Consider the following 220,323-nt stretch of genomic DNA (forward strand, 5'->3'; position numbering starts at 1 on the left):
GAGTGATCTGCCTTCCGGTAAGTCCCTGGCACAGCTGGCGTGGATCCCTTCTCCCAGGGGAACTGTCCTTCTTTCTGGCAGCTATGTCATTGACACTCCCCTCACCCCTTCCCTCATCTGATCCACAGAGGATGTATTGTTTCCATTTTATAGACAAAGAAACTGAGGCCAAGAGAGGCAGTGCATGAAGTTATCATGGGCTAGAAATTTGATCCCAGCTCCGTGCTCATACGCCACACTGTCCCCAAAAGAGAAGCCCTCCAGAGACCCTTCCGAGATGCAATGCAGAAGCAAGAGTGTTTGACCAGGCTGGCAGCAGAAGCAGATCAGCTCCAGGAAGCCTGAGTATGGTAGGTGGGCTGGTTGGCGTGTGAGAAGCTCTCTGGTGGAGGGAAACCCCTAGTTTGTAGCATTTGCCAATTCCCGTGGTGTAAATACCCCCACGGTGGCCAATTTCAAGCTACCCACGTCATGTCATTGAACACGGAGTCAGAGAAATACGCCACTGACTCTCGCCAGCAACAGCCAACCAGCTCTGGCACACCGCTGAGAGTTTTCTGTTTTGGGCCCGAATATTCTCTGTTAGCCCGAGTGTATATATCACTTTCTGTCTTTGCTGTGCAACACCAGCCAGTCCCTGCAGATTTCAGATGAAATAATACAGGTGGAAATACTTTGGGGGAACGTAGAATGGCATGCTACACAAATGCAAGGCATGCATACAGATAAAAAGCGCAGATTAAGAGATCGTGATATATATAGGAAGGGGCTTTGGAAATTAACAGCGCTGTTCAAATTTCTTAACACCTTTGACACTAGCTCTGCAGGATGTAATTCACTGAGAGCCCTTCAAGCGTGTAAACTCTGGTGGGATAGTGGGAGCATGGCCCCAGGAGGGAGAGGGAAGCCCTGGAGACTTTGGCAGGGGGCAGGGGGCAAAATCAGGGCAAGGAGGGGGCGCGAAGATAACCTCCCACTTCCCAGAGGGAGACCTGGGGGCGTGGGAAGGTATCCTGGAAGGAGGTTGAGGAGGCAGTTGCTTGTGGCGTCCACTAGAGGGCGCCAGGGACTGGGAAGCCCCAGCCTCAGGTCTGGCCTGGGTGGGAAGGGTGGGGGTCCACCAGGCGACGCTGGGCAGAAGAAGAGGAAGAAGGGGATTATGTCTTTGATCCTGGAGGGACCCTTCTGGTTCCCAAACAGCCCCAGACACCACGTCTACAAATGGGCGTGGCTGTGTGCCGATGACATTTTACTTTTGGAGGCTGAAATTTGAATTGCGTATAATTTTCCTGTGTCCCAAAACAATTTTTTCCTTACCTTTTAACCATTTAAAAATGCAAAAACCTCTTTTAGCTCTCAAGCTGTACAAAGACAGCCTGTAGGGGTGTAGTTTGTCAATGGGGTATCGATGGCAATAAATATGGATTTGACACTTACCAGGTACCAGGTATTAAGTGAGTAAATGCAGTGGCTTATGTAATACATTTAACACCCAGAGAAGATCTTGTTTTAACACCCCCTCCTGTATATGACAAAAAGCTTCAGTAATGATTATGAAAAGCAACAGATAACAGTAATAGCCAGAAAAGAACCATAGAATGAATTTTTTTCTTTTATTGCAGATTGCATATATAATCCAGTAACATACATAAAATAAATATGAAAGTCCCATAAAGGGAAAAAAGTCATGAATGAATATTTTTTAATTCCACTAATAAATTTTTTTGAAAAGAAAAATTTCTTTACATACTGGTCTGTCACAGTAATGAATAACAGCATCACAGTTTCATAACAAGTAAATAATCGAATGAATGAAAATTTAAAAGAGGAAGACACTTCCACCTTAAAGATGTGGCTCAAATTCGGTAAAGATATTCCGTGTTTGAATTAAAATTAGAGCTTGCCAAACAAAAATACGATAACTTGCAGCTGGGCACGCTGATGAAAATTTTAAATGCAAATAGAACCTCCAAGTGGTCAGATAAAATAAAGGAAGTGAAGTTGCTCAAAATCTGTTTCTTTGCACTTAAAATCACTGGGTTATCCTTGTTTATGGTCGTGCGTCGCTTAGCGACGGGATACATTCTGAGAAATGTGTCGTTAGGCGATTTTGCCGTTATGTGACATCACAGAGTGTACTTACACAAACCTAGATGGTACAGCCTCCTACGCGCCTAGGCCGTTTGGTACTAATCTTATGGGGACCACTGTCGCCTATGCGGCCCGTCGTTAACCGACACGTCGTTATGCGGCGCACGACTGTATTTCGAATCTACTGTTTAAACACAAGAATGTGTGACACCACAAGGGTTGGAAACACGAACTGTGCCCAAAGAGAATGCAAAAGATTTAGAATCGTTAAGAACTAACTCTCAAATATATAGCACGGAGTTCTCCAAATTCACTTCCGCGTACAGTACGTTTATTAAACAATAAATAGTAAAAATGTGCTAATTCAAAACTTCCAATCATTAAATATCAACAGGAACCACACAGTTGTTCAGACGAGGAGCTGACAAACGATGGCTTGCCAGCCAAATCCAACCCAATGTCTATTTTTGTAGGAGCTAAAGAGGTTTTTTTTTTAACTGGATGGGGAAAAAATCAGAATGAGAATAATACTTCGTGACATGTGCAAAGTCTATAGGATTCAGATTTCAGTGTCCATAAAAAAAGATGGACTGGCACACAGCCACGCTCATTCATTTACGAATTGTGGCGGCTTTCTCGCAACTGTGAGCTGAATCTTCGCCATCTGGCCCACAAAACTGAAAATATTTCCTATCCGGCCCTGTACAGAAACCGTTTGCTGATCCCTGGTTTAGACAATCAAAGATTTCTTAGAGGAAGAGTATTTTGTCGCTGATATTATTCAGAGTTGCCTTTATAAGGTGATGATAAAAAAGCATATAATAAAATAGGGTTTGTTACCATTTTTTGAGTTCCCTATAGACAATGTGCCCCTTTATTGATAGCACCTGGGGTGGGCTGCTCCCCACACCCCACCCTCGGTATGCTGCCACTTATGTGTAAGAGCTCAGTGGATCTGTCTTATTATCCCCATTTTGGAGAGCTAAGGCACAGAGAGGCCAAGGAAGTTGCCTGAGGTCACACAGCTTGCAAGAGGACAGGCTGGGATTGAACCCAGACAGCTGTAACCATGATGTCCCCTCTGTGCTCGACGACGTGGCAAAGCCCAGATCATCCTGCTTGATCATTGCCGTGAGCACCGCCACCCAGGGGCAGCTCTGGCTTAGCATCGCTGCCTTCGCTGTCAGCACGACTGCTTGCAAGCTGCACGATCTTGGGCCAGAGGCATCTCCCCCCTCAGCCTCAGCGTCCTCCTCTGTAAAATGGGTGTGACAAAGTCCCCCGCTCATTGGGAGTTTTGGAGGATCGAGTTTATTTGCGTACTTAGCAGAATGCCTGGCATAGCGAACGATCAATGAACACTAGCTGTGCTTTTCATTTGATTGGGTGTAAAGACCCAGAAGGTGGGCCTAGGAGGAATGGCATCGTTTTTCTGGGAGAAAGAAAATCCAAGAGGGTGGGGTGTTGAGAGAGTTTAATGCCCAAAGTGAGTTCCCTATGCGTGCTTTCAAATTGCATCTAAAAATTAAACTTCATGAAAGGTAAGAAATTACTTCCTTTTCAATCCTCTTTTAAACCTTCTGATTACATCCAGAGACACACAAATTGGGTGCTGCTGTGTCTTTAACACCTATTCGCTAATCTCTTTTTAAAAATCACCTAATCCAGAATCTTCCACAGGCAACAGTAGCTGCCTAGAATTCAATAACATCGTTTATTTTCCTTTGCATCTGTCTGGGGCACCTGAAACTGTTTTTGTTTTTCAATTTACCCTCGTGTTATAATGTTTCATTTTAAGATAAATTCCTTGAAGAAAAAAAGTTTAGCACGATCTTCAGTATTATTGTGAACTTTGCTATTTTTCTTTAATCAATTTATTTTAGAAAAATGCTTTCTAACACAATGGTCGATCGAGACCAGCCTCGGATGCCCCAAATCGAAGGTAACTGTAAAAAGAAGCACAATGTAAAAATAAATATTATTAAATTCTGCCGCAGGTTGTCACACACCAGGGCAGGGAACCTCAAGCATTCGTGAACCTGGAGATTCTGCTGGAGATCCGAGGGTTCTAAGGTGTTCTGGCTGCTGCCAGAAGGAAATTCTGGAACACAGTCATGTTCCCAGTGGGAAGAACCAAGCCTCCGTGCTTTCTTAACCCTTGCTCAGCATGGCCGACCTCACTCAGGCGTGGATGGGGTTGCCCCTACGTGGTGGGCGTCTCCATATACGTACACGACTTGGCCTCAACTCCAGTTAAACGCCACTCCTGGTCAGGTTTTCCCTGAGATTAAACATTAACCTGATGTTTGACCTGGCGGGGGCTTTATATAACCTTTATATCAACCGTCACATTTCACAGATGGAAAAACGCGGTCTCAGAGGGGACAAGTGACTTTGTGGGGTCACAGCCAGTTTGTGGCTGAGCCAGGGGTGGGATGGAGGTCTCTTGGCACCCGGTCCAGAGAGCAATTGTGCACAAGATGAGAACGTCATTCACATGATGGAGTCCTGACCCCCAGGACCTCAGAATGCGGCCGTATTTGGAGATGGGTCTTTACAGAGGTGATCAGGTTAAAATGAGGTCATTAGGGTGGGTCCTGACCCATATGAGTGGTGTCCTTATAAAAAGGGGCCCTTTGGACATAGAGACACAGGGAGAAGACGGTATCTACAGGGCAAGGAGACAGGCCTCGGGAGGAACCAGCCAGGCCGACACCTTGATCATAGACTTCCAGCCTCCAGAACTGGAGAGAATGAATTTCTGCTGTTTCAGCCGCCCAGTGGGGGACTGTTTTTTTGGCAGCCCCTGCAAGCTAATTTGGAAGGTGTGAGGGATGAAGGGCCAAGACGAATTCAGGATCTGGGGACCCGGAAATGCCTCCCCACCCCCACCCTTCGGGCTCCTTTCCAGAATCCCCCGAGGCAGAGCCAGAGGAGACACCCCCTCAGTCTCCTCCCCCGAGACGGGACGGAAGCTGAGATGACCACATCCGCAGCCATCGGAGGCCTCATTTTCCCGGCCAGAGGATCCGCTGTGACCCTTGGACCCATCGGCCATAAAGCAATCACCAGGATAAGATGGTGGCTAGACGTGAAGGGAGGGGTGAGGACCAGGACGTGAGTGGGGGACGCCTCTGTCTGCTGGCCTATGCTCAAAGCCACCATGGGGCACTGCCCCAGGGGCCCCATTCTCCCAAAGCTGGGGGACCACCTTCCTATGGTCGGCTCAGAGAAAGGCTTGGAAAACAGTGTCCCTGACACCACAGCCTCCCAGCCCTGTCCACTCATGGGTCCCACCCAGCCCCATGCAGAAACTTCTAGAGCCATCACAGGACTGACTGTCAGCCTTCTCACCCTGGAACAAGGCCCTCAGCCACCCCCCTGCCCTCACCTCCCCCTTGCTGACTCCACCCCAGCCCCATGTGCCTCCTTGCTGTTCCCCACCTCAGGGCCTTTGCATGGGCCGTTGTCTCCGCTCCGAACACTCTTCCCACATTCCCAACTGAGCCACTCTTTCACCTCCTCCGGATCTTTGTGGTGAGGCCTCCCTGACCCCCTTATATAAAATTATGAGTCACCCCCCTCACTCCTCATCTCTTTCCTGCGTAATCTTTCTGGACGTGGTCTCTTCATGTTATTTATTTTCTTACTTCTGTACAAATGATTTTATTTAGCATCTCTCTCCCTCCACTGGAACATCAGCTTCACAGGGGCGAGGAGTAGGGAAAAGCGTGTTATGGTCTCTGCCGTCTCCCAATGCCTGGCACACAGCAGGCGCTCAACAAATAGTGGTCCCAAGAATGAATGAATGAATAAATGAATGAATGAATGAATTCTCGGGCATAACGTGCTTCATTCTTTAGGAAGGGCAGAGGGAGCCCATCCCCACTGAGCTCTCCTCCCCGGTGGTATTTGGAGACCCTGGTTCAAACCTCCTGTCTTCGCCCACCCCCAAGAGCCCGGAACTTTCTAGACGTGCCTGAGCACAGGATGGGCAGCCTCCAGGACTGGGTGCTAATCAGTTGGCGTTGCCCAAGAGGCGGATCAGAGTCTCCCCGTCCCCCAGCGCCCCCGCCTGCCTCTGCCACACCCGTGTCATGAGGGTTTTATTCACTGCCTGGCCTGGCTGTACCCCAAGGGAGGGTCCCCGAGGAGGAGGAGGAGGGCGGGCAGAGGAGGGGCAGGAGGGGGAGGAGCTACTCAAAAATCTGCTGCTCCCAGACCCCCTCCCCGCTTCCCTCTAAAACCGACCTTAATGGGGACTGTAGAGAGAACACTCGGGGCAGAGGATAGAGGAACATGGAGGTGACAAGGGGCAGGCCTCAGTCTGGAGCAGGGGACCTGGGCGTTGTCTCGCCTGTGGCTGACTCATGGAGTGGTCACGATGAGTCACCGCCCCTTCCAGCCCCTCTGTCCTCCCGTGCAAAGTGGGGACCTCGTTAGAACCAGACGTGCTGAGACCAAAGGGCTCAGGCGACCGGAAAGTGACAGGCGGGCGCCCACCAAGCGTCTCGGGGTGGAACATGACATATTTGGTACAGATATGCACTATCGATGATGATAACCATGAAGACAGCCTGAGTTTGAGACCTGAATACGTGGAGGTCCCTTCTGGCCATGTCACGTGTTTTAATTTATTGAATGCTCCCAACAAATCTGTGAAGAAGGTCCTTTATCTCCCATTTTACAGATCGAGAAACTGAGGCAGAGAGAAGCAGAGTCACACAGCGATTCGAACCCAAGCCCTGCTCTAACCCAGCGCTGTCCAATACAAATATCATGTATGGCTTTAAATTTTCTAGCAGTTACATTAAAAAAGCACAAAGTAAAAGGGTTTCATCTTATAATATATTTTGTTAATCTAAATGATTGGATTAATAAATCCATACGACTATCATTTCAACATGTAATCAGTATCAAAATTATTAAGGCGATGTTTCACTTTTTTTCATACTAAATCTGGGATATCCAATGTATATTTCACGTGTGTATCACACCTCAATCGGGACACTGAATTTCCATCAGAAACCCTTGATCTGTATTTATAGAGTTCATAAAATTTACAGGTAAAAATGTAGATTCAGGTATCCAAGTTGTTCCATATAAACTTAAAAGTTGTCCACTAACTGAATCAAGTATTGGTTTTTAATTTAAATTAATAAAAACGAAATAAAATTGAACATCCACTTCCTCATCATATTCTTTATATTCAGTGCTCAATAGTCACATGTGTCCTGTGGCTCCCGTGTAGAGATCTAATCCCCTAATCCTGTGGATTACAGAAAACTTCTGGAAAAGGCCAGACGGTAAATATTTTCAGCTTTACAGGCAACTACCGAACTCTGCCATGGTAGCGTGAAGCAGCCATAGACAGTATGTAAACCAACGGGCTTGGCCGTGTGTCAATAAAGCTTTATTTACAAAAACAAGCAGAGGGCCGGAATTGGCCCCCAGGCTGTAGTTTGCCAACCCTGCACTAAACTCTACCGTTATATTTATACATGTTTTGTTGCTCATTCTACAAGTACGATTGGGCAGCTACTGTGCACCAGGCACGGGTCCAGGCACTGGGGATACAGCACGCGGTAGGTCTTGTCATAACGATTGTCCCTATTTTGCACATGGATCCTAGCTGGAGACTTCCTAGCTCTCCACCTCACACCCCTTCCTCTCTCTGAGTACTTAAGCACCTGGACCAACGTTGATGCACGGAAGGAGCAAAAGATATTTTTGTTGAATGAAATAATTAATGAATGTTCATATCCCCTAGGATGCGTCCCTCTGCCCGGCAGAGAGCAGTAACTCAATAAATGTTTGTTGAGTGAATGCATGCCATGATAAATAAATCAAATATATGGTGTGTTAGATGATGGTGAATTTCTACGAAGAAACACAACCCAACACGAGCGATGGAGACTGAGGAGGGGTTGCAATTTTAAAGAATGTGATCAGGGAGGGCTTCATGGAGGAGGTGAATTTGAATAGAGATCTAAAGGTGAAAGGAGCCAACCCCAGGGAGATCTAGGGAAAGAGTTTCCAGAAAGAGCAAACAGCAAGTGCAAAGGCCCTGAGGCAGGACCATGCCTGGTGTATGTGAGGCCACTGTAGAGGGAGAGAGGAGAGCAGTGAAGATGTTGGTAAGGGGGAGGGGACAGCTCATGTAAGGCCTTTTGAGTCACAATAAGGAAAGCAGACTGTGGGGGGCGAGGGTGGAAGCCAGGAGGAGCAGGAGGAGGAGACTGCACTGGTCCAGCCCAGTGACGGTGGGGGCTGGACCAGGACGACGGCAATGGAAGGGGGCAAGGGACGAATATAAGTTGAAGGCAGAGCTGTCACGACTTGCTGACGGATTGTAATAATCATGTGCAAAGCCAACTGAAAGATAAAAATAAGTACCAGAGAGTGGGAGCTAATGGAAGAGGGTGAGTGGCAGATACTCGGGAAATAAGCAGTGAGAGCAAATGATGGCACGGAAGTCAGAACCGTGGTTACCTCTGGGGGTGGGGAATGACTGGGGAGGGGTTTCTGGGGTTCTGGAATGTTCTGTGTCTTTATCTGGGAGATGCTTACACAGACTATATGTATATGTAAAAATTCACCCACAATATTTGAGAGGGCTTTCACATATATTATATAATTTTTAATTATATAATATATAATTTTTAAAATTAAAGGTGAATAGTTAGCCGCCTTCTGTTTTTTGTTTTTCTTCAGCGAAAGGGTCAGAAACTCTGCTCAAAACTTCTAAACCAAAAGGGAATTCATTGACTCACATCATTGCCATGTGTCTGAAGCCAAAGGGTGGACTTCAGGCATGGCTGGATCCAGGACTTTAGACCATGTTGTCAGGGACTGATTGCTCTCTGTCTGCTCTGCAGTTCTCTGGGCAGACTTCATTCTCAGGCAGTTTCTTACATCACCGGGTGATGACGGCCAGCAGCCCCAAACCTACACTCCTTGCAGCTCGGCATCCCCAGCATGCCAATTCTATAGATGTGGAAAGAGGAGCTTCAGAATGAAGAGACTTCCCCAGGGTCTCAGATAACACCTGTGGGGAGTGAAGGTAGACTCACACACAGGTCCATCTGGCTCCAAACTCTGAGTCCTTAGCCACTGAATCATACTGCCTCCTACGAACCTGTCCCCAGGCTGCAGAGAAAATAGGTAGCATTTTCTCAATTTTAAGGGTTCTCTCATTGGAATTTTTTTCAGCCTTTTCTGACTTTTAGCTACCACTTGTCTGAGCTAGAATCTGGTACAGTTTGCCATCTCCCATCAGCAAAGGGCCAGGAAGCAGTCCCTACGTGCCCTAAACTAGATGCTGGAATTTTATAGGTACGAAGCTTGTATGTTTAAGTATGTGGCATTGAATATCATAACTCCACAGTGTTTCACAAAGAGCCCAGTGGCTTTTGGACATCTGAAATCCACAGAGGGAAGGATTCGTCCTGGGCAAAAAGCTAAGAGCTAACATAGATCTGGGCTACATTCCTTCAGGCTCCATGAGAAAATGTAAATGTTCCCAAGAAAAGTAATATAGTAACCTAACTTCAGTCATTCACATTTTAGCTAGATCTAGTTATATCTAAGCAACATCTGAGAGGGGTGATTTTTCCCCTGGGAAAAAAACTAAGAACTAACCTTTGAGTTATGATGCCTTCAGGCTCCACGAGAAAATATCAATGCTCCCAAGAAAGGAGTATGTGTGCTTGATATCAGTCATTCACACTTTAGTCGGAATTAGCTCAAAGTGCTTTGAGCACATTTTCCCCTGTACTGTCAGAAACCACCTGAGGTAACTTTAGGGATGGAAAGGAAGGGGGATCAATGAGAAAAGCATGGATAAACATACAGTACACAAACAGATGTACAGTATGTGTATGGCATTAACATTTCACAGAAGGGGGCAATCAGGAAAAAATGTCCTCAAAGGCTCCTTGGAGGGGCAAGAACTAAAACAAAAGTTGAGAAACACTGATGTAACCATATATTTTCAATATTGCCCCATATCAGTACCTACAGAGAATCCTCAGCCATTTTCACAGCTACGTAATATTCCATCACGTGAATGCATCAGACTCTATTAATCAATCCCCTATTGATAGATATCTTGGTTGTTTCTAATGTTTCACTAAATGTTTTATGGGCATGCTTGTTCATTCTATACTTGGATACTTTTTATTGAGAATTAATTTACAATAATAACGCCCAGGTCTCCTGTGTGTTCAATTTGATGAGTTTTGGCAATTCTATACACTCACGGAACCACCACTAAAAATAAGGTAAAGAATATTTTTACCACCCGAGAAAGTGGCTTCACACCCCTGTCCCCTCAATTCCCCACTCTACCCGAGGCACCCACTTTCTGTCACCAAAGATTACTTTTGCCTGTTCTCTGGCTTTCATATAAATGGAATCATACAATATGTATTCTTCTCTGACTGATTTCTTCCGGCACAATGCATTCGAGATTCATCCATATTGTTGCATGTTACTATAGTATAAATATACTGTATTAATATAATTAATATACCAGTCATTTATGTCTGTTTAGGGCTGACTGGTATTGTGCTGTGTGGATATACCAGCTGGGGTATCCATTCCCCGGCTGTTGGATATTCCAGTTGCTTCCAGGTCGAGATAATTACGAATAAAGCCCCTATGAAGATTCCTGCACCGGTCTTCCTGTGAAAACATATTTGCATTTCTCTTTGGTAAATACCCAGCAGTGGAATTGCGAAGTCACACGGTAAATGCAGGTTTCACTTTACAAGAGATCGCTCAGTTGTCCAAGGCTTCCCGAAGTGGTTGGACCACTTTGATTCCCACCCACAAGGGTGAGAGTTCTAGTTGCCCCACAGTTTCCACTAACATCTGATGTTATCCTTTATTTTCGTCCTTCTAGTCGGTATCTTTAAACGTTTTCAGAGGTCAGAAATGGTTCAGAATAAATCAAGTAGAGCTTAAAAACAACACTCTCAAAATCTGCACGATTACGTTCAGGAAACGCTACAAACTCTGTCCCCTCCAAGATCATTACGGAGCATCGTAAAGGCTCTGATAAGTTCTGCAAAGCGGTTTATCAACACAGCGTTCCTCAATCTCATTTGACTGCAGCATCCTTTTGTGCTGCGTTTCGCACTTAAACATGCTGGTGGACTCTCTTGTGAGAATTTTACTTTCGATTCAGACTTAGCCTTGCTTTGAAGATGTCGTCCTGTTCAGTAAATGAGATAATATGATGTCAAGGGCATCGAAAAGTCCTCCTGTCACTCAAATGCTTGTTCTTTTCCTACCTGTTCAGGTATCTCTTCACTGAGGTGTACAAAAGCCTTTTAAAGTCCATAATCGTAAAAAAATTTTAAATGCAAATATCCTGGGGAGGGGGACTATGGGGTCTCCATCCACATGAAGGCATGAATGAATGATGTCACATCCTTTCTCCTGGCGGGTTTGCTGAGAGGAGGGAGAGCTCTGTCTCGAGGGCACTGGAGCTCCTGAGTCACAAGGGGGGCGGGGGGGGGGGAGGGCAGCGAGAAGTCCAGAAGTCGAATGTCACCCACTTCATACGCCCACTGTGACTGCCTGGAAAAATGCCCACAGCAGAGGCTGAATAAATATTATGACTTGGATCACGAAAGCCAAGCCAAACCAAATAAACCGTTTAAAAAGCCAACACAGAGCGGTTAAAAAGGAAATAAGAAAGATTTGGAGGCCGAGGGCCAGATAATGACTCGAGCGTCCAGGGGGGACAGTTACCGTAATGTAGGGTCCCCCCCTCAGCACTGCGGACATGGGGCCGGGTCACTCTCTGTGGGGGGCCGTCCTGGGCACCATGGGGGGTCGAGCAGCATCCCTGGCCCCACCCACTCGATGCCAGGAGCTCCCCCAGTGTGACAGCCACAGACGTTCCCAGACATGGCCCCATGTCCCCTGAAGAGCAAATGCTGTAATGTGAGTTTCTGTCGGATAAAAGAATAACATCATGCATGGCACATAGTAGGACCATTATTAAATTAAATTTAACCATAATTAAGTTTTTAAATTTAACCATCATTAAATTTTTGTTGCATGAATAATCGGCGACTGGTCATCGAGCAACATACACCAGGATGTGCATTTCTTGAGAGCAAGGAGCATGTTTGGGTTACCACTGGAAACCTAGCATCTAGCATGTGCCAGGCATGCAGAAGGCTAGGTTAGTCATCCATTTGATAAGCTCCCAATAGCTTCCTGCTATATTTAGTATAAACCTAACTCTGCCACAGGCTGCACGGCCCCGCACGACCTGCCCCGTCCCCTCCCTGCCCTCCCTCCTCCCTCTCGCCCCCTCGCTCCCTCTGCTCCAGCCACACGGGCCTCCTTGATGTTCCTCCAACACGCCAGGCCCCGTCCTGCCCCAGGGCCTTTGCACGGGCTGTTTACATCACCTGGAACACCCAGATCTCCCCACGCTGGCTCTTTCTCACCCTCCAGGGCTGTACTTAAATGTCACCTTCTAAATGGGGGCTTTTCCAGCCCTCAGCTGCCCTTTACCATGGTTACATTTCATTTCTTGGTAACACTTACTCATTTATCCATTTACTGGTTTGTTTATGCATCTATGGCCTGGCCTTTCCACTGCTTTACCCCTCGTGCCTGAAACAGTGGTTGGCACACAGGAGGGGCTCGACGAGTAAGAGTCGATGGAGCGCCCACTGTGTGCCAGGCACTTTCCTAGCCTTGGGGACCCAGCAGAGAGCAGACTATTCCAGCCTCTAAGGAGCTCCCATCCTGGGTTGGGCAGGGAGGGGAGGAATGAGGCCTGAGAAATAAACAAGTAAACAAACAAACAAGAACATTGCAAACAGCAAGTGGTTCCGTGGAAACCAGGATGTGATAAAGAGGCGTAGGGCGGGGGCTTCTCTCTGCTGGGGGGTCAGAGGCGGCCTCTCAGCCATTTGGGCTGATTTACAAATATCGAACATTCCAACTAAGTGAACGCAGTGACATAGTTGGGGAAAGTGGAGGGGAGTTCTAGGCAGAGGAAACAGCACGTGCAAAGGCCCTGAGGTGGAACCAGTTTGGCTCAATACGTATTTGTTGAATAAAGGAACAACAGAAGGTTCTAGAAGGAACTGATGGTGCGAGTTCAGCTGTGGAGGGCTCAGAGGGTGGGTAGGGGGTTGCCAGCTCCGCTGAGAGGAGGGAAGGGAGCTCCTGGCTTCAGCAAAGGCCTGGGCTGGTCCTCCCGGTCTTGTTCTGTCCTGGGAGAGGAGAGGCCCCGGCCAGGGGCCTCCTGGAACCGCGGTGTCCGGGAAAGTCTCGGAAAGTAGGGGAGAGGTCATGGCAGAGCAGGGTCCCCAGACTTCGGCCTTTGGTCACTGCGGCTGGAAAAGCACAAAACACCGAGATAACGGTCTCCCCTCCCCTCCCCCAGCCTGCCCTGCTGTCACTGGCCCTTCACCTTGTCCGTCTTGCCCGTCTGCCAATCAGCGCGCGGGGGCAGGCTGGGAGCTCCTGGGGACTATTTCAGCATCTTTTGGGGGTGGTGACAGCGCCAGAGAGGAGCAGGCAAGCCCGGGCGCCCCGTGGGCTGAGCCTCCAGCGCGAAGCAGAGCTGCTGGCGCCCCTGTATGGGGATTTAGCGGCTGGAAAGGTGAGGCCTGCCCGGATCCATGGGGGACGGAGGGTCTGTGCCAGGGGACGGTCCCCAACTCCCAGGGGTGGAAGGACCCCTCCCCACCCCCATTGCACAGATGGGAAGACTGAGGCCCAGAGAGAGGCTGCAATGGCCAAAATCATGTCTCCACTCCGGGGCTGTCCCTTCTCTCTGCCAGGTTGCCTCCCAGGAGGCTGGGAGGGCCAGAGAGGGCTGGTTCCAAGGCCTCTGGGGACTCGACCAGCCTGGTCCCCCCTCGTGCATCTGTCTAGCCCTTTTTAAAGAAATCAGCTCTCAGGGCCCGGGCTTCTCGGGGTCGCCCCGCAGCACAAATGTGGAGATGGAGGCCCAGCGAGGGCGGCGGGGGGCTGAGTGGGGGCGGACCCGGAGCTGGAGGGACCAGGAGGTGGGGTGCAGACGGGAGGTGGGGAGGAGGCGGGCCACGTGACCCCCACGCCTGTCCCCTCCTGGCCCAGATGGCTTCCTCCACCGGTCCGCTGGGCCCCATCGACAGCCTGGAGCTCCTGGACCTCCTGTTCGATAGGCAGGACGGTGTTCTGAGGCACGTGGAGCTGGGCGAGGACCAGGTGAGGACCCCGGGTGGCCGGCTACGGCCCAGCCAGAACTCCCCTCCGCCCTGTGCAGGCCCCTTCCCGCAGGTGATGAAACCGAGGCCCAGAGAGGGTCAGTGGCTTGCCCGGGGTCACACAGCAATCCAGAGCAAAGCACAGACCTCCTGATTCCCACCCCTCCCTCTCGGCCCCAGCAGGTCCTGCCAGCCCCGGACTCTGATGAGCTCCTCAACTCCATCCTGGCTTCTGGAGACTCGGTGGCCAGCTCCCCGCTCTGGTCTCCCGCGGCCAGCGACAGCAGCGTCTCCGAAGATCTGCCCTCCGACCCCCAGGACAGCCCTCCATGCAGTGGCCCGGCTGCCACCCACGTGGGCTGCCAGAGCGTGGAGCCTGGCAAGGGGCCCTGGCCCTCCTACCGTCTTGGACCCCCCGGCCCCGCCAGGCCCCCAGGGCCGGTGACTCAAATGCTCGGGGCCTCTGTGACCATTGACCTGGGTGAGTTCTGCGTCCCGGCTCGCTGCCCTCGCCTGGTTCCGGGCGCTGGAAGCTCAGGCCCACCCTTCGAGGTGCATGCTGCCGTGGGCCCATTTTCCAGACGGTGAAACTGAGTCCCCGTGAGGTTAAGTAAGAGCCAGAGCCACAGAGCTGGGAGGCAACCCGGGCAGGCTGGCTCAGGCCCTAGGCGTCACATGGGCCACCTCGTCTTTGTACCTCCCACGCCTGGGTCACAGTCAATGCTCCAAGAAAGTGTGTGAGGTCGTGGGGTCCCGGGCCGCGGGGAACAGAAGACACCCCCAGCAGGGCATCCTTTGTCCCTTGAGCCTTGCAACAGGGTGGGAGCTTTTATTAGTCCCACTGGAGAGTTGATGGAACTGAGGTTCAGAGAGGTTTAGTTATTTACCCAAGGTCACACAGCTCCGTCTGGTCTGGGTTAGAACCAAAGGCTCTCTGACTCGGAAGTCTGTGCTCTCAAGAGCGGCTCGCCTCCAGTGTGCCAGGGGCCAGGCGGGAGGGAACCGGAGGTGAATCAGACCTCCCCTGCCCCGAGGCGGGGATGAGACCCGGCTGGCCGCACATCTGGCCTATAATCCGGGGTGGTAGCAGCCGCTCCCTTTGGGCTGGCAGTGGGTCCCTTGACAACGTGCTGATGAATCTGGGTTCCCAGAGGGGAGACTGAGGCACCGGCCGGGGCTGTTCCCCTCCACTGGGGCCTTGGGCCGCCAAGCTGTGCCAAACGTCCCCAGCACATTGGGGCAATCCTGGGAGCCTCGCTGGAGGAGGCAGTAGAAGCTGGGAGCTCAGGGCCCCCGCCTGACACCCTCTGTCTCTGTCCCCCTCTGCCCTGGTCAGAAATGTGGAGCCCGGGCCTGCACCCTGAGGAGCGGGCCGACTCAGGCCCGCACTACAAACTCACAGTCAAGGACCTTCTCCTCTCGGGCAGCGGCGGGGACCTGGTGAGCAGCCCCACCCCGCCCCCCGGCGCATCAGGGCTAGGAGGGCTGCCGGGGTTCACGGGGCCCCAGTACTCCCATTTCCGAGACTGGCAGACTGAGTCACAGACAGGGGCTGGGATTTGCCCAAGGTCACACCCAGGGCAAGTCAGTGAGTTCCAGTCCTGAGGTCTCTACCTCCTGGGCTGGGGCACTTTCCACTGTAGTGAAAAAAAATAATAGCTAAGAGTTAAAAACCAAACAGCTACCATAGGCCAGACACTCTTCTAAATGCTTTAAATGTATCGTCTTTCAATTCCCAGCAGCCCTAAAGGTTGGGGCTCTTATTATCTTAATTTTACATGTAAGGAAATGGGCACAGAGAGGTTCAGTAATTCGCCATAAGCCACACAGCTGCTGCAGACTCAATCCTGGGCTGGCCCTATGGGCCTGTTGTGGCCACTGTGCACTGACCGAGGGCCATCTACCTTGTTAAGGGCTTCGAGTACCAGTAAACCAACTAGTAAACCTGACAACCCAATTAGTGCCCTCATTTTGCAGATGAGACAAAGGCCAGAGAGGTAAAGTCAAAACCCATAGTCACACAGCAAGCAAATGGCTCAGTCAGGATTTGAACTCCAATTTGCCTGATGCCAAAAGTCCTGACAACCTCTAGGCAAGACCGGAATGCCCCTCACAACTTGAGAGATGAGCGGTGAGCTCTAGCTATGGGGTGACCTCATGGTCAAGACGGGAACTGACTGCTCGCAGAAGTGTACCGATGAGGGAGAGAGGCTCAAGGGTCACTGCAGGTCCAGGAAGGCTTCCTGGAGGAGGCGGAACTTCAGCAGGCCTTGAAGGATGGGAAAGGAGAATGTTTTGGAAATGCCACTGGTTTTTGTAAACGTGCAGCCAGATCCCAGCCCATCACGAGGGAAAATGCGCCCCCCAGGCGGTCCCACCAGATTCCACATGGCTTCTCAGCAAAGGTGCCATGGACAGGGATGGGGGGCGTAAGATAACCTTCCAGGATGGACATTCTCCACCTTTATTCTTGAGTCTCCCATTCTGTGGCATGACATTTCTAAGCCTTTGACATTCTGATGACAAGATTCTTTCATTTTTAATGTTCATCTTTCATAATTTAAGTTTAATTTAAAAAATTATTTTGAATAGGCGAATGCATCCACGCAGTCCAAGTTCCAAAGGCATGAATTAGTATATGGAGAGACCCACCCCGTCACCCCAGTTGCCTAGACACCCAGCTCCCCACACAGGACCCAATGTCTCCTTCCAAAGAGATTCCTTCTTTTTTTGTGTTTTTAAGTTTAACATAAAAGTAGAGTACTACACATAACAGTTTTTGCCCTTTATTTTTTTTGACTTGACAGTTTATTTTAGCGATTGCTCTGTCCCATGATTTGGAGAGCCCATCCTTTTTCATAGCTGCGTAGTACTCCACTGGACAGCCGGGTCGTGCCTTATTTAACCTGTCCTCTATTTGTTGGATATTTCCATTGCTTCCAATCCTTTGCTGTTGCAGACAGCGCTGTGATGAATGTTCAGAGCCCAGAACAGTGCCTGGCATATGGTAGCTGTTCCATACATAGCTGTCAAATGACTCTTTGTTAAACAAATTAAAAAGCTGTACATATGTCCCTTTGCACACGTGTGAGGGTATCTGTAGGGTCAATTCCTGGATGCCTCTTTCATTCCCTGGAGGCTGTCGCTCTCCTGCCCCCAACACAATTCCCCCGGTTTTCCCATAGCAACAGCATCATCTGGCAGCCCCCTACCTCTTGCGACCTGGGACTGGACACTGCCAGGAGCTGGTGCTGACAGAGGATGAGAAGAAGCTACTGGCCAAGGAAGGCATCACTTTGCCCACCCAGCTGCCCCTCACCAAGGTGAGTTGGCGGGACCCCTGGCTCTGGATCTCTCCCCCTTCTGCAGCTACCTGCCTGTGGGTCTCACCTTTGGGCCTCCCACACTAAAACATTAGGACATGTCTGTCACCAGAGCCAGAAAAATCATCCTCAAAGCCATCTTCGTGGGGCTCTCTAGTTTGCCGCAGTCCCCACCCAGCCTCAATGACAACATCTGAGTTTGCCATTCCCATTGGAAGACCTAGTCTTGATACGGAAAGGGGCTGTTCCCAGAGATGGCCAGAAGGTGGCGCAGTGGCACGAGGGTACAAAGTCTGGTGGCCGGTTACTAACTGGGGTTGGGAGTGGGGAAGACCACCAGGACCCAGGACCCCCCTAGAGACTCTGCAAGAATTTGGGGGCAGGAAAGCTGTCTTCAGGTCCTCGAGAATCTGCCCCCAGGTCCCTGGGTCTCAGGTGGCTCACACGGGAAGAGAACGGGGTGAAGTTGTGGGGTCCAGACAGCAGAGCGGACCCTCTCTCCTGACTCAGCCTCCCCACCATGTCCCTCGGCAGTATGAGGAGCGGGTGCTGAAAAAAATCCGCCGGAAAATCCGGAACAAACAGTCGGCCCAAGAAAGCCGGAAAAAGAAGAAGGAATATATTGATGGTCTGGAAACTCGGTGAGGCTGGCGACCTGGACTCCACACTCGGGGGGAGGGGCAGATCTGAGGCCAGAAAGAGGGGTGCAGTGTGGCTGAGGTCACACTGAGGTCCTCTCTTGGGAGAGACCATTTTCCATGTGAATTACAAGGATGGAAGGATGCCCAGAGATGGTCCAGGGTGAGGGCTTCAGGGTCCCTTTATCCCTTAGATGTGGTGCCAAGAAAGGAGGTCTTACCCATCTTATTCTGGCTCTCTTCTTGAAGATGGGCCACTTACATCCCTTGTCTGAGCATCACTGGTCCTCAGAGCTATCGTGGCTTCCTTGGGTCGGGGGGAGAAGAACGGAGGAGGCTCATTCTTGGCAGAACTTCCTCATCTTACAAACCGTGCACCCCAATTTCCTCCAATCACCTCTCTCTTAACCCATTTAGGATACAGAGGGGACAGTCTCCTCTTTCTTCTTTAATAGCAACGAAGCTCACTTTTTAGACCAAGAGTGACTTCATGGCACGTGACATGGGTGTTCTATTTCTTCCCAAGTCAGTTTTGGGATGTCACCCTTTTCTGGGAAGTTGTCCATTTCAAATGTACTGACATAAAATGGTCCATCATTCTCTCCTATTATTTTTTAAGCTCTGCACTCTCTATAGTTATGCTCTTTTTATAGCAACTCATGTCGCTCATTTGTGCCTTCTCTTTCTGTTTTATTTTCTTGATCAATCTTGCCAGAGGTTTGTCTATTTTATTATTCTTTTCAAAGGATGGGTTTCTGGCTTTTCCTCCCACTCAATTGTATTTTTGTTTTCTAGTTCTTTCATTTCTGTCGTTAGCTTTCCCTGATGTTTTATTTTGGAGGGAGTTTATTCTGTTGGGGTTTGTTTGTTTCTTTGCTTTTGCTAATTTTAAAATGTGTGTGTTTTCAGCTTGTTGAGCTGTACTGTATTAAGGCTATTAATTTTCCTCTCAGAACTGCTTTAGCTGCATCTCATGCATTTTGATTTGTACCATTGTCATTACCATGTGGTCCCTGGGTCATCCCTCATTTACACTGAGGATTCTTCTTTATCCCATGAGTTATTTAGAAGGATGGTCTTTCCGTGGGGGAGTTTATTCTCTTCCTTGATTGTGAGAGGAGGACCAGCATATCCTTATGCTGTGATTTGAGCATTTCAGCTCCACATCTGAGTGGTCTGGGCCAAGACCACATTTGCAGATGGGAAAGATGGGGCCCCCAGCCTGGACCCCAGAACCCTAAATGGAGTGATCACCATGGTCTTGTTCCTCAAGTGCACTCTGTGAAGCCCCTCATCAACTTTACTTCATGTCCTTCTCCCAGCCACTCTGGGAACTAGGTCATTGTAACCCCGTTTTACAGATGAGGGGACTGAGGTTAGAGAGCAGAGTGGCACAAGGTCATGGGGAGGGTAAGGACCATAACTCGGGTCTTCTGGAAGCATCACTGCCTGAGTTTGGTGTTCCATTCCCTCCTGGGGGCTCAGACTGGAATGAAGTGCCTCCCACGCCAATGCAGAGATGGGACCTAGGAGCCGGGCAGACCTGGGTTTAAATCCTGGCCCTGTCACAGACTTATCAGGGTCACTTTCTCCTCTCTGACCTTGGCTTCCCCTCCTGTAAAGTGGGGCCTCATAGGGAGATGTCTGTTGGGCCCGTTGGTGACAGGCATATTCTGAATGACACTGTCCCTGCAGGATGTCAGCCTGCACCGCCCAGAACCAGGAGCTTCAGAGGAAGGTCTTGCATCTCGAGAAGCAGAACCTGTGAGTCTCAGTCCAGCGGGGGCAGAGGACAGGGGGAACCGGCTTCTAGAGTCTCTTGCAGGAGAGGTGGACACCGGCAGGAGTGAGGGACAGCCTCTGTGATGGCAGGCAGAGCAGGGGGGTAAGGGCTCCACCTAGAAAGGGGGCGGGCTGCATAGAGGAGGGGATTTAGACTTGGGGCCTTGAAGGATGTATAGGAGTTCACTATGGGGAAGTTGCTCTGGTGGAGGAAATGGCATAAGAACGGCCAGAGGCTAGGAGCACAGTGTGTTGAGGAACTGCAGGTGATTCCATCTAAGGGCTGCATCCATTTGGTCGACATCTATTTAGCATCTGCTCTGCTCCAGGCATAGTTCTGGATACTGGGACCACAAGAGTGAGCAAAACAAAGTCCCTCCACTCGGAGAACTCATGGTCTAGTGGTTGATATACTCAAGACAGACAAAAATATATAAAAGATCATCCAAATAGTGATAGCCACTGGGAAGAAAAGTGAAGCAGGATGAAGGCATATGCTGGGATGGGGGGCTATTTTAGGGAGATCAGATAAGGCGACATTTGACACGGGACCTGATGGATGAGAAAGAACCAGCTACAAAAAGACCTGGGGGAACAGTTCTTGGTACAGAGGGAACGGCCAGTGCAAAGGCCCTGGGGCAGGAATGCTTGTGTGTCAGAGGAACAGCAAGGAGGAGGCCTGTGTGGCTGGAGCAGAGGGAGCAAGGCAGAGAGAGGGAGGAGGGGAGGGCAGGGAGGGGACGGGGCAGGTCGTTCAGGGTCTGGTGGGCAGCGGGGAGCACTTGGGCTTCTCCCTTGAGGGAGGGGGGAGCCCTGGGAGGGTTGGGAGAAGCCAACTCACATTTGGAAAGTGCCCTCTGGCTACTGCATGGAGCGTGAACGCTAGGGGGGCAGGAGAGGCCTGGGGGGACCAGAAAGGAATCTGGGGCTGGTGTCTGGGTGAGTGAGGGTGGCAGCCTGGATGGGGGAGGAGGGGTGGCAGAGAAGTGGGTGGGATGCTCAATGGAGATTTATTGCAGCAGAGGGAGGGTCTGGGACTTTTAAGAGCAGCAGGGCCTTGAGAGATGGACATAACTCAGACATCAGCCAGGCTGGGGGACCCGGGAGACGGATGGGGAGTCAGACCAAGGCCCCGTAGGGCTCAGCCGAGGCCTGCCTGTCTCCACTAAGGTCCCTCCTGGAGCAGCTGAAGAGACTCCAGGCCATTGTGGTCCAGTCCACCAGCAAGTCAGCCCAGACGGGCACCTGCATAGCCGTGAGTCCTGTCCCCCAGCTCCCCTGGCCCCCGGGATAAAGGGGTCCTCGGCCTTGGCAGAGGGGCCTGTGGGGGGAGGTGAGTGTGCATAGCTGTGCGGCCCCGAGCCCCAGCTCAGGCATTGTCCAGTCTTCTGGGCCTCAGTTTCCCGCCTGTGGGAGGAGCTTGCTCACAGGAGCAGGGGAGGGATGGGGTGACCGCACCCCTGTCTCACTAGGTCCTGCTGCTCTCCTTTGCCCTCATCGTCCTCCCCTCCATCAGCCCTTTCACCTCCAACAAGGCCGAGAGCCCCGGAGACTTCGCACCTGTGCGAGGTAGGTGGGCCGGTGTCGCTCCGCCCTCAAAACCATGGGCTGCACCGTGGGCACAGTCCCCTTTGCTCCCCAAGCCCCCAGTGTGAGCCTCTCAGGGAGGGAGAGGGGCTAAGGAAGGGAGAGACACCAGCCCCCACCCCGACCCTCGTGACTTCTCTGCCCCTTGCTCAGTTTTCTCCAGAACTTTGCACAACGACGCCGCCTCCCGCGTGGCCCCTGACACCACGCCCGGCTCTGAGGCCCCAGGCCCCTGGCCCCAGGCTGGCGCACCCCAAGAAGGGTCTCCAGGCAGCCCCGGGTCAGACTGGCAATCGCAGAACATGCTGGCTCTGGATAACTCGACGGAGAAGTTGGACAACTTGACCCTGGTCTCAGGCAACTCCTCAGAGGAGCTGAGCCGGGCGACCCTGCTGGACTGGGCCTCGCCCGAGCCAGCGTTCAGCCCGGGGCGCGCAGGGCTGGAGGCTGCTGGGCAGGAGCTGTGAGCACCGCCCGGACGTGCCGCCAGGCCCCTCTGCTCAGGGGCCCTGCAGTGGACAGCGGCAGGCACGGGGATCGGAGGTGAGGCAGAGACCCCGGTGACGATGCACCAGCTCAGAGCTACACACCCAGGGACCCAGACACACGCAGAAACACGCTCAGACATGGGGCAAGCATGGGCCACAAAGCCTGGGAAATACACACAGACCCAGGCGCACAAGGAAACAGGCAGACACGTGCAGACTGACCCACAGACCCCGACGGACAGACACGCACCAGGTCTCAGCAACTCCGCCGCCCGGGCCTCCTCCCTGCCCGCGTCACACAGGGAGGAGGAAGGGGCCGAGACCACGGGGACCTTGGCCCCGGAGCCCTGGCCGAGCTCTGAACTTCGGGCGGCCACCGCCCAGTCACCCTTCCCCTCTTTCTAAGACAGCCGTGATCCCTAATAAAGTATTTTGACAGAACACGGCTGGCGCGGAGGCGGAGTGGGTGGAGGGTGAATTAGAGTCTGGGGCTCCCCAGTCACCAGAAGGAGGGGCTGGGCCAGCCCGGGGTGGGGGAGTGAGCCGGGGCCCCTCCGGACCCCCGGGCTGGAGAGGCGGCCGCGAGGCGCCAGGCTCGTCTTCAGCACCCTGGAGAGCGGCGGCGGGCGGAGCGCAGGGCGCGCCTGGAGCGCGAGGCCCTGGGGGCTCTGGGGCCCTTCAAGAGCACCCGCGGAGGGGCTGGGGCAGCTGCCTTCCCGGGGGCTGGGCGGCCCACCCTGCTCGTTTTCTGGATGAGGAGACTGAGGCGTCGGAAGTGAAGGGACCCGCCCATGGTCACAGCTGGGGAGGGATGGCACCCAACTGCGCCTGCGCCAACCTCTTCACGCGTCACCCCACCCTTCCCGCTTTGCGAGGGGACCGGTGTCTGCAATCGCGACCAAAAGACCCGGCCTCTCTCCTCGAGCCTAGTAGCAGACGACAAATATTTAAAAATCAGGCAAATAAGTATATCATTACAAATTGAGGACTCCAAGAACGCCAGCTGCTGGTATTGCCCCCACCTTCGCCCCCCCGGCTTGGGCTGCACGGAAGCCCAAGGGCGACGGGACCACGCACTCCTGGCCCCGGGGACTAGGATCTGGCGCAAGGTTGTGAACGTTAAAGACTCAGATGCAAGAAGTTCTGCTTTTATTGCATTGAAGACTTTTCTGGAAGCCTGGAGGAAATCAGGCGGACCCACCTTTTTCTCCCTCCAGCCCCAAAGGCAGTGCAAGCCTCTATTGTCTGTCCCACCACTTAAGTCTGGCTCTGAAAAGGTGGCTGCGTCTCCCTTCCCTCCTGGAGAGGCTGTGAAGGTGGTTTTGGGGAGGCAGGGTTCGGGGAGTGTGAGGGCCCAGGAGGCAGAGAGAGTTAATGCTGGTTCGGCTGGAAACCAGGGAGGGCCCGGCCACACCTCCCAGAACATCCTGAGTCAGGGCTGCGGCGTGGGGGAGGAGCAGGTGCTGGGGTGTCAGCTCCAAGGTCGGGATCCAGGCCCCCCTCAGAGGCCCCTGGAGCTAAAGGGAGGTTCAAATCTGCCCCGGGGCCTGGAGCCCAGCTCTCAGCGCCCTGAGGTCTCCCCACGAAGGGCAGAGACAGGTAACAAAGTGAGACGGGTAAGAAAAAAAGAATCCACGGTTTCTACAAAAACCCCACCCTCCCCGGGCCCCCTGGTCAGCTGGGAACCGCCTCGGCCTTCATCCTTTTGGGGGGCCTGCAGGGGGCGGGACTGTTCAGCCCCTCCCTTTTGGGGCTGGCGGGCCCGGAGCCGTGGAGCTGGGCGCAGGGCTCGGCTGTGCGCTCCTGCTTGGGGCTGGCGGGCGCAGGGCCGTTGTGCTGGGCGGGGGGCTCCTCTTTGGGCTCGAGCTGGGGGGCGGGCGGCCGGGGCAGCGGCGGCAGCGCCCTGTCCAGCACGCGGGGGCCGTCCCAGGCGGGGATCTCCAGGCCCAAGTGCTTCATGAGCCGCGTCATGACCTCGTCTACGTAGCCGTGGATGCGCAGGTCGGCGTGGCGGTCCTGCGGGAGTGGGGATGGGGATGGGGGCGGGTCAGGCGGAGGCAGAGGGCTCCTGGGGGCCTGGGGGCTGGAGGGGATGTCGGGGGTGGGCTCGGGCACGCACGTGCTTGGTGGGCTGAAGGTTGACGATGACCAGCCGGCCCCCGCGGCGCTTGGTGGCGAGCGGCAGGTTCCCGCTGGGCCGGATTTGCAGGGAGGTGCCCAGCGTGATGGACAGGTCCGCGCTCCTGGGGCCGGGGGGCGGGGTCAGTCTGAGCCCCTCTCCTGACCCACGAGGCTGGGGGGAGGGGGCTGGGCGGCCCTGGGAGGCCGGCTCACCCCGCACTCATCTCTGCTCTGAAGGCCCGTCCACACCAGCTCCCAGCCGCCCTGAATCCTGCCCCGACCTCAGCCACCTCCCCACCCTGTTGGAGAAGCAGTTGTTGATGTGGGCGGGACCTTTGACCCTTGGACGCCTGGGTTCAAATCCCCGCTCAGGCTCAGTCACTTCTGGGCTCGGTAGAACTCGACAGAGGGATCACCTTGCTAAAGCCTCAGTTTCCTCGACTGTAAAATGGGCCGAGGTCAGCACCCACTTTGGGCCTTGGTGAGGATGGTGTGTGTGAAGCCCCTCGCCCAGGGCCAGGCATGTGTGAGGGCTCAGTACATAGGAGCTGCTGTTATTACCAAAAAGTGAGGCCCAGAGAGGGTCACCTCCTCCAGGAAGTCCCCTCTGACTCCACTTCTGAGCTGGAGCCCCTGTCCTGGGCTGGAGCTGGCTGTGTTTCTGCCCCTCCCCCCGCCCGCCCCACCCTGGGCTCATCTGGGGCTCAGACCTGCTGGCCTCGTCGGCGAGAGTGAGGTCCCGGTCGGGCAGAGCATCCTCCCAGTCTAGGATGGTGTCTCTCAGCTCCCCTCTGTGATGGTGAGGGCAGGGGGCAGTCAGCATGGAGACCCGCTGCCTCCCCGGGGTCCAGGGCGTGGGGAGGGGTCACTCACCTGCAGGCCCGCAGCCCCCTGGCCTTGGCCATGGTGCAGAGCCGGCCCGTGGCTTTGAGGCCCATGCTGCCCACCACGGTGTCCCGGACGTACTGCCTGTGTCGGGGGAGGAGGGGGGCCGGGTCAGCCTGCCCCCGGGGAGCCCACCCTTCGGCCCCACCTGGGCGGCTCTTGTTCTTTTGGGGAGCTCTTCTCCTAGGGAAGTGGGGGGCCACGGGACCAGAATCTAAACACCAGGAAAGATCTGACGAACCCAGAAAGCCTGGCTGCTTCGTCATGTCCACAGCGCGGAAGACAGAGAAAGGTGGGAAACTGCTCCCAATCAAGGAGATTAAAGAGATGTGACAATGACATGCAAAGCGTGACCCCGGACCAGGAAAGAAACAGCAACCATGGGAGCACTGGGGCACTTGGGGACTGAATCATTGTGTTACATCCTTTATATTTCTCCACTTGAATAACTGCACGGTGGCTGTGGAACAGAAGATCGTAGCTCGTGGGAGATAAAAGTCTTGAGGGTTTCGGGGCAAAGGATGAGGAAGTCAGCCCCTTGAAGAGCACAGCAAATACTAATAACACAAAGAGGGAAGGAAAACAAATTGTGGCAAAATAGTAACATTGGTGAATCTAGGTCAGGGTCAGCAAATGATAGCCCTGAGGATCAAATCCGGCCCTCTGCTTCTTGTTTTTATAAATAAAGTTTTATTGGCACACGGCCCACTCCTTTATGTGCTGTCTATGCGGCTTTTGCCCGCAAGGGCAGTGCTGATAGTCACGACACAGTCTGGAAATATTTAGCATCTGGTCCTTTGTTTGCTGACTCTGGTCTAGGTGAAGTATGAGTTCACTGTGTGATTCTTGTGAATGTTCCATAGGTTTGAAATTTTTCAAAATAAATTTGGCACCTGTGAGGCCGCTCACCCAGCAAGAGGACAGACCGAGAGCCCACCTGCCCCAGGAAGGGTTCCAGCTCGGCCTTCCCAGAGCCAGGGTCACACCCTGTTATGGGTTGAACTGCGTCCCCCAAAGAGAGATGTCGGAGTCCTAACCCCCAGTTCTTGGGAATATTGCCCTATTTGGAAAGAGGGTGGTTGCAGACGTAATGAGTTAAGATGAGGTCACACAGGAGTGCGGTGGCCCTGATCCAGTGTGACTGGTGTCCTTATGAGAGACACACAGGGGAGATGACATGTGAGGACGAGGCAGAGGTCGGAGTGATGCGTCTATAGCCAAGGAAACCAAGGATTGTGGGAAACCACCAGAAGCTGGGAGAGCAAGGAAGGATCCTCCCCTGCAGTTCCGGAGGGAGCACGGCCCCGCCCGCACCTTGATTTTGGACTTCCAGCTTCCAGAACTGTAAGACCACACATTTCTGTTGTTTTAAGTTACTTGGTGTGTGGTAGTTGGTTACAGCGGCCACAGGAACCGAATACACCCCCCAGGAGGAAGACGTGCCCCCAGTCCCACCCTGGGGGGGGGCCCACCCCAGTCCTGCCCTGCACCCTGGGTCTCTGGGAACACCTGATTCAACTCACGAGGCCCTTTTGCAGAGCCCAACCTGGGAAGTGACACAAAAGGGGCGCCCGTGTCGCCCCCGCCCTTTGCCCCTCCTCACGTGGCACTCACGTCTTACACTTCACACATTCTTCTACAAACATGTTCCCGTGAAGCTCCGCCAGCTTGTCCCTGCGGGAGGAGAAGGAAGAGGCGTGGGGGGGGGGGCAGACTCCCCAGATCCTGAGGCTTCAGGCCTGGCGCCAAGCCCTCCTCCTCCGGGAAGCCTTCCCTGACCCGTCATCCACAGGATCCATGGACTCCCTCCTTCTGCGTGCTGTGCAACCCTGGGCTGGTGGCCCAACCTCTCTGAGCCAGAGGAATCATTATCTTTTGCAGCTCACTCCACCTTCGCACATGAGCAGCCTATTCTGTTCACAAAATCCATCCACAAGTGTGTCAGAACCTCTGTCGCCAGGTCCGAAGGACAGGAATTCTAATTCCCAGTTTGCAAAGGAAGAAACTGAGGCGATGGGTGGCCCTGGAGCATGGACTTTGGAAGCAGAGGAGCGTGGGACCAACTGCCAGCTCTGTCGCTTCCCAGCTGTGTGACCTTGGGCAGGTCACTTAACCTCTCTGTGCCTCAGTCCCCATCTGTGAAATGGGACAACACTGTCCAACTCTTGGGATGTTTGAGGGAATGATGATCAGGCCTGGAAGGCTCCTCCCCATGGCTCCCTGTCACCTCTTTCATGTCACAGCCTCCTTGACCTCTCTGTTAAAAGCCACAGCTCCCCACCCCACCCCCCTGCAGTATTTTTCTCCCTGGCAGTGATCCTTGCCTGACATAGGACTGAATTTACTTATCTTGTTTTCTGCCTGTTTCCTCCCCACTAGAGGGAAAGCCCAGGAGGGCAGGACTTCCTGTTTGTCTGGGGAACTCTGTGTCCCTGCCTAGGACAGCGTATGGCGGGCGACAGGCGCTGAGTAAACAGTTGTGGGGTGTGACCCGTTTTGCTCCTATCTGCACCCGGTTGGTGCTGGGGGACTGGGGCCTCCTCTCCCAGCACACACTTTCATTCTAGAAACGTCTACAGGAGCCATGAGGGCTAGGTCTGCAGCCATCTGTCTAGTTAATTACTCCCAGGGGAAGGATGAGACGCCCAGCGGTTACGGCCCGGGCCAGGGCCCCAGGGTACCCCCAGCCAGGGAGGCTGGACTGTTAATTTCCTAGGTATTTACCTGTCGAAATGGATGAAGCCCCGGAACTTGGCAACACCTCTAGGTCACAAAAGCTACCTGACTCGGGGAGAAATGTTACTTCCATGCCAAGGGGCTGGACTTAGGATGCAGGCCCATTTCAAAAGAGCAGGGGACAGTGGCGTCATCCTCCTTTCTAAGCAGAGAGAAGGCCTCTCCCTCGTCCCTCGCCTGTGGGGTGTCCGTCCACTTGTATAAACAACCGGCCTGCCTCCCACCCGTCACCCAAGACCCAGGCCAAGTGGGGCGGAGAAGCGTTCCAGGAATCGGTCTTTCCGCCTGAATACCGTGTTCGCACTCAGTATAAAAGCAATCAGGAGGAATGTTAAAACCCAGCGGCACATTCTAGACCCTGGCCACCGTCCTCCCCGCCCCCATCTCCTCTCCGCTCCACCGCAAGGGAGATCTTACAGCCGCGGCTGGCTGGGCTGTGACGCTGAGCGCCCAGGACTCCGAGACCTCCACGCTCTGGGCAGACGGAGGTCCGGGGGGCTCAGGGCTCAGAGGGCGCGGCTGGAAGCCGGGTGTTACCTGGGGAAGCCGGAGCGCACGTGCAGCCCGTCCACGTTCTGGCTGACCAGGAAGCGGAGGAGGCCCACCCGCTCCAGCCGCACCAGCGCCATGTGGGTCTGCGTGGGCCGCGCGCTCTCGAAGGTGGTGTCAAACGTGGGGGCCAGGCCCCGCTCCTCCATCGTCCAGACGCCGTGGGGACCCCTGAAGGCGGCCGGTGGGAAGGATGCAGAGAGAGTTTAGGGGTCAGGGAGAGGGGCACAGAAGAAAGACAGAGAATTGGAGACAGAGAGAGAGAAAGACAGGGAGAGCGAGACAGAAGGGGGAGAGAGAGAGAGAGACTGAGGGAGGGAGAACATGCTACACAAGACCAAAATTAATTACTTAATTTGACCATCACTTACTGCGGCTGCATTGAGCCTGGCCTTGCGCTGGGTGATGCTGGGGCCCTAGTGGACCCAGGCCCTGCCCTCGATCTTGTGGGGGGAAACACAGGCGGACACAGACCCTCCAGCCTGTGGGCCTGGGGTAAGGGCTCTGCGTGGGGAGTGTGGGACGGCTTCCTGGAGGAGGCCGAGCTGTCTCTTGAATTGTTCGAGGGAGGAGCGGGGCAGTTCAGACACAAGGGGTGAGCAGAGGCCTGGGGGGCGGGCGACAGCCTGTGAGTTTGGGGAAATGCAAGTTTGGGGAAATCCAGGGCTGGGTCACTTAAGGCTTCCATTGCCAGCCCGAGCTGCTTGGAGCTCTCCTATGTGGCAATGGGGAGCCGTGGCGGGTTATGGGAGAGGGGGGTGAGATTCACACCTTAGAATTCTAACATTCCTCCACGAACGAGGAATCTGCTCTCCTGCTGCGATGGTCTGGGCCGGGGGCCTGAGGGGCCTTGGAAGAGAGTACAAATGCAATAGGCCTGCATTATGAGACAGGGTTGCAAACTCAGCCCCTACAGGGGCCGCGCAGGGGCCGGCAGTTTGAGACCCCTGCTTTGCAGCAACAAGACCCTTATCTGACACAGGCTGCTGAAGCAGAGTGGGGTTTAGACATTACCTAGTCTCACGTCCTCATTTACAGGTGAGGAAACTGAGGTCCAGACAGTTAAGCCACTTGCCAGACCCCAGGTCTGACAGAAAAATATTTGCAAGTGAGTGTGGAGCTCATTGTCCCTGATGTCGATTTTCCCCATCTTCGAGGGTCATAAACCCTCAATATTTACCCATGCACAGCGAGCCTAGAAGAAAGACTACATTTCCCAGCATCCCTTGCAGCTAGGTATGGTCAGGTGACCAAGTTCCAGCCAATGGGTGTGCATGGAATGTTGGGTGTGACTTAAAGGGACATGTCTGAAAGAGAGGGGTCTTTCCCATCCCCAACTTGCCAGGGGGCTCACTCAGGACTCAGACAGGGGGAGGCAGCAGGGTGGGTTCCAATGCCCAGGGATCTGTAGCTCACAGGGGAGCCCTTGGCTGTGCAGCGGGCCCTGCCTCGACTTCCCCTCCATGCCCACAGACCTGAAGTCAGGGATGCCAGAGGCGGTGCTGATGCCCGCGCCCGTGTGGAACACCACATTGGAGGACTGCCAGACCAGCTTCGCCAGCTCCCACACCTTCCGCTCCAGCTCCTCAGGGGGGTCGAAGATCTGCCGTCGGGGAGAGCAGAAGGGAGGGGTCCAAACGTGTTCCATGGTGGCAGGACCCCTTGCCACAGACCGAGCTGCCCCTGCCTTGCCCAGGGGGAGGAGAATGCATCCGAAAAGGCAGCTTGACATGTGTCCCTCCTCTGCCCACAGCCCTCCAGGGCTCCCACCTCCCTCGAGGCAGAAGCCCACGTCCTCCCTGTGGCCCCCCAGGCCCTGCACGACCTATCCTCCCCCCTCCTCTCTCCCTCTGCTCCAGCCACACGGGCCTCCTCACTGTTCCTCCAACACGCCAGGCATGGTCCTGCCCCAGGGCCTTTGCATGGGCTGTTCCCTCTGCCCAGAACCCTCTTTCCCCTCAGATACCCACTAGACTCCCTCCCTCACCTTCTTTAGGTCTTGGCTCAAAAGTCATCTCATTTGCACAGCCATGTTCATAGCAGCATTATTCACAATAGCTAAAACGTGGAAGCAAACTAAGTGTCCATCGACAGATGAATGGATAAACACAATGGAAGCCATCCACACACTGGAATATCACTCAGCCTTGAAAAGGAAGGAGGTTCTGACACCTGCTACAACATGGGTGGACCCTGAGGACATGACACTCAGTGACATGAGCCAGACACAGAAGGACAGACACTGTGTGATCCCCTCACAGGAGGCCCCTAGAGGAGTCACAGCCACAGAGACAGAAAGTGGATGGTGGGGCCAGGGGCTGGGGGAGGGGAGGGGAGTCAGTGTTTCATGGGACAGAGTTTAAGTGTGGGAAGACGGAAGGTTCTGGAGACGGACGGGGGGGATGGTTGTACAACCATGTGAATGTGCTTCATGCCACTGAAATGGACACTTAAAAATGGTGAAGATGGTAAATTTCACGTTATGTGTATTTTACCACAATAAAAAAAATTGGGAAAATAAAAGTCAACTCCACGATGCCTCCCAGACCACCTGGTTTCCATGCAGCAAGCCCTCTCCTCCTCACTCCCAGCTTCACTCCCTAGCACTTCCCACCCTCTGACTTCCGATATTTCCTTGTTCCTTGTGGGTGTCCCTGCTAGAATGAGAGGTTTCTGTCTGTCTTGTTCCCTGCTGTGGCCCCAGGGCCTAGACACTGCACGGTGCACAGTCGGTGCTCAATAAATGTTTGTGGAATAAAGTGAATAAGCGGCAGGAGAGAAGAGTGGGGCTTCAGGAGGGATTCGCACTGTCTGAGAGCTCATTCAATGTCTGACTGGGAATGAACGGACCAGCCTTTATGGGACGGGGGCATCTTCCCCCCAGTTTACAGAAGGGGAAGTGACTCACCCGAGGTCTCAGTGTATGGAAGGGACTTCCTCTGGGAGTGGCTGGAGGGGTCTTTCTGACTTACATCCTCCAGGTCCCTCCCCAGCTCAAAACCCTTCCCCATCACCCTCGGGACAGGGTCATCTCCCCAGCCTGGCATTTGAGGCCCGTCCTGGCCTGGCTCTGGAAACCTCTCTGGTGTAATCTTTTCTCCAAAATGTGTTTATTCCCACCTCCCTGCCTCTGCCCTCTGCAGTGCCTTCCGCCCGCACCTACGTCCCCTGCTCCCCCATCAGAACTTCAGGACTTCCCCGACGCGGGTCTTTCCCTCTGTCCCAGCCCGGCCCACCCGGAGCTGGGCGTGTCCGCGGCCCCGGGCGCGCAGGGGGCGTCACTTCCCGCCCCCTCCTCACTGGGAAGTCCCTCCCATGGTCTAGCCTCAGTGCCTCCTGATATTCCCACAATGCCCCGCTGCCGCCCGGCCCCGCCCAGCCCGCGGCCCTGGGGGCGGCCTTCCGGACCCCCCGCCGCGCTCACCTCGGGAAGGCCGCACTTGCCCTTGTCCGCGTAAGGCGACAGCCCCGCCGCGTAATTCACCGACATCCTTGCCGCCCCAACGGGAACAATAAAGTTTCCCTTGTTGAGGCCGCTTCCGCCGGAAACGGGGCGGGACGGGGAGGAGAGAGGGGGAGCCGCATCCCCGTCCTACGTGCCCGGCCTCTCCCTTCAGGGCGCATGCGCGTCGCGATGACGCCGCAGGCGCCATCTTAACTGCTGGCAAAAGAAGCTTGCCTCCTTATCTGCGCTTGCAGAAGGCGGGAAACTGGGGCGGCCGCCCAAGTGGGAGTTCTCTGATCACCTCTAAGATGAGGGGCACGGCAATCGGTGCCCCCGATCCCTTGTTTTACAAATGGGTAAACTGATGCCCCCCTCCTGCCTCTTCTTGAGGACAGAGCCAGGGAGAAGGGACCCAGGACTCGTGCTTCCGGTCCAAAGTTCTTTCCGCTGCACATTTCAGAAGTTTATAAAGTTACAAATGCAGGGTATCTGCGCCGGGGTGGGGAGCGGGCAGGAATTTGGGACCTCATATTATCCAGACGGATGGTCATCTCCACTTGACTCATTTAAGAAACACGTACTGAACACCTACTGTGTGCTGGGGAGACACCGGAGAACAAAGGTGTCGCTTTGTGGCTAGAGGGTGGACATGAACAGGTGACCGCGCAATGGTGACTTAGTGTGATCGGGCTGCAATGAGGGACACAGAGGGCACCGGGCAATGAGGGAGCTCAGAGGGGGCACTTGACCCAGCCTGGGGACATCCGGGAAGGCTTCCTGGAGGAGGGGACGTTGCAGCAAAGATCTGAAGAGTGAGTAGGAGTGAAATGAGGAGAAAGAGCCGGTTGGGGGTGAACCGGGGTACAGAAAGAGTGCTCCTGGTGGAGGGAACAGCAGGTGCAAAGGCTGGGAGGGGAGGAAGAGCGTGGCTCATTCCAGAAACTGAAATCGGTCCAGCGATGTTAGGGAAGAAGGTTGGTGTCTTCCCGCCAGAGCCCGTTGGCACAGGCAGCTCCGCTGCCAGCCTGTCTCCTCCCTCAGCTCATCCCTGGTCCCCTGGGGCGGCCGCCCTCTCAGAGCCGATCGGGTGTCAGAGCTGAGCGCTCCGAGCTGCTGATGTGAGCCGGTAGCCCAGCTGGGAGCGAGTAACCAGAGCTGGCAGTGGCACGGTGGCCTGGTGCCGGAGTCACTGGAGCTGCAGGAGGTAGGCGAGGAGGGAGGTGAGGGAGGCCTGGGCTGGAGGCTCCCCTTAGGGCCTCGGGCTCCTCGCCCCTGAGCCTTGGTGTGTGGGAGAAAGGAGAGGCCGTGTGTGTCCCAGACACGCTGAGGAGTCACCCAGGCACCTGGGTTCGCGCGAGCGCACACACACTGGTTCATGCACGCGCCTCCCGCTTCCCGGCCTTGGCCCTGTCTAGGGGACATAGCCTCTTTTCCTGCTGCTGCCGTGAAATATCCTGCCTGGCTGTCAGGCCCTGCTTGTAGATCATCATCTCTTCCAGGAAGCAGCCCCCCAGATGAGGGCATCCTCCCTTCCCTCAAGCCCGTGGATTCCCTTTTGCCCAGGCAACCTGTGGACTCCTCTCTTGGGTGTCTTATTACACACTGCTCTGGGTGTGATTGAGTCTTTTAAACAGGGGTAAAGAAAAAAGATGGGGTGGGTGGTGAGTGAATGGGTACTTTGGTGGAGGGGTGAATGAATGGATGGGCAGTCGATGGATGGGTAGGGAGACGCAAGAGTGGATGGGTGATGAGAGGGCGGGTGGATGAATGGGTGGGTGGATGGTAAGTAGATGGGTCTGTGGGTAGCGGATGAAGGATGCATGGGTGAGTAGGTGGGTGGATATTGGATGGATGGATAGATGGGCAGGTGGATGGGTGGGTGGATACTGGATGGATGGATGGGTGTGTGGATGGTGAGTGGATGGTGAGTGGATATTGGGTGGATGGATGGGGGGTAGATGGTGAGTGGATGGTGGGTGGATATTGGGTGGATGGTGGGTGGATATTGGGTGGATGGATGGGGGTGGATGGTGAGTGGATGGTGGGTGGATATTGGATGGATGGATGGAGGGTGGATGGTGAGTGGGTGGTGGGTGGATACTGGATGGATGGATGGATGGGTAGAGGGTGGATGGTGGGTGGATATTGGATGGATGGTGGGTGGATGTTGGGTGGATGGATGGATGGGTAGAGGGTGGATGGTGGGTGGATATTGGGTGGATGGATGGAGGGTGGATGGTGGGTGGATGTTGGGTGGATGGATGGATGGGTAGAGGGTGGATGGTGGGTGGATGTTGGATGGATGGATGGGGGGTGGATGGTGAGTGGATGGTGGGTGGATATTGGGTGGATGGATGGGTGGGTGGATGGTGGGTGGATATTGGGTGGATGGATGGATGGGGGGTGGATGGTGAGTGGGTGGTGGGTGGGTATTGGGTGGATGGGTGAGTGGGTGGATGGTGAGTGGATGGTGGGTGGATATTGGGTGGGTGGATGGGTGGGTGGATGGTGAGTGGATGGTGGGTGGATATTGGATGGATGGGTGGGTAGAGGGTGGATGGTGGGTAGATGGTGGATGAAGCATGGTTGAAGGTGCATGAAGAGCCATGAGAAGCTGAGTTGAGTGGGTGAGCTGGTGGGTGGTGGCCAGCGGGGATGTGCAAGTGCTTGTACAGGAGGATGGATGCACAGATGAGTGGATGCGTGGGTAGACAGGTGGAAGGATGGCTTGGGGAATTCATGTGCAGATGGACAGATGATGGACACACCTTCACAGAAATCCCGCTCAGAACAGGAAAGACTCTCTAGCCACACACCTAGCAAAACATCCCCTTGAGATATCCCTGCCTGATCTCCATACCCGCACATGCACGGAACATGTAACAGGCCAAGGTGGACAGATGTGGGTGCACACACACCCCTCATGCTGGCATGTGTGCATACATGCACACAGCCATCACCCCAGACCTCCACCCCCCTTGGGTGCCTTGCCTCCATGCTCTCACTCATGCAGACGCCAGCCTCATGTAAGGGGACTCAGCTGCGAGGATGTTGTTCTCCAATTCCCCAAGAAACATGCCTTTGTGCTAAGAGGCCTCAGCTCTGGGCCTGGCCCCCCAGGAGCCCCTCACTGTTCTGGAAGACAGAACCAGCCCAGACGCTTCCAGCCTATGAAGCTGGGGCTGGGGCAGAAGAAGGGACCCATCCGGGGCTGGGGGAACCCAATTTGCGGAGTTAGAGCTCAGCCTGTGCATGACAGGCAAAGCTGATCAGAAAATGGGATTTTGGAACCGGGCTGTGAAGGATAAATAGGAGTTCACCAGAGAAGAAGAAGACAAAAAAAAAAAAGCAGAAATAACTGCACAGATAAAAGCTCGGAGACCAGAAAAACCTTGATCTGCTTGGGCACCAAGGAATACTAGTGAGGTGCACTTATTGAGCACGTACTGTTTGTCAGGCTCTATGCTAGGGACTTCACTGAAAACTGATCATGAGTTGGTCAAGAGGGGGTTATCTCCCTCATTTTAAGGATGAGGGAAGTGAAGCTCAGAGAGGGCAAGTGACCTGCCGAAGGACACACAGCAGTTAGGAGATGGGGGCAGGTCTGTGTCCTGCTCTAGCGGCTGGAATGACCCAGGGAAGAAGCAGCGATCCTTCTGAGGAGGGGGAGGCAGCCAACCCTCCTGCCCACCAGGACTGATACCCCTCACCCCCTGCCCTTCCCCAGGTGGCCTGGGGAGAGGAGAAACGCCGGACGCTGGCCATGAAGACTCTCCGGGCACGATTTAAGAAGACAGAGGTGAGTCTGAGGCCACCGAGATGCCCAGTGTCCCCTAACTTCAGGCTCCCATCTCCCAGGGCCTGGCTGAAGATCCACTGGGGCCTTCGAGCCGTTGTCCCTTCGACGGTTCCTCGCCACCCACAGGTTCAAGTTGAAGCCTTTAGCCTCTGGCCACATCCTCATCCTTTCGTCTCTACCGCCCCCTGCTGCCCTGGTCTTCCCACTGCTTCCTCTTCAAGCTCTCGCACCACCAAAGCTTTGCCCAGGCTGTTTCCTCCACCTGGAACGCCCTCTCCCCGCTTTGCTGCCCCTCAAACCACCCCCCGCCCCCGTCTTCCTCCCAATTCAGCTCCAACAACACTTCTTCCGGAAGATCTCTGCTCTCCCCAGCTACAGTGACCGCTTGCTTTTCTAAGGGCCCACTTTCTCCAGGACCCGGATCTCTTGCTTTCGAGTTAGCAAATATTTGTATCAGGCGCTGTTCTGGGCACAGAGGAATGAGCAGTGAGTAGGGCAGACAAACCTCTGCCCTTGTGGAGCTGATAGCGAGTGGGAGAGATGGGCAAGATAAATAAGTGAAAAGGCATATTTTGTGCCGTGGAGACCAAAAAAGCGAGGAGAGGGAATGGGATTGTCTGGGTGGGAGAGATGGTTGCAATTTTTTTTATTGTGAAATTTTTGTTGTACATTATTGTTTGTCAGTCACCATATAAGTGCATCCCCCCACCCCTTGTGCCCACCCCCAACCCCCCTATCCCCTGGTAACCACCAAACAGTTCTCTCTGTCTGTGTGTTGGTTTATCTTCCACGTATGAGTGAAATCATGCGGTGTTTGTCTTTCTCTGTCTGGCTTATTTTGCTTAACATAATACCCTCCAGGTCCATCCATGTTGTTGCCAATGGGACGATTTTGTCTTTTTTTATGGCTGAGTAGTATTCCACTGTATACATATATATACCACATCTTCATTATCCAATCATCAGTCGAGGGACACTTGGGTGGCTTCCACGTCTTGGCTATAGTGAATAATGCTGCAGTGAACATAGGGGTGCATAAGCCTCTTTGGATTGTTGATTTCGGGTTCTTTGGATAGATTCCCAGTAGTGGGATAGCTGGATCATAGGGCATCTCTATTTTTAATTTTGTGAGGAATCTCCATACTGTTTTCCATAGAGGCTGCACCAGTTTGCATTCCCACCAGCTGTGGATTAGGGTTCCCGTTTCTCCACATCCTATCCAGCATTTGTTGTTTTTGTCTTGGTGATTATAGCTATTCTGACGGGTGTAAGGTGATATCTTAGTGTGGTTTTGATTTGCATCTCCCTGATGATTAGTGATGTTGAGCATCTTTTCCTGTGCCTATTGGCCATCTGTATATCTTCCTTGGAGAAATGTTTGTTCATTTCCTCTGCGATGGTTACAATTTTAAAGTGAGTTGTCAGCCAAGGCCTCACCAAGAAGCTGATATTAGAGCAAAGATCGGAAGGGAAAGAGGGAGGGAGTTGTGTGTATATTTGCAGGAATTGCATTCCAAGAGGAGAGAACAGCCAGTGCAAAGGCCCTGAGGTGGGATCAAGCTGGTTTCCCTTGTAGCTGTATCTTAGACTGTGAAGCCCCAGAGACAGATGCTCCTTTCTCAGTCATCCCCACTCCCTCCTGGTGCCAAAAGTCCCCGCCAGTACGGGGCAGGGCAGGGCAGAGATTAAGAGAACCTAAGTAAGGATTCGTACCTAGAGTCTTGGTACCCTTTGTGGCCGGCCTTGGTCAGGCTTGACTTCACACAACACAAAGAAACCAAGGTCCAGAGAGGTTAAATTACCTGTCCTGGTCACAAAGCAAAGGGGGAATGGTGAGAGGCAAACCCACCGAGGCCTGACTTGAGAGCCCTTAGTCTTTCCACCGTGTGGTAGGGCCTCCCCATCTGCAGGTGTGGGCTGGAGCAATCAGAGATGCTACCTGGAGGAGGCAGCACTGAAGAGGAACCTGGAAGGACAGGGAGGGCGCACAGGAGCGGGACAGGGACCCGTGTGGGTAAAGGTTCAGAGGCTGGGCCGGGCCTGGTTGATTCAGGGGCATAATGGGATGATAAGCAGGTTTTTTTGCTGGAGCAGAGAGCGTGAGGGGGAGCCAAGGCCGGAGAGCACCCAGCCCCAGGAGTCCGTGAAAGCCAGAAAGCAGGGGGCAGAGGAGCAAGCCTGTTTTTAAAGTCGGGGGCTCTGGATGTGAATCCTGTCCCTGACAAGCTGGGTGACTTTGGGTCTGTCACCACCGTTCTGTAGCCTCTCTCAGTTTTCCCAATTTATTTTTGTTATTTATTGATTTTAACATTCCTTTTCATTTTATTGTTTATTTTAATTTTATTTTTAAAATTTAAATTTAATGTCATTGAATTCATTTTTATTTCATCTTATTTTTGAAAAAAAATTTTTTTTTTATTTTGTGTGTGTGAAGATCAGCCCTGAGCTAACATCCATGCCAATCCTCCTCTTTTTGCTGAGGAAGACTGGCCCTGAGCTAACATCTGTGCCTATCCTCCTCCACTTTATGTGAAACACTGCCACAGCGTGGCCTGATAAGCGGTACATGGGTGCGCGCCTGGGATCCGAACCCGGGCCGCCAGCAGCAGAGCACGCACACTTAACCGCTAAGCTACGGGACCGGCCCCGTATTTCATCTTATTTTTGTTTTTACTTATTTGTATTGAAATGCTGGAAAGAGCTTAGCACGTGCTTTGCAGATATTAGCTTGTTTAATCCTCATACAATCCTAGGAGGTAGGAGCTTTTATTATCCCCACCTAAAGATGGGGAAGGGAGGCCCAGAGAGGTTAAGGAATTTTCCCAAGGTCACACAGCTAGCCCTCCCCCAGGGCTGTGTTACTGTGAACGTGATTGGGCCTTGGGGGGAGGGAAGTACACTGATTGGAGGGAGAGAGAGACAGAGAGAGAGAGAGAGAGAGAGGAATAAATGCCTCATTAACCACCTACTAAACACGGCATGGGGTCAGCTTCCTTCACTGGGGAACAATCCTAAAATTTTCCATCCCATTTGGAATCTTCCTAACTTAACATTGTTCACATTTGTCCCCAAGAATTCCCGAGAAGTTGCAGCCAGGGGTAAGCCAAACCACATAATTGTTTAATTTCAAAAGCAGAATTCTGGTGAAATCAACTCCTTCTAAAAGTTTGTGCAACTAAAAAAAAAAAAAGACACCCCATTTGGGATGTGGGTGTTGACAGGGGCGTGACGCAGAGTCAAGCAAAGGGAGATGGGGGGATGGGCGGGTGTTAAAACCCCACACTGGGTGTGAGGGTCCCTGGGGGTGTCTGGGGGGTGGGGACAGGGTTCAGCAGGGAGGACCCTGGGGCTGGGCCAGCGGGAACAGCAGATGGGAGGCCTGGGGAGGAAGGGGGGGAAGCTTGTCCTCCATCCCCACCGCCACCTGGCGTCTCGCTGTCCCTCAGTCCACCTGCCCCGCTCCGGTTTCTCTGCAGGCAGCAGGAGTCAGGTTCGGCTTTTGTGCGGCTCCCCCGGGGAGGAAAGCCAATCCCCGTGACTGCAGAGGTCTCCCCTCCTTGTCTCTCCGGACCTGTATTCTCAGCACAGCCAGTCCAGCCTGAACGCCTTCACTCCAGTCCTTTCCTGCTGCCCATGGAGAAACCCTCTGCTTCTCTCCTACCAGCCTTTTCTTCAAGGCCCCAGCAGATGGCCACACTCGCTCTGAGCCTCTTGGGCCCTCTCCGGGCCTCAGTTTCTCCATCCATCAGGTGGGAGGTCACTGGAGCCGTGAGCCTCGTCTCCGGACTCCCATCGACCTCCTGCCCTGATTTCGGGTTTTAGAAAAATCCCACAAGCAAGAAGATTGGGGTTCTTAGAGATTCATAGACTCCCATCACCTCAATGCTTCCTGGAAAGTCTGTCTGTCTGTCTCTCTCACACTTTTATTCTCCAGAGTCACTATTTCTTTCATTTCTCCCACAAACATTTATTTTTATTTTTTTTAATAATTTTTATTTATCTATTTTTCCCCAAGGCCCCAGTAGATAGTTGTGTGTCATAGCTGCACATCCTTCTAGTTGCTGTATGTGGGACGCGGCCTCAGCATGGCTGGACAAGCGGTGCGTCGGTGCGCGCCCGGGATCCGAACCCGGGCCGCCAGCAGCAGAGCTAGCGCACTTAACCGCTAAGCCACGGGGCCGTCCCTCCCACAAACATTTATTAAGCACCTACTGAATACCAGGCCCTGTTGTAGTTGTAGGGGAGGAAGACAATTCCTCTACCCTCTACATCCTTCTGGCTGGTCTAAGAGTTAAATTGACGTGAGACAGAATAACAGGAGAAAATCAAAGTTTAATAACATGTATACATGGGAGAAACCCAGGAAAACTGAGTAACTCATCAAAATGGCTGAAGCTGCCACCTTAAATACCATCTTCAGCTAAAGACAAAAGAGGGTTTTTGGGGTAGTGGTTTGGGACTTCAAAGGGGAAGAAGGCAATTTACAGGGAGATGGAAAAGCAAATGTTTCATAAACAAATGTTGGCTGGGCCATCTATAAGCTATGTGACCCGAGAGAGAACTTGGATAAAAATCGGCTTAGCAAGGACCCTCCCAGTCTATCCATACCCAGAGTAATCTATGGTGATGGCCCGTCCTGAGACAGGTCTTCTATCTTAAATTCTTTTAGACAGTTGGGGGAAGGTCAAAGTTTCTTTCAGAGTCTTTTGTCCTTAAAAATAATCAAGCCAAAGAGACACATTTGGGGTGGCCAATTCTGATCCCCTACATAGTACTGGAGATCAGAGCCAGCTTCAGGGACCTGATACCCAAACTCTTAATCCCAGGTCTGTGTGCCGGATGCACAGTAAACCAATCACTGAGACATCGGGTGCTTAGAGATGGAGAAAGGTTTATTCGAATTGGCCAAAACAAGAAGGATAGGTGCTCTCAAATCCACCTTCAGGATAGAAAAAAGTAGAGGATTTTATAGAGCTAAGGGGCTTGGCAGGAGGAGTTTTGGGGAAACAAAGGAGAAATCCGTGTGTCTTTCACTCCAGATAAGCCCTTTGGCAATCAGACTTCTGGGCGTCAAGGCAGCTGGGGGGCTGGTTATCTGGTGACTGTAACTTCCTTGAAGGCATTCTCTTTCCTCTGTAAAACAAGCCCGTAAATCCTTGTGACCCTTGAGTCACCCCTCAGGTTAAACAAGAGAACAACAAATTGACAAGATTAACTTCTTTTCATAACAAGGTAATCTTATTGAATATTTACAGTAACTCTCAGTACCGGCTTCAGTCGTGAGAAATGTGACCACGTGTGGGGAGAGGGGTGGTGAGATCTGGGAATCTGCACGTGGGTGTCTTTGCTTGTCTGCCTCCGTGATGAATGGTGGATTCCCACACCAGCATGTTGAGGAGCTGGGGTCTGGGAAGCTTCAGTTCCTTGCTACTCTCTGGGCATCTGTTTTCCTGCAAAGGAACTTAGAGGACCTGTAATTAGCCAAGACTACAGTGTGAGGCCACCTAAGTTTTAACAATTTTTAAAAAATAACTTCTACGTGCATTGTGCTAGAAGGAGCTCAGGGCTCTCATCTCAATGTGAGTTTTGTGCAAATGTGAATCTCAGGAATACAGAGATTAAAGAAACCAATGCCTGCGTGGAAATGTAGTTCAAGAAGAAGTGGAAGGGGATGGGTACTTTTGGTTTTAACTCCTTATATACTGGGGTTAATGTAGGGGACCAATGTCAGAGCCAGCATCAGTCCCCACTATTCTAGGTTCATTCCTCAATCTTGGGGAATTTGGGTGTTGTTTCTGTTCTGACCACTTCCTGCTGAATGGGGGCGCTATAGGGGCAAGAGGAGGAATGAAATTGTGGGGCTTGGAGCTGGAAATGTTCATGAGTAATGGGATTGGCCTGAAACCATTTCTGGAGGAAGACTGTAGCCTGGGGTTTTACAAGGCACCAGAGTAACTTATCTTGCAGATTCCTGCATACGTTGCAACAACAATAGACACGGCAACAGAGGCAAATACCAACCATGATTATAATAACTAGAATTATGAATAACTTTTTTTCTTTTTTCTTTTTGCTGAGGAAGATTAGCCCTGAGCTAACATCTGTGCCCATCCCCCTCTACTTTATATGTGGGCCACCATCACAGCATGGCTGATGAGTGGTGTAGGTCCATGCCCGGGATCCAAACCCGCGAACCTGGGCTGCCGAAGTGGACCATGCTGAACTTAACCACCACGCCACAGGGTCAGCCCCTGGGGCCATTCTATTTTGAAGGACTGCTTTCCTCATTAAGGTCACCTTGGAATTGAGGAAGGAGAGACTCTGCTTAGTACTATTTAAGGCCCTAATAGTATAATTGTTAAGGGAGTTGATATGCCAGATCACACCCTCAGTCCCTAAGGAGGGGACCAAGATTGCAGCCAAGTGATCATACCAGTGAAAGATGGAGTGAGTCCTTTGATTAAATAGAAGTGGATAATTGGCAAGTTTGCATAGAGACTTCTGTCATCGACCTTGCCTCCAGGCCAGATCCACAGTGAATCGTCCCGGCCATTTGTAAAGTGGAACCCTTGTCCCTTTGCTAAGTCTCTCCTCCTCCCAATAGGCACACTGATTTCTTCCAAAAGGGGCTTTTCTTTCTTTCCTCCCTTGGTCTGAGCGTTGGGTCCCTTCTTAGCAGGCCCCTTCAGATCGTTACTCAAAGCAGCGGCTAGGAGTTTGGCCTGTTTCGTTTCTTGTATTCTTTTTCTTTCCTTTTGTTGCTCTTTAGTGTAATGAAAAACCTTATAAGCCCTCCCACCAGGTGGGAAATAGGCAGTGTCAGGCCTTCTAATTTTGTAGCTTTTGTTGAATATCAGGCACGCTCTGGCCAAGAAAGGTCATATTTATTCTTCTAGAATTTTCCGGACGTTCAGGATCCAAATGTGTGTATTTTCAATAGGCTTCAAAGATGCATTCCAGGAAGGCGGAAGGTTTTTCATCTGCCTTCTGTCTAATGTCTTGCACTTTATTTAGGCTTTTCATCTTTGGAGTCCCTTTCTCGAGACCCGGTATGATAGAATCTCAAAAATGTTGGATCCTGCCTTCAGTGCTGTGGTTTGGGTTCCAGTTGGGATCATCGAGAGGGTCAGCCAGGTTGGATCCCAGTCTCACCTGGTTGGTTGGGTCCTCAGCATGCAAGTGATTGGCTCCTCTCGGGTTTTTTCTAATACCATCAGGCATTCTTCTGCCCTCAGCTGGATGTTCAGTAAACTTGGAACATCGGCCCAGGTAGGCTGATGGGTAGGGAAAATACTCTAAAAGATCAGTTATTTCCTTGGGATCATCCCGGAAGACAAGACTGTTTTGTTTCCAATTATATAACTCAGAAGAAATAAAGGGGCTGTGAGCCCACATCAGTCCAGCGGGGCGTCCATCTCCACCAGGCCCCTGTGGGCACTTGTCTCAGTGGAAACGGTCCTGCAGGGGATACAGACGGCCCCCAACCGAACTGGGTGCCCTGTTGGGTCCAAGAAGGAGAGGCCGTGTCTCCTGGTTTCCCCGGGGAATTGTCTGAGGAAGCACAGTGGGGGGGGGGTGTATCGGAGGAGGGGCAGGATTGCGGACGCAGCAGGGGCCATCAGAGCCCACAGCGGGACCGGCGGTGGTTGCTGTTCCTGACCACAAATTGTCCCCTAAAGGGTCTTCCTCCGATGGCAATATAGGACTCTTTCTTTGGGAAGCTCATCACCTGTTCTTTTGAAGGCCTCAGTTCGTTGTACCCAGATTTTATATCTCAGTTGATCAGGCTTATTCTGGTAGAAGACCATAAAAGACTGGACAGTAGGGGATTCAGTCCCATTTCCCCACACGTCGACAGAACAAATCTAATTGCAAAAGAGTTTTATAATTCAGTGACCCATTTGGGGCCAGACTTTGCCTGCTCCTGAGGGATGTTGCGCCAAGCTGTGTTACAACAGAGTATCATTTTCTTTCTTCTCGTGGGATCGTCACTGTAACTGGACCAATTTTGGAGAATGCAGCTGAGGGGGCTGCCCTCGAGGATGGAACTCTGGTTTCCCATAGCTACACGCCCAACGAGTACAAAAATTGAAACCAACGAACCACAGTTCTTACAAACATGTGTGGAGAGTGTCAGAAACAGCCGGGGTACTTCTCATTCTACCAAGGGCCAGGGCTTGTCCGGCCGAAGCAAACGGAAATTTGCTCAGAATCTCCCAAATTGAGAAGGGTGGCCCCCCGTGTTGGGTACCCAAAATGAGCACTCACCCGTCCAAAGGATGTAGGTGTCACGATTCAGAGATCCTGTCTTCCAAGGCAGCCAGGGGTTCGGGAGACGGGAGTAAGCACTCAGATCCATGTTCCCCAAGGATAGGAAGCAGCGGCGTTTTAAAGGTCGTGAGGACTGTGACCATGTGCAGGGAGAGGGTGGCGAGATCCGGGAATCTGCAGCTGGGTGTCCTCGCTTGTCTGCTTCCCTGATGGATGGCGGATTCTGGCGCCATGATGAGTTAGAGTCTGGGAAACTTCAGTTCCTTGACATTCTCTGGACATCTGTTTTCCGGCAAAACAACTTCGAGGACCCATAATTAGCCAAGACTTCAGTGTGAGGCCACCGGGGTTTTAACAATTTTTTAAAATAACTTCTTTGTGCGTTGTGCTCTAATCTCAACACTAGTGTCGTGCATATGTGAAGCTCAGGAATACAGAGATTAAAGAAATTGATGCCTATATGGGAATGTAGTTCGAGAAGGCTGGAAGGGGACGGGTGCTTTTGGTTTTAGTCCCTTATATGCTGGTGTTAACGTTGGGGAACAGATATCAGAGCAGGTATCAAGATGAGCCCAGAGAATTGACGAGGAGGGCTGTTCAGAGCAGGGGTGGGCACGTTTTTCCTGCAAAGCGCCAGGAGTAAATATTTTCGGCTCTGCAGGCCCTCTGGCCTCAATTCTGCCGTTGCAGCTTGAGAGCAGCGGTGGCCAGCTGTAAATGGATGGACGTGGCTCTGTCCCAATAACGCTGGATTTTATGGACACCGAAATGTGAATTTCACGATCGTCACACGTCCGGAAATATTCTCCTCCTCTTGATTCCCCGCCAACCAAGTACAAGTGTCAAAACCATCCTTAGCTCTTGAGCTGGACAAAACCGGGCATTGGGGGCGGGATCTGGCCGAGAGACTGGCTGTTGGCAGACCCCCTGCTGTAGAACAGTTTGCGTTTTATGCCGAGGGAGGTCCCTGGAGGTTTTGGGTAGAAGAGAGAGAAGATCTGATGCAGGCTTTAGGAAGGTGGTGGACAGGGGACAAAGAAGACTAGGGCAGACGTCGGGAGACCAAGGGGGAGGTGTCCTCCAGATGGAGCCCCGGGTGATGGGGCCGGACCAGGGACGAGAAGGGGAGAATCTGGAATAGTTGACTGATTCTCTGGAATAGTTGGCTGGTGGAGTGGATGTGGGGTGAGAGACAGGAGGCAGAGGAGGCCAAGACTTGGCCTGAGCCCCTGGGGGCTGGCGGCGCCCATGGCACGCTCGCTGCAGGGGGCTTCGAGGGCGTTTGCTCTGAACGCGCACAGCTTCCTGGAGGACAGGCCAAGGGCAGCTGGAAACCCGAGGCCTCAGCCAGGAGATCCATTTCAGTCTCCTCTCCCGACAAGCCTGAGAGGGTCACCCCGCCTCTGAGTGTGAGAGGAGAGGAGCCCTCAGCACCCACCCCGCAGATCCCCAACTGCTCCTCAAACTCTCCGTTTAACTGCCTCAGCCCCCATCCCTCCCTTCTCCTGTGCAAAGGGGTGTGAGAATAGATGAGCGAATTCTCATACCACCCTAAACCAGTGGCTCTCCATGGGGGAAAGAGGGGGCAATTCTGCCCCCCAGGGGACACTGGGCCATGTCTGGGGGCATTCGTGTTGTCACACTGGGGGAGCTCCTGGCATCGAGTGGGTGGGAGCAAGGATGGCCCCCCACAGAGGATGATCCGGCCCTGAATGTCCACGGTGCAATGTCTGTTGCATTATCCATCCCATTTAGCAGTTGAGGAATTGAGGCGCAGAGAGGGAGAGTGACTGGCCCAAGGTCACACAGCAGGTATAACATGACCGAGCTGGATTCAGACCCCCGCCTCCTGTCTGCAGTTATTTCTCCTGAGTCCAGGTTCTGGAACGCCCATCTCTTGACTCATCGCTTCTCTGTCCTGGAATCCCAATATTCCCCCTTCTGCTGGCCCCATTGCGAATCTGTAGCCACATCAACCCAGTGGACCGTCCCATCTTTTGGAACCTTTCATGGCTCCCCTGACGCCCCACACTCTTGGTTTCCCCCTCCTTCCTGGGATGCCCCTCCTCGGTCTCCTTTGCCAGATCCTCCTCCTGTGCCCCCCCCCATGCCCCTCGCCCCGCCGCTCCCCCCACCAAGTCCTGGACCAGGGCAGAGGCCACTGTGCTGGTCCAGGCGAGTGAGGATTTCATGATTTCTCCTGCCCATCCTTCAAGTTTCAGCTCAGATGTCCTCTCCTCCGGGAAGCCCTCCCTGACTGCCCAGATGGTGTCAGGAGCCCTCTTGGAGCTCCCAGCCGGCCTGGGTTTCCCCCATCACAGCCTGGTTCATGAGTCCATGGGTGTGGCTGTCTCTCCAGGGACCTCAGTGATAGCAGGGACGTCTTTCTTTGTCATTGCTGAGTCCCAACGCCCAATGCAGTGCCAGGCACCCCATGGGAGAAACAGATAGTGAATGAAATTTACCTGCCCCGAGGGCTTGGCCTCCAGAGTCCTTCATTAACTCAGGAACATTTACCAGCTGCCCCACCCCACCCTGGGGTGCCAGGCCCTGTGCCAGGGAGGCCTCAGCCTGGCCCTGCTCCGGAGGGGCTCTCAGTCTGGAAAAAGAGCCAGCAGAACACGCTCCAGCCCTCTAGAGGAGCTGTGTCCCCTCCGTTGCTCAGTGCTTTCCCGGGACACCTATGCTGTCCTGCGTCCCCAGGATTCAGCATTCCATATGCACACAGGTCCCACCACATCTCTATTGGATCAATGAATCCATGTTTATAGCACAGGTACCGTGCACCAGCCACTGTGCTGCTGAGTGCTTGGTGCTCAGTATCTCCATTAGTCCTCCCTTTGACCCTCTGCGGGAGGTACTGTGTATTAGGAAACCCACTTCTCGGAGAAGAGAAGTCGAGTCCAAAGCAGGTAAGTAAATATCTTGGCTGAGTCGCCTCGGTGGTAACTGCGGGGGTGCGGAGGGTGGGGCCCTGGGTTCAAATTAGGGTGTATCAGACGGCAGAGCCCTCCTGGAGATGAGCGAATGAATGAATGGGTGAGTGATTGAATGAATGAATGAGTGAGTGAGTGAGTGAGCCAGAGCACGGATAGCCCAGCGGCAGTGGGAGGCTCTGTCTGTCGAGGGTCCAGGTCCAGAGTCACCTGGGACCCCCTCCCACGCCCCCCGCCAGCTCGGAGGAGGCGGAGATGGATGCAGGCGGGTCCATGGAGGTCCAGGGAGCCGGCCCCCCTCCCCACATCCTCCTGGTGGTGGCGAGGAGGTCAGGTGGGGTCAGAGCCCATCCTCCTCCCTGGCTCTCCCCCCACCTGCGGGGCAGGGGGGCGGCGGGTGGGGCGTGCGGGGGAGGGGCCGCCGGGCTGTGCAGGGCCTCGCGGGCGGGGCGGCCGGACATCGCCAGCGCCCGCCCCTCCCTCCGGCCCCTCCCGCCCCTCCCGCCCCTCCGGCCCCCCAGCCCGGTCGCCTCCCGGAGCCCTGGACGCCATGAAGCAGCTGTGCCTGTGCGCCGCCTCCTCGTTCGCGGTAGGGCCCGGGGAGGGGGCGCGGGAGCACGCGGGCGCGGGTCCCTCCTCGCCCCTCCCCGCCCCCTGAGCGCGCGGGCCTGGACCCCCACCCCAGACCCGGGAAGGATGAGCCGGGAGGAAACAGCGCGGGGAGGGGACAGACACTGGGGGGATGGATGATGGATGGGATGGATGGGACATTGGGGGAGACATGGGGACGTTTGGAGAGACAGCTCTGAGGACAGATGGGGACGCCTAGGAGAATTTAGAGGACATTTGGGGAGACAGTTTCGGAGACCGGTTTTGGACGGGGTCATTTGGGGTGACAATTTGAGCAATATTTTGGGGGGCCGTTTTTGGGAAAAGATATTGCATTTGGAGAACGATTTCAGAGGACATTCGAGGGATTTTGGGGGAGGACATTTTGGGGACAGATGAAGGGGTCACTTGGGGGTGCTTTTGGAGAACACTTCAGGACTTGGGAGAAGACATTTTGGAATGCATCTCAGCCTACAGTTGTGGGGAGGAGAAATTGGGACACTTAGGGGACAATGTGGCATTTCAGGGTGCTCGTAGAAGAATAGGTCGCAGAGGACGCTCTGAGGGACATTTAAAGGGACACTTTTAGGGGCTTCCAGGGGACTTTGGAGGGTAGTTCAGGAAGATACAGGTCAGTTGATGGGGTGATGTTGGAGAGGTGGCTTTTCGCTCAGGAGCAGGCTGGGGGCCTAGGTAGGGGGGACAAGTGTTTGGAAAAATGCTGGGGGCTGATCTGGGAGGGTTTAATAGGAGGCTGCTGGCAGTGGGTGTTGGACGGACGGCTGGGGTGATGGGCCCCGGGGGCACAGGCTTAAACCCCTGCCCGGGACCACCTCCCCCGCAGCTGCGGCTCAGCCCCGCCGACCTCGGCTCCTGCCCGCCCTGCGGCCCCTGCCCCATCCTGAAGCCGGCAGCCAGAGGCAGGTGCCAGGCAAGTGCCCAGGGCGGGCGGCGAGAGCGCAGAGCCCCTGCCGGGGGCAGCGGGCCGGGGTGGCGGCCGCCCGGCCCCATGCTCCTCTGGGTGCCCCGCAGAGCCAGGACTGGGGGAAGAGCGACGAGCGGCTGCTACAGGCGGTGGAGGGCAACGACGCCGCGCGGGTGGGCTCCCTCATCGCCCGCAAGGGGCTAGTGCCCACGAAGCTGGACCCCGAGGGCAAGTCCGCGTGAGTGCCCACGCCCTGGGGGGTGACGGCTGAGGGGTGGCCACCCTGCGGCCGACCCCTGACCTCTGACCTCCAGGTTCCACCTGGCGGCCATGAGGGGCGCAGCCAGCTGCCTGGAGGTGATGCTCGCACACGGCGCCGACGTCATGAGCACGGATGGGGCAGGTAGCGCCCGCCGGGCCCCTGGGGAGGGAGGAGGAACTCAGTCCGGGTGCCCCGCCAGAGGGCCCAGCCAGGCCCTGCTTCAAGGCCTCAGTGTCCTGCCGAAAAGGGGGGTCCCCTTCAGTGTCCCCAGCGAGGCACGGAGGCCTGGCCGGCTGCGGTGCCCAAGGACGCGGACCGGGGCTGGCACGAGCAAGGTGAGTCAGCTCGTGGACGGGGGGCAGCTGGGACTCAGGTAGAGGTTGAGTCAGAGGAAGGAGCTGGAACGGGGGAGCATCTGAGCTTGAGAAGTATCTGGGGGCGTGAGAATGACGTCGAGTTTGGGGGAGTGTCTGAGGTACGTGGAGTAGCTGGGGTTTAGAGGGAGCTGGAGCTCTGGGACAAAAGGAGAATCTGGGAGGGTGACATAACTGGGAGCCCGAGGGAATAACTGAGATGGTAGCAAGGATGTACGGAGTAGCTGGGGGTTTGTAGAGTAGCAAAGATGGGGACGTGGCACGTGTAATAGCAGGGGGTACGGATTGGCGGAAACATCTAGAACAGCCGAGGATTCTGAGGGGCATAGCTGGCGCTTCAGTGTAGGTAAGCATGGAGAGTAGCAGGGGACATGGGAAGGAGCTGGGGCAGTAGGGCTTGAGGTGGGTGGGGAGTAGCTGAGATGAGATCGTCGGGGACATGGACTCGCTGGGGCTTGGAGGGCTTGTGGCCACAGGGAGCAGCACAGTTTTGAGAAGGACCTGGGGTTTGGGACTTGCTAGACGCAGGGAGACTCATCATGAATAGTTGACACGGGTTTCGGGAGCAGCCGGAAGCCCCTTGAGAATGGGAAGCCCTAGTAAATCTTCTCTCCCTTTCAGGTTACAATGCCCTCCACCTGGCCGCCAAATATGGGCACCCACAGTGCTTGAAGCCGTTGCTACAGGTCATTTCTTGTCTCAGATACTCCCGGAACCTCAGATGCTGCTCAAATGTCAGATACTCCCTGAACCTCAGATACTCCCTGAACCTTAGATAGTCCCCAAACCTCAGATACTCCCTGAACCTCAGATGCTCCTCAAGTGTCAGATACTCCCTGAACCTCAGATACTCCCTGAACCTTAGATATTCCCCAGGCCTCAGATACTCCCTGAACCCCAGATACTCCCTTGCCCTGGCTACTCCTGAGTTCCAGCAATTCCTTGAACCCCCACATACTCCCTGAATCCTCGATATTCCTTGGCCCCCTTTGCTCCTGAGCCCCAGCTACTCCTTGGATAACCAGATACTCCCTGAGCGTCCAGATACTTCCCACACCCAGGATATACTCCCAATACCAGATATTTCCTGAGTCGCAGCTTCTCTCCAAACCCCAGGTACTTTCTTAGCCACGGCCCCTCTCAGAGCTCCCATCTACTCCCCAGGCCCCCAGCTGCTCCTCAGCTCCCCGCTATTCCCTCTTTCTCACCAACTGTGGTAAAGGCAGAGAATCACTTGGGGGCCCGTGAGGAGACGTGCTCTGCAGAGCAGGGAGGTGGGAGGGGAGGAGGGGGTGGCAAGGAGCCTGGAATACAGCAAAGCCCAAGGAGGGGCACTTGCTAGAGGAATCAGGCACGAAGAGGGATGGCTCTGCCTCAAATGACCTGTCCCCCTCCCCAGGCGTCCTGCATGGTGGATATCGTCGACAGCAGTGGGTGGACGGCCCTGCACCATGCAGGTGGGTTCAGCCCAGCCTCGCCCTGCCCACCATGGCCCATGCTGCGTGCCAGGCCTGGTGGGGACGATGGGGCGTGACGGGAGTGTAATTCCCTTTGAGGAACCCCTGGGGAATCTCAGGAAGGCCCAAGGTCCGGGCAGCCTTCATACTCATCAAATCCAAACTCCTTCCCTGAGGGAGGGGCAGGGACCCACCCACTTAGAACGCAGCCAGACGTCTGTCCACCACGCCCAGGAGATTCGGCAGTGGCCTTCACTGATGACTCGAGAAACGTCTCTCCTTTTGGGAACACGGAATAAATTTGGGTCGGCTTTCGAGTTTTAGTCACTGTTGAAAAATTCCCTGCAGTTGGAGTACGCTGCCACCTAGTGGTGGCAATGCCTTTGGTCACACTACGGAAGCTCGTTGGTTTTTTTTATTCAATAAATATTTAAGTACCTGCTAGGTGCCAGGCTCTGTCCTAAGCTTTGGGGTTACAGCGGCAAAGAAAATCCTATACGCCCTTGGGCACACAGCAGGTAGTCAGATAGAGTTTATTGACTTCTCCAGCAACACCTCGCAGGAAGCCCTCCCTTCTGTCTTTGAGGTTCTAGAAGTACACACTATCTCCCACTTCCTTGACCTTACCAAGCTCTTTCCCACCCCAGGGCCCTTGCCTATGCGGTAACCTCTATCCTCTTCCTTTCACCCTCAAAACTCAGAACTCAGGTCAAACCCCTAGAAGCCTACCCAGCTTCAGCTGAGGCCTGATCCCTCTGGTCAACATTAACACTCTCTGTATGAGGGTTTAGTACATAGTAGGTACACAATAATTACTTCTGTCTTTTTCCAGTGGCTGGCGGCTGCATCTCCTGCTCAGAAATGCTCTGCTCCTTCAAGGCACAACTGAATCCCCGAGATCGGGTGAGCCTCTGGGAGCTTTTGGGGAAAGATACTGTACTTGAGGTATGCTGCCACCAAGTGGCGGCATCCCAGGCACCTTTGGAAAAGTGTGGAAGAGTTGGAGGTGAAATTCAGGGTCAGTCCTATAGGCTTCCCTACCTCTCAGGGTCAGCCTCTCATGGCTTGTTTCATCCCTCCCCCAACCCCCACTAGTTGGGTACAACACCCCTCATCATAGCAGCTCAGATGTGTCATACAGATCTGTGCCGCCTCCTCCTGCAGCAGGGGGCTGCCGCAAATGACCAGGACCTGCAGGGCAGGTGAGCATCTCTCCTCCCAGCCAGTCCATTGTGTGCTGTGTGACCTTGGGCAAGTCTCTTAACCTCTCTGGGTGGAGGGGAATCTGGTTGGCCTCCTCCCCACACCTGGGCTCGGTATTGAGAAGGGTGTGGGGGTTTGAGGATGGCCACACCTTCTCAGTAGCCCCCTCTCCTGGTAGGACAGCCCTGATGCTGGCCTGTGAGGGGGCCAGCCCGGAAACAGTGGAGGTGCTGCTGCAGGGCGGGGCTCGGCCGGGCATCACCGATGCTGTGGGCCAGGATGCTGCTCACTACGGCGCCCTGGCCGGGGACAAATTCATCCTGCACCTCCTGCAGGAGGCGGCCCAGCGCCCCTCACCACCCAGCGGTATGCCAGCCCCACCTCTAAACAGTTTCAAGCAGCCCCCCCATCTCCTTTTAGATGGTTTCTTTTCACCCTCTTCTCTTCCTACTCTGGATAGTTTCAAGGTATCCCTGTTTGCTGCATTATAGGAGGTTTCATGGCTCCCCAGATCCCACTCAGGACAGTTTCAAGGAGCCCCAGAGCTTTAAGAATAGTCTAGGGATCCACTCTGCTTTCCTGGGTAATCCTTATTCTTGGGTCTTTGCCTTTCCTAAGAATTGGTACCCCATTCACCCCATCCTGGAGATGCCACTGTCTTCTCTTTTCGAGAGTTTCAAGGTCCCTCTTAACAGCATTCTGCCAAAGTAGTTGATACTTACCTTAGAAGTCCTGATTCTGGGGAATTGGGAGGCCCCTCCCCCCTCCAAGGCCCCTGGGCTCACTAATGCCCTTCCTAGGGCTGGGAATGGAGTCCCTAGAACAGAGTGCCTGACCCTGCTTCCCTCTCTCCCCCGCCCTCCTAGAGGATGACTCAGGCGAGGCCTCATCTCAGGTATGGATCCCTAAGCAGTGGATGAGTCCCCCTCCCTAGGCACACACTGCCTTCCCCCTCAACCCAGGCTCTGTGGGAAAAGAAGCAAGAGATGGACCCCTGCCCCAGGGTTATGACTTGGGAGGACCTGTTTGGGAAGAATGCGACCTTCAGGGTACGCTGCCACCAAGTGGCAGCAACATCCACAGTGTAACTTCCAGAACTGGGTGAGAACACTGGGGGGATGGGAGCAAATCATGGAGCTGGGGTAGAGTGGTAGAGGGGACTGAGGTTGATGAGGGCTCGTGTAGCCAGGGAAGGAGGCAGGTCTGGCCTGTTTCCTTCTCCCAGCTCTATAGCATCTCAGCTCCACCAGGAAAGGAAACTTGTAGGAGGGAATGTGGTCTCGTCTCCTTTTATGCTGGGTTAAGTGAGGACCAGAGAGAGGCAGCCGCTTGCTCAAGATCACACAGGAAGTGGGGGCAGAGTTGGGGCTGGTGACAGATAGGGGGATGGCTGAGTGAGTTTATTTGGGTGGGAGACCGGCATGTCCGCCATGTGCCCCCTTCATCCCCTCCCCCCAGAACTCTGTGTCCAGCCATGAAAAGCGAGGGGCTACCAAGAAGCGGAAGGCGCCTCAGCCCCCTGCGAGCATCCCTGTGCCGGTGAGAGATGCCTTGGCCATGGGGGGAGGAATGAGGGGCCCCCAGGCAGGAGGGGGAGGACACTCTGGCTCAGGGATGGGAGGGGACAGCCCCTGGGCCTCATCTAAAGTCAGTGGGTCCCTGGGGTGCTGGAACAGGATGATCGAGATGCCTACGAGGAGATCGTGCGGCTGCGACAGGAGAGGGGCCGCCTGCTGCAGAAGATCCGGGGCCTGGAGCAGCACCAGGAACGGAGGAAGCAGGAGGTGAGGGGCAGCAGAGACACAGGCCTGGGGCTCAGCCTGGGGTGGGCTGCAATTCTAGGGGGAAGACTCCGCCTGCCTCTCCTGCCGCCCTCCTCCCTCTCTCCCCCTCGCTCCCTCTGCTCCAGCCGCATGGGCCTCCTCACTGGTCCTCCAACACGCCAGGCCCGGTCCTGCCCCAGGGCCTTTGCACGTGCTGTTCCTCTGCCTGGAACACCCTTCCCCAGATATCCCTATGGCTCCCTCCCTCCCATCTTTGCTCAAAGACCTGTTGTCAAAGACATCTTCCCTCCCCACCTTATTTAAAGTTGTAACCCCCTCCACTCACTTCCCAGTTCCCTTTATTTTTATTCAAAGTGCTCCCTGCTATTGGACCTACCACGTACTTTATTCACGTTCACCCACTTCACTGTAAGCCCACCAGGGCAGGCATGGTTGATGGTGCCTGGCTCACAGTACATGCTTGATAAATACGTATTGGATGAACGAATATTTGAGTGAGTGAATGAATGAGTGAATGAACAAATTCGTGGCCAGAAACAAGATCTGACACAAAGTAGCACTCGGTGAATACTTAGTCACGAGCAAGGGGGCCGAGCAGTGCTGGGCGTGCAGTAGGAGCACAGAGGACGTCTGGGGTTGGGACGGAGGGCTGTTAGGCAGGAGGTGGGCCGGGGAGGCCCCCAGCTCGGATCCAAGCCCTGTCCCCCCTCTTCCATCAGCTGCCAGAGGCGGAGGCCAGCTCGCTCCACAGCCTGGAGAGACAGGTAGGCGGAGGTGGGGGCAGAGGCGGCCCCCAGCTGCCCTGTTTCCTCCTGGAGGCCGGCTGAGCCTCCACCGCCCCCTTCTAGGTGCAAGAGCTGCAGCAGCTGCTGGCGCAGAAGCAGGAGGAGAAGGAGAGTCTGGGCCGGGAGGTGGAAAGTCTGCAGAGCAGGCTGTCCCTGCTGGAGGTGGGCGGGGTGGAGGGCAGGGGGCGGGGCTTCCAGGGGCGGGGCCCCTCATGGGCGGGGCGGAGAGTGGGATGGGGCGGGGCCACCAGGGGCAGAGTCTCAAGGGGGCGGGGCCTCTAGGGGGCGGGGCTTCTGCTGTAGATGCATGACAGCCACGCTAATACACACAGAGTCTCACAACGTGCAAACGCAACAGACATACAATCACACACAGAAAACACACAGTCACACACTCACGTACACACAGAGATGGCCAGCCACGCTCATATACGTGTGGTCTTACACGTCCAGCAGGCAAACTTCCAGCTAACACACCCAGGAAGCCATAATCACACACACACACACATCGTAAATACTTGCACACACACAACAGCCCCAGTCGTCGGGGTTTTGGTCACAGACTCGGGCAACGCTGGGCTGTTTACTGCCCATCCTTGGGAGCTCAGCATTGCCCCCAGCACACAGTTGGCACTCAATAAATACTTGTGGGCCAAACAGAGTCAGTCCCATGCTTGTAAGGGGTCATAGAGACACGTGAATGTCCCCATCTGCTCTAGATTCGTGGGAGGGGGGACATGAGGGAGGGGCAGAACCCCGAGCCGGACCTCGATTTCACCCCCAGAGCGAGCGGGAGAACACCAGCTATGACGTGGCCACCCTGCAGGATGAGGAGGGCGAGCTGCCCGACTTTCCAGGTGAGCTCCGACCCCGTCCTCCCCCCGCGCACCCCCGCCCGCCTTGTGTCTGGGGCCCCCGAGGCGGAGCCTTGACCCACAGGCGGGGAGCGAGTTTGAAGCTGGGAGGGAGGTTGGCCGGCATCGGTTATTTACTCCACTTGCCTGAGGTTGCCTGCCCCAGGGGCCCTGACCCACCACTCCAGACCCCCAGCTCCTGTCCCCTGTGGCTTGGGACCCCGGGGCCTGACTCTGTGCCCCCCGCCAGGGGCCGAGGCCCTGCTCTCCAGGCGGCTAAGCCTGTCGGCCCAGGAGCTCTTGGCCTCGCTGCAGGAGCAGGTGGCCGTGCTCACCAGACAGAACCAGGAGCTGATGGAGAAGGTCCAGGTGGGGAAACCAAGGCCCGGGAGAGTGGGGTGGGGACAGCTCTGAGGACCCGAGGGATTGTTCCCTGGGGGGTCAGATGAGCACATGGCTGAGTCTGTGGACAGGAGAAATGCCCCCTTTGCCCCACCACTTCAGCTCTCCCCTGACTCCCCCACCTCACCACCAGATCCTGGAGAACTTCGAGAAAGATGAGATGGAGATGAATGGCTCAGCCGAGGTCATCCCTCTGGCCCTCTATGACTCTCTCCGGGCGGAGTTGGCCCAGCTCCGCAGGCAGCACGCTGAGGCCCTGCGGGCACTGGAGCAGCAGGAGGCACGGGAGGCACCCGGAGAAGAGGAGGCAGCCCCTGGGGAGGGCAAGGACACGGGAGCCAAGACCACCAGAAACGGGCCAATGGAAACAGAGCATAATGGGGCCGTGGCTCTGGAAACCAAAGTTAACGGAGCTGAGACCACAGACGAGGAGGCTGCGGGAGTCGAAACCACAGAAGCCAGGACTTTGGAAGCAGCACCCATGGGGGCTGAGGCCACGAAAACAAAATCCACGGATGTTGAGGCCACAGAAACAGAGGGTGCAGGAGCTGAAGGCTTAGAAACCAAGGCCACGGGGGCTGAGGTGACAGAAACAAAAGCTCTAGAAGAAGGAGGAAACCCAGAAACAAAAGCCACAGGAGTGGAGGCCACAAACGTGAAAGCAGAGGAACCAGAAATGAAGGCCAGTGAAGCAGGTGCTGTGGAGGCAGAGCTCATGAGCACAGAAACCACGAACACGGAGCCCACAGGAGTGGAGGCCACGAACATGGAGCCCACGGGAGTGGAGGCCACGAACATGGGGGCCACGGGAGTAGAGGCCACGGGAGTGGAGGCCACAGGCCCCATCCTGCACCCTGGTGCTGCTGAGGCCTCAGAAAAGTTGCAAGCAGAGCTGGAGACCAGGATTCGTGGCTTGGAGGAGGCACTACGGCTGCGAGAGCGGGAGGCAGCCACCGAGCTGGAGGCAGCCCGTGGCAAGTGCAAGGCTGCGGAGGCTGAGGCAGGTCGGCTGCGGGAGCGAGTGCGGGAGGCTGAGGGTGGCGGGGCCGGCGTGGTCAGCAGTGGTGACACAGTCCAGCTGCGGGCGGCCCTGGAGCAGGCCCGGGAGGACCTCCGAGACCGGGACTCCCGCCTCCGGGAGCTGGAGGCCACTTCGGCCTGGCTGGACGAGGCCCGGGCTGGCCAGCTGCTGGCTGAGGAGGAGGCCCGGGGCCTGCGGGCAAAGCTGGCCCAGCGGGAGGAGGTGCGGCTGGAGCAGAGCCGGGAGCTGGAGGCGCTCCGGAAGCAGCTAGCTACTGCCACAGCTGCTGGGGAAGAGCATCGTGCAGCGGCTGCCAAGCTGGTCCGAGCACGGGATGCAGCTGAGGCCCGGGCCACTGAGCTGGCCACGGCCTGCGAGGAGGCTCGGCGGGGCCTGGCAGAGCTGCGCGAGGCCTCCGAGGCCCTCCGCCAGTCCATGGTGCCGGCCTCTGAGCACCTCCAGCTGCAGGAGGAGGCACTGGAGTTGCGGGGCCGGGCGGCCAGCCTGGAGCAGGAGGTGGTGGCTACGGGCAAGGAGGCCGCCCGGCTGCGGGCGGAGCTGGAGCGGGAGCCTGTGGGGAGCGTGGCCCGCTTGGACCACGAGCGCATAGTGGGTGCACTGCAGGCCGACGTGGCCCGGCTGGAGGGGCAGCTGGAGGAGCTGGGACGCCGCCACGAGAAGACCAGCGCCGAGGTCTTCCAGGTGAGCATGGCCAGACCCCCACCAGGTACACCCAGTGGCCACTTGGTGGCATTCTGACCCTGCAGCCGTGGCATGTTTGGACCCCATCGGCTTCAATCCTACAGACACTTGACCTTCCCAGTGTTTCCCTCTGGACCTTTGACCCTGCAACCATTCTGACTTGGATGTTTTGACCTGCATTTTCTACTTGAAAACCTTTGGCCTTTTCAGCCCCATCATTTTTTTAATGGTTAGAACTTTTTGCAATCTGTTTATAAAACCTTTGTGTATCCCAAGGTCATGGAGATATTCGCATATGCTATCTTCCAGAATCTTTAGTGTTTTAGTTTTACAATCACATTTATGCTTTGGTGCTAATTTGTGTGTATGGTGTGAGGTAGGGATCAATGTCCGCTCGTTTCTTTGCGAGCCGTGAACTGGGCTTTCTGCCCTGATGTTTTTACCTAATGGCCATTTTCTCTGCTGGTCAAAATGACCCGGTGGTTTTTTTCCAGCTGGCTCTTCGAGCATCTCATTTTATCTTATGATAAAAATGCTTCAGCCCAAAAAAAGGAGGACGTTATATTCAGGGATTTTTGATCTAATGATTTTTGAACCCAGTAGATTTTGATGCTGAGTTGGTTTTTTTTAAACCCAGGGAATATATTTGTCCCAGATAGTGGACCTTTTGACTCCATCTTTTTTCTTAAAAAACAAAAGAAAAAACCCCCAAACTTGGTAACTGTTCTAATAGATGTGAATAAGAAGCTACCTTCCTTACTTTTATAATGTACTTGTCATCAGAAAAGCATTTTCCTCTCTGAGCTTCTGTTCACTCACCAAGTAATGTTGATAATAATAGTTCCTAGTCCTCACATGAAAATTAAGTGGTTTAATTTATCTAAACTACTTAGTGACGGTACAGTGATCAATAACTGGCAGCCAGAGTTATTCTTTTTCGAAGAACATGCTCTTTGAAACCAGATAAACCCTCAATCTACTTCCTAGAGTTCACAGTCCAACCTAGTATGCCTGTCTTCATGGACATCTAAATTTTACCTTCCGCATGATCGCTTCTTTTCAGGGTAAATTTTGCAAGTCTGATTTGATTCATCAATCAGTGTACTTTTTTTTTTAATTGTTAATGTGTAGCCAATCTTTCCTAATGGAACATCTAATTATTATCCATTTTTCTCTGGAGCTGTTATTTCTCTAAAGGACAGTGTTCCCCCCAGGATCCATTTTTGCAAATCTAACATTGCTCCAATCTTGATATTTTTGTGAAAAACGCAGTCATCAACCTTTGGCCATATGTTTGCTTTTCATCCAAGTTTTTCTTTCATTTTGTAAGAAATCTATGAACCTTCACACCACTGGCAGAGAAAAGAACATTAGTGATGATGATAATAATAACAATAGTCATTAATAATAATAGCATCACCAACTCAAATATAGCTCTTCCTTGTGGCAGACACTGTTCTAAGCATATTCCATGTATCTGCTCATTTTATCCTCATGACCACCCTGTGAAGTGAGGGCTATTTTACGTATGAGGAAACCGAGGCACAGAGAGGTTAAGTCACTTGTCTGAGGCCACACAGCTAGCAAGTCAGAGGTGCTTGGCAGAGTCAGAATGTTCGTGGTGCCCGGGAGAATCCAGAACTTCCCTCGAGTCAGACTCCTCATGGTCAAAATGGGCTTGAATGTCCTCAGGCCAAAATAGAGGGTCAGAAGAGCACTGGGGTCCAGGCATCCTTGAGACCCAGAGGTCCTCGGGGTCACACGTGGCTTGGGCACAGGTGCAGCGGGAGGCACTGTTCATGAAGAGCGAGCGGCACGCAGCTGAGGCCCAGCTGGCCGTGGCAGAGCAGCAGCTGCGGGGGCTGCGGACCGAGGCCGAACAGGCGCGCCAGGCCCAGAGCCGTGCCCAGGAGGCCCTGGACAGGGCCAAGGAGAAGGACAAGAAGGTGAGTCCCCATTTCCTGTGCTCAGTCGGGGGGCCCCCACTCAACAGAGGTTGGGGAGAATCTAAGATTTCCCAGCTCGAAGGGTCTTGGGACATCAGCCCATTTTCCAGATGGGAAACTGAGGTACAGAGAAGAAAGGGGACAACTCAGACACCCAAATACTAATTATAACCCTGGTGTCTTTTATTGAGTGCTTACTACATGCCCATGCTGTGCATTTAACATGGATTAATGCATTTAATTCTCACTTCAAGTTTTGTTACCCCCATTTGAGGAAACTAAGGCACAGAGAGGTGAAGCCACTTGTCCAAGGTCACACAGCCAGGGAGTGGTTCAGCCGGGGTTTGAATGCCAGTTCCCGAGTTCTGTTCTTAAATAATAATAATGGTGATTCACAGTAGCCTCTGCTGATTGAGTGGAGTGTTTTTCACACACTGTCCCTTTTAATCTCCCCGCAACCCTAAAAGCAGAAAGCATTCTTATCCCCATCTTCTGGATGGCAAACCGAGGCTCTGAGAGGCAAAGTGGGTGGTTCAAAGTCACACAGCACGTCACTGGACAGTGGATGTGACCCCCGGAGGCCCAGGTGTGTCAGCACAAAGTCACCCAGCCCCAGCTCCTGTGTGACCTTGGACAAGTCACTTGACCTCTCTGAGCCCCAGTTTCCACCTCTGTAACATGAAAATAAAATTGTGGTAGAGATTAGGGTTTATTCGTAGCAGGGTTCCTCCCCCTCGGCACTGCTGACATCGGCACCGGGTCATTCTCTGTGGGAGGCCGTCATGGGCACTGTGGGGGGTTGGGCAGCATCCCTGGCCCCCACCCACTCGATGCCAGGAGCACCCCCAGTGTGACTACCACAGATGTCCCCAGACATCACCCAATGTCCCCTGGGGGGCAGAATGGCACCTGGCCCAGAACCTCTGATCTGTAGTATTAATAACAGAGCTCAGCATTTATTGAGTGCCTGCTGTTTGCCAGGCACAGCTTAAACTTAATCTCTGTTCACAATCACAGTAACCTACTAAGGGGAGAACCGAGATTCTCCTGACTTTACAGATGAGAAAACTGAGGCTCAGAAAGGTTAAGTGATCTTCCCAAGATCTCGGAGAAAGGAGAGAGAGGGACCCTATCCTAGGGCTGTGTGACCCGGCCCCACCAGGCCGGGCTGCTTTCAGCCCTCCCGTTCCAGAGACCTCCACTTTCCAGAGACCCCAAGAGGGGATGTGACGGCCCCACCAGGCCGGGCTGCTTTCAGCCCTCCCGTTCCAGAGACCTCCACTTTCCAGAGACCCCAAGAGGGGATGTGACGGCCTTGGCAAACTTGTTCTGTAAGGGGCCAGACAGACCGTGTTGGCGGCCCTGCGGGGCAGGTGGTGTCTGCCCAGCTCTGAAAGCAGCCGTAGATGATGCATAAACGAACGGGTGTGACCAGGCGCCAATCAAATGTTATGTTTGAACGAGGAACCGTGAATTTGATTTAATCTTCACGGAATGTCATTCTTCTTTTGACTTTTTTCTCCCAACCATTTAAAAACGTGAAAACCATTCTTAGCTCCTGGGCCTGACTCGGCGCTCGGGCCGCGGTTTGCGAGCCCCTAGAATGTGACTTTCCCCACCAGCCTCTGCCCCTCGCCTCGTCCCGCTGCTGCCGTGGAGAGGTCCCCGGCCCCCAGCCCTGGCCTCGGGGTGACACTCCTCCACCCCCACCCCAGATCACAGAGCTCTCCAAGGAAGTCTTCAGTCTTAAGGAAGCACTGAAGGACCAGCCGGCAGCCCCAGGCACGCCCGAGGTGGAGGCCTTGCGTGGCCAGCTGAAGGCTTTGCAGGAGCAGCAGGAGGTGAGGGCTGCACGGGGCACAGGGCAGGGGTCCCAGGAGAGTGACAGGTGGGTGGAGGGCTGGGGGACACCTGCCAGGCGTGGAAGGAAAATATTGCAATATTTTAGCAACCGGCATTGTCACGCTGGTGCATGCCATCAAAATAGGGGCTTGGGGTGCAAAGCTGTTTTGGGGGGTCCTGCTTTTCTGAGCTCCCCTCCCCGCTCCCCACAGAAGGCTGCCAGGGCCCACAGCGCAGTGGTGACCTTGTATAGGAGCCACCTCCTATACGCCATTCAGGTGAGTCACCCTTGGCTTTGGGCACGCCATTGCTGCTCTCTGGGCCTCAGTTTCCCCATCTGTGCAGCGAGAGGCTGGTCGGGGAGAGAGGTTCATGGCCTCCAGGGGTGGGGAGGGAGGGGAACGGAGAAGCCAGGGCAGGAGCGCGCAGGCTCTCTCTTGGCTCCCCCCACCCCAGGGCCAGATGGATGAAGACGTGCAGCGCATTCTGAGCGAGATCCTACAGATGCAGAGGCTCCAGGCTCAGGGCCGCTGAGCATCTGAGCGCTGACCCCCCGCCCGCCAGGCCCCGCGTGGGGGCGTCCCGGCTCACGCCCTGACCACCTGCACGCGGGAGACCAGCCTGGGCCCCCTCCCGACTGTCCCTGGCTGTCTCCCTCCCCGCCTGGTCCCTGCACCCACGGGTCAGGCTAGACCCTGGCCCTGTCTGTGCGCACCCCGCCCCTGCCCCGCTAGAAGAGTCCCCTCTCCCATGTCTGGTCGCCAGACGCCACCTCAGGAATAAAGCTCGCGGAGCACAGGAGCACAGGACGAAGGCGCGTGTGGCCTGATTGCTGCGCTGCCACCGCAGGGAGGGGAGGGGGGCCCGGCACGGGATTAGGGGTCAGGATGAGGGGAGTGAGGTGCTCACGTCCAGAGCCCAGATCTCCGTCCCAAGACGAGTACTGTGTTAACGCAATATTTTAGAAAGTCAAAATGGGCACCAAAATCTTCATGGTGCACAAAATATCCAAACAAGGAAAGACAGGATCTGAGCCAGGACGTCCCACCTCATTTCTCACCTTAAACCCGGCCTCCCTGTGCCTGGGCGAATCCCCCGAAATCCCCTGGGGGTTCTTGGCTCTTTCCAGCTGAGGGGGGAGGGGAGCGCGGCGTGATCCCCCCGCCCGGCCAGCCTGTCCCTGGGGGATTCCTCGAGTGTCCAGGGCTGGCACCCGGCCCATAGGGGCTCGGCCTCCCCGGGGCCTGTGTTTCTGTATCTCTGGCCTGGAGTGTGGAGGGCGGCTGGCCGGGGGGTCCCCATCGCTGTGGCCAGTGAGTGAACGGGCGTCTTCTGTGGCGGTGCCTGCGTCTCTCTGGTCCCCGTCTGTCTTTATCTCCGGGTCTGGGTCCCCGTCCCTCTCTCTTTCTCCGTCTGTCTCTCAGTCTCCCATCTCTGTCTCTCTCTATCTCTCTCTGTCTCTCTCCCCTCTTGTCTCTGTCTCTCCCTCTGGGTCGCCCTCTCCCTCTCTGTCTCTCTGGGTCCCTCCTCTCGCTGTCCCCTTCTCCGTGTTTCTCTATGTCATCATCCCCCTCCCCGGGGTTTCCCCTCCTCGCGGCAGCCGGAAGGAAGGACTGACGGACAGGCTGTTCTGGGAAAGGCCACGGGGTCCCCACTTCTCTCTTTCGTGGCCTCCTCTCCCCGCCCCCACCCTCGGGGCCTTCCACACCCGTGCCCGGGGGTGGCCAGTGAAGGGACCGGGGGGCTCCTCCACTACCCTTGCTCGACTCTCGGTGGCCCCACAGAGCCGGCCCGTGAGTCAGACCCGGGGAAGGGGAAGTGGGGGGTCTTGACTGGGGGTTGGGCTTCCCCTGAGGCAGATCCGGAGTCCCCTGCCTCCCCTCGAGAGTCTCCAAGGGCAGAGTCCGCCAGAGCCATGGTCCCAAGACTTCTCCTGGCCCTCGCCCTCTGGGCCGGCTGCCTGCCCGGCAATGGGACAGAAGGTATGTGGGACCCGGGCAGGGGGACATTATCTGGGGACTGGACTTTGTCTGCCGTGGGGCATTCTGGAGTGGGGTGGGAACTCACACACCTACTGTATGCCCATGGGTGGGACTGGGTTACCATTCCATTGCATGGAGGGGAAACTGAGGCATAGGGAGAAAGAGTTCTGCCCCAAAGTGACACCAGAAAGCCACAGCCTGGACAGATAGATGGGTGACAGACAGGGAGAGAGATGGATGAAAGATAGGCAGATAGGTAGGTAGATAGAAAGAAATTTCAATTGCATGCGTTCATTTCATGTGCTTCAAAACAAAACTATTACAAAGAGGAGACACAATAAAACACCTCCCTCCCACCAGGGTCCCCTGCCACCCAGGTCCCCTCTGTGACTCCTTAAGCCTCAGTTCCCCCATCTAGAAATGGGCTCACAGTCCTGCCTTGATGGGTTGTAGTGAGAGTGAGAGATGGTGGAGGTGTCTTTCATTCATGTATTCATTCATTCCGCAAATGTTTATTAGGCACCTACTGCGTGCCCGGCATTGGCCGGCAGCCAGGTGGGGGTGAGCACACAGTAGGGCTTTGCAATCTAGGGGGAATCAGAAGGTCACGATCCTCCTTCTCCCTCCAGGGCCCCCACTGGCAGCTCCCACCCAGCCCAGGGTGCATTGCCGGGCCTCCAGGTACCCCATCGCCGTGGATTGCTTCTGGACCGTGCCGCCTGCTCCAAACTCCACCGGGCCCACGTCGTTCATTGCCACGTACAGGTCAGAGAGTCTGGAGGGCTTCCTGGGGGTCCCACTCCCGGGCCCGACACCCCTAGGATCAGGACAACTGCAGACTCGGCAGGAACGGAAACCCCCAGAGTTCTAGAGTGGCGCCATCCGGTAGAAATATACTTCCTAAAATACATTTTTCGAGCCATGTGTGTAGTTTAGAATTTTCTAGAAGCCACATTAAAAAAGTAAAAAGAAATGGGTGACATTAATTTTAACATTTTGTTTAAACAATATCTAACTACTCCAAATATTTATCATTGAATATGATTGAGTGTAATGTAATTTAACGTGCTTATCTATGATTTGTATATTTAAATTTATAATAGAAATTATCATTGAATCTGAATATCTAAGATATTATTGGGTCAACATGTAAGCAATATTTTAAAAACTAAGGAGATATCTTACATTCTCTCTTTTTATACTAAGTCTTCGAAATTCCACGTGTGTTTTATGCATGTCGTGCATTTCAATTCGGATGCTAAACTTTCATCGGAAACTCTTGATCTCTGATTAGATTTCATAAAATTTACGGTCGGAATAGTAGATTCACGCTATCTATTTGTTCCGAAGAACTTATCCAAGTTTTCCGAGAACCGAAAACTTGACATTTAGATTAGATAAAATGAATTAAATTAAACAGTCACACTGGCCACATTTCAAGTGCTCCAGAGCCACACGCCCGCAGCCGGCGACCACTACATCCGACAGCACAGAAACAGAGCATTTTGAATGTTCTGGAAAGGTCTATGGAGGGCGCTGAGCTCAAGTCTCTAAAGTCTGAAATCTTGGGGTCTCAGAAACCGAAAGAATTGGAATCTTATTATTTCAGGTTCCAGAGTCTGTGAATCTACAGATCTTGGAATGTTGGAATTCTAAGGCTGGAAGGTTGATATTCCAGAAACTTTTAGAATGTGCAACCCTAGCATCTCCCGTGGTGCATTGCCCTCGACCCTGGGTCCTTGCAGGCTCTGTGATGTTGGGGTGAGCGCCTCCCCCAGGGTCACAGAGCCCAGAGCAGGCCCCCGGGGTCCAGGGCACAGGCCCTGCCAGCAGGAGGGGCGAGACCCTCATAGCGCCCACCCTGTGTCCAGGCTCGGCGTCGCCGCCCACGGGGAGAGCCGGCCCTGCCTCCAGCCGACACCGGGGGCCACCAGCTGCACCATCCCAGACATCCAGATGTTCTCCATGGTGCCCTACGTGCTCAACGTCACGGCCGTCCACCCCCAGGGCATCAGCAGCACCTTTGTCGTGCCCTTTGTCCCGGAGCACATCAGTGAGTGGGGACCGGGGGCGGGGGGCGGTGGAGGGCCACTAGCTTGTTCCTGCTCCTCTCTCTCTCTCGCCACCCCCACCTCCTACCTGTCACCCAGTCCCATCCATCCCTCATGGATCCTCTCGGCTCTACCTTCACAGTTAATAAAGAATCTGCCCACTTCTCCCCCTCCTGAGCCCCAACTTGGTCCAGCCCCATCATCACCTCTGCCCCAGTCCCCTACAGTCTGTCCTCCCTGAAGTGGCCACCAGCGAGCCCCAGGGGCACCTGCAAGCCCCTGAGTCAGGTCAGCCCTCCTCCTGCCCACAGCCCTCCAGGGCTCCCACCTCCCTCGGTAGAGAAGCCCAAGTCCTCCCTGCGGCCCCACCAGGCCCCGCACGACCTGCCCCGTCCTCTCCCTGCCCTCCCTCCTCCCTCTCTCCCTCTGCTCCAGCCACACGGGTCTCCTCGCTGTTCTTCCAACACGCCAGGCACAGTCCTGCCCCAGGGCCTTTGCACAGGCTGTGCCCTCTGCCAGGAAGCTCTTCTCCCAGATTTCCACCTGAGTTGCTCTCTCACTTCGTTCAGGTCTCTCCTCAGATGTCACCTCCTCAGTGAGGCCTCCCTGAGCACATTATTGAAAATTGAAAACCCTCATACATTGCTGTGGTTAGTAAAAACCAGTGTGGCAGTCCCTCAAAGAGTTAAACATAAGTTATCATATAATCCAGCAATTCCAGTTCTAGGTATATACCTAAGAGAGGTGAAAACATGTCCACAAAACTTTTACACCAATGTTCACAGCAGCATTATTTACAGTAGCCAAAATGTGGAAACAACCCAAGTGTCCATCAATGGATGAATGGATACACACAATGTGGTCCATCCACACACTGGAATATTACGCAGCCACGAAAAGGAGTGAAGCCCTGACACAGCCACACCGTGGATGGACCTTGAACACACGATGCTCAGTGAGAGAACCAGATACAGAAGGCCACAGAGTGTGTGATTCCATTGATGTGAAATGTCCAGAACAGGCACATCCACAGACAGGAAGTGGGTTTGTGGTTGTCAGGGGCTGGGGGAGAGGATGGGGAGTGACTGCTGATGGGTATGGGGTTTTTTTGGGGGGTGATGGAATGTTCTGGATTAAGTAGTGGTGATGCTTGCAAAACTCTGGGAATTTACTAAAAACCACTGAACTGTACACTTATAAAAGGGTAAGTTTTGTGGCACGTGAATTATGTCTCAAAAAAACCATCGTGCTCCACTCCCTCCTTGCAATCCTGAACTTTCTCCCCCGCTCTTTATGACCTACTATTTGCTTCTTGTCTCTTGCCTTCTGCCTGGATGAACTGAGTTCCAAGAGGATAGGGTTGGGTCTGTACTGGTCACTGCTGCGTTCCAGTGTCCAGGACATTGCCAGACACTCAGTAATAGTTGTTGGTTGATTGAATGAATGAATCTGCTGCCCACTGATCCCGCCTTCTGCTTGTCCATCAGTCAAACCAGACCCCCCAAAGGGCGTGCACCTGAGCCCCCTCCCTGGGCAGCGGCTGTGGGTGCAGTGGGAGCCTCCTCAGTCCTGGCCCTTCCCGGAGATCTTCTCACTCAAATACCGGATCCGCTATAAGCGTCACGGATCCGCCCGCTTCCGCCAGGTGAGGAAGATGCGGGGAGCCCGGGGAGGGTGGTTCCCGGGTGGAGGGGACAGCAGGTGCAAAGGTGCCTGGGCAGCCTCGAACGCAGGTTGGGGTTGCTTGTGTGCAACATAAAGGCTGCCGGGGATTCAGACAAACCCTTGTACACAGATGTTCCTAGCAGCGCTATTCAGAGCAGACGAAAGGTGGAAACAGCCCAAATGTCCACCCACAGATGAATAGATAAACTAAATACGGTCCATCCACACACTGGAATATTATGCAGCCATGAAAAGGAGTGAAGCCCTGACACAGCCACACCGTGGATGGACCTTGAACACACGATGCTCAGTGAGAGAACCAGACACAGAAGGACACACGGTGTGTGATCCCATTGATGTGAAATGTCCAGAACAGGCACATCCGCAGACAGAAAGTGGGTTCGTGGTTGTCAGGGGCTGGGGAGGGGATGGGGAGTGTCTGCCCATGGACACAGGGTGTCTTTTGGGGTGACGGAATGTTCTGGAACTAGGTAGAGGTGATGGTTGCACAACATTGTGAATGCACCAGATACCATTGAATTGTCCACTTTAGAATGGTTAATTTTACACCATGTGAATTTCACCTCGACTGAAAACAACATATATTGTTCTAAATTCTTAGAAAAGAAACAATGAAGGCAGGGTACCTGTGAGCACCTGGGAAAGTCAGCTGTGTCCCGGGCAGCCTCAGATGCTGGGATGAAGAGCCGAGTCTGCAGAGTTTAGCCGTTTGCAACCCGTCTCTAGAATTTTCTGCGACGGTGGAAATCCTGTACATCTGCAGTGTCCAAAATGGTAGCCACCAGCCACGTGTCTCTGACAAGCAATCGCGATGTGGCAAGTGGCCGGCTTTTAAATTTTATTCAGTGTTCATTAATATAATTTAAAAAATTTTGCAATTGTTAAATTGAGGTAAAATTCACATGTCACCAAACTCACCCTTTTTAAGTGCACAAGCCAGTGGCTTGGAGCGTGTCGGCAAAGTTGTGCGACTATTAATTAATCTAAATTTAAAACGTAAAGTGCCACCTCCAGCTGCTCTGTGGGACATCCCGGCTGCTCTCCGGGACAGCCCGGGTAGAGCAAGGAAGGGAGAGAGTCAGACCTGGGGTTAGGAAGCGGCCTGTGGGGGGCCGGAATGGGACATCCTGAGGATGAGGGGGGACCGGGAAGGAGGAGAGGGCTGGGTGTCGGAGAGAGAGTGTGGAGCGGCGGGGACAGAGAGGGAAGGATGCACAGGAGAGGGGACAGAAAAGGCAGGACTGAGTGGGAGTCTCTTTTGCGTCCGCGGGATTTCATCTACGGAAGTGTCCGAGTGATGGCACGGAAGGTCGAGGCCATTGAAGGAAGAATTTACTACATTTCCCTAGAGGAGGGGCCGCGCCACCCCACGCGGGGCCATCTGGGGCTTCCGCGGGAAAGGCAGGGCAGGGCCAACAGCTCAGGGTTGGCCAGTTTGAATAATTCGGGCAGGCTCCAGGCTACAGAGGTGGCCCCTAGTTGTCCCGTACCTGGCCCTGGGGTGACTTAGGGCGGGGACAGTGGCCCTGAGAGTGAGACTTAGAGAAAGGCGGCGATCGCGGGTATAGAGTCGGGAGGGGTTGGTTTGGATATGAAAGGCGTGCTCCCCCCGGCCGAGCCCTTTGCCGTCTCTGAGAATGGCTAGCCCTGGAGGGGGGGGTCTCTTTCTGGTCAGCAAGGTGTTTCAGATGTCAGAACATCATAAGATACAGACATTTAAAACACATGGTTAATACAGCGGGGCTGGGGGGGAGGGAGGCATCGAGGCTGATGCCAGGGGCTCCGGTTCAGGCCCGGCAGGAGGAGTGGCGTTGGGGATGGTGGTCCTGGTGAGTGAGGGGTCTCGCCACTGAGACATCCCTAGGGGCTGGTGAGGTCCATGAAGGATTTCTGAACGGGTGGCTCTGGGGCCACGCACGGAAGTCGGCACAGGTGAGAGTCAGGAAGGACTCAGACATGGAGGGGGCTGGGGGCATGCTGTTTAGGGGGCATGCTGTTTAGGATGGGCTTTTGGTGCCCACGTCATGGAGAAGCGGCCTGAGCAGGGGCTGAAGGCTCAGCTGTGCAGGTCTTTGCACGGCGGCCCCTCCCGGCCTCCTCGTCCCCGCTGACCCAGCCCTGTGTCTGCTCTCAGGTGGGGCCCATTGAAGCCACATCCTTCACCCTCAGGGCTGTGAGGCCCCAAGCCAGGTACTGCATCCAGGTAGCTGCTCAGGAGCTCACCGACTACGGGGAACTGAGTGACTGGAGTGTCCCTGCCACCACTGCTGTGACCCCGGGCAAGTAGCAGGGGGGTCCCGGCACCCCCAAAGAAGGGCCTGGGTCCTTGACATCCACCCCCCACTGCTGCCACTCACCCTAGGGTGGATGGGACCCGACCGGCCTGGGTTCACTGCTGCCGAGTCGCTGGGCAGCCTTGGACAAGTGACTTTGCCTCTCTGAGCCTCAGTTTCTTAATCTGTGAAATGGGGATGTTTTCCCTCCTTGGACAACAGTGCAAGCCTTGTGAACTGTGAATGTGAGATATTTTTTATTGTTTAATTAGAAAGGGATCATTGTCATTGGAATTAGGACTCTTCCTCCCTTCCTTCAACCGACCCAGATGAGACCCAGAGAGGAGTCTGAGAGGAGAGCACAGAGCAGGACAAACATACAGTGGATCCCCACTCCCATGACTGGGGTCAGGGCTGGAGCAGGGGAAGAGACCCGGGCTGGGGGAGTGGGAGTGGGGGTGGGGGTGGCGGGGGTTCTGCTCAGGATGGGACAGTGGGATCCATTCAGTTCAGCAGATTCGTTCACCCGTCTCTTCGAAGCTGCCCCAATGTGAGTCCCACTGTGGGTGTACAAAAATGGGACATGGGTGTATCTGGGAAGACTCTCTGAGGAGGGGGCAAAGCAGCCAAGCCCTAAAGGTCAGGGAAAATCCATGCGCTTGTCTGTGGATTTCACTCAGGTCTTCACTCAAAGGTCACCTCCTCCGAGAAGCCTTCCCTGACCACCTCACCCATGGCAGGCAGAATAACTACCCCCCAAAGATTTCCACGTCCTAACCTCCAGAACCTGTGACTATGGTACCTTACACAGCAAAAGGGACTTTGCGGGTGTGATTAAATTAAGAATCGTGAGGCTCCTTCAAGATGAACAATCTTTCATTAAGTTAATAAACATCCGGCAGGTTCACCCTGGATTATCCAGGGGACCCCAAGATGATTACTAGGGTCCTTATAAGAGGGAAGAGGAGGGTCAGAGGGAGAGAAGGTGATGTGACCACGGAAGCAGACGTCAGAGCAATGGGGGGGCCACGAGCCAAGTATCGCAGGCGCTTCTGGAAGCTGGAAAAGTCAAGGAAACGGATCCCCCCCGGAGCCTCCAGAAGGAACCAGACTTCCCACCTCCAGAACTATAGGATAATAAATGTGTGTGGTTTTAAGACATTGAATTTGTGGTAATTTCCGTAGGAAACTCACACACCATCCCCTTCTCATCACTTTCCATACGTGGCCCTGTTTTATTGTCTTGGGATCCTTTCCCAGACCCCAAAAGGGTCCTTTTTTGTGTTTGCTGTCCGTCTGTCCCACCAGACAGACAGTGACCTCCGTGAGGGCAGGAATCCGATGTCCTGTTCTCTGATGGGTCCCCAGTGACTGAGCAGGGATCTGACCCAGAATTAACAATTACAAGGGGAGGGCAGGCGGCTGGGGAAGGAATGGGGTGGGACCTCCTCTTTATAGGGACAACGCAGGTGGGCAGTGGGGGGACATTTGGGAGCCGGTGTGTGAGGAGGAGGGAGGTGGGTCTGCAGCCTGGTCTTCGAGTCTCAGCCGTGATCAGGATAAACTTGGGGTGGGGCGTCCAGGGTGCTCCTTAGGGGACATGTGTCGCCCGTGGGATCTGCCCCCAGTCCCCACGTGGACACTAGGACACAGGAACGGTGTGTGGATTCCCAGAGGCCAGCGCACAGGGTAAGCGCTCATCTCTCAGCGCTTTATTTGCTAATTAAAAGAACGAACAACAAAGGAGTGTCGCGACCAGCGGCCACACAGTGTCACGATGAGATGTGAACCAGCCGCTGCCGACCTCTAGGGGGCGCAGCGCCTCCTCGGAACTTCTCCAAACCCAGCCGGCTCCCGGAACCGTGGTTGCGCTCCACCGAGGGTGCAACTCGCAAGGGGAGATAATAGGCTTCCGATCTTGACAGGCGGGGATCGGAGCCAATGAAAAAAGGCAAGCTGTGTACGCTGCAGCCAATAATAGAGGCTGGAGGACGTGACGTCAGCGGAAGTGCAAGGGGCGGTCGGGGAAGGTCGGTAAACACCGAGCCTAAGCAGTTGCGTCGTGCTTTTAAGAGTAGGAGGCAAAGATGTCGGAACGAAAAGTTTTAAACGTGAGTGATGGGCGACTGGGGCTTTCTCCCAGGGGCGGGACATCTCGGAGCTCCGGCCGAGGCAGGCTGCCTCTGCTCTCCTATTGGAACCTTTTTCTTCTTCTGCTCAACGGCCTTCCGCGAGGCGGGGCTACGCAAGCTCCTCCCAATCACCTCCCGGGGGGTGGGGGCCTTCGCTAAGCCTTCCCCTTGAGGCTGGCGTGTATGCAGTCACTTGTGAGGGGCGGAGCTTGGGCTATTTAGCCAATCACTTCCCCTGATGGGGTTTTCTGAACGGTGTTTTCCAATCACTTCCCTCGGGGCGGGGCTATTTAAACTCCTCCCAATCACCTTCCTCGGGAGGTGGGCCTTCGCTAAGCCCTCCCCTCGGGGCTGACGTGTATCCAATCACCTGTGAGGGGCAGAGCTTCGGCTATTTAGCCAATAACTTCTCCTGATTGGGTTTTCCGAAGGGTATTAGCCAATCACTTCCCTCGGGGCGGGGCTTCCTTAAAAATAATGGTATTCCCGCTATACTCCATGGCCTTCAGGGGCGGGGCTCTGTTAATCTCCGCCCCCTCTTGGGGTCTCTAGCCAATCGCGTTTCTTGGAGGGGTTAGGATTTGCTAAGCGCCTCTGCCCTGCTGTAGGGGACCCTCCCCGTTGTCTCAGCTTCTCCGTCGGCCTCTGTTGGGGGAAAACCAGGACTCTTGGCGGGTGGAGGGGTTCTCTGAAGGGAGGATTTGGCTTCTGGGAAAGAGAGCTCCGGAATTCTGAGTCCCTGTCCTCCACCCGCCAGGAGGGTGTGTGCTCCCAGGAAGGGGGTGAGCTCCCCGTCCTGGGAGTGTGTAAGTCCAGGATGTCAGGACAGAGCAGAGAAGAGACCTCTACACTGATGGCCGGGAGCCCAGGGTTCCGAGGTCGGGCGGACGTCCCTTCCTGTGGCTCAGCCCCTCGTCTTTTAAACACCTGTGTTGGGAATCCAGCCCCAGCCTCCTCGCATTCCAGTGCAGTGTCCGTGAAACCCCTTCCGTCCTAAGGATCCAACCGGGCTCCCTCTATTTCCATAACTTACCGGTCGATACTTCTGTGTGCCAGGCCCTGGGCTAAGGGCTGTGCTCGTCCAGCCCTTGTGGGTGGACAGGTTATCCATTCTTCAGATGAGGAAACCGAGGCCCAGGGTTAATATAGCGGGCCTGAGGCTGCCTTACACGGCTGGGCCTTGGCTGGCCTCCGGGAGCTTGGATGTCGGGATGGTCCCCAGTGTTCCCTGATAAGACTGGCTCCCCGTGCCTCAACTGTACCAGCAACATGGTTTACTCTGAGCACCTGCTCCCCGCCTGGAGTCTGGACCCTGGGACGTGCTGGGCAGGGGTGCCCGCGTGACCAGCCTCCACGAAAACCCTGGGCGCTGGGTCTCTGAGCTTCCCCGGGAGGCATTTCATGTACGGTGTCACAGCTCCCTGCTGGAGGCACTGAGCACGTCGTCCTGTGTGCCTCCATCGGGAGAAGACTCTGGAAGCTGGCGCCTGGTTTCCTCTGGGTTTCGCCCCACCATGCGCCTTTTCGGATTGTTCTCTGTATCCTTTGTCTGTGACGAATAGTAGCCATGAGCAGGGCTGGATGCTGAGTCCTCGGAGTCCTCCCACCAGGCGTCGCTCCCGGGGTGACCCGACACAGGTCCCAGAGCCTGTCCCTCTGCCCTGGCCCCCCCCCCCCGCGTCTGAGAGCAGCTCCCCTGACGCTTCCTTCCTCCCCGCAGAAATACTACCCGCCCGACTTTGACCCGTCCAAGATCCCCAAGCTCAAACTCCCCAAAGACCGGCAGTATGTGGTACGGTTGATGGCCCCCTTCAACATGAGGTGAGCGCCCCCCGCGGGCCCCCCACCAGGATGGAACCCCCCCGACCTCGTAGAGCTCCCAGCTGGTGCCGGCTCGAGATCTTGGTCATTAGTAGTAAACATGTGAGCACAGAGATGGGGCCCAGTATGTGCATTCACTTCCTCCAACAGCCTTGGTCATTTCTACCCCAGGACCTTTGCACAAGCTGTTCTCTCTGCCTGGAACACTCTTCCTTCTGCTCTCACGTGGCTGACTCTTCTTCACCCTTCACATCTTGGCTTAGATCTCACCCCTTCAAGAGGCCCTTCCAATCCTCCGTCTAAACCCTCCACTATTCTGCCTCCCAGTCCCCAGATCTTGTCCTTCATATGACTTTAGAATTACCATATCTTACCAGTTCTAAGCCCCACGATTTTTCACGTCTGAGCGGGAGGGGCTGAGGGAGGGCAGGGTGGCAGGAGCTCTGCTGTGCTCTGTGTGGCTTCCCTCCTGGTGGAATCTTCCCTCTTGGAGGCCAGGATACCCCGTGAGCACCAGGCTTCCTTCTGGGAGTGTGTGACAGGCAAGTCTCACCTAGTCTGGTGCTTCTCAGAAAGGTGGCGCTCGGGCCGAGACCCAGGCAGATAACAGTGAGAAGAGCACAGCAGGTAGGGGGAATCCGAGGCAGGCTGCCTCAGAAGGGAGGGAGCTCCCCGTCCCTGGAGGTATGCAAGCAGCCATCTGCCAGAATCAGAGCCTCCGACCGGTAGGAACCAGGGTACTGAGATGGCTCGAGTCCCTCTGTCCTGCCCCACAGGTGTAAGACGTGTGGAGAATACATCTACAAGGGCAAGAAGTTCAACGCCCGCAAAGAGACGGTGCAGAATGAAGCCTACCTGGGCCTGCCCATCTTTCGCTTCTACATCAAGTGCACGCGCTGCCTGGCGGAGATCACCTTCAAGGTAGGCAGCCAGCTAGGCCGGTCCTTCCTGCCGTGGGGGTTACCCACTCCTGTCCTCTCCCTCCAGGGAAATCCGACTTCCCCTTATCCCCAGGAAACAGACAAAGAGTTGGGGGGATGTTCATGACAGCATTATTTATAAAAGCAAAAAAACTAGAAGCAACCGAGATGTACAATAATAGGGGATTTGATAAACAAGCTACTCTACAGTGGAATATTACGTAGCCAGTAACAATCACATTTTTACTTTAATTGTTACTCCACAGGTGGTAGTAAGGATTTGGGGAAAGGACGAGGAGAACTTATAATTTGCTTTTCACATACTTCTGTACCATTTGAGTATTTTTTTGCCATAAGCTTTTTTTCTTCGGTTAAAAGATAAGATTTGATTAACATAAACAAAAAAGATATTTTAAAAACTTATATATTTTGATTCCTTACTTTTTTAACAACAGTTTTATTGAGATATGATTCACATACCATATAGTTTGCCCTTTTAAAGTGTACAATTTAGTGGTTTTTAGTATATTTGCAGTCTACTAAACTTCCACCTCCATTTAATTCCAGAACATTTTCATCACCCCCAAGATAAGCCCTGTACCCATCAGCAGTCACTCCCCATTCCCCCCTGCACCCCAGCCCCTGACAACCATGAACCCACTCTCTGTCTGTGGATGTGGCTGTTCTGGACACTTCACATCAATGGGATCGCACACCGTGTGTCCTTCTGTGTCTCGTTCTCTCACTGAGCGTCATGTGTTCAAGGTCCATCCATAGTGTGGCTGTGTCAGGGCCTCACTCCTCTTCATGGCTGCGTCATACTCCAGTGTGTGGGTAGACACATTGCGTGTATCCACTCGTCAGCTAATGGACATTTGGGTTGTTTCCAGAAAGTGATTTTTTTGCCTGAATTGTAAAGTGTGTATATATTTAGATATTAATGAATACACATGGATTTTTTAAAGACTATAGGAACCATGGCAAAATGTTATAGATTGGCTTTTCTTGTGGAGAAGTTCAAGTGATTAAATAATTGGGGTTACATATATATGTTTATGGATATGCGTGCATGTGGTAAAAACAGAATTCATACAGCACTGCAGGATTAACACTGGAAAATTGCTTCTCTCTGCCCAGCCAGGCCCTGTGCATAGAAGCAAACACTTCTGACCGTTTCTTACGTGATTTTCAAAAAAAGTGCTCTGCAGACACATGCACGTGGGATCACTCTTTTCCTCGCTCTTTTTAATAATAAACTTCTATTTGGAATACTTGTAGATTTACAGAGAAGTTGCAGAGAGAGCACAGAGGGTTCCATCTGCCCCTCACCAGCCTCCCCTCCTGTTAACGTCTTCCATTTCCATGGTGCATCTGTCACAATAAGAACCAACATGGGCACATTATGTTAACCAAATTCTAGACATGACGTGGATTTCAGTTTTTCTTCCCAAGTCATCTTTCTGTTCCAGGGTCTCATCCAGGATGGCATGTTATATTTTGGCTCTCCATTTTATAAACACAAGTAGGAGCATGCTGTGTACATACTTGATGTGTAGTTTATAATTAAGGAAAAATGTTAATAAGCGTACATACACAGAAGGTAGAAAAGAAAGCACAACATGTGCAAAGGCCCAGAGACATTTATCTGCAAATGTGGAGGGTAGGGAGTGGAGGGTGAGGGGCTGTAGGGAGGCCGTGGGCAGGTGAAGAAGAGTCTGAAAGTCTGTGCTGGGGAGCTAAGTGTTTTTGCAAAAGGGGACAGGAGCGCTAGCTAGAGAGAACCATACCAGCCAAAGCAATAAGACAAGAAAAAAAAAGGAAAAGCTATAAGAAGGAAGGAAACACATTGAGAAGGCATCCCAGGCTGCCGGCTGCTGTTTAGAGCAGGAGCTTTCGATGCCCAGGGACGGAGGAGCTGACATCTGCCCATCTTCCTTCCCAGACAGACCCCGAAAACACTGACTACACCATGGAGCACGGAGCCACACGGAACTTCCAGGCCGAGAAGCTCCTGGAGGAGGAGGAGAAAAGGGTGCAGAAGGAGCGGGAGGATGAGGAGCTGAACAACCCCATGAAGGTGAGCCAGGCGCCGCCTGTGTGCATGGGTGCATGTGTGTGTGTGCGTGTGTGGGTGCAGGTGGTATTGGTGCCTCTTCCTGCTTCAGCCCCCGGGCAGGGCAGTGGGGTGGGGAGTGTGGTCAGCAGAATTCTAAGATATCCCCCAAGACCCCCACCTCCTGGTCACACACCCTGCATAGTCCCGGGCACTGTGTATACACAAGGACCTTACTCCCCTGATCAGGTTATGTTAGATTAGGTTATGACACAGTCGACCTCATAAAAGGGAGGTTATCCAGACAGGTCTAGAGTTGGAGACAGGATGGCAGAGATTTGAAGGAACGACACTGTGGAGGGGACCACGTGGCAGGGAGCAGTAGGCGGCCTCCAGGAGCTGAGATCGGGCCCCGGTCAACAGCCATCAAGAAAACGGATTTCAGTCCCATAACCACAAGAAAGCAAATTCTGCCAGCAACCTGCATGAGCTCACAAGAGGACCGTGGGCCTCAGATGAGAGCACAGCCTGGTGTTTTCAGCCTGGTGAGACCCTGCCAGAGAACCCAGCCATGCCGTGCCAGACTCCTGATCCACAGAAACTATGAGACAATGAATTTGCATTGTTTTAAGCCACTGGGCTGGTGGCAAATTGATATGCAGCGAGAGAAAACTAATACAGGGGGCCAGGAAGTTGGACTTCGGAATGCAAAGTGCTCCCTGCAGCTGACTACCCCACAGCTTTCTAAGAGGGTTCCCATGACCACTGGGTGTTAAGACTAGAAATGTAGCAGGAAAAGTTCTCTTGAACATTTCCTGGCTGTGTGACCTTGGGCAGGGCACTTGGCCTCTCTGCGCCTCAGCATCCTCATCTGTTAAATGGGATTGATATCTGTGCCCTCCTCATACAATTGTGAGGATTAAATGACTTCATATACATAAAACTCTTAGAACAGGGCCTGGCACTTAGTTAGTGATCCCTAAATGTTGATACTATTGTTGTTATTCCTCTAAGAAATTTTCATCTTCAGTTGGACATTTTTGTGGTTTTTCTCAGAAATATTATGCCCTTCTGTTCCTGGACCCTCACAGCTCTGCCAGTTGTTTTCTAAGCAAGCCATGTCAGATCTGATCTGACTTTTCCATGGGTGAAAAGGTGCAGAGTTCATTTTGTGCAGAGTAGCAGGAAGGGAAGTGGGTATCAGTTAGCTGTTGGTGTGTAACAAGTTACCCCCAAACATTGCAACTTCACACATTTATTATCCCACAGGCTCTGAGGGTCAGGAATCCAGGAGCAGCTTAGCTGGATGGTTCTGGCTCAGAGTCTCTCATGAGCTGTCGGCCGGGGCTGCCTCATCTGAAGGCTCGACTGGGGCCAGAGGAGCTGTTTCCAAGCTGGCTCCTTCTAGTGGCTGTTGGCGGGAAGCTTCAGCTCCTCGCCAGGTGGGCCTCTCCACAGCGCTGCCTGAGCCTCCTTACAGCATGGCGGCTGGCTCCCCCCAGTGGGTGGTCCTAGAGAGCGAGGAGGAAGCCTCACTGCCTGTTATGACCTCGTCTGGGAAGTGACACACCATCATTCTGTTGTATTCTGTTCGTTAGAAGCAAGTCACTAAACCAGCCCACCTCCAGGGTTGAGGAGTGAGGCTCCACCACTAGAAGGGAAGAGTGTCAGAGAATCTGTGGACATATTTTCAGACTGCCGTTTTCCACAGGGATAATACAACGAGGTCACACAGCCAGAAAGCAGCCACGGCAGGATTCACGCCCAGCCCTGCCTGGCTCTGCAGCCAGCCCTCTGAGACAGGGGCGGCCGACTTCACCTCTCTGAGCCTCAGTTTCCTTTTCTGTAAAATGGGGTTGTTATGAAGACGAAATGAGATTATATTTGGAATCCTCTGGGCCTGGGGCCTGGCACATAGCAATTGCGCTGGTTGTCTTTCTAAAGCTGCAGTATTATTTTTACTTAATGATGGAGCCAGGCTGGAAGTCCAGGCCACCTGGCTCCACCCCTGCCCAGCCGCGTGGGCTCAGGCGATCACTTCCCTTCCCCGAGCCTCAGTGTTGTGATCTGTGAAATGGGCACAGTGATGGGACCGGGCGGGAGGGGTGGATCGAGGCACCAGGCTGCAGGTCCTCCCCTTGCCCATGGTGAGCCCCGTGGCCATGCGGGGTGCGTCGAGGGGTGACGCACTCAGCCCCACATCGTCACGCCCACCAGGTGCTGGAGAACCGAACCAAGGACTCCAAGCTGGAGATGGAGGTTCTGGAGAACCTGCAGGAGCTCAAGGACCTGAACCAGCGGCAGGCCCACGTGGACTTCGAGGCCATGCTGCGGCAGCACCGCCTGTCCGAGGAGGAGCGGCAGAAGCAGGAACAGGAGGAGGACGAGAGGGAGACGGCGTGAGTGGGGGCAGCAGGCCAGGCGGGCGGAACCACCGTCTGGGGAGTCCCAGGGCCTCCGACCCACCTCACGGTCTTTGCACAGGCCATTCCCTCTGCCTGAAACGCCCACCTTCTGGATCTTTCCATGGCTCCCTCAAGCGTCACCCTCTCAGGGAGGCCTTCCTTGCATCCCCCCTCCATCTCACTCTCATGGCATCTGTGTCAGGTCCCCAGGACCACTCCCAGGTTTGCTGGTTTGCTGGGAGGACCCCCAGGACGCAGGATATAGTCATTCTCACAGCTGTGGTTTCTAACAGAAAAATCAGTGGAGGGAAAAGGCACGTGGGATGGGGTTGGGGAGACCAGGCAGAAGCTTCTAGAGTCCTCTCCCAGGGGAGTTACACAGGACGTGCTCAATTCCCCCAAAACCAGACGTGACAGTGCATCTGAGGTGCCATCTTCAGGGCTCTCAGAGACCCAGAGACCCAGGCCCAGGGTTCCCAATGGGGTCACGCAGGGCGTCCGCCCGGCACGGATGAGAGTCCAGACCCAGGAGGGGAGCAGGTGCTTGGCGTAGACCTCGTGTTTGCACAGACAATTTAGGGCTGGGGAGCCCCTGGTCAGCGAAGGTAGCCAGAGCTCCTGGAGTCCAGTTCAGATGCCACTGGGGGCTGGCATGGCAAGCCGGCATTTCCGAGGACGCAGCTGCTGGCCTGCTGTGTTCATGTTTTTCTTCATGGCGCCTACCACTCTTTGGAAACTTCTAGCTGATTCACCCTCTTCTGGTTTATCGTCTCTCCCCTCCTTTAGATTCTGAACGGGGACTTTGGCTTCTGTGTCCCTGGGGACTGGGATGCGGTCAGGCGCACAGTAGGTTGGCACTATTGGGTGGGCAGATCAACCATACTGAGTAGCAGTGAGGGAAGTCTGCATTTACTGAGCACCTTCTGGGTGCCAGGCACTGTTTTGACTGATCATTATGACGGTCGAGAGGACTGAGGTTCCGGGAGCTCCAGGCACAGCCCTGACCAAGGTCACCAACCGTGGTTCAAATCCAGACAGGCTGATTTCAGCGTCCAAACACAATAACTACTCACTGCCCTCAGTGGAGAAAGACAATTAAAAAAAAAAAAAGAATTTGTGTGCCTCTCCATCCCCCACTCAGTGAGGCCAGGAAAGGGCAGCAGGGGCGACACGCCTTGGCAGGGAGGTCCCGGCACTGTCCCCCCACAGAGCACGTCCCCAAATCCCACGTTCCATCCTGCAGGGCCTTGGTGGAGGAATCGAGGAAGCGAAGACTGCTAGAAGACTCTGACTCGGAGGAGGAGGATGGTGCTCCTGCCCCGCCCCAGCCAGCCCTCTGGCCCAACCCCACCGCCATCCTGGACGAGGTGAGCGGGGCTGCCGGAATCTCCCTGTGCTCGCGGGGGAAGCTAGGACAGAGTAAGTCAGGGGTGGGCTGAACTTCTCCTTAAAAGGCCAGACAGTCTGCGTCACACTGCTCAACTCTGCCGTTGTAGCACAAAACAACCATAGGTGGTATGTAAATAAGTGGGTGTGGCTGTGTGCCAATAAAACTTATTTACAAAAACAAGTGGCAGGCCTACGGGACGACAGCTTGCCAGCCCCTGCTTCAGCTGTTGAAACAAGCAGATCCCCAATTCAGAGACCTGAGAACAAAGGTTTATTTCTCAGTCACCTAACAGTCCTGGCTGCCCAGGACTTCCAGGCAACTCGGCTCCATGCAGTCATTCAGGGACCCAGGCTCCTTCCATCTCCTTGCTCTGCCCTCTCCTGGAGCATCGATTCCAGCTCCGTGGTTACAGCTGGCTCAGAGCACACATGGCTTCCAGCTCAGGTGTGTGAAGGAGCAGCCGCTGGCGCCTTGAGGCTGAGATTCAGATGGGGCCCACCTCCTGTGGAATGGGGTTCCTCTCACTTCCCGTTGGTTGGATTTAGTCATGTGGCCGCATCTAGCTGCAAGGCAGGCTGGGAGCTGCATCCTCTAGCTGGCCCGCGCTGGCAGAAAGAAGGGAAGAGGAGGATGTGGCAGGTGGATGACTAGCATTTTCCACCACGGCTGTCTTATCCATGGTGGTCAAGTTCACTCTGGCTTGTTAATCAAAGAAGGGGAAAATCATAAATAACACAGGCACCCCAGAAACATGTTATTTTAATTCAAAACATATTCATGGTCTGAGTTAAATACAAGTCCACCCACTGGACAAGACACAGAGTAACGGTTTCAACTGCACAGAAGTTATTTTTCTCTCGAACAACAGTTGTACACAGCCATCCAAAACAGGGAAGGTGGCCTCATGGTGTCAGAGACCCAGGTTCCTCCCTTCTCCTTGTCGTGCCGTCTCAAGGATGATGCCATTTCAGTGCCACGTCCCCATCCCAGCCAGTGGAAAGGGGCAGGGGTAGAGACCATTAAGGTTACTCCATCCTCGATGGAGCGCATCCTCCTGCTCACATCCCATTGGTCAGAACTGAACCACCTGACAACGTCCTGTTGCAAAGGAGGCTGGGAAATGTAGTCTTTCATGGAGGCAGCCATAGTCCAGCTGAGAATTCTGTAACTGTCAGAAGCGAGGCTGGGTTTGGGGGTCATGCACACTTACCCATTAATCTTTTAATGTAGAACCAAGACACTTTCTTTGGGGATATATCCCCTGATGAGAGCTCTCACACCATCTTTCTCACATAAACCATCCCTAGAATTCACTGTCTAAAATCTCCTTTTTTTTTTTTTTTTTTTTTGGTGAAGAAGATTAGCCCTGAGCTAACATCCACAGCCAATCCTCCTCTTTTTGCTGAGGGAGACTGGCCCTGGGCTAACATTCGTGCCCATCTTCCTCCACTTTATATGTGGGCCACTGCCACAGCATGGCCTGACGAGTGGTGCAGAATTCCGTGCCCGGGATCTGAACCTGTGAACCCCGGGCTGCCGCAGCAGAGTGCGCAAACTTAGCCACTACACCACCGGGCCAGCCCCCAAAATTTCATCTTTTTCTTTTAAGTGGAATAAGAGATCTCAGCTAGTTTCAAAACAGTCTGACCTTTTATGACTTTTCCTCCCAGTCTTCTGTAGTGAGCTTGCTGATCCCTAATTTGACAGCAGACCTTTTGTTTTGTTTTGTTTTAAGCAATATGCCTTCATCGAGACTTCTCAAGCCTTCCCTGTAACTTTTACAGAAGGATATCTCTTTCTGCACCTCTGTTTCCTTGGTCGAGTTTAATGACGGCGAGTACAATGGGCATAGACAGTTTGGGGACAAACACTCGTGACTCTTAGCACTCAGCCTGCCCTGGGAGCCCGTGATGGTGTCTGACAGAAGGATCAAAGGCGCAGTTGAGTCCGGGAGTCACTGCAGTGGCCCGGATAAGAAAGCTTTGCCTGGAATTGCTGGTCTCCCTCTGTCCCCCCACTGGACTGCACCTGTCATGGTCGCCACTCACTGAGCCCCACGGCCAGGACACACGGAACACAGTATGGCCACTGTGTCCTCCTCCTCCCCACCATTCCCCGCTCCAGCTGAACCAGCCCCATGGGTGAGCCAAGGTCAGCCCCACCTTCGAGCCTTTGCCTCGCTGTTCCCGCCGCCTGCAGCACCCTTCCTCACATGTCCACTTGGTAACTCCTCCTCATTCTGACATAGGCCCAAAGCCCCCTCTCTAAGGAGACCTACCCTGACGCCCTCATCGACAGTGGCCGCCCCTCCCTCCTGCTGTCACAGCCTGGCTTCTTTCTTTCACACCACTCATCAAGACACATGTTGTCCTGACCATCTACTTGATTGCCCACCCTCTGTGGTCCATGAAGGCAGGACCCTCCCCGTCATGTTCCCCCTGCATCACCAGCTCCTAGCTCAGATAGGGCCTCCTTAGTCTAGTGGTTTCCAGTTCCTCCATTTCAACATAAAACAGATAAAAGGGGTCCCTTCTGGTGTGATTGAAGAGCTGAGAGTGGGCCTGAGCACCTTTCTGCCTCCTCCTGGCTAGTCCCCAAAGTGGGTGCCTCCGTTTTCCCTCAGACATGTTGAGGGAGCACCGACTGTGTCAGGAACTGTTTGCGGCACTGCAGACCCAGCAGTGAATGAGACAGGAACCCACGGCATAGTTGGGGGGCCAGTTAGTAAGGTGCTAGAGGGCTGTGGGCATGGCCATACAGCACTCACTTGAGCTTGAACTGTCGGGAAAGGTGTCCCAGGGGAGTGGATACCTGATTTGGGTATTGAAGGATGAGTAGGAGTTCACCAAGTGAACTAGAGGCAAAGGGGGTGTCCCAGGTGGAAAGAATGGCATGGTAAAGGCATGAAACTGAGAAGCCACAGTGTGACTTAAGAAGTGTAAGTGCAGCATGTATGGGATGCAAAGTGGACAGAGGCCTTGAGTACCAAGCTTGGGGCAATGGGGAGCTGTAGAGTTTAGAGGAGGAAAGACTTGGTCAGCACAGGAGAGGGAGTGGAGGTTTCAAAGATCCCTCTGGCAGCTGGTTCAGCAGGAGACTAGGAGCAAGGAGGCCAGAGAAGGGGTGGCATCTGGGACAGACCACCTACTCGTGTCCCCCCATCATCCACAGGCCCCAAAACCCAAGAGGAAGGCAGAAAGCTGGGAGCGGAGTGTCGGCAGCCTTGGCAGCAGGCCCCAGCTGTCGGGCCTGGTGGTGGTGAAGAAAATAGACCTGGATCGCAGCACCGGGAGGGACCCTGCAGCTTCCACACCTGGTAGGTTTCCACAGGCTTCAGGGAGTTGAGTGCAGTACTTGGGTGGCCACCAGGTGGCAGCAGCGCCTTCCCTGAACCCCAGCGCTGTTCCAGGGGAGCGGAACACAGTGTCTCAGGCGGCCACTAGGTGGCAGCAGTGCCCACAGTGCTCTTCCCGGGAGCTGAGCACAGTGCGTCTGTCGGTCCCAGGTGGCAGCAGTGCCCCTCGTTCTGTCTAGGGAGCTGAGTGCAGTGCCGGGGGTGGTCACTAGGTGGCAGCAGTGCCCCCCCCACCCCGTGCTCTTCCCGGGAGCTGAGCACAGTGCTTCTGTCAGCCCTAGGTGGCAGCAGTGCCCCCAGTTCTGTCTAGGGAGCTGAGTGCAGTGCTGGGGGGGTGGCTACTAGGTGGCAGCAGCGCCCCCCAGCAACTTTCCCAGGAACTGAGTGTAGTGCCTCTGTCCGCCACTAGGTGGCAGCAGCATCTCCAGTGCTGTTCCTGGGAGCTGAGTGTAGTGCCTGTGTCTGTCACTAGGTGGCAGCAGTGCCCCCAGCACTGTTCCCAGGAGCTGGGTGCAGTGCCTCGGGCAGCCACCAGGTGGCAGGAGCGGCCCCAGCGCTGTTCCTGGGAGCTGAGTGTAGTGCCTCTGTCCGCCAGTAGGTGGCAGCAGCGCTTCCAGTGCTGTTCCCAGGAGCTGAGTGTAGTGCCTCTATTGGCCACTAGGGGGCAGCAGCCCCCCCCCCCCGCGCGCTGTTTTAGGGAGCTGAGCACAGTGCTTCTGTCGACCACTTGGTGGCAGCAGCGCCCCCAGCGCTGTTCCCGGGAGCTGAGTGTAGTGCCTCTCCTGGCCACTAGGTGGCAGCAGCGCCCCTAGCGCTGTTCCCGGGAACTGAGTGTAGTGCCTTTGTCTGCCACTAGGTGGCAGCAGCGCCCCCAGCGCTGCTCCTGGGAACTGAGTGTAGTGCCTCTCTCCACCACTAGGTGGCAGCAGCGCCCCCCCCCGCGCCGTTCCCGGGAGCTGAGTGTAGGGCAGAGGTCCAGAGGTCCGCCACCAGGTGGCAGCAGCGCCCCAGCGCTGTTCCGGAACCTCTCTGGGGTGGGTGGGGGGAGGGGTGCCCCCCGACCATGGCCAGCGCCCGTGGGGTAAGAGGAGAAGGGATGGAGTTTCCTTTTTACCTTTTAATTACAAAAGAAACAAGTGTTTTTAAAACCTTAGTCAGAGAGGCGCTTATACGATAAAATGCCCCATCCCGCAGCTCCTCCCCAGCCCGCCAACCTTCCTTTGTCAATAGACCCCTGGCTCCGCCCTCCCCGGCCCTTGCCTGGGTGTCTACACCTGGCTCGTTGTGTAGCTGATGCTGCGCGTGTGACCCCCGGGTCCCCTTGGCACCCTCGGGACGTGGAACATCAGGGTGGGCTGGGCCTGGTGAGGTGGGTGAGAGCAGGGTTCCCGCCGAGCAGCCTGGGCGCGGGTCCCCCACGCCTCCGCATGCTTGTTCTGTGGCCGAGGCCGAGGGTCCTCACCCCCACCCTGGCCTCAGTTTCCTGTCCTGGAAGGTGCGGATCACAACAGGGCCCACCTCGTGGGGTGTTCGTGTTGATTCCGTGAGCTGCTCCATGTCGGGCGCTTACAGGAGATCCCTGGCACACAGCGAGCTTCCGTATTCATGAGCCGTTGTTTTCAATACAGTTATCACCCATTTATCAGATCAGGAGACCAAGGCCCAGAGAGCTGAAGCCACGTGCCCAGAGCCACACAGCCGGGGTGGGTGGTGGAGCCAGGATCTGCTTCTCTTAACCACCGTCGTATGTAGTTGGACTTTGGCCTTGGAGTGGTGTCTGTTTTCTGCGGTGCCCTCCTGGCACGGGCACCTTTGCCCACCTGGGTGGGGTTTCCATAGGTCAGTTGAGGAAGAGGAGTTGCTGGGTCAGGGGTCGTGTGGGTTTCAATAGGATGGGTCCCACCACACGCTTCCAGAAAGGCCGGCTTGTTTCCGTGCCCTCCGAGAATAAGCAGAAATGGCCGACCCCGCTCTCCCAGCCTCATCCCGGGCCCAGCCTTTCTGGAACTGTCGGAGGCGGCCGCAGGGACAAGGCGCGGTGGGCTAGCTCTCGCCTCTCCCGCAGGCGCCGTGCGGAACGGGAAGGCGGCCGACCCTGTGGCCCGGGCGCCCGGTGTGTCCTCCCTGAGCCAGCTGGGCGCGTACTCGGACAGTGAGGACAGCAGCGGCAGCAACTGAGCCCCGCCCGGCCTCCTGCACCGGGGTCACACATCTGGGGAGGAGGCCCCGGCACCAGCCAGACACACGGCCAGGCAAGCGTGAGAGTCCTCCGAGGCCGGCGGGGCCAGCGAGGGCTTCAGCCGAGGGACTCAGTTTCTTTCCTGGCCCCACCCACCAGCCTTCCAGACCTCGGGGCCCCGAGCGCACACTGCCACGCTCCTGGCACCGAGTTCAGGGCCGTGATGTCCGTGGAGCAGCTGTCGCAGGCCTTTGAGGTCGTCTCTTGATCAGTCCTGCAGTGTCAGCCACGTTTTGGGAACATGGGTAAGCCCACCCACCCCGGTTGGCTGCATCACCAGACCGTCTGGAAGCAATAAAGAGACACGCTCACCTGGCCTAGGTGCCTGCTCTCTGCTGGCGTCTGAGGAGGGGGCTGCAGAACCACCAACTTAGCCGATCTGGGGTTCCTGACGCAGAAGCTACGAGGTAATAAATGTTGCTTGTTTAGTGTGGGGATATTTGTTATGCAGCAAGAGGTAGCTGATGCAGTCACGTGACCAGGAAGGCTGGTTCCGAAGCTCGTGATCTCTCACGGTTGCCGGATTTCCCTCTGCTGTAATCCTCCAGGACTTTCTAGTTGAAGTTCCTGAGCCCCCCCCCAGACTCCTCCCCAACCTGACGGACCCCCATCTCTTCTTTCCCTCCCCTGCAGGGTGGCTGATGTCGGCCCTACTCACACACACACACACACACACACACACACACACTCTTTCACTTGGCATCTGATGATGAGGCTTTGTATTTTTCACGGTCTGTGTTTGGGGGGTGAAAAGCCCCCACTTTTGGGGACCCACACTCCTGCAGTGATTTCCCTGTTTAGGTGCGATATGAGGAGGCGATCTGTGGTCCAGACTGGGCTTCTATTTTTGTTTGTTTGTTTGTGAGGAAGACTGGTCCTGGGCTGACATCCGTGCCCATCTTCCTCCACTTTCTATGGGACGCCGCCACAGCATGGCTTGACAAGTGGTGCGTTGGTGCACATCCGGGATCCGAACTTGGCCGCCAGCAGCGGAGCGCACGCACTTAACCACTATGCCGTGGGGCCGGCCCCCGGGAAGGGCTTCTGATGAGGACTTGGGGGGCCTCACCTCCTACCTCCACGGCTGCAAAGCCTCAGGTCCTGCTTTGACGCCGTGACCGTGGTGGCTGGCACCAGCTCATGCTGGCAGCCAGTGCAGACTGACGTGTGGTGCATGTCTCTTCCCAATTCTGCACTCAGCAATGTCATATTTGTGGCTTAAAATTGGCCACGCAGGGGCCGGCCCCGTGGCCTAGGGGTTAAATTTGGTGTGCTCCGCTTTGGCGGCCCAGGTTCATGGGTTCGGGTCCCAGGCGCAGACCTACACCACTCGTCAGCCATGCTGTGGCGGTGACCCACATATAAAAAAAGTAGAGGAAAAGTGGTACAGATGTTAGCTCAGGGCTCATCTTCCTCAGCAAAGACAAAAAAGGAATTAAAAAAAATTGGCCACAGAAAGAGAATTTACACCATGGAAATCAGCAAATGCTACAAATCACTCCCCTGCGCCCAAGAGCCAGCTGTGGAGCATCTCCCAGCACACCACTGCCTGTTGTCCCCAAACTCAGCATCATGCACTGTGCCCAGATATGGTCCATTCAGACTCTTGGTTAAAAGAAATCATCCGGCTTAAGAGGTTGTGAACCGAGGCTGGGGGCTTGGGGCCTCCCTTGTTCCTTTGGATTCATTCTTTCAGACCATTTCTGATCTGAACTTCCATCGTTCTGGGTCCACCCCCATTTTTGCCATGAGCACGCACCATCTGTTACTGTTATTTACTTCGTATTCTTAAATGTTAACTCCATTCTAAAACACGGGTTAGCAAACTACCATCCACAGGCCAAATCTGGCCCTCGGCTTGTTTACGTAAATAAAGTTTTATTGGCACACGGACATGTCCATTTGTGTGCGTATCATCTGTGGCTGCTTTCACTCTACAATGGCTGCAAGTTTATTAATCCATTTGCTCATTCAAAAAATTATTTATTAACCACCTACTAGGGGCCAGCCCAGCGGCATAGTGGTTAAGTTCGCATACTCCGCTTCAGCGGCCTGGTGTTCGCAGGTTTGGATCCCAGGCGCGGACCTACTTACCACTCGTCAAGCCATGCTGCAGCAGCATCCCACATACAAAATCGAGGAACATGGGCACAGATGTTAGCCAGGGTTCATCTTCCTCACCAAAAAAAACAAAAAAGAAACTTTAAGCACCTACTGTGTGCCCAGCTCTTTTAGGTGCTGAAGCTACAGCAGTGAAGAAAAATGGACAGTCCCTCCTCATAAAGGTGGCATTCTTGTTGGAAGATGGGGGATAAAGGAGTAAACATATCTAAATATAATAATAAAATATAAAGAAAATAAACGTATACTAGAGGTGGTGATAACTATGATGAAAATAAAGCCGGGTAAGATCGTTGGGAGGGCGTGCCTGGAGGAGGTGTGTTTATCGCATGTGGCTCCCTGTGTTAGTTATCTAGTGCTGCGTAACAAATGATCTCCCCAAATTGGCAGCTTGAAAGCAGGAATCTGGACGTGGTTTCGCCGGGTTCTCTCTTGGGCTTCTCAGCTGTAGTCGAGATGTTGGCCAGGGCTGAGGTCTCATCTGAAGGCCCGACCGGGGCAGGGTCCGCTTCCAAGCTCACTCCCATGCTTATGGATGGAATTCAGTTCCCCCCTGGCTTGAGGCCAGAGGCTGCCCTCAGTCGCTCGCCTGCACAGCTGGCTCTGTAAAGCCAGCCCGAGAGGAGAGTCGGCTAGAAGTGACACCCAATCATCTTTCCCACAGGGCCTGGCCACGTTCAGGGGGAGGGGGTTACACATTGGCATGACTGCCAGGAGGTTGGTGTCCAGGGGGCACACCTGAGGGTCTACCTGCCAGACCCCCTGGGCAGTGAGCTTTGCAAGGGTAGGTGGGTTGACAAGTGGGTCCCCAGCACCTGAGACCATCCAGGTACTCAGTAGATGCTCAATAAATGTTGGTGGCCTGAGTGGCTGTCTCCCGTTCACAGATGAGGAAATCGAGGCCCAGGGAGCCCCACGGTTCTGCCCACTCTCCACCACCCCTCACTGGAATGGGTTCTTTAATTCTTATTTTCCCTGCTGCCTTTGACGCTGGGGCCTCAGCCCCCCCCCACCCCCTCCCTGACTGCCCGGCCTCCCCCAGACCCCCCTCGTGCTCTCTGGAGCCCGTCCTTCCCCCATCACCGCTGACAGTTCCTGTTCCTGCGAGCTCCGTGTCTGTCATTGGTCCCAGAGCTGTCAGGCCTCATCCTGAATCTCCTCCATCATCTCCCCCGGGGCCTGCCTGGCTGCCAGAGCACAGCAGAGGGACCGGGCAGGGTGGCCTCCCTCCTGCTGGAGCCCACTCCCGCCTGGGCCTGGGCCTGGGCCTCACGAAGGAGATGAGGGGCCGCCCCTGCTCCTAGGCTCCCTGCACACCCGAGCTGGCTACCTGCTCCCTGGGGCATGCTCCGTTAGGGCCCCATTTCACGGCGTGGGGGACCTCGGCCAAAGGCTCAGGTGAGGGTGGGGCAGGACCTGGGTTGGAACGGCTCCAAGGCCTCCCCTATCAGACTCGGACCCCAGAAGGCAGGCTCATGTGTCCCCCATCAGACTGGGACTCCTGAAGGCAGGCTTATACCTCCTCCATCGGACTGGGGGCAAGACCGTGTCTCCCATCAGACAGCGAGTTAGGAAAGACAGAGCCAGGTCGGGGAGCTTGTGTGTCTCTGAGACTAGGAGCTCCTAAGGCAGGGCCATGTCTCCTCCATCAGATTAGGAGTTTTTCGGCCCCACCGTGGGCCATCCCAACCTGGTCCCCTCCTGTTCTGGGGCCTTAGCTCCCATCCCCACTCCAGACTCAAGGATCCAGAGGGGCTGCTCCATGAGACGAGGGTGAGGGACAGACAGGGCAGGCGCAGCCCCCAGCCAGGGACCCCATCTGGCTCTTTCCTGAGGCCCCGTCCACCCTAAGCATATATTGAGCACCTACTGTGTGCCATGCAATGGAATATTATTCAGGCCTGAAAAGGAGTGAAGCCCTGACACAGCTACACCGTGGATGGACTTTGAACACACGACGCTCAGTGAGAGAACCAGACACAGAAGGACACACGGTGTGTGATTCCATCGATGTGAAATGCCCAGAACAGGCACATCCACAGAAAGTGGGTTCGTGGTTGTCAGGGGCTGGGGGAGGGGATGGGAGTGACTGCTCATGGGGATGGGGCTTCTTTTGGGGGGTGATGGAATGTTCTGGAATTAGTGGTGATGGTTACACAATCTCGTCAACATACTAAAACCCACTGAAATGTACACTTTAAGTGGGTAAATTGTAGGGTATATATGTTACATCTAAAAAACAAAAACGGCGCCCCAAAGGCGTCCCGGCTGTTAGCTCTTATCCTCCCATTTCGCAGATGGGTAGATAGTCCAGGTCACTCCCCAAGGGCAGGGGGCCTGGGGGTCGGCACCGAGCCCCACCCAGGAGATGCCCCCGATAAGCTGCGTCTCAGACCATGAGCGCTGGAGGGAGGGAGGTCCCCCCAGCCCAGGACCCCCAGACTGCCCCCTCCTTGCCTTTGCCCACGCGGTGCCCCCCTCCTGGCACCGCTCCCCTGTTCCCTCCTCTCCCGATCAGAAACCCAAACCCACGAGGTTATGTGGCTCTTCAAGGTCACTCCTCGAGGTCGCTGGACCAGCCGCCCGCCCTCCTTCCCATCCACCATCTCTGGCTCCTCCCCGACCCCCCCCATCCTCTCCTTGGGGCGGGGTGGGGGCGGCCCCTGGAGAAGCCAGCTCGAAAGGCGCAGAAAAGTCAAACGCCGTTTGATTCTGCCTCCAGGGCTGCTAATTGCCATTCCTAACACGCTCTGTAATTAGAAGGCCCCTGTCAAATCTTTATGGCTCAGATGTCTCCTATGTACTGACAGGCGAGGACTCGAGTTTGATGAGATCTGTCAACGGCTCATCGCCGCCGGCCGAGAATCGCCTGGCGGCTGACAGAAAACAAGACAATTATCCGCTGTGCTCCCCGGCGGTCCCCGGGGATGCTGCCTTGTCACCCGTCGCAGAGGGAGGGGTTGGGGGGGCCTGTACGAATGCGCTTCAGGAGGGGGACCCAGTTCAACAGGTTTACCTTGGGCGATGCCTTGGAAGCTGGAAAGGGACGCGCCCTCACAGGCTTTGCCTTGTCAGCTCTGGGCCTCAGTTTCCCCATCTGGAGACAGCGGAGGAGAGCCAGAGAACCACTGATTCTGGCGGGTCTCGAATGCCGCTCCAAGCCAGGCCATATCGTGGGGTCCCCAGAATGAGCTGCAGGTGGCTCTGAGCAGGTTCCTCTTCAATCTGTCTGTGCCTCGGTTTCCCCATGGGTAAAATAACGCTGTCCCTTCTGGCCGTCCTTTCTCCAGCTCTCTGCTGCTTTCCTGTGACAAGCCCCATTTTTCAAATCAGGAAGGAAGGAGCAGGCTGACACTGCCCCGGCCCCGCTGTTCCTCCCAGGGTGGGCAGCTCAGTGTGGTCCTCCCTCCCCTCCAAGCCATAGGCACCAGCCCACCCTGGGGAGGGGGGGTGGGAGAAGGGAATCTGGGGTCCCCTCCTTCCCGGCCACCCCCTCTTACTCCAGTATTAGGGGGAACTGAGCCAGCCCCCTTACAGGGAAAGAAAAACTGTTTGCTCAGGAGGTGGGCAGCAGCTCTCCTTCCCTTACTGTCCCCAAACCTCTTAGTGTCCTCGTCCCCAGACAGCTGCAGCTGCCAACAGGCAGCCGGGCCAGGCGAGACCCCTCGCATTTCTGTCCCCCTCCCTGCCTCCACCCCCAGAAGCCACAAAGGGACAGATGCTGGGGACACGCGCCAGGCACAGATACCATCTCCCTTCCCCTGGCCAGCTGCCCCACCCCCGCCCCCCATCCTGCAATTAGTCCCCTGGGGAGGAGGGACAGACAAGAGGCTCTGGGGGGAGGGGAAGCCAGAGCCCCGTCCCTTCCTTCGGCTGCGTCAATATCCATTTCAACCAGTGACCTCTGGAACGATTGCCAATTTCCAATCTCCTGGTCAGTTTCGCCGCCAGACCCTGGTTCAATTTCAACCCTGCACAGCGGTCACTCGCCCCCTCTGCTGGTTAATTTCACCCCGCCTCGCGGTCAAGTCCGGCCCCCCATTTCCCGGCCAATTTCCACCTCCCCTCCCCGCCTCTGCCCCCCTCACTCCCCAGCAAGGTCAGCCCTGCCAGGTCCCACCTCCCGCGCTCCTCGCTCGCTCCGGCCAGCCTCGGTCGGTCCTCCGGGTCAGTGTCCAGCTGCCGCGGCCTCGGCCCCCGCGACTCCGGCCCCGCATCCCCCTCCCTCCGCGGGCAGCGGCTCCCCTCCTCCCCAGAACAGCTGAAGGTCTCAGTCACCTCCGAGGGGGGCGCAGGGGGAGGAGAGGCGGGGGAAGCCGCGGGGAGGGAGGCGGGGAAGCCTTGACGACGCTGCCCGGGACGCGGCCCGGGGCCGGGAGGGCGTCCGCCCGCGCGCCCCCTCCCAGAGTGCCCCCTCCCCGCCGCGCGCCGGCGGCGGCGGGGAAAGTCTCTCCAAAAGCGTGAAGGAGGATTGGAGGAGCTTGATTTCCCTTTGTGCCCGGGGCTGGGGCCGGATCGAGGCGGCCGGGCCGGGGGCCGGGGATTGGGGCTCCCCCCGGAGCGCAGAGGAGCGCAACAAATGATGCGCCGCGCCGGGGTCACCGTCCCCGCGGCCCAACTTTGCGCGCGGCGCCCGCGCCCCCGGGGAGCCCGCCCGCTGCGCTGAGAACCCCGGCGCCGGGGCCGAGCCAGGGCTTGGGGGTCCGCAGGCGGCGCTCCCCCCGACCCCCGGACCCCAGGAGGGGACTCCGGGGCTTCCCGGAGGCGGCGGGCGGCCGAGCCGCGCACGGGGACCGCGCTGCCCGCGGAAACTCCGCGCGCGTCCGCGGATGCCGCTCGCCCTGGCCGGGTCCCGCGGTCCTTCCAGACCCTCCCCGGTCTCCTCTTTTTTCTCCCCTGTTCCCCTGTTCTGAGCCCAGCCAAGGGGCACACCTGATCTCTCTCCTCTTCCCTGGGGGTTCTGCCGAGGAAAGGGGCATGTGGGTGCCCCTCTGACAGTGGCCGGGTTTGGGGTGACGCGCGCACGAATGGCCAAGTGGCTCCGGGACTACCTGAGCTTTGGCGGTCGGAGGCTCCCTCCGCAGCCGCCCACCCCCGACTACACGGAGAGCGACATCCTCAGGGCCTACCGCGAGCAGAAGAACCTGGATTTCGAGGACCCCTACGAGGACGCCGACAGCCGCCTGGAGCCGGACCCCGCGGGCGCCGGGGACGCCAAGTACGACTCCCTGAAGCATCGGCTCATCAAGGTGGAGGCGGCCGATATGGCCAGAGCCAAGGTCTTGCTGGGCGGCCCCGGGGACGAGGTACGTGGCCGGGTGGCCCCCGGAGACGGGGTGGGGAGGGCCAGGCTGGGCGCCCCGACTTTGGGGAGCTTGTCTGATCTGCGACCCCCCGGGCAGGCCGGGGCACCAGCCAGACACCCCCCAGCCCTGCACCTGTTTGAAATCTGTCCCTTTCTGGGGCACAGCCCTGAGTGGCCTCCTTCCTCTCTGGCTGGGCCTGCTGCGTCCCCGTGTCCTGCAGCTCCCTGGTCCCCCCTTCTGTCCCTTCCTCTTGGCAGCTGGAGGGATCTTCCTAAAACAGCTCTGGGCGGGTCACTCCCCTACCGGGGCACCGGAACAGCCTCACCCCTGCTCTTTGCCTTTCCTGTTATTCCCATTTTCCAGAGGCAGAAACTGAGTCTCGCCGACTCACCCAAGGTCACGTGGCCCTAGCTGGTTAGGATCTGAACCCAGACCTGCCTCCAACGCCGAGGCTTTTTCAGTGTTTTTCCTAGAGGGTCAGGAGTCCACACCAGCCCCCAGTGGAGACAGACAAGGATTTGAGGAGGATTACGAAAGGCTTTGTTGCGCGGGGCTTAAGAGCACAGAGAGGCAGGAGGTGGCAGGGCCTCGGAGAAGTGGACAACCTGGGATCAAACCCTGCCTCTTCCTTACCTGCTGTGTGGCCCTGAGCAAATCACTCCCCCTCTCTGTGCCTCGGTTTCCTCATCTGTAAAATGGGGATGATGTACTCACTGAATGTTGGTATTGCAAGTAAATATATGTGTTTAGAACAGTGCAGGCAGCTGATAAACATTAAAATTAGGGAAGGAGGGAGGCGGGGTCTGCGTCGGCAATCTGAAGGGCATGGAGGGAGAGAGGAAAGGAAGCTGGCATCTGTGTGGAACGTTCCTGGGTGGTAGAGAAAACACTCTACCTGCCTCCAAAAATGAACTACTTGGGGGGACGCGTCAGATGGCCCAGAGAGGGCAGGCAGGGCTGTACTGTTGCCCAGCAGGGGGCTATCCAGAGATAGGCTGGGTCCCCTGAGCCCCCGTCCCTCCCATTCCATTTCTCTCCAGTCAGAAGGCGACACCGAATATTCAGACCCCTTTGATGCCCAGCCTCATCCGCCACCCATGGATGACGGCTACATGGAGCCCTACGACGCCCAGCGGGTCGTGAGCGGTGAGTGGGCGGGGCTTGGGGGAAGGGGACAGGTGGGAGGTGGCACTGGGAGCTGACAGCGTCCTCGGCCTCCCAGAACTGCCGTGCAGGGGCGTGCAGCTGTACGACACCCCTTACGAGGAGGAAGACCGAGAGCCGGGAGACGGGCCTCCTTCGGGGCGGAGGCCTCGGCAGAGCCGGCTGCCCCAGGAGGATGAACGGCCGGCTGATGAGTACGACCAGCCCTGGGAGTGGAAGAAAGACCACATCTCCAAGGCCTTTGCAGGTGCCTCTCCCACCCGTGCCCTGACCTCTGAATGCCTGCGTCCTTCGATTTCCTGCTCTGGTCGCATCCCCTGTTTCAACTTACAAAGTAGACCCCAATCATCTGCCAGGTTGGGAGTTGGTTAATTCTTACTAAAGTGTGAATGACTGATAGTCATAAATTCCTCTTCCCAGGAGAACCTGTATTCTCTTTGGAAACTGAAACCCCTTTTAGAGTGCAACCTACTCATTCTGCTCAGTATAGTGCAGGGATAGTCTTTAGTGTCAGACTATTATCTCCTGAGTCTCAGTTCCCTTACCTGTAAAATGGGGATCATTTTAATACCTACCGAACAGGGTGCTTGTAAAGTGAGTGCTAGAAAGGGCTCAATTACATGGGAGCTCTTGGGGGAGAGGGCAGCATTTATTAGTAGCTATCATCAGGTGGACTTGGGGTCAGTTCCTAACCAAGTTGGGTAAGCTTGGACGACTCTCTGAACCTCAGTTTCCTCTTCTGTAAAAGGGGTAATAAGAAAGCTTTAAGAAATAAGATAACTTGGACCAGGAAGAGTTGTGGGAACCCATCTTTGCCCCAGAAGATGTATGACTGGGAGGGGAATGGGAGCTCAGGGCCGCAGTCTACCTGTCTGTATATTGGGGGTGGTTTTCTAGCTCAAAGACTGGGCCAGAATCCGGCAGAACTTCCACCCCACCCCTCTGGCCACGCCCCCTGCTCTCCGATTTGTCACTTATGGAGCTGCCCCGTCCCTCTATGCAGATTTATGAATGACCACACCCCTTCTTCCGAAGGCCAATGGGTTGCACCAATCCTGCCCCGGCCTTAAACCCAGCCCTTCCTCTTCTGGATTCTGATAGGTTGCCCCAAGCTGGCACCGCCTCCCTACTGAGATTCCATTGGCTTGCCCCTGCCCCGCCCCTCTCAGGTGGGCTGGACTTAACCCTTTCCTCTCTAACCCTCGCTCTCCAGTGCAGTTTGACTGTCCGGAGTGGGAACGGACCTCGGGCTCAGCCAAGGAGCTCCGGAGACCCCCACCACGAAGCCCCCAGCCCTCAGAGCGCGTGGACCCGGCCCTGCCCCTGGAGAAACAGCCGTGAGTGGGGAAGCTGATGATGGAAGAGCCCAGACCAGCTACAGATTCCTCGGACTGGGGGGGCTGGAGGAACTTTGATTCGTTCATTCACTTCATTCATTCCTTCAACTAATCTTCCCTGGGTGCCAACGCCTGCTCTGTGCCGGCCACCTAGCTAGGTGCAAAGTAGGATCAGATGGAGTCTCGCTCCCTCTGGCATCAGACTCTGGGCTCGATTCCCTGCTCTGTATCTCCTGGCTGTGTGACCTTGGGCAAGTCACTTACCTTCTCTGAACCTCGGGCTCAAAACCCTCAAGATGTGCCTGGCTCAAATAGAGTAAAAGGAGATTTCCTCTCTTCACTTGGGTGGGGCTTGTAAGAAGGACACAGGTGGGCGGGGACAGGATGTGGCAAATCTCACGAAAGTGAAAGTGGTCGGCAAGTGATTGAAGTTGGGGGGTTAGGGAGGGAGGCTGTGAAGATCAAGGTTGAATCGGAGGCGGCTGCCACACCGGGGGCCTGGGCTCAGCCGACCCCGGGGAACACCGTGTCTGCCTGAAAACCTGGTTCCTCCTGAGAAACCCCAGGGGATATTTCTTGCTTGTTTGCCTGGGTGTCACAAGCCCTGGTAGCGACGGGCGTGCACTCGACCCCAGGGTGTGTTGGAAGGGGGTCGCCCTTCGTGAGATAGCTGTCCCCTCCTCCTAGGTGGTTTCACGGTCCCCTGAGCCGGGCGGATGCCGAGAACCTGCTGTCGCTCTGCAGAGAAGGCAGCTACCTCGTGCGGCTCAGCGAGACCAGCCCCCAGGACTGCTCCCTGTCCCTCAGGTGAGACCCAGGCCCCTGGAGGAACAGAGTCACGGGACTGCATGCGTCCAGCTTTCGGGTTGATTCAGCGGCAGTAGAGAGGAGGGGGCTCCAGCAGCCAGTGGGTGGGACTTCCAGGAGTGATAGGCAGGGCTTCCAGGCCAGGGGGTGTGGCTTCCAGGCCAAGAGGTGGAGCTTCTAGGGGCAGGGGCGTGACTTCCAGCCCGGTGGGTGGAGCTTCTAGGGCAGGGGCGTGGTTTCCAGTCTGGGGGTGGGGCTTCTAGGCCCAGAGGGAGGGCCTTCCAAGGAGGCCACCATCCTGGTTCCAACTGGGAATGAGCTCCCTGTCGCTGGAGGTATGCAAGAAGATGAAGTGGAAGCCACGCAGCAGCTCTAGGCCTTGGGTGAGATGGGGACGTAGGTGTCCAAGCTTCCTTCGGACTCCCCAAGTCCAGAAGTTGAAGTATATCCATTTGTGTCTGTCGGGGCCAGAATCTCAGAGTGGCCCTCTAGGCATCTGAGTTGGAGACCCCGGTTCTACATACTTCTCTGCCTAAGATTCTAAGTGTGTCTGATTATAAAATGCTCCTAAGATTCTACTAGGTGTCTGAGTGTGCGATTCCTAGAAGGACAAGATGGGTAGAGGGCTCAGAGGCAGGTTCAAATCCTGCATCTGCCACTTTCTAGCTGTGTGACCTAATCTGAGTTACCCAACCTCTCTGGGCCTCAGTTTCCTCATCTATAAAATAAGGAGAATGATAGATAGCATCCAGTTCATGGTAATACTGCGATGATTAAATGAAAAAATGTTGAGAATAGTTCCCAGGAAACAGGAGGTGCTTAATTCATAGGGATGATGATGATAAAATGATTCCAGGTTCTAGGTCATTCCACCCACCAGACATGAAGAGAAAGGAAAGGGACCCCAGACTGGGGGTTAACTAGCGGGGAGCCCAGGAGGGGTAGCGCAAGAGGTTGGGAGGTTTGGCGAGAAAGTCCAGTCGGTGTTCCAGGGAGGGACTTCCACCCACCGTGACCTCCAGCCTGCCTTCTTACGGCACATGGATGGACGCAATCCTAGCCAGTGTGGGACGAGCCAACAGCTTGGCACCAAATGGTGCCAAGCAATATTATGGCCAGCCCCAGCTCCTGCGGGCCGTGAGGGAGTGGCTTTAGGGCTGGAGATCAGGTCTGGGGTGCTCAAGGCTCCCTGTGACGCCCGTCCCTTAGGAGCAGCCAGGGCTTCCTGCATCTGAAGTTCGCGCGGACCCGGGAGAAGCAGTTCGTGCTGGGTCAGCACAGCGGCCCCTTCGCCAGCGTGTCCGAGCTGGTGCTCCACTACAGCTCTCGCCCGCTGCCCGTGCAGGGCGCCGAGCATCTGGCCCTGCTGTACCCGGTGGTCACCCAGACGCCCTGACCGGGAGCCTCAGGCCCCTGCCCTGCGCCCTGAGGGCCCAGAATCACCCGCTGAAAATGCCAGAGGTCTTTCTAGTCCTGGGGGAGGCCAGATGGAGAGACTGCCGAGCCCTCCAGGCCCTGGGTCTTCATCAGAGCCGCCGTCTCGGCCCCCTTCTGGGTTCTAGGGCCCAGAATTGTGTCTGGAAGCCCTCCGCTGGCCTGGAAAATAAATAAGTTATTGTGTGTTTCCAGTGTCTTTTCTGGGAGGCCGGCCCCAGGGAAGGACGAGGGAGATGGACCCTTGGAGGGAGAAGGGTGTCCCCAGCTTCTCGTTTTGGGGACAGAGCTGGGGTCGGAGACTGAATTGCTCACAGGGAGGGACCAAAACTCAGAGAACTGGAGATGGGCAGGGAGCGAGGTACGGAGGCAGAAGAAAACCCGGAGACAGCGGAGACCGGCAGATGAAAAAGACGAGAAACTGAGGGGGGAGGCTCTCAGGCCAGCCCCGCCCCCGCTCGGCCCCTCCCTCCCATCGGGCGGGCAGCCGCGGCCCGATGCCGCCGCAGGAAAGACATCTGTCCCCATGGAAACAGAGAAGTGGGGGCGGGGACCCGGGCCCAGCTGGTGTCACTTCAAGGTGAAGTCGGGCAGGAGATCCAGGGAGCTGATAAATGCCAGGGAGCCCCCATCTCCGCCCTCTCCCGTCATCTCCGAGCCTGCCCGGGGGCGACACCAGCTGGAGGGGGGCCTCCAGCTCCGGGCCCTGTTGGGAGGCCGCGAGCATCACTTCTCTGCTAATTGGACATGTCCCTCCAAGGATAAGAGGGGGGAGCTGACGAGTCGTCACAGAGGCTCTTTGCCACAGTGGACCTCCCCCCATCCCTGGGGGCTCTGGGACCCCCAGATGACCCCTCAGATCTCTTTAGCACCTCCAAATCGCCACCAAGTCTGGCTTTGCTTTCTTCATGAGCCTTTATTGAGGGTTCTGGGGGCAAGGGAGAGGTGCGGCATCCCAGAAATGAGGACGGGGTCTCAGGACGGAGCGCGGGCCCCGCTGACCCCGGTGGAACCAGTCGCATCTTCACGTGGCCACTTGGGGGTCCTCTCTGGGTCTCCGGGGGCTCCGACTTCTCTTCCCTCTTCAAGGAACCCTCTCGGCCTCGGCTGCCTAGAGGGGCCTGGGTCAGGAGAGACTCTGACTGTAGAGATGAGATGAGAGGGCCTGGGGCTGGGGCAAGGTTTGGGGGCCAGGCACCGCTGGGGGGTGGGGGGCTGCGGGAAAGAGACGGAATAGAAGCTCTGGGTTTTCCGGTCCTCCCTGGGGGTCTCCAGCACCTTCCCCTCCACAGGCCATGCCTCAGTCTTCTTTGGCGCCCCCCGGGGCCGGTAGAGGACGTTGCTGTAGAGGGGGTTCCCTGCATGGGGGAGAGGGGCGACACAGCCCAAAAGGGGGCACTTAAGAGAGCCTGGCCCTCTGCAGCCCACCTCTGGGGGCTTTGTCTCTGCTTCTGAAAAACATGGGTGCAGCGGCCAGCCGTCTCCATCTATTCCCATTCTCTGGCCCCCGCAGCCCCACCCTCCCTCCTTCCGGAAGGGCAGGTGTGGAAGCCAGATGGGGGGGGGGGGGGTGCATTCCCAGCTGCAGTTCCCGCCTCCGCCACGCGGGGGCGGAGTCGCCAGCGGACGGCGGCGCCTGCGCGCACCGTCTGGCCCCCGCGCGGCCACCTGCGCGGTTACCTGAGTCCTCGTGCCCGCAGCGGCGGCGGCCCCAGATCCCGGCGCCCAGCGCGATCGCGGCCACGGCCACGCCCCCCGCCACCAGCAGAGCCGGGAGGAGTCCTATGGGGGGAGGGGGCAGTGTGACGGGGGGCGGGGCAGGGGGCGGGGGAGGGGCTGGAGGAGGGGCGCGCGGGCGGGGCTCACCTGGGAAGCTGGAGCCCTGTTTTGGCGGTGGCCGGCCATCTGCAGAGAAGAAACCCGTGTCTCGGGGGTGCCTCCTACACCCTTCACGGTCAGAGCCCCCAGACCCTATATGGGACCTCAGGGGTCCTGCCCCTGCCGTGCTGTGTGAGTTCGGGCAGGTAGATGTTCGTTCTGGACTTGTTTCCTCTTCTGCAAAATGAGACTAACCATTCCTATCTTGCTGGGTTATTGTGGAATAACTGGCAACTGGGTTTTTTCATCATGAGCTCCATTACCCTCATCAGGAACACCATCGCCCTGGTCATGAGCACCCTCATCCTGGTCAAGAGCTCCAACATCCTCGTTATGACCTCCATCACCCCCACCAGGAGCTCCACCATCCTTGTCATGAGCCCCATCACCCCGTAACAAGCTCCACCATCGCCATCAAAACCTTATCATCCCCACCATGAGCCCCCTCACCTTCATCCTGAGCTCCATCACCCTGCTCATGAGCTCCACCACCCTGGCCACGAGCTCCATCACCCTGGGCATGAGCTCCATCATCCCCATCCTGAGCTCCATCACCCTGCTCATGAGCTCCATCATCCCCATCCTGAGCTCCATCACCCTGGGCATGAGCTCCATCACCCCCCATCCTGAGCTCCATCACCCTGGTCACGAGCTCCATCATCCCCATCCTGAGCTCTATCACCCTGGTCATGAGCTCCATCATCCCCATCCTGAGCTCCATCTCCCTGGTCACGAGCTCCATCATCCCCATCCTGAGCTCCATCTCCCTGGTCATGAGCTCCATCATTGTCATTTTGAGCTCTATCCCCTGCATCATGAGCCTCATCATTCCACCACAAGTCCCATCATCCCGGTCATGGGATCCATCATCCTCATGGCTCCTGCTTTCTGAGCCTCTACTCTGTGCCAAACCCATTTTACATATGAGGAAACTGAGGCTCAGAGAGCCTGAGTCACTTGCTGGGGGTCACACACCCAGGCGGCAGCTGGGCCCTGCTTTGAACAAAGGCATTGCTCATCTCATCTCCCCTCTCCTTACACTGGCCTGAACATTTGAGTCTTGCTGAATAATCAGCATCACAGATATAATAACCACTTACGTTTGTTGAGAACTTACTAGGATCCAGACCCTGCAATGAACTCTTTAGATATAATCGCTCTAAATCCACCTAACCCATTGAGGAAAGCACTATTAGCTCTGTTTTGATAGCTAAGCAAACGGGCACAGGGGGTCAAGTTACATGCCCAGGGTCACACAGCAAGCGAATGGCAGAGTGGGGACGTGCTTCCAGGTCCGTATAATTGACACGAACTCCAGCCAAACGCTCCTTCCGCTGTGACTAAGATGAGGCCCGGCGCCCGGGACCCCTTCATCCTGCAGGTTCTAAAGTTGGCGGGGACTGCCAAGCAGCCACGGGGATGGGAAGCCAGCTGTGTGGAGCTGGACCCACGCCCGCCCTCTCCCTCGCAGCTGCCAACAACCGCAGCCTGGCGCCTCCGCATCCCACTTCTGCTAATTGGTAATTGGCCCTCTCGTCACTAGAGGGGCGGGTGGCGGGCAGGACAGCCATAACACACCGCCCCGGAGGCAGGCGGTGGGCGGGCCCTGCCAGCTGGAGAGGATTGGGCATCTCTAGGGGCTGGGAGCCTGAGAGGGCCCGGGCACGTGCCCGAGGCATCAGGAATGACCAAGAGCAGGAGCCCCATCTGGGTCAGCTTGGGTCTCCCCGCCTGCACAGGGTTTGGTCCATAAGGGAGTGTCATGTGTGAGCTGGGATCTCAAAAAAGCCGGCTGCACCCCTGGCCTGTGTGGGTCCCTGGACACATCTCGGCCCCCTCTGGACCTCAGCGTTCTCATCTGTAAAATGAGGCAGCTGCTCAGCTGATCTGGAAAGTTCCTTCTGGCTCTGCGAGTCAATGGCTTTCGATTCTGGCTTCTAGAATTCTCTGCTCTTACTCTGAGATTGCAAAATCCTAAGAGTCCATCTATTTAAAGTACTTAAGATACTGCAATTCTACAATTCTAGAATCATGCCTTCCTTTATTTCAGGGTTTCTCAACCTTTTTCATTATCATCCCTCTAGGGAGACATTTAAAAAATCTTAATTTGTTCCCTCATGAAATTTTAATACCACAGATATACTGTAAATCTGTTTATGTACTATCTTTATATCTATGCTTTATACATAAAAAGAGTAAGGTTTTCTTTGCTCCCCAATAGCCAATTTTTGCCTCCTTAGGAGCAATATTCCCCATTGAGAACGTGTGCTGTCCTTCTAAGAACTTAGGATTTTATGTCCCTAGGGTTCTAGAACTGCAAGATTTTATGTTCAAGATTCTAGAACTGCCTTAGGTACAACAGAAATGTGTACATATGGTGACCAAAAGACAAGTTCTAGATTGTTCACAGCAGCCTTATTCATAATAGCCAAAACGCAGAAAATACCCAAATGCCCACCAACAAGAAATTGGATTGATCAACGGTGGTGGAGTATACGATGGAATAGTCTACAGCAAGGAAAAAGAATGAAACTCTGCTACGTGCACCGACATGGAGGAATCTTCCAGACATCATGTTGAGTGAACGCAAAAAAGAATATACTCTGTGATTCCATTTAAATAAAGTATGAAACCAGGCAAAATAGATCTATGCTGTTATAAGCCAGGATAGTGTGTGGGGGGGTGAGGGGTGAGGGGGCACGAGGATGGCATCTGGGAGGCGGCTATGTTTCTTGAGCCGGGTGGTGGCACATGGGTGTGCTCAGCTTGTGAAAATCCATTGCTATGGTTTGAACACCACTGAACTGGCCATTTCTGACATGTGCATTTCTCTGTATGTAGAATATACTTTAATAGCATGTTTTAAAAAAAGATTCTGGCATTGTTTTGAATCAAACTCCAGAATTATATGTATCAAGAGTCTTTATGATATTCTGGAACAGGGCTCAGCAAACTACAGCCCGTGGATCAAATTTGGCCCCGGTTTGTGCTTTTTAAATAAAGTTTTATCGGAACCCAGGCCCGCCCATTCCCATATGCACAGTCTATGGCAGCTTTCACGCTCCAAGAGCAGAGTGGAGTATTTGCAGCAGAGACTGTCTGGTGCACAAAGCAGGAAATATTTACTACGTGGCCCTGTACAGAGAAAGTTGGCTGAGCCCTGGTCTCGAATGATAAGTTCTAGTGCATCTTTGTTTCTGTGCTTCTAGAATTTGATGTTCCTGAGTTTGCAGAATCTGCAAGAATCTGATTTGAAGAATTTAGCGTTTCTGTTTCTAGGAGTTGGAGATGTTAGAGTCTTAAGAATCTAGAGGTTCCGAGTCCCTGGCTTCTTCCTCCCACTCGCCCCCGTACCTGTCTCCACCAGCAGCCACGTTCCGTTGCCCTCGGCCTCCTCCAGCTCCGGGATCTCCGTGGCCACCCAGCACACGTAGTCCCCACTGTCGTTGAGGCTCACGCGGTCCAGCTGCAGGGTGACAGTGCCAGGCGGCCTCCAGGAGAGCCGCCTCCGGGGCCCGCAGCCCCCTGGCCTGAGGCTGCCCTTGGTGACATATGATTGGCACACGCTGTCGCCATCCTTGATCCACTCCACACGGAGCCGCTCCCAGGCCTGGGTCTGCACCACCTCGCAGGTCAAAGTCACCTGGGTGTCCTGCCTCACCCGCAGCCACCTGGGCTCCTGAAGCACACTCAGGCCTGGAGCTCCTTGCAGGGCTGGGGGACAGAAGACGCGAGTGAGGCCTTTCTCGTGTGTGTGTGTGTGTGTGTGTGTGTGTGTGTGTGTGTGTGTGTTTGTGACTTACTCCCCTAATGAGCCCGCAGGGGCTAGGCAGTAAGAGTTTGCAAACTTGCTGCCTGTGTGATCTGTGCAAGGTCACTTCTCCTCGATGAGACTCAATGGCCCCATCTGTGAAATGGGTATAACTCTCCTGGCACCCGTGAGATTTCAAGATGGACTCCCAGCTGTGTGCGTGCCAGGCCCTGCCCTGGACACCGTGGACACAGACACAGAGGGGACCGAGACAGACAACAATCCCTGCCTTTGTGGGGCTGACACTCTGGGAGGAGAGAGACACAAGAAGTCGTGAAATGAGAATCATGATGGAGGAAAGGAATGGGGGAGTGGCGATAGAGGGTAAGGATGAGGTGAGAGAATCTACTTATGGAGGGCAGTCAGCGAAGGCCTCTTGGAGGAGGTGACATTTGACTGGGACTCTGTTAAGAAGTAGCCAGTTGTGGGAAGGAAGGAAGATATAGAGGAAGAGCACTCCAGGCAGAGGGAACAGCCCGTGCAAAGGCCCTGGGGCAGGACCGGGCCTGGGGTGTGGGAGGAACAGCGAGGAGCCCGTGTGGCTGGAGCAGAGGGAGCGAGGGGGAGAGAGGGAGGAGGTGGGACCAGAGAGGTCCGCAGGGGATGGCTTATGCGAGGCCTTGCAGGCCACAGGGATGGGGTGTGGTGGGGATGGGGAAGAGGAGGGGGGGAAAACAGGGGCAGTTTGCTTTTTAATCTAAGTGTGATGGGAAACCAGCAGAGCAGGGAAGAAACACAGTCCCATTTAAGATTTTAAAAAACCATCCTGACTGCTGTGGTGAGAACAGACTAGGAGGTGGGGGGCTGCCGGAAGAGGAGGGCCTAGGAAAGCAGTAATGGGCGCACGACCCTGGAGAGAAGGGGTCAGAGTCTGGCCAGATTTTGAAAGTTGCCCCTAGAAGATCTGCAAGAAAATCTGAATTGGGAGACAGGGAAAGAGGGATGGTGACCGATTCCCAAGGCTTTAGCCTGAGGGACTGTGCGAACGGCAGTGGCTTTTGGCCAAATGGGGGACACCGAGGGAGGAGCAGGGCTGGAGCAGAGAGTTTGCTGTTGGCCGTGAGATGTCTGGGTGCCTGTTAGATGGCCCCAGAAGGGGTGAGTTTGTGTCGAGTTCCTGGCATCGGGAGGCAACTGCAGCTGGCGCTAGAGACGAGATCATCTGCCAGGGAACAATGTTCCAGGCAGAGGGAACAGCAGGTACGAAGGCCCAGAGGTGGGATCAAGCTTGGTGTGTGGGAAAAAAAGAAAAGAGTCAGCAGGCCAGACATGGGGGAGACAGGGACCGTGGAGGAGGGTGGAGACGAGAGAGGCCAGAGTGGCCAGGTCACGAAGGCTGTATGTAGGTCACGGTCTGAATTTTATCCTAGGGGCCCCCTCTGAGGATTCTGCTGGAATCCTTCAACCCTCCTAAGGTTCTGAGAATCAGAGACAGACGGGCCCTAGTTGGCAGAGCGGAAAGACTTAAGTCGTAGAGCGGATCTGAGAGGGAGGGGCAGGCAGCTGGGGTGATGGGGAAGAGCGGGTGGGAGCAGAGGGGAGGGAGACCCAAGTACTCACCCCAGAGCTGCCCCAGAAGGACCAGCGCTGTGCCCAGGGACCCCATTCCTGGCCCATCAGGCCCCCCACTCTCCTGGCTGGCGCCCCGCCCTCCCCACCCCCCTGCCATTCAACAGATTTCCTGCCACAATCTCCGCCCCCTGCCACAGAGGCAGATGTGACACCCCGGCCAGACGGCAGACGTCCGGTGGCCGATGCTGCTCGGGGCTCCACTTCCTGCTGCCTCGTGCCTCAGTTTCCCCAAAGTTGTTATTGTTTATCTGAAAGGCAGTATCAGTATGTGAAAGGGGATAATGGGTCCCAGTGAGTGGAAAATCTTTCTGGAAGACTCTACATAAACACAGCTGGGCTGGGGGGACACTTTGGAAGGCCAGGTGACAGAGGCGTGGGCGGGGGGAGGGACACAGCGGCCTGAGCAGTGGATTGAACAGCGGAATCCCGCCTTCAATTATGTTGCCTCAAAATATCTTCCTTTGAGGTTCAGAGGAATAGACGTCTCCTGCTGGCTTCGGGTCCCAGGACAGGTATGGGGGCTCCCCCGCCCCCAGGGCCTTGGGAGAAGTTTGGCAGCCCAGCTGAGGGGGCTCATAGGCTCTGGACTTTCTCCCAGCCCTTCACCCGTCACCCCGGGGGCCGGCAGTACGCCCTCGGAGGAGGGGGCAGACCTCTAGGACTCCATGTCTCACCCCCAACCACAGCGTGACCTCCTTTCTCACCCAGAGAGAGGAAGGCCTGTGTCCTTCGCAGAATTGTTCCGATCGACCACAGGGACGCTCCCACGGTGGCTCTCTGCCCGCACCTCCCCAGCAGACACGCACAGCTTCCCAGCCTCTCCCTGCTCAGTCCTTCCCCACCCTCTGCCAAGGGGCAATGCTGGGGATCCGGATAGTTTCAGCCCCAAGCTGAGAGGGAAGACATAGCCAGACACACACATTTCTAGCCCTGCGAATTCTGGGCTGGCAGGGAGACTTCCGGAGGAGCTGTTAGGGCCTGGGGCTTTGTGGGATGTGTAGGAGTTCAGTGGTGAGTGGGGAAGGAAAGAAGGCGTTGGAGGCTGTACATCTGCTTGGGCAAAGGCCTTGGATTTTCGGTAAATGCAAGGCGTGTGAGCAGTCAGGGTCCAGAAGTCGGGGGCGCGGGAGATAGAATTCTACTTTGAGCACCCGCGTGGGTGAATAATCGGGGAGACAGAGGCACCAGGAGGACTAGGGATGGGCTTGAGGTCACATGGCAGGGCCGGAGGTCGAACTGAGGCACCCTCCCTTGCAGCTTCAAGCTCTCTCCGGCTCAGGCATCATTACTAATGTCGCCGGGTGGGCCCCAGGCTCCGGGGGTCCCGGCTCTCGGAGACCCCAGCGCGGGACTACATTTCCCAGCGTGCCGTGGGGGGCGCGCCTGCGCGCTGCGGCCAGTGATGGAGCGCTGACGGGGGGCGCGGCGGCGGCGGCGAGGGCTCGGCGGGCCATTGGCTCCCGGCCGCGGCAAAGGCAGCTTGGGGACTAGCAGGGCGAGCGGGGCCCGCGGGCCGGGCCGGGGACGAGCTGGGCTGCAGCCATGGAGGACCAGAGGGTAGGATGGGGGCCGGGCGCGCGGCGGGGGCGGACAGGGAGGGGCCCAGGTGATGCCGCAGCGCCCTCCCCAACCCCCCCACCCGACCCAGCTGCTCCGCAGCCGAGGCCCCACCCCCGCCGCGACCCCGCCCGGACGCAGCCCCCCATTCGGGACGCAGCCCCCCACCCTCGCCCAGACCCCTCATCCCCTTGGCCTGGCTCCAGGCGCGTCCCCTCCATGCCCCCCACCCCCTCCCGGTATCCCGGACCCAGCCCTGACCCCATCCCCCACGCCTCCCATCCGGACTACGGCCCAGGTGTCCCGGCCCCTGCCCCGCCCCGGAGGACGCCCCGCCAGCTCAGCACAGGTGACCCCACGGATCCTGTGCCCCAAGAAAAGGGACCTGTCCAAGGCCTGGGTCAGAGCTACAGGCCCCAGCAGGATCCTCCCACGCCGCCTCCTTCCCTCCCAGCGTCCCCTTCCCCAGACCTCCCTTCCCCCTCCCACTTACCTGGGCTCTTTGGCTCCCCTTTTCCTGAGGTTCATCCTTTCTCCTTGCTAATCCCTCTTCCCAGGCTATCCCCTTCCCCAGGTTAGCCCATTCTCTGCAGGCATCATTTCCCCAAGCTAGCCCCTCACCCGGCTCCTGCCCCACCCTCAGCATCTAGGTAGCTGGTTGAAGACTTTGTGCTCAGGCCCAGGGTCTGTCCCTTTCTAAAAGCCTCAGTTTCCTCCCCTGTGTAATGGGGATGCTCGTGGTGCCCACCTGCTAGGTGAGGGGACGTGGGGCCAGAGCTTCGCCCAGGGCCTGCCTCGTGGCGGATGCCCAAGCTCATTGGCACGGTGTCCCCCACATCTTCTCCCTGGATCCCTGGAGGGCAGGATGGGGAGCCCCAGGTGGGGGAGCCGGGCCAGGCTAAGGGGCTTACCGGCCGTGGGTGCGTGTGTGTGGTTCCCATGGGGACAGGAGGCTCTGCGGAAGATCATCACCACGCTGGCTGTGAAGAATGAGGAGATTCAGAGTTTCATCTACTCCCTCAAGCAAATGTTGCTGAACGTGGAGGTGAGGAAGGCACCCCCCCAGGAGGAAGGGAGGGAGGTGGGGAAGTCTTGCGCAGGTGGATGGAAGGGAGGGAGCGAGCGGTAGCCATAGGAGCTGGCCTGTTGCTGCTGATGCCTGTGGGACTCTGGGCCTGCCTGGCATGTCCGGGCCTCCGTTTCCCCATCTGAGCACCGGCCTTGGCCAATCCTGGCCGTTCCGACCCCACAACGTCTCTCCAAGACCAATTCGGCCAAGGTGCAGGAGGACCTGGAGGTGGAGTTCCAGTCTCTCTTCTCCGTCCTGGAGGAGCTGAAGGAGGGCATGCTCATGAAGATAAAGCAGGACCGTGCCAGCCGCACCTACGAGCTGCAGGTGTGCATGTGGGGGGACTCGCCCAGACCCCCGCCCAGACGCCGTCCCCCACGGCACCCCTCACACTAACAGAGCCCCGCTGGCCTCAGCATCTTCCTCCAGACCTGTGCCTCCTCCTACGTCCCTTTTTTGGAGATGCCCCCGAATGTCTCCAGCGTCCAGAGCCAGACACCCCGCCGTTTTGGCCTTGCCTCCTCTTCCCTGGCCTGTCCCCTGCCCCCCTCCCTGGCCATGGCATGTCAGTTCCCCACCCACCTGTCCTCTCTCTTAATCCCCTCTTGCATCCACCTCCTCCTCTCCACCGTCACGGCCCCGCCCCACATCTGGCTGTTCCTCCCCTCCTGTCCTCACCTAGCATCTCCAATTTCTCAGCCCTTCCCACCTGTCCCCCAGATCTGACGGCATCACTCCTGCTCAGACACCTCCCATGGCTCCCATGGGGTCTCAGACTCCAAGCTGGGGTCACACGGGCTGTATTGAAACCTCCTGGGCAACTTCCGAACATCCCAGATTCCCATCCCAGGGGAATCTGCAGCCTGGGGGCTCAGGTGTGGCCCGGGCATGTGGGTTTTTAAGGAAGGGGTCCCCAGGTGATTCTGAGGCACTGCCATGAGCCAGGTGCCGCCTCGCTCCAGGCTCCCTCCCCCACCTGGAGTTCTAGAAGGGCATGGTCCCCTGCATCCCAAAGGTGGGAGGGAGCCCCGGGAAGGTTTGAGGCAGTGGGGTGAGGTGTCCCCTCCCTCAGTGCCCTGCCACCCGCAGAACCAGCTGGCTGCCTGCACGCGGGCCCTGGAGAGCTCCGAGGAGCTTCTGGAGACAGCCAACCAGACCCTGCAGGCCACCGACAGCAGGGACTTCCACCAGGTGGGTGCCTCGGCCGCCGGCTAAGACACAGGACGCCAGGTTAAATTTACATTTCATATCAGCCACGAGTAATGTTTGAATATAAGTATACCCCATGCACTAGTCAGTATAAGTATATCCCCAAAATTGTATGGGCTATACTTTTGCTAAAAAAATTATTCATTGTTGATCTGAAATTCAAATTTAATGACAAATAATTTTTTAGTATAAATATACCCCATGCAAATGTTTAGTGTGAGTGTGTCCCAAAGATTGGATGGGACACATTTATACTAAAAAAAATCTTTGTTGTTTACCTGAAATGCAAATTTAACTGGGCTTCCTGTGCAGTCCTGCGCGGCATAACGACGTGTCGGTCAATGATGGACTGCATAGACGACGGTGGTCCCATAAGATGAGTACCGTACTGCCTAGGTGTGTTGTAGGCTGTACTATCTAGCATGTAAATATGCTCTAGGATGTTTGCACAATGACAAAATCGCCTAACGATGCATTTCTCAGAACGGGTCCCGTCGTTAAGCGACGCACGACTGTGTTTTTATTTGCTAAATTGGCCAACCGTGTGTGCTGGGCACTGGGCAGGAGGTGGGTGGGGTGGGGGCCTGTGCCCGCCTATCTTCAGGGCACAGTTAAAAAACATCGGAGTTTCCGCCCCAGTGCTGGGAGACTCCAGGAAACAGCTGCCACGCTGGGCCTCACCTCAGTCTCCCTGTCTGTGTAGTGGCTTTCTGGCTCAGTTGAGACAGCTCTGAATTTTTTTCTGTCCCTCTTTCTAGGCTGCCAAGCAAATCAAAGATGGGTAAGATGCAGGGACCTGGCCTCCACCCCAGTGCCCCGCCCCTGGTGTGGAGGTGGGGACACCCAGGTGAGGGTCCCTTGGCCCAGAATAAGGGGGAGGGGTCCCCACCACACACCTTGGAGGACCCAGCCTGGGCCCCCCTGAGAGGCCTGCCAGCGGGCTGCCACCACCTCCTTCCCTGCAGTGTGACAATGGCCCCCGCCTTCCGGCTGTCACTGAAAGCCAAGGTGAGTGACAACATGAGTCACCTCATGGTGGACTTTGCGCAGGAGCGGCGGATGCTGCAGGCACTCAAGTTCCTGCCTGGTGAGAGGGACTCGCTGGAGGGCCAGGGTGGCAGGAAAAGGGTGGGGGGAGTCTGGGCAGTCCTGAGACAAGACCTGGAGTAAGGCTGACAGCCAGGTGTAGAAACCCCAGGAGGCCCCACCCCTGGGGGTGGAGACTCAGTAATGCCCCGCCCTGAGGGGGTGGAGCTACTATAAAGCCACACCCCCTTGGGGTGGAGACCTGAGAATGCCCCACACCTGGAGGTGGACGGCTGAGGATGCCCCGCCCCTAGGGTAGAGCCACTATGAAGCTCCACCCCCCATGGGTGGAGAGCTGATAATGCCCCGCCCCTGGAGGTGGAGCCATAAGAATGCCCCGCCCTCATGTGGATGGAGTCTTGGGCAAGCCACACCCGTTGTGGGTGGAGCCACAAGGAAGCCACATCCCTTGTTACAGAGACCCAAAGGCCCCACCCACCAGGGATGGAGTCCCATGAAGGCCATGCTCTCAATCAGTAGAGAATTCTAGAAATGTTCTACCTCTAAATGGTGGAATCCTGAGAAGGCCCAGCCCTTGTTGGTTGAACCCCGAGAAAGCTCCTCCCCATCCCCCACCCCTTGTTGGAACCCTGGGAGGCTCCACCTCCAGGCCCCAGAACCCGGAGAGGCTCCGCCCACAAGGTGGTCTATCATGTGGGAGGGACCGCAGCAAGGCCCCCTCCTCTGCAGACGCAGGACCCTGATCCCACTCTCCCCACTTTCCTGGGCAGTGCCCAGCACCCCTGTGATCGACTTGGCCGAGTCCCTGGTGGCAGACAACTGCGTAACCCTGGTGTGGCGCATGCCGGATGAGGACAGCAAGATTGACCACTACGTGCTGGAGTACCGGCGGACCAACTTCGAGGGCCCGCCCCGCCTCAAGGAGGAGCAGCCCTGGATGGTCATCGAGGGCATCCGGCAGACGGAGTACACCCTCACCGGTCAGTGCAGCTCACCCCTCCAGGCTCCCGTGTCCCCACCGGCCACCTGGGGGCGTGTGGACGACCCCAAAGCTCAGGGGTGTGAGAGCATCTTGGCGGGCTGATGAGGCGTAGCGAAAAGTAATCATACTGAAAACGATATTGATGACAGCATAGGAGGTCCTGTCTTTGAGTGAGCAAAGCAGAGAAGTCCTCTCCTTCGTGGAGCTGGCTTTCCCGGGCCACCCTCCAAGTATTTGGGATTTCCTTGACAGTCATAAGAAAGCAGAAAGCCCCCGGGGGAATCCACTCAGCTGGTAGGGGAGGGTCTGAAGGAGGGAAAAATCGGGGGATCCCTAATGAGTTTAAAAAGCCGGCCTGAGCCAGGGGAAACCCTCAGGGGGCGGGAGAGCCTTGCTGACAAGATAACTATCACATAGCTCTTGGGCTGTAATCAGTTGCTTCCTTATCTGTAATTAGCATACATGGTTAATAATGAGCATGCTAATTGCGAGAAAGAAAAGCCACCAGCCAGCAAGAGGGCCCGAGAAGCTATTGGTTCATCCTTTGCGTGGGAATCAAAATAGACACACCCCATTTTTTCCCAATGTTTCTTTATTATGGTGAAATACACATAACGTAAAATTGACCATCATAACCATTTTTAGGTGGACAGCTCAAACGTGTTAAATACATTCATAATGTTGTGCAGCCATCACCACCATCCATCTCCAGAATGTTCTCATCTCCCCAAACTGAGACTCTGTCCCCAAGACACACTAACTTCACATCCCCTCCCCCAGCCCCTGGCCCCACCATCCACTTTCTGTCTCTGGGGATGTGACTCCTCTAGGGGCCTCCTGTGAGGGGATCACACAGTGTCTGTCCTTCTGTGTCTGCCTCATGTCACTGAGCATCAAGTGCTCGGGGTCCATCCATGTTGGAGCAGGTGTCAGGATGTCCTTCCTTTTCACGGCTGAGTCATATTCCATTGTATGGATAGGTCCCGCTTTCTCCAATAGTGGCAGCTTACATAACTGTGGTTCATTATCAAATCCAGGACATTGACTTGGGCCAGTTCTACACTGTGTGTGTGTAATCCCATTTACAATTTTATCCCGTGTGTAAATCATGTAACCACCCCCACAATCAAGGTGTAGCTCTGCTCTATCACAGGCTTGAATGCATACACTTACCTATGTAAATAACCTGTGTGGTTTTTTGCAATCCACCTCCTATCTCGATTGCTTGGAAAGACGGGAGGGTTTTGGTAAAGTGTTTATGACTTCGTTCCTCCACTCATCTCATCCTGGTGTGAACCCTGCTCAGTGTGGGGAATATGACGGCCGGTTTACAGAATAGGAAACTGAGGCACGCAGTGAGTCCAGACCGTCGGTGTTCAGATGGGTTCCTAGCATTCTGGGTGGTAGTCTTAGCTCTGGGGCAGTAGGTGGCGCTGTGGAGCAAACCGCTGGACTCGCAGAGAAGTGGATCCAAAGAAGGGTGAGGCAGTTTGGATGGGCACCTGGAAGAGGTGGCAGCCAGGTTGAGGCCCGAAAGAGAAGGGGGGCGGGGAACAGACTTCCAGGCAGAGGAACAGCTTGATCAAGGGCTCAGAGGCCAGAGCGCCAAGGCTTGTGTCTGGAATTAATTACGTTTGCAGAGAGAAGAGCATCTGTAGGCAGAGATGAGAGGATGAGTGGGAACTTTACCCTGAGGGCAAGGGGAGCCATGGGAGGTTTTAGAGCGGGGGGGTACCGAGTGCTGTTGGGGATGCCCAGAGGATGGGCATCCTGCAGGGAACACTCAGGAGGCAGCCAGACATGTGGTCTGCGCAGAGGTGGGGTTGTGGGTGCCGTGGATGCACGGATGGTGCCTGAAGGGTGATAGGGCTCAGTGAGCAGAGTGAGATGAGCGGGGGTCCTGGACTGAGCCACCCCAACATTGAAGGGTGTCGGAGGGAGGAGCCTGCAAGGAAGACCAAGGGGGAGCAACCAGAGGGAGAAGCAAGGAGAGAGCAGAGCCATGGGCGCCCCGAGGAAAGAGAATGTTCCAGAAGGGAAGGAGTGGGCAGCCAGGAGGTGCAAGGTGGGGACTTCAAGGCCAGAGGACGGAGAGGGAATGGGGCAACAGAGAGGGGATGTGGACAGCTCTCCAAAGAGGTGTAGCTTGAGGGGGAAGACAGCTAGATAGTTGCTTTTTACTTTTTAAGATTAGAAAAAATAAATAAGAAAAAAAGGGCAGAAAGGGAGAGTGGGATATATATTCTAGTAGGAGGGAACCAGGCATGGCTAGATCCAGGGGTTCCAGGAAATGACTTGGTCACCTTGGTTCCTGCCCTTGTTGGCTCTGGGGGCTGCATTCTCAAGGAGGTTTGCCAAACGCACTGGCAACTTCCCCAGAAGGAGCTTCCTCCTGGCTGGCCAGCCCAGAGGAAAGAGAGATTCTGCTCATTATAATATCAGCCAAAGTCCCAGGGCAGATTCTGATTGGCCAGTTTGGGTCACGTGCCTATCTCTGAACCAATCACTGTGACTGAGTCATAAAGGATCCTGATTGGCCAGTTGATTTGGGGGTGGAGCTAAGTTATCCATAGCTCCACGGGTGAATGAGGGCAAGAATGGTTTCTTACGGGTAAGATGTGATTTGCAAGGTGGTCCTTAGAATGAGGGGTGGTGGGATTACTGTGGGACATGGGGGCCTCGTTAGAGGCCTAGTGCTCAGAGTGTACACAATGTTGAGATCCCTCTGTTGCCTTCTAGGTCTCAAGTTTGACATGAAATACATGAATTTCCGTGTGAAGGCCTGTAATAAGGCAGTTGCAGGCGAGTTCTCCGAGCCGGTGACCCTGGAAACACCAGGTGACTGGCTCCCACCCCTACCCTGTGGCTGTGACTCCATAGCCCCTCACTCCCAGGCCCCCAGGGATTGGTGTGTAATTCTAATCAGGGTTCTGTGACCCTTTTTGCCCTGGCTGCCAGGAAGCTCAGAGCTCAGTCCACAGTAGATCCCTCAGCCTGAGTATCTGGTATAAACCTGCTTTTGCCCTTTGCTTTTGCAGTTGACCCCATCATAGCTGGATGGGTTTTACACACACACACACACACACACACTTCTCTCTCTCTTCCAAAAAATCAATAAGTGCCCTGTAGAGTGGAGGATGGGATATCAGTAGTGAAAACAGATTCCACAGCCTCCCGCAGCGACACCTTTGCATGCCCTGATGGGAAGTTCTTCTGCAACCTAGCTTAACTCTGTCATGCTGTAGCCCAGCCCCTTTCCTGGGGTTAATCCCTAGTGTAAGCACAGGGCAGCACAAGTGGTTTGAAACTTGTGCTCTCGGCCCTCGGCCTTCACTCCTGAGGCTCCATGTTCTGCCCCCTCCACTCTTCCCATCTTGTCTCTCGGCGTCTTTCTGCCTGTCGACTCTCTATCTGTCTGTCTCTGAGCCTTCGTCTGTCGGTCTCTTGCTCTCTCTTAGTCTCTGTCTCTTTCTGTTCTCTGTCTCTGTCTTGGTCTGTCTTGGTCACTGTCTGTCTCTCTCGGTCTCTCTCCGTGTCTCTCTGGGTTTCCCCATCTCTGTGACTCCCATGTCTGCCCGGCCCCAGCCTTCATGTTCCGCCTGGATGCATCCACATCCCACCAGAACCTTCGGGTGGAGGATCTCTCCGTGGAGTGGGACGCCATGGGCGGGAAGGTGCAGGATATCAAGGCTCGTGAGAAAGATGGGAAGGGGCGGACGGCGTCTCCCGTCAACTCGCCAGCCAGGTAGGCTGCCCCCTCACACAGAGCCTGGTGTGGTCAAGGCTGGGGTGGAGGGAGGGACATGGAGCTGGGGGGAGCCATGAACGAGTGAATGAAAGGAGAGGAGACTTTGAATTGGGTTTTGATGGTTGAATAGGAGTTTTCCAGATGCGGAAGGGCACAGGCATCTTCTGACATGACAGATCCAGTGTATGAAAAGAACCAACTACTGTTGGGGACTGATGACAAGCCTTTGGTGGCTGAGGTGGACCAAGGAAGCCCCCCTACAGGGGAGGTGAGGGCTGAAAGGAATCTCCCCCCTCCCTGCCACCCACAGAGGTACTTCATCTCCCAAGAGGATGCCCTCAGGTCGTGGGGGACGGGATCGCTTCACAGCTGAGTCCTACACGGTGCTGGGTAAGGAGGGGGGAAGATGGGAGGAGAGAGGGGAACTCTGAGCAGGGCCCTGGTGGTGGGGGGTGGGACAGAGCTCCTTCGCCTGGGGAAACTGAGGCAGCCATCCACAAAGCTTCTCTGGGAGTGGTCCCAATAACATGTGGTGCTGGGGAAATGGGAAGATTGAGGGAGGAGGGATTACTGGGGGGAGGCAGAGCATATGGATGCTCTGGACTGGGGAGCAGCTGGTCAGGGGGATTGCCTGGGGTCTGTGGAGTAGCTGGGACTTGGGGAGTAGCTGGAAAGAACCATCGCCTGTGGAGCAGCTGGGTGTGTGGAGAAGGTGAAGCAAGGCAGGGGTGCGGGGAAGTAGCTTAGGGTATGTGGGATAAACTGGGGATCAACTAAGGCCTGAGGAGCAGTTAAGGTTCTATGGAGGATCCGGATTTTCTGGAAAGCATCTGGGACTGGCGAGAGCTGGGGTTTGGGGAGGAGCAGGGGAAGGTGCAGAGGGGTCTGCAGAGTGGCTGAGATTTGCCAGGGAAATATCTCACCCTGGGAGAGCCTAGGCTAGTTGTGGTGGGGGGAGTAGCTGAGGTCAGGGAGAAGCAGGCCTGGAGAAGAAATGTACACACGGGTTAGGGAAAGGAGAGGAGACTCTGAATTGGGTTTTGACGGTTGAAGAGGAGTTTTCCAGATGAGGAAGGGCACAGGCACGTTCTGACATGAGAGACCCAGTGTATGAAAAGAACCAAACACTGTTGATATCTCCTCTCCTCCCTATGTCTTGGGGAGGAGCTGAGATATTAGATGGAGATGAGCTGCGATCTGGGTGGGGCAGGAGAGTGCGGAGAAGCTGAAGTTCAGGAATGGCTGGATCAGGGAGCAGCTGAGCTGGCAAGAATCTGGATCTGGGGCCTGGGGAGGATGTGGACTCAGGGATTAGCTGAGATCTGGCAGGCATCTGAACCCCAGGAAGAGCTGAGGCCTGCAAGAACTGGCCTCCACCGGGAGCTGGGGGGCCGGGGAGAATCGACATTCAGAAAGTGACTGGGAGGAGTCGCAGAGTTCTGAGGAGTATCCGGACTCCAGCAGGACTCGAGCAGCAGTCTGCCAGGAGCAAGGGTTTCGGGATTATCTAGTCTCTGGGAGGAACTGAGGAGCGAGGAGTATCTGACGGTGGGGAGGAACCGGAGAAAGTTTCGAAGGCCTGGAAGTATCTGAAAGGAGTAGCTTGGGCCCGTAGAGAATCTGGAAGGACTAGCTGAGGCTTGGAGAGTATCTGGACTTAGCCTCTAGAGGGAGTTGATGAAGCCTGGGGAATAGCTGGGGACCGAGGAGTATCTGGAGGGAATAGCCGTGGTCTGGGGAGTCCCTGGGTGGGCACGTGGGACCCGTGCCCGCTGCCTGCCCCGCCCCACAGGGGACACGCTGATCGACGGCGGGGAGCATTACTGGGAGGTGCGCTACGAGCCGGACAGCAAGGCGTTCGGCGTGGGGGTGGCCTACCGCAGCCTGGGCCGCTTCGAGCAGCTGGGCAAGACGGCCGCGTCCTGGTGTCTGCACGTCAACAATTGGCTGCAGGTCAGCCTCACGGCCAAGCACGCCAACAAGGTGAAGGTGTTGGACGCCCCCGTGCCCGACTGCCTGGGCGTGCACTGCGACTTCCACCAAGGTGACCCCGAGCCCCCGCTGGCGTCGCCAGCCCCCCGCCCGCCCCGTCTCTCCGCCGCAAACCCCCTTACCGGTCCCCCTGTCGCCCTGCCGTCCACCCCAGGCCTCGTGTCCTTCTACAACGCTCGGACCAAACAGCTCCTGCACACCTTCAAGGCTAAGTTCACGCAGCCCCTGCTGCCTGCTTTCACGGTGAGACCCCGCCCCCGCCCGGGACGGGAGCGGCTGGCGCGGGATGCCAGGCCTCGCGTCTCAGCCTGCCTGCCCTCACCGTCCCCCAGGTGTGGTGTGGCAGCTTCCAGGTGACGACAGGCCTGCAGGTCCCCAGTTCCGTGCGCTGCCTGCAGAAGCGGGGCAGTGCCACCAGCAGCTCCAACACCAGCCTCACCTAGGCCGCCGGGCCGCCCACCAGCCGGGCTGATCTTGGGGGCAGCCAGCTGGGGACCCTCCCCTCACTTGCTGCTTGGAGCCTTAAGTCCTGATGGGGGTCACGAACGGGGAGCAGCGGGGCGGGCCCTCCTCCTACCTCGCCTCCTAATAAAGGTCTAACACTGGCCAGGCCGTGCTGCTCTGTGTGTCCCGGCCCCCTCTGGACCTCAACTCTCCCAGCTGTGAAACGGGCTTTTCTTGCAGAGCCAGACAGCAGTTCTGCTGAGCTGGGGATCCTGGGAGTAAACGGGGGCAGCTGTGGGCAGACACCTGATGGACCCCTCACTGGCCCCCCAAGCCAAGCCAAACACAGAGGCCGTGGAGTCACTCAATCTTTTAATTCTGGGAGGAGGGATCCGGCGGACTGACGTGCTGTGCTCCGAGGTGGGCCCGCTGGTCCCCCGCACGTCCGGCCGCGAGTTCCAGCGCCCGCCGCCTCCGCAACTTCTCTTCCAGCTCTGCTGTCACATCTCCCAACCCTGGGGGGCGGGGACCTGCGGCTTCAGCTGTGCCAGAGGGATCCCCAGTCTGTGCTGTCCCCCCACATCCACTGAGGACCGGCTGCAGAATCTGGGGCCCAGCGCAAAATGAAAATGTAGGGGGAACTTCAAGACGGAGACAGTAGGGCATTAAACCGAGCACGGGGCCCTCCGGAGCGTGGGGGCCTGTGTGACCACATGGGTCGCACGCCTGTGAAGCCCATCCTACATCGACCCCCTAGACCCCTTACCGGTTGTGGGGAAGAGAGCCTGCGCTGAGCCTGCTAGCTTCCTGGCCAGGCCACCGTCGAGGCCTTTGGGCTCTGAAGGAGAAGGGGGATGAAGGTTGAGGCTGGCCCTCCACTGGATGAGGGAGGGGCCGGGGAGGAGGGACCCCTACCTGGCTTGGGCCCAACGGGTGGCTTTGGGGGCTTCCCCTGGACCTTTGCCAACCTCTTGGGCTTCAGGACGACTGGGCGACTAGGAGGAAGCACTGCGCAGACAAAGGTGTGGCATGTCACATCCGGCCCTTAGCCTGCCGCCCCCATCTCTCAGCCACCCCTGGTGCCCCACCCACCGTCCTCATTCACGTAGTTGGCCGCCGGGGCATCGCCAATGGGGATCACGTAGTTCTCGTCCTGGTTCGGCAGCGGGGGCAGCTCGTCCTGGCTGGACACTGGCTTGACGGAGACAGGAGGCGGCTGCTCAGGGGGTGCAGGACCTGGGGGGACACGGCCGTCACTGTCGGGGCCCACGTGCTGCAGGGACACCTCGGGGTGGGTCTGTAAAAGGGAATGCACGTGTGCAGGCCCGCACAGAGGCGTGTGTGTCTGTGCACGTGCCCATGTATGAGTGTATTTGCATCCCTGTGCAGCATAAACACGTCCACTGGGTGAATTTGCGTAAGCTGAATATATGTAAAGATTTTGTCACACATGCCTAAATGTGTGTATATGCACGACACTGCATGGCTTCTAAGATGTGCACTTGGGTACTTACTTTATATTGGTGTGTGCACATGTGTATCTATAAATATCGGAATTGGTGCTCGTGGGCGAAAAAGTCTGCATTTGTGTGTACACGTGATTGTGGCTTAAGGTAGGTAAGGGTGTGCTGTACAAGTGTGTGACGTGTGTTCATGCGTGCGTGGAGATCTATCTACAGAGATGTCTACACATGAGCTTCTATTATGCAGGTGGACACAGTTCGTGTTCGTGAGTGTGGCATGTCTGTATGTACATGTACATACATGCCCATCGTGCACATGGGGCACCCAGCATCTGCTCAGCCTGGGGAGGACCATACTGCTCACCCCACAGACCTTTCCAGACTTTTCCTCCCACTCCATAAATTGGACTGCCTCTCGCCCCTTTCCTAACAGCCACCCCGATTTCCCATTTCTGGGGAGTTCTTGCTCCTGGGGCAGGCACCCTCTGATCGTCTCATCGCACATCTCTACCTACTGAAATCCTCTGAGACCTTCAGCAAACACCCCCTCCTCCAGGCAGCCCTCCGCCTACTCCGCCCCCCTCTTCTCCCCAACTCTACGCTCCCCAGGTTCGACCCCACAGGGTCGGGAGGGTCTGTGTCCAGCTCTGTCCCCCACCCCGCTCCACAACCTGGACACCCCTAGAGGGCACGGTCTAATTTCTGGATGCCTGCAACTCTAGGTGCAGGATTGGGCACAGGAGGCGCCATGTGGGTCCTAGGTCTCTCTCCCCTCTGACCCAGAGGCGGCCGTGGGGAGGGGGCGTCACCTGGGCGGGGGGCCGAGGGCGCCACCCACACACTCTCGCCGTTCTCTTCATCTGCCTCCACGTAGCCTGGAACAGAGAGGGCGGCCTGGAGGAGGCACAGCGGCAGCCAGGGGCTGACCCAGGCGTGGCCCCGTCGGGGCGGGGGCGGGAGAGGCACGGGCTGGGCCCCCCGAGTTCCCTGAGGCCGCACCCACCTAGCACCTTCTCGTAGTCCTCGTCCAGCAGGAAGGGCACCAGCGCCTTCTTGGTGTTGGACACGAAATAGTCGACCACCGCGTCGAGCGAGGTGCAGGAGAACTGGGGGCGGATGGGGGTCGCGGTCAGAGCTGGTGGGGAAGGGGCGCGGACTCGCCAGGGCGCTTCCCAGGACCCCGGCCCAACGCTCACCGGCTCCTCCACGTCGATCACGTACTTGGGACCCTGGTGCTTCACTTTGTAGTGCCGGACCACCGGCATCCTGCACCGGCAGTGGGCGAGTGGGTGGCCGGGCTCAGGCCAAGGAAGACCCCTCCCCTCGCCCGGGCTCCGCCCCCGGATCCTGACTCCACCTTAGGTCTGGCCCCGCCCCTAACCCCGCCCCTATCTCTGACCACGCCCCGCGCCCGACCCTCCTTCACCACCACCCCCACCGGGCTTCGAACCGCGCATGCGCACCCGTTGAGCATCTGGCGCGTGGTGACGGACACTCCGCCCCCGCCGTCTCCGCTGGGCCGCAGCAGCAGGTTCCCGCACTCGGGGTAGCGCTCCAGGAGCAGCTGCGCCTCCAGCCGGCTCACCTTCAGGAAGCACCTGGGGCGGGCCGCGCCCCTCACTCAGGACAGGCCCCGCCCCCAGGCACCCAGCGCGTCCCCCCCGCACGTAACTCCGCCCCGGGCACCCAGCCACGCCCCCGTACGTAATCCCGCCCCCGCAAGGCCAGCCACGCCCTCCCGTACATAGCCCTCCCCCCAGAAGCCCAGCCACGCCTCCGAATAGCCACGCCCTCCCACACATAGCCACGCCCCCGAACGACCAGCCACATCCTCCGGCACAAAACTCTGCCTCGCCCCACGGGACCAGACTCCGCCTCCGGACAGCCAGCCACGCCCAATACGTAGCCCCGCCCCCGGACACCCAGCCACGCCCTCCTGCCCATCACCAAGCCCCCGGACACCCAGCCACGCCCTCCTGTACATAGCCACGCCCCCGGACACCAAGCCACATCCTCCCCACATAACTGCCCCTGGAGACCCTGACTCGTCCCCCGGGCCCAGACCTCGCCTCTGGAGACTCAGTTCTGTCCCCAGGCACAAATCCCGGGCCCCGGAGACCCAGATCCGCCTCCCAGGCACCTAAACCCGTCCCTGGAAAAATTGCCCCGCCCCCCAGGAACCCAGACCCGGTCCCAAACACCCAGTCGGGCTCCCAGTAGGGGACCCAACCCCCGCCCCAGCCCGGATGCAGCCCTGTACTCCGCTCACGACCCAGCGCTGGGAGACCCCGCTCATTGCCCACCCTCTGCCCCACGCCCTCCACCCCGCCCCCATCCTGGAGCCCCTGGGCCAGGCGGGGCACTCACGAGGGCATCTCGACCGCGCGGCGAGCCTCCTCTTTGGCCAGGGCCTCGGCCATCATGTACAGGTGTCCGGGCAGCAGGGTCAGATTGGACGGGACACGGAGCTGAGGGGCGATCGGGGCACAGCGACCGCGCCCGGCCGTCAGGGAACGGGCGGCTGTGTCCAAGTCACAGGGGGGCAAACTGAGACCAGACTGGGGACGGAGCCAGGATTCGAGCCCAGGTCTCAGGGCTCCAGAGCTGCCCTACACCTCAGGGGCAAAGAGGCTTTGGAGAGGATGCAGAGAGAGACTTCGGTGACGGGGAGGAGGACAGGGCAGATGCTAGAATGTAGGGTCTCAGACTCACAGACCGCCAGGGCCAGGCAGGGAACAAATGGATAAAAATAGAAATCAGGAATGTTGACTAAAACTCCTGGTTTTTAAATGATGGCAGCTAACTTTAAAATTTTTAGCACTTTGTTGGCAAAACGAAGGATGTTTATGAGCTACATTTGGCTTGTAGGCGGCCAGTTTGAGACCTGTGTGCTATACTTAAGAGGCTTGTTTTGGGAATGAAGGATGGAAAGAAAAAAGAGGATTTCTCAGGAGGCCTGGTGGGGAGTGGGAGAGAGGCGGAGGGAGACCACGCCTACCTCCACCACCGTGAGGATGAAGCCTTTCCACATCTCCCTGGACTCCAGGCTCTCCACCTAGGGAGGGATAGAAGAAAACAGTCTATGTCGAGGAGCCTCAGTCTATTCATCTGTGAAATGGGAGTGAGGAAAAATAGTCCCTATTTCCAAGGGCTGTTTTAAAGATTAAATGAATTAGGACAGGTTCATTTAGGGTGATGTCTGAATATAAGTCTTTAGTAATATGAGATATTATTATTCTTGAATGTCATTACATCATTTTAAAAAACATAAATCAGATCTTGTATCTCCTATGCTCTAAACCCTCCCAGGGCTCCCACCTCCCTCAGGATAGAAGCCCAAGTCTTCTCTGTGGACCACAAGGCCCTGCAAGATCTGCCCCCGTCCCCTCCCTACCCTACCCTCTTCCTCTCTCCCCCTCGCTCACTCTGCTCCAGCCTCACAGGCTTCCTTGCTGTTCCTCCAACATGCCAGGCACAATCCTGCCCCAGGACATTTGCATGTGCTGTGCCCTCTGCTGAAGAGCTGTTTCACAGATATATCTACACTGCTGGCTCCCTCACCTCCTTCAGGTCCTCAGTAAAGCCTTTCCTGATCACATCATTTAACATTGCAACCCTGACTCCCCTTTCTCCTTTCCCTAGTGCTTGTCTCTCCGGCATCTACCACCATCTGACACTTCCTAGATTTTACATATTTATATTGTTTATTGTGTGCCTCCACCACTAGACTGTAAACTCTACAAGGGCATGGATTTTTAATTGTCTTGTTCACTGCTGTGCAACTAGAAGAATGTCTGTCACACAGTAGGTGCTCAATAATGTTAGCTGAAAGACTGAATGATAGCAATGATGATCCCTGTGGATCAGATCTTGTCCTGGGCACTTCAGACATATTGTCCCATTTTGCAGTTGAGGAAACTGAGGCCCAGAGAGGTTAAGTGACTTGCCCAGTGTCACCAGCCCAGTGGTAGATTCTGACTCTGTGCTAGTGTGTGTTAATAGTGGGCATGGCAGGGAAGGAGGGTCTCCCACCAGCCCCACCAAGGTTTCTACCTTGAACTTGATCTCCTGGTTGCGGAGGACCAAGCTAAAGTGGGTGCCGGGATCTCGGGCGCTCCCCTGGGGAGCCTCATCTGTGATCTTCACGAAGGCTCCCAGGTCTAGCTTCTCCACGTGCTGGGGGCACAGAAGCAGGGATCTGAGCACCAGGCCTGTGGCCCCTCGGGCCCCCACACCCTCTGCTTGGTCCCTGAGGCCAAGGGTGGCCCAGCTCTTGAGCCCTCATTCCCATCCTTACCTGGAAGTCCCGATTGCTATTGTAGAAATAGAGGGTGAGACCCCGGAGGCCTGCCCAGAACTTCCTGTAATGCTGGGGACCAGAGGTGGAGAAAGAGAAAGAGGTGAGGTGGCAAAGCTGGGTACCTCCATCACACCCGCTCTGCCTCAGGACCTTTGCACTGGCTGTTTTCTCTGCCTGGACACTCTTGCCCTAGATCGTCACATAGTTTCTCCCATCTCCTGCTCGGGGTCTTCGAACAAATGTTGCATTCTCAAGGAGGCCCTCCCCATACATGGTCTGGCTTCTGGGGATCTGTTATTCCCCAAGAAAGGGCGAAAGGGAAACTTGACAGGATGGGACACCCAGAGCAGCCCCCCAGTCTATGGAGGCGGGAGCTCTAGGAGTGAGTTAAGCTGACTGGCTTTCTGGTGTTCCACCCATCCACACATCCACACATACATACATCCCCCTGTCCCCTGTCCCCTTATCCACCCCATTAATATTTATTGGCATCTCCTGGGTGCCAGGCCCCCGGCCAGGTGCTGAGTCCACAGTCTCAGAATTTCACAAGGTTCTGGACTCTAGAAGGTCTGCAGATTCAGGATTTCTCCCCAGGATTCTGAATTCCAAGTGTCCTAACTCTCTAGAGATCTCAGGGGCTGAGACAGCTCAGACTGCGAGATTCTAGGGTTTTGTTTGTTTTTCACCAAGTATTCCCCAAGCACCTGCTCTGCACCCAGCTCTGTTGTGCGCAAAATAATAAGCGGGACAGGGCTTCTGTTTCTAAATGGATCATGGTCCAGAAGGATAGAGAAAGCACAGATACTAAAATCCTCCAGGGAAAAGAAGCCAGGACCCCCTCAAGGAGGGACAGACCCTGGGCCATGAGATCGCAAAGGAGGAAAGAGGCCCTCCAACTGAGAAATATGGGAAGACTTCCTGAAGGAGGAGGCACTTTAATTAGTCCATAAAGATAATGAGGATAGTGTTTATATGGACAGTACCATCCATTCATCAATCCATCAATCCATCCATCCATTCATCCATCTATCCATCCACCCACCTGCCCATCCATCCATCCACTTGTCTACCATGTACCCATCCACCCACCCACCCACCCATCCATCCATCCATCCACTTATCTACCACATACCCATCCATCCATCCATCCATCCACTTATCTATCCACCCACCCATCCATTCATCTATCCATCCATCCATCCACTTATCTACCACATACCCATCCATCCATCCATCCACCCATCCATCCATTCATCTATCCATCCACCCATCCATCCATCCACCCACTTATCTATCCACCCACCCATCCATTCATCTATCTATCCATCCACCCACCTGCCCATCCATCCATCCATCTATCCACTTATCTACCACGTACCCATCCATCCATCCATCCATCCATCCATCCACTTCTCTATCCACCCACCCATCCATTCATCTATCCATCCACCCACCCACCCATCCATCCATCCATCCATCCATCCATCCATCCACTTCTCTATCCACCCACCCATCCATTCATCTATCCATCCTCCCACCCACCCACCCACCCGCCCATCCATCCACCCACCCGCCCATCCGTCCACCCACCCATCTGTCCATCCATAGATACATACACACATTTAACTAACATTTACTGAGGACCTACGATGTGCCAGGCAGTGCAAATAGAGCAATAAGTGATGAAACTCGGTATGGTCAGCCTTGCTTCGTCACGCACCAGCGATGTGCCATTGCACAAGTATTTAAGCTCTCTATGCCTCGGTTTCCCCAACTATAAAATGGCGATAATAATGGTACCTACCTCAGATGCCATTGGGAGAATCAGGTGAGTTAATCTACGTAAAGGGCCAGTGCTCACCCTGAGTCAGCTCCTCCGCCTGCTGAGAGCTCCCCCTCTCCCGTGACCGTGCCTACCGCCCTCTTCTACCCATTTTATCATAGGGGAGACTGAGGCACAGTGATGGAAAATCACTTATAGAAGGCCCAGGAGCCAGGAAAGCGTGGAGCAGGGATGTGAACCTGGGTCTTGTGGTCTTTCTTAACCACTGTGACCTACTGCCTCTGGAAGCTTTCCAGGCTGGGGAGGATTGGGCGCATGGAGGCAGCGGGAAAGGAAGAGGGAACAGCCATAGCCAAGGCAGGGAGGTGGGCAGGAAACGTAGTGGGGGGTTGATTTAGGTTATAGGAGGAGAGAGGTATGGGGAGCGAGGAGGGAGAGATGGGGCCTTAGGGGAAACTGAGGGGCTGGGACTATATTCTGAGGAACGGGCGCGCACACACACACACACACACACACACACACAGGTCCCGTGACCAGTATCTGGTCCTGCCCAGTGTGGCCCCATCAGCTCTCACTGTCCCCACATGCCACCTTTCCCGACCTTGACTCCTGCAGCTGAGAGGTTCATGGAGTTCAATCAGGGCTGGGGGAGAAGGGAGGCTCCCCACCTCCTGGAGGAAGTCCCTGATTTTGTTTGTATCCGAGAGACACAGAGAGAAACCGAGAGACAGTCTTCAGAGAGAAAGACTGAGACCAGGAGAGAGACAGATGGAGACAGGCCGGGAGAGACACAGAGAAAGAGAAAGAGAAAGAGATCAAATCAGAGTCGGAGACACAGAGAGAGACAGAGACAGACACACTGATGGACAGACCCTTCGCAGCCCCCAGCACACGCCCCGCCCTATCCATTACCCACCCCACCCCCCTTGGCCTGGTAGAGAAATCGAGGCTCAGAGAGGCGCCATACCTGCCCGGCCGCCCAGCAGAGCCAGGGTCCCCACCCCGCCTTACCTGGTCGCGAGGTCCCTTCTTCTCCAGAAAGCTCTCATGGTAGTGTGAGGGCAGGGCACCCTTGGGCTTGGGCCTGGGGAGCCGGGGTGGGCTCAGGGCCGAGGCCATGGTGGCCCGGGTCTTCTGCCCGGCCTCTCCCTCCCGTGGGAGCCCCAGCTGGGCCAGGAAGCTGAGAAACAGGTTCCAGGGGAATTTCCTCCCTTCTGTCAGCTCCCGGGCTGCCTCCTCTGCCGGCGCTGGGCGGGGGCTGGGCTGGGCGGCTCCGGCTATCCCAGGGGAATCCCGGCCTCTCTGGTCTCCGGCTGGGAGGGACTTGACATCTTTGCTATGTGGAGTCTTATCCATGGACATGGTCTGCCTCTTTGTTTATTTAAATCTGATTTCTTTCATCACTGTTGCGTAGTTTTCAGTACACAACTCCTGTACCCATTTTGTCAGCCTTGCGTCTAAGCATTTTTTAAAGCGTCTTTAATTTAATGTAATGTATTTTTCATTCTGGTTTCACACATTCCTTGCTAGTACACGGACGTGCAGTTGATTTTGGTGTGCTGATCTTGTACCCGACCACCATGCTGAATTAACTCATTAATTAGTTCTGGGGGCGTGTTTTTGTAGATTTCTTGGGGTTTTTCTAAGTAGGCTGTCGTGTCAAATGCAAAGATGCCTGGTTTTATTTCTTCCTTTCAATCTGTCGGCCTTTTATTTCCTTTTCTTGCCTTATTGTGCTGGCTAGGACTTCCAGCACTATGCTGAATCAGAGTGGTGAGAGTGGGCATCTTTGCTTTGTTCCCAGTCTTAACGGGAAAGTGTCAATCTTTCACATTAATCACCATCATAACTGAAGCTTTTGTAGATGCTCTTAACCAACTCCAGATAGTTTCCCTCTGTTCCTAGACGGCTGAGAGGTTTTATTGTGAGAGAGTGTTGAATTTGGTCAAATGCTTTTTCTGCATCAATGATACAATCGTGTGACATTTTTTCTTCAGCTTGTGTGTTAGTTTTCTACAGCTGCCGTAACAAATTGTCACAAATTTAGAGGCTTAAAAGAATGCAAATGTATTATCTCACAGCTCTGTAGGTTAGAAGCCCTACACGGATCTCACGGAGCTAAAATCAAGGTGTTGGCAGGGCTGTGTTCCTTTCTGGAGGCTCAAAGGATGAATCTATTCCCTTGACTTTTCCAGCTTCTAGAAGCTTCCTGCATTCCTTGGCTCACGGTCTCCTTTCTCCATCTACAAAGCCAGCGACAGCGGGTGGAATCCTCACCTCATATCACTCTGAACTTCTCGTTTCCACTTTTAAGGACCCTCGTGATTACATTGGGACCACCCAGATAATTCAGGATAATCTCTCTATTTTAAACTCAGCTGACTGGCAACTTTAATTCCAACTGCAACCTTCAATCCCCTTTGCCACGGAAACCTAACATAGTCACAGGTCCTGGGGATTACGACCTGGCCATCTTTAGGGACCATTATTCTGCCTACCACAGCCTGTTGAATATGGGTAGATAACATTGATTGCTTTTGGAATACTGAACCAGCTGTGCATCCCCAGAATAAACTCCATCTGGTCATGGTGTATAATTCTTTTTATATATTGCCAAATCCTATTTCCTAATATTGTGTTAAGGATTTTCACGTCTTTATTCACGAGGGATACGGTCTGTAGTTTGCTTTCTTTGTACCGTGCTTATCTGGTTTTGGTATCAGGGTAATGCTAGCTTCATAAAATGAACTGGGAAGCGTCCCCTCCTCTTCAATTTTCCGGAAGAGATTACATACAAGTGGTGTTAATTCTTTGGATCTTCGGTAGAATTCTCCATCAGGGCTGGACATTTCTTTTCCCAGAGTTTTTAAGTTACAAATTCAATTTCCTTAATAGAAATAGGGCTGCCTGGACTTTATACACACAGCCAAGAATAGCCTTTGGAATCCACTCCAGAGCTGTGTGACTCTGGGCAATTCTTCATCTACCGAACGATCTAATAAACTAGCTAACAGCATCTGCCATATAGGGGTGCTGTAAATGGTAAACGGTTAATAAAGTCACAGACGTTAGTTTTAATTTATCAAAGGCAATCGGGAGCCATAGAGGGATTTAGAGCGGAGGGGGGAGCTGATAATAGTTGCATTTTAGAAAGATGCCTCTGCAGCCGGAGGGGAAGCTGGATGGGGTCGGGGGTCAGTATGGAGGCCTGAAGCCCAAGAGGAGATGGCCAGGGTCCAGGCGGGAGAGGCTGGAGGTCCACCCCGGGATTTTGGAAGAGAGTCGAAGAGAAAGTGAGCTAGGACATGGGGGAATAAACAGAGGCCCGTTTGGGCCCTGCTGAGTCTAGGGGGCTGGGGTATCCCCAGTTGGTGGGTGGCCCCGCGGTGGGGGTGTGGGGGACTCCACATGGAGGCCTGGTCAGGGCAAAAAGAGCGTAATAATAATTCACATCGATCCAGCTCTTGCTCTATGTCAAGGCCCCCGGCAGCTTGGGGGAGCCCCCACCCTGCGCCTGCAGCCCTGCCGGGAACCGGGGGCGATCCCGGGGCTGCGCCTCCGGGTAAAGGTCCCGGGACAGAGGCCGGGGACAAAGGACGCGGACGCCGCCAGCCCGCGCGCATCCCGTCAGGCTCCGCCCACGGGGGGGGGGAGGCGGACCCGCGGGGCTGGTTTTGACCCGGGAGCTCATTGGCTGGCTGAGGACCAGACCTTGCAAGTGATTGGATGCGTGAGTTTCAGGGGCCCCTGTTGATTGGCCGCCATGGGGGGCGGTCCCCTCCAGCATTTTAACATTGATTGGCTGGAGGGAATCCAGCGGCTGCTGCCTACTGGCTGAAGATGAAATGGCCCTCCTATAATTGGTTGGCGGGCTCCGCTCTGGTCCAATCCTGGAATCAGCCGCGGGCCGCGGGGGCGGGTGTAAGTTAACCCTTTCAAGACTACACCCGTCTTGGACGCTTTGGACCCGCGGGTGGGGCTGCTGCCCCCTTCTGGCCCCAGGGCGCTGCGGCTCGTTCTCCCGGGCCTCAGTTTCTCCTCTCGTCCCAACGGCCGAGGCCTCTGCGTGCCTCAAGAGGGGTGGCCGCGGACCTCAGTTTCCCCGCCCGTCCTAGCGGGCTGAGCCCCTCGCGTCCCCCAGCCCCAGTGGTGGTGCGCTCGGGTGGAGCCACTAGTCCCCCAAAGCGGAAGTCCCGGGCCTCAGTTTCCCCATTTGTGCCCATGGGCTCTCGGTAACCACGCCCTTCCCACGGAGGGTGGCCGCAGGCCTCAGTTTCCCGGATGGTCCCGAGGGCTGAGTCCCCCGACCCCCCTGTCCCCAGTGCGCAGGCCCAGGGCCTCAGTTTCCCCGCGCGCCCCCCGGCGGCGGCCAATGGCTGCGGCGCCCCGTTCGGGGCGGAGCCGCGTCACGTGCCGGGAAGACAGGCGGCGCGCCCGGGGCGCACGGGGCGGAGCGGCCATGGCAGGCGCCGGGGGCGGCGGGGCGGCGGGACCGCCCGGGGGCGCGCGGTCCCCGCGCTGCAGCCTGTCGCTGCCCGCAGCTCCGGAGCCGCTGTCCCCGGCGGGCGGCGCGGCCGAGGAGGCGCCGGACGAGGACGAGGACGAGCCGGAGGCCGAGGACCCCGAGCGCCCGGCGGGCGCGGGCGGCGCGCGCAGCGGTGGCGGCGGGGCCGGGCCGGGGGGCGGGGCCGGGCCGGGGGGCGCGCTCCCCAGGCGCGCGGTCACGCTGCGGGTGCTCCTCAGAGACGCGCTGCTGGAGCCCGGCGCCGGGGTGCTGTCCATCTACTACCTGGTGAGCGCCCCTCCCCGCATCCCATCCCGGCTGGGGCGGGGAGGGGAAACTGAGGCCCGGAGCTCCCCGGCTGCAGGCCGAGCCCGGTGTGGGGAGGGGAAACTGAGGCACGGAGCATCCAGACCCTGCGCGAGTTCTTCTGGGCGGGAGGACATCGTTCACCACACGCCCCATTCCACAAAGGAGAAACTGAGGCTCGGAGAGGACACCACGGCCTCCTTGGCTGTGTGACCTGGCTCAACCTCTCCGTATCCCATTTTCCTCATCTGTAAAATGGGATTTTTTTTTCCTCCCGTGGGGTGGTATGAGGAATAAATGAATAAAGCGCTCAGCAGGGTGCCTGCTATGCAGTAAGTGCTGTATAAGTGTACACTGTTATTACTGTTATTGGTACTTTGTTGTTGTTGGATGTGTGAATGGGAGCAATTTGTGAATTGAGCGCCTGCTGTGTGCCAGGCTGTGTGTTGGGTGTTAGGGGCACCGCACTGATCAAGACGGAGCCTGTTCTCGCCCTTTGGGGGCTCCCAGTCCAGAGAAGGGAGAGGGGGGCAGACCCATAAACGGGCAGTTTTGATCCAGGCTGATCAGGATTGTGGCTGGACCTGCAGGTACTGGGAGGCACCCAAGCTGGAAGGCTTCCTGGAAGGGGTGCTGTGGTGGGAAGTGGGTGCCAAGCCCCGGGGAGCAGCATGAGGTCAGGGAGGACTTCCCGGAGGAGGGGCCTTGCTGGGTACCAGGTCCTGGGCCCAGCCAGCCTGCTGTCGCTGCAGGGAAAGAAGTTCATGGGGGACCTGCAGCCGGACGGGAGGATCGTGTGGCAGGAAACAGGGCAGGTGTTCAACTCGCCCAGCGCCTGGGCCACCCACTGCAAGAAGTTGGTGAACCCAGCCAAGAAGTCCGGCTGTGGCTGGGCCTCCGTCAAGTACAAAGGCCAGAAGCTGGACAAGTACAAGGCTGCCTGGCTCCGGCGACACCAGCTTCAGGTGCCCACAGTCACCGCTGATGAGGTGCGTCCCTACTCACTGTCTGATAAGGAGTGCCTAGAGAGAGGGGATGTTGCAACTGGAGCTTTGAGGGATGAGTAGGAGTTTTCAGGGCAAGATGAAGGGAAGAGCTTTCCAGAGGGAGGGAATGGCAAGGCAAAGCCATAGCTGATGCAGCTGGAGGTTCACATGTCTTGGGTAGCTGAGGGGGCTGGAGACGTTGGTAGGGACCGGATCTGCGAGGGTCTCGAATGCCATGATAATAATAGATCTTCTTTGAAGATTCATCAGCTGGATAAACTTCTGGCTGGCGAGTCTGAAATCTGTAGGGCTGCTGGCAGGCTGGAAACTCAGGTGGGAGTTGATACTGCAGTTTTGAGGCCTAATTCCTAGTTTTCCAGGAAACCTCAGTTTTTGCTCTTAAGGCCCTTCAACTGATTAGATGAGGCCCACCCCCATTATCAAGCGTAATCTCTATTGAAAGTCAGTTTATTGTAGATGTGAACCTCATCTACCGAATGCCTTCACAGCAACACTGAGACTGGTGTCTGATTCAATAACCGAGTACTGTAGCCTAGCCTAGTTGACATATAAAACTACCCTCACACCACGTCATAGGGCTATTCATTCAGCAGGTATTTAGTAAGTGCCAACTGTGTGCCGGGCTCTGTTCCTGGCACTGTAGATAAAGCAGAGAGCAAAAGAGAAAAGTCCCTGCCCTCGTGAAGAGAGAGAGAGACAAAGACACAAAATAAGTCCATCTTATAGTGTGTCGGAAGAAGTGAGCAGGGGCAGGGGATGGGAGCGGGGCTAGGGTGGTCAGAGAAGTCCTCACCGAGAAGGTGACATTTGAGCAGAGAACTGAACGAGGGGAGGAGATCTGGGAAACAGTCCGTGCAAAGGTCCTGGGGCAGGACTGGGCCTGTCGTGTTGGATGAACAGCGAGGAGCCCATGTGGCTGGAGCAGAGGAAGTGAAGGGGAGAGAGGGAGGAGGGAGGGCAGGGAGGGGATGGGGCAGGTCGTGCAGGGCCTGGGGGGCCACGAGGAGGACTCGGGCTTCTCCCCCGAGGGAGCAGGGAGCCCTGGAGGGCTGTGGGCAGAGGAGGGGGGCCCTGACTCAGGGGCTCACAGGCGCCCTCTGGTGGGTGCTGCGGGGAGGACAGACCTGCGGGGGCAGGAGCAGGGGACCAGGGCAGTCCAGGTGGGCAATGATGGGGTGGCCCAGGCCGGCCATCGAGGGGGGAGAAGTGGGCAGGTTCTGGCTAATTTTGACAGTGGATCTGAGGGGGTTTCCTGATGGACCATATGTCGATGTTAAGAGATGTTTTGTTCTGAGCACATGGGTGGATGGGGTTGCCCCCTCAGAGATGTGGGGATTCGGGAGGAGCAGGTCTGGGGGGACTGTCGGGACGGCGTGGCCGAGTTGAGTGAGACCCCCATGAGCCCCCCACGGGGAGACATCGAGGGGCCGCTGGACCCCGAGTCTGGGGCTCAGGGCAGGCCTGGGCTGGAGTCAGGACGGTGGGCATCACTGGGTGTAGAGGGGGTTCCAGCCCCGAGGGTGGACGAGGCCTCCCAGATGGGGGTGGGGGAGGGAAGAGGCCTGAGGACTCGGCCCTGGGCCCACGAGGGAGAGAGGGGAGACCGAGGGTCCCGGAGAGGTGGGAGGGAAGCCGGGCAAGTGCGGGTCCCTGAGGAGTTCCCAGGAGGAGGGGGAACCGTCAAGGTCAGATGCTGCCAAGAGGGGAGGGGACAGAGACTGAGATGTGGCCGTTGGGTTTGGACACAGAGAGGTCCGCGCTGCAAGGGCGGTTTAGGAGAGAGCAGGAGGAGAGGTATTGAGAGCGTTTAATAAAATGATCCATGCAAAACGCTTGCTTCATTAATGCATGGAGTAGCAGCGCAGACGCTAAATGCTTTGCACGCATTACCTCATTTCCCTCTGACGCCCCCGCTATGGGGCTGGAGGTCATGCCATTTTACAGATGAGGCGAATAGCGCTCAGAGGGGTTAGGGCGCTTGCCCGAAGTCACACAGCTTGCAAGAGGCAGAGGCGGGATTCGAACTTGCAAGGCTGGCCCGGAGCCTAGCCCACCTTTGCTCACTCACGCCCTCTAGTGGGCACTTGGGGCAACAGCAGGCACCTAAGGCTCAGCCCAGCCAGGGGTCTGCGTAGGACTTGGTGGGGAGGGTGGGGGCCACCCAGCTGAGGGTCCCGCCGCTGTCCCCCACCCCACCCCGCCAGAGCCCGGCCAGCGAAGGGGAAGAGGAGGAGCTGCTGATGGAGGAAGAGGAGGAGGAGGTTCTGGCAGGGGTCTCAGCGGAGGACAAGAGTCGGAGACCACCAGTGAAGGGCCCCTCGGAGCCTGCCCACCCGGGTGAGAAGCGTGGGGTAGGGGAGGGGACAGGTCTGACTTTTCTTTTCTTCAGCGCCCCCAAGATGCCTGGCTGACAACCCGTCAGCTGATTTCCCAGCCCCGCCGCCTGATTTCCCAGCCTCGCCGCCTGATTTTTAAGGCTGCCTCTGGAGTTTTGGCCTTCTTGGGCCGCCCCGTCTTGGTTTTCCAGTTCCGGTCAGGGGAGGGACTGATGCTCCCTTTTTCCCCTTACCCCCTACCCCGCAGAGGCCACGCCCCCGGGGAAGCGGGTGGAAAACAAGATCCGGGCGCCCGTGCGCTACTGTATGTTGGGCAGTCGCGACTCCGCCAGGTCAGTTAAGACCCCCCACCCCCAGCAGGGTTGGGACAAGGCCTCAGATTCTCAGAGCTGGCTGTGGGGGCTGGGGAGCCAGCTTGGGGGGTCCTGAAGCTGTGGGACCCTCTGGCTCCTACAGGAACCCCCACACCCTGGTGGAAGTAACATCCTTCGCAGCCATCAACAAGTTCCAGCCCTTCAACGTGGCCGTCTCCAGCAACGTGCTGTTCCTGCTGGTGTGTGCACGGCCCCCGCCTTGTCCCTTGGGGGCCGGGGGCTCCCAGGCCTGGGCAGGGGGCTGGTGCGCCCGGGAGGGGGGTGTCCCCGGAATGTTAGCCCTGCGAGGCCAGGGACCTTGTGTGCTTTGTTCACTACTGGTAAACAGTAGGCGCTCAATCAATGTTTGAATGAAGAGGGAGGTGGGCGGGCTGGCATCTGGGGCCAGGCTGCAGCCTGAGCGGGTCTTCCGATGTCCCCTCCCCTTCCCAGGACTTCCATAGCCACCTGACTCGCAGCGAGGTCGTGGGGTACCTGGGGGGCCGCTGGGACATCAACAGCCAGAGTGGGTATTCGGGCCCTGGTGGACAGGAGGGTGTTTGGGGTCGGGCTCGATGTTCACGCCTTCTCCTGCCCCCGCGCAGTGCTCACCGTGCTGAGAGCCTTCCCCTGTCGGAGCCGGCTGGGGGACGCGGACACCGCGGCCACCATCGAAGAGGAGGTGATGGGGCGCACGGGGACCGGGCATTCTGGGGAGGGCTGGTGGGGACACAGCTGTCCTGGCCCCCGTGTCCCGGCGGCTAGCACAGTGTCGACGCTCAGAAAGTGTGCAAATGAGTGTGTGAGCCTGTGACCCCACGATCGTACTTGCTCTACAGACATGTCCAGCCCCTTGCCTTCTGAGCCTCAGTTTCCACGCCGTGCCTGGCACCTAGTGAAAGCTCCATAAATATTAGCTGCCATCCTTAATAATGTTTTCCGAGCGGTGCTTAGGATGCGCGTGGAGCTGTGCTCATGCACCCACGCCCACCTTCTCGGGGGACCGTCAGTGCCCCTCGGGGCAGGTGAATGGGTGTTGATTCCTAGCGCGGGTTTCTCTGCCCACTGTTCCTTTCTCTTTACGCATGCGCTTGCCTCTACTCGCTCCGGGCATCCGGGAAAGCCTTTTCCTGCTCCTTCGCACGCCCGTCCACCTATCTCTATGTAACTATTGAGTGCCTACTGTGTGCCAGGCGCTGTTCCGTGGTAACCTTTTGCCTCTGCATTATGACAGGCGCGTCTTCTTTATGTATATATTTGTTGACTGTCGCCCCACTGGACTCGGTGAGGGTGGGGCAGGGTCTGTCTTGGTCACTGCTGTTTCCCCGGGCTTGATATACAGCAGGCGCTCACAACACGTTGGCCGCGCATGGGGCTGGGTGGGTGTCAGCAGCGCTGCAGGGAGGGGTGGGGGCGCACCGGGCTGGTAGAGCCCCCAGCCCCCGCCCGCCCGCCGCAGCCGCGCCTCTGCCCCCAGATCTACCAGAGCCTGCTCCTGCGGGGCCTGTCCCTGGTGGGCTGGTACCACAGCCACCCGCACAGCCCGGCGCTGCCGTCGCTGCAGGACATCGACGCGCAGATGGACTACCAGCTGCGGCTGCAGGGCTCCAGCAACGGCTTCCAGCCCTGCCTCGCCCTGCTCTGCTGTAAGTCCCGGGCCGGGGGCGCGTGAGCCTGTGCGTGCGGCCCCCCGGCGCCCCCGAGCTCCTCGGGCCCAGCCCCTCTCTCACCCTCTTCCCCCAGCCCCTTACTACTCAGGCAACCCGGGCCCGGAGTCCAAGATCGCGCCCTTCTGGGTGATGCCGCCCCCTGAGGTAGGCGGGGCTGCTGGGGGAGGCGGGAGGCAGGCGCGCGGGGCGGGGCGTCGGGTGATGTGGGCGGGGTTAGGTCGGCAGGGCGGGGCCTGCCCTCGGGGCGGGGTCGTGTGGTGTGGGCGGGGCCAGGTCGGCGGGGCGGGGCCTGGTACTTGGGGGGTGTCGGGGTGTGGGCGGGGCCAGGTCGCCGGGGCCGGGCCGGGCGCGCCTGTTGACAATCCAGGGCCGGAACTCTGGTTCGGGGCCCATTTGGGGAGCTGGGGCCACCGTGTCTCCCGTCTGTGAAGTGGGAACTTAATCGTTGCCCTATGTGAGGCTCCAGTGAGGGCCTGGGTGTGGGGGATGTTGAAAAGGCGGGGGCTCCACCTGTAGCATCCTGCTCTTGTTACCAAGATGGCCTCCACCCTAGACCTTGCCTGGTTTCATTCCCCAAGTCCATCTTGGGATCAGATCTCAGCTTTGGAAAGAAATTCCAGGGTAGTGGCTCCCTGCTCCTCTCCTGTCCGGGGGATGCCACCCCGTCCCTGTCACACTGCCGGGTTCCACTAAAGTCCCACGTGGCTCTGAACCTCTGATCCCAGTGTAGAGCCAGGCCTGGAGGGTCTATATTCCTGGCCCAGGGCACTTCCCGCTGTCCCCTGCCGTCATGGGATGGGGGCTGGGGGAGCTGGTGGTGACTGGCTCGTGTTCCTGTCAGCAAAGGCCCAGTGACTACGGCATCCCCATGGACGTGGAGATGGCCTATGTCCAGGACAGCTTCCTGACTAATGACATCCTCCATGAGATGGTGAGCTCATCCCAGGTGGGGTGGGCGGGGGCCCCAGGGAGGGGCGGGTGGCCGCTGAAGGCGCCCGGCTGGATGGACGGGACCCAGTCAGACTCAGGAAGCCGTGGCTGCATGCGCCAAGTCAGGGCCTGGGTCAGGCTCGTCTTCCGCTGCTGAAAATTACCTGTGGCTCTTAGGATCCGTCCCATATCCTTGCCGCAGCCCCTTCCTCGCCCACCTGCTCCCCTACCTGGCCTCACTGCTGTTCTGGAACATGCCAGGCCCGCCCCCACCTCAGGCCTCTCACCTGTCCTGATGCTCCAAGGGGAGACATGTGGAGGACTCAGGTGTTACCTGACAAATGTATTTTTAATGCCTACAGTTCAACAGGTGCTTAAAAAAACGGAGCTAGTTTGTCACACTTGCAATTTCAGCCCGAGATTGATAACTTGGGATGAGGCTAAACAGGGAGGGATGCCAGGCCTGCATGGATATAAAGAATTCATGTCCCGGGGCCGGCCCCGTGGCTTGGCGGTTGAGTGCGCATGCTCAGCTGCTGGTGGCCCGGGTTCGGATCCCGGGCGCGCACTGACGCACCACTTCTCCGGCCATGCTGAGGCCACGTCCCACATACAGCAACTAGAGGGATGTGCAACTATGCGATACAACTATCTACTGGGGCTTTGGGGGGGAAAAAAAAAGGAGGAGGATTGGCAATAGATGTTAGCTCAGAGCTGGTCTTCCTCAGCAAAAAGAGGAGGATTAGCACGGATGTTAGCTCAGGGCTGATCTTCCTCACACACACACACACAAAGAATGCGTGTCCCTCTGCCTCTGGGGCAGTTGTCGCCCCCTCTGGGGGCCCTCCTGCTAAGCTCCCTTATTTCTCCTGGGTGGCACTCGGTGGTCCCTTCTTGGTGACGGTAATGTCTACGTGCCACGTTAGACTGGAGGGCCCACGAGGGGCGGCACCGTCCGTCCTGCTCACTGCTGTATCCCAACACCTGGCTCGGGGCCTGGCGATCAGTGCATGGGGGGGGTGGGAGCAAGGGGATCCCACCCGGCCGCTGTCCCATAGGTGCTGCTGGTGGAGTTCTACAAGGGCGCCCCTGACCTCGTGCGGTTCCAGGAGCCCTGGACCCAGGAGCACACCTACCTCGACAAGCTCAAGGTGAGGCCCACCCCGACTCCCGTGCAAGCCCCTCTTTTCGGAAGACCACTCTTGGGGAGCTCCCAAGAATATACCCACGGGCAGCGTGAGAAACAGTGATTTCCTAACTTATGTGCAAAAGTGTTTCAGCCGGAAATTAACGTTGCAAAGAGAAGTCTTATTTTAGCACACAGGGGAGGGGGGTGGTGGTGAAACCTCCATCAGAAACACAGAAACACAGATGAGACTGTGAACGCCCCAGACCTCCTGGCCCTGGGGACGTCCCAGCTGGAGGGGCCGCTCTGACCCTGTTTCACACCAGGGGCACCCTCGGAGGGCACAGAGAGGGTTCTGATCTGATCTGGAAGCAAAGCTGAGCAAAAAAACGGCTGGCGTGGACGGCTCTCTCTGGCTCGTGGGGCCCACAGTGAGCGGGACATTTTCATCAGGCTTGGCGGCCTCGAGTGTGTCTGATTTATTTCCTGCTTGAGAGTCATTCTCAGAAGACACTCGCAACCCCGCTTTGCACAGAGACCCAGTTTCACACGTTCGCTTGTTTTGTTCAGACTTCAAAATAAACAGTGACCGGGACTTAACGCTGCCAGTGCTGGGGTGGTGTGGGGGTGGCCGTGGCTGCCTTTGGAGGCCCCGGAGCTGGGTGGTCCCGGCCTGCCTGCGGGGTGTGAGATCCAGCGGGGAGGCAGCTGGGGTGAGAGCAGGACCTGGAATGCAGCAAACCCCGCCCCCGAACAGGACCACATTCCACGCTAGGCAGCCGGCCTTCACTTATGCAAGGCTCCTCTCGCTAGAAAGAAAGCGTCCCTTTAGGGAACTGCCTTGCATCTCGGTTAGGAGGGCTCCTGGGCCCAGCTGTGGCGCTCGGGCCGGTGGGGGGCGGGCAGGGGAGGCCGGGCTGGGACCGTGGGGCGCAGCCCTGAGGCGCCAGCCCTGCCTGTTGCAGATCTCCCTGGCCAGCAGGACGCCCAAGGACCAGGGCCTGTGCCCCGTGCTGGAGCAGGTGTACAGCATCCTGCAGCAAGTGAGCTGAGGGCACCCGCCTCCAGGACCCAGGGCCCCTGGTCGGACTCGGCCTCTCACCCCTGCTGGCGCCCGCCCGGCAGCTCTGGGCGAGGGCAACGGGTCTGGGACTTGGTGTGTGATTGCGGCGGCAGGGGCTCCGATAATAAAGGAGAGAAGCAAACAGCCCCGGCTGTGTCTCGCCCCAGGCGCGCAGGCTGATGTCGGCCACGCGGGGTGCAGGAGGGGACACTGTTCACGCAGCCCTGGGTGTGGACCTCCTGGGGCCTCAGGGACTAACTGCCACGCGGGTGACAGGTAGATGACCGCTGCCCTTCCCCGGCTCCCTGCGGGGCCCATGTGGGCCCTGCCCTGACCAAAGACCCCTCGGGAGGGCCCGCCCTGCACCACAACCAAGCAAGAATCTGTAGAAAGAGACATTTAATACTTTTTTTAAAAAATCAGGATTACATTTCACCCTTCCCTAGACTGTGACCAAGGCCTTGCTGCTCGGCTCAGCCGGGACGTCTGTGCCTTCCCCACGTGATGGCCATGAGGGGCCTTGGGGACGAGCAGAGCCTGATGTCCCCGGGGGCCTTACTGGGTCACCGGAGGGGAATGTGAACCAGGCCCAAGGGCCCGTTTAGCCAATTTGCAGATTAAGAGAGGGGAAGCGGGTGGAGGCCTGGGCCCTGCTTGTCTGGAGGAGACGGCCTGGCCGGGGCCACCGGTGACGGGGGGATGGTGCTGGGACCCTCCCCAAGGCGGTCCCAGCAGCCAGGGCTGTGGGAACACTCGCTCAGCAAAGCCATTGTGCCTGTCCTTTGGCAGAGCGGAGGCCGGGGGCTCCGTGGTCCCATGCGTGGTGTGTGTGTCTGTGTGTGTGTCTGTGTGTGCAGCTGGTGGTGGCGGTTTGTGCCAGAGAAACGCTCCGTGTGCTGGGCTGGGGTGGGCACCCTGAGGGGGCGCAGGAGGGCAGCAGAGGGCCTCAGCGCCCTGCAGGGGAGACGAGGGCCGCCCAGTGCTACGGAGGAGCAGGCCTGTCCTCAGGGGACCTGGCCGAGGGCCCATGGCTGGAGTGAAGGGCGAGGCCCTCCCAGGGAGGGCGCATCTGTAGGTGTGCGTGCGTGTGGGGCCTGGGGAGGGAGTGTCAGGGGGAATTCGAAAGCAGGGTGGTGCGTCTTGGGTCCCGCTCAGAGCACCCCAAGCAGACATTCGATCCCATCCTGTTATGGGCAGGTTTCCTGGCACAGTGGGCTGGCCCAGTGTGGAGAGGACGGAGGAGGGAGAGGAGGGGGGGCTTTGAGTGAAGGGGCCCACCCGCAGTGACCAGGCCCTGGAGGGGCGGGAGGAAGTTAGTGTTTCTAAGAGCACCGTAGTGTGAGCCCCTCCGGGGGCGCGGCTGGGCGGGGCAGCAGGAAGGAGGAATACTGCCCGGCCGGCCCCCAGGCGCCCCCGCCACTGTGGGAGGGCGCTAGTGTAAACAGGGGCCCCCGCCTCCCAGGGCCCTCCAGCCCTGCTCCCCCGGCCCCGGGAGCACCCACCGGGAGGCCCTGGGGCTGGACGGCCGCGGGCTGCGCACAGCCCTGCGGGGCGAGTGGCACGGCGGAGACGTGGCCGAGGCGGCGGCGCGTCACTGCGGCAGAGGCACCAGCACCTCCACGTAGCTGAGCGGGAAGAAGCCCGACTGGCCGTGGAGCAGGCCCTCGTACCAGTTCTCGTCGATCTGGTTGGTCAGCGTGATGATGTCGCCCTCGCGGAAGCCCAGCTCCCCGTCGTTCTCGGGCTCAAAGTCGTACAGGGCCTTGCAGCTTGGCTGGTCCAATGGCGCTGGGGGCGGGCAAGGGCTGGGCTTCCACCGGCCTCGCCGGCTCACGGGGTGACAGCCCCCCTCCCCCCGGCCCCCAGCCTGGTCCCCCTGCCTCCCCGCTCCTCCGTCCCCCGAAGGAGAGCCGCTCCTTCCTCCAGTGCGCCCCAGGTTGTCAGGAAGAAGGGGCAGGTGACAAGAGGGACGGAAAGGGCTGAGTGGCCATCTAAACGCTCTTGGAGGAGCTGGGGACGCCCAGTGGCATCGGGATGACAGAATGACCAGAGGCCCACAACCCTCAGGGTGCCACTTGGGCCCCGGTGTCCAGCTCCTCCCCTGCTCGAGACGGGCTGAGAGGGCCCAGCACAGCGGGGGTTCACTTCGACCGCAAAAAGGGAGGAGGAGAAAGACCCTTCTGGAACAGACTAGAAAAGCGGTACAGACCGAGGCTGGGAGGGTGCAGGGGCAGGGCCTGCACCAGTGGGGGACACTCACGCATGCTCCTGCTGGGGGTCCGGATGGGCTTGTCTGAAGATCGGAAGGATGACGAGGCTGCATGCAGACAAAGCACAGAGGTGGACTGGGGACGCGGGGCGGAGGACGTGGGGCCGGGGCCCCTTCGCAGAGGGCTGGGCTCTCACAGCCCTGGGACAGTGCGCCCCGCCCGCCCATCACCTGTGATCTTGGGGGCTGTGGCGCAGGGGAAGCCCCCGTTGGACTGCTCGGGCTCTCCAAGCTCGAAGGGCTCCCGGGGCTTGGGTTTGTATTCCCGTTTGGGGCGTGAAGAGGCTTCTCGCATCCTGTGTGCCGAAGGGGAAGGGAGAGCCGTGAGCATCCCGAGCCCTCGCAGTCCGGGTCAGGGAACAACTCCCACCCCACGCTGTTCGTGCTGCTGCCCCAGGACTCAGGGTGGCACGTGGGAGGAGGGACCCTGGGGAGGCCGTCGGGGAACACGACACACAGGGGTGTCCTGGGTGGGGCCCGGGGACCATGCCTGGACGCAGAGGCCTGACGGATCCAACCAAAGGGCCCCCAGCCACCTCCCCCGACCCGGGCACTTCCCAGAGGCTGCCGACCTGAACCCTGCAACCCCTCGGCGCCCAGGAGCTGGTGCCCCACACTCCGCCCCCACCGGGGTCCACCGCCACCCACGGCGTCCCTCCTCAGGCCCTGGGCGCTGACTGACTGCGAGGCAGCTCTTGGAGAGAGGAGTCCCGAGTGCCCCGCAGGGGACGGGGAGGTGGCGGAAGGGGCCCCAGCCCGACTCAGGCTCTTGGTCACCTCTGCAACGCCCTGTCCGTCTGATCTCTGGTCCCTCAGGCCCCTCCAGCCCTCTCCTTCGGGACCAGGATGAGCCCGACAAGGACCTGCTCCCTCCTGAGCCCCCCGCCCCCACACGTGCAGTCCAGGGATTCCTTACGAAAAGCAGCCATCCCTGCTGCTCTGGAAAGTTCCCCCGGCACGGCTGGGCTGTCTGGGGAAGCTCACGGCAGTGTCTTAGGGCCCCGGGGAGCAGGCCCAGGCATCCACAGCGGTGACACCAGGCTTCCGGGCGAGCAGAGTGCGGGCTGGGGCTCACCTGCGCTTCAGCTTGTCGGCCAGCTCGTCCAGGATCTGCACGGCCTGCCGGTGGTAGTCCAGCTGGGCGTCCACCAGGGCAGAGAGCTGGCTCACCTGCTCGACCTGCAAGCCACGAGCCAGGGCTGAAAGGGCTGCCCTCCCTGTGACCCCCACCTCCTGGCCGCCTCCTGCAGGGAGCCTTCCAGGACTGCTCCAGCCACAGGCGCGGACCCTGCCCATCCACTGGACCCTCGAGCTGCAGCCCGGGGAGGGCGAAGGGGCTGAGGAGACCCCACAGCCTCAGTGGGCTGGCTGCTGCCCCTCTGGTCCTCCAGGTCTCCCTCCACGCGGGCGGGGGCACGTACGTCGGTCTCCAGGAGGTTGTGCATGCTGGTCTCGGCCACCTCCTTGGACTCCTCGAACTTCTCCATGGCCTGCCGCAGCTCCTCGTCCGGGATGCGGCCCTGCCGCTTCTTCTTGTAGTCGAAGTCCAGGCGGCGTCCCTCCAGCTTCTTCAGGTGGTGCTGGGGCGGGCGGGGACGAGGGTCACACCGGGGCGCCTGGGACCCCGGGAGGGCCGCCCCAACGCCCTGCGCCCTGCCCGCGGGGAGCCCGGCCCAGGCTGGGCGGAGTGGGTCCGGGAGGGTGAGGGGCGCGCCGCCTGAGCCAGCGGCCCCCGAGGGCTGCAGGGGGTGGGTGTGAGGGGCGGCCCTGCCCGTTCTGCAGGGAGACAGAGGGGGGCCGGCGTACCTGGATCTCCTTCAGGTCCTTGTCGCACAGGTTCTGGAGGGGGTCGATGAAGTTCTGCTTGACCTCTATGTCCAGGGAGTCCTTCACCTCGGCCAGGCGCTTCATGGACTCGCCCGCGTCCAGCAGGGCGTCGCCTGCGGACGAGGCGGCGGTGGGGGAGGAGGCCGTCACAGGAGGCCGTGGCCGATGGGGCCGAGACACCTCCAACTTCTAAACAGCCCCCACGGCCCGCGGCCAGGGACCCGGACGCCAGAATTCAGAACCAAACAAGGGAGCCTGAAGTCTGAATCTGAGCCGTGTGGCCGGGAGCTGGCGAGGACGGGGGTCGAACAAGCCACCCCCCACGCTGAGAAGGGACCGGGTTTGCCCTGACCCGGTGGTGGTGAGGGCGGGCCGTCCCATGGACTCGGCGCTGCTCTGATCCTCCCTCGCCCCATCGGGGGGCTGAGGGGCTTCCTCAGGGGCCTCACTGTCCTCGCCTGGCCAACCAGCCGGCCCTGGAGAAGGTTCTGGGGTGGCAGGAGGGAAGCGCCGTCCAGCTCACCCGTGCTCACCCCGCCCAGGCCCTCCCGCGGCCTCACCGAAGTTAGACTCGCCGCCCAGCTCTTTCCCGTGGCGGACCATGCACTCGCCCAGCAGGCCCTCCGGCTGCGGGTAGCCAGGGTTCTTCACCTGCCCGCGGATCTTGGACACCGTGTTGAGCATCGTCAGCTTGGCCCGCGAGGCTGGAACGGGACAGCACAGGTGGGCACAGGGGTGGCCTCTCGAGGAGCCGCCAGGCCTACACTTGGCTGGCACTGCTGGCTGCCCCCCCCGACACTCATGTATTTCTAAAGTGCTCCCTTGGTCCAAGGAACCTCGGTTCCGGTGCCCGCTGACGGCCAGGCTACGAGGAGACCTCCCGGCCAGACTCCTACTCCTCTGCTCTGGGTGGCTACGAAGGAGCCCTGGCAGTGGGCGGGAGGTGACCGGCTCCCTGGGACCCCCAGGGCCTCCTGTCCTGGAGCACGGCTCTGACTGGAACCTCCTCTCCCTGGCCTGGGGAGGAGCCCCAGAGAAGCGGTGGCGGGCAGGTACAGGTGTGAACAGGTGCCCCAGACACGGACCTCCTCCCCGTGTCCTCATGGCTCTGCCCGCTCGGGTCCGTCCCTGGCACAGGCCTCGAATGGACACGGCTGCTTTTGCTGCCTGCCCTGCATCCACTGCCTCCCGCTACGGGAACCAACATTTGGATTGTCCTCGGGGAAGGGTCCCCACCCTCTTTCCCAGCCTAGGAGACCCCACCTCATGCTCCAAAGGTGGGCGTGTGGCCAGGGCCTGGCAAACTGAGGAGGGACACCCAGTTTAAATTGGTCCAATGAGTCAGCTGGGAGAAAAGATGCTCTTCTTGCTGGGACTCTGAGCTGTTAAGGGTGATTTAAGGCTAAGATTGCCACGAGGAATGAGAACTGCCAGATGAAGCAGAAAGGAAACGCATGATCCTGAGAACAACCTTTCAACCCCTGGATCCAGCCATGCCTGAAACCTGCATACCCCTGGGCATTTCAGTTCTGTAAGCCCATACATTCCCTCTTCATGCTCCGGTACCAGAAGATTCCTGACTGACCCAGAGACCCAAGGGTTCAGGGGCAGACCCCTCGCAGCTGGCTGGCCCCCCTACCTGGGTTGGGCTGCAGGTACTCGATGGTTCTGGCCAGCACTTCAGTCACAGCTTTGCTGGTAACGTCCACCTTCTGTAGAAAGAGGCAGCACGTAGGGTTTCGAAACCACTGGGGCACCCGAAGCCAAACCAAGGGCCCCTGGACAGCCGTTGCCCTGCTCCCCGGCCCCCACCTGCCTCAGGGGCTGCTCAGCCTCCCCGCCTCCTTGTCACTGGCTACGCTGTGTCCCCGTCACTGCCCGCCTGGGGCTGGGGGGACCTGCTCCCGTCTCATCCATCCTGATCAGCCCGCCCCACTCCCAGCCCAGCTGTCCGAGTGGGCCATGGGGGCTTGGGACACACCACTTCTACCATTACCTTCTCCATCTCTTTGAAGTCATCGTCAAGCTTGGTCCCTTCAGCCCCTCCAACCTTCTCACTGACCAGCTGGGGGACAGAAGAAGAGAACAGAGGGTGAGCCTCAGAGGAGAGGAGGCCCTGGGACATCCCCGATGGCTTCCCAGGGATGCTGAACGTGGCAGCCACTGGCCAGACGGGTGGCCGAGTGAGGCCTGCTCCAAATCCACACGCTGCTTCAAACCCAGGGCAGGGGCACCATCTATACTGCGCAGACCGGCCCGGGCCCACCACGCGCGGACAGCGGGGCCACGGCTCAGCTCCGGGCGTGGTGCCCCCTCACTGGGGGAGTTGCGCACCTCCCTGTCCCCACTGCATTCCTGCCTCTCTGGGATGGGATCTCAGGGACCCCAGGCCCAGTGCTCCCCCGAGATGCATTCTCCGGGGTGCCTCCGCGAGGCGAGGAGGTCCCAGGGTGGAACGAACGGAGCCCTGGCCTGTGGTGCCTAGAGTCCTTTCCCATCCCATGTGCGTGCTCGCACACACGTTGGAGCAGCCATCTGGCCTGTGTCATTTCTCACGTTTAATCACATGCACCCTAGAACAGCACTGTGGCGTGCGTCATTTCTCATGTTTAACCACAGGCACCCACTCAACTTCCCGAGGGCTGGCAGCCGTCTCTGCCCACCGTCAGGACCCCTCCTGGGCTCCAGAGGGCAGCCTGCAGGAGTGGTCAGACCACCGGCCCTCGATGACAGGCCCACTGCCTTCTACCCGTGTGGTCTGGGGCAGTCGGCTTCACTGGGCCTCAGTTTTCCCGTCTGTAAAATGGGGTGGTGAGTGTGTGCTCACAGGGCTGCTGCGTGTGAGCACGTGCTCGGGGGCACGCCTGGCCCGAGGTAAGCACTGGCTACCCGAATCTCTGAGTGCTATTACTTTCCCCGTGCATCTTGTCCCTCCAGGGAACTGTGCAGAACTCCAGAGCAGCCCTGCCTGTCCGTCTCTATCCCCTTCCCCCACCACGGGTCAAGAGGGGACGGGGCCACGTGCCCCCGCAAGTCAGCGGTTCTCAACTTGGCTGCACCGCAGCGTCCAGGAGGGGACGCTGCCTCGGGGGGACAGGAAGGAAGCAGGGCTGGTGCAGGGCGAGGTGACTGTCACCACCTGGAGCAGCTTGGTTGCACTCAGCCGTGCACCATCTTCTAGGGGCCCTGGCAGGGGCTGCCCTCCCGTTCTGCTAACAACTTTGTGAGGAAAGACCTCGGTCTCTCCCGAGGCATTTTTGGGCCGTTCCACTTTATTTCATGGGACAGTTTCACTTCTTTTGGTTATGGTAAAACAGGACATTCTCAAATTCAGTGGTTGCCAGAGAGAGAAATGACTTAGCTACCTGACGTGAGATGAGACTTCTGGTGAACTGGGCGGGGAGCTGCAGCACCGATGCTGAAAACCACACCTTCCGGCAGAGGGCCTGGGCCAGACGCCTGCTCCGTGCAGCAGGCGGAGACCACGGCCTGGTCCTTCCTCTGAGGGGAGGGGCACGGGCAGAGCCTGCAGCCTCTCCCGGGCCCGCCCCACGAGGCCAGATTTCCCTGGCCATCCTTGCCCCTTGGCTCCAGGGAGGCCGCACTGGAAGTGCCCGGGTCCCCACCAGTCTCCCCGTTCACCCCCGCCTGGGAGCTCCAAGCTCGAGTCCCCCACGTCCCTTTTCTCCAAGGCTCACAGGCTGGGAACCAGCACAAATGGACGAGGCCAACAGGAAAAAGAGGGAAAAGCAAAGAAGCCACACGCCAGCTGTAGCAACAGGATGGACAGGACGCTGAGCGCGGGGCTCCCTGGGAGGCACGGACGCGGCTCCAGCGGGGAGGGGACCCGAGTGGTCCATGGGCGGAGCTGGGAGCCATGTGGGTTACAAGGAGATGACACCTTTGGGTGTGAGGAGCAGGCTTTTTTAGGGGCCACCTGGGGGCGTGAGCTGCATGTCTCGGAGCAGCGAGCCCCGGATGCTCAGCGGTCGGGACGCTGTGTGTGGCAGTGCCCAGGAGTACCCTGTCCGAGGGCAGGCCACGACCCTGACCTGCAGTCCTGCTCAGGGAAGCTGCACACACGTTTCTGGGCCAGACAAGAGCAGCAACCACCACTGTGGGACCAACACCTCCACGTGCAGAGTCTGCACCCAAATCAACAGAGCTCGCCTCCCGTGCTCGCTCGCTCGGTGCTCGCTGCAACCTGACCGTGTTCCACGCTGCGTGAGAGGACACTGAGGCTGAGGACTGAAGCCCACCCTTCCTCTCAGCATCTAACGAGCAGCCAGGGACCCGCGTGGGCTCGCGGGGTGGCTGTAGCACCCAAGGGCCGGCCGAGTGGGTCGGTGACTGCTGCCCTCTCTCCCGCAGGACTGTGACCGGGACAGTGGGCGGACAGCACAGCTTCCTGGCTCCACTTGGCTGGTCAGAGCCTGAGTCACCGGGTCCCATGATGGCTGTCACTGTGAAACCCACACTGGGGCCCCCTGGGGTAAAGCTCTGCCCCCGTTCAGGTGCCAGCCCGCGCCCTACGGAGCCTTCTGCAGAGGCTCCAGGAGCCTGGGGCTAGGCGGCCCCTGCCGGGTGAGACCAGGGCTGAGAAGTTGCCGCGGGAGAGGCCGCCTCAGTCGGGCCTGGCCGCGGCCTCTGGAGACAACTTGCTGTTGCCCACCGGACGCTTCTCGGGTCTCTGCGAGACTGGCTCCCGCACTCTCAGATCCCAGCGCTGCCTCTCTGCTCTCCTGTGCCCCACCGCCCGGCGCTGCCCGCACACACTTCACCTTCCGCCTGGCACTGTCCGTTCCTTCTGTCTGTCCAGCACCTGGGTGCAAGCCCGGGAGGAGAGGCCGCGCCTGCCTGGCTGGATTCCTCCTGCGCTGGCGTGGTGTGGGCCTCGGGCATGTGCTCAGTGGCCGTGTGCCCCACGAAGGGCCTAGAGTGGGCTCTTCTGGGGGACGGCCGGGCAGCTACATGTTAAGGAAGGTCCGCAGGAGGTCCTGAGACCAGCCAGGGGTGAGGGCCCGAGCCCAGGCCATCGGGTGATGCCGACTGAGTGCGGCTGCTCCACGACACCTCCGAGCATCCGCCCGCCTGTGTGTCTTTTTTAACAGCTTTACCGAGTATCACTGGCCTTGCACATGACCCACCGCCGTGAGCGGACACCTGGATGTGTTTTAGTGACCGCACTCGAGCCAGCTTCAGAGCACCCGCAGCCCCGCTTTCGAAGCTCCCTCGGGCCGTCCGCTGTCGACCCTGTGACCCCTGCTCTGCTGGCTCTCGCTCTCTCTAGCGGGCCTTTCCTGGAAACCGCACAGACGGACTCACACCACACATCTGGCCCCACTCGTATTCCCTCCCTGTTATTTTTAGCCTTTGGCAAGAGCGTGCCCTGCCCGCACCCAGGCTGCAGGCACCTCCAGGGCGGCACGGGGTCCACAGCTCCACACCCCACAAGTTCAAACTACGGCTTAGACTGCGGAGGCGGTTACTGCCAGCGAAGGGGTAAGAGAGGCCCCAGTCCCTCCATGCCCGACCCGCCCCGGCCCCCATCCCACTTGGGCTTTGAATGACCATGTTTACGACGACACGCCTGCGAGTGACTGCAGTGGCCTGTTCAGGCTCTCGCGTCTATTAGCAGTGGAGCCGCACCATCTGATGCCACCTGTGAACCGGGCGCCCTGGAAGTGAGCGGGCCTGGAACAGAGAGGGGTCCTCATCCCAGAGCCCCTGTGACTTTGTCCGCACGTCTGGGCCGTGGGCGCTAGTGATGAAGATGTGCTGGAGAAGGCGGCTATTCCTTCAAAGACTGGCATTCTTCAGCGTTCTGGACCTCTGGCCGTCCTTGGAGAGGAGCAAGGAACGTGCAGCAGGACAGGCCGCGAAAGGAGCGAGGAGACGCCGTGTGCCGACCGCCGGCCACCAGGAACAAGGCGGGAGACGCTCTGTCACCCGGGGCGCCGGGACACGCGGGCAGGCACACCCTCGGCGGCCTCGTGGGGGCAGCTGGAGCAGCAACCGATTCCCGCCGAGTCGGTGGCGCCAAGGGCGGGCCTGCTAATTGAATCATCGCAGCTGGGAAGCCTGATAGATACGACATGGAAAATCAACAAGCCCATCTGCAGGCTCGGTGACCCGGGCACACAGCTCGCTGTGATGAATTAAGAGTTTAAGGAGCGGGAGGAGAAGGGGGGCGGGGGGAGGCGAGCAGGGCCGCTCGGGGCCCTGCTGTCCCAGGTGGGCGCTCCACGTCTTACCGCTCCAGGTCCTGGCGCCTCGTCCAGCCATCAGTGCTCCAGGACCACCTCCCGGGTTACCAGCGGAGGCCTCCTCTCCCAGCCCAGGCCAGGGTCTGGGCCAGGCCTCCCCCCCACCCCTCGCCTGGCTAACTTCTCCCTGCCCGTCTGTTAGTGCCACACCAGGGGACAAGTCCCACACCGGCTACAGAGCAGCCCCCTCCCTCCTCAGCGGTGAGGGCCGAGCCCAGAGCCAGGCCCAGAGCCGAGAGGCCGCTCGTGGGCACTGGCTGGAGAGCTGGAGCCATCGGCATGGAAAAGGCGATGGGAGACAGCCCAGGGGCAGAAGGAGCCTGAGGGTCCAGGCCCAGCCATGGCTGTGTGGCCCCGGACGAGCCACCCTCGGGGTCTGGCCCAGTGAACGGTGCCCCCTCTGAGGCGCTGTGACCCGCGGCTCTCAGGTGAGAGCCCTTCTGGCTCCAGCTGGTGACCACTGTCAGGAGGGGGTGGACAGGCCGGTGCTAGCTGACGCCACGTTATGTGATGAACTGAGTCCGATGTGGGAGAGGGGCATGGAAGGGACGTGTGACTGTCCTGGTCCCCCTGGGGAGGGAGATAAGATCAGACGGCCACACAGAGAATGAGAAGGGAGGTATAAACACGCCAGGATGGCAGCGGATGTGACTACCAGCGGGTGAGCCGCAGAGCCCGGCTCTGTCTGAGCCAGCCCTCCAGGGAAGGGCAGGGTCCCCACAGCAGAGCCAGGCCAGGCGGGCGGAGGCTGTTCTGGGTGAGATGCGGGTTCGGGGGCACAAGGGCCGCCACTCCCGGGGCAGGCACCACGCAGGCACTGTCATGCATCAGGTCATTGACTGTCACACGCACTTGACGACGATGTGAGGACTGGGCGCGCATTTTACAGGGGAGGAAACCAAGGGGCGGGAGGCGGGAGACATTCAAGGCCGAGGAGCTGTAAGCGAGGTGCCGGGAGCTGCGCCCAGGCTGTGGACAGGCCTCCACCCTACGCCGCACCCCGCACTGGAGGACCGGTCAGCGATGGGATGGGGTGAGGCCCAGGGCCTGCGCAGGGCCTCTGATGGCCATGTGGGGGCGTCAGACTGCCCCATATGCAGAATGCCCGGACAAGGGAGGCCCCGAGAGGCGACTGCGGAGCCCAGACAGGGCCGGGAAATTCCTGAACTGAGGTGACGCACGGGGTGGGGTGGGGGGGACGGGGACGGACGCACGCGAGGATGGACACGTTTGCCTCTGAATCCCTTCCGCTGGCCTCCTGACACCTGGAGGGCCGCGTGCCCCACACTTAGAGCAACCCCCCCAGTTTCCGTCCCAGTCTCTGTCTCGTGACGCAGAGTCCACGACATGGACAGAGCCCAGGCTGGTCTGCTGCCCGGCCGATACGTGAAGCCGCCGGCCTTCTCGGGTCTCCTCTCTCCCTGTGCTCCTGGGCCTCGACTTGGAGACGCTGGCAGAGACACCAGACGGTGTGCTCTTTGGCTAACCGGACTCGCTTTCTGGAAAGGCCAGCCGAGCGGGCCTCTGGGGAGGCAACGTGCGTGGTGCACTGTCTGCCCTGAAGCCTCTCGGTGCTGTCCCGGGCCGGAAACCTCCAGCGGCCCCCAGTGTCGTCAGGATACCAGAACGATTTCCACAGCCTGGGCCCTCCCGAGTCGCTCAGTTATAAAGTGCTTGCTGCCGGGGGCGATGCTCTGCTCTGGTTGGGGCAGCTCGGAGCTCCCACGTGGCTCTGAGAGTAAAGGCTACGGGTCGTGGGGCTGGGCCACCGCCCTGAGGGGCGCAGGAGAGGTGCCACCGAAGTAGAGGCCACAGAAACATCATCTGTGCCCAAATGACGCTTCGTACCCCGACAGGGAGGAATCGGGGGCTAGAAATCGACTCCTCACCCCGAGGAGCCGGGTCAGCAGGAGACTGAGGCTCTGGCAGCCTGGGGAGAGGCCTGATTGTCACAGTCCTTAGTAAACATCTGTGAGCTGACTGAGAATCCGTCCCGCCCCTTTGTTAGACCCCACCCCATGGAGAGCAGAGCTCCTGCAAGTCAGGACTTCCTCCAGCATTCCGGGAATTCCGAAATTTCCCCGGATTCGCTGGGACCTTCATGCCTCCAGGCACGCGTTTCCTCTCCTCCTAGGATCAAAGCCAGACATCTTCTAAAGAGCAGTCTTGGTGAGTGCCAGTGGTGGAAATGATCAATCGGGAAAAGGCTGCTGAGGTTATTTTTCACGTGCTCGGTGTGTCACAGGTTTACCAGGAACCTAGGCTGGCAGCAAAAGATTGGCTTTTGAAGTCCAGGGTGTTCTCTCAGCGGGAGGGGCAGCCGCCCGGGGTGGGGGTGGGGGGGTACGGCTGGTGGCTGGGACACTGGCTCAGAAGCAGAACCCCTCAGGTCTTCAAGCCAGCTGCGGGGTCTCCCAGCCAGGGTGGGGGCTGGCTGTCGCTGTGGACAGGAGCCTGGCGTGGGGGCTTTGGTCAGACCTGGCCTCTCGCAGTCTAAACCCCCATGGTTTTCTGCCCTCCAGAGAGCCATTTACGTCACATCAAGGGCTGCCTCAGCCTCCTGCGTCTGGGCACAGGCGCATCTCAGGACTGCCTAGCACCCCGAGCTTGAGAACGGGGCTCCTGGGCCGGCATGGGAAGGTAAACACTCTGCCATCTGGAACGCCACGTGCAGCCCCAGCCACCCCTCCCCTGCCTGGCACACGCTGTTCAAACAAGGGGGAACCCCGAAGCAGGGAGAATCCTCTCCAAGTCACCTGTCTGGCTTCATCCGGGAGTCCCAGACACGGCACGGGCGCTGGGACAAAGTGGGCACTGACCATTGGGAAGAACGGACTGGAGAGGAAGTGGCGCTGACAGAGGGGAGACAGTCACTCAGCGACCACCGAGGCCCAGTGACGAGCCAGACGACGACGCTCCCCGAGATACAGCGGGGGTGCAGCCGAGGCCTTGTCTTAAAGCCCCAACCTCTGCTTCACAGGCTGTGCAGGCCCCCATACCCCCAGGACATGAGGCTCCCCCAGGGCCAACAGAGAGAGCGGCCCCTTCAGCTCCAGGAGGAAAAGAAGACTTTTTCTTTGTTGACAGCGAAGTCTCCAGACCCCCACGAGTGCCTGGCCCACCCTCCCACCGCTGCCACACTCCTCTCCTGATGAGGCCTCAGACTGTGCCGCAGACTTCACACACCCTGGGATCCTTCCCGAGGGCCCCTGTGCCCCGCCCCCGCTGGGAGCCCCTCCACCCGCCTGGACTGGGCTTGCCCCCGCCCTGGCTCTGCCTCTCATTTCTCCCCAGGGCCCCGGGGCAGCCTTCTCACTGGTCTCCCCTCCTGGGTCGTGCCCCAGCCCCCTGTCCAGGACCCTCCACGACTGGGGCCAGCTGCCCTCTCCAGGCCCCCAGGGCTGCTGCCCCCCCTCCCCGCCCATCAGTCCTGCGCAGGCCTAATTCCCGCCTGGAGTTCGGAGGCCTCAGCGTCAGGGTGACCTCCTGTTCGAGTCCCTGCGCCTCCAGAGCACCCTCGCGTTCTAACTGCATGCCACGCATCCTGCGTTGTCCCCGTAGCCCACACAAGCTCCCAGGGCGCAGGGACCCCGTGTGTCTTGCTTTCTGCCCGGCCCAGCACATGGCACGGGTTCGGCGGGCACCATCTGACCGATGGCCCGATGCTCTGCCCTCGAGTCACCCTGAAGGGCCCCCCACAAAGGGCGTGCTCTCGCCAGGGTCAGAGTGGAGTACTGGCCGTGCCTGGCCCCTTCCTCTTGCGCCACTCCTCCTCTCCTCCCAGAGGAAGGGCTAACAAAACGCAGGTGCGGCAAGGCCGGGAAGGCTGGGGGAGACGTGGTCACAAGACCACGGGGGGAGAGGGAGGGGCCGGGCAGACACAGTGTTTGCAAGGTGCCTTCTCCAGCTGCTCCAGGCCTAGCCACCACAAGACGAGAGGACGGCCCAGCCCTCTCTGCTTGAGGGAAGTGCCTCCTCCCTCCCCCCCAGGTGACTCAGCAGTCCTTGGAGACGGGTGACAGGGAGCTCACACCCTGCCTGGCCCCAGCCCCACATGGCCGATAAGGGGACAGGGCAGGCCGAGTGTTGGCCTGTGTAGGGCCCGGACTGGCCAGCACTGGCCACAGGCTAGGATCTCCCCTCGCAGCCCCTCTGGCCAGAAGCCACAGGCCTGAGCCCCCTCCTGACGCCCTGCAGGGGGGACGCCCTGGGGGGGACAGTGGCCTGGGGTCAAGGTGCCACAGCTCCTAGTCCCGACTTCTCAGGGGACTCCGTCCCAATTTTCTTGTCTATGACACCAGAGTGTTGGCCCAGGTTCAACTCTAATGATCGCGCGGTCCTGGGATTTCCATCAAGAAGCCGAGTTCCCCCAAAAGGAAGCAGAAGCGCTTAACAAAAACTGCCCCCCACTGCCGCTCATGGCTGACCAGCTCCCATTAACCACCAGAGTCTGGGGAGGAAGTGGGCCCCACAGGGCGCGGAGGAAGGCCGGCTTCTAGTCGACGCACGTATGGCAGGCAGGCAAGGCAAGTCGGCTGGAGCCAAGAAGGGGTCACAGAATCCCCATCTTTACCGTTTCCAGGAAACGCAGCGGAGACTACATGGTTCCACGGAGCTGCTGCTTGCCGGCCCTTCTGTCATCCTTGAAAACCCCAAGGGGAAGGGACAGAGCCAGCCAGGACCTCCCACACCCACCTGGCCCAGCCGCAGCCTCTGGGCGGGTGTCCCCACTTTATAAACGGGACAACTGAGGCCCCAGGAGGTGACGGACCTGCCCAAGGCCAGGCAGCCTAGTGTGTGTGTTTGTGTGTGCGTGTGCCAAGCCAGACAGGAGGGTAACCTGGTCCCCAGTGTCTTAAATCCCCCGCTCCAGAGGCTGTCCCTGCACCCCTCTGGCTGGCTTCCTCATTTCCAGACACCAGCTGGGCTGCAGGCGCCGGGGAGACGAGGGGCTGACTAATAAGGAGCCCGGGTCTGGGGGAGGACTGGGCCGCAAACCTGCCCACCCGCCCAGTGTGGGGCCACATCCCAGGCCCCCAGGGGCAGGCCTGATCCAGGCTGGCGCCCTGGCTGCACTGAGGGTTTTTACCAACCATGGAGATGCCAGCGATCGCGCGAGGCCTATCTCCCAGGAACAAATCGCCATCTGGAACTCTCGCCAGAGCACAAATGCCTAGGTGTAAATCGGCCTCATGCATTTTAATTTTTCATCTTGGGGACGAGGCAGGAGGGCTGTGTGTCACACAACCAGGAAAATCAATTTCAGATGAAAATTTATAAAAAGAAACACCCAACCCACAAACAAATGGAGTGATAAATCTCCCGGGTCCTGCGTGTGGGGTGCACAGGGCGGGGGAGTGGGGAGAGGTGCGCCGCTGATCTACGGTCAGGGTGTCACACACGTGTGTGCAGGAATGATAGGGCGGTTCTGCAAACTCATCCTCTCTCAATGCCAGAGCTGATGCAAGAGTGGCCCTTCAGGAAGAGACGGGGAAATAGGGCTTGGAAATCCCGTGAGGTGCAAAGCTACTTGGCCCCTGGAAGGCACTGGAACCACCTCTGCTTCAGACACGCAAGGGGCTCTGGGCACCTGGGCACAGGTCTCAATGAGGGGCCACGGGTACCCCAACGATGACGAGCGAGGGTGACCAATCTAAAAGCCCAGAGCCCCTGCCTCCTGGAACACGGATGCCGTCTCCCCCATCTCTAGACCCCTCCCATTTTTAAAGGCCTAACGAATGAGAAGCCACCTCTCCCAGGAAGCTCTCCTGATTATCCATTGCCTGCTTCGTTACCTAGGCGACAGTTACAGGGCCGCCTCTCCCATCACACTACTGGCACCTCCTCTCTCACCCACCTGTCCCCTTCAGACCTCACCTGGGCCCAGGCTTGCCCGAGCCGTGTCTTCTGTTCCACAAAGGCGCCCACCTCAGCGCCCCTGCCCCAGACCTCCCCACAGCTGGTCCCCTCCTCCGAGGACCTGGCCCTGACCCACCCGCCAGTCGCCTCTGCTATGGCCTACCACTCATCGCTCTGGAGAGGCCTCTTGTTTGTTTGTTTACGGCCCTCTTTCCCGCACCTCCTTCCTACACCGTGAACTTGAAGGGATGGACCCTGTCCCTGCTGTACCCCCATTCAGAACAGCGCCTCAGGCACAGGAAGTGCTTAGTGGACACTTAGCGCCCGTGGAAGGAACTATCCCCCCGAGGTCAGACCTCATCCCACCACTCCACGGTGGCTAAGCTCTGGGAGGGCAGTGGACTGGGGAGCTGGCCGGACGACAGCACCCCTGAACCCCTAACCTTCCTTTTGTCACTCGTGGGAAGTTCAAGTCAGGCCAGCACCGGCCAGAGGCTGCAGTCCGGTTCTCTGTTCTCCGCCCAAGGCCTGCCCACAGCTGGCTCCCTCACTAGAGAGCAGAGGTTCAGGGATATTTGCAAAGAAAACACATCTGAGCCAGCCAGGCCCGGGCTGGCTCGCGTCCAGAGGACCCTACTCCTGGAGGGGGTGGTTTCCTATAGACAGGAACCCCCATGAAAGCGATGGGCCTGCGATTTGGGAGGACAGGACACAGGAAAGAAAGGCTGATGGGCAAACAGGCTTTGAAGGCCAAACGGAAACGGCCCGAAAACAGGCCGGGCTGGAGCCGGGAGGGGGAGGGCAGGCGCCCAGGTCCTCCCCGGATGGACGGCCGGGAGGACACGGCTCCGGGCAGAAGCTCCGAGTGAGCACGCAGGAATGTGCCCTCACCTGGCTCCACTGCTCGCCTGTCACACCAGGGCGGTGACAGCAGGCTCGGCTGACACTGACTCACGGCCACCGAGACCAGTTTCTTCAGGTGTGGCTACCAGAAGCCCCTGGGCAGGTCACGGTCCCGGGACAGCACGGGGCGAGCCAGGGAGGGGTGAGGCTCTCGGCCCCGCAGACCAGCCCCGTGTTAGGTGCTGGGCCACTGTCAGACGCCGACGCTGTCACCCTGCATGACTGCCCCCTCGTCTGCGCCTCACCCCATTCGTCCAGGGGCACCTGCCCTTCTGAGCTGCAAAGTCGGTCTTGGAAACTGGGAGCTGAAAGAGTCCCACCTCAGCACAGGTGGGGAAACCAACGGGGCTGAGGAGGAGGGAGCTGCCAGGGCCAGGAGGGCAGTTCCAGATGGTCACCGGGGCCAAGCGCTCCTGTCCCTCAGCTACCATCACCCGTTTCCCTTGTCAGGACGCGCATTCAGGCCTGACGCACACGCACGTCACCACTCATGCCCCAGCGATGGGCGAGCACCCCAGGCGGGCCAGCTTCCAGGGACCTAGCTCAGGCCACAGACGGAGAACAGCAGGTCTCAGGGGCCCTTTCCCCTCCCCATGGCCCATCTTCATTCCGGCAACACCATCCAGGACAGCCTCGCCTCCCCACCCCAAACACACCCTGTCCCCAAACACGAACTTCCTGGCAGCAGTGCTGGGGTGAGCTGAGTGGCGCAGGGCCTGGAAGGTGCTCGGCGTTCAATATTTGTGGAGATAATAAATAAATACCTGTGGAGTGTGCACAGGCCCCGCCCTCTGGGAGCTGTGGGAGAACACACGTCCCTTAGTAACAAGCCAGAACAAGGGCACCCTTGAGGTCCCCAGGCAGAGCAGGGGACACGGGGAGTGGAGGGGCCTGGACCGCAGCACGGGGAATGGATCTGGCTCTGTCCCCCGGCTGTGACTTTCAGCAACAATGGGACCCCTCCGAGCCTCAGTCTGTCAACTGTAGAACGGGGTGATGACGACGACGTGCTGTGGGACGCGGGTGTGAACGTGCTGTAACACACACACGCTCTACACATCTGAGCCTGCCGCTGACCACGTGACACATGTCCCAGGGACAGAGTGAGGCCAGGAGGGCCATGGCAGGCAGCTCGAGGTGGGGTCCACGGCTCGGGAAGCTTCAGCAGCAGGGACCTGCAGGTGGCCTGGACGACGGGGCAGTAAGAATGGCAGTGTTTCTGGAGTAGAGGAGTCACGAGACCCTTCCTGATGAAGGGGAACGCCACCTCCCCGGGCAGCCCTCCCACGGGGGATCCGTGGCTCCGCGCACACGTGACCACACACGGGGCAGGCACACAGGCTGCTGTGCCAGCCCTTCCGAGATCAGGGACGGGCTCACGCTGCCAACGCATCTGCTGCTGGACGGTGGGGACACAGTTCTGAAGCTCTGCTGGGGGGAGGAACGAGGGACCGAGGAGTAAAAGGACTCAGTTTGAAGGAAGATGGGGAGAAGCCCTCAGGTCCATCAAGGTCAGTGCCCGGTGCACGGCTGCTACCAGGTCACCTCCTGGGCGACCACGATGGTCCCCCGGCTGCCCCTTGTCCTCCTGCTGCTACCCAGACAACGAACCCAGCCCCTCGGCCGGCCCTGAACGCCCCCGAGCGTCTTTCTGCCCTCCATCCTGGCTAATGCAATTCTGCCCGTACCCCCCCCCCCCAAATCCCCCTTTCCGCCTGGAGTATTGGCCTTCTCCCCATCCTTCCACATGGCGCCAGTGTGCACCTCCCCCTGGAAGCCCTGCTGACGCTCTGTGCGTGAGGGATTTACGGGCCACACGGGGGTCTCGCTGCATCTGCAGAGATGGGTGTGCAATGCCAGCTCAAGGCACTCCTCAGTGAGGCCTTTTTATTTTCCCTTTTGCAGGCGGAAAGCAGCCCTGCCCTCCTGTCTGGCTGCCCTCCTCCCCGGGTCTTGCTTCTCAGTTGTCACCGTGGGATATATGTCTGGTGTTGCCACTTTCTGAGCCAGGAGCTATAAGAATATTCCAAGCCCCCTGCACGCGATGAAGATGGTCTAGCAGCTGGGGCAGCTTCCACTCCCCTGGAAGGATGACTCCTCGGACAGACTCCTTGGTGTCTGGGCTCCTGGACGAGGGGTAGGAACACAGCAGGGCAGGCCGGCAACCCAGGGGCCTTGCCGCAGCTGCCTGCCTAGGAAACCCTGCGTCTTCTTTTCCTTTCTCCTTCCTACGTCCAAGTTCCCAGCCGACGTCCAGGTCATCTCCTGTGACTCATCCCTGGGTTCTCCCTACAGGGCACTTGTCACAGGACCCTGTGCCACCACACTGGCCCCATTTCAATCACTGAGCCACCACTCGTGTCTGGGACACTCTCCTGCCCTGAGCCAATCCGCTCTCTTGGGATGGGGCTGAATGTTTGGGGTCAAAGTCAGATGGCCAGATCCCTCATTTCAAGAACGTTCCTCTTATTCATTCAACAAACATTTGTTAATTGTATGTGCCAGGTAAGTAGAGGGAAAAAAGAGGAATCATATAAGCATGTCAAGAAATGATAATACAAGGTCCTACAGGGAGAAGCGTCTGCCTCCTTGTGGAGGGAACTGGGGAGGCTCACAAGGAGACGACCCTGGACGTGGCTTTGAAGGATGGGCTGAATCTGGACGCAGGAAGGACAAAGGAGCATGACTCAAGGAAAGGCAGAGACAAGCGGACACGGGGCTCTGCACCAACGCAGAGGACACAGGAGCTGAAGGCCCGCTGGCTTGGAAACAACACCCGGGACGGGATTCTGACATGTCTGTAGGAAGACGTGGGGGTCACTAGCAGAGGGTAGAGACGGGAAGGAACGTGCCTCCAGACCTAGAGAGCTGCCTGCCTCTTTCTACACAGTCGGCGGAATCGACACGGGTCGGGATCCCGCTGTGGGCTTCCCGGGCTGTGGCACCCCCGAGGCTCAGATGGGCAATAGCGTTTTTTTTGCGTAAAACCCGAATGTAAAGCCGGTTGTCAAATTCATGGTCAACAGTGCCAACGGAGGAGTGCCTAGCAGTCACCAGCTCTTAGGTCACCAAGGTGGGAGACAGGAATGAGGGAATGGCTTCCGCAGAGTTCCAGATTGTTCCACAGCACTGTGACTAACAGCGGCCGGGTGGGGGGGCCCGCTCCCAGCACAGCGACCCACAGGTCAACTTGGCCAAGTGCACCTGTCCTGGTTTCCCACTGACTTCAGCCATTAAGCTGGAGGCGAGAGCTCAGGGAGCATGAAACACACGTGCCCAAGAGCATCTCCCCCCAAAGACTGAGCTGAACACCTGTATCAGATAAGGACGAGGCTTTAAGCCTGTGTGGACCCTACGCGTTTCCTACGGCTGCCATAACCAGTTACCACAAACCCAGTGACTTAACACAAATTTCCTAAACACAAAACAGTAGACAACACGACATTAAAGGAACACAAAAATCTTGAAGAGGTCAGAAGTCTGACACGGATCTGACTGGGCTAAGACCGAGGTGTTGGCAGGCCTGCGTTCCTTTCTGGGAATTCTAGGGGTTTCCTGCCTTTTCTGGCTTCTAGAGGTGCCCGCATTCCTTGGCTCGCGGCCCCTTTCTCTGTCTTCAGAGCCAGCAAAGGCAGGCCTCTCCTGCTGCCTTCTCTCTGGTTCTCTCCTCCACAGTCACATCTCCCTCCAACCACAGCAGGGAAAGGATAGCACCTTGAAGCGCCCTTCTGATTAAACCAGGCCCACCGGATAACCCAGGATGATCTCTCCATCTCCAATCCCATTAGCAAGTCCCTTGTGCCAAGTAAAGTAACAGAGACACAGGGTCCACAGATTAGTGGGGACATCCTTGGGGCAGGAGCTACAGTCAGTTCTCCATATTTATAGCAGTTCTGTTCTGTAAAGACGCCACAGACACTGAATTAGCGAATATGGAACCACTGCTCCTGGGGGAATATAGGGGTAGGTTCCTGCGAGCCTCTGGTCACAACATTTTCGTCAACCGATCAACATGTGACCTTGTGTTCTGTGTGTTTCTCTTTAAAGACGCCTCATTTAATACACACTGGTGACTCACACTGAACTCAAGGCCAGCAGCCCTGTAACTCGTCCTGCACGAAGCTCATCTCACAACCGTCTTTTCTCTGTAAGATGCATCCCAGCCTGCCTGTGCGGAGGAACACTGCACAGCACTGCAGCTCGACACTAGGGGGCCATTTCAAACAGCAAAATCACCCATAAAAAGCACGAAAAGGCAAAAAACATGGCACTAAGCAGACTGTGAAAAGGACATGTGTTTACAGTCTGAGCTGAAATGAGAAGGCGGGGCATCGCCGTGCTCCAGCTCAGCTGGAAACCAGCGCATCGGGAGACTCAAAATCTTTTGCTGCTCTGCACGTGTCTGCACACGTCTGCAAAACTGCCACAGCACTGATTTGGGAGTTACAAATAAATTTCAGTGAGTAGGTGAAACTGCACATACAGAATCTGCAAACCGTGAGGATCGACTGTAAATACTGGCCGGAGTGGCCCCTTGGGACAAGGCGGATGCCAGGTGCTGCCTGCTCAGTCTCAGTGGAGACAAAAACTGAAAACACGGGTTCTAGAGGAACTGACAGGCTGGGGAAGAAATTCACTCTGCGAGGACACAAGGCAGAAACAGGGCCTGGGCACTAGCAGTGGCTGTGGCCTTCCTTGGATTTCTTGATGGCCCATGCCCCCCTGGACCACACAGAGCTGACCCCATGCCCAGGGACCCCCTGTCCTGGGCTCTCAGGCCCCCCACACAGGCAGTGCAGCAGGGCACAGCTGAAACGTCTCCCTTTACGAGCGCTCAAACACAGGACTCCCGCCAGCTTCGAGTCTGGGACTTTAAGTCACGCAAAGCGAACAGGTTGTTTTTTCCAGGCTGGTACCACTGAAAGCCTATATGGTTACATCAAACAAAGGACGACTCTAGAGAAACTCGGACACGTGCCCGGGCGGCATGGACAAGACTGCTCGCTGCCACATCGTTTGAAAGAGTGAAAACTTGGAAACATCCTCAACTCCCACTGGCAGGGGACGGAAATGTGCTGCAGTGTAGTCACCCAGGGAAAGCTACAGAGTGCGCAAATAAACAAGAGCCGCACGTGTGAGCGTGAACAAAACGCACCAACAGTGCTCAGCAAGAAAAGCAGGTGACACACAAAAACAGCCACGCAATACCATTCACGTGAGGTGTCACCTTGCACAACAGTGCATTTTTCTTAGTGATAAATCCCTGTGCGGGGAGGTATAAGGGAGGCAGCTTCGACCCTAACTGCATTGCTCCCTTTTAAGCTCTTGCGGGCATCTGGCTATCGGCTGGTCGTTATCTCTTTCTACATCTGAGACACTTTATAACACAAACTTCACGTGCCTGGAAAGGGATGTGCCCCTTTAGGACATACTGGCGCCGACCGGCTCGCGGGCCTGGTGAGCGCATGTGAATTAGCTAAGTGGAAACTCCTGGAAGGTCACCTCGCCTCCAGTCTCTGCCGCACTGGGCGGACTCCTGGGCTCAGACTGGGCAAAAGGTCCCTCTCCTCCCTGCTCCTGAACAAGCACCTTTTCCTTCCAGGTCCCAACACACCCCCATCTCCATGGTTTCTCACTTAAGACTCCCACCCAGTCCAGAGGTGGTGGAGGGACCCTCCTCAACAGAAGAGCCCGCCAGTGCCTTCTGCCCACCCTGTGCTGTGGTGAAGGGGCTCGGGGTGCTCTGGGGCAAAGCAGGAGCCTGCTCTGGGGGGCTCGGGCTCGGAGAGAACACTCAGCCGCCCCCGAGTCCACTGGGGAGAAAGGAACTATGAGGAACCTTCCAGAGAGCCCCGAGAAACACACGCGACTCCTCCACTGTGAAGCAAACGTGTCAGAGCTGGGGGAGAAAGATGATCCGCATTCCACGTCCCGGACCTCAAAGCCGAGCTCTGGTGTGCCTCACGGGCACACGTGTGCGGGCCTGAGCCAGACCCCCACCGGCAATCAAGGGGGCCCCGGGGCAGCTCAGACTCCCCGAGGGTGAAATGCTGACTTCACGGGGCAGCAAGAAGCAAGAGACCAATGCACAGCAAGGATTCTGACCCTCCGACGAAACGCCCCAGGGAGAGGAGGCAGAGGTAAAGGCCATCCTAGGCCGGGCGGGTTAGGTCAGGAGATGGAGAAATCCTGTCCGTTCCCTCGGCTGCCCTCTCCCGAACCACAAAGGCTGGCCTTGAAGGGCCACAGCCGCCCGCCATCAGACAATCACGGCTCTGACGGGCTGAGGCCGGCGGGTGGGTGGACGCGTGGACGCCTGCCCGTCTGCCCGAGGCAGCCGTGGGGCCTCGTCATGGGAAGGCGGGTGGCAGGGGAGGAGGAGGGGCCTTGGGGGTGAAAAGAGCCAGAAGCTCCCAGTTTCTTTCCCGAAGGGGCTTCCTAAGAACACAGTCTTCGCTCACTCCTGAGGCCAAGGCCCATAATCGTCAGTCGGCTGTCCGCTCGCGACGAGGTAGGGCTGGACAGGGCTGTGCCGGCGAAAGATATCGGAATTATCGGCCAAGGCGGTGCCTGGGCACTAAGAATATTGACTGTCCTGTCCTGCCTCTCCCCAGATGCTCGGGAAACTCACCCTCACCCCAAGGCTCTGTCTTCTGAGCCTTAATTCTTAAGTCCTCGGGATTTCCTGATTCTCCGTGAAGGGCACGGCAGGGGTGCGGCGTTCTCCACAGCGGGGACCATAACACAGGCGCGGGGAGAACGTCATTCCTGCTGCGGTGCTCTTACAATACCCCTTACTTTACTCGGGCAAGGAGAAACTTCCAGGTGGGCTCTGTGCTGGTTCCCACGACCCTTTATCAAGGGGAACAGACCGCAGGCTCAGAGGTGAGGTGTCCAGGGAGAATCCACTACGGGGCTCTGTTCCTGCTGTCTTTGGTGGTCCAGTTACTGTCAGTTACAGCAAGGAATAACACCAAGATCCCTTTTTAAATAAATTTAAAATGTGTGCCAATTTGAAAGGAAAAAAGTCCAGTTACTTCATTGATTCAAGCTGAAGGACAGGTAGTCGGTGACGAGCCCTGGTCGTTGGCTCGTGGTACTCACACGGCGGGGAAGGCGGTGGAGTGAGCGGGGGTTCCGGCGTGGAGCTCCCTGGGCATGAGGGCGAGGACAGGGAAGGTCGGGGGCAAAGTGAGGAAGCCGGCTTCAGGTGCCCTGGGCCCAGGAGCTTGTTGCCTTTCAACACCAGCGGGACAGCTGGGGACCACCACCTACGGGGTCTGAATGCCGTGACTGGGGACGTAGCTCTGGAGGACAGGGGCACGAGGGGTGGTGGGTGCTGGGAGGTAAGTGAGGTCCTGGAGGGAGGAGGCCCAGAGGAGGAACGGGAAGTCCACAGAGAGAAGCACTGGGACAAGCGGGAGGGGGAGGAGGGGAGAGAGAGGGCCTGCGGGCGACTGAGGGAATGAGCAAGGAGGCAAGAGAACAGCCAGGTGTGGAAGCCAGGGAGGGAGCGGGAAGCCGGGGCTGTCAACAGGACCGAGGCTAACGCTGCTCAAGTCCTCGCAGCCCACTGGGCCCGGGGCGGGGGGCAGGTTCCCGGGGGCCAGGGAGCAGGCCAGCTGGGGGAGAGTGGAGCCGAGGGCAGACCGGGCAGCTCCGGGTAAGTTTCAGCCTGGCCGCGGCGTCCAGGTGACAAAGACTGCCCGTGACACAGGTCAGGCCTCTCTGGCCCAGCCAAGTGCAGGTCCCTCTGGGATGCAGCCCCCGGAGCCCCCTGAGGCAGATCCTAAGCTGAAGGGAACAGCCTCTGAGCTTTGACTTCTTTTTTAAACCAGTCAGACCTGTTCCCAACCCAGCCCTCCAAGGCCTGGCCTGCCGTCTCGCTTCCCTGGGCTCTGCCAGGGCCTGAGCAGGAGCCAGGCAGGGGCTGGGGCCGAGCTGCCCCGTCGCCGGAGAGCCCACTCCCACTCTGAGAGGGAGCCCACCATGTACGACCCAGGGGGCCCCAGGCCTGTGACTGTCGGAGGAGAAGAGCACATTCAGTGCGAGGATGAGCTTGGCACGTGGGCCGTGCGCAGGAGACTGCTCGGCCAGATGCTCCGAGGGTGGAGAAGCACTTCCAGCGGGTGGTCACGGGAGAAGGCCAGGATAAAGGGAGGTACACACGGGGCTCTAGAGGGCAGGGAGGGGACAGAGACCGGGCTGGGTGGGGAGGAGAGAGGAGCACCCTGCTCCCATAGAAGGAGGTGGGAAGGTACACAGCAGCCGGGGCAGACCGGTCAGACTCGAGTGTGCTGCCCACAAAGGAGGAGGGTGGGAATTAAAGCTGGGACCAGGGTGGTGCCCCGGAAGGTCCTGAATGCCAGGGTGGGCTCAAACGGCACCCCAGGTCAGCCGGGGCCATTCTCATCACGTGTCCAGGCCTGTTTCTCCAGGTGCGCTGACGAAACCGCTCCGCTTGTCCACTCACAGCCCACGGCGCAGCCATTTGCTCACTCGTGTGCGGGGGCAAAGGTCCCTCCGTCCGTCCAATACTTACTGAGTTCCTGGGCCAGGCCAGCGGCCAGGCTCAACACCGGGCAGACAGCAGTGGGCAGAAAACACAGGCCTGCCCACAAAGAGTTTATAAGCCAGCGACAAAGACAACTCAACAGTCACCCAGGTCAGTCTCAGTCCTGGACTGGGAAGGGGCTACACAGGAGTCCGTGGACCTGGGATCTGAGGGATCAGGGGCCGGCAAGACCCGTGTGGAAGGGCAGAAGGGACACACCGAGGGTGAACGCATGTTCACCAGGCTGAGGGCAGGAAGGGCTCGAAGGGCCCAAACAAGGGCCACTGCACTGGGTGGGCGGTGTCACACACCGGGCATGACGCCCGCCGGAGGGCTTTCATGCCCAGGTGTGGAAATCCAAGCAGCCGAGCGGGAGCCCTTTCCAGAGCGGGCCGCGGACGGATGCTGAGTCAGGCTCTTCGGAGGAAATCGCACGTCTGTTTTCCTGCTGTGGTTGGAGGCTCCGCGTGACCCCACTCCAGGGGCCCAGTCAGCAGGTTTTTCTAGGAGCAGAGTGGAAAAGGAAGACCATGCCGTCCTCTGGGAGCCTGTGTTCGCAGAGCCCTGGTTACTGCTTAATGGGAAACGAGTAGAAACGCCCCCAAACTGCAGCGCTCAGAAGAGGCTGCCAAATCCAGCCTTGTGAAAGGAGAGAGGGACAGAGAGCGAGGAGAGAAGAGAGCGACCAGCTGCTGCCCCAGCCTCACACAATCTTCCACCCAGCTCTCCAGGGACAGCTTTGAAAAAGAACAGGAAAAGCCGACCCTAACACTCCACCAGGCGCATTAAAAAGCCATGGGGTTTGAGCACAGGGGTGAAGCCGCCTCAATAGGTGTTCCTAACCCCCCGGGGCGATAAACGCCTGTGGCTTGGCAGCTTCCACATGGAACCCTCCAGAAGGCTCAGAAACCTCGCCCGCCCTGGAAATCAGAAAGAGAAGACAATTTGCCGTTCCTCCTACTGCAGCCCCCGAAATGCAGGGGCCTCTGAAATCCTACAGAGGAAGCTGGCTGCACGCCCCAAATTAAAAAACGACGATTCCCCAGACTGGATCACTTTCAAAATACTGGTAACAACTGAAGAGAAGGAGAAGGGCTGAGATAGGGGCCAGGGCAGAACTAACTAGCCCATGTCCCTGGATCAAAGGCAGTGGGACACACGTGCCAGAGGCAAATGGCAGGCCTCAGCGGGTCTGGCCAGGACCTGAAGTTCTTCCTCTGAGGAAGAAAGTGAACAGACGCACACACCGACAGCTGAAGGGCAAACCAGCGCAGGCCCCCAGTGTCCTGTGCGCTCAGATGTGGGTTTCCCGAAGGGAAGGCTGGGTGGACAGGCGGGTGGGTAATAGCACGATTTTCTCTGTTCGCTTGCTAAGTCTTTGACAGTTCTGGGCCTCAAAAGCGTGACACGCCCCAATTTCTGCAACTGAACAGGGAGATACTGTGAAACGCCTAACCACACAGGCTGTTATTAAGTGGCACATGGAATATAATTAAGTATCCTACAGCTTTGCCTTAAAACACACCCAGATCAACAAGGCGATTAGCTCACACGGCGCTCGACTGGTCTTTAATAAACACAGGACTGTGAGTCAGAGGTGAACTTGCGGCCTAATGTACCATAGTCACGGGGCAGCAGAGTCAGAGTACGGTGGCCCCTCAGTCCTGGTGTGTCAACAACAAGAAGATGCAGGATGCTGCTGGTGACGGAGAGCCTCGGTGATTATGCACAGCGCGTCCTGCCCAGGCGGTCAGGCTGACCCGGTTTGCAGACAGGCCTGGGAGTGCCGGGGTTAAGGAGGCCCCGGGTCCTTTGGAGAAGGGCAGTCTCAAACTACTTCTTGTAGCTCCACAGTCCAGCCTAACACACCGGACTGGTCACTCCACCCGACAAGCTAGTGATGGCAAGTCAGACAAGCTAGTGATGGCAAGTCAGGAGAGCGATCCAGCCCGTCCACTGATGGAGCAGGATGGGAACACCTCTGCCCAGGGGCCTGCAAGGATGTTACTAGTTCAAGGGTCTTCTTATAGAACGAGTCAGCAAAGTGGCTTCCTATATGAGGGGGACTTAACCCAGTTCCCATCACACGTGGACATCACAATGGCCCTTCCCACGTCGGCTGCCCCAAGTAGATGGTCTTCCGGGGGTCAGCCCCCAGCTGCCGAGCTCAAGGGCCTGGGGCTGGCACACCCCTCTCTCCACACCTTGCCTGTCACCTGTCCTTCCCAGCACATGGGTCCCACACTCATATTCATGCTGAGGCGAAGGGGTTACTAGTTCCAGATTTTTGTTTCTTAGGATCGTTCCACGTTTATTACTTAACAGCACTTTGTTAAGTTATTACTTTGTTATTACTTAACAAGCACTTTGCTAGGAAATGAAAAGCATGATTCCACAAAACGAGGTTTAAAAAATAGGTCAGAGCAAGCAGAATCTGGGGACGTTCCAAAACGCCAGCCACCGCCCCCAGTGACTGCTTACTCTAACAGGTCGGGGTTCTGGGTCCCTCAGCCCGCACCCACCCACCCCCCGCCTCTCACAGGAAGTTCGATCTTGCCTCCCCAGCACACACCCAGGGCCTCCGAGCATCCAGCAAACTTCAACGCTATGGGATATGGCGGGCGTGAATTTTCCTCCTAGCTCAGACAGAACCAATCTTTCAGTTCAAACTCTCTCCCTCCTTTCAGGCGAAAAAAAAAGAAAAAAAGGTCAGGCCAGCATTCCAGGCCGCTGCCAGCTCCGTCCCTAGTTACACTCTCCAATCTCCACACACGAGAATTATCAGGAAACCAGCCAGCAGTTTAGGTCTGGAAATTAACGTCACCCGAACACACACCACAACGGGAAGTGAACTTCTGAGCCTGGGTCTTACCAGCAGGGTTCCTTTTACCCTCCTTGGTTCCCCAGAAATACTCATAAAAGCATCCCCCCAACTCTAGACGTGCATAAATACCAGACGGCTATGGAGGGTGTGGGCGTCACACAGGCAGGATGGAGGGGACCAAACCACGGGCCCCAGACAGGCGCCTATTTCTTTCACTGTTTTCCTCCAGATTCGTCAACTTTCCTCAGCCCAGGCCCTCAGCCAGTCAGTGGCCAGTTCATAATAAGAAGTAAAAACTCACACCCTTCCCACTCAAGCCCAAACTGATTTAAAACAAGAAAGTTAGTCGACCAGAGACGAACCGGGGTAGAATTTGCCAGTACATGGCAGACACTGGTAACTGGTTGGTTCCCAGCATCACCTGTGAGATGAGAACCGTTTTGTTAAGGTCGCAGGCTCATCTGCTAGAAAGAGATGTCTCTATTCCGGGCTGCCTCTCGCACGCACCTCCACCTGGCTTCCATTTCTCAATTTAGAAAGGACATTGTCACAAGCCTCTGAAATCAAGAACCTGTTTCAAAGCGGGGTTTCTCAACCTCAGCACTGCTGACATTTGGGACCAGGAAATTCTTTGTTGTGGGGAGGGCTGTCCTGTGCATTGTAGGATGTTTAGCAACCACCCCTGGCCTCCACCCACTCGATGCCAGTAGCATCCTCTCCCCAGGTTATGACAACCAAAAACCGTCTCAGACATTGCCAAATGTCCCGGGGGCGGGGGTGCAGGGGGTGGAGAGGACAGAGGGAAAGGTTAGTAAGCCCTGGTGGAGAGGCACTGGCTCAAGATTACACCTTCTTAAAAATACCAGGGGCCAGGACACTCTGAGGTTCTCCTAAGGGCTTAGAGGGGGGGCTTGGGGTCCGTATGCTGCATTTTACGTATGCATCCATCTGTGTACACCTGGGTATGTGTGTTTTGAAAACTAGGAGAAGCAGGCAGCTACCACAAGAATGGCCCAGGAGAGATTTTTTCTTGTTGTTTTGTTTTGGTGTAATTAGCCTCACTTTTCTCAAACCTTAAAGCAGAGTTTCTCAACCTCGGAACTACTAGCACTGCGGGCCAGGTAATTTGTGGTTCTGGGGGGGCTGCCCTGTGCACTGAAGGATGCTGAGCAGTGCCCCTGGCTGCCACCCACTAGATACCAGTAGCAATCCACCAAGTTGTGACAAGCAAAATGTCTCCAGATACTGCCACTGTCACCTGGAGGGCAGAACTGGCCCTGGTTGAGAACTGCTGTTCTACAGGACAATAAAAGTCCCCAAGTCCTTTTGTGGGAAAAGGGGAGTGCATTGACGCTCAGGCCAGAGGAGAGACCAGTTGAGACCAACTGGTTTAAAGCACATTGCCTGTTCACATGGTGGAAACTCAACACATACTAATTATTAGTACATAACGAGATATGTTACTCTTGAACAGACGACTCTATTCCGAGGGCGCAGAAGAGGATGTAAGAGGTGTTCCTAAGAACGAGAAAAGAAACGCACACAGAGATGGACACGTCCAGATAAACAAAGGAGCTGCTGGATGCCCGTGGAAACTGTTGCAGAAGAGAAAGGAACACAGCCAGGGTGAGTCTTGAGAGAACTACTCAACACAAGAGTTGATGGGGAGGCCGAGACAACCGCTCTCAGAGAAGGATGTGGCCATCAGAGCAATTCTCTGGGGCTGGGCCTCAGAATGTGGAGATAAGAAATTGATCTGAACCACCAGCTTACACTGCGCTGTGCTTTCCAGGTTTCAAGGCGCTTTTCACAGATCTGAATGCGGGCCATCCTGGTTCCCCGAGAGAGAACACTCTGGCAGCTGGCCTGAGAGGCCCGGCTGGTTCCTTTAGCTGGGTGTGCCTGCTGGGGACGGTGTGGGCCACCAGCATGGGGCCTGATAGCTGGGGTGGGGAGGGGAGAGCTTCCGGAAACCCGTCTACAGGATGGTACAAGTGGTCCAGGAATTCTTCCAAGACCTACGGGGACATTGTTCCTGTGCAGGCCGGACTACACAGGGGCCAAGACAGTGAGCAGCACCAAGGCACTCCAGCCAACCACGTGGGGGTCTGAAGCCTGCTGGGCAGAGGCTAACCCAGGGCCAGATCACTGAATTCCATCCTGCTGGGGCAAAGGGCTGTACCCTCAGCAACAATCCTAAATGCCTCTGGATTACGTCCCTCTTCCTTCAGGGTTTAGCCACCATCTGGGGTCTAGATATAGACCCAAATATCTTTAGCCCTAGACAACCAAGAGGGTCGTTACTTTTTCCCTTAAGGGCCGAAGGGCATCAGCTGTGTGTTGCTGGGGACTTACTTCTCTTCCCTCCCACTGGATCGCTCCAAATTGTGGGTAGAGTTTGGCTTGTCAACACGGCCCAAAGAACTCCGAAAATCATCGCTCGTTCCTCCGTGGAGTGTATCCACACAAACTCCACACCTACAGTTCTTAACCTGGGATGCAGGGACCAACAGGGTTCAAGGAATCTGGGGCTTCTGGGATCTGAAATTATAAACCGAATTTTGCATCTGCCTGGTTTTCTGGAGAGTGGAGCCATAGCGTTCGCCAGATTCATGAGCCACTGGGCCCGAATCTTCCAAAACACCTATACTCTCTGTCACACATAAAATGCAGATATTCTTGGATTCAGCATTCCACTTCTGGGAATTTCTCTTATAAATCCAATCCCACCTGTGAGCAAAGATATTCACTGCAGTGTTGTTTGTAGCAGAAAACTGCTGGAAACAACTTAAACATCCATTGATGGACCGGTTAAATACATTATGATACACATCCATCGATAAACCAACTAGGTAAATAAATTATGATACACTTGGTGAAATGTAATACCACGTACTCATTAAAAAGATCCCAGAAGCTCTAGGAGCATGCTTTAGTCCAGTAGTTCCGGGGGAGGGGGCGGGGGGAGGGAGGGGGTTCCCCCAGGGAAATCTGGCAGCCACTGAGACATTTGTGGGTGTCACGGCTAAGGGTGCTCCCAGCATCGAGCGGGTGGGGGCCAGAGATGCTGCTCAACCCCCCACAGTGCCCAGGACGTCCCCCCACAGAGAATGACCCCAGGTGGAGAATTCCAGCTCTACTGTGATCTCCAAGACACATTTAACGAAAAACACAAAGTCCACAGGACGGTGTCGACTCTGCTACCACTATATGTGTGTTTTTAAAGGAGAGGTGTACACGTATCCTTAAAAAGAGACCTAAGTCGCGGGTGACAGTCCTGATCGTGGGGAGAGGAACTGGAGTGGGAAACTGACTTTTCACTCTAACCTTTCAACTTTGCACCGGGTCCATCGAAAGGGTATTTTTTGCCTTTTGTTTTAAAGAACTGCTTTAGACACAAATGTTCCCTTCCTCTGCGCTCTCTGGCAAGAGTTCTGTGTCGACAGCCTCGGGACTGTTCTTCCCCTTCTCTCCCTCCCTACCCCTGCCCTGTTAGAGGGGAGGAAAGGAGGAGAGGGATCACCGCCCTGGGTCACCCCCTGGGTGCATCTCTGCTCCTCCCAGGGGTCTGCCCACCCCTCCCGAGGAGGCTGGAGCACACAGGGCGGCCAGGGCCCGAGCCACCTCGCCCGCAGCCCCTGCCCCTCCTGGGCTCTCCCCACCCCGCGGGGGACACGTGCCAACGCAGCCCCCTCGGCCGCCTCCCGAGCCAGGGCCGGGCCTGGCCCCCCACTCCGGGCCGCCCGGGGCCCCCGCCTCGGCCTCCGCTCACCTGGCTCGCCTTGTAGAACTGCTTCTTCAGCCCCGCCACCGACATGCTGCCTCCCGCCGTCGGGCCTCCCGCCCGGACCCCGCGAAGCGGAGGGACCGCTCAAGCGACAGGCTTCCGGGCGCCGCCAACCCCCCGCGCGCCTCCGCGGCCACGGTCAGCGCCGCCTCCTCCGCCCTCTCGCCAGCTCCGCGCCCGCCCCGGCGCCGCCTCAGCCTCTCGCGCGCCCGCGCGGCCAGGATATTACATGGCAACTGCACACTTCCGGTGCCGGCCCGCGCGCGCCCCGGCCCCGTCTGCGCACGCGCGCCCCCTGCCGGCCGGAGAGCGCACGCGCACTTCGCCTGCCGTCGGGAGCGGGGAGGGGGGCCGCCCCCGCCAGCGAGTGGACCGGGCGAGCCTAGAGGGGCTGTGGCGGCTGCATCGACCTCTGGAGTCCCGGAGGTGGCCCCAACGTGTTAGGAAAGGCGCTTAAACCTTTCTGGAGAGGTTGGGAGGCTGTGCTTACAAGTCTCCAGACACCTGTCTGCTAATCTCAGCTGTACCCAATTCCTCTATGCTACTTTTTTCTTTAGTCCCTCCCACCTACCGGCAACCCCGCCCCGTGTTCATCCATTCAGTTTCCCAAGTCAGACATCAGGGCGTCGCTTCTACCTCCTTTCCACTGCCTCCATTGCCCTCCCTGCCCTAAGCAGACCATTCCACCAGCCTCCTCTCTGGTGTGCCCACCTTTAGATTCTCCCCTCCGATTCACCCCCTACAAGGCAGCCAGAAGGATGCTTCTATAACAATTCAGATCACATTAGTCTCCTGTTTTTAAAGTCCACCTACTGCCCTCAGAATACACTCCCAACTTCCTAACACAGCCTACAAACTTTGCATAACTTGGCCTTGTCAACCCTTCTGACTTTGGCTCTCTTCATCTTCCATAATCCGTGATCCCTGAGCCTATGGGCCTTTGCTAACGTTGTTCTTCTCTTGCACAGTCTTCCCCAATCTTTCGCTCCATCCTTTGCACATAAAATAGGACTCTGCTTGGAATATCACCCCCTCTAGGAAGACTTCCCAGATTGATGCATGCTTACCGATCTTGATTTTTTAATCAATTGTTATTGTATTGAATGAATTGGAAATTAACAATGAATTGGAATGAGTATGTGAACCCAAAAAGAGGAACAAGAAAGTGACTAGAGCTAAGGGGCTTGCAACTTCAGTGCTGAAATCTCTGACATTTGGGTGATTGTCTGAAGCGGAAGTTTGCTGGAAGTTTCCAAATGCCTCAACAGAAGGTCCTGGACTAGATCAGAGGATTGTTTCGGCATATGCATGCCCTAGCCTCCCTCTCAAAGATCCTGATGGGGCCATTACAAATAGTTTGAAAAAACTCTCCATGTGATTCTGATGGTCACTGGTCTAAACCATTGCAGAACGCCAGAATGTCAGAGAAGGGAGGGAAAACACCTCATGGTTCGTACGGGGAAACTGAGGCCTTGAGTAAGACGTGACTTGCACAAAGTCTTGCCCACATTCCCTATTTCTTCACATTACTTCCAACCAATTCTACTGATTTAACTATCTGATCTATACAATCAATAGAATTCTAAACTTGGGCTAAATTTCGGTCTTCTCACTTCTGCTCTGCTGGATTAAATTGCTGCTGGAGAAAACCTACTCTGAAGGTCTCTGTTCTGTGTGAGCCTTTTAACCTATATGATCACAAAGTCCAATCAAATGATATTTATGCAATCACTCAAATATTTATTGTCACCTACTAATGTATCAGTCACTGACAGGTCTCAGGGATACAGTGATGAATGACTCCTGCCCTCATGGAGCTAATGACAAAAACAGAAATTACGGCATGAATCAAATAACACGGTAATAAATAAACATAAGCTGTAATTTCTTCGAGAAAAAGAGCAGCGTTGTAGGAACTTCATTTTGTTGGGGGTAATGGAGGAAAGGTTTCTCCGAGGTCTAACTTTAAGATCTGAAAGTTAGGTAGAAATTAGCCAAAGAAAAGAGCTTCGGAAAGAGTTTTCCAGGCAAGGAAACAGTGTATAAAAATCCTGAGGATTAAATCGGAAACATTCATTTCATTCATTCCCCCTGAATATATTTACCGCATGTCAAATACTTCTGAAGCGATGCCTAGAGTTTATTTGTATTGTCATATAAAAGCAATTTACAATTTTAATTGCTGTTGGTGTATTCAGCCGACGTCCAATTAGGATAAACTCAAAACTTCAGGCTTCCTCTAAATCGCAGCTTCAGGTTGTCACCCGTCGCCCTACGTAAAACGTCTCGTCATGACGTAAGAGCCTGACCCGCCCTCTTCCTACCGACCTATCCCACGCGCTCAGCCAATCACAGTGCCGAGCTCTCAGCTTGACACCTCCCTCCCCCAATCGCAGGGCGCCTCCTCTTCGCCAATGACAGGCAGCCAAGAGGAAGCCCCGTCCCTCCGCGGGAATATCAATAGGGGAGCCACGGGAGGAATGGAAGCCTCGGCTCTCGCGAGGATGCTCCCGGAGCTCCCCAGTTCCCGAGGCGGGCCGTCACGTGATGCGGCCTCGCCCAATCGGCGCGCGGGCTGCGGGGGTCGCCGCGGTTCCCGCCAAATACGAGCGCGGCGGCCGCGGCAGCAGCGGTGCGGGCGGGAGGGCGAGCAGCAGCGGCCGCCTGAGCGGAGCCTGCGCCTCCGCCGCCTGAGGGGAGCTCGAGCCGCCGCCGGAGAGATGCTGGAGGAGCCGGAGTGCGGGGCGCCGGGCGCCAGGGCAGCGGCGGCAGGTCGGTTCGGGCCCGCGGTGAGGGGAAGGGGGGGCGCGGCGCGCGGCCTCTGCGGGCCGAGGCGGCGGTTGGGGGCGGACGGGCCGAGGCGGCGGTTGAGGGCGGACGGGCCTCCCGGCCCCGGGCCCGCGCCACCGCGCCGGGCGTTCGGGCCGTGGGGCCGTGCAATCCCGGGGAAGGGCCTTGCGACCCGGAGGGCGCGCTCCTTGACGTTATTGTTGTGGCCGCGACCATTTCTTTCCGGCGCTTTTGCGGCAGTACGTCCTTGCAGGGCCCTGTGCGGTGACGGGTCGGTGGGGGCTGGGAGGGGAAACTGAGGCCCGAGGAGGCGAAGGGGCCGGCTTGGCAGGTAACCGAGTGCGTTTGGGTCCCCTGAGCAAGTTGGGCCCCGCAGCGACCCTCTGGCCGGGTGGGGAAACTGAGGCCCGGGCTCACACGGGCCCGGGGACCCAAGGGCTGGGTCTGCGGGTCAGGGCAGGCCGAGGGAAGAGGCTGGGTGGGGGGATCGTCAGGGAGCCGGGACTCCCGGGTTCTTGATCCTCCCGGTATGCAAGGTGACCTGTCCTCCTCCCTGTGGCTTGGGAGGGGGCTTCCTAGCAGCCAGCAGGCCCCGACAACGTGGGAGGCGAACCAAGGACGGCCCGACTACCCCTCTCCCCTGCTTGACTCCCATTTTGTCCCCAGCCCTTGGCACAATGCTTGGCACACAGTAGGTGGCCGAAAAAGATGTGTTGGTGGAATGAATTAAGGGGTGGCAGGGACATCAATTAGTCTAGTCCAGGGGTTCTCACCCTCAGCACTGTTGACATTTGGGGCCGTCCTGCGCACTGTAGGGTGGCCTGGAGCAGCATACCTGGCCTCCATCCATTAGATCCCCCTAGCAACCCCTCTTGCCCAGTTGTGACAACCCAAAGGTCCAGGCATTGCCAAGGGGCCCCTGGGAGGCAGAGTCACCCGCTAGTTGAGAACCACTGCTCTAATTGTTTCCAGATTTGGGGATTTCACAGAGACTTAAAATTCACGTAAATAAAGTCGGGACTGATTGTCAGAGACAGTCATTTGACCCAGTGAGGATGTTTAATTAATTTATTTTTTTTATTTTATTTATTTTCTTTTACCCCCAAAGCCCCAGTAGATAGTTGGATGTCATAGTTGCACATCCCTCTAGTTGCTGTATGGGACGCGGCCTCAGCATGGCCAAGCGGTGCATCGGTGCGCGCCCGGGATCCGAACCCAGGGCCGCCAGCAGTGGAGCGTGGGCACTTAACCGCTAAGCCATGGGGCTGGCCCCAGAATGTTTTTTTTTTTTTTTTAAAGATTTTATTTATTTATTTTTTCCCCCCAAAGCCCCAGTAGATAGTTGTATGTCATAGCTGCACATCCCTCTAGTTGCTGTATGTGGGACGCGGCCTCAGGATGGACGGAGAAGTGGTGCCTCCGTGCGCGCCCGGGATCCGAACCCGGGCCACGAGCATCGGAGCGCGCACACTTAACCACCAAGCCACGGGGCCGGCCCAGAATGTTTAATTTAAAAAGCACCACTTGCTATGAACATACTATCATGAAAGGGAAGAATGTTTTAAAGCCAAAGAAAAATTAGGAGGGAGGTATCTCAGAATTAAGGGCAGTGGTAAGTTTATACACCAGTGATTGTTAATTGTATGTGTACTTCTGAACAGTCTGGATCCCTCGGTGAAGTCCCTTTTTATGTCGACCCGAGGCTGTTTCTGGGCCTAGGTTACTTCTCTCCCACTTGCATCAAAGCTAGTGTTTCAGCGCCACACCAAAAAGATCCTTGTGGCCGTCCTAAAAATAAATTTAAGTGGCTAAAGACTGTGTATCTCTCAGTTGAGGGGGGAAAATTCATGTCTTTGCTAACTGAAAATTCGAGAATGATGTTTTGAAATGGGTGGAAAGGAAATGTGTCTTCTGGGTACCTTTCTTTTTTTTTTGAGGAAGATTGACCCTGTGCTAACATCTGTTGCCAGTCTTCCTCTTTTTTCTCCCCAAAGCCTCAGTACATAGTTGTGTATCATAGTTGTAGAGTTGTGGCTCTTCTATATGAGACGCCGCCTTAGCATGCCTTGATGGGCGGTGAGTAGGTCTGCGCCCAGGATCCAGGAACCCCGGGCCACCAAAGCGGAACCCGAGAACTTAACCGCTCCACCTCGGGGTCAGCCCCTGGGTACCTGTCTTATATTCCAAGCTTGGAAGGGAGAAAGGCAGTTCCTCTATGGATAGTTGAGTTTTTTAGAAAGCCCTGATCTACTTTTAAAAAATACTCACTTGTGTGTATCTTTTAAGGAAAAATATGTAGATTGCCCAAAATAACTCAACTAGATTTTTCCAAGCCAGATCTCCTAACAGGTGTGAGCTTCTAAACTTATTCTAACCATTTAAAAATATTTATCCAAAGGCTGGATTCTATTTACAGTCATTTCTGCCTCAGCTTTGATAGTATTAGGTGTTTTTCTTGAGATTTTTTTCGTGCAGGAAAACATTCTCCTTTATCATTTCTTGACAGCCCTTCAGCTCCGGCTGGGCAAACTCAAAATGCTTTAAATTGTATTACCTTCATAAACTCTATTTTAAAAAAAGATAAACCCTATGCTAATTTTACAGATTTGGTGGCGGGAGAGGTTGGATTGGAGGAGGAAGTTTTGGGGTCATATTAATGGTGAAATGGGTAACGTGGTGCTTTCTCTCATCTCTAGTTTTACTCCTTCCTCTTTTCGCTGCTCCTGTGCTGTAGTCATTGATTTCCACCATGTGCCAATCCTGAGTGAGGTGCTCCAGGGGCAGTGTGGAGCCAGTCCCCTTGCTGTCACAGAGCTGGTGTTCTGTTGGGGGGAGACATAACAAACAGCATAAGTTTCAGAGCAATAAGTGGCCAAGGAAAATAATACAAGAAGTGACAGTGTCCAGGGCAGAATTTCTCAACCTGTCACCATCTGAGCCAGAGAATTCTCTGTTGTGGGGGCTGTCCCGTGCATCGTAGGATACGTAGCAGTCTCCCTGTCCTCTGCCCACTGGATGCGAGTAGCACCCTCCTCCCAGACATAACAACACAAAATGTCCCTAGACATTGCCAAACGTTCCTGGTGGGGGGGAGGATTGACAAAATCGCCCCCGCTGGACAGCCACTTTGTACAGAATAGGTGCTACATATGTATTTGCTGTTTTGTTATTTCCAACACTTAATAACTCGTCTTTTTGACTCTCGTTCACAGCCATGGATTGCAAAGACAGACCAGCTTTACCAGTCAAGAAGTTAATACAAGGTAACTTTCTGGGAATGGGTTCAATATTCGTTCCTGATTTATATCCTTCATTGTCTTCTCAATTAGATTTTTAATTCCCCTTGAGCAGAGGCCATGTGTTGGGGTCCTCTGCAGAAGCATCCAGGGGCTGGAGGGGAGCAAGACAGTTGCACCTTACAGTCAGAAGCTGGGAAACCCATTTTATTAACTCCCGTTCCCAGGAGCAAATCCAGAGGGTGCAGCCTATACAGAGGGGTTTCTCTGCTTCAGCACTGTTGACATTTTGTCATTTCTCGTCCTGTGTACTGTAGAGAGTTCAGCAGCATGCCTAGCCTCCTCTGCCAAGTCGTGACAACCAGTAATGTCTGTAGACATTGTCAGATGTTGCCTGGCAGGCACTGAGTTGAGCCACTGTTGTACAGGAAGATAAGTGGCTCCAAATCCTTTTGTGTGAAAAGGGCAGCGCGTTGACCCTTAGGCCACATTAGTGGCTGACTGTATAAAAAACTATGGCTTCTGGCTTTTAGAACTTGATTGTCTGGTTCCCCTGTAGCAGTTTGCCTTGTCCTATGACAGCTGATAGCAAGTTTGGTGTTGGCAGGAGACGTGTGAAGGACAGCAGTCTTCTGAGGTTAAAGGATTTGGGGCAAACAGTAGAACCAAGGGCATGACTGTTTTATAAGCTGATTCAGAACAGGTTTATTTGTTTAGTCTATTACATTATGAAAAGTTAATGAGATGTTTTGGCATGTAAGTAAACGTGGGCTCCTTGGGAAGTTCCCCCATCTGATTTTCCTCACTCCTGAGGTGTGGCTGTGTATCACCTAGAACCAGCCAGAAGCCCGGCAGGCTATGGGAGGATGGTTGTCTGATTGACAAGAAAAGCTAACAGCCTGGGATGCTAGGGGCAGAGAGAGCTCTTTCCGCAAATGGATTTGTCTCTCTTGCTCTTCCGAACCAGATGCAGTTATCTTCAAACGGAATTTCCACCCATGATAAATGAATTTGGAATTGGAACTGGATCTTGAACAGATCAAAAAATACCTCGAAATTCTGGCAACATCCCTGCTATAAAAGCTTGTCAGGGGCCGGCCCGGTGGCGCAAGCGGTTAAGTGCGCGCGCTCCGCTGCGGCGGCCCGGGGTTCGCTGGTTCGGATCCCGGGCGCGCACCGACGCACTGCTTGGTAAGCCATGCTGTGGCGGCGTCCCATATAAAGTGGAGGAAGATGGGCACAGATGTTAGCCCGGGGCCGTCTTCCTCAGCGGAAAAAAAAAAAAAAAAAAAAAAAAAAAAAAAAAAAAAAAGAGGAAGATTGGCGGATGTTAGCTCAGGGCTGATCTCCTCACAAAAAAAAAAAAAAAAAAAAAAAAAAAAAAAAAAGCTTGTCAGTTTTTTGTTTGTTTTGAGTTAGGATGTTGAAAAAGTGCAGAATGAAATGATAACCCCTTTTTAAACTTTAAAATCCTCCCCCAGCCCAGCAAGGTCGATAATGTTCAAGCATATGGAATATTAAGGCCTTGATTGTGGCTCTTCACACTTTCACTAAAAAGACGGCCTCTTCTCTCCCTTTCAGCTCGTCTCCCATTCAAGCGCCTGAATCTTGTCCCAAAGGAGAAATTGGACGACGGGTTGGAGGACACGAGAAGCTCCCAGACTGCTCCTGTGCAAAGTCAAGTCCCCGATTTAGAAACCTCTTTGGACCTCTTGGAGAGTGACTGTCATATGGGTTCTGAGATAGATTTTAGGCCAAAACTTGTCAATGGGAAGGGTCCCTTAGATTACTTTTTAAGAAGTAGAGACAAAACCAATATTGGCCAGAGCACGGTCATCATTGATTTGACGGAGGACTCAAACGACCAACCAGACAGCACTGTGGCCCACGGTGAACTAAATTCTGTAGCCTCCCCCTCTGGGGAGGCTGTAAATGGGGTCAGAGAAGAAGCCGGAGATGAGAGGGGGCTGTCCAAGGCCGGTCCGGAGGATGAGTTGGCATTTCCCGAGACCCTTTCAGACACTCCGTGCAAGACAGAGGAGGAGCATGCTGGCTCCGGGGCCACAGAGAGGAGTGCAGACGTGCGGAAAGGCCCACCCCAGAGCTGCCCCAAACTGACAGGCGGTCCCAGAATGTGCCCCGAGAAGGACCAGGATGGCTGGAGTGAAGCCGGGGGCATCCTGTTCAAAGGGAAGGTGCCTGTGGTGGTCCTGCAGGATATCCTGGCCGCGAAGCCTCCTGGAGCCAAGTCTCCTCCTACCACTCCTCCTGACCAGGGTGTGCCCTCGGAGAGCGAGATGCTGGAGTCGGGCCCCGAGGAAGACTCTGTCCTTAGTCATTCGTCCCTGAGCTCTTCCTCTCCTACCAGCTCACCTGAGGGGCAGTCGGCCCCCAAAAAGAAGTGCAGCCAGCCCAGTCCCTTCCCCACCTCCACACCGATCCACAGGGTGAGTATCTCCCCTGAATGCCGGTGTGGCGGTGCTGAGGGCATTCAGAGCGCTTCGTTCCCGCCCCTCACTCCTCACCTGGAGTACCGTGTCGCCCACAGGGCTGGTGGCCGCATGAGTGCGGCCACAAACGAGGTCTTGTGACTTCCGGTGCAGAATTCTCTCCCGCATCAAAGACCATGAGGGGTATTGAGTGGGTGTACATCGTGATGTGCTAGGGGCTCGGGTAATCACCAGCATGTCGATGCCATCTGGTAGTCTCAGCCATTTGAGTGAGTAATGGATGTAAGCAGGCAACCTAACTCGTGGCAGACTCGAGCTTCATCTCCCTTCCTTCCTTCTTCCTGTTCCTGCACAGACTGCTGGGGGTGTTGGGGGTAAAAAGTCAGTAAGCCTTGCCAGAGAGACCCCAGGACAACAGGAAGAAGAAAATGGGGGATTCCGTAGAGTCAGCTCTCGTCAGCACCGTCACCCTTCTTAAAACCTCACCCAGAGTGACAGGAGCAAATGGAGAAGCGTTGCACCATTTTTAAGGACCCTGGAAGGGTGACTTTTGAGATGTCTGTTTCCGTTATTGGTTTCCGATCAGCAATGGCAAATGTCTCTGTTCTCACCTGTCCTTAAGATCTTGGGGGTAAAAGTGACACAAATCAGTCAAAAATCCCAAAGTGGGGGCTGGCCTGGCGGCGTAGTGGTTAAGTGTGCGCGCTCCGCTGCGGCTGCCCGGGGTTCAGATCCCGGGTGCACACTGATGCACCGCTTGTCAGGCCATGCTGTGGCGGCGTCCCATATAAAGTGGAGGAAGATGGGCACGGATGTTAGCCCAGGGCCAGTCTTCCTCAGCAAAAAAAAGGAGGATTGGCAGATGTTAGCTCAGGGCTGATATTCTTCACAAAAAAAAGAATCCCAAAGTGTGTTGAACAGTGTTCTTTGGTTTTTTGGTTTTGTAGCACTTTTGTTTGTTTATGTTAGGTAGGTTTTTATATAAGATTGGATCCTGGGGTGGGTCATTCAGTCTCTGCTGTACCAGCTTCATTTGACCATAAACCACCAACCTTGATCCCTTCCTGAAATCCTGTCTCTAAGGGACTAGTTATTTTTCTAGATGATCCCATGGCTTATCTTTTACCCTCTGAGGAGATTAGAGAAAGGACAAAATGGCTCCCTGGCTCCCTCCTTAGGTTCACAAAGTGTCAGTCAAGAGTGGCGTTATCATTTTTAATCCTAAATTTCCAAGTGTGGCCGACTGGGATACACATTCTTGAAACCTCCATCTGAGCCGTTACTCAGGCTCTCGGAATGCGAGTCTGAGTCTCTGCCGTCAGCCATCTTGTTCTCTCCATCCAGTTGCTTGAATTCTTTCCAGACCACTGCTTCTACTTTGCAGAACTGCTTTGTCACGTGACTCGTTACAGCCAATTAGCCTGCAGAACAGGACACGTACACGTGTTTCCATTCTTCTTAATAGTTTCATTTTTTAAGTTAATATTAATGCCCTTAGGCATGCCAGAGACCTGGAAAGTGGGAGCCCATAGTTGGGCATTGGCATGACACAGTTTTACTTCTGTCCACTGGCCCAAATGGCCATAAAACAGCTGAGCCTGTGAACCGAGTCCTCAGTTTAGGAAGTCCTGCATCTCAGATGCTAGGTCTTACTCTGAACACAGGCGCGGAGTTTTGAAACGCTCTAGAAGGCAGCATTATCACTTGGCTTTGCAAAGAATTGACACTGCCAGTGGTGAAGGCTCCAGACCGCCCCAGAGCCTGTGGCAGACAGTTGCCCCAGTCGCCCACAGCATGGGAGTAGAGCCGCCTGCTGTTGGGCGACCCCACAGGTATGAGTGGAATGATCTTCAGGACCATCTGGGGCTGTGATGGCAAGGCTGCCTGGGAGCCTGGCTGGACACAGACCAGCTCCAGCCACGCGCACACAGCCTCCTAGTGTATCTCCTTACCTTTCAGGAGTCTGGACTTGCTGATTTGTTTATTTGCTTGTTGGTTTCATGGTTGGTACCTCACTAACACCTTTCCCTGCCTCGGGCCCGAGTGTTTCCTGACCCCTGTGACTGTGGGGAATACTTCGGTTTCTCCATTTTCCCTGTCCACCTCCTCCTCCTTTCCAGATCGTGGGCAGGAACTCATCAGAAGCTTACAGGTTGTTTCATATGACCATGTAACGTGTGTGGTTCTATTAGGCTCTGTTGGTACCGTACAATCTCTGCGTTTGGAACCCCGAGGCATTCACTGGGCCTCTGTTTTGTGTGTGTATTTATTGTTTTTCTTCCAGGGAGCTTGTTAAAATGCAGATCCTGCCATCCCTTCCCAGGGAGTCCCATGTAGTCCCCTGAGAGAGCTTTGTTGTGTTTTGAAGTACTCTGAGGGATCTAGAGAATCTCACTTTGAAAAACAATAATTTAGGAAGATCTTTTTTAGATAATCCAGGGTTTTTTGACTAGCTGAGGACTTGCTGTTTAGCATTAGAGCTTTTTACCATTTGTGGAACCATTTCCTACGTTTCTTTGCACTTAGATGAGTCGTTTACCCTGCTTTATCGATGATTCAAGATTATTATTCCATAAATGATAATATGGATACAGTTGCATTCCTGGAGTCTTTGCCTTGCCTCTGTACAAATGAGCCCAGATGGCTGGAACTTTTTCCCATGTAATTTAGTTAATACAAGTATTACATGCTCCATGTTTAAAAAAAAATCATTGAAACATTACAGCCCCTTTTGTGTCTTTTCTCTTCCCCAGATTGTCATCTTATAGTTTCCTGTGTGGTGTGGATGTGAGAGATCCCTTAGGAAAACAGTATCGTTTTGTTTCCTTACATGAGCCGTATACTGTAAATATGTTTCTTTTTCCTTGCCGGGTGTCTTAGATATTTTTTACTTTGGGATGGGAAGACCGATGTTGTTTTAACTGCTATATTGTACACCTGTGGTGTGGATATGTGCAGTTTACAGCGTCATCTCACTGATGGATATTTCTGTTGTCTCTAATTCTCGGCCTCGACCAATGATAATTGTAGTAAGCTTCTTTCTACCATTTCCCGGGCTGTTTTTTTTGTGTGTGTGTGAGGAAGATCAGCCCTGAGCTAACATCTGCCAATCCTCCTCTTTTTGCTGAGGAAGACTGGCTGTGGGCTAACATCCATGCCCATCTTCCTCCCCTTTATATGGGACGCCGCCACAGCATGGCGGCGTGACAAGCGGTGCGTCAGTGTGCGCCCGGGATGCGAACCGGCGAGGCCCGGGCCACTGCAGCGGAGCGCGCGCACTTAACTTCTTGCGCCACACCGGGCCGGCCCCTCCAGGGCTGTTGTTAAGCAGACTGGCAGGAATGCGCCTGGAGTTTTGCCTGCTTGTGCTCCTGTGTGGCCGGGCCCGTCTGGTGTATCTTTTCCCCTGTGTCTTCTCTCCCCCACTGTTGGGTTATTAGCTGCTGCTGCTGCTGGGCCTATCCACAGCCTCCTCCCCTCCTCTCATTCACTGCTGCGTCTCTTCTCCGGGCTTAGAAATGAGATCTTCTCAGGTATAAAATGAGAGTAAGTGGGCTCCAGGATTCTCCCGAATAACGTGTAGAATTTTACTGCACGGACATAGTTACGTCTCCCTTGACTACTTGGGGTAGTCGATGTGTGTTTCAGCTTCCTCCTGGGATCCTGGGTCTCGTTTTTGGCAGGTGAGTTCCAGATCAGTAACATGTATGGTCTGTATCTTGAGAGAGAGTTCTCTAAATACTTGGGCCAAATGTCAAGAAGATAAAATTACATAAGACCAGTAAGAGCCACCCGAATGTCTAGTAAAGCAATAGAGATACTGGTTTTAAATTAATCGTAATTGCTCTGGTCGTTGGATATCATTCAGCCGGCTCCTGGTAGTCATGTCAACTCTGTTATCGCTGGACTCACAGCAAAGGGGAAGCATTGGAAAAGGCACTGATTCTGCAGCTGAAATTCAACAAGTATGGACAAGACTAAATAAATGTGTTTTTCCCCCCAAATACTCTGATAGAGGAGTCTGGCAGTCACATTCGGTAATCTTTGTGTGTAATCTTTGAACGCAAAGGACCACAACATAGAGATATGGAAACTTACAGATTCTGCTGTGAGGTCCTTGACTCGGGGGGATGAAGTCCGCAGGCTTGGCAGGTGGATCGGATCCTGGAGAGGCAGATGCTCTTTCTTATGCACTGGGTAAGGCCTCTCGGGTAACTGGCAGTTCTGTTGGTGCACGCTCCGAGAACTCGGGACTGAGCACCCGGCACTCTCGGTGGCCTTTGAGCTCCTCCCAACATGTGGCTTTCTCATGACTATGCTCGGCCCTTTCTTTTCCTAAAGGAAAGCTTAGTCCAGAAGGACCTTGGTGTGCCCAGTAAGAGGGATATCTTGAGTTCATTCATCTGTCAGTTTTATTCTGTAACAGGTCTTAGGGCTGTGGCTTCCCCAGGTAGAGAAATCACTGAAACAGAATTTTGTCGAGAGATGGCAGAGCATTCCAAGAGAAATAGGCCTTTGCGCTTTTTTGTGTGTGTGCGTGAGGAAGATTGGCCCTGGGCTAACATCTGTGCCCATCTTCCTCTACTTTATATGGGACTCTGCCACAGCGTGGCCTGATGAGCAGTGCGTCGGTCGGCGCCCGGGATCCAAACCCGCGAACCCCAGGCCGCTGACGTGAAGCGTGCGAACTCAACCGCTATGCCACCGGGCCGGCCCCAGGCCTTCGCTTTTTCAACTGGGCTTTAGTCTCAGTTTTTGGCTGCCTGTCCAAGTCTAAAATGAGCCTGGGGAGTTCCCTCTTTCTGGCCTGAACTGTCTCTCCATTGTCCTTCAGTCTGATGGCGGGTTATCAGGATTCTGGAACTGCTCTGGAGAGAGCTTAGGCCAGAAGTCTGGCCTCCCCTGTCATCCCCAGATGCATGTGTGTGCACCTTCATTGGGGTTTGTGACCCCGCTGCGACATTTTGGTTCTCTTGGAGGAGACTGGTCACCTGGAACGGTTTTCATTTTTCTTGTTGTGCAAAGCAGTTCTTCAAGTGTGGGTCACACATTCCCTCCTTCCTTTTCCCCGTGGACCATGCAGTACGGTGAACAGGGTAAAGTGATTGAACCAGCCCTGTTTTAAGATAATGTCTTTCATTTCAGATAACTAAGAAATTGGTCAAAGGTTCTGCCGAGAAGAACAAGATGAGACTGCAAAGAGTAAGACATTTTCCCTGAAATAGAAAATTACCCCGCTGTGCTTTTTGTGTTGAATAGTAAGCAAAGCCCTTTGCACTCCCTCTGGCCCAGTTGTCACCTCTCTCCTCTTGTTCTGACCATCATTTTGCTTCTTGCTTCATTTTACATAACTAGGCTTAGTGGATTGCGTCATTTTTAGCTTTGCTGAGTCCTAAGGTTTTGCATGTAGCCTTTTCTAAGCTTTTATTATTATTATTACTGTCTTAATTGGTTGGGCATCCCACTGTGGCTTAAAATTGCCTTCCAAGAACCTAGTCCCTCTCCCACATCCCAGTCCCCTGCGGATGGATTTAAGTTCCGCTTCTTCCCACAAGCTGTAAGACATTGACAGCACCTACACTTCATGGGTGATGATTGTTTAATGGTTCTCTGCTAAGTCTTTGACTCTGTTTTCTAGAGTTTGTCTCATTCTTTGTTGGAATTTCAGAGTTGGGCACCCACGGGTGGGGGTGGGGACGGGACTCAGAATGAAGAGATCTGATTTCCAGAAGCCCCTGTCTTCTTATCTAGCAGCGGGGAGCTGCATTTACGCTGCTGGTCTTGTCACTCACCCAGACCCTCTCCAGGTATCCTGTGTGTCAGACGCAGATGCGGAGGGTACTTGGCAAGAAGCGAATGTTCAGACATGTCTGAGGGCATGCCTCTGTGGCTTTTGTTCCAATGACCAAAAGTTTCTTAGGGCAGAGGGTAGAATATCCTCTGGGGACGAGGGCATAATCATACACCCAGACGGAAAGCTCAGCTGTCGGGCTCCAGACAGGTGGGAAGCCCATCCTCGGTGGGAATGGCCCTTGAAAATTACCCCGAGCTATGTTAGCAGCTGGCCAGCCCTTCCATCCGGCAGGTGAACTGTTTAATATGAACTCAAGATTATATAATAACTCAGGGCCCCAGGCCATGTCCCAGTTCTTCGGAATGAGGAACTGATATAATAAAACGAGATGTTCCCACTTCAAAGAATAGAAAAGAAACTAGCTGTTTGTTCCTGCGGCTAATGAAAAGATACTCCCATCGTAACAGAGGTTATTCTTCATCCTTTCTTCCTACCTAACCTTCTTTTCAGATCCTGAGAAACGGTTTTAAAGATTGTTTTTTCTTTTATTTTTTTATGTGTTCTCATTTATCCCCTACTGTTTTAAGACTTGCCCTTCAGGTTCCCCGTCCTTGCCTCATCCCACTCTTTTACTTCAAAAGAAATAAAATAAACCCTATCATCTGGTATGGTTTTGGGGGAACAGGAAGAAAAATCCTTGTGTTTTAAAGGTAGGGAGGCAAAACGTGGAGGTGTTTCTGTGTCTTTATTTTACCACAGCTTTCTGTTTAAACGCAGCTCGGACCCCACAGCGGGCCCCCTGCGTAGGCAGCCCAGAGGTATTTATGCAGTCTTTTTAAATTCAGTAATAAGTAAACTTCATCCCATGTCGAAAGACGGTATTGTACATTTTGAATTGCCTACAAGGTCCTGTGACAAGCGGCTGATGCTCGTCCCTTTGCTCAGGACAGAAGGAAATGTAACGGGGAGAGTTACTCCTGCATGAGGCTGCGGGCCGTGCGGCCTCTCCCCGTCTCCCTTCTGTCTGCGCACGGGCCCTCCCCGGGGCTCGGCGTGGCCGCAGCCGTGCCCTGTCTCTCGCTGCAGGACAGGGAGCGGCTGGGCAAGCAGCTGAAGCTACGGGCCGAGAAGGAGGAGAAGGAGAAGCTGCGAGAGGAGGCCAAGCGGGCCAAGGAGGAAGCCAAGAAGAAGAGGGAGGAGGAGAAGGAGCTGAAGGAAAGGGAGAGGCGGGAGAAGAGGGAAAAGGACGAGAAAGAGAAGGCGGAGAAGCAGCGGCTCAAGGAGGAGAGGCGCAAGGAGCGGCAGGAGGCGCTGGAGTGAGTGGCGGCCCCCGCGCTGTCCCTGCTGCGTCCTCCCCAAGGGGACCTGGCTCCCTCTCCAGGGGTGCAGGCGGAGCCCCTGATGGAAGGGGCGGGGAGGAGCCTCTGCTTGCTGCGCTCTCCCCCTCCTCCCGTCTGTCTCCCGGGGACACTTCTTCAGACCCCTCGCCGTCCCAGGACGCAGGCTTGGGCTGGGCGCGTCGAGGGCCGGCGGCTGACGTGGAGTCTCGTGTCCCGCAGGGCTAAGCTGGAGGAGAAGAGGAAAAAGGAAGAGGAGAAACGGTTGAGAGAGGAAGAGAAGGTAGGACGTTCCCCCAGAGCTTCCACATTCCAGCCTCTTGGAGAATCCGGAGCTGGCATAAAGCAGGTCTTTGCTTCACTGCTGCCCGGCGTTCCCCAGGTCGTGGGAAGCCACGCGGCCCCCACAGGGACTGATGTGTGTGTCAGCAGGTTCTCGTCCCTTGTTCTCATGCTGGCCTGTCACGAGCCTACTGGCTCGACATCCCGGTCCTTCTGCCCACGAGAGCATCTCTGACATTTTGAGATGGCCTGGTACCCCGTTGCTGGTTGACGGGTTTTGAGAGCTAAAATGAAAATAATGCTTTCAACTTAAAAATGCTTGCGATTCAGTTCTAGGGGCCTTTGCATGTTTTAAAACACACACCGTTTCTCTTCATTTCTTCGTCTTCCCCATCTTCTCTTAAATTGCAGCGCATTAAAGCAGAGAAGGCCGAAATCACGAGGTTCTTTCAGAAACCAAAGACTCCACAGGCCCCCAAGGTGAGCAGCTTCCTCCTGCTTCCCTTCTGGTGTTTGTCAGCCTCTTCCTTTGGGAAAATAGAAGGGTCTCTTCCGACAGCTAGCTTCTCTTTCATGAAGGGGGGCCTCCGCCTGCGCAGGGAGCTCTTCTTTCTGAAGGTTCAGTGTTTTCTCATTCACTATGTCCTTGAAAAGGCACATTTGCTAGAGGTTGCTTCATGAGCAGTTTTGCATTAGGAGGTGTGTGGGAAAGTCTAAGAGAAGAAGACCTAGGCCTTACCCTCGAGGAATTTATGCACCAGATGGGAGCCAAGACCAACCATAAAACAGCAGTGCAGAATCCATTGCAGAATCCCGCTTCCCCAGACCAGCATCCAGTCACCTTCGGGACCAGCATCTGCTTGTGGAGACCCCAGACCTCCCTCTCCCCCCCACCCCCCAGCTCCAGAGGTAACCCATCTCCTCCAATGCACGGGTGTCCTTCCAGATCTTTCTCTGTGCCTTTACATCCCGGCGTGTATTGGTGTGCACATAAATCGCGATCATTCTGAATTTGCCTTACTACTTTGTGTACTTACTGTGTCTTGGATTCTGGCCACGTCGGCCCTTTTGGATCTACCTCATTCCCTTCCCTTGCTGCGTGACTTCTCGTGATGGGGATGGTATCACAGTTTATACGTCCATTCCCCGTTGAGCCCCCTCAGTGGCGCACTGAGCGTCACCGACACTCTGTGCCCGAGCCTTCCTTCAGGGCGGCCACCTGCCAGCGGGCTTGCTGCTGGTCCAAGGACACGCACGTCCGCAGAATCGTGGTGGTTATGGTTCTGCTGCCCTCCCCGCGGGAAATGCCGATGCACCGTCCCACAGTGCGTGCAACTGTGCGCTTCCCGCCAGCCACCAGTGTGGGTGTGACACATTCTCTTTTCACTCTGCCAACCTGACGCGTAAAAAAAGTGATGTCCCTGTTTGAACATTTGTCCTTGGCTCCTAGTACAGTTCAACATCTTTTCACGTTTGTTCGCCTTTTATCTCTTGTTCTGTGCCTTGCTAATTCCTATTTTCACCCAGTTTTCTACAGCATTGGCTCCCCACTCCCCACCGGATCTCTAGGAGTCCTTCATATAGCCTGGATTTTCATTCTTGGTGATATACACTGCAAATATTTTTTCTTAGCCTGTTTTCCCACCTTTAACTTTGTTTATGATGTCTTTTTGTTGCACAGAAATTTTTTGTTTTAATGTCAACATTTTTATTCTTTTATGGCAATTGGCTTTTGGTTAGAAAGCCTAATGTATCCTATGGTTGTAGATACATTCTGATTTTTTTCCAGTTTTGGGGGGTTTTTTTTTAGCTTGAGTTTTCTTTCTTTTTTTTTTTTATAATTTTATTTATTTATTTTTCCCCAAAGCCCCAGTAGATAGTTGTATGTCATAGCTGCACATCCTTCTAGTTGCTGTATGTGGGACATGGCCTCAGCATGGCCGGAGAAGCAGTGCGTCGGTGCGCGCCTGAGATCCAAACCCGGTCCGCCAGCAGCGGAGCGCGCACACTTAACTGCTAAGCCACGGGGCCGGCCCATTGAGTTTTGTTTCTTATGTTGAGTTCCTTCGCTGGAATTCTTTGTGCTCGTGGTATGGGGCGTGGCCCTCACTCTTTCCCCATGTGGATCCCGATGTGCCCAGCACCCATTCCTTAGTGAGGAGAAAAGTCTGCTGGCTCCTGGCCTGGGCTGCCTGTTGGAATCGCTGGGGAGCTGTAAAGAGTAACGGAGCCTGGATCTTATCCCCGGGAATCCCACAGGCCAGGTCTGGGCACCGGGATTTCCACCAGTTCCCCGGATGACCCCGTCGTGCAGCCAGCAGTGAGGGCTGCTGGCCCCACTGGCTTTCTTATACCAGACTTCATAGACGTAGCCTCTCCTGCCCACCACGGCGTCCTCGTGTGCTGCCAGCTTTGGGATCCGCTGACACAAACATTCAAGATGCTGAATGAGCTCTGAGAAGGGAAATCATGTCCACCAGACTTTACAGTGGCTGGTTCTTAGGAAACAGACTTGATGTTTCGGGTCCATGTCAGGCTTCAGTGTTGGAGTCGGCTGTGTCATAGTCATGTGTTATAATGGGGTGGCTCTGGGTAAGCAGGTCGCTCTCCTGGGTCTCCATTTCCTCCTCTGGATCTCAGGCTTTATTGTCTTTTTATTTAAAAAAAAAAAAAAAAAGCCAGGTTTATGGAGGTATAATTTTACAGTAAAATTCACCCTTTTCAGGAATACTGCTCAATGAGTCTTAACAATACATGGGGCCCCGTGGCTAATGCTGTGATCAGATCTAGAGTTTTTCCATCAGCCCAAACGGCTGCCTTGTAGTCATCCCCTCCTTCCACCTCCAGCCCCTGGCAACCACGGTTGTCATCTCTGGCCCCATAGCTTTGCCTTTTCCAGAAACCCAGGTAAACGGCATCACACAGCGTGTAGCCTTCTGTGTGTCTTCTCTGACTCTCTGACCTGGACAAATCGGAAAAGCAGCATGCTGTGTCCAGCCGCCCACCCTTGCACTGCTGGGTGGTGTGCCGTCGCACAGGCGTGCCATCACTCTCTTCTCCATTCCAGACCCTGGCCGGCTCCTGCGGGAAGTTTGCCCCTTTTGAAATTAAAGAACATATGGTCCTTGCCCCTCGGTGTCGGACCGCCTTTGACCAGGACCTCTGTGACCAGTTGGACCAGCTCCTCCAGCAGCAGAGTGGCGAGTTCTCCTTCCTGAAAGATCTGAAAGGGCGGCAGCCCCTCAGGTCGGGACCCACCACGGTTTCTAACCGGAACACAGACATCTGTAACAGGTCAGTGCCCCCTGGTGAGGTCGGCGCAGCTCGAGAGCCCTAGGGGGCCTACTGCTGACTCCCTGTGGCCTTGGGCCCGTCATCTCCCTCCCGGGCCTCAGCTGGACTTCAGTGCTTCATTGGACCTCTGTGCTGGCTTCCCGTGAGCCTCCGAAGTCTCCCGTGGGCAGTAGCCTTGCAGGACCCCACTGCTCTGGAGTGCAGACTGCCCATCCCGGCTTCCCAACTCTCCTAGGAGGGATCCTATTTCCCTGCTGGCCTCCTAGAAAGGCGTCTCCCTGTGCGTGCTGCTGTACTCGCCGTCCACAGCCCCACTCACGTAAATGCCTGGGGCACAGCTTGGCAGTCTGGTCTCCCTCCCCCTTGCTCTGTGTCCCTGGGTACATGCTCCGTAGCTTTCCTCAGGCGCAGGTGCTGCTGAATGTTACCCATCTTTGTGGCGGGTCCATGGCCGCTTCCTCGGGAAGATGGGGTGGTGAGTGAGCGCGTCGCGGGGGGCCTTCCTGAGCTGGTGTCTCACCCCGCAGTGATGTGGTGATCGTGGAGAGTGGCAAAGTGGACGGCGTTCCCGACAGGAGGAAGTTCGGCAGGATGAAGCTCCTGCAGTTTTCCGAGAATCACCGGCCAGCGTACTGGGGGACATGGAACAAGACGACGACGGTCATCCATCCGAGGGACCCCTGGGCCCAGGACAGGGTGAGTGTGTGGGCAGACGTGCTGATGGGCCAGGCGCCTGCCCTTCCGGGTTTCCTTCTCGTTTGCCTTCTTTTACGCTGGTCTCTTGGATTCCATAAGTATTCCAGCTCTTCTGCTCTGCCTTTTCCTTCCAACCCTGAAAAACAACAATGACGCACCATGTGTTTGTTTTCCCAGAAGCTCCTCGACTACGAGGTGGACAGCGATGACGAGTGGGAAGAGGAGGAGCCGGGAGAGTCCCTCTCCCATAGCGAAGGGGTGAGCGCAGACCCGGACCGATTCAGATTTCGAGCAGAAGACCGAGGCAGGCCCTAGGCCGAATTCACCCACAGACAGCCTTGGTTTGAGCTGTAGGGTTGTCTGAACATTTTAGGCAGCGTTTAACATCTGGATTTCCAACTTCTCTTGGAAAACCGTAGCTGGCAACACTGACCCTCTTGGCAGCGGTGGGTCATCCTTTTAGATGGGCATGCCCACTCCCTGGCTCTCCATGGTCCCCACCGCTCTCTCTTGCCTTCCATCTGGGCGGCTTCACTGAATTATTTTTTTCCTAATCCCCTACCCCCACTGTAATATAATGGGGTTAATTAGTGGGGTTTCTGCTCATCCCCACCGTGTCCATAGGAACGACACTCAAAGCAGGAGATGGCTTTTTCTTCCTTAGGTGTTCACAGATTAAAATTTTAAACGAAGCATATATTCTGTTTCCACATATTGTGAACATACTTTTTTCCCCTTGAGGATGATGATGATGAAGTGGGAGAGGACGAAGATGAAGATGATGGTTTTTTCGTGCCCCATGGGTACCTGTCTGAGGATGAAGGAGTAACTGAGGTGAGGGGTCGACGGGGAGGTGACTGGCTCAGAAAAGAGCTCAGTCGGGGGCCTGGCCGGTGGCTGCTGACCTGGGGGCGGTGACGGGGATTCCACACCTACCTCGCCCCTCACAGCCTCGGAGGCTCGGCTCCGCACGCAGCCCTGGTCGCACGCAGCCCTGGTCGTTTGTGGGAATGCTGGAGCCGGAGCCTGAGTTCCGCCTGGGAGGGTGATAGCATCTGTGGAGGGAGGAGAAAACTCCAAGTGAGGGGAGAGGTGTGAGAAGAAAGCCTGGTCGGAGGGTGGCTGTGGCGTGTGGGTCAGGACACAAACTTTTTTTCTTACGTTTCTTAGCTGAAGTATAATTAACATACAACAAAACATACAGATGTTAATTTTTGAGTGTGATGAGTTTTAACAATTGACTACATTTGTGAAACCACCGCTCGAAATGAAATCGAGAACTTTCCCATCTCTCCATGCCCCTTTGAGTTAACCCCCAGCCACCACCAACTTTCTAAATTCTGCCAGGTGGTGGAACTTTTGAGTAAGCCATTTTTGGGGTTCTGAAGGCCTGTCGGGTTGCAGTGTTTGGGTGGTGGAGAAACAGAGAAAAGTCCGACACGCCTGGGGCATGATTGCGTCTCAAAGTCAGACCTGAAGGGCGTGTGTTCCTTGTACGTTTCCAAAGGAGGCGGGTGTTTCTCGTCGCAGCCGCGGCATCTCTGTCTCAGAGAGTGGTATCGGGTCCCCTGGAAGAGGCCTGGCCGTGGCTGAACTGGGCACGCGGTTGTGGGTTGGTGATTTGACAGCTCCAGGGTCACCTGTTAACCAGAAAATCCAGAATGGCCTTAGGAGGCTCCCTGGTGAGGTTATGAAATTACCTGTGCCTCGCCGGTCAGAGGCATCTCCAGCATCGAAAGGGGGAAAATACCAATTACCGTTCAGTCTAGAAAGCTGTCTGCCTGTCTCACCGCCTGTAGCGTCAGAGGAGGAACGTCTAGGATGCGGTGGGGAGGCTGCAGGTGTGGTTTCCACACTGGCCGCGACTGGAATAGCTCGGCCCCCTTTCCTCTCACTGTCCCAGAGGCGGGGACTGAGAGTGCCCGGGCGGAGGGGAGCGGGGACCCCGAGTAAGCGTCTGCTCCCTATCCTGCAAGGAGTGTGCCGACCCGGAGAACCACAAGGTTCGCCAGAAACTGAAGGCCAAGGAGTGGGACGAGTTCTTAGCCAAGGGCAAGAGGTTCCGTGTGCTCCAGCCCGTGAAGATCGGCTGCATCTGGGCGAATGACAAGGATGGAGGCGCCGACCTGAAGCTGCTGCAGCAGTTCACGGCGTGCCTGCTGGAGACCGTCCCCCCCGAGGAGGAGCAGACGCCCAAGGCCTCCCGGAGAGAGAAGAGGGACCAGCAGAGTGAGTGCCTGCGTGGGAGGGGGCGGGCTCCCCTGCTGCGAGGCCCGGGGCACTAGATTAGGGGACTGGAGGGAAAATTGAGAAGTTCTCTCAACAAATAACAAGCCGGCGCCTGCCAGGCACACGTGTTCACTCTGATGTTCACGATAGCAGTATGAGGCAGCTGCTTTAGCCCGTTCCACCCGCGGGGACTGGCCCAGCGCCTGGCCCAAGTCCCACACGTCCCTGACGGCTCTGCCTCCTTGCTTTTCAAGCCAGGGAGGACCCATGACTCAGATCGTGAGCACGATGACCTTTACCAAGGAAAAATAGGCCCATAAAGTGAGGCGCGGCAGTTAATCCAAACGAATCCTGCTTTGTGAGGCTTGGGCTTCACAGAACCCTCTGGAGCTGTTCTTGAGTCTTAAATCTATCCCTAAAAGGCCATCCCAACGCCGACCATGTCTCGATGGCAGGGACAGCTTGGGGCCTGTGTGCCGTTTATTCTGTGTCTCACGCCCACCGTGTCCCCTCCCCCCTCCAGTCTTGGCCCAGCTTCTCCCGCTGCTCCACGGGAACGTGAACGGAAGCAAAGTGATCATCCGGGAGTTCCAGGAGTGCTGCCGCCGAGGGCTGCTCAGCAAGGACGCCGGCAGTCCCGAGACCAGCTCCGCCAGCCCCCCGAGCCCGAGCTCCTCCCGCCCACAGACCCCCACCGCCGGCGAGGACACCGCCATCCCCTCCAAGGCCAGGCTCAAGCGGATCATTTCCGAGAACTCAGTGTACGAGAAGAGACCCGATTTCAGGATGTGCTGGTACGTCCACCCGCAGGTGCTGAAGAGCTTTGACCAGGAGCACCTGCCCGTGCCGTGCCAGTGGAGTTACGTCACCATGGTGCCCTCGGCCACCAGGGAGGACAGTGGCAGCGCCCCCCCCACGGGGCCCGTCCAGGGGACGCCTGTCTCGCTGAAGCGGAAGTCGGGGGGCAGCATGTGCATCACCCAGTTCATGAAGAAGCGCAGACACGACGGGCAGGTGAGCGGCAGGCCCAGGAGCCCACGGCGGCCTTCATATTTTTAATGAAGTTCGTTTTTTAGAGCAGTTCTAGATTCACAGCAAAACTGAGGCCAAAAACTTGTCCAACATTGAGGGGAAGGTGCTGAGATCTTCCATATGCCCCTTGTCCCCCCCACACACAGCCTCCCCCACTGTCAGCATCCCCCACCAGAGGGCGCATCTGTTACAGCCGAGGAACCTACAGGGACACGTCACGGTCACCCCACGTCCGTGGTTGACGTTAGGGGTCACTCGGTCTTGTGCATTCTGTGGGTTTGGACAAATGTAGAATGATCCGTATCCACCGTCAGAGTATCACACAGACTAGTTTCACTGCCCTAAAAATCCTCTGCGGCCCACCTCTTCATCCCTCCTTCCCCTTAAACCCCTGGCAACCACTCATCTACTGTCTCCATAGTTTTGCCTTTTCCAGAATGTCCTAGAGTTGGAATCACATACTACGTAGCCTTTTCAGATCAGCTTCTTTTACTTAGTGATACACATTTAAGGTTCCTCCTATAAGGTTCCTCCGTGTCTCTTCATGGCGTGATTGCTCATTTCTTTTTAGCACTGAATAACGTTCCAAGCACTGGCTTATTCTTATTTTTTTGGTTTTGCATTCATTTAACACAGTTATTAAGCACTTATTCTGTACCACACACCCTGCTAGGCCTTGTGTACACAGTGACAAGCAAAACACCATCTAACGGGAGACACAGACAGGAGTCCATCAGGCGAAATGCCATGTGATTACAGATAGATGGTGCGCCAAAGAGAAGGAGCATGGAGACGAGGGGACGTGTGCGAGGTGGGCCTGCCTGGCCCGGGAGCTGGGGTGGCCTCCTGAGACACTGGGCTCGGTCGTCTCCAGTGCTGTGTGCACGCTCAGAGGGCAGGGCCAGTGCTAGATGCCTGTGTTGCTGTTTGGTGTGTGTGGTTTTTTCCTTACTAGAATGTGAATGTCAGTGAGTTTGTTTCCACATCTCTGCTCTTACTGGAAACCTGTTTTGCGGTGTGAGCATTGGGCCCTGGTTTTAGGCAGGCATCTCGCGGAGTTACAGATTTTGAGAGACTCGATTTTAGGAGGATGAGATGAAGGCGTCGTAAGAGCTGGGTCTCCCGCTCACGTCCAGTGGCCTCTTCAGGAGGGGATTGTGGCCCGGGAGCTGAGTGCTGGAGGCTAGTGGTGGTGGAGATGGAGCAGGGAGAGCTGGTGCGCGCCTGCCAGACCCCAGCTCCCGCCCACTGCTTCTGACAGTGACTGTGCGGCTGAGAACTTCAGTGGCCGTCAGGGCGAGGAGGCGGGAGAACTGCTCCTGGAATGGTGTTGAGCCTTCTCCCTGTTCCCGAAGACAGATGAGGCCTTCCATCCTTCGTAAACCTTACACGTCACGGCAAGGGACACCGTCAGAATGGCCCGATGTTGTCATGTCGACTGTTCCTTGTCCCTCTCCAGAGCCCTCGTCCGTGCTAGGCTGTGTGCACAGCTGCGCCCAGCCTGTGGTTGTGGCTTGCTACTGTGGAGAGCCCGCGGGCTTAGGAGTCAGGGCCCCGGACCCACTGACACTTCCCTCCCTGAAATGATGGGCTTCGTTAGATTAGTTGTGTTCGAGCCTTTCCATGGTCGACATTGTTGTTACCCAGATGGTCTTAGGGGCAACCCAAATGTGGCTGTTCTGGTGGAAACCAGCTGGGGAGGCCCAGTTTGAAAATGGCTGGGGCTGGAGACACCCTGTGTTTGTTTCCTTATCCAGGCAGCGTGCGCTCCCCCGCTCCCCCAGGGCTCCTCTGTGCCCGGTGTCATTTCACTGGGGTAGATGTGGGGTCTCGCGTGAGGGCACAGCTGCGTCCCTGAGCTCTGCTCTCCTTGCCCTCGGGGTGGTCGTCCTCGTCCATGTTCATAACCCGTGTTTCTCCACGTGGAAAGCGGTGGTTTCAGCCTGTTGCATGTTTCCTCACACGCTGGGCACTGCTGGGCACTTGACGGGGATCCCTACGTTTCATGCGTGATGAGATGCTGTGCTATCTTACGAGCCACGAGGAAGGAGAGTGCTCCCCATTGAATTAGGCTGCCCCTCCCAGGAGACAGGTGGATGCGTGAGGAAGCGTGCGCCCAGGAACCAGTGAAGCGGGCGTTTCGTCCGATGATGCACATGTGAACAGCAGCCTGTGCGCTCGGTGCGGCCTCTGCTCCCGTTCACAGACGGGGGCCTCGTAGAGGCTCAGCAGTGTGGGGGACTCACCGAAGGCTACACCGCGAGTGAACCTCGGCCCAGGCCCAGCTCACGGCTTAACCCAGGAGTCTAAAACTGTTCTGGGCAGAAGTGTCACCCAGAGAAGCTTCACTTGAGAGTTGTGGGCATGCTGGACCCAGTGAGTCTGATTCAGTAGGTCGGGGGACCCTCAAGTCTGCGTTTTAAAAGATCCTTCTCAGGGACTGCCACGTGAAGGACGAGGACCACAGCGTGGCCAGCACAGGGGGCGCATGACACGAGGGGAAGCCCTGAGCACCTGGCTTCTGGGGTGTTCTGTGGGCAGTCAGCCTCGCCACTGCTCCTCGGCGTGCTCACGCTGGGACACCTGCTCCACAGCACTTGGTCCTCTGGGATTGTGTTGGGCCGCAGGTAACAGGGCCTCTAGTCATAGCTTAAGCCATGGGGGTTTGTCTCCAGCAACAAGAAGGCCTGAGCTCCTGTAATGACGTCGTCGTCCGAGGCCAGGCTCCTCCTGCCTCCTGCCCCCTCCTTCCTTAGTGTTGGTCTGTCTTCGTGGTCACGAAATGGCTGCTGCACCTCCAGCCGGTAGGACCAGGGGGCGAAGCTGCCTATTAGTCTGGAAAGGGAAGCCCTCCCTAGCAGATGCCCACCTGTTTCCTTCTGGCCAGATGCTTTGCTACAAAGCTGCAAGACAGGCTGCAGAAATGAGACCTTGACCCCCACCCCCACCCAACACAATGCCTGTTCTGTTTTGGGAGGGAGGGCTGGGAGAGTAGCTTTGGGGTATGCATCGAGCGGGGCCTGCCAGCGCACAGCACCCACACAGGGTGGGAGGCACGGGTACGACTTCCTGGAAGGCAGGCTCGGACGGCCGGGAGCACGTGGAGTGCCTTCCCTCGCATTTTGGGAAAGCCGCTAGCTGATCCTTCTGCCCCCGTGGGGATGGGTGTTGCTACACTCTAAATGTGTCCCAATGTTTCAGACTGGGCTGGGCTTCTTTAATTTGTGAGAAATTTAAAATCTCTTCAAGTCCAAGAGTCACGATACCTCATGGTTTACAAAGTGTTCTGCCGCCACGCGTCTGTGTGGCCCAGGGTGACTCGGGGCCTGGGTTTTGTTTTACAACGGGGAGAGGCTCTGTTTGCCCTTTCCAGTCCGAGGCACTCTGATGGAAACCGCCGGTGTGACTCGGCCCCCCCTCTCTGTGGGTGCCGAGTGTTTCCGCTCCCCCCCTCCCCGTCTCTGCATTCCCCACCTGCGTAGGGACAGCGGGATGCCGAGCTTTCCCGGTACAACAAGCTCTCAGCACAGCGCGGCTCAGCTGTCGTCCTGAATTCTCCCTTTAGAAGGCGTCAAAGCCTATCGCATGCCCAGAGGGTTGTGGGTGGTGGTCCCCCTGAAAATGTGCGCATCAAGAGAGAACCTCGTTCGTCTACACTGGCGTTTCCTGTCTGCAGGCCCAGTGGCTGGGGGGCTCTAAAGAAATCAGTTTGTTCCTTTCACTTAACAGACCCAAACAAACACCCCCAAATCAGCGTAAGTCAGAGCAGGGCTGTTTTGCTTTTCTCTGCCAAACAGTCCTTCTGGAGCAGGTAGCTGGAAGGTGCCCTTAGCGTCCCCCCAGTGGCGGCAGTGCCTCTTCCTCTGGGGGCCGGTGTTCCCGGAGGCCAGACGTGGAACCTTCGATCTGAACCCGGTTCCCAGGCCAGGAAACCAGTGTGCACGTCAGTCTCGTTGCACTGCCGTCCCTCTTCAGGCAAACAGATTTTTGCAGCAGAGGAATTCTGGAAGTGTTTTGAGAACTAGCCTCCCTGTTGAAATGAGCCCGTCTCCGCCTCATCTGCTGGTTCTTTGTTCACGTACAGAGAGCGTGAGCGCTCGTGTGGGTGGTGGGTGTTTGAAATTGGTCCTGCTACCTTCCGCGGTCTTGTCTTCCCCCCTGGCGAAAGCCAGTGAAAACAGCTCAGGAATGCCGTTGGAAATGCTACCCTCAGCAGAGGCCTTCCGGCCCCACCCGCCCTCCTGCCCTCTGTCCACAGCTGTGCAATGGCATCCCCACTGGAAACTGGTCTGAGCACAGATTCAGCGAGAGAGTTGTCAGGTGCCAGGCAGAGGGGACTGAGCCGTTGGGCGGAGAAGAAAACACTGACTGACTGAGTTCTCAGCCATTTATTTCAAAGAATAAATACAGCGAGAGTGCATGCTTTAGTAATTTCTCTTTCAAACCCAACCAGAAACCCAGAATTCTTTCTAATTCAGTAAGAGTTCACAAGGGCCCGCCTGGTGGCACAAGCAGTTAAGTGCGCGCTCCACTGTGGCGGCCCGGGTTTCGCGGTTTCAGATCCTGGGCACGCACTGACGCACCGCTTATCAAGCCATGCTGTGGCGGCGTCCCATATAAAGTGGAGGAGGATGGGCACGGATGTCAGCCCAGGGCCAGTCTTCCTCAGCAAAAAGAGGAGGATTGGCATCGATGTTAGCTCAGGGCTGATCTTCCTCACAAAATAGAAAAATAAAAATAAATAAAAAAGAAAACAGTTCACAAATCATTTTTGTAATAACGTAAGTAATGCTGGTGGTAGGTTTCAGAGATCTGAATTTCATTAGTTCGTTTGAGAGAAACCCCCAGGCTTTCCTTTGGTCGTAGGCTATCAAACAGACTCCTCAAATTCATTGTCAAAACAGGTAGAGGAGGTCAGGTATAAGGAAGCGGGTGGCGAGAGGGGTCACACGCTGGCCTGCCCCGCAGCTCCCGTGTCCCCATCTGCTGCCGCTGCTGACGACAGCCCTGCCCCCTTGGTCTGTTCAGGTCGGCGCTGGGGACCTGGACGGCTTCCAGGCGGACACGGAGGAGGAAGAGGAAGAGGAAGGTGACTGTGTGATGATGGACATCTCGGATGTCGGGGGTGAGAAGGGCCCCAAACCGGCAGGAGGGGAGGGCGCCCTCTCTCTCCCGCTCGCCCCTTCTGTAGATAATGGGGGTTGAGGAAAAGCCCCCGAGAGGCACCAGGCAGGCTGGCCTGCTGGAGTGTGTGGGCAGTCGGTTCCAGTCCAGGCCCCGGGGGATCTGATTTGGTCTGAAGGCGACATTTAGGAAACCAAAGAACTGGAGGGTGGACGGGCGTGTTAGAGAGGGAGGGTCCGGCGGGGGGGTACCTGGGCACTGTTGGGGGCCATGCTCTGACCCTAGCGCCTCCAGGGGGAATGAGGGCCGCGGCGGTGTTGGGCTCAGGGAGCCCGAGGCCCGGCCGTCCTTGACGGCGTGAGCTCTGGCTAGCCACTTGGCCATGGCGCCCCGGTTTCTCACATTTGCCGTGGGGGCCTCCTCCCTCCCTGGAGGGTCAAGTGTCAAGCTTGCTGAGAGGTGCCACCGAAAGCACACAGGTGCGAGAGGGACACAAAAACCTTAGTGAGGAATGGGGCTTGCCCTCCAGGTTCCCAGGTGTGAGTGCCCTTCTCTGTCCTGCCCGTGGCACACATGCTCACACACTTGCTCCAGGGGAGCCAGGGTGAGGGTTTGTGGCTGGCGGTTCTGCCGTGGGGACATCAGGACCGGACATGCGGCAGCCATCACAGTCACAGTCAGAATAACAGGCTGACAGCTGGGTGCTGACCACATCCTGGCACTGTTCCAGAAGCTTCCGACAAGACCTGCAGTGCTGCACCTGGGGCACTGACCCATGACAGTGCTGTGAGGGAACATGGTGGGTGGGGGCTTGGGTTGGTCTCAGCTTCAGATAGGGTTCACAGAAATCCTCACTGTGGAGGTGACCTCAGAGCTGAGGCCTGAAGGAGGGGAAAGGGGCAACCAGTGGATTCTGGGGGAGAATGTCTCCGGCCAAGAGCTCAGAAGGACAAGGGCTCAGGGTGTGAGGCCCCGCAGGAAGGCCAGTGGGCTGAGGAGGGCCCGAGCGGGGTGTGAGGGAGGCCCAGGTCTGGCTCTTACTCCGGGAGCTGAGGGGGGTACGGTCTGACAGGGCGGGAGCGCACGCAGCTGCCCAGGAGGGCGGTGGGTGTGGGGAACCAGTGACCTAAGCCCCGGCCTGGTCTGGGGCTGCAGCTGGCTAAAGCCCCCTCCCTCTCTCACCTTGCAGAAGTCCAGGCCCCGTGTGGAACCACTTCGGGAGCTGGGGGGGCCGTGGGGATGGACACCAGCGAGAGCCCCGTGCCCGCCAGCACGCTCGGCCCCTCCTGAGCATCCGACCGCCCGTGTATGTATGTAGAATGGTTAGGGTTTCTCAGATGCCTCTCCGATACTTGAAAGTCCTGGTTCCTGTGTAAAGAGCACTTTGTCCCGCTTCGCAGACCTCCCCGGAGGTCTGGAAAGTTTTATATAGGATGCTTGAGTAGTCCTTGATATTTGTAAAAATTTCCCCCAGAGCTGCATACCAATCTGCCCTCTAATAAAGCATTATTGCCACCTGGTGACCTGCTCGGGGAAGGCCGGTCGTGCCCTGGGACCCGAGCGGGCGCTGTGACGAGATGCTTGTCAATGAATTGTAGCCCGCGGTGCGGCGCAGCACCTGGACCAGACGTGGATGTGTATAAACTTGCTGTCTAACCCCCATCCGGCGTGTCTGTCGTCTCTGCCAACATTTGGTTTCTGTGAGTGTGTTCGAGTGCCTTTGGCCGAGCCCGGCGCTCTGTGCCTTGCTGTCGGGTGTCCGCTCCCCCACCCGTGGCGCCGTGGTGTTTGTGTGAAGCTTTACACTTTGCACAAGCACTGTCCCGTCTCCGTTGTGAAATCCCCAGACTCCCACTGACCTAGTTCAAGGTGAGTGCTTCTTGGCAGGTGTTAATGCTGGTCAATCCGTCCTGCCCTTTGGGAAGATGAGCGGGGTATATTCCCGGCCGCCAGAACCTCAATCCTGGCTTCCAGAGCCGACTGCTGGGTCAGGCCACACCTCAGGGGAGCGCTGACACTGAGGAGGAGCGTGGCCCCAGCCAAGGGCTCTGGGGCCCTGGTCTCCGAGGCCCTGGAGCGGCCCCGCACTGGGGCTGAGAGAGGCCCCGCGGAGGCGTCTGAGCACAAGGTGAAGGCCTGGGGGAGCTGAGATTTCGGCAGAGTTCACAGGCTCCATCCCACCTGGACTCCCGTCCTCCTCTGTTCCTGCTGTGTCCATGGGAGAAGAGCCAGCTGGCGGGTCAGCGTGCAGAACAGTCCAGCATTGACTGGATACAGCTGAGACAGGGCAACACTACCCCACCCTTGGGGCGCTCGCCGTGTGGTGGCCAAGATCCTGCCAGGCTAGTCTCTCCTGCCAACACTGATCCAACCCTTCAGGGGCCCCATTCCTCCCCAGCCCCGTCTGGGTGGGGCCGACAGACGCCCCAGTTCCAGGGTGAGGGCACCACCGGCCCTGACCCGGCCAGGACTTGCTGCTGGAGGCAGGCTGCAGCTGTGTCTGACGACGGGCACGGGTACCACATCTGTGCCGTGACTGCCTGACCCAGTCGAGGCCCCTAAACCCGTTTGAGTTGGCCACCTGACAACTTGCAGTCAACTCCTAGTAGCAGCTGTGGGACCTGAGTGACAGGCCCAGGTGGTGCTCTGTCCCCGAGATGGGGCTGTGAGGAAGGAGTGGCCCAGGTCCTGCCCTGCGTGAGAACAGAGCTGTGTGGCCCAGGTGTGAGGGGCTATTTACTGGCTGGGGGTTACAAGGGATTTTTGTTTTGGAATCACACTGGGGCCTCGAGGCTTCAAGTCTGCCCATCACGCAGCTGGCAGTGGCCAGAGGACCAGCCACCACAGGCCTCTGTGCAGGGGGAGTGGAGAAGAGACTGGAGCCAGTGGCCAGTAGGGGTGAGAGAGAGGGGACATTCCAGGTGAGTGGTTAAGGACATGGGCTGGGGCACCTCCCCACCGGGGCGTGACCAGGGTGCTTTTGATGTTCCAGGCATCAGTTTCCCTGTGTGCCTGGGTTCCCTGTGACTGCCGTAACAAGTCACCACCAACTTGGTGGCTTAACACAGACTTGTTCTCACGGTTCTGGGGATCAGAAGTGTGATACGGGCCTCACTGGGTTAAAATCCAGGTCTGGGCAGGGCTGGTTCCTTCTGGAAGCTCTGCACAGGGTCCATTTCCATACCTTTTCCAGTCTCTAGAGGTGCCTGCGTTCCTTAGCTCATGGCCCCTTCCTCCATCTTCGAGACCTGCATCGTAGCGTCTTCCCATCTCTTGTGCCTCTTCCTTCCACATACGACCCCTGTGATGACACTGGGCCCACCTGGCTAACAACCCAGGACAGCCTCCCCATCTCAAGATTCTTAATCACACGCAAAGTCCCTTCTGTCACAAGTTGCAGGGACGAAGACGTGGAAACAGAAACTCTGCTGAGCCTGGAGGCCCCGGGTCCCTGGAACGTCCTCCCTCAGCTGGGCAGTGGGGACAGCGGGTGTGGACTCCCTCCCCAGGAAAGTACGTGAGGTGAAAAGCTTGCCTGGGACGTGCGGGCTCCTGGGGGCCGACACCCGCCCGAGGCCAGCATCCACTGGCCCCACGTCCCCGGGAGCTGCGCCCAGGCCCTTCTGCCAGCAGCTCTGCGTCCGCTGACCCTGCCCGCCCTGCACAGCCTGAATTCACTACCCGGACACTAGTCAACGTCCTATTTATTCGGCTTCATAATTTAGTCATTACAGAACTGGGTCTTGGCAGCCCAGCGTGTCTCTCTGCTGCTGTCAGCAGCCCCACGGGGCAGCCTCAGGCCCAGCCCCGGCCGCCCAGGCCACAGCACGTGGGGACTGGGTGCAGGCCGCAGGCCTGCTCTCCTGCCCAGGGGCCCATGTCTGGATAGCACGTGTCCCAACCAGCGCCCCTCCGTGTGCTCACGGGGCTCCGGGCTGGGGCAAGCAGCTCCCAAGGGGGCTGGGACGAGGGAGTGGAGGGGGACGCAGGAGCAGAGCACGAGACAGACCCACGGGGCCGAAGCCAACCCTGCTTTTATTTCACGAGAGCTTCTCAATGGCCGACAGGAGCTCAGGCTTCAGGATAGCTGAGTTGGGCTCGGCCCCCGCGGCCCTGATGTCCTCCAGCACGGCCAAGTCCCATGAGAAGATCAGGAGGGCTGAGGGCACCTGCGGCGGGCGAGAAGCCTCAGCCTCACTCTGGCCTCTAAGTGACAGAGCCCACGTCTCCACAGTCAGTCCTTCGGAACCAATCGGAGCTGGGCTGTGCTCGCCCAGGCCGTTCCCCGCAGGGACCCACAGTCAGCCCGTTCCCGCAGCAGGGGCCCCTCTGACGACCAGCTGGGCTCGGACGCCCCGGCCTGGCTGAAGCCGTGCCAGCTTGCAGACCTCCTTGCTGCCTCGTGTCCCCGCGCCAGGGTCGGAGCGTGCTCCTGCCCGCTCTGCTGCTCCCCAGTGAGCCCGATTTCCACTCCCGACTTGGTTCTGCTCCTTGGAGGACTCCAACTAACACGCGCTATGTCCCCATTTTATAGGTGGGACACAGGCACAGGGACATTACTCACTGGAGGTCACCCTGCGAGTCAGTGCACGGGGGGGCCTTAAACCCGGGAGCCTGGCCCCCGGTACTGGAGAGCACCGCCCTCGTCGGGGGATGGCGCCAATTCAACGAGAACCCAGAGGGCCCGGAGCCCCTCCGCCACTCACCAGCCCGCACTCGTTGAAGGCCGGGTTCTCGTCCTCCGACAGCTTCTGCCCGCCGGTGGCCAGCAGCTCGAAAGGCAGCCAGTCGCTCTGCAAGGCCTCCCGGACGAAGCCGTACAGCGCCGCCACCCGCTCCCGGGCGTAGAAGGTCCCTGCGGGGCCAGACAGACAGTGGGCCTGGAGCTCGTGGTAGCCCCCTGGGGCCCCCCGGCCCCCTGAGCCGTCACCGTCCTAAGACAGAGCTGCGTGCCGCCTCCCGCCCCTGCCGGGGGCACGGCAAACCCGCAGCAGCAGCTCACCCTGCACCCAGCTCGGCTCCACCAACAGACGCGGCTCCTGGGCCTCGGCTCGGGACCCTCCCCCACAGCCCTGGCCCTGCCGGCCCCCCGCAGGGGCACCCACCCTGGAGGAGGCAGCCGTCGGGGAGGCGCACGCGCAGCAGCGTGTAGGTGTATCTGCGCAGCTCCCTCTGCTCCTCCTTCTCCCGCATGGCCTTGGTCCGCAGCACGCTCAGCCGCTCCACGGCCTCGGACCGCAGCCGCTGCTCGCGCTTGACCTCCTCGGCCGTGAGGCTGAAGAAGTCCCGGGGCAGGTCGAACTGGGAGGCCAGGGGCGACGGCCGGAAGACGCGGCGCTGGCGGGCCAGCGTGGCCCGCACGGGCTGGGCGCTCAGCAGCTGCTCCTTGTGGCGCTCCAGGCTCTGCGGCTGGGCCAGGGCGGCCGCGCTCAGCACGTAGAACTCCTCGGGGCCCTCTGCAGCGGGCACGGGCGTCACTCCACCCCGGAGCGGCCCCCCACCCCGCTCCCGGCGCCGCCAGGGCCCCTCCACCCCTCTTACCCTGATCGGGAACCGGCAGCAGCACCTTCTGGAAGCCGATGGCCTCAAAAAACTCGTGGGTCCCTTCCAGGCAGTTAATGCGCTCCTGGGAGCGGAGCGGGGGTCAGCAGGGCCCTGGGGCCGCCTCGAGCCCTGCCGGCCTGGCTGCCCAGCCCGCCCCACCCGGCCCAGGGTCCCCACTCTCCACCCGGAGTCCCCCGCTCTCGGAGTGCCTGCTGACCCCTGGACGGGACGAAGCCCCAAAGCGGTCTGCAGAGCTGAGCAGTAACGCGCTTGTCTAAGGAGAGGCTGCGGGCTTCCCAGCAGCCACCCACAGAGGGCGTGGGACCCCAGAGGGTCACCCACGGGGTGAGGAAGGGGGCTGAAGAGCCAGAGGACAGCGGGGGTGGGGGTCCCAAAAGTGGGAGGGTGGGCTGCGTGTGATGGTGGGGGGGGGCCCAGTGGGTGCCCCGCCAGCTACACGGGTAACGGGCCGGGATGGCGGGACCCTGCGATTTCTCCATGGAAACCAGAAGCCTGGACTCGTGTGAAAACTCTCCCCAGTGCTGATATGTCCCAACTAATTCAAAGTCACCCTACGCCGGAGGTGGGAGAGCAGACAAAATACACGCAGCGTGTGACCTGCGTTCACAAAGCCCTCCCTCCCCGCCTGCCACCTTGTGCCGCCTCAACCCTCGCCCTGGAGGGGCCCTCCCGCGGCCCGACTCCGGCCGCCGCTGGCCGTGTGCAGGCCAGACGGGGTCCCGTGTGATGGCGCGGGCCCGCCCGCGGGCCTCACCTGGAACACCTTGTTCTGCAGCTTGATCTTCCGGTACCTCTCCTCCTCGGGGTGCAGGTGGATGTTGTCGAGGTACCTGCGGCGGAATCGGGGGCGGAGGACGGGCCCGGGTCTGCTGCCTGCTCCTCTGCACCTCCCGCCCCCAGGGGGACAGCGGCTCAGAGCCACAGCCGGCCTCGCGGTAAGGGGAGAAGCGGCATGGTGACCGCAGGGGGGCTGCCATCGCACCTCAGACACCCCCACGGAACCCAAGCCCCGATGCCAACAGCCTGGGCCAGCGTGGGACGCCACTGCCCACCAGGAGGCCTGCCGCCGTGCCTCCTCCTCGGTCCTGTCCCACCTTGAGGGCACCAACGAACCCCAGTAGTGGGGTGAAGTGGACAGAGGCAGAATAACGGGCCACCGGAGCCAGTGGGTCCCCAGTGGGGCTCCTGAGCAACGCGGACTTCTGGGCCCCCCAGCACCTGCTGAGTCAGGAGCGTGGGACTGGACGCTGCCTCCTTCACATTCCCTGATGATCCCTCAAGGGAGCCAGTGCTGGGAACCCCGATCCCGTGAACCCCTTCATTTTACAAGACAGCTCAAGTGAGGCCCAGAGAGGCCAACCCCTGCCCCGTGGGCTCAGGGCAGGGAAGGGTGGGGCCCGGCCTCCCTCGCAGCGCCCTGTCCCTTCCGGGCCCCCGCAGGGCTCGATGGAGGCCACGGGGCTGGCACTCACTTGGCGATGGTGTCCACGCCCAGCTTGATCTTGTCCCGGTCCTTATTGAACGTGTGGATCTTCATGATGGAGGCGGCCACCGGGTCGGTGGCAAAGTGCTGGGGGAGGGAGGAAAGCATGGTGAAAAGCGCTCGCCTCGGGGCCTGGAGGCCACCGCGCAGGGGCAGCAGTCGTAACGGGAACGACTGTCTCAGGCAGGCCAGTAGCGCTCAACCGAGCAAACTCAACTGCGCGCTCGGCAGAAAGAGAGGAGGAAGGCCCTTTCGACGACCCCACGCTGGGCCTCAGCCCTGCCCTCACCCCGGGGAAGGAGACAGAGGCAGCCCAGGGGAGGCCACCTCGGGGCTCTGTCCGACACGGATCTCTGCCGGCCAGTTTGCCGTGTGGGTGCTGGGGTGGGACGGGAGGGCACGGACACGGGGGCAGAGAGCACAGGTCCCCAGAGAAGGAGAGAGGCAGAGAAGTGGCAGCGAGATGGGGGCATCCTGAGGACACGCCCGAGCCAGGCCCAGCTCGGACGACCCCACAGCTTCCTCGGGACCACAACCAACCCCCAGGGAAGAGCTGCTGCTCTCAGATGTTTCCAGGCAACCCACGGCCACGTTTAAATCAGGACCAGGGCATAGGAGCAGACGAGGGACAAAGGAACAGAACGTCCAGAGAGGAACCAAATCCACATAGGGATTTACCCTGTGAGAAGGGGAGATATCACAGCTGCGGCCAGAAGAGAGGTGTTTTCAATAAAAGGCAAAAGAAGTGCGGGGAAAAGTGGGTAGCCATCCGGAAAAAAATAACACTGGTCCATGCTTCATACTCTACACAGGAGTCACTTCTAGTTGGATCAAAGCTTTAAACATTAAACAACAAAAAACAAAACAGAAAAGTACTAGAAAAACCACGGAAGAATGATCGTAATACCAAGTGGGGAGGCCTTTCTAAGTATGACACAAAACCCAAAAGCCATAAGACCAACAGCTTAATTATACAGAGATCAAAAATTTCTATGTGGCAAAGTGACCCTGAGAAGAGTCAAAAGTTACCCAACTGGGGAAAATTTGCAACTCATATCATAGGCAAAAGGCTAATTTCCCTCATATGTAAAGAGTGCCTACAAATCAATAAAGACCAATCACCCAATAGAAAAACGGCCACAGAACACATTCTTATATAAAAACATGGCCAACCTAACACAAAATAAGAAAAATGCAAGTTAAAACTACCCTGTTCTTTCCACCTTCAATTTGGGTAAAGTTTGTTAACCCACAGTGACGGTGAAGGGATGGGGAAATGGGGGCTCTCCCACGCACTGCTGGCGGGAGTGTGAACGGAGATGACCCTATGGAGGTTCACCTGGTTACAACTATCTGAATCCCCACGCACGTGGCCTTTGTCCCAGCAACCCCACTTCTGGACCTGAGCCTACAGGTCGAAGTAATGTACAGACGAGGTTTTTCATCACGTAATTGTTCTCACTCGTCAAGCAGGGGCTGGTTAAATAGTTATGGAACGATTTATGGTAGAGTGTTAAGCAGTTGCTAATGAGAATGCAGAACTTTCTCTCAAATGGTTCAGAAAAAAAGAAAGAGGGGTGCCAGGGCAAATGGGGCAAAAACGTTAACACCCAGCAAATTTGGGTACGGTTGGCAGAATAACTGAGCTATCCACGTCCTGGAACCTGTGAACGCGCTGACTTACACGGCAAGGAGGGGAGAAGGGAGCAGCTGGAATTAAGGCTGCGGACCAGCAGACTTAGAATGGGAGAGGAGCCTCGAGGAGCCCACGGTAAGCATACGGGCCCTTAAAAGGGGGACAGACAGGACCAGAGACATGGCAGCCTGAGGACGGCTCGGCCTGGCGTCGCCGGCTGTGAGGATGGAGGGAGGCGCCACGAGCCGAGGAACACGGGCGGCCTGGACGCTGGGAAGGGCCAGGAAACGGACTCGCCCTGGAGCCTCCAGAGGGAACCAGCCCTGCTGCCGGCCTGACTGCAGCCCCGTGACGCCCGTGTGGCGTCTGCCCTCCAGAACTCTAAGAACAGGCGTGTGCTGTTTGAAGCCTCCGACTGTAGAGTGATTTGTTATAACGACAACGAGAACCTCAGTCTCTGGGTAAAGGACGTGCAGCTGTTCTTTCTGGTTTTGCTACTTTCCTTGAAGTTTGAGATTATTTCCAAATACAGAGCGTTAAGGAAAAAATTACCTCGCGGTTCTGTCTGTACTGACGCAACAGCTGGCGGTGTCTGTGTCGGGCGTGAGCGGAACGTTAGCCCTCACGTACAACAGAGAGACCAGCGGGGGGAGACGCCTCTGGAACGTCTCTGACCAGGAGCGAAACCACTTGGAGCCGGGGCCTCGGGGCGGTGGGAGGCGCTTTCCCCGCCTCCCTTTGCCTTTTGGATTCTGTACCAGTGTGACTATCACCTCTAGAGAGCTTAACACAGAAACACTGCAGCAGGTGGGGACATCAGGAGGATCTGTCACGGGGCCTCCTGGAGGCGGCTCCAGCCCCTGACCCTTGGAGGTGGGGGTGGGGGCGCTCACCGAGAGAATGGCCTCCTTGATGCGGGCGTCCCGCTGGTCCTTCCTCAGGGTGGCCCCCGTGAGCGGGCAGGTGAAGAACACTCCGGGCGCCGCCACGTGGGGCGAGCCTTCCTCTCTGGGCTCCGGCGCCTGGGGACGGGGTGAAGGGTCTGAGCCAGGACTGGACAGAGGCCACCCTGAGCCACAGCCCTGGGAGCCACACATCCCCAGTCCCAACGCTGTCCCTCTGCTTATTGGTGGGACACCCTGGCCCAGCGACCAAGCCCCTCAAGCCTGGTTTCTGGCCCGTAAGCTGTCTCTGCCAGGACCACCTCGGAATTCAACAAGGAACAGAGGGCACAGCAGCCTCGGACACGGGGTGAGTGCTCCGTCAGTGGCTCCTGCTGTTCCCGTCCCTCCGGTGAGGAAGGGGCGCTGGGGGAGTCAGGAGTCACGGTGCCCTGAACAGTCCCAGCCTCTCGCGGGGCCGCAGTTCCTGGGCAATCTCTAGGGTCTCTTCCATTCTAAGATTCAGTGAGACCTTGAGGGTGGAGCTGCTCGGAACACCCTTCTGCCCAGGTCGCCTTTGAAGCCCGCCTCCTCGAGGAAGGCCTCCCTGATTACACCAGTCTCTGAGGACCCCTCCTACGTCCCAGGAAGGCAGGAGAGAGCAGTACTGAGAGTACGGGCTTTGGAGGTGGACAGACTGGGGTTCCAGTCCCGCCCTCGCCGGATGCTAGGTGACTGACCGAGGACAGCTGGCTTCACCTCTCTGAACCTCAGTCTCCTCTTCTGACAAGTGGGAACTATGACAGCACCCACCCTCACAGGGTTACAGGAGGAACAAACGAGCTGATGGGGTCCAGGCTCACCCTCAGCACCCAGGCCTGGCATCATCAGGTGCCGAGTGTGAAGGTCCCAGTCAGCACCGCACTCAACCTGCCTCCACCGTTCAAGGCGGGGCTCCCCAGCCTGCCTTCACACCCCCAGGCCAGAGGGGTCCTCTACCCACCCTGACGTCTCCTCTGTGTCCCCGCAGCCCCCCAGCACCAGGTGCTTACAGCCCAGGGCTGGCCTTGGCTGGTGATGAGGAGATGGCCAATTAGACCAACGCAGGCGAGAACCGGGGGGCCCTCTGCGGGCTCCCAGCCCCCCGCCCCAGGCCACCCTTCGGGGTCAGGAGGGTCAGGCTAGCACGAGGACGCTTTACCACATTGGTCCCCGGGGCCTCGGTGCTCCTGCTGACGGTCGCTTCAGCTTGAAGCTCCTTTCTCACTGGAGGGAAGGCAGAGAAGGGTCAGTGTGGGCCCTGCCCTGTCCCCAGGGCTGACCCCCTGAGCCCCCTCAGCCCCCGACTCGGCCTGAGAGCCAGGCCCGCCCCTCCCCGGACCCTCGTGTGGGTCCAATCCTCCCTCCAGCTCGAGGTCTGCGCCGCCCTCCGCCTGAACCACCGCTCCAGGCCCCAGGCTTCGCCTGATGATGACCCCCGCCCCAGCTCCCGCCTCCCCTCCCTCAACCTCCCTGAACCCGCGCCGCCCAGACCCCCTCAGACCCCTGGTGCCTTTTCACCCTGCATTCCACCCCCTCACGTGTAATTTTAAAGCCCCCAAAGTCGCTGGCGTGTAATTATCTTCCTCCAGGGCCCATGACCAGCGTGGATGGGCCCCGAGGACAGGGGGGCGTGAAGGTGGCGTGCAGAGGCCTGGCTCTGCCCCGCCCCCACGGCCCGAGGCTGGCCGCGGCTCACCCTGGTTCCGGATGGAGTCCTGCGACGAGGGGCCCCGGGCCCGGGGCTGCTTCTGCTCGAGCCGGGCCAGCGCCGCGGCGGCCGCCATCTGTGCCTCATCGGTGGGGCCCTGGCGGGGCGGCCAGTGCGCCGGCTGGTTGGGTCTTTCTTTGGGGGCCTTCTCCCTGGGGAGACACAGAAGGAACTGTGGTGACACAGGGTCAGACAGAGGAGCTTCTGTCCCTCTCCCACTTCTGTTCCCGCCCATCGGTCAGACACATCCCTCTTTCCCCGGGGCCGCCCACGGCCACCAGCCGGTGCTAACACAGAAGGAAGAGCCCCCGGAGGCAGAGGGCGGCTCTGCTCCTGGCTCTGCCCGTTTGGGCCAGTCCTGCACGGGCCTGGGCCTCAGGGTCGTCACCTGTTAAGTGGGGATGACAGTGCCCCCCACGAGGGGGCCGTCACGGTGGAGCAGGGTGAAGTCACCCTAACGTCTCTAGGAACCCACAAGACTCAGAGGCGTCCTCCCTCTCCTCGCTCCCTGCCCTAGAGCCTCCGCCCTTACTGTCTGCCTGTGCCCAGCCGGCACAGCTTCATTTATTGAGCACCCACTGTGTGCCGGGCAGCGTGCTGGGAGCATACCAACAGTCCCACCAACAGTCCTCTGCCAGGGGTCTCAAGACGCCCTCTCACAAGCCCCAGAGGGTCGCCGAGGCCCAGGCAGCGTGCCAGGTCGCAGGGAGACCCCAGGTTACCCAGACCCGGTTCACTCGCGCCTCCACCCGGGAAACAGGCACTGCGATCACCCCACGTGATGGATGGATGGATGGAGGACTCCCTAACTCACACAGCACGGAACGTCCCAGCAGACAGGGCCTTCCTCCCACCCTGGTCTGACTCTCCTGCCTTACCCGCCCCCCCCAGGACCCTCTCCCAACCCCAGGAGTTGGAATCATCTGTGCTATGTCTCTAGAACCTTCTCAGAAGCCAGCCTCTCAGTTCATGGCCCTCCTGCCTGCCGCTCCGCTCAGATAGACGAGATCTTTTTTCTTGTCCCAAGACCCCTGGGACCTGCTTCCTGCCAATCCCTGCCCCTCTCTCCTGCCCTCCCCACAGCTGAGAACCTGGGGGGGGGGGGTGAGGGGAGGACAGGCCCGTAGACCCGCCCTAGCCCCATGGGATACCTAGATCTTTCTATAAAAATGTCACCCATCCCTTTCCTGGCTCCGCTGGGGGGCCAGAGGGATCCTTCTAAAACCTAAGCCAGGGCGGGCCCCGTGGCATAGTGGTTAGGTTCGCGCTCCACTTCAGCACGCGGGGTTCGCCGGTTCGGATCCCGGGCGTGCACTGACGCACCGCTTGTCAGGCCATGCTGTGGCGGCGTCCCATATAAAGTGGAGGAAGATGGGCACGGATGTTAGCCCAGGGACGGTCTTCCTCAGCAAAAAGAGGAGGATTGGCATTGGATGTTAGCTCAGGGCTAATCTTTCTCACAAAAAAATAAAACCTAAGCCAGCGCACGTCCCTCCTCCGCATGCCCTCCCCTCACACGCACCACAGAATCCTAACGCCTCCCTCGGCCCCGGGCAGGCCTTCCACCACCTGCCCCTTTCCCTCGTTCACTCCTCTCTACCCACACTGGTCCCTGCGGTGCCCACACAGGCTCTGCACTTTCTGTGCCTTCTGCCGGAACGTTCTGCCTGGGCGGAGGACCAGGAAGGGAGGTCTGGGAGGGGCTGGGGCTGCTTGGGGTGTGTGCGTGTGTGTGTGAGACAGGGGCTGAGTCTCCTCTCACCCAGCTCTAGGCTCAACTGTCGCCTCTGCAGAGACCACCCAGGGGCCCCAGACCACTCGCTATCCGCCTGCTCGTTCCTCCCAGTGGCCCTGAACACGGCCTACTCCCTCATCACACGGGTGCTGGTTTGTCTGCCCCCCACCGCCGCTAGAAGGGGAGCCCTGGGGGAGCAGGAATGTGGTCTCCTTCACGCTCTAAAAGTGCGGGACACCCCCTCCCACACACCCCGAGTCCCGTCCTGCTCCACACCCTCACACAAGCCGGGTCTCCACACCACTCCCCTCCCCTCCCCTCCCGGCCTCCAGTCTGACACCCCATCACCCCCACCGCCCCCACCTCTTCCTGTCACACGCAGTCCCAGCGCCCAGGCCCCCACCCCACCCACTACTTGTTGAACAAATGAAGGGACCCCCCTCGTCTGGCCCACCGCTCTCCCAGGCCCCCTCTTAGGCTGCCCTCGCCTCCCCCCTCAGGCTCTCAGGACCTGATTCTCCCTTACTCACGGACCTGGCCCTCATGGGCCTCCTTCGGCCCACTTGGTGCTCCCCTCTCAAGAACCCCAGGAAGCCCCCATCCTCATGACGGATGCCCTGATGCCCCCGCCCTGCACCCACTCTCGCTCACAACCCCCTTCTGCCCGCCTCCCTGCCTCGCCTCCTACCCCCTGGTAGCCCCCCTCTTCACAATCCCTTCCATTGTTCCTCACAGCCCTCTCCAGGCTGACATCTCCCCGCAGTCATCACTCCCCATCCTAGACGCCCGCCAGTCCCCACAGCCCCCTCTGGGGCTCCCTGCAGCAGCCCCAGCCCTCCCAGCCTCCCTCTACTCAGCCCACCCCCAGGGGAGCTTTCTTCTCAGCCCACCAGCCTCAGCCTGGCATCCTCACCTGCTGCCCCTCTTCCCCATCCTCTGCACCGCACTGGCCCTCCACACCTCCCCACCGCTCTCCACCTCAGGTCCTCCCCAGACAAGCCACCTGCCCTCCCAGGTCTCCCTCAGAGCCTCCAGGCCACTCAACCATCACCCACAAGGCCCCGTTCCCTTCCCTTCCTACAGTCCCCCAGCTCCCCGCCCCCATTCTCCTCCCAGACCTTCCTCAGCCCTTCACAGCCCCCCACTTCACTCAAACCTCCCAAGCCCCTGAGGCCCCGTCCAACAACGCCCCAGGACCCCCGCCTTCCAGGCTCTCACCACCCCTCCCTCTGGCTCCAGTACCAGGGCCCAGACCCCCATGGCCACAGACGCTAAGCCTCCGGATTCTGCGACTGCAGCTGGACTCGCTTCTCCACGTCCAATTTCTGGTCACCCAGATTCACCCAAATCTCCCCTCCCCAGTCCACTCCCTGACCGCCCCCAGCACCCTGAGGTCTCTCCATTGACCCTTCACTCCTTGCAGCCAAGTCCCCCTCCCGCCACATCCCCACCAGGCCCCGCCCCTGACGCCTCGCCCCGCCCCCTTTCGACACCCTCCACCATGCCCCGCCCCACGCCTCTCCCCTCCCCCGCACTGCCGCCATGCCCCGCCCCCAAGGCCTCTCCACTCCCCCTTACGACCACCCCCCCATGCCCCGCCCCCACGCCTCTCCCCTCCCCCTTACGACCACCCCCCCATCCCCCGCCCCCAGGCATCTCCCCTCCCCCTCACTCCCGCCATGCCCCGCCCCCAGGTCTCTCCCCCTCCCCCTAACTCTCCACCGCCCCTTCCCGCTTCTCGCCCTCTCTGGCCTCCCAGGGCCGTCCCGGCCCCAAGCTCGTCACGCACCCTGCCGAGTCCGTGAGCTTCTGACCGGGTCCCGCGCTCTTGAACTTGATGTCAGCCTTGATCTCCTGGAAGAACTTCTTCATGACGGCGGCGGGCCCAGCCGCGGGGGGCCGCGGGGGGCGGGGGGCGCAGGGCCCAGTCGGGGAGGGGCCGGCAGGAGCCACCAACCGGAAAAAAATACCTCACTGCCGGAAGTCCCGCCTTCGCGCGGCCGCCCACGTGACAATCGGCCCGCCGCGCCTCTCTCTACCTCTCCGCGCCTCGCTGGCCCGCGGCGGCCGCTCTGCACTCTCAGGCTGCGACTCGGTGGTTCTTCCGGACTCCGTTGCCAGGGACGACGAGCGCGCTTCTCACTAGAGGCTGTGCCGCCTGCGCGCCTTCCACCGCGTTTCCGAGAGCGGAGAGGGGCGAGGGGAGGGCGTGCGACTGAGCTCAGGGAAAAAGCACTGGCCCTGTCCTTGTCCCTGCTCAGGAACCTTCCCTGGCTTCCCACGGCTTACGTGATCAAGCTCCAGTTCAATGTGGAGGCATTCGAGGCCCCGGACAACCCAGCGCGGTGGTCAGCCCCAGTAGAAGAGGAGGCACCCAGCTAGGGCTTGGGGACCCAAGGTGGTGGATCGCCAAGAGGCTTAAATTAGGGAGATCGGAGATTATCCTGAGGGCGTTCACGGGATTTAAGGAAGAATCCGGTGCAGCCCAAACTTGAACCTTCCTGAACTTCCCTTTTCTATCCGTGAAAGGGGATAAGAATAGGACCCACCTCGTAGGAGGAGTGTAGGGATGATAAAGCAATTTGAAAGCTCTCAGTAAACGGCAGACGTTATCATGATTTACTCCTTTAATATTTCTGGATAGTCTGCTCTGTACCAGCAGTGAGAAAACAGACAAAATTCCCTGACCTTGCAGACCTGAATTTTGTTTTGAGGTGGGTGGAAAGGGAAGACAGACAATGTGATGAATAAAATCTGTCACAGGTGTTAATTGCTATAGAGCAAAATAAAGTGGAAAACAGGAATAGAGGAGGATACGGTGGGGGGCAGTTTGCAACATCAAATAAGGGGGTGAGACAGAGGAAACGGATATTTTTGACCACCAGGGAAATTTGAATGTGTCTGGGCGTTCCATGATATAAAGGAGCTATTGTTAATTTCTTAGGGTTGATAATGGCAGGGTAGTTATGTTTAAATATGTTCTTCTCAGTTAGAGGTGCATTCTGAGGTGTTTATGGGTGAAATCTGAGATGTGTTTTAAAATACTACAGCAAAAAAATCACACACACACACAGGCAGAAATTCTCATGGCTGCATTTTCTCCGCGCAGTAGAGTGTAAGAGCAGTCATTTTCCAAACATTTACTGACCATCTGCTGTGTGTCAGGCCACTAGAGTCATAGCAGGGAACAAGACAGACAGGGTCATGCTCTCAAGGAGCTCAGAGTCAGAGAGGGACCGTAGAAGTTAATAAAAGAGGGGCTGGCCCGGTGGCGTAGTGGTTAAGTTCCCGCGATCTGCTTCAGAGGCCCTACCCACCGCTGATCAAGCCATGCTGTGGCAGCTCCCATATACAAAATAGAGGAAGATGGGCACAGATGTTAGCTCAGGGCCCATCCTCCTCACCAAAAAATATATATATATTTAAAAAAATTAATAGGGGGCCAGACCAGTGAGCCGTTAAGTGCGCATGCTCTGCTTCAGCGGCCAAGGGTTCATGGGTTTGGATCCCCGGGGCGTACTGACGCACTGCTTGTCACGCCATGATGTGGCTGCGTCTCATATAAAGTAGAGGAAGATGGGCACGGATGTTAGCCCAGGGCTGATCTTCATCACACACAAAAAAAAATTAATAAAAGAAACTTTAATAAATTGGAGTTGGGAAGGCCTGTAGGGGGAGCTCTCAGACTCTATCAGACATCAACAATTACACCAACCAGGAAGAGATGTATGTTTGCATCTTGGACAGGAAGTACAACTACTTTACTACTGCAGGAAGATTTCTCTCCCCACCCAGCAACAGCCCAGCCAATGAGAAATGCTGCAGCTCAGCCAATGAGAAACACCGCAGCTCAGCCAATGAGAAGCTGTTGCCGCCCTGAACTGTTACTTTCCCCCAATGGACTTTTCTTTAGAACAGCCCTGCCCTACTCCCCCTTTTCTCTATAAAAGCAGCTCCTCTCCTTTGTTTGCTAGATTTGCCTATGGTTTGCCATAGCTTGCAGATCCTGAATTGCAATTTTTTGGCTGTTCCTGAATAAACTTGTTTTGAGGCTTTTCAAGTTAACATAACAAATATTTGTTGTTTTAAGTGACTACGTTTGGGGTAATTTGATTTGTGTCAATAGCTAAATAACAGAAGAGCATACTGTGTTCATTGTGCTATGCTTTTCCTCTTTTCTAAAAGTTTGAAATATTGAAAATTACAGTTTAGCACTGTGAAATAAAGGATCATATTCCTTATAATCTCAAATGAACATAAAGAGACTGGCCCAAGATCACATAGCCAGACAGTGGTGGAGACCCGCCCCCCCCCCCCGAGATTAAGGTCAGACAGGGCTCCTCAGCCTGGCATTCAAGATCCTGAGGCTCCTGGGGGTCTCAGAAACCTCATCTCTTGTCACCACGCATTTTTCCTTCTCGGCTTCAGGTACCTGGAACTATTCACAGCTCACCTCCAGGCCTTTGCCCAGGCAGTCTCCTCGGCTAGAAGAGATCTCTCCCCAACCTAACTCAATCCCCTTCCTCCAGGAAGCCCTCCCTGACTACCCTCCTCAAGCTGGATGAAGTCTATTCTGAGCTCCTGAAGCACCTCCCTCTTATAATGATCATTGGTGGGGCCGGTCCCATGGCGTAGTTGTTAAGTTCGCAGGCTCTGCTTTGGCAGCCCGGGGTTTGCAGGTTCGGATCCCGGGCGCAGACCTGCACCACTCATCAAGCCATGCTGTGGCGGCGACCTACATACAAAATAGAAGATTGGCAACAGATATTAGGTCAGGGCCGATCTTCCTTACCAAAAATAAATAAATAACTAAAGTCACTGGTAATATTTATTGAGCGCTCACTACATGTTAGCCACTTTGCTGAGGGCTTGACCTATATTCTATTTTTTTGTGTGTGTGAAGAAGATCAGCCCTGAGCTAACATCCATGCTAATCCTCCTCTTTTTGCTGAGGAAGACTGGCTCTGAGCTAACACCTATTGCCAATCCTCCTCCTTTTTTTTTTTTCCCCCAAAGTCCTAGTAGATAGTTGTATGTCATAGTTGCACATCCTTCTAGTTGCTGTATGTGGGACGTGGCGTCAGCATGGCCGGAGAAGTGGTGTGTCGGTGCACACCCGCGATCTGAACCCAGGCCGCCAGCAGCGGAGCACACGCACTTAACCGCTAAGCTACGGGGCCGGCCGTTGACCTATATTCTATATGTAATCTCCATAATCTTCACAACAGCTCTGTTTATAAATCAAGCACTGTTGTGACTCCCACTTTACAGATGAATAAACTGAGGCCCAGAGAAATTGTCACTTGCCTAAGGTCACCCAGTTTTTAAGCATTAGAACTAGGACTTCAGGGCCGGCCCCTTGGCTTAGCGGTTAACTGCGCACACTCCGCTGCTGGTGGCCCGGGTTCGGATCCCGGGCGCGCACCGACGCACCACTTTTCCGGCCATGCTGAGGCCGCGTCCCACATACAGCAACTAGAAGGATGTGCATCTATGACATACAACTATCTACTGGGGCTTTTGGGGGGGAAAAAAAAAGGAGGAGGATTGGCAATAGACGTTAGCTCAGAGCCGCTCTTCCTCAGCAAAAATAGAGGAGGATTAGCATGGATGTTAGCTCAGGGCTGATCTTCCTCACCAAAAAAAAAAAAAAAAGAACTAGGACTTCAACCCTAGGGGGCCCATACTTTTAGTCCCTGTGATCAGTAGAATAGCGCCCCCTAAAGATGACCACGTCCCTAATCCTGAGAACCTGTGACTGTGGTAACATTTGTGACAAATGGAACATCGCAGATGTGATTAAATTAAGGATCTTGAGATGGGGAGATGACCCTAGATAACGGAGCCAAGCAATGAGAGTGGCTTCTAGAAACTGGAAAACACAAGGAAATGAATTCTCCCTAGAGCCTCCAGGGGTGCCATTCTGCCAACACCTGAATTTTAGCCCAATGAGACCTATTTCGGACTTCTGACCTCCAGAATGGTAAGAATAAATTTGCATTGTTTAAGCCACTAAATTTGCAGTAATTTGTTATAGAAGCAATAGGAAATGAAATCAACCCCCAGGTCAAAGAATCCTAGGAACTAAGTACTGTATTTCTCGCTGATTATCGGGGAGGTTGCAAAGTTTCAGACAAACTTGTCCACATCCTCACAGCTTACAGAGGCAGGATTCAAACCAGGATGACCAGGCTCCAATCACACTTCAGCGGGGGGCTTCTCAAACCATGATGCTCACCCGAATCCCACGAGGAGCTTGTTTAAATCCAGATTCTGACGCCTCTGGTCTTGAGGGGGCTGCGATTCTGCATTTCTGACAAGCCCCCGGGGAGAATGAACGAGGCAGGAACTCGCCCTGGTGCTGAGCAAGCCCACAACAGATAAATATGTTACCCCCATAGCTCAGGTGGGGGTAACATAGCTCAGGTGGGGAGGAGCTCTGGGGCAAGCAGAGTCCAATACTCCAGGGTTCCAACCCCTGGTGCTATCCCTCCGCCTCAGTTTCCCCATCTATAAGGCAGGGATGAAAAATAACAACTGACCTGGGAATTAAATTAACCACGTTAAACGCATACTATATAACGGGCCCCGGTCAATGAATGTTGGTTATTATTCTACCTGGGCAAGTGCACAGGTTCTCCTGGAGAACCCTGCCCCCAGCTTCCGTCAGAGCCTTATCTTTTTCCGGTTCTTCAACACAGCTCAGCCAGGTCTGGGCAGGAAATCTCCAGCAGGCTGGTTTTCTACACTGGCTCAGGGTCTGGGGGAGAAGTGTGCACTGAATCAGAAGGGCTTTGCAGGTGGGGACTCACAGAAGTGGCTTGACAACTCTTGGACTTGATGTACGACCTCAGGTGAGGCATGCCCCTCTCCGGGCCTCAGTTTCCCCATCTGTACCCTGGCCTAGTTCAAGTCCCACTGTACCACCTTCTTCATTCATTGTGTGACTTCCACCCCATGCGAGGGTGACCAGATACACCAAACAAAAATACAGGACGCCCAGTTAGACCTGAATTTCAGATAAACAACAAACACTTGAATGTTATATATTTAACAGTAAATTTACAATTTTAACCATTTTTAAAGAAGAATGTGTCAGATATTTTTATTTGATGATTTTTGTTATTATTTTTTTATTGTGGTAAAATATCCATAACATAAAATTTTACCATCTTAACCATTTTCAAGTGCACAGCTCAGTGGCATTATGCGCATTCACACTGTTGTGCAACCATCCCCACCATCCGTCTCCAGAACTTTCTCATCTTCCAAAACTGGAACTCTGTCCCCATGAAACACTGACTCCCCATCCCCTCCCCCGGCCCTTGGCCCCACCATCCACTTTCTGTCTCTGTGGCTGTGACTCCTCTAGGGGCCTCCTGTGAGGGGGTCACACAGTGTCTGTCCTTCTGTGTCTGCCTCATGTCACTGAGCATCATGTCCTCAAGGTCCATCCACGTTGCAGGATGTGTAACAAATAATTTTTTAGTATAGGTACGTCACAAATATTGCACAGGACAAATATTGCATGGAATATACTTACACTAAAAAAAGTTTGTTGTATATCTGCAATTCAGATTTAACTGGGCATCCTAAATTTTATCTGCCAATTGTTTTTTTTTTCTTTCTTTTTTTTGCTGAGGAAGACTGGCCCTGGGCTAACATCCGTGCCCATCTTCCTCCACCTTATATGGGACGCCGCCGCAGCATGGCTTGCCAAGCAGTGCGTTGGTGCATGCACCGGATCCGAACCGGTGAACCCCGGGCCACCACAGTGGAGCGCGAGCACTTAACTGCTTGCGCCACCAGGCTGGCCCTATCCAACTATCCTACTTATAGCCCTTCCCCCCATAGCAGCCTAAGGTAGCTTTTTTAAAAACAACTTTATTGCTATATAATTTACATATCCTAAAATTCACCTGTTTTAAGTGCGCAATTCAATGAATTTTGTCGTATATTTACAGAGTTGTACGACCATCGCCACAATCTAAATTTAGAACATTTCCAACACCCTAAAAATAAACCTCATGTTCCTTTGCAGTCACTCTGGATCCCCACCCCCAGCTCAAGGCAAATACTGATCTACTATCTGTCTCGAAAGATTTGCCTTTTTTGGACGTTCCATGAAATGTCATATGATGTTGGAATCATAGACTGTGTGACCTTTTGTCTGGCTTTTTTCACTGAGTATAATGTTTCGGAGGTTAACCCCTGTTGTAGTATGTATCAGTGCTTCGTTTCTTTTTACTGCTGAATAGTGTTCGTGGTTGGGATATACCACATTTGGGTTAGCCATGTACCTGTTGATGGACATTTGGGTTATTTCCACTTTTTGGCCGTTATGAATAATGCTGCTATGACTATTAGTGTACAAGTTCCGGTGTGGACGTTTGATTGCATTTCTCTTGGGTAGATACCTATGGACGGAATTGCTGCGTCATATGATAAGTCTATGCTCAACCTCTTTTTGAGATATATTTCACATGCATAAGGATGTTTCTTCAGACTAAAGTATTATCTTTGTACTCTGTGATGAAATCTCTCAAAGAAGTTTTCTCGAGAAGTTAAAATGAAACACGAGCGTCTCATTAATGTTCACAAGGCACTACGATAGATCCTTAATGGACCCCTTCCTCCTTCCCCCCCTCCCGCCACTCACTCAGTCATCCCAAGCTCTGACGTTTGCTTTTGCTGTTCCCTTCAGCCCCAAACGCCCTCCCAGAGCCCATCTCTCTGTATCAGCCAATTTCTATTCATCTTGCAAGTCTCTGGTTAAACCACCTCCTCCAGAAAGTCCTCCTGGCCTTCGTGGAAACACGAAGTTTCCCCGATTACTCAGCTTTTTCGTAAGCACTCCGGCTCATTTACTCTGAGTTCCCACCACGGGTCATAATTACAAAGAAATCAACACTTCTTTACCCTGCTAGACATTGAGATCTTCAAAAGCGGGGTAACAGCATCTAGTGCTCCCAGTATTTCCTATTGCCAGGCACAGTTTCCAGCGTTTCAGGGGTGGTGAAGTCATTGAATCCCCGCGCCCCTATAAGATC

General features: G+C 56.5%; 13 protein-coding genes across 22 annotated transcripts; 8 read left to right on the forward strand and 5 right to left on the reverse strand.

Moving 5' to 3' along the window:
* The first annotated feature begins 3,993 nt into the window (after window positions 1-3,993).
* CREB3L3 (cAMP responsive element binding protein 3 like 3) lies at window positions 3,994-22,570 on the forward strand. Its single transcript, XM_058537593.1, has 11 exons — window positions 3,994-4,033; window positions 13,629-13,729; window positions 14,209-14,319; window positions 14,502-14,799; window positions 15,655-15,758; window positions 17,504-17,641; window positions 18,176-18,282; window positions 19,975-20,043; window positions 21,232-21,316; window positions 21,534-21,630; window positions 21,802-22,570. Exons 1-11 carry the CDS (start codon window positions 3,994-3,996, stop codon window positions 22,113-22,115), a joined length of 1,464 nt encoding a protein of 487 aa, XP_058393576.1. The 3' UTR covers window positions 22,116-22,570.
* Window positions 22,571-23,268: 698 nt separating this feature from the next.
* Window positions 23,269-31,958, reverse strand: SIRT6 (sirtuin 6). Of its 3 annotated transcripts, none has more exons than XM_058537725.1 (9): window positions 31,852-31,926; window positions 30,415-30,485; window positions 29,903-30,030; window positions 28,416-28,598; window positions 26,757-26,816; window positions 25,131-25,226; window positions 24,968-25,048; window positions 24,256-24,379; window positions 23,269-24,152 (listed from the first exon to the last, which is right to left on the reverse strand). In XM_058537725.1, the coding sequence occupies exons 4-9, from the start codon at window positions 28,574-28,576 to the stop codon at window positions 23,811-23,813; spliced, it is 864 nt and encodes a 287-aa protein (XP_058393708.1). In that variant the 5' UTR covers window positions 28,577-28,598; window positions 29,903-30,030; window positions 30,415-30,485; window positions 31,852-31,926; the 3' UTR covers window positions 23,269-23,810. The 3 variants fall into 3 exon arrangements, with proteins under 3 accessions (XP_058393708.1, XP_058393709.1, XP_058393707.1); XM_058537726.1 differs by lacking the exon at window positions 31,852-31,926 and adding an exon at window positions 31,336-31,680; XM_058537724.1 differs by lacking the exon at window positions 30,415-30,485 and having other exon boundaries at window positions 31,852-31,958.
* A 16,319-nt stretch (window positions 31,959-48,277) lies between these two features.
* On the forward strand, window positions 48,278-61,840 carry ANKRD24 (ankyrin repeat domain 24). Its single transcript, XM_058537595.1, has 20 exons — window positions 48,278-48,418; window positions 48,520-48,650; window positions 48,727-48,815; window positions 49,670-49,734; window positions 50,448-50,505; window positions 51,338-51,408; window positions 51,601-51,707; window positions 51,887-52,074; window positions 52,575-52,603; window positions 53,167-53,247; window positions 53,385-53,492; window positions 54,212-54,256; window positions 54,341-54,439; window positions 55,062-55,134; window positions 55,382-55,500; window positions 55,667-57,256; window positions 59,035-59,202; window positions 60,918-61,043; window positions 61,257-61,322; window positions 61,501-61,840. Exons 1-20 carry the CDS (start codon window positions 48,278-48,280, stop codon window positions 61,576-61,578), a joined length of 3,432 nt encoding a protein of 1,143 aa, XP_058393578.1. The 3' UTR covers window positions 61,579-61,840.
* A 9-nt stretch (window positions 61,841-61,849) lies between these two features.
* Window positions 61,850-69,456, forward strand: EBI3 (Epstein-Barr virus induced 3). Its single transcript, XM_058537695.1, has 5 exons — window positions 61,850-63,026; window positions 63,656-63,791; window positions 64,898-65,079; window positions 66,565-66,722; window positions 68,898-69,456. Exons 1-5 carry the CDS (start codon window positions 62,960-62,962, stop codon window positions 69,048-69,050), a joined length of 696 nt encoding a protein of 231 aa, XP_058393678.1. The 5' UTR covers window positions 61,850-62,959; the 3' UTR covers window positions 69,051-69,456.
* Window positions 69,457-71,025: 1,569 nt separating this feature from the next.
* On the forward strand, window positions 71,026-85,782 carry YJU2 (YJU2 splicing factor homolog). Of its 2 annotated transcripts, XM_058537682.1 has the most exons (8): window positions 71,027-71,147; window positions 72,889-72,989; window positions 73,766-73,910; window positions 75,852-75,986; window positions 78,180-78,361; window positions 79,611-79,734; window positions 82,929-83,073; window positions 85,178-85,782. In XM_058537682.1, exons 1-8 carry the CDS (start codon window positions 71,124-71,126, stop codon window positions 85,288-85,290), a joined length of 969 nt encoding a protein of 322 aa, XP_058393665.1. In that variant the 5' UTR covers window positions 71,027-71,123; the 3' UTR covers window positions 85,291-85,782. The 2 variants fall into 2 exon arrangements, with proteins under 2 accessions (XP_058393666.1, XP_058393665.1); XM_058537683.1 differs by lacking the exons at window positions 82,929-83,073; window positions 85,178-85,782 and adding an exon at window positions 81,493-82,922 and having other exon boundaries at window positions 71,026-71,147.
* A 6,101-nt stretch (window positions 85,783-91,883) lies between these two features.
* On the forward strand, window positions 91,884-97,932 carry SHD (Src homology 2 domain containing transforming protein D). The gene is made up of 6 exons (XM_058537810.1): window positions 91,884-92,778; window positions 93,819-93,924; window positions 94,001-94,189; window positions 95,156-95,279; window positions 95,967-96,086; window positions 97,296-97,932. The coding sequence occupies exons 1-6, from the start codon at window positions 92,500-92,502 to the stop codon at window positions 97,480-97,482; spliced, it is 1,005 nt and encodes a 334-aa protein (XP_058393793.1). The 5' UTR covers window positions 91,884-92,499; the 3' UTR covers window positions 97,483-97,932.
* Window positions 97,933-98,398: 466 nt separating this feature from the next.
* On the reverse strand, window positions 98,399-104,851 carry TMIGD2 (transmembrane and immunoglobulin domain containing 2). The gene is made up of 5 exons (XM_058537809.1): window positions 104,770-104,851; window positions 102,753-103,112; window positions 99,387-99,425; window positions 99,201-99,302; window positions 98,399-98,878 (listed from the first exon to the last, which is right to left on the reverse strand). The coding sequence occupies exons 1-5, from the start codon at window positions 104,813-104,815 to the stop codon at window positions 98,496-98,498; spliced, it is 930 nt and encodes a 309-aa protein (XP_058393792.1). The 5' UTR covers window positions 104,816-104,851; the 3' UTR covers window positions 98,399-98,495.
* Window positions 104,852-106,231: 1,380 nt separating this feature from the next.
* Window positions 106,232-117,263, forward strand: FSD1 (fibronectin type III and SPRY domain containing 1). 3 transcript variants are annotated; one of them, XM_058537685.1, is made up of 13 exons: window positions 106,232-106,338; window positions 107,288-107,383; window positions 107,603-107,734; window positions 108,497-108,598; window positions 109,375-109,397; window positions 109,582-109,703; window positions 110,434-110,643; window positions 113,385-113,483; window positions 114,231-114,390; window positions 114,704-114,783; window positions 116,186-116,346; window positions 116,540-116,628; window positions 116,718-116,806. In XM_058537685.1, the coding sequence occupies exons 1-13, from the start codon at window positions 106,324-106,326 to the stop codon at window positions 116,740-116,742; spliced, it is 1,314 nt and encodes a 437-aa protein (XP_058393668.1). In that variant the 5' UTR covers window positions 106,232-106,323; the 3' UTR covers window positions 116,743-116,806. The 3 variants fall into 3 exon arrangements, with proteins under 3 accessions (XP_058393668.1, XP_058393669.1, XP_058393667.1); XM_058537684.1 differs by having other exon boundaries at window positions 106,233-106,338; window positions 116,186-116,437; window positions 116,718-117,263; XM_058537686.1 differs by lacking the exon at window positions 116,186-116,346 and having other exon boundaries at window positions 116,718-117,263.
* Window positions 117,164-125,551, reverse strand: STAP2 (signal transducing adaptor family member 2). Of its 2 annotated transcripts, none has more exons than XM_058537687.1 (13): window positions 125,387-125,551; window positions 122,590-122,661; window positions 122,346-122,468; window positions 121,291-121,347; window positions 120,660-120,760; window positions 119,756-119,890; window positions 119,489-119,558; window positions 119,296-119,398; window positions 119,102-119,167; window positions 117,922-118,065; window positions 117,745-117,837; window positions 117,596-117,667; window positions 117,164-117,344 (listed from the first exon to the last, which is right to left on the reverse strand). In XM_058537687.1, exons 1-13 carry the CDS (start codon window positions 125,492-125,494, stop codon window positions 117,202-117,204), a joined length of 1,287 nt encoding a protein of 428 aa, XP_058393670.1. In that variant the 5' UTR covers window positions 125,495-125,551; the 3' UTR covers window positions 117,164-117,201. The 2 variants fall into 2 exon arrangements, with proteins under 2 accessions (XP_058393670.1, XP_058393671.1); XM_058537688.1 differs by having other exon boundaries at window positions 117,264-117,435.
* Window positions 125,552-127,529: 1,978 nt separating this feature from the next.
* Window positions 127,530-137,998, forward strand: MPND (MPN domain containing). Its single transcript, XM_058537596.1, has 14 exons — window positions 127,530-127,668; window positions 127,855-128,001; window positions 128,698-129,167; window positions 129,938-130,174; window positions 132,397-132,529; window positions 132,776-132,860; window positions 132,985-133,081; window positions 133,335-133,407; window positions 133,487-133,563; window positions 134,359-134,527; window positions 134,625-134,695; window positions 135,393-135,482; window positions 136,540-136,632; window positions 137,573-137,998. The coding sequence occupies exons 1-14, from the start codon at window positions 127,530-127,532 to the stop codon at window positions 137,657-137,659; spliced, it is 1,968 nt and encodes a 655-aa protein (XP_058393579.1). The 3' UTR covers window positions 137,660-137,998.
* A 56-nt stretch (window positions 137,999-138,054) lies between these two features.
* Window positions 138,055-170,124, reverse strand: SH3GL1 (SH3 domain containing GRB2 like 1, endophilin A2). The gene is made up of 10 exons (XM_058537678.1): window positions 169,945-170,124; window positions 143,763-143,831; window positions 143,406-143,478; window positions 142,327-142,470; window positions 141,746-141,879; window positions 141,361-141,519; window positions 141,015-141,118; window positions 140,111-140,235; window positions 139,931-139,987; window positions 138,055-139,458 (listed from the first exon to the last, which is right to left on the reverse strand). Exons 1-10 carry the CDS (start codon window positions 169,987-169,989, stop codon window positions 139,262-139,264), a joined length of 1,107 nt encoding a protein of 368 aa, XP_058393661.1. The 5' UTR covers window positions 169,990-170,124; the 3' UTR covers window positions 138,055-139,261.
* A 2,476-nt stretch (window positions 170,125-172,600) lies between these two features.
* Window positions 172,601-200,613, forward strand: CHAF1A (chromatin assembly factor 1 subunit A). 4 transcript variants are annotated; one of them, XM_058537667.1, is made up of 15 exons: window positions 172,601-172,731; window positions 175,962-176,012; window positions 177,567-178,432; window positions 183,581-183,637; window positions 185,316-185,545; window positions 185,789-185,849; window positions 186,260-186,328; window positions 188,916-189,142; window positions 189,670-189,838; window positions 190,019-190,096; window positions 190,580-190,672; window positions 191,815-192,067; window positions 192,591-193,081; window positions 198,128-198,224; window positions 199,413-200,613. In XM_058537667.1, the coding sequence occupies exons 1-15, from the start codon at window positions 172,680-172,682 to the stop codon at window positions 199,511-199,513; spliced, it is 2,895 nt and encodes a 964-aa protein (XP_058393650.1). In that variant the 5' UTR covers window positions 172,601-172,679; the 3' UTR covers window positions 199,514-200,613. The 4 variants fall into 4 exon arrangements, with proteins under 4 accessions (XP_058393650.1, XP_058393651.1, XP_058393652.1 ...); XM_058537668.1 differs by having other exon boundaries at window positions 190,016-190,096; window positions 198,128-198,188; window positions 199,413-200,537; XM_058537666.1 differs by having other exon boundaries at window positions 172,602-172,731; window positions 190,016-190,096; window positions 199,413-200,535.
* A 1,296-nt stretch (window positions 200,614-201,909) lies between these two features.
* UBXN6 (UBX domain protein 6) lies at window positions 201,910-213,220 on the reverse strand. Its single transcript, XM_058537677.1, has 10 exons — window positions 213,063-213,220; window positions 209,527-209,690; window positions 208,990-209,054; window positions 207,801-207,929; window positions 205,261-205,358; window positions 204,543-204,618; window positions 203,765-203,849; window positions 203,329-203,679; window positions 202,930-203,078; window positions 201,910-202,392 (listed from the first exon to the last, which is right to left on the reverse strand). Exons 1-10 carry the CDS (start codon window positions 213,143-213,145, stop codon window positions 202,264-202,266), a joined length of 1,329 nt encoding a protein of 442 aa, XP_058393660.1. The 5' UTR covers window positions 213,146-213,220; the 3' UTR covers window positions 201,910-202,263.
* Window positions 213,221-220,323: the final 7,103 nt, after the last annotated feature.

Source organism: Diceros bicornis, unplaced genomic scaffold, assembly GCF_020826845.1.
Source record: "Diceros bicornis minor isolate mBicDic1 unplaced genomic scaffold, mDicBic1.mat.cur scaffold_67_ctg1, whole genome shotgun sequence".
NCBI classification, from domain to species: Eukaryota; Metazoa; Chordata; class Mammalia; order Perissodactyla; family Rhinocerotidae; genus Diceros; species Diceros bicornis.

Bases quoted from the DNA above. Each gene is read 5' to 3' on its own strand.
- CREB3L3 (XM_058537593.1), top strand. From the start codon at position 3,994: ATGGTCGATCGAGACCAGCCTCGGATGCCCCAAATCGAAG. The intron at 4,034-13,628 runs GTAACTGTAAAA...GGGTGGTGACAG, and splicing joins TCGGATGCCCCAAATCGAAG to CGCCAGAGAGGAGCAGGCAA. The intron at 13,730-14,208 runs GTGAGGCCTGCC...CTCCTGGCCCAG, and splicing joins GGGATTTAGCGGCTGGAAAG to ATGGCTTCCTCCACCGGTCC.
- SIRT6 (XM_058537724.1), bottom strand. From the start codon at position 31,917: ATGTCGGTGAATTACGCGGCGGGGCTGTCGCCTTACGCGGACAAGGGC. The intron at 28,599-29,902 runs GTCTGTGGGCAT...GGCCGCCTTCAG, and splicing joins TCTGGCATCCCTGACTTCAG to GGGTCCCCACGGCGTCTGGA. The intron at 24,380-24,967 runs GTCTGAGCCCCA...CCCCGGCCCCAG, and splicing joins CTCGCCGACGAGGCCAGCAG to GAGCGCGGACCTGTCCATCA.
- ANKRD24 (XM_058537595.1), top strand. From the start codon at position 48,278: ATGGGCCCCGGGGGCACAGGCTTAAACCCCTGCCCGGGACCACCTCCC. The intron at 51,708-51,886 runs GTGAGCATCTCT...CTCTCCTGGTAG, and splicing joins GACCAGGACCTGCAGGGCAG to GACAGCCCTGATGCTGGCCT. The intron at 55,501-55,666 runs GTGGGGAAACCA...CCTCACCACCAG, and splicing joins AGCTGATGGAGAAGGTCCAG to ATCCTGGAGAACTTCGAGAA.
- EBI3 (XM_058537695.1), top strand. From the start codon at position 62,960: ATGGTCCCAAGACTTCTCCTGGCCCTCGCCCTCTGGGCCGGCTGCCTG. The intron at 65,080-66,564 runs GTGAGTGGGGAC...CTTGTCCATCAG, and splicing joins CTTTGTCCCGGAGCACATCA to TCAAACCAGACCCCCCAAAG. The intron at 66,723-68,897 runs GTGAGGAAGATG...GTCTGCTCTCAG, and splicing joins GATCCGCCCGCTTCCGCCAG to GTGGGGCCCATTGAAGCCAC.
- YJU2 (XM_058537682.1), top strand. From the start codon at position 71,124: ATGTCGGAACGAAAAGTTTTAAAC. The intron at 78,362-79,610 runs GTGAGTGGGGGC...TCCATCCTGCAG, and splicing joins GAGGACGAGAGGGAGACGGC to GGCCTTGGTGGAGGAATCGA. The intron at 83,074-85,177 runs GTAGGTTTCCAC...CCTCTCCCGCAG, and splicing joins CCCTGCAGCTTCCACACCTG to GCGCCGTGCGGAACGGGAAG.
- SHD (XM_058537810.1), top strand. From the start codon at position 92,500: ATGGCCAAGTGGCTCCGGGACTACCTGAGCTTTGGCGGTCGGAGGCTC. The intron at 93,925-94,000 runs GTGAGTGGGCGG...TCGGCCTCCCAG, and splicing joins CGCCCAGCGGGTCGTGAGCG to AACTGCCGTGCAGGGGCGTG. The intron at 94,190-95,155 runs GTGCCTCTCCCA...CTCGCTCTCCAG, and splicing joins CATCTCCAAGGCCTTTGCAG to TGCAGTTTGACTGTCCGGAG.
- TMIGD2 (XM_058537809.1), bottom strand. From the start codon at position 104,815: ATGGGGTCCCTGGGCACAGCGCTGGTCCTTCTGGGGCAGCTCTGGG. The intron at 99,426-102,752 runs GTACGGGGGCGA...TCTTCTCTGCAG, and splicing joins GTGGCTGCTGGTGGAGACAG to ATGGCCGGCCACCGCCAAAA. The intron at 98,879-99,200 runs GTAACCGCGCAG...TCCCCCATGCAG, and splicing joins CTGCGGGCACGAGGACTCAG to GGAACCCCCTCTACAGCAAC.
- FSD1 (XM_058537684.1), top strand. The intron at 109,398-109,581 runs GTAAGATGCAGG...CCTTCCCTGCAG, and splicing joins GCCAAGCAAATCAAAGATGG to TGTGACAATGGCCCCCGCCT. The intron at 109,704-110,433 runs GTGAGAGGGACT...TTTCCTGGGCAG, and splicing joins GGCACTCAAGTTCCTGCCTG to TGCCCAGCACCCCTGTGATC.
- STAP2 (XM_058537687.1), bottom strand. From the start codon at position 125,494: ATGGCCTCGGCCCTGAGCCCACCCCGGCTCCCCAGGCCCAAGCCCAAG. The intron at 120,761-121,290 runs GTAGGCGTGGTC...ATCGCCCCTCAG, and splicing joins TCATCCTCACGGTGGTGGAG to CTCCGTGTCCCGTCCAATCT. The intron at 118,066-119,101 runs GTGACGCCCCCT...GTGTCCCCCCAG, and splicing joins GCCCTCGGCCCCCCGCCCAG to GTCCTGCACCCCCTGAGCAG.
- MPND (XM_058537596.1), top strand. From the start codon at position 127,530: ATGCCTCTGCAGCCGGAGGGGAAGCTGGATGGGGTCGGGGGTCAGTAT. The intron at 127,669-127,854 runs GTGAGCTAGGAC...CTCTATGTCAAG, and splicing joins GGAAGAGAGTCGAAGAGAAA to GCCCCCGGCAGCTTGGGGGA. The intron at 133,408-133,486 runs GTGGGTATTCGG...GCCCCCGCGCAG, and splicing joins CTGGGACATCAACAGCCAGA to TGCTCACCGTGCTGAGAGCC.
- SH3GL1 (XM_058537678.1), bottom strand. From the start codon at position 169,989: ATGTCGGTGGCGGGGCTGAAGAAGCAGTTCTACAAGGCGAGCCAG. The intron at 143,832-169,944 runs GTGAGCGGAGGC...TCTGTCCCCCAG, and splicing joins AGTTCTACAAGGCGAGCCAG to CTGGTCAGTGAGAAGGTTGG. The intron at 139,459-139,930 runs GTGAGTGTCCCC...GCCCGCCCCCAG, and splicing joins GACCCCCAGCAGGAGCATGC to CGCCATTGGACCAGCCAAGC.
- CHAF1A (XM_058537666.1), top strand. From the start codon at position 172,680: ATGCTGGAGGAGCCGGAGTGCGGGGCGCCGGGCGCCAGGGCAGCGGCG. The intron at 178,433-183,580 runs GTGAGTATCTCC...CTTTCATTTCAG, and splicing joins CCTCCACACCGATCCACAGG to ATAACTAAGAAATTGGTCAA. The intron at 186,329-188,915 runs GTGAGCAGCTTC...TCTCCATTCCAG, and splicing joins AGACTCCACAGGCCCCCAAG to ACCCTGGCCGGCTCCTGCGG.
- UBXN6 (XM_058537677.1), bottom strand. From the start codon at position 213,145: ATGAAGAAGTTCTTCCAGGAGATCAAGGCTGACATCAAGTTCAAGAGC. The intron at 204,619-205,260 runs GTGAGTGCCAGC...ATTCCGCCGCAG, and splicing joins GGCGTGGACACCATCGCCAA to GTACCTCGACAACATCCACC. The intron at 203,850-204,542 runs GTGAGGCCCGCG...CTCCGCTCCCAG, and splicing joins TGCAGAACAAGGTGTTCCAG to GAGCGCATTAACTGCCTGGA.